This window comes from Mustela putorius, unplaced genomic scaffold, assembly GCF_011764305.1.
Source record: "Mustela putorius furo isolate JIRA1106 unplaced genomic scaffold, ASM1176430v1.1 tig00003898_pilon_pilon_pilon, whole genome shotgun sequence".
NCBI lineage: Eukaryota > Metazoa > Chordata > Mammalia > Carnivora > Mustelidae > Mustela > Mustela putorius.
The window spans coordinates 18,015,486-18,253,341 of record NW_025422047.1 but is presented as its reverse complement, the minus strand read 5'-3'; the positions used below and the strand labels follow the sequence as shown (position 1 = coordinate 18,253,341).

The 237,856-nt window shown below is 39.6% G+C and overlaps 2 protein-coding genes and 1 pseudogene across 11 annotated transcripts; 2 read left to right on the top strand and 1 right to left on the bottom strand.

Moving 5' to 3' along the window:
* Nucleotides 1-7,386: 7,386 nt before the first annotated feature.
* Nucleotides 7,387-28,663, top strand: ARPP19 (cAMP regulated phosphoprotein 19). Of its 3 annotated transcripts, XM_045067634.1 has the most exons (4): nucleotides 7,387-7,471; nucleotides 7,681-7,735; nucleotides 20,441-20,563; nucleotides 24,468-28,663. In XM_045067634.1, the coding sequence occupies exons 2-4, from the start codon at nucleotides 7,691-7,693 to the stop codon at nucleotides 24,636-24,638; spliced, it is 339 nt and encodes a 112-aa protein (XP_044923569.1). In that variant the 5' UTR covers nucleotides 7,387-7,471; nucleotides 7,681-7,690; the 3' UTR covers nucleotides 24,639-28,663. The 3 variants fall into 3 exon arrangements, with proteins under 3 accessions (XP_044923569.1, XP_044923570.1, XP_004755458.3); XM_045067635.1 differs by lacking the exon at nucleotides 7,681-7,735 and having other exon boundaries at nucleotides 7,417-7,471; XM_004755401.3 differs by lacking the exon at nucleotides 7,387-7,471 and having other exon boundaries at nucleotides 7,487-7,735.
* Nucleotides 28,664-33,629: 4,966 nt separating this feature from the next.
* On the bottom strand, nucleotides 33,630-34,104 carry LOC101679174 (annotated as a pseudogene).
* An 11,697-nt stretch (nucleotides 34,105-45,801) lies between these two features.
* Nucleotides 45,802-235,543, top strand: MYO5A (myosin VA). 8 transcript variants are annotated; one of them, XM_045067906.1, is made up of 42 exons: nucleotides 45,802-46,374; nucleotides 108,659-108,769; nucleotides 112,421-112,592; nucleotides 114,576-114,720; nucleotides 130,537-130,693; nucleotides 135,259-135,402; nucleotides 137,897-137,978; nucleotides 138,302-138,409; nucleotides 140,193-140,299; nucleotides 147,369-147,634; nucleotides 148,472-148,553; nucleotides 152,668-152,808; nucleotides 154,844-154,969; nucleotides 156,156-156,239; nucleotides 167,255-167,416; nucleotides 168,586-168,683; nucleotides 170,633-170,719; nucleotides 170,808-170,916; nucleotides 173,669-173,880; nucleotides 174,760-174,916; nucleotides 178,593-178,832; nucleotides 179,856-180,104; nucleotides 182,259-182,352; nucleotides 185,072-185,220; nucleotides 190,079-190,192; nucleotides 197,856-197,999; nucleotides 198,437-198,490; nucleotides 202,456-202,683; nucleotides 205,022-205,030; nucleotides 207,301-207,401; nucleotides 210,664-210,744; nucleotides 212,503-212,701; nucleotides 215,005-215,079; nucleotides 216,327-216,420; nucleotides 222,077-222,223; nucleotides 224,561-224,715; nucleotides 226,450-226,539; nucleotides 228,328-228,478; nucleotides 231,617-231,899; nucleotides 233,769-233,943; nucleotides 234,580-234,660; nucleotides 234,914-235,543. In XM_045067906.1, exons 1-42 carry the CDS (start codon nucleotides 46,348-46,350, stop codon nucleotides 235,064-235,066), a joined length of 5,643 nt encoding a protein of 1,880 aa, XP_044923841.1. In that variant the 5' UTR covers nucleotides 45,802-46,347; the 3' UTR covers nucleotides 235,067-235,543. The 8 variants fall into 8 exon arrangements, with proteins under 8 accessions (XP_044923841.1, XP_044923844.1, XP_044923842.1 ...); XM_045067909.1 differs by lacking the exon at nucleotides 210,664-210,744; XM_045067907.1 differs by lacking the exon at nucleotides 205,022-205,030 and having other exon boundaries at nucleotides 45,803-46,374.
* The last annotated feature ends 2,313 nt before the right edge of the window (nucleotides 235,544-237,856 follow it).

Genomic DNA, 237,856 nt, shown 5'->3' with positions numbered 1-237,856 from the left:
ACTTTTGCAAATTGTTAAAAAGAATATGTACTTTGAAAGTAAATTAGTATTTATATTGTAAATATATGCAAAAAACAAAGAAATGTGTATTTGGCTTTTATTTTTAGATGAGACATTCATGTGATTGAGTGATTTCTGGTAGCCATCAGACAGTTTCCATTCTAGCTTTATTGCAGACGAGAGGAGAGGGAAGTTGTCTTGAGCTTCTTCCCCAAGGAAATTTACCACTTTTTAAAAAGTTTTTATTTATTTATTTTGGAGAGAGAATAAGCAGGGAGGAAGGGGGGGGCAGACCCCCTGCTGAGCAGGAAGCCCGATATTGCTCAGTCCCAGGACATGGAGATCATGGCCCGAGCCAAAGGCAGATGCTTAACTGACTGAACCACCCAGGCGCCCCAAATTTATCACTTTCTTGCTCAGGGTCACAATGGAAGGAAGGCATTTGGCAGTAGGAAAACTCCTAAGCAAGGGAACTTGGCTGAGTGCAGCAAAAGCCCTCCCTTCATCCCCCTTAGAAAAGTGGTTTTAGATGTTTGTGCACTGACAATGGACAATAGGAGATCAGATAACAAGGCACACATAAAATACCAACAGGGCACCTGGGTGGCTCAGTTGGTTAAGCATCTGCCTATTGGTTTCCATGATTTCATGTGGCTTAGGTCAGCATCTCATGGGTTGAGAGATTGAGCCCCTCATTGGGCCCTGTGCTCAGCACAGGGAGTCTGAAGATTCTCTCCCTCTGCCTCTCCTCCCACACATGCGTGCACATGCTCACTCACTTTCAAATAAATCTTTAAAATAAAATACCAGCTAAGAAAAAAGTCTATTGGTATTCCATAAAGCTTAAAAAAAAAAAAAGTTGTCAATGGCACAAATTTGTGAAGATTTATTCTTAATTTTCAGACCATGGAAGCAACATGGAATTAGGACCCAGAACATTTGGACTGTAGTCCCAGCTCTAATATTATCTAATAGGACTGACTCCAGGAATTCTCTAAACTTTTTCTGGATCTGTGTGATCGAGAAAATGGGGTGAGAATATTGATAATATGCCTGCTTGTGTTCTGTCATCTGATTGTTGGAATCAATATTCTAATATATGTATCTTGATTTCTTATACATTGGCCTAAGTAAATATTGGTAATTCTATATAAAACCTGGAAAAAACATCAAGCATTCAAACTATCAAAATACCTTTTTAAAAATTATTATTGTTTCTTTGACCTCTCTAGTAATCCAAAAATTAGTGATGTATGTTGTATGCAGGTGTCTTTTTACGTGGATACCTCACTGTAACCTTTCTAGAATTATTTCTAATAACATGGTTTTCCATGTTTCTGGGCATTTTTTTCCTTTTGTAAGATTTATTTGAGAGAGAGAGAGAGAGTGTGTGCGCGTGTGTGTACGCATGCGCGCACGTGCACGAAGGGAAGAACAGAGGGAGAAGCAGACTCCCCGCTGAGAAGGGAGCCCCATGTGGGGCTCAATCCCAGGACCCTGGGATCATGACCCGAGCCAAAGGCAGATGCTTGATCAGCTGAGTCACTCGGGTTCCCCTTTTATGGGCATTTTAAAGAAAATTTTAAAATGACTGAAACCTAGGTGCATCCTGTGCTCTTGCTGCAAGTTTGTGCAAGGGAATCGTACTGAAATTTTGTCCCTCTTTTTAGGGCCTCTTATGCCTACATTGTTTTTTCCAATTGAGATATGGTCACCCAGCACCTGTCTGCTCTCACTTGCCCTGGCACTATGTCTAACATATTAGTTGTTTTCCCCACCCTTCTGTCACAAGCCGAGACTTGACCACACTTTCCTGCTTCTTCCTCTCCCTCTGACACTTTCCCATTCCACTCCTACCCCCATCCCCAACTTCTCTCTCTCAAATAAAAATCTTTAAAAAATAAATAAAAAATAAAAAGATTCCCTCCTGCCATTTTCCCCCATCAGAACTTTGTCGTTTCCAGAACAAAAGGAAAACCTTTCTCTTCCAAGGCTTCATTCTAAGGATTCCTACTCTTTGCTAATTAGTTTTGTGAATGAAGCAGTGACTCTTTATCAAACTTAAAAGATTGATGCAATACATGTTCATTATCAGATTTTTTCACATTACTTAATTATGTAAAATAACTATGTAAGTCCCTTTCTCTGTTCACCCTTTCAGCTATAACTTTATAGAGGTGGTCACTGTGAAATCTTGATATTTGACACTCCTTGTGGTCTACTACACCTAGAAATACAGTGTCAGTCTAGATGGGAAGAAGGCTTTTCATCATGGTAGGAATTCATTTTCAATTCCTAAAATTATATATGCATTGGAATTGGCCCATTCTACTCTATCATGGATTATCTATGAGAAAGATATCCTCTCTCAAAATTTTTATTGTAGTAGTTTGTGAGATATTTATTTTAAACTTGGACCCTCGGAGGAGGAAGAAAACATATGAATGCCTACTGTGAATGTACCAGTCAATGTAAACAATTTATATGTTATTTAATACTTAAAGCCATACTGCAGAGAGTATAAATCTATTCTATAATGAAAGAAAAGGAAGCTTGAAGAGCTTGCCCAAGGTCTCACTGTTAGAAGACTCAGGATTCAAATCTGAGTTAAAGCTTGTATTTTCCGTTCTACTACTCTGGAATTTTGCCTCTTTCTTCATTCTCTTTCCACTAAAAATTACAGTCTGGCATAAAACATACATTCATCAGGGTACCTTGGGTGGCTCAGTGGGTTAGGGCCTCTGCCTTCGACTTGGGTCATGATCCCAGGGTCCTCGGATCAAGCCCCGAATTGGGCTCTCTGCTCAGCGGGGAGCCTGCTTCCTCCTCTCTCTCTCTCTCTCTCTCTCTCTGCCTGCCTCTCTGCCTACTTGTGATCTCTGTCACAGATAAAATCTTTAAAAAAATAAAATACACTTTCATCAATATCCTTGGCAATAAAGTGTGTAAGTTGTGTGATGAGTGAGATATATAAGGCAATGCCTATTGATCATTAGGGGAAAAAAGACTTAAAAAAAAAAAAAAAAGATTTGGGATTCCTGGGTGGCTCAGTCATTAAGCATCTCCCTTTGGCTCAGGTCATGATATTAGGGTCCTGGGATGGAGCTCTGCATTGGGCTTCCCGATCGGCAGGAAGCCTGCTTCTCCATCTCCCACTCCCCCTGCTTGTGTTCCTTCTGTTGCTGTCTCTCTCTGTCAAATAAATAAAATCTTTTATAAAAAAGGACTTTAGGGAGAAGTGTCCTAAAGCTACTCAGAGGCCATTCAACTTAATATACAGTCAGAAAGCATGCAAATAAAGTTGAGGGAAATTTTAGGTACCCATTGTGGTAAATATTTTAAGAGATTTTATTTTTGAGAGAGCAGGTTGGGGAGTTGGAGTAGAGGGAAAGGGAGAGAGAGAATCTCAAGCAGCCTCCATGCCGAGTGAGCAGCGGAGAGCCCAATGTGGGGCTCAATCCCACAACCCCAAAATCAAGAGTCAGATACCCAAACGACTGAGCCACCCAGGCACCTCATTTTAAGAAATTTTAAAGGTTTAAAGTTTGTGGTGTCTCTTCCAGACCCCACCGTTCATCATTCTTTTCAACTCATTCAAAATTTTCCTGTTTGTACTTTTAATTCATATAAAGAACTGTCATCTTAGTCCTTAGAGAAGTGGCATCCACCAGTTTCTAGGTTCCATTTCTGACACTGAAGTTTTTGAAACTGCTCTCTCTTTACAGTTAACTGACCTTACTCAGGTAATGTTTGTTCCCTGGGCTTAGCTCACAGAAGTCACCATTTATATTCAGGGTTTTGGCTTTCTTTATCTCACTTGGCTTCCTGAGTTGATCTTCCAGACTCTTCCTCTATCTTCCTTTCATAAATGTATTCTGTTCTTGGGGTGCCTGGCTGGCTCTATCGGTGGAGTGTGCAACTCTTGAAATTGGGGTTGTGAGTTTGAGCCCCACATTGGGTATAGAGATTACTTAAAAATAAAATCTTTTAAAAAAGTAAGCCGGTGCCGCTGCCACTGCAACTAAGATGGCCAGGAGACTCAGTCTTCCTCAATGATGCTTGGATCAGGGGGCCAAGTGCTGGTTGCGTCCTTCACCATGGCAGGGGGGCACACTACAATTCTGTCCACCCTCAGCCCCTTCACCAAAAACAACACCATGATCAACCAGGCCACACCCTACAACTATCCAGTGCCCCTCTGAGATGATGGGGACATACCTGACACACCCAGGTCTCTAGCTTGGAATGGCTGAAGAAATTGTGAGCACCTCTGGTGGCATGGAGAAGGCTCCTTCCCTGGTGGACAATACAAATGTGAAAAGCTGGGACACCTGTGTGGCTCAGTGGGTTAAAGCCTCTGCCTTCAGCTCAGGTCATGATCCCAGGGTCCTGGGATCGAGCCCCGCATCGGGCTCTCTGCTAAACAAGGAGCCTGCTTCCTCCTCTCTCTCTGCCTGCCTCTCTGCCTACTTGTGATCTCTCTCTGTCAAATAAATAAATAAAATCTTAAAAAAAAAAAAAAAAACTAAACTGCAAATGTGAAAAGCTACTCCAGGGGGAAAAATGTATTCTGTTCTTGATACTTGCTACAATATCAGCAATGGTGCAGGTGGATTTCCTCTTTCAGCTGCTTGAGGAATGGTTGGGGTGGGACATTATCTCCTGTACTCCTACAAACTCTTGAGCTAGGGCACCTACACCTCTAAAAGACCACTGATCTTTTTGAAGCTATATATACACTTACCAAGTTTCAAGCCTGAAAAGTCTTGTGCATGTGTGGATCAGAATCACCAGGGGGAGCTTTGATTAAACAAAAATACTTGAACCTTGCCGCATACCTAACGAAAATCTGTTAATAGGGTTTCTCAGTGATTCTAGTTCCTGTGGCTAATTTAATTAAAATTAAATAAAATTCAAAATTCAGTTTCTCAATTGCACTAGTCACATCTCAAATGATTGGTAGTCAAATTAGAGTCATTGTTTTTTTGTGGGGTTTTTTGGTATTTTTTAGATGGGGGTAGTGGCAGAGGGAGAGAGAATCTTAAGTAGGCATCATGAGCTGAGCAGAAATCAAGAACTGAACACTTGGGGCACCTGGGTGGCACAGTCAATTAAGCATCTGTCTTCAGCTCAGGTCATGATCCCAGAGTCCCAGGACTGAATCCATCCAGGGCTTAAGCCCTGCCTGGGGCTCCCTGCTCATTGGAGAGTCTGCTTCTCCCTCTGCCTCTCATTCTGCACAATGCGCAGCACTCCATGCTGGGCATAGAGCATACATTAAAAACAAAAACAAAAACAAAAAACAAAAAACAAGGATCAGGCCGCGGCCCTGATCCTTGTTTTTTGTTTTTTGTTTTTTGTTTTTGTTTTTAATGTATGCTCTATGCCCAGCATGGAGCCCAACACAGGGCTTGAACTCAAGACCATGAGATCAAGATCGGAGCTGAGATCAAGAGTTGGAGACTCAACCAACTGAAACACCCAGGTGTTCCTGACTAGTGACAATTGTATTGGTTAGCAGAGATACAGAGTTATTTCCATCATAGAAAGTTCTATTGGACAGCCCTGGCCTGGAATATATAGATAGCACCTAAATCTATGAAGTAGAAGTGATCTGGAGAGTGTAAAACTTGAAAAAGAAGGGGATCCAAAGACAGAATTGTTAGAAAGGTAGAGACTCAACAAAGGAGATTAAGAAGGAATGGCCAGAGAAGTATCTTAGAGGTCATTGTTGATCAGAGTGCGATTTTAAACATTAAGGTACATGGTTAAGGATGCCGAAGAGTGATAGCTGGGGAAGGATGGCTTCTCGGGTCTCCACAATGTGGCACTGACCTTTGTAAATTTTCCATTGACCAAAGTCTGCCTCCCAGAAATTCAAACTTGCCCTCATGTGTGTGTCACTATCTTTCAGAAAGAGAATCTCTTTATCCAAGATCACACATACTGATTTTTTTTTTTTTACATAGTGGTCTCAGATTTTAACTCAAGCTCACAAATACATTGATACAAGATATATTCCAGAATGCTAATTTATTAATGAAAATACAACTGTTGGATGTTTCACTTAGCTTAACTAGTGCATTATCCTTTCTTCCTATAGCTCTGTAGGAAAAAAAGGCAAATTTTCAGTAAGTTACTTTGCAATTATGGAAAGAGAACCAAGAGTTGATCTTAAGAAGTTTCTCAGTTGGCCCAGCTCAAAACACTCTCAAACGATATCTTCCTCAAAGAGCTGGCCTCTTGAACTCTTGTATTCTAAGTACTTGCTTGCCTGACAAACATCTTCCTTCTTTTCTCCAAAAAACTGCAGTATAAGATTTTGTTTCTCTGGTTGCAATCCCAGTGCAATTCTCCCAGAGTGAAATTCTTCCTAGGAAACTCTGGCTGAACGTTTTGATAGTTTCCAAACTCGCGCAGAATTGCATTCATCATCTGTTGCAGTCTACCAGTTTAACTCTTGGAGGGCAACCTAATTTCCAGGTTTCTGAGAGACACTTCACAGAAAGGACCCTGTATAGTATTGCCGGTAGCTATTCAGATGTCAATTAGAATGAGGATTAAAGTTAAAGTCAACGGATACGGTAATTAAGAAAGTCATGGATGGGGGCGCCTGGGTGGCTCAGTGGGTTAAGCCGCTGCTTTCGGCTCAGGTCGTGATCTCAGGGTCCTGGGATCGAGTCCCGCATCAGGCTCTCTGCTCAGCGGGGAGCCTGCTTCCTTCTCTCTCTCTCTCTGCCTACTTGTGATCTCTCTCTGTCAAATAAATAAATAAATAAAATCTTAAAATAAAAAAAGAAAGAAAGAAAGTCATGGATGAGTTTGGTGCCAGGGGTTTCCATAAAGTTGTGGGAGTGGACTCCCGGGAGTAGACAAATAAATGGAATTTTAATTCCTTCATTAGATATTTATTGAACACCTAGGACATGCTGGGCTCTGGGAGTAAAATATGAGCAACTATGGACGAGGTCCCTGCCCTGATGCGGCTTCTCTGAGCAGGAAAGGTGACATCAATACAGTAATCATAACAATTAATGTCTAATGATACAGTGTGTGTTGCTGGGGAGCTATACAGAGATGTGACCCGACCTCGTGTTAGGAGCTCGGAAAAAAAAAGCCAGAGGCGATGACGCAGAAGGGGGATGTGAACGATGAATATGGTTAAGTTGGCAAAGCGGAGCGGGGAGACTTGTTAAAGGAAGCAGCACAGAGCTCTGGAGCGCCCAAAAGAAAATATGCTTGGCTACAGTGCAGAGAGCGAGTAAGAGAGTCGTAGCGGGCGCGTCCGGAAAAGTAGAAATAACAAAGCTTCTGGAACAGGTCGAAAAGGGTGGGGAGTGGTGGCTCCACTTATAAACTACAATTCCCAGGAAGCATCGGGCCCGACGGATGTAACGTGAGGCGCGAGCCGCGACCTTTGAAGGAAGAGAGGAAGTGCTTCTGTGTCGCAGAGCCGGAGGAGAGGGGTCAGGTAGGTAGGGGCGCGGCGCGGGAGGGGCGGCCGGCCCGCGCTGGCCGCAGTCGCCGGGGGCTGAGCGCGGCGAGGCTCGGTGTCGTCATAAGGCGCCGGCCATTTTCGCGGGCGCTCGGAGAGCGGGGGCGGGCGGGCCTGAGGCGGTGCGGCGGCCGGGCGGCCTCGGCCACCCGGAAATCGCATCTTCTCCCGGCGTCTCGTTGCAGAGGGAGCAGTATGTCCGCGGAAGTCCCTGAGGCAGCCTCCGCGGAGGAGCAGAAGGTGAGTGAGTGTGCACGGGGAGCGGCGCCTGCGGCTCGGGAGGCCCAGAGGCGAGGTTGCCGGGGGCCGGGCCTGCCGGGCGGCCTGCTCTCGCCGCGTGCCGGGGTCGCGTCCGGAGTGGGCTCGGGGCGCCTGGAGCGGAGAGCGGGAGGAGTCAGTGATCCTCGGCCGGCCCGGCCGTGCTCTCTCCCACGTCGGCTGCCGGCGGGAGCTGTGGTGCCTGCACCAGCGTGGTGGGAGTTTGAACACTGGCCACGTCCTCGCTGAAGGCCGGCCTCTCCTAGCGCCTCGGTGTATCGCGGTTTTTCTTAGGCGCGACTACACAGACGAGCAGTTTCTTGGGCGTGGAACCCAAGTTTCTCCGTGAGCTTCACTTTGCGTAGGAAGTTTTATTTGTCCCTGGGAGAACTAACTCTCCCAACTGCTGGTATTGTCCGCATGCTTTTAACTCCTAAGGCGGCGTCTCTTGTTGGGGCGGTGAGGTAGACCCGGGCGGGCGTTTCAGTTCCAGTCTTCGTCGGCCGTGTAACCTTGATCGGTGGCTCAGCTCCTTAGTTTTCAGTCTCCTCATCGGTAAAGTAAGAATAATCGTACTTCCTGTGGTGGTTGTGAGGCTTAAAGGACGTAGGTAACAAAGATTTGGCGCCGGTTCTGCGCAGAAATGTGAGCCACTGGGATCTGCATGTGGCACGGGACTGAAAATCAAAAGCTTGAATTTTAAAAGATTCTTACCAACTGGGTTGGTCTGGGTTTTCGTAGAAATAGGAATGTTTTGTAAGCTCATTGGCAGTATTGAAGGAAAATATGCCACAAATCAGTATAATTCCAATTATCAATATTAAGCCTTTCTCGTTTATCTATGCTAGTTTTTAACCTCTTCCACCATCATTATTTCTGCTGCCCTACCCTCCTAGGTACTTGCAGCTGGCAAGGCCTATGATATCTTGTTTCTTAAATTGTTTATGGAAAGTTACCAGCACTTTTTCTTGAAAAATCAGAGGCGTTATCATAAATAGATTTGGCCTAATGCTTGGACTTTGGAAGGGCTTCTGCTTAGTGTTCTTCTACCCATGATCCTAATCGAAATTTGGAAATTTGATTTAGTGTATTAGTGTTCTAAACCCATGCAGTATGTTCTTAATCATACTAACTTTTCTTCAGTTGGATAGTTTTGTTATATTGTAAGTATTTTTTTAAAACGAAAATAATACCATAAGTAATAGGCCAAGTTATGATGTTGTTCGGGAATATTCCAATGAAAATTATGTTGGAAATTTTTTACACTTAACAAAACATGGCAAAAAAATGTACATATATCTTTCACACACACACACACAAAATATATATATAGAGAGAGAGAGAATTGAAAGATTACAGTCTTAACTGTAAAATGAAGTGTCAGTTATTAACTGAAAAATATTTATTGTGCTGTTCATAATTGGTTGGGATTTCAGAACTCAGAAAAAAAATACAAACTGTGTCTGTGCTATCTTGTTTTAAACACTGAAATCAACCTCAGTTTTGACTTCTCATGTACAGCAGTGTGCGGTGTAATTTTCTTTTACAAGATTTGTTAGTGTGCTGCCAGAGTGTAAAGTGTTGATTTCTACGGTGTAAATGCTTTTACTTGGAACAGCCTAATATTCTGTCCCTGACAGTATTAAACATGTCTTGAATGTTTTCTCTTCATGAATATCTACATTAAAAATTTAATTCAAGTCCTTTGGTTTTAGGGCTGCTGTCATTACCAAAGTGTGTGGGTAATATAATGTCTCTTCTTGAATTAGGGATTGGCTGTAGATGTTAAGTGCCTGTAGCATGGATACCATCCCTAAACACGAGGAGAATGTGCAGAGTCACTTCTGTGTTCATATGGGCCAAATCACCTGTTTCTTCTATTTGGAAGAATAGTTAGATGACCTAAAAAATCGGATTATTCTCTAGGTACCCAGTTGACCTTTCAATTAAAGTCAAAGTATTCAGCTAAAATACTTTTTTAGTTTTATGGTATGTTAGCCTATTGCCTCTGAAAAATTAAGATAAAGAGATGAGCCTTATGGAGTTAAAAGCTAAGTCACTATTTCTCTGAGTGCTCCTTGTTAAGGGAAGAAAACTGTATAGACCACTGTTTTTTTATTGGGATATTAAATAAATATGTACAATCATGAAAATAAGTATAAACATCTCTTTAACATTCCTTTAAAATTAAAGTTGGCACCTGAAAGACTCAGTTGGTGGAGAATGTAGCCTTTGATCTCGGGATCGTGAGTTGGAGCCCCACACTGGACATAGAAATTACTTTAAAAACTTTTTAAAATTAAAACAATTAAATACAGACAAAATTTGTGTAAATTATTAATTCATTGTGGCATTGTATTTTGCTGAAAGGAAACTTCCAATGTATTGAGAATGTGGTAGCAATTCTTAAAGTGCAGGAACTCTTTGAATATGGCAAGTTAATGGTCCCCTGGTCATATGATTACTCAGTTCTCCTTTTTAAAGACTAATCTGTGTGATCATTTAACCCTCAGGTTAGAAAAACATATTTTAAATTCAGCTCTGTTCTTTTCTCATCTTGGACAGAGTACTGCTTAGTCTCCTCATAAATGAAAGCTCAGATGAAACTCATATAGCACTTAGATATGAGATGGCAATTCAGATGTGCTAGTGTATGATTATATATCTTTTCTTCTAGATTATCACTGAAGTGTAAACAAAATATTAAAAAAAATTTAGTGGAGACCTCTTAGATCTGTCACCTGTGAATTCCACTTTGAATAACACTAAGCACAGTCAACTGGTGTGTGCTCTTGTCCTATGGTGAGAAGAGGCATGTGGAGACATAAAACATGTAATTGTGTTTTCATTGTGAGCATAAAGCAGGGACCTTCCTTTATTTTTTTCCCATAGTATCTGTCTTACCTGATTGATTCCATTCATTTCATTTTTCAGAAAATGTTGGTTGAATGAAATTTCTCAGAAATTTTCAGTTGAAACCATTGTCAAAGTACTTTATCAGTACAGATGACAGTGTTTGTACTGCAATTTAAAAAGGGGAGGGATAGACTATAGTCCTATAAAGCCTTTTTAAACCCACTTACGAAATCTGAATGAAAGTAGAGGAGTGTGTGTGTGTGTGTGTGTGTATACATATATATATGTTATATATTATGGTCCTTAAGTTTTTTTTTTTTTTTTTTAAGATTTTATTTATTTATTTATTTGACAGAGAGAAATCACAAGTAGATGGAGAGGCAGACAGAGAGAGACAGAGGGAAGCAGGCTCCCCGCTGAGCAGAGAGCCCGATGCGGGACTCGATCCCAGCACCCTGAGATCACGACCCGAGCCGAAGGCAGCGGCCCAAACCACTGAGCCACCCAGGCGCCCCGGTCCTTAAGTTTTTTATAAAAGATCTCAATAGCAGGTTTTCTAGAGATGTTATTACAAGAGTCATCAAATTAAGTTAGTAAGATGTCTTGGAGGAAGCTAACTCAAGTAGAGCTCTCAATTAAAATAATTTTGTCGGGGCGCCTGGGTGGCTCAGTGGGTTAAGCTGCTGCCTTCGGCTCAGGTCATGATCTCAGGGTCCTGGGATCGAGTCCCACATCGGGCTCTCTGCTCGGCAGGGAGCCTGCTTCCGTCTCTCTCTCTGCCTGCCTCTCCATCTACTTGTGATTTCTCTCTGTCAAATAAATAAATAAAATCTTTAAAAAAATAATAAAAATAAAATAATTTTGTCAGTTTCTATCTTTTTTAAGATTTATTTATTTATTTGACAGCGAGAGAGGGAACACAAGCAGGCCTCCTACTAAGCAAGGAGCCTATGTGGGACTTGATCCCAGGACTATGGGATCATGACCTGAGCATAAGGTAGAAGCTTAACAACTGAGCCACTCAAGCATCCCCTTTTGTTTTGTCAGTTTAAAAGATAATGCTTGGGGCGCCTGGGTGGCTCAGTGGGTTAAGCCGCTGCCTTCAGCTCGGGTCATGATCTCGGAGTCCTGGGATCGAGTCCCGCATCGGGCTCTCTGCTCAGCGGAGAGCCTGCTTCCCTCTCTCTCTCTCTGCCTGCCTCTCCATCTACTTGTGATTTCTCTCTGTCAAATAAATAAATAAAATCTTTAAAAAAAAAAAAATTAAAAAAAAAAAAAGATAATGCTTGGCTGGATACCTGGGTGGCTCAGTCGGTTAAAATAAAATCTTTAAAAAATAAAAAAACAACAACAAAACTCAAGCTAAACTAAAAAACTTTTTCTTTTTTTTTTTTAACAGAGAGAGATCACAAGTAGGCAGTGAGGCAGGCAGAGAGATGGGGGGGAAGCAGGCTCTCTGATTTGGGGCTTGATCCCAGGACCCTGAGATCAAGATCCAAGCTAAAGGCAGAGGCTTTTTTTTTTTTTTTTAAGATTTTATTTATTTATTTGACAGACAAAGATCACAAGTAGGCAGAAAGGCAGGCAAGAGAGAGAGGAGGAAGCAGGCTCCCTGTGGAGCAGAGAGCCTGATGCGGGGGCTCGATCCCAGGACCCTGGGATCATGACCTGTGCCGAAATTTCGCAGAGGCTTTAACCCACTGAGCCACCCAGGTGCCCCCAAAACTCATATTTTTAATTTTAATTTTTAAATTGCAACCTGCTGGTCTGCTTTGTGTGCAACCCTTGATTCTTAGCAATCTAGAGGTAAACCTCAGAAAAGTTTAAAAATATATCTCTTTGCTATCTTAGCAAGTGTACTATACAGCAGTGTTTTAGGCTTGCCTCTGTTACTAGATTTTTAATCCTGAACCTATACTACTATAACATGAAATGTTTCAAAGATAAGCTGATGGTGAAACAAAGTTTCTTAGCTTTATTAAAACAATTGGAGTATACTATGTTCAGAGGTTTTTATTTTATTTTATTTTATTTTATTTTATTTATTCAGAGGTTTTTATTGAACACCTGTTAAATGCCAGACACTGTGCAAGTAGCAAGGACTTAATTGGACCACAATATTTTTCCTTAGAGTTTGATAACAGTACTGATACTTTGTTGGCAATATCCCAAAGGATTTGTTGGCTTGCATTAATCTTTTCTATTTATTCATCAGTCAGTACATCAGTTAACATACTGCTGAGCATATAGAGAATTTGCTTAGAGTGATCAGATTTTTATTGCTGATCTTGCTGTGTAATTTCGCTGCCGAAGGCTATAAAGTGGTATAAATCATTCAGATTTATTAGCAGTCCGTGACAGACTACATAATTCCTAACTCAATGTTCTTTTCTCTGTATGTTTTTATACTTTATGCCCAGCCTACTTACAAAAAGGGTATCTAATGTACTTCAATAGACTAGTTCACAAAAATTCAGGTGCCTAACAATATTAGGCTGTGTGCTAGATATAGCTTATACAGTGAAGATAAATTTATGTACTTATCGAGGATAACCCTCATTTGAAATACTGTTTTTAGGTAATTTTTTGGTACATGATAAGCATCTATCTTTGTTATGATAATCCTGGGTTTTTGGTTTCCTGGTTTGTAGCTAGAGAGTAAATGTTCCAGAAATCTAATGGTCCTTCTGCACTTCTCCCCACTGAAGGTATTATCAACATAGAAACCACTTAGGTGAGTGAATCCACTCACATACTAGCATCTATTCTACAAAGTAGTAAAATTGCTGTATGACATGAAAGTTTCTTGGAGGATAAAATTTTGAAAACATTTGAATTTTTAAAAAAATATATATATTTTTTAAATATTTCTTTTTTTTTTCCCTAAAGATTTTATTTATTTATTTATTTGACAGACAGATCACAAGTAGGCAGAGAGGCAGGCAGAAAGAGAGAGGGGGGGGGGAGGGAAGCAGGCTCCCTGCAGAGCAGAGAGCCCGATGCGGGGCTCCATCCCAGGACCCTGAGATCATGACCCCAGCCGAAGGCAGCGGCTCAACCCACTGAGCCACCCAGGCGCCCCTAAAATATTTCTTGATTAAGCTTATCATTCTCCTCTTTTGTTGATCCTCTCTATTTTATCTCTTTTTTAATCTCATTATTTCTGCTTTTTATTTTCTCCTATTCTGTTTGGGTTCTCTTCTTTGTTTTCTAAAGTTGGATACATAGCTCATTGGATTTTTGTTTTCTTCTTTCAATATAAGCCCTTTAGGGACCTTTGTTGTATCCTCCACAAGTTTGGTTAGTACAGAATTTTGAAAACTGTAGTTTTTCCCTGTAGTTTCTTTAGTTCCCATTAATTTTTTAACCATCAATTATTTCTTTAATGTGCTTTTTAGAGTTTATACACTTTGCAGTTTTAATGAGTTAAGCTATTTTAGTAATGTATGTTTTTTAAGTATTTTATTTATTTATTTACAGAGATCACAAGTAGGCAGAGAGGCAGACAGAGAGGGGGAAGCCTGCTTCCTGCTGAGCTGGGAGCCTGATGTGGGGCTCCATCCCAGGACCCTGGGATCATGACCTGAGCCGAAGGCAGAGGCTTAACCCACTGAGCCACCCAGGTGCCCCTTAGTGATGTATTTTAATTTCCAAATAGTAGGGCTATATAAATTTTTTTATTATTGACTTTTAATTTTATGAACTATAGTCATAGATGGTGATCTGGATGAAAATGGTTTAGACTTTATAGCCTAGTACTTTGTCCGGTTTTCCATTTGTGCTTGAGAAGAATACATATTTCCCAGCTATTGGGTACAGAAATAAAATCTGGTATCTTGACTGCTTTTTCTTTTTCACCTGTCAGTTACTGAGGAAGGTGTGTTAAAATCTCCTCTGCTGATAGACTTTCAGTTGTTACTATAAATTTTGCTTTATATATTTTGAGGCTTTTTAAAAAAGATTTTATTTTTAAGTAATCTCTACACCCATCATGGGGCTTGAACCCAACAACCCTCAGATCAACAGTCACATGCTATAGCAACTGAGGCAGCCAGGCTCCCCTTTTGTTTTGTTTTTAACCTCATATATTAAGACATTTAAATTTGATAAGGTAATGTGTCTATTATATCTCCACAGAGTTGGGAGGAAGTTATTAAAGTGACTTGTCAGTATACATGAATGTACGCCAATTTTTTTGCTATTACTTCCTAAGTCTCTAGCCTTTTTCAAGATTTATTTTCATTCTAGCCAAAATAAGTGTTTAGGGAAGTACTTTGAAGGATGTCCAGAAACAGGGAATCACCAAATTCTATTTGCCCTTTTGCATTTTTTAACATGACCATAGGGATGAATTGCTTATTTTATGTAATACTATCAAAACCACTTTGGGTATTTAAAACAAAGGGATATGATGTAGGGAATTAGGATACAAATTATTAGAGGAAACGTGAAGGAATAAAGAGGGAAGATGATGTTATTCTGGAGGGGAGGAATTGCAGAAAGCTGTTGACTGCACAAGTGAGCACTGTTCTGAGCTCCGCATCCTCTATGTATACTCTCATGTGGCAGCTTCAGTAGCATCTAATTATCAGCTTGATGTCCCTCTACAGGAGCTCCTGGGTTACTGTTCATCTTCACGTTGTTGGTGGCCCATCACCAGGAAGAGTGAATTCTTTCTCCCCTGCCTTTTAATCAGGTGTAGGTGTCATTGGGAGAACCTAATAGGAATTCAGTCTGGGTAATGTAGCTTCTAACTGGTCATTTAAGGGATTGTTTTAAAGAAGGGTAAGTGTGGGGGCACCTGGTTGGCTCACTGGGTTTATCATCTGCCTTCAGCTCAGGTTGTGATCTCAGGGTCCTGGGATCATGCCCTGCATTGGGCTCTGTGCTCAGCAGGGATCCTGCTTCCCTTTCTCTGCTGGCCTCTCTGCCTACTAGTGATCTCTCTCTGTCAAGTAAATAAATAAAATCTTTAAAAAAAAAAAAGGTTAAGTGTGAGCTGAATGCCAATAGACATAGTCTGCTACCTGATGTATTATTTATACTTAATACTACAAGGCCCAAGCATTTCAACTTCCTTATCAGTAAGGTCCCATTACTCTACATTTCCAAAAAGTTAAGAATGTTTCTGTGTGATCCATGAAAAATATCCTAGATGTCTTTGTGGTATGAACTATGTTTTAAAAATGCAGCTTTGGTCGTATTTTTCCCCCTTTTGGTGTTAAATGCAGCTGAAATTCTGAGACACTTGTTCTTGTGCTATGTATTTGGCAAGAAAGTTAAAAAATTGTTTATCTAGGACATACTATAAATCCATTCTAAACCTAAATGGTATTTTTTTCTGTAGATGCTTTTGCCCAAAACATGTTTTATAGTAAACTATTTTGATTTAATTGAACATGCTTAATACTGTATAAATATATACATGAATGTATTCCTTATTTAGAAAATAAGGGAATGCCAGGTACAGTGTTATATTATGTACAACTTTCTTGCCCTCTCCTGTGAGGGAAATCTGCAAAAACACTAGAAATTAGAGAAAGTTGCTACCTCTATACCAGAAACTTTGCGGAATTTCTCTTACAAATAGAGAACTGATAGTTCAACTCAAATGAAGGAAATGGAGAGCCCAAGAAAGCTAGATGGTTTTAGTGGAAATGTAGAGGACTCTGTTAACACCCTTTAATCGGAATGTGTGAGGACTCAAAAGCTATGATCAAGTTATGTCCTTTTCAACTAACATCCATATTTAATGCTAACCAGTTTAAAAAACGACTGTATAGGGGCGCCTGGGTGGCTCAGTGGGTTAAGCCGCTGCCTTCGGCTCAGGTCATGATCTCAGGGTCCTGGGATCGAGTCCCGCATCGGGCTCTCTGCTCAGCAGGGAGCCTGCTTCCCTCTCTCTCTCTCTCTGCCTGCCTCTCCATCTACTTGTGATTTCTCTCTGTCAAATAAATAAATAAAATCTTTAAAAAAAAAAAAAAAAAAACGACTGTATAGGGGAACCCAAGAATAGGTTCTTTCTCCCAGTTCCCCTAAGTAGCACCACTGTCAGTACAGCTGCACCTATAGGAGATGCCTACAGTGATGGCTGAGCCACTGAAGAGAAACTCCAGCCCATATTCCTGCACTAAACTGATAACCTTAAATTTATATTATTTCTTTAGCTTTTGTGATGAATACAGTATAGTCCTACCTTATATAGTGGTTAGATTCTAAAGTTAGTAAGGCAGGAATCACATATAACTAAAATCACCCTTGAAAAACCCCAATGAAGTCATAATCATAGTGGAGACAGTTCCATCAGTTCTCAATAGGATGAGTAGTCACTTTTTTAATCTAGTGGTTGAACAGATGTCTGGGCTGATCCTTCCATTAATTGACAGCTTAGGTGGTAGACTTGTATTGTAGGGGCTGAGTTTTAAAATACTAGAGTGATAAACAAAACATTGATTCTGAAATTCTTAAATTCTGAAAGGAACCCAGGATTGAGATCATCATGGGAATAGGCGGTTTGCATCACACACCTTACACTTGAGCTCTCTCTGGGGCATACTCTTCTTGAATGGAATGACTGGCAGAATAACTGATACTATTTAGAGTCTCTGTCTTTGGCTGAACACACGTAGTTGAATTTTGTGTATATCAAGTGAGTGATGTGACCATTTAAAGAGACTGAAAATTTAAATAGATGCATGAAACTGGCATATAAGGAAGGTAGGATACTTGGAGCCAAAGGGAGCATACATACAAAGGAAGTCCCATAGAAAAAGTATGTTTGACAGTAGCAGCAGCTTTAATCTCAAAATACTGCAAGACTGAAAATGAGAAGATGTACTAACACATGAGGAAGCTAGTCAAGATGAAGGAAATATTGATGACATATAAGCTGAACAGAGCTGATTATAAAGCATGTATGAATATAATTTTAAGGAAAATGCATCCAAAAATCATAAGTCATTTTGGGCATAAATGATTTGCTGGCTTTACAGGAACAGGAGGCTTGGCATTTATGGATAATCATTCATTTTTGACATTCATAAATAACCTGGAAAAATTGAGATATGCGGAGGTACGTGATTTTTGCCTAGCTGGTATGCAGAAACGAGTTCATTAGCTAGAAGGTGCATTTTGTCATTGCCCAGCATTGTCTATCAGGAAAACTTTGTTTTACTTGATTCATTCTTCTTCTGTACTTACCATAAAGTGATAAACACTGTTCCCCTATAAAATACGGCTCTTGGAGAAAGTAGACTGTATCAAAACTGGTGTTAAAAGTCAGTAGGCTTGGGGCACCTGGGTGGCTCAGTGGGTTAAAGCCTCTGCTTTCAGCTCAGGTCATGATCCCAGGGTCCTGGGATCGAGCCCCACATCGGGCTCTCCGCTCCACGGGGAGCCTGCTTCCTCCAATCTCTCTCTATTTGCCTCTCTGCCTACTTGTGGTATCTGTCAAATAAATAAATAAAATCTTGAAGGAAAAAAAAAAAAGTCAGTAGGCTTGAGTGGATTCCTCCTTTCGGTCCTGCTGCCCTAATCTGCAGGCGGGTACCAGATACATTTGGAAGGGGGTATGTAGAGGAGTTGAGAAGAGGAGAAGGAATAAGGGGAAGAGACAGGACCTTTTTCAGCTTGACAAATAGTTTCTTTTGACCATAAAGGGATGGTTAGGACACTGCAGTCACTCCAGAGTCTATAGATGGGATCTTGGGAAAACTGACAAAAGTCAATGCAAGAAAAAAGTCCCTTCTTAAATGCCAGTGGTATGAGCAATCATACTGTATAGAGACCTAATGTAGGAGTTATAACACCATGTCCTGAAATAAGACATGACTTTTGAAAGGACTGACTTATTCCCAGGACTGAGACAGATTCAGTGGGTTATGGGATAATCTACCAACTCAGTTTTTGAACTGTGAAACTTCTTGGGAAAGTTTCAGTTGGAGGAATGACAGGGTTTAGGACATGCTACCCCAAAATATGGCAGCTTATGATTTTGGATATTATAAGCTAAAGGAATTTGAGAAGTGATATGTGCAGGAAGGACTTCTTGACCTTCCCCTGAAGCCGGTCAGAAGATCCTCAAATGAGAGGTGCTTTCCCCTATAATCCGAGATAGTGGGACACTGAAAGGACTAAACAAATAAGCCTTGGTGTATTCTTCCATTTACCACTTTCATCTCATATTCCTTTTTGTCCTGTTGTTGTTGTTGTTTTTCATTTTCTCTCTACTTTTGATTAAACCTAATATAAAAATCAGGTTTAACCATATCTTTGGTCTTCATCCTTATGAAGCCTCTTGTATGGCATAAAATTTGTATTAAGTAAATTTTATGCTTTTCAAAAAAAAAAAGTGATAGGCTTAGAGGCACCTGGCTGGTTCAGTTGGAAGAGCATGCAACTCTTAATCTTGGAGTAAGAGTTTGAGCTTTATGTTGGTTGTAGAGCTTACTTTAAAAAAAAAAAAAAAGTTGGGGCACCTGGGTGGCTTAGTTGGTGGAGCCGCTGCATTCGGCTCAGGTCATGATCCCAGAGTCCCACATTGGGCTCCTTGCTTAGCAGGGAGCCTGCTTCTCCTTCTCCCTCTGCCTGCCACTCTGTCTGCCTGTGCTCACTCTGACAAATAAATAAATAAATAAAATCTTTATTTAAAAAAGCATCTGGGTGGCTCAGTTGGTTAAGTGCCTGACGGTAGCTCAGGTCATAATCTCAGTCCTAGGACTGGCCCTGTGTCAGGCTCTCTGTTAAGTGGGGAGGGAGAGTCTGCTGGTTCCTTTGCCTCTTACCACTCCTCGCTCACTCGCTCTCAAATATATAAGATCTTTTAAAGGAAAAATTGAATAGTCTTAAAATACTGACAGTCATTTGGTCAGAAAGCACATTTTGATACATTAAAGAATGGGACATTTGGCATAAGCAGTATTTGTCATTAAATATGGGGGAAATTTAGGGAATAATATATACTGATATGAAGGTTGGCAAATACTTTTTTTTTTTTTTAAGGATTTTATTTATCTGTCAGAGAGTGAGAAAGTGCACAAGCAGGCAGAGGCAGAGAGAGAAGCAGGCTCCCTGGTGAAAAGGAGCCCAATGTGGGACTTGATCCCAGGATCCTGGGATCATGACCTGAGTCAAGGGCAGCCACCCAATCGACTGGGATCCTGACGAAGATGTTTTTCTTTAAAAATACAAGACTGGGTGCCTGGCTCGGTTGGTGGAGCATGTGACTCTTGATCTCAGGGTTGTGAGCTTGAGCCCCGTGTTAGGTGTAGAGATTACATAAGAGAAGTAAAATCTTTAAAAAAAAAAATAAAAGTACCAAGGTCTTCTATATTGAGTTAGGGAAAATCTGCTGGTAAGTCAGCTGTTGTTAATTCCTGTCAAAGAATCTCAGAGCTTCTGGTCATACATGAACTTGGATTAACAGGAGATCGGCGCTTTTTTTTTTTTTTTTTTTTTTTTAATTTTAACAGTATTAAGATGGTTCTCTAAATATAGGCAAGGAGCTGATGAGTTCCGTGGAAGGTGACTAACTATAAATGTATTATACATGACTGGAAAGTAATGGCAAGCAAGACTTCAGAGCTGAGTTATCTTGATATTTTTATCCAGTGTGTGGGGTGTACACATGCATCACAGCTATAATAGAGCTATCACATGGATCATTTGAAAAACAAGACAGAGATGTTTTAAAAGCTTCTGTGCTTGATTTCTTAGTCAGATGCTGCATTATTTGGCACTCGACAACTAAAGTCAGGATCCAGATATTAAAAGGTGAATTATTTTAAATAAGTGGATTATAATAGACAAGTAATTTATTTTAAATTATTTCAGGAAATGGAAGATAAAGTGACTAGTCCAGAGAAAGCTGAAGAAGCAAAATTAAAAGCAAGGTATCCTCATCTGGGACAAAAGCCTGGAGGTTCAGATTTCTTAAGGAAACGATTACAGAAAGGGGTAAGTTCTCATGTATAATCTTAAAATGCTTAAACCCTATGAACTCAGTGTAATTGCAATTGTGAAATGCGTGTCTGTGTATATATAACTCTGTACCTTACCAGATACAGCTATGTAGAGAGATACATAATTTTTCCAGTATTTTATATTGTTCATTGTATAAATACGTATGATAAGAATGAACAGCTCATCACTTTAAACTGTTCCAAGCATGTAGAAGGTATAGATAATATAGCAGAACCCATGGACCCACCACCTAGATTTAGTATGTTAATGTTTAATGTTAATAGTTTAATCTTTGTAAGAAAGAAAATGTTGTAGATAATGGTTGAAACTTGCCCATTTGTGTGTGTGTGTATATATATATCCTTTCCCCCTTCTTTCCAAAAGCTGGTATAGATCCCCTGCTCATTTTTTTTTAACTTTTACCTGCAGACTGAAAATATTTTTTATTTGGATGAAATGGTAGCTTTTATAAAAGCAGAGCTTATTATTTCCTTTACATAATACATTTTTACAGAGTTACTCTAATTCAGTTTATATATGGTAATTTTAATAGTTCATATTAATGAAAACATTTTTCAAAATCTTACCAATTCTGTGTGTGGTAGAAACCATTATTGCTTAGTAATAAGATCTGAATTGAGATAATGCTACTTGTTCATTCCTTAGGTTTTCTTTTCTAACCATTTCGTAAAAAATTAAAGGACTCATGATTTACCACACAGGGGGACACCCGGGTGCCTCAGACAGTTAAGCGTCTGCCTTAGGGTTAGGTCATGATCTCCGGGTCCTGAGATCGAGCCCCAGTTGGGGTTTCTGGCTAGCTCAGCAGGGAGCCAGCTCCCTCTTCCTTTGCTTGATTTCTTAGTCAGATGCTGCATTCAGATGCAGTCAGATGCACAAGCAGATCTCCGCCTGCTTGTATGCGCTCTCTGTCTCTCTTGCTCTCAAATGAATAAATAAAATCTTTAAAATAAAATAAAATAAATGCTTTACCACACAGAGAAGAGGGAAAGATGAAGGAATTTATAAATTGAATCAGGTGTCAAATCATGTTTTTCCTTTAATAAATACCTTGAACATAACTGGTATCTGCTGTTTGGTTAAAAACACATGTCCATATGTATGTGTATGTTTATTTGTATAGGTATTGGCTGTAGTTATATATGGATTATTTTCTTAAATCAGATTGCAAAAGGATATTTTTTTCCAGCTTTATTGAGATGCTGTTGATATAAAACATTGTGTAAGTTTAAGATGTACACCGTGATGATTCGATACACATACATGTTATGAAATGCTTACCACTAAGGTTAGTTAACACTCCCTTACCTCACATAATTACCATTTTGTTGTTATGGGGGAAACATTAAGCTTTACTCTTCATAGCAATTGTCAAGTATACAATTCAGTATTGTTAACTTACTGTACATTAGATCCCTGGAACTTACTCATCTTATAATTGAAACATTTGTGCCTTCTAACCAGTATCTCCCTATCTCCCCCACCCCTTAGCCCCTGGCAACTACATTCTGCCGTTTCTATGATTTTAATGCTTTCAGATTCCACATTTAAGTGAAGTCATATACTCTCTTTCTTTATACCAAGAGAGTATGGTAGTGTGGCACCTGGCTGGCTCAGTCAGTAGATCATGACTCTTGATCTCCAGGTCTTGAGTTCCAGCCCCATGTTGGGGGTAGAGGTTACCAAATAAATAAATAAATAAACCTCACCTAATAAAAATTCTAACAAAATTAAAAATAAGTAAATAAAAACATATTTTTGAAAGTGCTTAAATACAGAATCTTTTTTGTTTTATATGAAAGAATAAGGTTCACATCTTTGAAATACTAGGGTGGAAGGTAGGAATTAAACCAAATATATAAAGACATAAAACCTCTAAGGGGCACCTGGGTGGTTCAGTCAGTTAAGCAGCTGTCTTCTGACTCAGGTCATAGTCCTGGGGTCCTAGGATTGAGTACCTTGTCAAGCTTCCTGCTCAGTGGGGAGCCTGCTTCTTCCTCTCTTCCCTGCTTATGTTCTCTCTCACTCTCTCTGTTGCTGTCTCTCTCTGTCTCAAATAAATAAAATCTTTTTAAAAAGTAAAAGCATTATTACAAAGATAGTGTAATGTAGGGAATAAATAGAAAAGCAGAATGAGAAACATGTTCATTACGAATATAGCTGCATGGAATGTATTTATATCAGTTCTAATTTTGAAATGGTTGACTGCTGTGGTTTTAGTTATGAAATAAATTATGTAATCATCTCTTAAATTATTAATTAGATTTGATTACTAAGTGTTTAGGAAACTTTTTTCCTTTGCTGATCTCTAGCATAATTTATGCTAACAAGCTTTTTTCTAGCATTTGGGCTGTTGTCTTTGTAATTTTTCTCTAGTTTCAACTATTTATGGCTTTTTAAGAATCTTCAAGTCAAAATTCATAAACATTGTATCTTGTAGTCAATATTATAAATAGTTGGGAAAGAAAATGCTCCTTGAATCAAGAAATAATTATATAGAATTTGAGAAGGGAACTCTTGAATGATTTTGCATTATACCAAATGTCAATGAATAAGCACTTTTATATTAGGAAAATGAAGTCTTTTTTTTTTTTTTTTTTTTTTTTTTTTTAAAGATTTTATTTATTTATTGGACAGACAGAGATCATAAGTAGGCAGAGAGGCAGGTAGAGAGAGAGGAGGAAGCAGGCTCCCCACGGAGCAGAGAGCCCGATGTGGGGCTCGATCCCAGGACCCTGGGATCACGACCCGAGCCGAAGGCAGAGGCTTTAACCCACTGAGCCACCCAGGCGCCCCTTTAAGATTTTATTTATTTATTTGACAGACAGAGATCTCAAGTAGGCAGAGAGGCAGGCAGGAGAGAGGAGGAAGCCGACTCCCCACTGAGCAGAGAGCCTGATCTGTGGGGCTCAATCCCAGGACCCTGGGATCATGATCTGAGCTGAAGGCAGAGGCTTTAACCCACTGAGCCACCCAGGCGCCCCTGGGAAATGAAGTCTTAAATTCAGCTATATCATTTCTCACTTTTTAAAAAGGGTTTTTGTTTGTTTGTTTTAAAGATATCTGGATCACAGATATTGGTTTCCTCTGTTACCCTAGCATTTATTATTTTTTTTTTAAAGATTTTATTTATTTATTTGACAGAGATCACAAGTAGGCAGAGAGAGGAGGAAGCAGGCTCCCTGCTGAGCAGAGAGCCCAACATGGGGCTCCATCCCAGCACTCTGGGATCGTGACCTGAGCTGAAAGCAGAGGCTTTAACCCACCAAGCCACCCAGGTGCCCCCCTAACATTTATATTTTAACCTTACAAAAAATTTTGATTTTAGTGAACTGCTCTAATTCAAATAACTGATTTTAAATCCTTGCAGAAATGTTCATCCTAGATATCAGGAACTCTAATGGTTTTAATAATACCAGGTTAATTGGGGCGCCTGGGTGGCTCAGTGGGTTAAAGCCTCTGCCTTCGGCTCAGGTCACAATCCCAGGATCCTGGGATTGAGCCCCATGTCGGGCTCTCTGCTCTGCAGGGAGCCTGCTTCCTCCCCTATCTCTCTCTGCCTGCCTCTCTGCCTACTTGTGATTTCTCTCTCTCTGTCAAATAAATAAAATCTTTAAAAAATAATAATAATAATAATACAAGGTTAATTGAAAGTGTCGCACGTTCTAAATGCTAGTTGGTGATTAAGTGTTTTTATTTTCAAAATAATTAAAGCATGAATTTCAGTCTGATTTTTCTGCTAGTACAAGAAAGCTTTGCTATTTCATCTATATTAATGTTTAAATTTTTTTAGATTAACTTATTTTATCTACATGTTAAATCAGTGTGATTGCATATGTAAGTTTTAAATCCAGTCTCAATTTTTTTTTTCTTGTAGCAAAAATATTTTGATTCTGGGGATTACAACATGGCTAAAGCAAAAATGAAGAACAAGCAGCTTCCTACTGCAGCTCCGGATAAGACAGAGGTCACTGGTGACCACATTCCCACTCCACAGGACCTTCCTCAACGGAAACCATCCCTTGTTGCTAGCAAGCTGGCTGGCTGATTAAAAGAGCTGAACTGCATGAATCTTCTAATTCCCATTATTTCTCCTTAATATGTTACTTCTCTGCTTTTTATTTCCTTTCATTCACTAAGTCATTTGAGAATGACAGCTTTGCAGGTAGCGGTAGTGTGTGCTGCTATTGTAAGGGAGTATTTGTGTGTAGAGTTTTGATTAGTTTTAACAGTGCACTGATAAAGAGAACATGTTAGAACAACATAAAGTAATCTACTTGAAAATAATTGTATATATTACCTAACTTCTAGTATAGACTGATTCAACAAGTAACAAGCAAGTTTTACAATTGTAATCTTTTGGCTTTAATTCATCTTAATTATAGCTTTGTATGTTACTCTTATTTAATATAACCTTTATTGTATTGATTTCTTCTGTATTTTCCTTTTGGATTTTGTAAAACAGAAGTTTAAGACCACAAGTTGGAAAGAAGGTCACATTCTTCAAACAAATATAGATGGGGTTTTGAAAGATTTGTTTCTCTGTGCTTGAACTTGAATGGCCTTAAACCTGTTTCAGCTTTAACAATAGAATTTTACTTGGGCAATATTTGCCCATTCTGGTGTAACTTCTGTGACTCTAGTGCTTAACAGCTGCTGTTGAAGCTAGTATTCTTACTCAGTTCTGTAGTGTTAGAATATCCTTTGTTGAAGATGTGAATGAAGTGTGCATGTGCATCGACTGTTGAACTCACTTTTGTGCCATTTTTGTAAATACAATAGTTTTGCACAACCTCTCACAAATGTCTGTATTAATTTCACATATTAAAAAGTAGATGATGTGCCAACCAGAAGCACAAGAGTTCCTACACAAAACTCTGTATGTCATTAGAGCTTTTGTACAGTAAGAGTAGTTTACAATCTTGGGCTTATAGAATACCAAACAAATCTTTGCTTAGTCTGTCATAGACTTAAGCTTTTTCATTTGTTATTAATATCCATAACATTCAGTGGCCTTGTGCAGATACGATATGTTGCTTAGGCATATCTTTTGTCCTATGCAGAACATTTCATTTTGACTTTTATGAAAATTGCAATTCATGTAATTTATATAAACTTTTTTAATGTAGAAACTTTTTACTTCCACAGTCAATTTGGGGACAATAGAATAAAAGGCTTCGATACTCTGCCTCCTATGGCCCCTCCCTCCTTTTTTTCCTTGCTTCTTTGACTCAAATCGTGCTCGGCTGTGCTGTTTAGTCTGTTCAGAAGCATAGGTGTATATCCTCACTCTTGAAATTTGCTCTGCTGAATGCTATATTTTATAACAATGATGTTTTTCTTATAATTTCTCAGTTGTTAACCACTCTTAATCCTGTATTATTACTAATATTTGACACTTGTTTAAATAAAAGGAACTTTATTCTGAAACAAATACTTGAGAAGACTGGCCCAGGAACCCGTGTCAGGCTGAGCTGAATTCTGGTAAATAATTTTAAGCAAGCTAAGTGAATTATACTTGTGACGCTTAAAGTCATTTATGTGGTAGGTGGAACATACTCATACTAAATATTTAGATATTTTACTTCTATAGAGTCACTTTAATAATCAATTTAATTTTACTTGTGGTTTATCTAGTTAGTAAGAATCTTAATTAACAGACTTTAGTGGGATACATTTACTGCTCTTTTAAGAGCCCTTCCCATAGGTGATACAATGCTATAGCATGACAGTGAAGATCAGTAACTGGAGATGATAGTATTTTTTTCTTTATCTTTGACTTGCACAGGGCCTCCCCTGTTTGATCCAGGCATCTTTTCTAGATCTTGGCTCCATCTGTATACTTGCTTTCCTGTAACCCCAAATCATTATAAATGGTGCCTTGAACATAGCACCTGCACTTAAAGGCTGCCTAGCGCTCTGAGTAAGGCTTGCTGATTATCTTCCTGTTCATCCACCCCAAAAGGCAGAAAAGCAATGAACTCAATAATGTTTTAGTTTATAATTTTAAGGATCAGTTCTATATAAATATATTTGTGATGGGAGCAAGTAGATGATTCCACAATATATATAATCATTATAGGATCCATTTAAGAATTAGGAAATACCCCAAAGTAGAATTTCTGTAATGTCTAGTCTTTTTTTTGGTGAATATTTGCAAGCTGTCAACATTAAATTTACACATCAAAGACGATTCATCTAAAAGATCACAGAGACCATGTTTTTCTTGACCATGCTAGGACTCCTGCTGTAGTTTACAACAAGTGATATAACCTTTAAGTTTTATTTGTAAAATACAATGCTGATATTTAACCTACCTCAAAACTTGTTGAGGATCTGTGAAATACTGAGTAAGTGCCCAAAATAAAATACTGTTGATTGTCTTTTTATTAAAAGTAAGTTTCCTCATTAAACCAACCTGCCTTCTGTAAAGTCACAGTGCTTAAAATCTCAGGATTTTCCATTAGGGAGAGACCTGTCAGTAAGAATTTTAGGTATAATTGCTTAGCCTCCATTATTGGTGCTTGGGATACAGAGGTTTTTAATTTTTCTATTTTTTGTTCTATGTTTTGTTTTGTTATTTTTGTTCTCAAGTCTCAGTTTATTGAAGACATAATTTTGCACTGTTTCACCATTGCTTGAATGAAGATGTTGACTAGATGAGTTTAATTCTTCGTTTCTCTAATTTGAGAGTTGTGATTTGAAAAATGGCTAATTTTAATTGTCTTATTTATTCTAAATGAATGTCAGAGTGAACTGAAGTTCAGGGTAACAAATATTTCATGAAAATTGGCTAAAGTCTGAAATAAATGACCTGTTTGACGTCCAGTAGCTCCTACATTGGTAGAGCATTTTGAGAAACATTTCATTTTTGAAGGCTACATCTCACTAAAACAATTACAGTTCTTGGCATATTGGGATAATAAGAATTATTGGATTGTTTTGATGAACTGGCAGCAGGATGTTTATAGTCTATTTACAAGTTAATTCAATACTCACGTGCTGCTCACCTAAAAATAAGTCAACTATTCATCAAGGCAGGCCGGGTAAGGCCTTTCTGTTCGTTTTTACTTTAAGAGTTGGAATTAGTTGCTTTTTACTTGATGTAACAAAACCATACCTCTAAATATTTATGGATACTTCTTACTAAATCAGCTGTGTATTCTTTCTCAATCCGAATCAGTGGACGTTTTAGCAAAACTGAAATGTAATCTCTACTTAAATTGTGCTGTAAATTTGGTGTTTGGTGATCCAGGGGCAGGTAGCCTATAGGAAGAGTACACCTGAGTGGCAACAAAAAGTAAGTTTTTCTGGTGGCCTTTTCACACTCCCTAGCATTCAAACACATTTCTTGTACTTTTCATTTTCCTTTTTCACCTCATTGTACTTAACCCACCCCATCCTTGCTTACTTCTTAAGCCTCCAGATGGCATTCATTAAATGATGTTTAGGGCTGATGAATTATCAGCCTTGAATATCCTTCTCAGTATGCCACATTTAGGACACATTTTTAATTTGCTAAAACACTATCCTAGTCTGGATAACTAAATTGAGCCACTGTCCCAACTCTGCAACCCAGCATGCACTGCCATTCCCCCACCCTCACTCACCCACCCATATCCTTTCTTCCCCTGACTCCCCACCACACCTTATAAAATTGGGATAAAAAAAACCTCATTCTGATTGTTAATCTAAGGATTTAAGAACACCAACTTTAATACTGTTTTACTAGTTTTGGCCTTTAAAGTAGGTAGACTTAATGGGTTTTATTTTGCAAATTGCTGGTAGTCATGAAACCATTCATGTATGTTTGTATTATGTTACTATCAACCAAATAACATTTGGAAAAAACACCTAATTTCTTTAATAAGCCCTCAGATCTGTTACTGCATCTCTCATTTGTGATGCAATAGAACACTATGCCTGTATTAAAGGGCCAAGAGTAAATGCTTTTGTTGAACATGTCTATAGAGTTGGCAGTTAATGCTGAAATTTGTCAAATAGCCCTTCCAAAATTATACTTGTGAAATATACAAAAAAATAAATTGATCTACTTAATTTCTATTCACTTAATTTGCAGTTTTTGTCTTATTTAAATTTAACCATTTTCAGAATATTTTCTGAAGTTGATACTGTTAGGTTTCAGTTATTACTATATGCAAAAAGAATTTTCTGTTCAGTCTTTTAACTTCATGTATGCCAATGAGATCCTAGCAATCTTATATTTGTAAAGGCTTTGTGATTAAGGTAACATTAAATGTTTGCATATTTTGAGTCTTCATCTCATTTATAAAGCACTCTAGTACCATATGTCAGAAATAGATGGATGAGACAAGGAGCTTACATTCTGAGAAATTATATAACACTTAATGCAAGGTAGAAAGTGTTAGATTCCTTATGAGAGATAGAAATAAAGTTCCAGTAAGTCTAAAGGAATGAATTACTCAATTTAGGGGATAAGTGGGATGAGTGGTAGAGGAAGGACTTTTGAGAGGTGGGTTGCTGAGGGCGTGGTGGCAGGTGAGGGAGATAGCGTTCTAGTAGAAGGATTCTTATTTTCAAATAAGCAAGGGCTTGGGAAAATGTGGACTGATAAAGGAAGTTTCGTTGGAGGGTATAGCCATGTGAAGGAAGGAATCTTGATTTTTCTCAACATTGTCCTTTCTTCCCAGCCTTTAATTCAGTAAATGATATACCACCGTGCATTTACCCACTCAGATACTCAAACCAACCTTGGAGTTGTACTTGATTCCTTAAAGACAGTGACCAACAGCCACCAAAATATACTGAATTTGTTGATCTCTCCTATTGCTGGCCCAATTCCCCAAGCCACTAATATTTCTTAGCTGGGCACTTGACTGTGGTTCCTAACACACCACTTTCCACTCCTATTACCTGTCCATGTTGTGCTCCTTTCCATTCCCCACATCTCCCTGCTTCCATTCTTTTTTTTTTTTTTTTTTTTTTAAGATTTTATTTGACAGAGATCACAAGTAGAGAGAGAGGGGGGAAAGCAGGCTCCCTGCTGAGCAGAGAGCTTGATGCCAACTCCATCCCAGGACCTGAGACCGCGACCTGAGCCAAAGGCAGAGGCTTAACCCACTGAGCCACCCAGGGGCTCCCCTGCTCCCATTCTTACAATTTAAAAATGTTCCAAACTTAATTCTGCCTGTATTTGATATATTTCTTTTCCATTAGACATTCCCCTGATTCATAGCTTGGTTGACTCTTTACTCATTCTGATCTTGGTTCAACTTTTAACTTCCTTATAGGGAGGTCTAATTAGTTATTGTATTCCTAGCAGTTTATACATACTCAAATGCTTATTGAATGAATACAATGAAATGGAATATTGGGTTGGACATGTAATTGGGAAACCAGATTAAGGACATGGATGCAGGGAAAATACAGTTTCAGCTGTGCCTAGCCTTTCCTTCATTGAGGTAGATCTTCGTTCTCTGAATGAGGAAGTGTCAAAGAACTTGCTGTTATAAGCCTTCACATCACTGAAATTGATATATGGATTTTCCATAGCAAGGATGGATTAGGTAGGTGTTCACTGCTTCTCTGCTCTTGGCTTGAGATCAGAACCTTGCAGGCATTCTCCATGTGATATCCAAGGCTCTTTACTGCCCTATTACCAACAGCAAGCTAATTAGTGTATTGTAGACTCATTACTGTAAACTTGCATATAAGCTAATGTTTCCAATGAAACATCTTTCTCTACAGATGTGAAATTGACCCTTGAATAATGCAGGGATTAAGGTGCCCAACCCCCTGCACAGTAGAAAATCCACAAATAAAACTTTTGACGCCAAAATACAACTACTAATTAACTGTACTTTTTTTATTTTTATTTTTTTTAAGATTTATTTATGGGATGCCTGGCTGGTTCAGTTGGTTGAGTACCTTTCGCTCAGGTAATGATCCAACCCTGGTCAACAGGGAATGTGTTTCTCTGCCTCCCCTCCGCTCCCCTTCCCCTGCTCATGCTCTCTCGCTCTCTCAAATAAGATCTTTAAAAAATTTGTAAAGGATTTATTTGACAGAGGGAGTGGGGAGGGACAGAGGGAGAGAGTCCTGAAGCAGACTCTCCACAGATTGCGAAGCCCCCTGCAAAGCTCCATCCCAGAACCCTGAGACCATGACCTGAGCCAAGAGGAAATCAAGAGCTGGCTCCTCAACTAACTGAGTCACCCAGGGGCCCCAAATTAAGCCTACTTTGGACTAGAAACCTTCCTGATAACAGTTGATGCGCATTTTGTATGTTACGTGTACTACATACATTATTCTTTGAGTAAGGGGAAATAAATTGTTTTTAAAATCATAAGGTAAGGGCGCCTGGGTGGCTCAGTGGGTTCGGCCGCTTCCTTCGGCTCAGGTCATGATCTCAGGGCCCTGGGATCGAGTCCCGCATGGGGCTCTCTGCTCAGCAGGGTGCCTGCTTCCTCCTCTCTGCCTGCCTCTCTGCCTACTTCTGATCTCTCTCTGTCAAATAAATAAAATCTTTAAAAAAATTTTTTTTAATTAAAATAAATAAATAATCATAAGGTAAATACATTTATAGTACTATGTTGAAAAAGTTCGCATAGGGGCACCTGGGTGGCTCAGTGGGTTAAAGCCTCTGCCTTCAGCTCAGGTCATGATCCCAGGGTCCTGGGATCAAGCTCCACATCGGGCTCTCTGCTCAGCAGGGAGCCTGCTTCCTCCTGTCTGCCTGCTTCTCTGTGATCTTAAAATCTTAAAAAAAAAAAAAAGTTCACATATAGAGAAGTGGTCCTGTGTAAGTGGTCCTGTGTAGTTCAAACCTGTGTTCAAGGATAAGGGTTACTGGAGAAATGATCACTGTAGAGCAGTCATATTTTAATTTAAGGATGAATATCAGAGGCAGATACACCAGTGGGTGGCTTTCTGCCAGGCTTTGCTAAGTTATAGAACACAAGGGGCACCTGGGTGGCTCTTTCAGCTAAGTATCTAACTTTGGCTCAGGTCATGACCTCAGGGTCCTAGGACTAAACATCACCCCCCACCCCCACCCCAAGGCCCTACACTGGGCATAGAGCCTGCTTGAGATTTCTCTCTTTTCCCGCTGCCCCAATCTCCACTCTTCCTCTCTCTCACATAAGTAAAATCCTTAAAAAAACACAACTTTCATGTTTTCAGTTATTCTCAACCACTTTAATATCGGTATTATGAGAAGCCCCAATTACTATGAATGTACTTGCTAAAAGAAGACTAAAAATAATAATTAAAAAAAAAATTGGAAGACAGTTACTACATCTGTCCTGTAAAACATCTGTCTTGAATACCTGTATGTAAGTTAGGTCTCTGGCTCAAGTTTTTTCCCGTTGGGGTAATTTAAGATGGTATATATAGTAGTGTTCCTGCCAAGTATATTTTCTCGTGTGTATATTTTCTCGTGTGTTAGGTTTATATGTAAACTTTAAAGATCCATTCATTGGACTTGTTTCATGTCTTTTAACTTTATGTTTTGTTACAACATTGCCAGCTGATTGCAGTAATTCAGTCAGAAGCAAAGAGGAAAACATTTCAATAAAAGGAGGGTAAAGTGTGGAGTTTAGCAGAGCAGTGAGAGTGGGACCTGAGGAAAGGCTGGAAAGGCTGATAGATAAGGAAATTTGTAGATCTGGTCACTTAACAACAGTTTCAGTAGAGAAGGTATGTATCCACATGGGGCTGAGGAATAAAAGAGCCATAAGTTAGTGGTAAGGGTGTGGTTCTTTTGAGAGATTGTGAAGCATGTGAAAGAAGGTACTAATTTTGGATTTGCTTTTAACTGGAGGAAAGATATGAGTTTGGTTATAGGCAAAACAAAAAGTAGAGAAGAAAAATCAAAGATGTAGAGGCAAAAAGGCAAGAACTAGGATGAAGAGCATGGCTGAAGACATCCTTGACATGTCTTTTCAGAGTCAGAGGATGAATGACTCAAGTTCAGGTAGGGAAAGGGACACTAGAGGAGTTGGCTCACCAAATGACCTTAGTCCCATTCATGAGAGGTGGTGAAGTCTTTTTTTCTGGGGTGTATGAGAGAAGAGGATGGAAGTTTGAGACCCAGAAGGGAAGCAACTTCATAAAAGCATATATGTACATTACTACAGGTCTAGAAAGGATCTAGAAATTTAAAAGTGGTTTCATTGCGGTCGTTGCTTAAATTTGTAACTTCTTTAAGAGAACCAAATGGAGCAAATGCTATCAAGCAGGGCATCAATCATAGGATAAAAATAGGGAAAAGAGTGATAGAAGGAAAATTTGGTTCTAGACTGTTAATAGATTTCTCTTTCTAGTCCTTTTTAAAAATTTTTAAATTTATTTTTATTTATTTGTGTATGTATACTTTTTAGTTCATGTCTTTTTTTTTTAATTTTTAAATTTTTATTAACATATAATGTATTATTAGCCCCAGGGGTACAGGTCTGTGAATCACCAGGTTTACACACTTCACAGCACTCACCATAGCACATACCTTCCCCAATGTCCATAACCCAACCACCCTCTCCCTACCCTCCTACCCCCAGCAACCCTCAGTTTGTTTTGTGAGATTAAGGGTCTCTCAGGTTTGTCTCCCTCCCAGTCCCATCTTGTTTCATTTTTTTCTACCTTAGCCCCCAGACCCCTCACGTTGCCTCTCAAATTCTTCATATCAGGGAGATCATATGATACTTATCTTTCTCTCATTGACTTATTTCACTCAGGATAATACCTTCTAGTTCCATCCACGTTGTCACAAATGGCAGGATTTCATTTCTTTTGATGGCTGCATCAGTATTCCATTGTGTGTGTGTGTGTGTGTGTGTGTGTGTGTGTGTGTGTGTATGACATCTTCTTTATCCATTCATCTGTTGATGAACATCTAGGTTCTTCCCATAGTTTGGCTATTGTGGACATTGCTGCTATAAACATTCGGGTGCACATGCCCCTTTGGATCACTACATTTGTGTCTTTAGGGTAAATACCCAGTAGTGTGATTGCTGGGTCGTAGGGTAGCTCTAGTTCATGTCTTTTATTAGCCTATATACAGTTATTTGTCTTCCAGTTTGTTGAAGCAATACGATGGACAACATTTGCCACAGTAACATCTGTCCAAGTGGCTAGCCATAAAAACTCCAGCACCACATTCATCTGAAGGGCACTCCCCATGAAGGCAACTGATTTTGGCATTCTCATCCTCCTGGTAGTATTTCAGGACAACCTGTTTAATCTTCTTTCTCTTACGTTTACTCTTCTTAGGAGTGGTAGAAAACTTCTTCCTTTTCTTAGCACCACCACGAAGTCTCAACACAGAAGAAGAAGAGTGGACCCTTTCTAAATGTTACATATCGTCAGATAAAGTACATCCATTTTCCAGTTGTTTGTCAGCAAAGATCAGTCTCTGCTGATCAAGAGGAATTCCTTCCTTACCCTGACTCTTCGCCTTTACATTTTTTATTGTACCTGAGGGTTCAACCTCGATGGCGATAGTCTTCCCCAGTAAGGGTTTTCATGAAAATCTGCATCTTGGTGGCAATTTCACCTGAGGTCTGGAGGAAAAGGAGGGTCAGACTTGGGGACATACGAGAAGGCATTGGGTTAGGCCGGTCGCCAGAGAGAGGCCCAAGAGCACACTGTCTAGTTTTTCTTTTTTAAAAGAAGTTTTCTTTTTTTAAAACTTTTTTTAAAGTTATGCTTGTATGTGATTCTGAAGTCAAGTAGTATAGAAAGGACATGAAAAACTAAAAATCACAATATAGACCTTTAACAGCAAGTTCAGCTCCCTAGTGGGAGAACTACTTGAAACACTCACTGTTTGCTGGCAGTTCCCTCCATACCTATCAATGGTATGTTTATATCACTGTTCTTGATTTCTTAATTTTAGATGTAAATTGATGGTTTTCAAGACTGATGGGGATTTGGTTATGCCTCCCACCCTCCTCTGAGGATTATAATATCACTACTCTTGATTCCTTTATACGCTTCCTTTACAATGTCTACTAGTATTTTTTAACTTTTTCTTTCTTTTCTTCCTTCCTTCCTTCCTCTCTCTCTCAATCTCTCTCTCTCTTTCTTTCTTTTATGTATTTCACACACAGCAGGATCCCTGCTTGGGGCTCAATTCCAGGATACTGGGATTATAAACTGAGCCGAAGGCCGACAGTTAAATGACTGAGCCACCCCGGCGCCCCAGCCTTAATTTCTTATAACGGCTGTCAACAGTAATTCTTGTCTCTCTGGTAGGTAAGATGACAATATTAATGCCCCATTTTTCCTTTTGACTATCATTCCACCATCTGTCTTTTGTTATCTGTATTCTTATAGTTACATTGTCAAAGTTGATTACATTTGCATTCTATTTTATTACTACTGTTAATAGTTAGCTTTATTGATTGATACAGTTCAATGCAGATCACAGTTTATACTAGGATCACATTTCTTTACTTAGTATTTTGTTTTTCTTGATTTTTTATAAAGATTTTAATTATTTATTGGACAGACATCACAAGTAGGCAGAGAGGCAGGCAGCTAGAGAAGGGGAAGCAGTAGTTATTTGTCTCTCTCTTTCTCAGCTTCTTGATTCTCCTGCATTTGGTCTTCCATATCACTAATTCTCTCCTGCTTCATTTATCCTAGCACTTTGAGTCTCTATTTTTTATTGCACCTCAGTAACAGTCTTTCTGATTTCCTCTTGGTTAAATTTTATTTCTTCAGAAAGGGATTCTGTAGAATTTTCTATGCTTTTTTCAAGCCCAGCTAGTATTTTTTTTTTTAAGATTTTATTTATTTATTTGACAGACGGAGACCACAAGCAGGCAGAGAGGCAGGCAGAGAGAGCAAGGGAAGCAGGCCCCCCGCTGAGCAGAGAGCCCGATGCTGGGCTCAATCCCAGGAACCTGAGATCATGACCTGAGCCGAAGGCAGCGGTTTAACCCACTGAGCCACCCAGGCACCCCCTCCCCCAGCTAGTATCTTTTTAATCATCATTCTGAACTGTAGTTCTGACATCTTACTAATGTCCATACTGATTAGGTCCCTGACAGTTGGTACTGCCTCTTATTCTTTTTTTGTTTTTTGGGTTTTTTTTTTTTTTTTTGAGGTGAGTTTTTCCTTTTTGTCATTTTGCCCAGAGAAGAATAGATGAATGAGAGAACAAAATGCTAAAATGGTAAGAACAACCCCAGAAAAATATACACTAAATAAATCAGAAGAGACTCAAAACCAGGGAGAAAAGAGAGAAAAAAAAGAATATGATCAGGCTGGTGAATTGAACAGAAGCCCACGCAAGTATATTTTGGGCTGTTAGAAGAAACTGCCTCCCAAATTTTAAAGAAAGAAAAACATACATGTATAAAAATAAGGGTAAATACAATGAAGGGATGGAATAGGATTGTAAAATAAAAATTAAGAAAGAGTTTGAAAAAGGAATTGATGGGGTGCCTGGGTGGCTCAGTGGGTTAAAGCCTCTGCCTTCGGCTCAGGTCATGATCTCAGGGTCCTGGGATCGAGCCCCGCATCGGGCTCTCTGCTCAGCAGGAAGCCTGCTTCTACTTCTCTCTCTGCCTGCCTCTCTGCCTACTTGTGATCTCTATCTGTCAAATGAATAAATAAAATCTTTAAAAAAAAAAAAAAAAAAAAAGAAAAAGGAATTGATAAGTTGGTTCAAAAGGAAAGAAGAAAAAAATTTTTTAAATTAGAAAATAAGAAAATTTTGAAAAGTAACTTTGAAAGACTGAAGAATCATGGGGAAAAAGCCATGAATTCTATGTGCTGTATTCCCCTTGCACTGGAGTTTTGCAGTTCTCATTGATCAGTAACCTAGGTCTTGGCTGGATGTTCTTGCCGGTCCTCTGGAGGAGAGGCCTGTTGCAGTGATTCTCAACTGTCTTTACCCGAGGTGGAACTGCACCACCCTTGCCAGGGGCCAGGCAAAGCAATCTGCTAGGGTTCACTTTTGTAGCTTTTCCCTGTAAGCTTTCCTTACAGATTTTGAGGATAAGAGTGAAAATGGCAGCCTCCCAATCTCTGGCCTTGGAGCAGCTGAGAGCTAGGGCCCCACTCCTCAGGGAGCCCTCAGAGAAAAACAGTCCATCACTCATTTCTCCTTGGTCTCTGGCCCCGCTCCATGCTCACCCAGCCTGTGACCGGGCATTTCTATCTCCGGCACATGGCCCCATTTGGAGTTTCCCAACCCGCCAGATTCCAACACCGCGCTCCTGTGCTGCTGCTCCTATGGGAGAAAGGGGAATGTCCCCGCATCTGCCCCTTGTTGGGCCCCTGGCCCCCAACTGTGCCACAGATCCCAGTTTATGGCAACCCCAAGCTGAGGGCCCACTCCTGGGCTTGTGTTTGCAGCCGGCTTCCCTGCTCCAATACCTGGGAGTTCTGCCACACACAGGCACCCCTGGTCTTTCTGGGAACCCAAGGGTCATGAGACTACACTGTCCCTGTGAGGATTCCACTCCTGCTTAGCTACCTGAGTGATGTCGCTCACCAGAGCAGACTTCGGAAAGTTTTGATTTTGGGCTCCATTGCTCTATCACTTGCTGGTAGCCGGCTGATGGAAGTGAGTCCCAGGTGATATATGGGTCTGTCTTCCCATGTATCACCTGGGACTCACTTCTCCTCACATCTTACCTTCCAGAAGTGGTTGCTTTTCTGTTCATAGAATTGCTGCTATTCTCCTCTTCGATCTCCTGTTGAGTTTGTAGGTGTTCAGAATGGTTTGATAGATGTCGAGCTGAATTCCTGGGGCCAGACAGAATTAGGTCTCCCAGTTCTCCATCATCTTGTTAGCCCTCCAGATAGTAGTTTCTTTTTATTTTTTTTTAATTTTTTTTTTAAGATTTTATTCATTTATTTGACAGACAGAGATCACAAGTAAGCAGAGAGGCAGGCAGAGAGAGAGAGGAGGAAGCAGGCCTCTCGCCGAGCAGAGCGCCCGGTGCGGGGCTCGATCCCAGGACCCTGGGATCATGACCCGAGCCAAAGGCAGAGGCTTTAACCCACTGAGCCACCCAGGTGCCCCCAGATAGTAGATTCTAATACTATTCTCCAATGAAAGGAACCAGAGCTTCTCAGAAAAATGGCTAATTCTAGGACTGGAGAGGAAATATATAAGATGAATCGGTAGCCTCTTGTAGTGCTAGAAAGTGAGGAAGTGCTTTGAAAAACAAAGCAAAACAACAACAACAACAAAACCCACACACAGTTATGGAGGTTTGTGTCAAAAGGACACAGGAACCAACTGAAAGCTCCCAGTGGCCAAAGCTTGATCAATTTGAGCAACAAAATTAAGAGGTATTAGATTATAACCCAGAGTATAAAGTAAGTATCCATGAGTTCATGGTGATATTAATGATTGAATGAATAAGTGGGGAAGGTGAGACAAATTGACCATGCAAAAGAATTCCAAATTTATGTACATACTCTGTCCTCAAGAAAGTGCCGCATAACTTCCCACTCCTGAAGTATGGACTCTACAGAGTGACTTCATTCAAGAGTATGGAAAGGGATCTGTGTGTTAGTTTGCTAGGGCGGCCATAACAACATACCACAGACTGCATGGCTCAACAACAGATATTTATTTTTTCACAGTTCTGGAGGTTTGAAGTCTGAGATCAAAGTATTGGCAAGTGTGGTTTCTGCTGAGATTGCTCTCCTTGTCCTGCCGCTGTGTCTCCTGTGTCTTCACGTGGTCTTCTCTCTGCAGATGTTTGTGCTCTAATCTCCTCTTCTAAAGACACCAGACCTTGGATTAAGACCCAACTGACCACATTTTAATTTAATTACCTACTTAAAGACACTCTCATGATACAGTTACATTCTGAGTTACTGAGGGTTAGAGCTCAAGGTAAGAATTTTGAGGAGAGGGGCGCTTGGGTGGCCCAGTGGGTTAAGCCTCTGCCTTTGGCTCAGGTCATGATCCCAGAGTCCTGGGATCAAGCCCCACATCGGGCTCTCTGCTCCACGGGGAACCTGCTTCCCTCTCTTATTCTCTGCCTGCCTCTCTGCCTACTTGTGATCTCTGACTGTCAAATAAATAAATAAAATAAAAAAAAAAAAAGAATTTTGAGGAGATACAATTCAGACTGTAACAGGGAAAAGAGTAACTTTACAATGGAAACATTCGGCAAACACTACCTGAGCCAGATGATCTAGGTCAATAACAACAGGGATGTCACACTGACACTCTGGCCCTTGATTTGATGTGATGAAAATGGCACCTTACCTCATAACCCCCCCCCATCCAATCAAGACAAATCCTGAGGGATATTCTGCAGAATGCTTGACCTGCACCACTCAAAACTGTCATCAAAACAAGGAAAGGGAAGAACAGATACCAAGAAGATCTGAATGAGATAATTAAATGTAATACAGGATCCTTGAACAGAAAAGGAAATGAGGTAAAAACTAAGGACATCTGGGGGTGCCTGGGTAGCTCAGTGGGTTAAGCCTCTGCCTTCGGCTCAGGTCGTGATCTCAGAGTCCTGGGATTGAGCACCGCGTCGCATCGGGCTCTCTGCTCAGCGGGGAGCCTGCTTCTCCCTCCCCCTCTGCCTGCCTCTCTGCCTGCTTGTGATCACTCTCTCTGTGTCAAATAAATAAAGTCTTAAAAAAAAAAACCAAGGACATCTGAATAAAGTATGGACTTCAGTTAATGATATGTCAGTATATGTTTGTTAGTTATAACAAATATACTATATTAAGATGTCAGTAATAAGACAAAAAGGTTGCAGGGTGTTTTAACCTGCTCAGGCTATTATAACAAAATACCATAGACTGGATGGCTTATCAACAGAAATTTCTCACAATCCTGGAGTCTGAGAAACCCAAGTGCTGGCACATTTGGTTTCTGGTGAGACCGCACTTCCTCACAGGTGTCTGTCTTCTCACTGTATCTTCACGGGGTAGAAAGGTGGGAAGGATCTCTCTTGGGTCTCTTTCATAAGGGCACTAATGCCATTCATGAGGGCTCCACCCTCAAGACCTAATCACCTTCCAAAGGCCCCACCTCTAATGCCACAACCTTGGGGGGTTAGGGTTTCAACATGTGAATTAGGCAGGGGTGGGGGGATCTGGGAATGGGAGGGTGGCAGGGGCATAAATATTCAGTCCACTGAGCAAGGTATGTAAGAATGTTGTATTATCTTTGCAATTTTTTCTATAAATCTAAAGCTTTGAAAATTTTAAGTTTATCCAAAAAAAAAAAAAAAAAAAAAAGAAGAAGAAGAAGAACAAGATAAAAGAAGGCTCACATGGGCTAGGTAGCATAGTGCTGTTAGAACTATAACCAGAATCAAGGTCATTTGAATCTAAGTCATTTTTACTTCCACCAACTACCACATGGAAGTCACGTGTGTGGTTGTTGAAGGTGCAGGGTGAGAGTGGCTAGTAAGTACTTAAACTCAAGTAATTCAGGGAAAGCAAGGCAATATAAAGCAAATGAGTGCTATGGATATGAGCAGAAAGTTCTTTATGATCCAGAACATCAACTGATGGGGGAATCAGGTACCAAAGAACCAACCATAGAGATGCAGAAACTGCTCAAAAGCTGGTGGTTAGGGCACAGGCAGAAGACTGGGAATGAAGGGCAAGGGATCACATAGGTATTTTAGGACACACAAGATTAGAATCTAGAATTAGAGTAATAGGTACTGGGATTAAAATAATTGTACCTTTTGAGTTAAGGACTATATTTTTAATCCCTGCCCTGGGAGCCTTAAAGTGTGGCTAGGCCTAAACTCACAGGAGGGAGGGAGCTAGGTAAACTGACTGGAGTTGGAGAAACAAAAGGGTGGGGAGCCAGTAGTTCCTGATGCCTGCCTTCCATCTTTCAAAAGACTTTAAGGTCAGTCTTACTCTATTTTTTTTTTAAGATTTTATGTATTTATTTGCCAGAGACAGAGGAGAGTGAGTGAGCGAGCACAGGCAGACAGAATGGCAGGCAGAGGCAGAGGGAGAAGCAGGCTCCCTGCCGAGCAAGGAGCCCGATGTGGGACTCAATCCCAGGTCGCTGGGATCATGACCTGAGCCGAAGGCAGCTGCTTAACCAACTGAACCACCCAGGCGTCCCAATTTTTTTTTTTTTTTTAAAGATTTATTTATTTGAGCAGGGCAGGGAGGGACCAAGGAATAGGAAGAGAAAGACTCAGCACAGAGCCCGATGTGGACCTCGACCTCACAACCCTGAGATCATGACCTCAGCCAAAACCAAGAGTCAGTTGCTTACTGGACAGAGCCCCCCAGGAAGCCCAGTCTTACTCTATTCTTAACGTTGGCTTTTCTCTTTCCTAGACTAGTTCACTCATGCTGTTCCCTTATATATCCTTTGATAATAAACGGCCTCCCCAGGGCTCCTGAGTGGCTCAGTTGGTTCAGTGTCTGCCTTCATCTCAGGTGGTGGTCCTGGAGTCCTGGGATAGAGCCCCACATTGGGCTCCCTGCTCGGCAGGGAGTCTGCTTGTCCCTCTGCCTGCTGCTCCCCATGCTTGTGCGTGTGCTCTCTCTCTCGGACATTCTGTCTCAAATAAATAAAATCTTTTATTTATTTATTTTTTTTAAAGATTTTATTTATTTGACAGAGAGAGATCACAAGTAGGCAGGGAGGCACACAGAGAGAGAAGGAAGCGGTTCCCTGCTGAGCAGAGAGCCCAATGCGGGACTTGATCCCAGGACCCCGAGATCATGACCTGAGCCGAAGGCAGCGGCTTAACCCACTGAGCCACCCAGGCGCCCCCAAATAAAATCTTTTAAAAAAATAAATAAATGGCCTCCCATACATAACATTATTTAGATCTTTCAGTGAACTATTTAGAGTTCTTCCCCACCCATTCAAATGTCACTCTTGCCTAGTATCTAATCCTCTGAATTACTAAATATTAGGATATGTAAATACCAACTAATTAACCAGGAACAGTGCTTTGCCTCTGCCTCTAGAATTAAACTAATCTTTTTTTTTTTTTAAGATTTTATTTATTTATTTGACAGAGATCACAAATAGGCAGAGAGGCAGGCAGAGAGAGGAGGAAGCAGGCTTCCTGCTGAGCAGAGAGCCTGATGCGGGACTCGATCCCAGGACCCTGGGATCATGACCTGAGCCGAAGGCAGAGGCTTAACCCACTGAGCCACCCAGGTGCCCCTATAATTATTTTTTAAAGATTTTATTTATTTACTTGATAGAGATTACAAGTAGGCAGAGAGGCAGGCAGGAAGAGACGAGGAAGCAGGCTCCTTGCTGAGGAGAGAGCTGGAAGCGGGGCTCTATCCCAGAACCCTCGGATCATGACCTGAGCCGAAGGCAGAGGCTTTAACCCGCCGAGCCACCCAGGCACCCCTAGAATTGGGCTAATCTTAAAGAATTAGAATCACTAATGACCATGCAGCATGGACTGCCTCTTCCCCTACTCCTGCAGCTGCTCATTATAGTGCCCTCCCAGGGCAAGGATCATATTTCATTCATTTCTATCTTTATTATCTCAAGTGCTAGCACAAATAGACCCTCCAAAAAGTTATTTTTTTCAATGTGAATAAAGCAGTGGACAACCTACTAAAATTGCTGACATTCTGTCTTCCCTGTTTAGTTTTTCTCCATTGCCCACAATTATGGGTTGAATTGTGACCCCCGTCTTCATCCCCAAAAGATGCTTAAATCCTTCCTACCCCCAATACCTGTGAATGAAACCTTAATTGGAAATAAGGTCTTTGTAGATGATCATGTTAGAATGAGGTCATTAAGGTGGCCCTAATCCAACATGACTGTATCCTTTTAAAAGGGCAAAATTTATGGGCGCCTTGGTGGCTCAGCCGTTGGGCCTCTGCCTTCGGCTCAGGTCATAATCACAGTGTCCCGGGATCAAGCCCCATATTGGGCTCCCTGCCCACTGAGGAGCCTGCTTCTTCCTTTCCAGATCCTCCGTGCTTGTGTTCTCTCTCTTGCTGTCTCTCTGTCATAAAGAAATAAAATCCTTTTCTTTTTTTTTTTTTTTTTTTAAGATTTTGTTTATTTATTTGAGAGAGAGAGAGAGGAGAAAGCAGGCTCTCTTCCGAGTTAGAGAGCATGATGAGGGACTTGATCCCAAGACCCTGAGATCATGACCTGAGCCGAAGGCAGAGGCTTAACCCACTGAGCCACCCAGGTACCCCAGTAAATAAAATCTTAAAAAAAAAAAAAAGAAAAAAAAATATATATGCACGCCTCTCTCTCTCTCTCTCTCTCTCTCACACACACACACACACACACATACGAGAAAGGGTGATATTTAGACACAGGCACGCATGCACACAGGGAGAATGCCAGGGGAAGACAAAGACCAAGACTGGGGCGGGCAACAGAATTCAATGAATGCCAAAGATTGTTAGCAAACAATTCAGATGTAGGAAAGAGGCCTGGAACAGAGTCTCCCTCCCATCTTCCAGAAGAAACCAACAGTGCCAACACTTTGATCTGAGACTGCTAGCCTTCAGATCATACGGCACATTACAGTTTAAGCCATAGTGTGTGGTACTTATTGCGGCAGCCCCAGCAAATGAATACTTGTCATCTTTACCTTCTACCTTTATAAGTGTCTCCCTGGTTAGAATGTAAGCTCCGTGAGGTCAGAGATTTCATCTGTGTTGTTCATTCATAAATCCTCAGCATGCAAAACAGTTTCTGGCACATCAAAACTCTCAATATTGGTTACAAAAAAAATACCCATGAATGCTTTGGAGGAGAAGGATTTTTCACATTAGTTTGGACATTGTTTTTATTTGAAGAAAACCTACATGAAAATGTTCCCAATTATAATGTGATAATTGAGAACTTTATTGACTTAAAATATACAATGACATCTGGCTACTTTTTGGGAGGGGGACATCCTAAATCCTGGAGAGCTGTAACTATTGCTGGTTTCCATACTTCACTAATGACAAATTGCTTGGGACTGTGAATATACATGGTTAAGGTAAGGGAGGCAGCCATTAGAGTTCCTTGTCACTTTGTTGTTGTTGTTGTTGTGTGTGTGTGTTTAAGATTTTATTTATTTATTTGACAGAGAGAGACACAGTGAGAGAAGGAACACAATTGGGGGAGTGGGAGAGGGAGAAGCAGGTTTCCTGCCAAGCAGGGAGCTGATGTGGGGCTCGATCCCAGGACTCTGGGATCATGACCTGAGCTGAAGGCAGATGCTTAATGACTGAGTCACCCCAGTGTCCCTTGGTTCATTTTTTAAGTCTATTCTTTTTCTGAATGAGGTAAAGTCAAGTCAAGGGTAGAGAATCCTTCTCCTCTTCTTCATCCCTACTACTTTTCTCCTACTATGGCCTACTTTTTTATCCTCCAACTTTTTCTTTTGGTCCAAAAAAAAAAAAAGAAAAAGAAAAAAGACACTGATATCCATAAGACATTTTTTAAAAACTTTTTGTCCAAATAGGGGAAGTAAAAGTTTTCCTTAACTCTCTAAAGGTCCCTGGCTTGGTCTGAAAATTAAACTGACAAAGATAGATTAAAAGGAGAAGCGACATATATATTAATATTGTTTTATTGTGACACAGGAGCATTCATAATGAAATGAATACCCAGAGAAATGACAAAATCTGCTTGCTTGTACTTTGGGTGAAACAAAGAGAGGCAATTGTGGAAAAGTGATTAAACTATGTGGGCAGGAGAAGGGAAGATAAGAATTATTTTAACGAATGTCTGTTGGTACAGAATTCTTTTGATCTCAGCTTCTCCTTGATGATAACAATGTTACTTTCCTTCTGGTATAGGGAAGACATCTTTCATTTCCTGCTTTTTAAAAAAGAAGGAAATCAAAGTGTTTTTTTCTTGTATTTGCTGTTTTCCAAGTCCTCCAAACTCTATGCCAAAGCAGTATACCCTGGGGTGTATGCCCTGAACTCGTTCACCAGCATTTCCCAGCAGTCCTGAGAGGTAAGAATTATCTGAGAGTGAGAAAGCAGTGGTTACCACCTTTCATAAGGCTTGAAGAAATTATAAGAGGTAGAATTCAAGCCTCCAAAATCTCAATCCAGTGTTCTTTTGTTGTACTGGTCACAGCTGCACATTTCCCCTTTTTATGTCTGGACAAAGAAAGGGTGTGGGACTCCAAAACATGAAAGAGATGTGATTTTAGAATTGGAGGAAACAGAGAGAACTCTTTGGGTCTTTGGACTCTGTAGCCATTACCAATGGCATCTATGAGGGGATTGTGGGCAGTGAGCAAGGGAAGGACAGGCTTGAATTCCAGGGAGTGAGGACTGGTGCCAAGTGTCCCCACCCCCCATAGCAATGGTCTTCTTTCACATACACATGCTGGATACACACACAACCGAGGGGTCATTGTTGAGACATGGTCTTGATAGAAACCATCCCAGATTGCCAGGAAGGCACTTGAGAGTTCAAAGAAATAAGAGGCTAGGATGAACAAAACAAGGAGTTCAGTCAACCAGGAGTGAAAGTACGGCGGGTGCAGAGCAGGTAGGTGAAGATAGTATGGGGTCAGAGGTGGTAAGACTACATTCTTGGGCTTGATGTGCAAGGATAAGGGTGAGCACATTGAATGCCACTCCTGAGACTACTTTGATTTCTTTCTTTTTTTAAGATTTTATTTATTTGAGAGAGAGAGAGCATGAGCAGGGAGGAGAGATATGAGGGGGACAGAGAGAGCGGGAGGCAGACTCCCCACTGAGTAGGGAGCCCACCGCCTGACTGGATCCCAGGACCCTGAGATCATGACCTGAGCCAAAACCAGTTGCATAATCTACAGAATTCATTTGCAGTATGGACTTTCCACAAAAGTCCTCTGCAATTTTCGGCTGGCTTCTGGATAGCTTCCATGGCACCATGGAATCGATCATCACTCAGAATAGGAGGAGGAAGAAGGCTGGGGCAGAAGGGTAGTGGTATACGTTTGCAGACATATAGGTCTAGGAGAGGTGGGCACCTGGGTTCCCCCCTAGGGGCATCTTGTTTCAGATGCCCAGGTTTTTAGGGTGAACTTGGTGATCTTCTATTTCAAATTACTGGTCCTCCCTACCCAGCTCCCAGACCGCTGCTCCTAACAGGATTCTTCTGAGTTCTAGGTTGTTCTATTGACTTGGAAGAAGCTTCCTCCCAAACCCTTTCCCCAGAAATGCTCAGAAGAGGAAAAGCAGCTGGAGACTCCCAGTGATTTACCTGGACACGCGCAGTGCCACCAGCTATCGCCGCCCCTCTCGGTGGCTGGGCCGTACTGCGCAGTCCAGGGCTCGCTTAGGGGAGAGGGGCGTCCGGGGCGTGACGCGCCCCCGGGGCAGGTGTGCCACGGAAGAGAGGTCGGGGGCGCGCTTCGGAGCCTCGGCGGCGGCCGCGCACGCGGTCAGGCGGAGGATGCTCTGGGCGGACCGCCCAGGGGAGGCCGCGTGCGCGGGCGAGCGCCGGGGGCAGCCGCGGGGGTAGCGCCGGAGCGCAGCCTCCTCCCGCTCCCACAATGCACAGGGCGGCGGCGGCGGCGGCGGCAGCGGCGGCAGCATCACCGGCCGCCCAGGCGGCTGCGGCGGCGACCCCGAGGACCCCGGGCACGCGGAGCGCTCGCGCCTGCTCGCGGCGCGCGGGGCAGTGATGGCCTGGCCCCCGCGGGCCGCCCGCGCCTGAGGCGCCCCGCCCCGCCCGGCACCCTCGCCCCACCCGGCCCTGCCCCGTTCCCTGCCGGCGGCTGCCTGGGCGCTTCCTAGTCGGCGCGGGCGGCCGCCCAGGCGAGGTACGGCCTCCGCTCAGGCGGGGGGCGTCGGCGCCGCGGGACCCCGCCATGGCCGCGTCCGAGCTCTACACAAAGGTGAGGCGGGCGGCGCCGTGGGGAGGGGGCCGCCGCGGCGGGCGCCGCGGGCTGTCAGGCTGGGGCGGGGCGGGGCGGGGGTGCGAGGGCCCGGCGGCCGCAGCACCCCGGTCCCCCGCGTTTCGAAATCCCCCGCCCGGCCCTCCTGCCGCAGAGGCGCCTTCCTCTTTCGGGCGTCGGCGGCGGAGGGCGGCCTGCCTCGGGGGGCCCTCTGGGGCCGCTGCCCCGCTCCCCTGGCGGGCGGCTCGGCGGGTTTCCGACTGGGAAGGGGGCCTGGGTCAGGGCTGCCCCGCCCGCCGGCTGGGTTTGGAAGAAATCCTGGCCGCGGGAGATGCTCGATCGGCGCGAGGAGATGCTCCCTCCCGTGGGGACGGGCGCTTGGAATAACGCCTTGTGCTGGTATGCGGGGCCACTTCTGCCACCAGCCAGCCTTTCCGTGCGGCTGTTGGGAACCCTGCACACGGCCGCCAGCCGCTTCTCACCTTCAGCCGCCGCGTTTCAGATGGCTTCCCGGGGGTGGCGAGCGCCTGGGGAGGACGCAGCCGGCTGGATGCGAGATGATTCACGGGCTGGGATCGTCGGCTCTCCTTGGTCCCCGGGAGTTGCTACCTACGTGTAATCCCTCCGAGCCTTGTTACACTCCCTGCCTTTCCCGTCCGCTGGGGCGAGGCTTTCCTTCAGGGTTTAGTGTAAGGACAGCGGCAGCCTTTTCTCTCTTACACCGACATTCTTATTTTCTGGGTCTGCTAATCTTTGCACGAATGGCCTATTTTGGAGAACTGTCCCTTTGAAGACTTCTGAACATTCGGCTTGGGCAGTGTGTGGTGCTCTGTGAATGTGTGTCGTCATGGCACTTTATACTGTAACTCACTGTAACGTAGGTGTTTTGCCAACTATTAATTACCTTTAGTTCCAGTTAACAGAATGGGCTTAACTTTCCAAGTTCGTGTTAGCTGCAGAATCTCCATTTAGGATCTTAGAATTATTGTTTACAAATGTGACCCCAGTAAGCCCAGGACCCAAGTCGCAGCATGTTTTTAGAATGGACCTGCCATCAAGAGACCTGGATTCTAGCCCAGGCCTTTTCACTTACTGTATGACCTTGGGCGAGTCACTTAACTTCTTTTGTTCAGTTGTCTCTTATCGGTAAGTGGAGTTAATTATACCTGCTCTGCATCTTTCAAGGCTCTTGTGAGGATCAAACCTAGGAATTAGATGGGAAAGCTTTTGTAACCCATGAATTTCTCAAGAAATGGGTATAGGATTAATTTTACCGTGAAACGCCTTTCTAGCCACAGACTTAAAATACTGTACAATTGGAACTTCTCTCTAAACCTGGTAATTTTCTTTCTTTCTTTTTTTAAAAGATTTTATTTATTTATTTGCTAGACAGAGATCACAAGTGGGCTGGGAGGCAGGCAGAGAGAGAGAGAGAGAGGAAGGGAAGCAGGCTCCCTGCCGAGCAGAGAGCCCCATGTGGGGCTCCATCACAGGACCATGACCTGGGATCATGATCTGAGCCGAAGGCAGAGGCTTTAACCCATTGAGCCACCCAGGCACCCCTAAACCTGGTAATTTTCTTAGGCATTGTAGGTTTCTTTTTCTTTTTTTTTTTTTTTTTAAAGATTTTATTTATTTATTTGACAGAGAGAGATCACAGTAGACAGAGAGGCAGGCAGAGAGAGAGAGAGAGAGAGGGAAGCAGGCTCCCCGCTGAGCAGAGAGCCCCATGCGGGACTCGATCCCAGGACCCTGAGATCATGACCCGAGCCGAAGGCAGCGGCTTAACCCACTGAGCCACCCAGGTGCCCCGGCATTGTAGGTTTCTAATGTATGAATGAATGTAATTGGAAACAGATTTGGCTACTTTATTAATAAACATTAATCCTAACTATGCGCCAGGTACTACTCTAAGTTCTTTACAAATATTAACTCATTTAATCCTCATAATGATGGTATGAAGTGGGTACTGAGAAATATCAGAGGCATTTTCCTATGAAGAGATACAAGTCTGTAAACATTCCTTAGTTACTTTGTATAGCCCTCCATTCTACACTGTGCACAATGAGGAGTCCCTCCCTGAGCTGTCTAATTGTAGACTGCTTAACTAGAGACTGATTGGATAATAAATTGCTCTTGGTCTTGAATCAGCTTTTTTCTCCCAAAATAATTTTTCAGAAAAAAATTAAAAAAAAACTATGATTTCTAGGGGCATCTGGGTGGCTCAGTGGGTTAAGCCTCTGCATTCGGCTCAGGTTATGATCTCAGGGCCCTGGGATCGAGCCCCACATCAGGCTCTCTGCTCGGAGCCTGCTTTCCTCTCTCTCTCTCTCTCTCTCTCTCTGCCAGCTGCTCTGCCTACTTGTGATAGCTCTCTGTCAAATAAATAAAATAAAATAAAATAAAAACACTATGATTTTTAAATCTCAAGGTTTTGGCTTTTGGTCATAGCTTCATCACACGCTCTTAAAATTCACCTTCTAGTCGTTGTAAAGACAGGCTGCTTTAGACATCAAGAGTAAGTTGAGCTTAAATTGCCTTTTTTTTTTTTTAAAGATTTTATTTATTTATTTGACAGATCACAAGTAGGCAGAGAGGCAGGCAGAGAGAGAGGAGGAAGCAAGCTCCCTGCTGAGCAGAGAGCACGATGTGGGGCTCGATCCCAGTACCCTGGGATCATGACCTGAGCCGAAGGCAGCGGCTTAACCCACTGAGCCACCCAGGCGCCCCTTAAATTGCCTTTTAAATACATTTATGTCCAAGTATATTCTAGTGTCTTGGCTATTTGTTGACTTAATTCTTTTTGTGAATGGACCTTCGCTTAATGGTGGGTCAAAATATTTTTTGAGCACCTCCCAGGTGCTAGGTACTGTCCTTAATATTGAGAGGTTCGAACAATGAACAAGACACAGCCCTTTCCCTCAAAGGATTCACAGTCTGTTTTTTATATTCTTGACCTACTTTGAATATCTGGGAGCATAAATAACCTGTTGTTACCTCCACAGCAGGCAGACAGCTGGTGTGATATTTCTAAGTAGAAATTAGGGAGTGGGTCGGGACATGGGGAAGGTTGGAATGATTCCAGAGGTAAAAGCTTGGGTAGTGATTACTAGAGGAAGAGGGAAATCATTAGAAGTTAAATCAATGGATAAACACAAGGACTTTTTTCTTCACAGAGGATTATGGGGAAGGAAGTTCTGGAGTAGATTACAAGGAAAGATGTATTAGTGACATGTCATAATTATGGTATTCAACATAGTGGTTAAATCTGAAAAGTACCCTTTTAAAAAATATCATTCAAAGCAGATTTTGATGTGTGATACAGATCAGCTCCCATTACTGTGAAAGGAAAGAGACCATTCAGTTTATTTGTTGCTAAAATGATAATGGTTTTGTCACAGTAATTTATCAGGGCTTCCATTTTGTAAATTTTTCCAGGCAGTATAAACATTTTAAGGGCAATAACTAGGTTCCTAGGATATAGCATTTCTGGAAACTAACATTTTGGTTAAAATATGTTCGTTGGTTTTTAAAGTAAAGGCTTTATTAAGAGGTAATTTACATACCATTCCATTCCCAACTTAAAGTTTATAGTTCAGTGGTTTTTAGTATATTCACAGAGTTGTGGGCCAATTTGTTTTTAGATCCACCTAGCTTGTTCCCAAAAGAATTGAAAATGGCTAAGATATCTCACTGCTTCTGATTTTGAAAATATTTGCTAGTTTTGACTTGCCAGTGGCTATATGAATCATACTGTCACCCATAGATGCTTTCAGTAACTTCAGAGGATTCCGCATTTGTGGAGGAGAGTTGGAATGATAGTCCTCCTCACATGAACTTCCCAAGCAGGGATAACACCAAAAATACTACAGAATGGCCAAGATTACCTGAAGTTGTTTAATTAAGAGTCCCACTGTGTATCAGGATGCTGAGTTTTGTAACTGTACAAAAACCTTTAAAACCCCTGCTTGAGAAGCCATGTAACCTTTCCTAGATGAGATAGCAGTTTAGGCCAATAGATGGTATATCTGTACTCTTCCTTTCCTACCATATTCCTTCATACCTACTGAAGCCTAGATTTTTTCTGGGCCTCTTCCCTTTACCATCAATCCTGGAAATTCTTACATTTTCGTCTTGAAAGTACATTTTTTCAGACTACTTTCAACATCTGAAAGCAGGACAGAAACCTCATGTCTGATCATGTGCCAGATTTGGGGTTTAGTAAGTACATTTGATTTACTCAAGTGTCCTGTCATGCTTCTTCTATTTATCCTCCTGATGTCCCTAATAGTCTGTCTCCTGTAAATAATGGTTTGGGATGACTAGTCTCCTTGTAGGAATGAAGTAGGGTATAAAGAAGTGATTAAACAAGTAAGCACGTCTTCAGGCAGGTTGAACAGGATGAGTAATAGAGAGGAGAGCTGGGAGCCAAGGGAAACCAAAGAAACTGTTGCAGGAAACAGAATAGGAAATGATTGCCTGGTAGACTGAGGCACAGGCAGATGGGAAGGGAAGGAAGGGGACCAACTTGGGAGACAGGTCTCTATAATGGATGAGATATAGGGTGGGAAGGAGAGGGAACAGTGTAAGTTAACACCAGTAGCTCTAGCTTTGGAAACTGGAAGTTAATTCCCATTAAACCATGAATTTTTGTGGACTGTGGAACTTGTAAGCTACTCAGAAATACTTCAGACTGCTTGAGCAAAGAAGAAAGCTCATGACTTTCTTGAAATTTGTTATTATCTCTTGAAGTATGAATGTCTGGTATATTGCCCAGTGGCTGAAAGAGTACAAAGAGGTTTTAATTTTCATGAGGCCACCAGAAAAACATTTTAAATCTTCCTAGTGCTTTTAACTGTTCAAAGGAGGGAAACTCTGGAAGAGGGTCTGTGAATGGGGTTTCTGGGATTTAGCTACAACCTCCAAAGTGTTGGGGCAGGGTGGTGGGGGCACTATAGAAAAGTGTGGGAGAGGAGAGAAAACCCCTCTTACCTTACATCTTATCTCAGAAGGTAATTTAGCTTCTTTGTTTTTAACTTATAATGGATTTCACCTCCATTGGGAGTATCTAGGGGCACATGGCCCACCGGAGGATAGATTGATTTATTTGTTTCCACTTTCGGCAATTCCTAATAAAGTGTAAGAAATTCTCAGAAGTAGAAATTCCTGGGTGATCTATGGAATAAGGCCTCGCCCTAGGTAGAACATCATGTGGGCAACCCCACTCCCCTATTCCATCCCCGGATAGCATGTCTTCTTCCCGTAGTGTCTTTCCAGACCTTTAGCATTTGTCTCCCTGTGGAGTTTGTCTTCTCCTTTCCTTCCAGCTGTCTCTCTTTATAATAAACTTAGTGAGGTAATAATTTATATGTAATAAAATCCACTTATTTCAACTGTGTAGTTCAGCAAGTGTGTGTGTGTGTTTTGAATCCAGTCTCTGTGGGGCAAAGTGCCATACCAGTTTTGCTTTTTTAGGATTTTATTTATTTATTTGACAGAGAGCAAGAGAAGAAACATAAGCAGAGGCAGTAGGAGAGGGAGCTGCAGGCCTCCTACTGAGCAGGGAGCCCAATGCAGGTTTCGATTCCAGGACCTTGGGATCATGACCTGAGCTGAAGTCAGACGCTTAACGACTGAGGTGCCCCTAGTTCAGTGAGTTTTGACAAATATATTCTATCATGTAACTATTACCATAAGCAAGGTATAGAACATTTTCATCATCCTCAGGAGTTTCTTGTGCTAAACTTCTTCTCTTTCCCAGTTTATTCTTTGTATAGCTAAAATGATAATTTTTAAAAAATATTTTATTTATTTGACAGAGATTACAAGTAGGCTGAGAGGCAGGCAGAGAGAGAGGGGGAAGCAGGCCTCCCGCTGAACAGAGAGCCCGATGCAGTTCTCGATCCCGGGACCCTGAAATCATGACTTGAGCTGAAGACAGAGGCTTAACCCACTGAGCCACCCAGGCGCCCCTAAAATGATAATTTTTTTTTTTAAGATTTTATTTATTTATTTGACAGACAGAGATCACAAGTAGGCAGAGAGGCAGGCAGAGAGAGAGAGAGGAGGAAGCAGGCTCCCTGCTGAGCAGAGAGCCCGATGCGGGGCTCGATCCCAGGACCCCGGGATCATGACCTGAGCAGAAGGCAGAGGCTTTAACACACTGAGCCACCCAGGCGCCCCTAAAATGATAATTTTTAAAATAAAATCCAGTGTACTAGAGTTGTGCTTACCCATTGGGACAGCAGGAAGAATTATTTGTCTGTTTTTAAAATATATATTGTGGTTTCACCTTAACCCAACCAGGAGAGATACTTAATGTAGAGGACTGAGCTGGGGTGTGGCTCCTGTGGAGTTTCATTCACAGTGGGAGGTGAGAGTGGGTGGTGGAGGTATTTAGGTGGTTTATTTCATCTTTACTTAACATGCTTACCCCAGTGTCTGCCTTTGATGCCTTGGGTCCTTAGGTCCTTGGTGTGCTAAAATGCCCTTTGTTCAATTGTCCAGTTCCATCTACCTTGGTTGTAATGTCATACTGGGTTTGTGGTGGTAACAGATTTTTAAGCTGCACAAACTTATCCCTGGCTTTTTTTCCCTTTCTCTTTGAGGCCCTCCTCAGCTGGAAGTCCCCTAAACCAGCAGCCATTAGCATTAAACATCTTGTACAATAGAGACTTTTTGCCAATTGTGGAACTTAGGGATGGTATGATTATGTTTTGGTTTCAAAATAATGGCTCCAAACTTGGTTAAAATCCAGGCGGAAGTACATCTATCTACAACTTTTGGCCCAATGTGCTGCTATGGCCAAAAACATGAACACATTACTGAACTGGAGGGAGGCCGGACACTACAAAGATAAGTTTTGTCTCTCCTTAGTCACTCATACAGAAACTTGCATTTTTCATCGGACAGCCTCTCCTTTGCTATTCTGCCTTCTGCTCCCTTTTTGCAGTATAGTCAATAAACTATCTCCTTTAAAAAGAAAACAAACAAAATAAAACAAAACAAACTTGCATTTTCCTGGCCAGGAATCCTCTGTGGATGGTTGGGGTTTCTACTTCTTGATAAAAACACTCTGAAACTAGAGGAATTTCAGAATGGGAGAAATAAAATGATTGTGGCAGTAAAGTAGGTAGATTAGAAAGGCAGGACTCTTTAATTTAAAAAGGTGAAGGTGGAAATTGGGGAAGTATTTAACATCAAGAATAACAAGTTTGTAACATCAGACCTCAGTAGAGATACTTGTTAGATCCTGAAATAAATGTGTCATTTAAAATGAATTTCTTCTTTAAACATTAAGTTTATATATTTATGAAACTTATTACCTCAAGTTATGCTGACAGCTAAGATGTAATAGATTTTTAAAAAAGGTTCTGGATAATTCATGCCTCATAGTTCTGAGATACTAACTTAACAAACATCTCTTTGACAGTGTTAAGCAGTTTACCAGCCAGAGCTATTTCAGTTGGAAGTAACAAACACAACTCAAAGCTAAAAACGATTTTATTTGCCTCTATGACCTGGACGCCCAGGCCCAGGGATTCAAGGCCAGAAAATGGTCTCTGAGGCTCTCTTGTCACTGGCTTTCATGTCAAATTGTGCTGTTTACCGTTGGTTTCATCCACATGACAGCTCTTTTCGTGGTGAAAAAGATGGTCAGTGGCACCTGCAGATCACATGATCTTCCAGTTCTAGGCCTGGAGGAAGTCTGGTAAAAGAACTCTGGTTGCGTTTGCTAGGGGTCATGTGCCCTCTCCTTCCACTGTGCTGTGTAAGGAGGGGCGGGGGATATTATGCATAGTCAAGCTCATCTCAAAGACCAGGCGGAGGATAGGACATCATAATTGATAGCTCCACTCAGACCTGGTGGGGTGGCTGAAAGTTGTTGCCCCTCAGAAAGAATAGTTAATATCCACCACGAATAAGTTACTAAAAATACAAAGCAATTGAATTCTGCCCCTCCTTTTGCATGGCGAGGACATTGGAAATCTCTCCCTCCCCCGCTCCTGCAAACCATAGAATCATTTTGAATTTTTTTTTTTTTTAAAAGAGCCAATGAGGGGCGCCTGGGTGGCTCAGCGGGTTAAAGCCTCTGCCTTCCGCTCAGGTCATGATCCCAGAGTTCTGGGATCCCAGAGTTCTGGGATCGAGTCCCGCATCGGGCTCTCTGCTCGGCAGGGAGCCTGCTTCCTCCTGCTCTCTCTCTCTCTCTCTGCCTGCCTCTCCGCCTACTTGTGATTTCTGTCAAAAAAAAAAAAAAAAAAAAAAAGAGCCAATGAGAATCCATATAAACAAATGTTACTGAAAGCGTATCAGAGATGGAAGATTTGAAAAGTATTTTTCATTTAGTCTTGATCGGGGGTTATGAACCCTATGTCTTCTTCTGTTCTGATCTTTTTCTGCCATATATCCTCAGTGTTTTATTTCCCCTCATTTCCTTCATGTTTTTGAATACATTATTCTTTTCCCCCATTTCCATCTACAGATAAGTTGTAAAATTTGTTATTCCTGTTTTATTCATTTCCAGTGTTCTTTTTCTGCTTTCTTGCGTTCTACACTGTTGTCTGCTCCTAGACACCCTACTCCTTTATTTAATTTCCTCACCCTAATGCTCTGTTGTGCTTTGTTATACCCAATACACATGCGTGTGCACACACACACCTCCCTAAAATGGGATAAAATAAATTCTTATGAAGTGAATTGTTATTTAGTGACTTCTTAGATTAAGGAGGAAACTTCATTTCCTCAAATCCTGGTACTTTTTGCTTTACCACTCCCTGAATCTGACATCACAATAGGAAGTAATTTCTCATTAGTTTACATAAATTATTTTCTGTGTATTGGAGTATCTATGTTTTAAACAAACATTTTTGTGTTAGACTACACTTTAGACTAGTTAGAACTTAGTTTTGCATATTTTATTTTGTTTATACTGGAGTATATACAATAAGGGGACCAGCTATTTTTTTAAGGATATGACCTCACTTTAAAACATTTTTGTAGCAGTCCTTAAAAAATTTTTACCTGGAATTGGTCTCTATATGCTCAAGCTGAGAAAAATCTTACTTCTAATTTGACAAGCGTCATGCTCATGCTGGGAACAGAAGTCCTGGAGATGTTTTTCATAAAATCAGGACATCTGTATTTTAATATAGAATTTGGGTCAAAACCTGGATTAAATGTTTATCAAGTCAGAATATATAGAATATATAGAATATATAGATAGATAGTTCTGTCTCTTTCTATATATTCTATATATATATATATATATATAATAGAATATATATATATATTCTAATATATATTCTAATATATATATATATCTATACTAAGATATATATATATATTCTAATATATAGGAATATATTAGAATATATTTATTAGAATATATTTCTATATATATATATTCCTATATATTAGAATATATATATATATATATCTTAGTATAGAAGTAAAAAAGTTAAACCCACTAGAGTTAATATTGTATTAACCCATTCTTCCTGTTTTTACTGATATTTTTTCATCTTAGACCAAAATTTCTCAACTTCTGTGCTACTGCCATAGTAGTCTAGATAATCCTTCCTTTCTGTGGGCTTTTCCTGTGTATTGTAGGATTTTAGCCAAATCCCTAACCTTTATCTGCTAGATCCAGTAACATCTCTCACCCCCAGTTGTAATAACCAATCCATATGATCTACAGACATTGCCAAATATCCCCGGGTTTGGGGGGGTGTCAAATCTGGCCTCGCTCTGCCCTACTCGAGAACATCTGCCCTAGACCTTAAGGCTTAGACTAGGGTAAGAAAAAGTGGAAAAGAGTTAGAAATAGAAGCAGAAATTTTTTGGAAAAAACTTTTAGGGGTGCCTGGGTGGTTCAGTTGTTCAGCATCTGCCTTAGGCTCGCTCTGGTCATGATCCCAGGGCTCTAGGATATAGATCTCTATTGGGCTCCCTGCTCAGCAGGAGGCCTGGTTCTCCCTCTCCTACTCTCCATGCTTGTGTTCCCTCTCTCGCTGTGTCTCTCTGTCAGAAAAATGAATAAAATCTTAAAGAAAAAAAACTTTTTTTTTTAAAAGATTTTATTTATTTATTTGACAGAGAGAGATCACAAGCAGGCAGAGAGGCAGGCAGAGAGAGAGAGGAGGAAGCAGGCTCCCTGCCGAGCAGAGAGCCCTATGCGGGACTCGATCCCAGGACCCTGAGATCATGACCTGAGCTGAAGGCAGCGGCTTAACCCACTGAGCCACCCAGGCGCCCCAAGAAAAAAAAACTTTTAAAAAATAACTTTTTGGTAATTTTTTTTCTGCTTAGAGAAATCGTACATCTCAGACAATTTTGAAAATACAGAAACATATAAAGGAAGAAAATTAAAAAAAGAAAAAGAAAATTAGAAATAAACTAATACTACCCAGAGATAATAATTGTTAATTATTAATTTATTTCCTTAAGTCTTTCATCTATATTGATACAGTAATTTTTATGATTTTTTAAAACTTAATATATATTGTGAAAATTTTTATATTATTAAACATTCATTGAGAATATTTTTAGTGGTTGGATAATATTCCATCACCTGGATGTACCATAATTTATTTACTGCTGGGCATTTTCACTAAGATAGGTACTATGGTGAGCATCTTTGTACATAAATCTTTGAATTAATTTTAGTCAATTTTATATTCCAAGTCTCTTTGACAAGTGTTGATATTTACATTTATGCTGGGGTAGGGTATTCACATTTATTTTGTTTTAAAAATAGCATTTTTTATGTATATTGCTTCAGGGCTAGGATGACCAGATGTCCCGCTTATGTGAGATGCTTTCTGCCATCCAGTGCCTTTATTGTGTTTTGAGAAATGCTCTTAGATAGAAATATATAAATTTACTTCAAAAACCTAACCTTTTGGAAAGCTAAACTATTTTCTTTTCTTGACCATTTTCCTCATTGTTACTCTTATTCATTGTTTATCCTCGACTTGGGGGGAATCTGGGCCAGATAGAATTATTAAATTAGAAAGAATTAAACCAACCATGAAGCCATTGTCTTAAGGGCATAAACAAAATACAGTATAACTTGGAAATTTGGAAATTACCTGAAAATATGTTACCCTTTTATTGTAGACAACATATGCTCCTAATTAGAACAAATTACCATTTGTTGGGAGTGGTCAGAGCCTAAGTGTGTTTTCAGGGGATAGTCAAGAACCTGAGAGACCTTCAACGTCAGTTACCTGCTGTAAAGCAAGTGGAATGGAGCAAAATATACCCAGTGTTAAAGATAGCACCCTGGAATGGAATCTTTATAACACTCAGAAGGTATCTAGGGTCTTGGGGTGGGGTGGGGGGCTGTGAGTCATTGCTGTGTACCGCAGCCTGCTTAAGGACTGGTAGCCACAATTGTGGTCGAAAGTTGATGGTGTGGAAACTTAGATATTGAAGCTATAGGAAACTGAGTAGAAGTTGGAAGTTTTTTTGCTTTCTTTCTCTATGAAAACCTTGATTTTTACCTTCTTTAGTTGTCATTTGTTTTTTTCTAAGAACCGTGGTTTGCGTAAATGCACAACTCCATAGCAGTACAATGATCAAATAAATTATTAGTGTTTACCCAGGTCTCACTGTGGACCAGATGCTGTTCTGAGAACTTGGTTACAACTGTTTCCATACTTAGCTTCTGCCTCTACCAGTGCCTGAAAGAGACGTAGTGTATCCCAGCTGTCAAGCATGGACTCTTTACTTAGTGTTTGCATTCGGGTTTGAATCCTGGATTTGCTCTTTGCTTTCTGTGTGACCTTGACCAAACTACTTTACTTTACTGTGCCACAATTTCCCCATTTTTTAATGAGGATAATAATACTCAGTATATGTGGTTTTAATGGTGACTAAATTTTTTAATATATATAAAAATGCGTAGAATGGTAACTGATGGTAACAGGCTTAACTGTTGGCTCTTGTTATTGCTGCTCTTTGGTTATAACTATTGTTCTTTCTCTCTGGCCACTTGGTCTTCTTCATAAACTCAGCTGCCTCCTCTAACCTCCCGGATATTGGTGCTCTTAGGTTCTGCCCTTCACCTACCCTCCCTCCCACTGTGGCCTGATCTGCTCCTGAAAAGTTAGGTATGAACCTGTGTTGATGACTTCCAGATCTCTGTTTCCCGCCTCCTTGTTCTCCTCACAAACCTAAATCCCTGCCACAGCTGCCTGTGGGCATCTTTACAGGCCCCTCAAACCTAGCATATTCGACGTTAAACTTGTCATCTCCTCCCTTCCTCTTTCTTTCTCCCTACCCTACTTCTTCGTGTCTTACTTTCCTCATCTAGAAGATGGGATAATAGTAATACTGACTTTGTAGAGTTGTTAAGGGGATTTAAGTGACATATAGTTCATGCATAGCACCTAAAATAATGCCTGGTACACATTTGAGAAATGTTAGCCACTATAATTTTTACTAATTGTATTCCCTGTCTGGTGAATGGCATCAACATCCATCCATATACCCAGACCAAAAACTTAAAATTGTCTTGATTTCCCCCTTCAGCCAAACACCCCCCCCCCCCCCCATCACTTACCATTTCCTGGTACTATCCTTATTTTGTTTGGACCCTTTATATTTCTTCATTGGATCCTGTAACAACACCATAAGCAATTTTTGGTCTTACCTTCTATAATCTGTTTTTTGTTCTGTTACCAGAGTGATCTTTATGTAAGGAGCATATGTGATCATGTTACTCTCTGACTTAAATTCCTCAGTAATTCCCTATAGGATTGTCTTGAGAATAAATATATTAGTGTAGTGCTTTCCAAACTTTTGTGTCCATCTGAAATCACCTAGGCATCTTGTCAAAATGGAGGTTCTGATGTAGGTCTGTGATGGGGCTGCAAGACTTTCTAACAACTTCTAGGTGAAACCAGTGTTGCCAGATTGAGGACCACACCTGGAGTAGTGAGGCCATGATACACTGGCCTTTTCCTTATCTGCCTTCACCCTAGGCCAGTCTCCTGTCTCATTTTCAGTCCTGGCATTCAGGTCTTCACTTTAAGTCAAGAGCTCTCCAGGTTGCCTTCTTCCTGCTTTGCTGCATTCCCCGTACCTGGCTTTTCTCCACTGTTTGTTCATGAATTATGTCTTTCAGGTCCTAGTCTGTCTAAGATGTTCCTGAGTATTCTTATAGAACACTCTGTCTACATCTGCCCTGACACAACACTGCATTGCAGACGTTTTTCTCCCAGGGACGGGGGAAATCTCACATTTGTTTTGTTTTAGTAACAACTTCATTGAGATATCTTTCACATACATTACAGTTCATTCATTTAAAGTGTGTAATTCCATGGTTTTCGTGTTTTTTGACCTAGCATGTGGACTAGTGTTGAGTACATAGTGAGTAACACTTCCATGATTGAATGAATGAATGAACTAGAAGGTATTAAAGTACCACTGGAAAATTTTCTCCAAATCTTCCTCTTCATATCTGTAATTTTTGGCTTTAACATTTCAGCATTCAAGTGGTGCCTGGGTGGCTCAGTGGGTTAAAGCCTCTGCCTTTGGCTCAAGTTGTGATCTCAGGGTCCTGGGATCGAGCCCCGCATTGGGCTCTCTGCTCAGGGGAGCCTGCTTCCCTCTCTCTTTCTGCCTGCCTCTCTGCCTACTTGTGATCTCTGTCTGTCAGATTTAAAAAAATATTTGTTAAAAAATTAAAAAAAAAAAATTTCAGCATTTAAGTCATCTTATTTATTCAACAGTAAGTCTTTGTGAGCTTCTTTCTTTCACCTCCCTTTTTGGTACCAGGGTGGCAACCGTTCTCTTGGCCAGTGTTAATGCTTCATTATAGATCACTTTGCTGAATTCTCCAGTGCTTCCAATTGTCTTTTTCACCTCAGGCTGTAGTGAGCAGTACTGAGCCAAAACACAGATTTTAACACACTGCTCTCTCCAGCTTAAAATCTCTGGCTGGTCCATAGCTCCTTATCCCCTGCCCTATTTATCTACTGTAGAATCAACTCATTCCTTGTCATGACATTTAAGACTCTTGATCTTTTTCTAACCCCATTCTCTTGGCTTGATCTTTCACAACATGAGTTTCCCCAGACTTTATCTGTAGCAATCATCTGTAATTTTAAAATGTAAATTTCTGAAGGGCACCTGGGTGATGCACTCAGTTAAGCATCAGACTCTTGATTTCTGCTCATGTCGTGATCTGAGGGTTGTAGGATTGAGCCCCAAGTCGGGCTCCGTGCTCAGCGGGGAGTCTCTCTCACTCCCTCTGCACTCCACCCCCCCAATAAGAAATAAATAAATAAATAAGAAAAAGTAAATTCCTGAGTCTTGCTTCCAGAGACTCTGAGTCAGTAGGTTTGGGAGCCCAAGGAATTTGCATTTTTTAACCAGTCCCTTGAAGGATTCTGATGCAGATGGTCTGTGATATTCCATTATGGGACATAGAACCAACTTTGCTCCTTGAGCCTGTCTTCCAGCTTTCCTTGACTTGGACTTTGTCTGCCATATTTCCTTCTTATCAGAATCCCCCAACTAATAAATGCTCAGTAAAAGTTAGCTGTTTTAAACTATTTGTTCGGTGGTGGTGGTGCTAAGTCTTTTTAAAATTCTAAGACTATATATTACTGTAGATACCTTGTGGGCCATTTTTCCCCTGGCTATCCTTAATGTTTCATTTTTAATAGAATATGTGAGAAAACCTGGCACATGGAAGTGACCCAGTAAATCTTTTTGCTATTTTTAAAGGCAACTGGAAAAACTGCCTCTCTTATATTAAAACTAAAATGAGAATCTTCTATGGTGAAAGATGTTCCATTACCTTTACTAATAATAGATGTGAAATAGTATAAGAAATGACTTGCAAAATTACTTTGGGAACTATTTTCCTTTTAAAAATTTCTTTTTAAAAACTATAAAAATAATAAATATTCAGTGCAAATCTTTGGAGAATTCAGAAATACAAAAGAGAATTGCATGTAATTTCATTGTCCTCACATATTCTTAATATTTTGATGTATGTCCTATTTTTTCCCTATGTGTATTTTCTCCAACGAAGTGGTTTATTTTGTACATACTATTCTGTAGCAAGATTTTTTTCTCAAAGTAGTATATTATGAACATTTTCCATGCCAATACATATTCTTGTACAGTATCTTTTTAATGGATTCAGAATTTTATATTGCATAAGTCAGTCATATATTAGTCAACCAGTCCACTGTGGTAATTTCCAGTTTTTTGACAGTTTACATTTAAATTGAAGAGAACCAAAAGCCTTTGTGTGTTCCTTTAAAAAGAAATCAATAGTAGTTAGTGAATTTGATTATAATTAACAGAACATCTCCTTTTCCTACATAACAATATTGGTACAAAAACGTGGTGATTATCATATCAATGTTAAGGGGATTATTCTTATTGTAAGAGTTTAAAAGGACTAAAAAAAAAAAAAAGAAAAAAGAAAGAAAAGAAAAGAAAAAAAACAAAAAAACCCAAACCCACAGGAATATCAAAGCACTCAGGAATAAATTCTTAAACGTTTGAGATCTCAGAGTGTGCCAACCACAACATTCCACTGGAAGGAAGGTCTCCGGACTATGGATGTAGACAGATTCAGGTTATTAGTCAATGGGCTAGGTGAATCAAGCTGTAGGTTAGCTCCCTTCCTCTGCCAGAATTTTGGAAGCCATGTCATAGGTGGGATGAATTGTAATCTACACATTGATATAGTTGCTTTTTCTTGTTAATTAAGGAGACTATCCCTGATAATAAAAGCCATTCAGGATTTGTTAAGCCTCTACATCCATACTTAATGGCAGAATAGACAAGTTACTCAGAAACTGTTGACTGTAGAAATGAAAATGTTGGTTTAGGTTAAAGGGAGAAGAAGTATAGCAAAAGTTGTTATTCAAGAAAAAACATATTTACTCAGTCAAGAGAAGTAGTGTGGGAAACAATCTCTGAGACATTAGATTGAGCTCAAAAGCTCTGAAAAGTAGTCTTTTGGTTAATGTATTTCAGTTAAGTACCCTTAGTTTACAAATACTGTAATTAAGTGTGTCTTAGAATGAGCTGCTTTCTTAAGTGTTTGGGATATTGACCAGGGATCCTTAGGGGCCCAGTTCTCGGGATATCCAGTCCCCTGGAGCAGAGGTAGCACCTCGTTGGTCCAAGGATTTTCTGTGTCAGGAACAGTGCCTTAGTCCTAGAATAATCAGTGGACCATACAGAATTTCCTCTTCTATCACTGCCTGCTGGAGTTTGAGATCTAGTTTGTCTTTGGAGCTGGAGCCTCCAATGTGGTGTGTTTAACAAGGATCGGGACAAAACCTGTCATGTGCAGCTTACCTGGTGAGAGCAAGGATTGGGATGTGTTGTCTGAGTTGATGAAAATCTAGGTGTTGGGGACATTTAAGTCATTATCAGTTTAGCAGATCTGTAAGACTTAGTTGTGATCTGTACCATTCTGCATATTAAACCTAGATTCTAAGGTTAATCATCTCCTGTATTCTTTTTATTTTTTTTTAAAGATTTTATTTGTTTATATGGCAGAGATCACAGGCAGGCATAGAGGCAGGTACAGAGAGAGGAGGAAGCAGGCTCCCCTCTGAGCAGAGAGCCCGAAGCAGGGCTCAATCCCAGGGTCCTGGGATCGTGACCTGGGCTGAAGGCAGAGGCTATAACCCACGGAGTCACCCAGATGCCCCGATCTCCTGTATTCTTATTTGGCTTGTTTGTCCATTGGTTGTTTTTTCAGGATTTTGTAAGTTAACTGTCACAGACTGTGGTGAAATTTAATAAATCTGAATGAATAGAGGCCAAATTATTTTAAAATATGTGGGTGAAACAGATGGAGAGGTACCACTATATATGATTCCAGCTTGAAAATGTCTACTGTTGGGCAGCAATTAAGGTTTTATAACTATGAAATTACATAGATTGAATTTATTTAGAATGTGGTCCATATATAGACCAACACGGACTCAAGAAGAGCCCTGCAAGTGCTTTTGGGCACGCTTTTCACTTTAGTCAACTCAGTTCCTCTGGCTTTCATTCTTCCTTGCCATAGCACAGTGACATCAGATGCAGCTGGAGCTTAAAGAAGAAGGGTCATGTTAATTAATTCCAGTGAAACAAAAACTGCCTCAAATATTTAATGGAATAACAGTCTCTTTAAAAGACTTCAGAGCTCTTTTTTTTTTTTGGCCCCCCCCCCCCGCCCCCAGGGACTAGAGAAGGAGAATGGCACAGATTGTTCACTTGAGATCATTTTAAGCTATTGATGTATCTTACAGCCCTCATCTGATGTTTCTGATTTCAATATGAATTATTCAGCCCATGTAGTGATTTTTTTCTTATTTTCTCTTTAGGCTCTCTGACTTCAATTACAGCTTTCAAGAGAGCAACCCCATGAACTTTGACTTTGTCGGAATCTAAAAATGCTCTCCATTTTATTATTTTATTTATAGTTGCCATATTTCAGTTTAAATACAGTTGACCTAGCAAGTAAAAATTTGTGTGTACAAGTAGGGTGGCAAATACCAGGTCAGGCCGCCTGCTGGATTATTGGAGGGAAGAAGAGGTTATGTATGTTCCCGTCACTGTTTTCTTCAGTTGATCTTGCCATTAGGAGTTTTGATTTTGTTGTTGTTGTTGTTTATTTGTTTGTTAGCTTTTTATATCCCAGATAGTTAAGGAAAGAGGGATTAGTGGACAGACATAGCCAGAGTTAGGGAAAACCAGGTCAGGAAGTAAGTAGAAGATCCTTTCCCATAGGTGATTGTCTTTATTTTCCAATCCAATATTAGAAGTTTTCATCTTATGGCCTAACCTTCAAGCTCACTGTCTTCAAGCAAACTAGAAAATTTAAACTACTTATTATTTTAGTACGTAAAAAGGGAACAAGAGGAGATTAACATATATGATGTATTTTTTTTTTGACAAATAAAAAGGTCTGGATTTTATTATGTGTTGAAAATATGCTCAGGATCTTATGCATGTTTAGGAACTTAGTTTCTCGAAGCATGATAATAAAGATGTACAGAAAAAGAAAGGAAACAAAAATGTAAAAAAAAAAAAAAGGGTGGGGGACAAGAAAAAGAAAGGCTAAAAAAGGGGTGGTTTGTGATGGGGAGATTTGGGTATGAATACCCGGATGTGTATTACCATGTATGTGTGGGGCAAAACAGGGTTCTGTCCTGGGAAGGGACATAGCCCATTAACTCAGGGAACCAATGACTTGTCTATGAATAATATTGGCCATTGTGCTATAGAGGTAGGAAACTCAGAGTAGGTGAGACACAGGAGGCATTAGAATAAACAGGTTGCATATAGATGTATGGTTATATTTTTGTTTTAGTCCTTTGTACTTGTTTTTATGTTGTGATGTCTATTTTTGTTGGTTGTTCTCTTAAGTCAGTTGTAATTTTTATCTAAGATTTCTGAAACTAGCTACAAGATGTGTATTATCTGACTTTTTAGGTTTTTGAAAAATGTAATTGAAATGGCTTTACCATGTAGGTATTTGTGTGAACCAGCTATACTAGGAAAAGAAAAGAGAGAAAAGACTATTTACATCATATGTAAACAGGGGTTAAACTTTATGCCCAGAGGTGGCAGGGGTTTGGTGGCTTCAATGAAGAAAAGTGAGAGTTCAGATTTCATCTTGACCTGAGAGGTGTTTGGTGCCAAAGGTCACCATGTCCGAGAAAAAGCAGCAGACAACGAGTTTGAGGAGTTCCTCAAGGAAGACTGGGCTGGTTAAGGTGAAGATGAAGATGCACCCATCTGGGAAGATAATTGGAATGATGACAACATAAAGGATGACGTCTTCAGTCAGTTACAAGCTGAGCTAGAGAAACATGGTTAAAAGATGGAGATGTCATAGCATCCAGAAGAAGGGTTGAAGCAATCTAACCTTGAACTGTTTACTAAATTCTAGGACAGAGAACCCAGGATGAGAAACTTAAAACAATATGATTATTTCATTACCTGCTTGGATTTATTTTTGTTTTTGTAACACAAAAAAATGAATGATCTAAAAAAAAAAAAAGTGTTAAACTTCATGAATCCGAATGATTAAATAACAAGTACATAAAATGAATGGGAAATACTTGAGAACAAATAAAAAGTAGCAAATAATAATGTGATATGGTTAAAAGCATGATCTCCTGTTTTAGGCTTAGCTTCTTCCTGTGTGATCTGGCAAATGAGTGAATGTGCTGCCCTCATAGGGCAGCTGAGAGGTTATATGTATATATGGATGTAAATCACACACATATATGTGTAAAGCATTTAGTTTACTACTTGGCACAGCGTAATGGAATCTGTGGATATTAAGTCTTAGCTGGTATTATCGGCTTGTCTATTTTTTTTTTTTTAAGAGAGAGAGAAAGTGTGTGTGGTGGGGTGTGGGGGTATGCGGGCAGAGGGAGAAGGAGAAAAAGGATCCCAACCAGTCTCTATGTTTAGTGCAGAGCCTGACACGAGGCTTGAACTCACAACCCTGAGATCAGGACCTGAGCCGAAATCAAGATGCTTAACCAACGGAGCCACCCAGGCACCCCTATTGGCTTGTCTATTTTAAATAATTTATAAAGATTCACTTGCTTAAAAAAAATCATTGTCATAATAGATCTCTTCTTATCATACTCTTTTTGCTTTGGGAGGGTCTCAAGACATGAATTATGAATACTAGTACAATTTCCCCCTTATTTTAGATAGGGTTTGGCTAACGATTCTCTTTCACATACAGTTTGTCTGTATATCCATGTTGTCAGCATCATCTGCCATGGCTATCCCAGTCCCTTCTAAATTTCTCCATCAGTATTCTCAACCTTTTTTTCTGCTGGAAAGAGAAACTTATTCTAAATAAGGGCTCTTAAAGGTCCTGAACCCTTTGTAATTAATTCGATAGCTAGCACTTTATGCATAATATAAACATGTGTCATAAACTATTGATTGAATCTCAAAAGCCAGCCCCAATCCCTTTTCTTTTGCCAGTATGGAGGTTTATAAGACAAACATTCCCTTTTCTCATTTTTTATTTTATTTTTATTTTTTAATTTTTTTTTTTAAGATTTTATTTATTTATTTGACAGAGATCACAAGCAGGCAGAGAGGCAGGCAGAGAGAGAGAGAGGGAAGCAGGCTCCCCGCTGAACAGAGAACCCGATGCAGGACTCGATCCTCAGATCATGACCTGAGCCGAAGGCAGAGGCTTTAACTCACTGAGCCACATAGGAGCCCATCTTTTTTTTTTTTTTTTTTTTTTTTTAAGGTTTTATTTATGTATTTGAGAGAGAGAGAGAGAGACAGTGTGAGAGAGCACAAGCAGGGAGGAGAGGGAGAAGCATGTTCCCGGTGAGCTCCCAGGACCCTGAAATCATGACATGAGTTGAAGACAGACGCTTAACTGACTGAGCCCCATAGGAGCCCCACACTTCTCTAACTTTTGTTGGAATTTAGAGCTAGTTGTATAATTCAGTTCTGGCTAATTTGTTATAATTAGCAATTTTTTGGAAGGCCTCTACAAGGAAAAACTGCTTTTCTGTTAGAAGGAAAAAGCAAGAGAACAGTTTGGATGCATATCCTTTTTTTTATTCCATTCTGAAATACAGACTATGATGTATGGCGCTGTGGCAGCAATGTTGCAATCATGAGGCAACATGCCTGAGAATGAAGTTAATAAGCTGAGATGGTGCAGCAGAAAGATGAAGAGTCTATGTTCTTAATGATATTATCAAGATGTCAGAACAACCCTGAGAAAACCTGCTTTGGAATTCTTGTTTCATACATTATTAAAAAGCCCTTCCAGTTTAAGCTGCTTAGTTAGATTTTCTGTTCCTTGTAGCTGAAAGCATTCCCAACTTAAACAAGTTGTAGCAGCTTTAATGTGAATAAAGTTAACATAAATTTGGGAGACATTTATCTAATCTCTATAGGGTTACTTAGGCACAAAATAAATGTAAGTAACATGGGAATATGACTGAATCCAAGAGGTGAAACATCTTTTGACATTGCAAACCGAGGTAGTAATATCAAATAATCTAGTCCTAGTCATAATTTTTAGGTTGTATGGCTACCTCCAGAGTCATTTCCCACATTTTCTATTTTAAAATTTTTTTCTTTTTAAAGAGTATTTATTTATTTGACAGACAAAGATCACAAGTAGGCAGAGAGGCAGGCAGAGAGAGGAGGAAGCAGGCTCCCCGCTGAGCAGAGAGCTCGACGGGGGGGCTCAATCCCATGACCCTGGGACCATGACCTGAGCCAAAGGCAGCAGCTTTAACCCACTGAGCCACCCAGGCGCCCCATTTTTAAAAAATTATTTTTATATTAACATATAATACATTATTTGTTTCAGGGGTACAGGTCTGTGATTCGTTAGTCTCACACGATTCACAGCACTCAACATAGCACATACCCTCCTCAATGTCCATTTCCCTTTCCCACATTTTCTATGGCTTTTCAAACTCTTGCTTTCCTGAGCCTTAGAATCCTAAATATGACAAGGGCAAGGACTGAAGTTTGAGTAAGAAGGGAAAAGCTGGATCTGAGTGAAGGTGAGTGGGTGGGAGATTTCAATTGAAAGATGAATGTATATAGAGACCACGCCAGTCTTCCCACCTCTCTTGTTCCTCGGGTGTCCTGAAGATCAGCATTCAAGAATTTTAGCGGGAGAAGAAGAGAACAAGACATTGAAAGAGAAGAAGCCTCTGCAGCCATCGCTGCCTTGAAGGCCTAGAAAATGAAAAGCCCCTTCACCTTTGGGGTTCACTTGTACTTGTTCTCTCAACCTTTACATGCATTTTATGGTAAAGACACCCTAAACAGATGCTTCACCAAATCTTTCTAAATTTAAGATTATCTAGTGGCATTAAGATTTTTAGTAAGTTTGTCCTTTTGGTGTGAACATTTGAAGTGGAGGTAGGCAAGGAAGGGAATACATATGAGAAACTACAGAGAACTCCTGCGGAAAAAAGTAGTTAGACGATTAAGAAAATTTGATCATCTAATGAGATGAGCATGAGTGATATTTTCCACTGAGGCTGTATCATTTGCTGAGACTCCCAAGTCCGTGCCTCTTTTGGATCTTTTAAAAGCTAATCATAAAAGAAAACACTAACTCTTTGTGTAACTGAGGAAATAAATAAGCCAAAATATTGTCTAGCAATGGCACATTGAGACAATTATGTTTTGAGTGGAGCCTGACACATACAACCCCTATACATGCTCTTCTGTCTCTTACATGGACGGGCTGGCATGGCAGCTTCGCTGTTCTCTTATTCGATGCTTTGGAAATGGCTGGCCTAATTGACGACATATTTCTATAGATGCAGCATGACCAGAGGATATGTTATTTCTGGTACAGGGTGAGAAAGAGCTTGCACAAGCACTGTGGGCAGGTGTGAGAAGGCTGCAGTCACTGTACTGTTGGACGTAGAAGAGACAGAGTAACCACAGGCTTGGCCTCCCACTCAGCCCTCATTCTCTTGGTCAACATGAGACTCTGTGCTTTTGATCTTAGCAGAATCCATTCTGTCTGTTTTTCTGTGAATTAAAAAAAAAAATCAGTTTTAGATTACATATATAAATTCTTTCTTGATTGCTATTATAAAAGATAACAGCATTTCATATTGACATGAAGAGGTACTAGATATAGTATTAAATAAAAAACCAAAATGCAATATATGTGCATGGATGTGTGTGTATATGCCTGTGTTCTGGAAGAGTTTATCCTAGACTGTGTAGATTGTTGGAAACAGTTATTTCTAGAGGTGTAATTATGGGAGACTTTCTCTTTCTAATCTATACATATCTGTAATATTTAGATTTTTATATTCAGTATGTTTCTTTTAGAGAAAACAAACATTTTCTTTCTTTTTTTTAAGTAGTGTAAACATAAATGTTTCAAAGAACATTTTTCAAGTTAAGAAAAGGTGTCTGATGTACGTGTATATATAACATATTAAAATAATTTATAATACATCTTAACATTGTTCTGTGCTTTCAGAACTGAGATGTCTCATTCCTGATCCTTTCTTAGTGTTGGAATTAGCATTTTGGATTCGATTTGAACTGAGCACATTTTCCAGGTGTGGGGAGAGAAGGAGGAAGTCTGCCTATGCAGTGTGATTTGGAGGGTATTGAGAAGATTTACAAATAAAAGAAAACCCACAAAGAGCTCTCCCAACTCCATAAACTAACAAACAACTTGATTAAAAAATAGGCAAAGGATTTGAATAGGCATTTCTTTAAAAAAGATACACAAATGGACAGTAAACATATGAAAATATATTCAACATTATTAATCACTAGGGAAATACAAATCGAAACCACACTAAGATAATACCTCACATCCATTAGGATTTCTGTTATCAAAACAAAAACAAAATAGCAAGTGTTGTTGGAGAGGATATGGAGAAATTAGAACCCTTACACACTCTTGATGAGAATGTAAAATAGTGTGGCTGCTATGAAAAACTGTATGATAGTTCCTCAGAAACATTAAGCATAGAATTACCATACAATCTACTAATTCCACTTGATACATAATGAAGGTAACTGAAAACAAGATCTTAGAGAGGTATTTGTACACCCATGTTCACAGCAGCATTATTTGTAAAAACCAAAAGATGGAAGGTACTCCCTTCCAACAGATGCATCATACATATATATGTACACACACACACACACACACACACACTGGAATATTATTCAGCCTATAAAAGGAAGTAAATTCTAACAAGCTTCAATATGGCTGAATGTTGAGGACATTATGCTAAATGAAATATCACAAAATGATAAATGCTGTATGTTCACTTACATAAGGTACTAGAGCAGTCAAATTCATGGAGACAGAAAGTAAAATGGTGATTGTCAGTAGCTTAGGAGAGAGAGAAAAGGGAGAGTTCTTGTTTAATGGGTGCAGAGTTTCGATTTTAGAAGATGGAAAAGTTCTGTAGCTGGGTGATGGGGATGATAGTTTAATAATGTGAATGTACTTAATACTACTGAGATATAACTAAAAATGGTAAAGATGGTAAATTTTATGTTATGTAGACTTTACCACAATTTAAAAAAATAATACAAAAACTCCTTAATGCCTCACAATTGTCATTTCTAAAACTATTCCTATCCATTCTTTGCAAGTTGTTATTTTGAGAGTATAAATATGTTTAATGTCTGATGGTGAACAAGTGTCCTTTCTTCAGTGAGAATGAGACAGGTAGCTAGAGGATACCTCTGGAGCTAGGGATAAGGAAAAACTGTTTTAGTATTGAAAAGGACAAAGAAAGGGAGAATACTGTGGACTCCTAACAACAATTTCAGTTAAAATACAGTTTTGCCTTTTCCCGGCTCAGCCCCCCAGTCTCAACTCCAACAGTATCTCCAGTGTTTTTAAGAATACTACAAAGCTGTGATTACCAAGACGGTCTGGTACAGGCACAAAAACAGACACATATACCAGTGGAACAGAGTAGAGAGCCCAGATAGAACCACAACTCTATGATCAACTAATCTTCGACAAAGAAGGAAAAAATATACACTGGAAAAAAGACAGTCTCTTCAATAAATAGTGCTGGGAAAATTGGACAGCTATGTACAGAAGAATGAAACCTGACCATTCTCTTACACCATACACAAAGATAAACTTGAAATGGATAAAAGACTTCAATGTGAGGCAGGAATCTATCAAAATCCTGTAGGAGAACATAGGCAGTAATCTCTTCGACATTGGCCAAAGCAACTTCTTTCGAGACATGTCTACAAAGGCAAAGGAAACAAAAGTGAAAATGAACTTTTGGGACTCATCAAGATCAAAAGCTTCTGCACAGCAAAGGAAACAGTCAACAAAACAAAGAGGCAACTCACGGAATAGCAGAAGATATTCACAAATGACACTACAGACAAAGGGCTGATATCTAAGATCTATAAAGAACACCTTAAACTCAACACTTAAAACACAGATAATCATGTCAAAAAATGGGCAGAGGACATGAACAAACACTTCTCCAAAGAAGACATACAAATGGCTAACAGATACATGAAAAAATGTTCATCACCTTTAGCCATCAGGGCGATTCATATCAAAACCACATTGAGATACCACCTTACACCAGTTAGAATGGCCAAAATTAACAAGGCAGTAAACAACAAGTGTTGGAGAGGATGTGGAGAAAGGGGAACCTTCTTACACTGTTGGTGGGAATAGCAAGTTGGTATAGCTGCTTTGGAAAACAGTGTGGAGATGCCTCAAAACATTAAAATGAGAGCTACCCTATGACTCTGCAATTGCACTACTGGGTATTTACCCCAAAGATACAGATGTAGTGAAAAGAAGGGCCATCTGTACCCCAGTGTTCATAGCAGCAATGGCCACAGTTACCAAACTGTGGAAAAAATCAAGATGCCCTTCAGTAGACGAATGGATAAAGAAGATGTGGTCCATATATATAGTACCTCCATCAGAGGCATATATTCCCCATATATATATATATTATGCCTCCATCAGAAAGGATGAATACCCAACTTTTGTATCAACATGATGGGACTAGAAGAGATTATGCTGAGTGAAATAAGATAAGCAGAGAGAGACCATATCTTACGGTTTCACTTACTTGTGGAGCATTGGAGGATATTGGGTGAAGGAGAGGAGAAGTGAGACGGGGGAAATCAGAGGGGGAGATGAACCATGAGAGACTGTGGACTCTGAGAAATAAACTGAGGGTTTTGGAGGGCGGAGGGTGGGGGGTTGGGATGGCCTTGTGGGTATTAAGGAGGGTACGTATTGCATGGAACACTGAGTGTGGTGCATAAGCAATGAATTTTGGAACACCGAAAAAATAAAATTAAATAAATAAAAAAAAGAATATTAGATGATATTTTACCTGTGAATACTTTATTGAATTTCAGACTACATACCTGAACCAGTGAGGCATTTGTAGAGATTCATCAAATCTTAATCCATGCTTTTTCATTAGGGTTTTATACAGTTGATTCTTTACATAGTAATTTTAGTATATGGCTGGTATTTCTTAAGCATCAAATGAAGGACAAACCATAAAGAATATAAACAATTTAAATATATAAAAATATATTTATAAATATACAAATATGATATGATATATTTTTATATATTATGTGTCTATTATATATATAATATAAACCAAAAAGAATATTAACAATTTTTTTAAAGGATTTTATTTATTTATTTATTTGACAGACAGAGATCACAAGCAGGCAGAGAGGCAGGCAGAGAGGGGAGGAAGCAGGCTCCCTGTTGAGCAGAGAGCGCGATGCCGGCTGGATCCAAGGACCTTGAGACCATGACCTGAGCCGAAGGCAGAGGCTTTAACCCACAGAGCCAACCAGGCACCCCAAGAATATAAACAATTTGAACTCCTCTGCAGCAACAACAAAATTAAATGCTGTAAATGACATCTGTGTACATTCTTTCAAATTTGTTGAGACTTGCCATCCCACCCCCCACTGTACCTGCCACTGGTTACTTATAAGGCTTTTCTCTTTATTTTTAGTTTTCTGTGTTTCTTTGGATTTACTATGATGTGTCTACACATAGTTTTCTTTTCATTTAGTCTTTCATGGGTCCTTAGAACTTCTTGCTCTAGCTTATAATGTATTTCCACCTGTTTTGGAAATTATTTGGCCAGTATCTTCTCAGATACTAGGTCTGTCCTGAGACTCAGTTACATGTAAGTTAGAAAATTTCAGTTTATTCTGTTTGTCTCTGATTCTCTTCTCTATTACTTTTTCTGGTTTGGCTGAATATAGTTATTTTCTGCTGACCTATCCTTCACTTCACAAATCTTCTCTTCTGCTATGTCTGGTCCTCCGGTTCATCTACTGAATTCTTTAATTTTAGTTATTGTATTATATTTTAAAAATTCTACTTGCCTTTTTTAAAAAAATTCAAATTCTTTGGAAAAATTATGAACTTTTTGCATATCTTAAACATAGTTTAAGGTTTTTTTAATTGAGGTATAATTAACATATAACAGTTTCACATGTACAACATAATGATTCAATATTTGTATATATTGGTAAATGACCATCACAGTAAGTCTAGTTAACCTCCATCACTAAGTGCAGTTAGAATTTGTTTCTTGTGATGAGGACTTTTTTTTTTTGAAGATTTTATCTATTTATTTGATAGAGACACAGCAAGAGAGGAAACATAGCACTGGAAGAGGGAGAGGGAGAAGCAGGCTTCCCACGGAGCCAGGAGTCTGATGCGGGGCTTGATCCCAGGAACCTAGGATCATGACCCATGACCTGAGCCAAAGGCAGACGCTTAACGACTGAGCCACCCTGGCGCCTCATGATGAGGACTTTTAAGATCTTCTCTCAGCATCTTTCAAATATGCAATATAATATTATTAACTTAGTCACTATGCTGTACATTATATCCCCATGACGTGTTTATTTTGTAACTGTAAGTTTGTGCCTTTTGATCCCCTTCACCCATTTTACTCCCCCTCATACTCCCTTGAGGCAACCACCAATCTGTTGTTCTCTGTATTTATGAGCTTGGTTTTCAGTCATAGTTCTCATAAAGTTTCTGTTTGATCACTGCAGTATCTGGGTCCCTGGTGGATGGATCCCTTCCTATTGTCTATTCGGTTGGGTTTTGGTTATTTCTTTCTTTTTTTTTTTTTTTTTAAAGATTTTATTTATTTATTTGTCAGAGAGAGAGCGAGCGAGAGTGAGCACAGGCAGACAGAGTGGAAGGCAGAGTCAGAGGGAGAAGCAGGCTCCCCGCGGAGCAAGGAGCCCGATGTGGGACTCGATCCCAGGACGCTGGGATCATGACCTGAGCCGAAGGCAGCCGCTCAACCAACTGAGCCACCCAGGAGTCCCGGGTTTTGGTTATTTCGTCTTATTTTTTTTTTTTCCCTTGGCATGTCTACTTATTTTTTGTTTAATGAAGCATATTCTATATGAAAAATTATAGAGGATCTGGATGATGTCTTCTTGTAGAAATGATTAAATTTTCTCCTGGCAGCCAGACTGATAGCCTTGTCCAGTTAGGGATTTAAGATGTTTCACTGTTTCAGGCTTTGTAAGGGCAGGCTTGGCTTGAATCTTAGCATTTACTGTTTTAAGGATATCAAATAAAAGCTGGGATATATTCCCCATACCTTTTTTCCTTCCTACCCCTGAACTCCAATTTTTGTTTCCTCACCACTTGAGATGACATGATTTCATTTTAAATGTTCATCTTCTTACTGGTTGTTTTCTGCTTGGTTTCTCAGCCACTTTTCCTGCACATCTATAATTTAGAAACTTGACAAAATTCTCCAAGGGGAGATTGTGAGCATTACTTCTTTTCCTCCAAGATCCTGGCCCCCCTCTAGTCCTGGAGTTCAGGGCTGCTGGTACAGCCAAGTTTTGTCTTTTCAAACCTGTGAGACTGCCACAAGTTCTCGGTCAACACACAGAACTCAGCCTCGACACCCAACAGTTTGAACTAGCAATGGCCTGAGGGAAAGGAGTAGTAACAAATGGAGGGCTTATCTAGGTGCATTTCCCTTTTCTCTGGGATCTTGGCCCCTCAAATCATGATTCTTTAGTTGCTCTTCAGTGCCTTTAATCTGCATTTAAAATTTTTTATTATATTTTTAAGATTTTATTTATTAATTTGACAGAGAGAGAGCAAGCACAGGGAGTGGCAGGCAGTGGGAGAAGCAGTTTGCCCACTGAGCGGGGAGCCCAACCCGGGGATCATGACTTGATCTGGAGGCAGACAATTGCTGAGCCACCCAGGCGCCCCTTTAGTCTACATTTTATCCAGCTTTCTTGGTTGTTCTCGGTGCAAATGTTATTCTGATGCAAGTTACTTCATCTTATTTAGAACCAGAAGTCATTTGGTAAGCTATTTTATAAGTATATAAGTACTTAATCTTATGCAGATACAGGAATTTTCAGATGGCTCAATATAAACTTTTTAAAATAATTTTTAAAGAACCATTTTGGTAGGTAAAATAACGATTTTTAAAAACTTTATTTCAGGTGTCCTATGAATCATTCTAAGGATGTATAACCTAGCAGATGTGTGTGTGGTTGTAAAGTAAACCCTAAAATACGTTTTTCATTTTTTAAGGGGGACTCCTTTTTTCTTATATTTTTGGAATTTTCACATTTTTGTTGGTTGTATGGCATGCAAAATGAAAACCTAATTTTGGCTAGTAATCAGTTTATGATGTGTTTATGAAAAAGTTGCTTTGCTTTTTAAATTATTTATTTATTTTAAGATTTTTAAAAAAATTTATTTGACAGAGAGAGACAGAGAGAGAGAGAACACAAGCAGGGAGAGTGGGAGAGGAAGAAGCAGGTTTCCCACAGAGCACAGAGCCTGATATGGGGCCCAATCCCAGAATCCCCGGATTATGACCTGAGCCAAAGTCACTGAAGGACTGAGCCACCAAGGCACCCCTGTTTTGCATTTTAAAAATAATAATGTGTCTAAGAGATAAATTTGTATTTGTTTTAATTTTAAAACTAACCAAACCGGGGGCGCCTGGGTGGCTCAGTTGTTCAGCGTCTGCCTTTGGCTTGGGTCCCAGAGTCCTGGGATCGAGCCCCACATTAGGCTCCCTCTTCTACCAGAAGTATTCTTCTCCCTCTCTCACTCCCCTTGCTTGTGTTCCCTCTCATACTGTTTTTCTCTCTGTCAAATAAATAAATAAAATTAAAAACAAAAACAAAAAACTAACCAAACCTAGCTAACATATGTGTATGTGTGTATATATATATATATATACACATACATATTTTACAGAATATGTAAATATGTATATACAAAAAATATATATTTTGTATATACATATATGTATATACAAAATATGTATATATATATTTTACAGAAATATATATATATTTATGTAACTAAATTTTCTATATACTGTTACTTCCATTAAACAAATTTATTTTATAAGTATACTGGCTATAAATCCTTTAAAATCTTTACTAAAAATAGGGTTGAGGCACCTGGGTGGCTCAGTCAGTTAAGCCTCTGCCTTTGGCTCAGGTCATGATCTCAGGGTCCTGGAATTGAACCCCTTCTTGGGTTCCCTGCTCAATAGGGAGTTTGCTTCTCTCTCTCCCTCTGCCCCTCCCCCTGCTTATGCGAGTGTGCTTGAGCGCTCATTCTCTCTAATATATACATAAAATCTTAAAAAAGAAATAGAAAAGTTCTAACTGGGGCACCTGGCTGGCTTGGTCAGAAGAGCATGGGACTCTTGGTCTCAGGATCATGAGTTTGAGCCCCACATTGGATGTAGAGATTACTTAAATAAATAAAAAATTTAAAAAAGAACAGAGTATAGGGGCGCCTGGGTGGCTCAGTGGGTTAAACTGCTGCCTTCGGCTCAGGTCATGATCCCAGGGTCCTGGGATCGAGTCCCGCATAGGGCTCTCTGCTCAGCAGGGAGCCTGCTTCCCTCTCTCTCTCTCTCTATCTGCCTCTCCATTTACTTGTGATTTATCTCTGTCAAATAAATAAATAAAAAACCTTTAAAAAATTGTTTAAAAAAAAAAAGAACAGAGTATAACTCATTTTTCACTTGGAAAATATGGAAGACCCTGGTGAAGAATTTAAAACTAAATAAATAAACAGCTATTCTCCAAAGACAGCAAATGGTAGCTTTTGGGTGTATTTCTGTTGCAGACATTGTGCTTTACTGCCCTGATCTGACTTGCTAATGTAAGGTTGTTGGGAACCCCCTCAGGTAAAAAAGCCATTTGCCCAAAGACATACTCTTTGTTAGGGCAGCCTGTGTCCAATGATTAATTGATGCATGGTGTAAACACCCAGCCTCATTGTGCCATTTCAGTTTTGTAGCTCTGTGTGAAGTTGACTGAAGTCTTTGCTAGGTCTGCTTTGTAGTTCAGCTTCTCCTGTGCCCAGTCATGTTTTCTTTCCGTCCTTCTATAGCTGTAGATCCCAAGAGTACTCCCTGATAAAGTGCCTTCTTACTAATTTCCACCTCAGAGCATGCTTTCTGGAGAAATCAAACCATGACAGTTCCTTCCTATCCTTTTCTATTCTTTTTTTTAAAATTTAATTAATTTATTTGACAGACAGACATCACAAGTAGGCAGAGAGGCAGGCAGAGCAGCGGGGATGGCGAGGGGAAGCAGGCTCCCTGCTGGGCAGAGAGCCCGATGCGGGGCTTTATCCCAGGACCCTGAGACCATGACCTGAGCCAAAGGCAGAGGCTTAACTCACTGAGCCACCCAGGCACCCCATTTTTTAATATAGTCAAGATTATTTTATATTATGCATTTCTCATCTATTTATCTTTGCAGTGCTTTTCACTATTTATGACATAATTATTTTTCTTATTTAAAATTGTTTATTTTTCAGATTATGATATGGATTAGACAGAGTTTATTTAACCTTTGCTTTATCACTGGACATTTAAGTTATTTCTACAGTTTGAGTATTATAAATAATGTTTTGAATATTCAATACATTTTTGTATGTGTTTTGGACTATTTTCATAGAATCAATTCCTAAAGATAGAATTGCCGAATATTTTTAAGGTACTTAAAAATATATAATGCTAAATTGCTTTCTAGAAAGGCTGTACCTGTTTATACTCCCATCAGCAGTATATCAGTGCCCTTCCTCAAGTGTTCCATTAGTATAAGTATTATCGCTCCTTCCCAAAGAGATGATATTGAATATAACTTAAACTTTTATGAGTAATAGGTCATCATAATAAATGTGACTAATAGTGCAAATAGTACTTTGATGTCCTCATAGTCTACTAAGGTGTGTAGGATATTTGCCCATATGCTAATACATACTACCTCAAGTCAAAAGTTTGAAAAGGCCTGCATTGTTCATTATGAGACTATAAAATCTTATTTTTTGCCACTCTCTAGTTCCTAGAATTTTTGCAATGAATACTCTTTGGGGGGCCTTCCTAGGTTGGGGGGAACCTTCTTTAGTCTTTAGCGATTTTGTATAACTTGATACCCTCTCTTGCCTCAGCCACATGCAGCTAGACTAGGGTGGCAACACCTCCTACTCTGGCCATTCCATGTCCGTTTCCTGGAAGTTTCCCAGAGGAGGGCAGCTCACTCATGTGGTTAGACCTACAGACGTGAAACTTGGGAGCTACGTGGTGGGGACCTTTCATCAGTCATGGAGCCCAGAAAGCAGAGGTTGCAGATGTGAACAGAGGAGCAGAGATGAGAAACTGAGAAGAACTGAGTAGCTTCCCAAGCCCTGCTTCCAGTTTTGTCTGAAGGCTTATTCCTGTCCTTAGGCTTCCTTAAGAGCTCCATATCCTTAAGATCCTCCTCACCTGCCTAAGTTAACTAAATTAGTTTGTTACTTAGGACATTACTTTCCTGTCTTTAAACTGATGTGAACTTGGAACAGATAAAATTGTAAAGTAAGACTACAGGTAGAGTCTGAATGAAAACTTAAGGGATTCTCCTTCAAGTAAAGCTTTTGCAGATGCAAGAGCTTTTTCTCTTTTGAACACTCAGAGGCTATTTTTGTCTTTTATTCTGGATAGTGTTCTGGATAGTTGTATTTTAGCTACTTTGTAAATCAATTTAATTTTTTTAGTACTTTAGGCAGAAATGTATTTTTTATACATAGAGGTCAAGAGGGATTATTAGCTAACACTGGCTTTTGTAAATAGCATAAGGAATACTGATTTGCCAGTTGGATTTTATTGAGTGCTATGTAATTGTCAACATTTAACATTTATTTAAAAGTCTCTAAATAGTTGGTTTTCTAGGTATTGAAGTGCTCAGGTAGATAAGTTCAGCTGAGTCGTTAATACTTGCCCAGAGCTTGGCACCTGGATAACATTATAAGAAGTAACATTCTGTCTTTTATTTAATCAGGGTAAGTTTTGTCTTGACAACAGTTATCTGGAAGGAATTCTGACTCAATACTGTATTGTAGCTCACTGCTAGGTGATGATGTGCTTTATACAGTTGATACGCTTTTCCATTGGCAGGAAAGCTTTTTTTTTTTTTTTAAAGATTTTATTTATTTATTTGACAGAAAGAGATCACAAGTAGACAGAGAGGCAGGCAGAGAGAAGAGTAAGCAGGCCCCCTGCTGAGCAGAGATCCTGATGTGGGGCTCCATCCCAGAACCCTGGGATCATGACCTGAGCCAAAGGCAGACGCTTTAACCCACTGAGCCACCCAGGCGCCCTGGCAGGAAAGCTTTGAGAGGGTTAGTACAGAATCAGGGAGACCTTTGGCCCTTTCCTTGTTCATTTGTAGGTTTCATTTATTTTTTATTTTAAGTTTATTTATTTAAGTAATTTCTATATCCAGCATAGGGCTTGAACTCATGACTCTGAGATCAAGAGTTGCATGCTCTTCTGACAGAGATTTCATTTTATGTTTTCGGTAGTATTAGCATTTGGATTATAGTGTGGATGGATTAGTGGAAAGCCATTCCTACTAAACGGGAATGTTTTATTGATGATGAGTCATTGAAGGTGAGTATAATGTCTTTTGTTTGGAAACCAGGGATGGCACCACTTAGTGATGAATGCATGTTTTCGTCATATGAGAAAGGGAAGATATATGAGTGTGTTTTGCTGATTTGGGTTGGTCCTCCCTGCCTCATTCTGTTCTATTACAGATTGAGCTGTCATATTGTGGGTGTTGGAGCGAGGGGTCAGTCAGTGAAACTTGTTATGCTGGTAGTTCACCATTGGGCCTTTGGTTATTTTTTTCCAACCTTATATAATGCAAGCTAAAACTAGTTTCATTAAATTGTGTAAGAAATAATTTATTATTAAATACAGATTATTTGTAGTTTTAGTGGAAAGGATATATTTTTATCCATATTTCCTCCAACCTCCTGCATACTCCACCTAAGTAAACCAAAATTTAATGATGTCTGTCGAGGCTGTGTAGCGGTGAGTCAGAATGCTCAATATCTCTGGGGTTTGGAACTGTTGCAAAAGTTTTAGTCACTCTGAGGAGCATAATGTTTTCCAGAGATAATATGTAAGTAAATAGTATGTTTAATTGCTAAAGAACACATTTTTGAAATGGAAGAAACATTCTCCATTCTTTGCTAATGTGTTATAGGAGAGAGTGGTTACATATTCACTTTATGGCTCAGTAATTAAAGATGAAAATTATAAGAAATCTGAACTGCAGACTGTATAGATTAAGATCGTTTGCCAGCCACTTAATTGGTGGCTACAGTTAAATCACTCTCAAAATTTTGTCTCTGATATATAGTTTGCCTTGGACAAGAGGAAACCCTTTTTGTCCCTTTCTCCCAAAACATTTAATTGACTCTTGTGTCAGGGTTCAAAGCCTATTCACATGTGACCTGGGATAAGCTGTCTTCCTGAGAGCTTGGTAGCAGCCCAAGGGTTCTATAAGCTCCAGTTCTCATCCCGTCTCATTTTCTTGATTCAGAGCCTAAGCATTGGTTATGAGTTTTCTTCTATGACTAAAACCAAATGTACTTTTTTCTTATGGAAAAATCTAAAACATATACTAAAGTAGGAAAAACAGTACAGTAAGTTCCCACATGTCCATCCTTCCAGCTTCAACCACTGAATTCATGGCTAATCTATCCACTTCTAATCTATCCAGTTCTGCCCTCCTATATTATTTTGAAGGAAATCCTGGTCATTTTGTCATTTCATCCCATGTATTTCAGTGTGTATCTGTGCAGAGAAGAGTGCTCATATCAGGCCTGACTGCTTTTCTTTGAAAAGTCTGCTTAAAGTTTGGCCTTTGGCTGGCATCTAGGAACTTAAATTTCAGGAGGATTCTCTCACCACCTTAATTGTTAGCAGCTCATTATGCCTTGGTTTTGTGTACAAAAAGCAGCCGAACAGCTCCTTTCCTTCTGGGAGTCTGTAATGTTGGTACATGCTAGGCAGAGAGGGTTTGTGTAACCAGCCCCCAATAAAATCTTGGGCACGGAGACTCTAATGAGTATCTCTGGTAGATGACATTTTAGAACTCATTGTTGAGGAAATTAAGCACATCCTGTGTGACTCCACCGGGAGCTTGTACCTGGTTTCCTCTAGACTTCACCCTATGTACCTTTTCCCTTTGCTAATTTTGCTCTGTGTCCTTTTGCTGTAATAAATCCTAACCATGCATACAGTATATATTGAGTTCTAAGAAACTTCTCTAGGAGATCACTGAACCTGGGAGGGGTCATGGAGATCTTTGAAACAGTATCTCTATCACAAGCACTTAAAATATCCACAGTACCATTTTATATATAAAAATGTTCATAATAATTCCTTAATATCACATTCAAGTCAGTTTGCATTTCCAGTTGTATCATAAATACTATAATCTTTCTTAGTTTGTTTGAATCAAGGTTTAGATATTGCGTTGGTTGGTGTTTCTCTAAATCTCAATTTATAGGCTACCTCTCCATCTCTTTTTCTTTTTCCCTTGAAATATATTTGTTGAAGAAATTGAGTCATTTGTCCTATAGAATTTCACACAGTCTGGTATTTGCTGATTATATTGCCATGGTGTGGTTTAATGTGTTTTTCTGTCATTTGGTACTTGAATCTAGAAACTTTTTGTATGAATTTTTGACTACCAAGGCCTTCATGTGTCCTGAGGCTATGCCTTAATTTCCATTTGATTAATGTTTGCCACCTACTTTGAGGTACTTGGATGGAAGAGTTCTAACAGAAAATATCTTTGTTTTCGTTAGCACGAGACTAGATCTTTTGACACTTGGAGCCTGACTCACTGTCTTTAGAGAATCCAGTTAAAAGTATATGGCTTAGTGTTCTTTGCCTGTCTTTCAGGTATTAAACCTGGCAGAGTTCCCTGAGCTAAAGCTGACTTTAATTATCTAGGGCTGGTACAATTCTATGCTGACCAGATATTATATGTAGGTGGAAAAGTAGTTTTAAAAAGTGTATCTTTTTAGCTTTAAAAAGTGTATCTTACACTTTTTTAAAAAGTTTTTTAAAAAAAAACTTTTTAGTTTTAAAAAGTATAAAAAGTTTTAAAAAGTGTATCTTACAATTTTTTTAGGGCCCTGAAATTTAAAATAGAAAACATCAGAACCTGGTATGCCTGGGTGGCTCTGCTAGTTATAACAGTGTCTGCCTTTGGCTCAGGTTATGATCCCAGCATCCTGGGATCAAGTCCCACATTGGGTTTCTTGCTCAGTGGGGAGCCTGCTCGTCCTTCTGCCTGCCTCTCTCCCTTGTGCTTTCTCTCTCTCCACACTCTCTTTTGGACAAATAAATAAATAAAATCTTTAAAAAAAAAAAGAAAAGAAAACATCAGAACCTGTAAACTCCAACATGTAGTAATTTGCTATGCAACAGAATCCTTTAGTATCTCAGTAACTAAGTTCTAATTAATGGGTAATAAAGTTCTCCAATTCTGTAGGAATAATCTGACAGCAAGGTTCCATTGTAATTATCATCTTTGGAGATATGCCGTTTTGAAATGACTGTGTGTTGGGCATTTAATAAATATTTAGAATACAGAGATATACTTTAAAAATTTTTATTTTTAATAAAATAAACATAAAATGCCCCATCTTAACTGTACAATTCAGTAATTTTAAGTACGTTCATATTGTGCAACCAATTCCTGGAACTCTTTTCATCTTGCAAAACTGAAACTCTCTACCCATTAAACAACAACTCCCTGTGTCCTCCTTCCTGACCCTGGCAACCACTTTTCTACTTTCTGTCTATGAATTTGGCTTCTCTAGGTACCTCATGTAAGTGGAATCATAACAGCATTTGTCTCTTTGGCTTATAAATAAATTATTAAATTAGCATAATACCCTCAAGGTTCATTCATGTTGTAGCATGTTTTAGAATTTTCTTCCTTTTCAAGATTGAGTAATATTCTACTGTATGTATATACTACATTTTGTTTATTCATTCCATTCATCTGTTGATGGATATTTGGATTGCTTCCACCTTTTGGATATTACGAATAATGTTGCTATAAACATGAATGTACAAATATCTCTTAGAGACCCTAATTTCAGTTCTTTTGGGTATATATTATTTCTGGATTAGATGGTTACTCTGTGTTTAATTTTTTTAAAGATGTTCCATGCTTTTTTTCCATCATAGCTGGAAAGTTTACATACTCACCAACAGTGCACAGGTGGTCCAGTTTCTCCACATCTTCTCCAGCACTTGTTGTTTTACAGCTTTTGATAGCAGGCATCCTAATGAAAGTGAAGTAGAATCTCATTGTGGTTTTGATTTGCATTTCCCTAATGATTAATGGTGTTTAGCATCTTTTCATGTGCTTGTTGGCCATTTATATACCTGCTTTGGAGAAATGTTTCAAGTCCTTTGCCCATTTTTAGTCACATTGTTTCTTTTTGTTGGTATTGAATTGTAGGAGTTCTTTATATATTCAAGGTGTTAACCACTTATCAGATTTATGATTTGCAAATATTTTCTCTCATTCTCTAGGTTGCCTTTTCACTCTTGATCATGTATTTTGACGCATAGAAGTTTTTAATTTTGTTGTCCAATTTATTTATTTTTTTCTTCTATTGCCTGTGCTTTTGCTGTCATATCCAGGCAATCATTGTCAAATCCAGTGTCAGGAATCTTTTCTCCTGTGTTTTCTCCTAAAATTTTTATTGTTCTGTCATTACTGATCATTAGTAGAGGAGGAATCATTTAAAGTATTAGGAACTTCTGTGTCAGTTGAAGACTGATTAGAAATGAAGATCATTTTTAGTGATGGGTATTTCTTAGCTGAGAAGAGTTCTGTAATTATTCAACTCAGTCTCTTTATTATGATCACTCAAAAAGAACAGATAGTTTATTCAATTAAAAAAGACTATTAAGGGACGCCTGGGTGGCTCAGTTGGTTGGACAACTGCCTTCGGCTCAGGTCATGATCTTGGAGTCCCCGGATCGAGTCCCGCATCGGGCTCCCAGCTCCACGGGGAGTCTGCTTCTCTCTCTACCCTTCTCCTCACTCATGCTCTCTCTCCCTGTCTCTCTCTCAAATAAATAAATAAAATCTTTAAAAAAAAAAAGACTATTAAATCAGAAAGTATATGGGGAAATAAGGATATAACTGCAATTTTTGTTTCTATCTACAAAGTTGTTTATTAATTTAGGAATATAAAAATATACTCTTATTCTGTGGCATCTCTTATAATGACCACTTTGGAATATTTAAATCTGCAAAAGCCTGTGAAAATTGAGAGAGTGGTCAGAGTTAAAGCTTACCTCCTGCCCATCTTTGTTCTGGTAATAGAAAGATTTAGGAGAATACAAGGCCTTTCCTCTAAATATTCACCTCTTCCCTCCCCAGGTATGGAAACAGGGGCATGTGTGAGTGTGTCTGTATGTGCGTGTTCTACTGTAGCTCCACAACTAACTACTCTTGTGTTCCAGTTCTTTGAATTCTAATTCAACTATACTTTGGAGGAAAATGTAATGTGCAAAAAGGAGGCACACATACAAAATGTTCAACTTCTTATAATTGTTGTAGAATACTTTTGATTCTGCTTGTATAGTTATTTAGTCATTTATCGAATGAATCTAATCAATTTAATTTTTATTAAAATGCAGTGTTACAGGTTAGCGACCTGTTCCCCTAGCTCACGTGTCTGTGTGTCAGAGCTCAACAGTCACCTTATATACTAAAACTGTTGAAGAGAGGTTTAAAACGTAGCCTCTCTAGTTCTGACTGACTTCCTAGGGCGGCTTCCAGTGCTCTAGCATCCCCATGCTTCTCCTATTTGGGAGAGGGCTGCCTACAGTTGCTTTCAGAAGAGATTAATACCACCAGAAGCAAGGCTTTTGGTCAGGACTGCTCATTTCTAGAGTGTGACATTAGTCATTTTTCCAATTACTGTGTTGTGATGCTAAAAGTTGAAGAACTACAATTAAGGTTATGATGAGGATGTGGACACGGCCATAAGCTAAGGAAAAGTTTCATCGGGTCTGGGAATGGGCCTTCAGATCCTTGCTACTGTGTCTTTTAAGGTCATTTGCTCAATTAAAATGCCTTCAGAACCTAGAATATTGGGTGGGGGGCAGATGTTTTTCTAAGTTATGGGATTAGAGTAAGTGGGAAGAAGTGCTGGGTGCTGAGGTTGGATTTTAAAAAATATTTTATTTATTTATTTGACAGACAGAGATCACCAGTAGGCAGAGAGGCAGGCGGGGTGGGAGGAGCAGGCTCCCCACTGAGCAGAGAGCCCGATGCAGGGCTCCATCCCAGGACCCTGAGATCATGACATGAGCCGAAGGCAGAAGCTTAACCCACTGAGCCCCCCAGGCACTCCCTAAGGATGGATTTTTCAGGATCGTCTGGATGTTTCTTGACGGCTAAAGGCCTCACACACATTGCTTTTTCTATTATTAAGTCTCTGATGCCACCCAGATGTCACTTTTTCCATTTCCTTCTCCTGAGACTTTTGCCAGGGCATTGCCATCATCAGTGTATGATAAATGAATTCACAGTGCTTACCACACCCACAGTCTCTTCCAAGGGTAACTTTAGCCCTCCCCACCACCCAGCACTCTGGACTCCTGCTGAGAACCAGATGATCCAGCCCTTCTGGGCAAGCTGACTGGGTCAGGGGAGGCCCTGACCCCAGGCTAGCTCACTCGCAGGCTGGCCAGGGTCTTGTGATGTTGTCTCATTTCAAAAGTTCAGTCTAAACAGAGGCAGTAGTATTTAACTGAGTCATTCAGATATTCTGATTTGGGAATTGCAAGTGAGAAGGATAGAAAAGATAAAACAGAGAAGAATGGTATAGACATGTGGTGGTACCATTGCCGTGGTCCGTCAGAAATGCTACAGATCTTGGGGTCCCCTGAGGGCTCATTTGGTTAATTCAGATCGTGATCTCAGGGTCCTGTGATCAAGTTCTGCGTCAGATTTCCTGCCTAGCAGGGAGTCTGCTTCTCCCTCTCCCTCTCCCTCTGTCCCTTCCACTGCTTGTGCTTTCTCTATCAAATAAATAAATAAATAAATAAATAACATTTAAAAAAAAATGCTGCAGACCCCTGTTGTTGAGCTTCCTGGGCCTGCCTTGGAATCAGCTATGCTTTAGTACTGGCCTCTATGAAACTCACCCTTTCTCTGGTTCCTTATTCCTTGGTTTCCACTGTATTCTTAATATATGCTCTTCCTATCCTTCCTTTGAATGAGCTTAAGTGACTCTCAATCCCTTGTAGTTATAAGCCCTTCAATACCTGAAGAAGAAGAAAAAAAAAATGGTGGGCGATCTAAGAACATCATGGATCAGAGCCACAGCTCAGGAGTAGGGGATCAGCAACTTGGGACTCAGTCTCCCAGTTGTGAGCTGCTTCAACTTCTGTTTAATAGACAAATTTTAGGTTTTTTGGGGAGAAATTTCATTAAAAAACAACACAAAAACCCAGATTTTATATTTTAGAGCAGTTTTAGCTTCACAGCAGACTTAAGTAGAAAGTACAGAGAGTTCCCATATATCCTTGACCCCATACATGCACAGCCTTTTTATTTAAAAAATATACTATGAACAACAACAACAACAACAAATCAAAGATAATTTTCACCTTGTTGAGTTGTTTTGGATGTTAGTGTATTGAAAGGTTTTTATTATTCTTCCTCTCTTGTTAACTTCACTGCTTCTATATTCTTATACTTATTTAAACTCCACCCTGATTTAGAGTTTCTGTGTGTTTCAGTATGGAATTGTTAGGGTATGGATGGTGTTGACTTCCTTTCCTCTCATCTCTGGGTACCCTCTTTCCTTTTCAGCAGTAGCAAAGAACTTGAGCCCATACACAAAAGACAACTATTAAGAATATGAGTTCTACTCTTTCCCAGTTCAATTTCCTCCACGTGATGCCATGAAGAAAGGCAGGCAGAGTCATAGACCCTTGGCTTATTTATGTTGGTTGTGTGTAGGCCAGTGGCAGAAAAAAGTGATGGTTGCTATATCCAAGAAGCTCACAGGTTCTGAGCAACCCCCTTTTATCTTTCGCCATATGATCTTTGCCCGTGTCTTCTGTGCAGACACACCCTGGGTCTTCCCTTTCTTTTGGTCACGGGAATATCAAAACTGTCCAGCCATTTCCTCTTTATGATGCCTGCATTTCCAAGTAGCATGCTGAGTGAGCTATGTTTTTGCTGACTGTGTCTTGTCCTTATAATTCCACTGATGTATTATATTTTGTTTCTGCTAACAAAATTAATATATAAAATATGCCCAACATGCATAATTGCATACTCATACCTTTTTCTTGATGAAAGTTCTAGACAATTCCTTCATCAAGTACTTCTTACACACCTACTATGTGCCAGGACTTTCATGATCTGAGCTCTGGGCATCTCTCTGGTTTCCTCTCATTTCTTACTACAGTGATTCTAAACTGCTTGTATTCCTCACAAATATTTCATTACCTTGTCTTCATTCACCCCTGTGGTCTCTGTGTAGAACATGCTTCCCCCAGTTGCCTGGCTAACTCCTATTCATGTTATCTATTTATGTATCCCCTCCTTTGGAAAGCCACTCTGTGCTCTCTCTGCCCAGGCTGGGTGATGTTTGCCTCCTCTGGGCTCCCCCACCACCTTGTGCATACCTTCACTTACCATGTCATAGTATTTATCTGTTTGTGTCCTTGAGGGGAGGGCAAAAAACCCTTCTCATTTTTGTTTCTGCAGTTCTTAGAACAGTGTATGGTATAGAATATATGTATAATAAAGACTCCGGAACCACAAAGAATCGGTTATGGCATAACGTCAAATAGAAATTATTGTAGAATCTCCAGGCCATTCATGGTTACATTAAACACTGTTTTCGTTGCTATAGACGATTTACCTCCAATAAGGATGACCCTAGCTTCTGTTGCAACAACGTGTCAGCCATGAGTTACAGGAACACCACCTGATTTTTACTGTACAAGGGCTGATCAGGATTTTGGCAACGTTGAGAAGGAATGTGCTTGAATCAAGTGCTGCCCCAACTTCTGTAGTCAATCAATGGACGTGATTATAAAGACTTAACCTAATGAGTATCTATAGTGTAGTCCAGCCCACAGGCAAATGCCAGGGCTCTCTCAGACTCTCCAGTTCCCCAAGTGGATGGATACAAGGGAAACCAAACATAAGGCCCCCCGTCGGTGCAGATGCTGTATCCCAGGGCCTAGACCTATGCCTAGTATAGAATTGGTACTCAGTAAATAGTTGCTGAATGAATGAAACATTTGGATAAATCGGTTTAGTCATATGTAAAGGAAACTGTGGTTTGCACTTTGTAGCTCTGTGGATTTTGATTGTGCTGGAGGCACAGCTAAGGATTGAAGCTAAGGCGAGATGAAGCTAAGGAGGGTATTTTCCTGTGGGCTTCACTGTACCAGTCTCCAGCCTTTACTCTGTCTACTAAGGGAAGGGTGTGGGAAACTGAGCTGTGCAGTAATAAAGTATACTTTTTGCTGAGTCTTGATTTTGCTTTCCTTACACCATTTGTGCAGCTGTACAATTTCTTAGAGATCTATTCAGTCTGACTCAGAGAGAGAGAGAGAGATTCAGTGACAAGGAGAGCCAGAGGGAGGGGGAGGCACAGGGGGATGGTAGGGGGGTTGGGTGGAGAAAGAGAGAGAGCAGAGCACATGAGTGAGAGAGTGCTCATACTGAGCAGCTGAGAGACGGAGAGGCAGAGAGGGGCCAAGCCAGAGGAAGCAAAGAGACTCTCAGATCCTGAGACTCAGGGCATTCTGGGTCTGGTGCTGTGTCTGGTCTGAGCCAGCTTTGCAGTCTAGATGTATTGTCCTTGGGGTTTTAAGTTTGCTTATGAATGAGATGTTTGGATCAAATAATCTTTAACTTCTTTCTGGTTCTAAAATTCCACACTTTGTTTGTGGTTTGAAATAGCCAGGGGTTTTCCTGAATTCTGCAGGTGTTTCCTGGGTGAGTTAAAAGCTGAATATAAATAGATCAAATTGTAGATGGTCTAGGTGAAGTTCTTTGAGTTTTAGCTGAAGACTCTGCAGTTGTTTGACAATCAAGTTTCCATGGTGATTAGTATTTAGTTCTTATTTCTTCCTTCACACATGAAAAACAAAATAGACATGCTATAAAAGATTAAAAGAACTAATTTTTTTCCTGTCATAATCACTATTAATTCCTAGAATCAACTCTGATTGTATGGAGATAGGCCTCATTTATATAAAATAACAAATTTTGGGAGTGCCTGGCTGGCTCAGTCAGAAGAGTCTGTGAATCTTGATCTAGGGGTTGTGAGTTTGAGTCCTGTAATGGGTGCAGAGATTACTTAAATTTAAATAAATAAATAAATAAAATGACAAATTTCAACTAAGTGCCTAACTTTTTTGAAAAGACTTTATTTATTTTTTTAAAAAGATTTTTTATTTATTTGAGAGATAGAGATAGCATGAGGGAGAGATCACAAATAGGGGCCTGACCAGGGAGCAGGGAGCTTGATTCCAGGCTTGATCCCAGGACTCTGGGATCATGACCTGGGCTGAAGGCAGATGCTTAACCAACTGAGCCACCCAGGTGCCTCAAGACTTTATTTTTTTAAGAGCAGTTTAATGTTCACAGCAAAATTGAGAGAGAGATACAAAGATTACTCATATATTCCCAGCCCCCCAGACATGTATAGCCTTCCCCATTATCAACTTCCCCCACCAGAGGGCAAATGAGGTACCTACATTGCCACTTTATAATTATCCAAAGCCCATAGTTTACATTGTAGTTCACTCTTGGTGTTGTACATTCTGTAGGTGTGGACAGATGTGTGTGACGTGTAGCCATTGTTTTATCACACAGAGTTTTTTCACTGCCCTACGAATCACCTGTGTTCTGCTTGTTCATCTCTTCCCCACTCCCACCCCATCTATCACTGATATTTTTATTGTCTCTGTCCATACTCGTCTTTTCCAGGCTGTCCTGTAGTTGGAATCATATATTATGTAGCCTTTTCAGATTGTTCCATGTGTTTTCATAGCTTGATAGCTCATCTCTGTTTAGCACTGAATAGTATTCCATTGTCTGGATGTACCACAGTTTATTTATTCATTCACCTACTGAAGAGCATCTTGGTTGATTCCAAGTTTTGGCAATTATGAATAAAGCTGCTGTAAACATCTGTGTTTTTTTGTGTGTGTAGACCTGAGTTTTCAACCCCTTTGTGCAAATACAGGGTGTGTGATTACTGGATCATATGGTAGGAATATGTTTGGATTTGTATGAAACTACCAGATTGACTTCCGAAATGGCTGTACCATTTTGCATTTCCACAAGCAATGAGTGAGAGTTTCTGTTGCTTCTCATCCTTGACTATGTTCTGAATTTTGGCCATCCTAATAGGTATATAGGGGTACCTCTTTGATGTCTTAATTTGCATTTTCCTGATGATATGTGATGTGGAGCATCTTTTCATATACTTATTTGCCATTTGTAAATCTTCTTTGGAGAGGTGTCTTTTAAGATCTTTGGTCCATTTTTTAAATCATGTTAGTTGTTTCTTATTGTTGGGTTTTAAAAATTCTTTGTCTATTTTGGGTAATAATCCTTTATCCGATGTGTCTTTTGCAAATATTTTCTTGCAATCCAATTTGTCTTCTTATTCTGTTGACGTTGTCTTTCACAGAGCAGAAGTTTTTAATTTTAATGAAGTCCAACATATCAATTATTCATTTCATAGGTCATGCCTTTGGTATTGTGTCTAAAAAGATACCACCACACCGGGTCATCTAGATTTTCTCCTCTGTTATCTTCCAGGAGTTTTGGAATTTTGTGCTTTACATTTTAAATCTGTAATCCATTTGAGTTTATCTTTCTGAAGGTGTAAGGTCTGTGTCTGGATTCTGTTGTTTGGGGGAGTTTTGTCTGTTTGCTTGCTTGTTTTGTATGTGGATATCCAGTTATTCTAATAACGTTTATTGAAAAGACTATCTTGGCTCTATTGTATTACCACTGTCTTGTTCTTTGTTAAAGATCAGTTGACTGTATTTATGTGGATCTATTTCTGGCTTCTCTGTTCTGTCCCATTGATCTTTTTGTTTATTTTATTATTATTATTATTATTATTTTACCAATATCACACTGTCTTGATTACTATAGCTTTATAATAAGTCTTGAAGTCAGATAGTATCAGCCCTCCAACTTTGTTCTTCAAGATTGTGTTGGCTGTCATGGGTCTTTTGCCTCTTCATATAAACTTTAGAACCATTTTGTCAATATCCCTAAAATAATTTGCTGGGCTTTTGATTGGAATTGCATTAAATCTGTAGATCAAATTGGGAAGAACCAGCACCTTGACAATATTGAGTCTTCCTAATCATGAACATGTAATACCTCTCTATCTATTTAGTTCTTCTTTGATTTTATTCACCAGAGTTTTGTAGTTTTCCTCATATAAATCTCATACATGTCTTGTTAGATTTATACCTCAGTGCTTCATTTTGGGAGGGGTTATTTCATTTTAAAGATTTTATTTATTTATTTATTTGACAGAGAAGTAGATAACAAGTAGGCAGAGAGGCAGGCAAAGAGAGAGGGGGAAGCAGACTCCTTGACAAGGGGGGAGCCCCATGTGGGTCTCCATCCCAGGAGTCTGAGATCATGACCCGAGCCGAAGGCAGAAGCTCAACCCAATGAGCCCCTCATTTTGGGGGGGCTTTAAAGTTATGGTATTGAATTTATAATTTCAAGTTCCACTTGTTCGTTGGGGTGGTAGCTTTTTACGTAGTGTGCTTAATGTCTTATCCATAATTATACAGACATACACCTACCATTCATTCTTATGCCAGGCTGTGCTGGATGATAGAGATGATACAATACACAAAAAGAGACAGGATGGAGCTTACCAGGAGGAGAGAGAAAAATGTCAAGTCCTACCTGTACTGAGTGCTATAAAGGCACACAGAGCAATGGGAGCTAATCAATGAGGGACAATTTTCAGAAAAAGACCAAGTTGATGTTTGAAAGAAGCCTAGCTGTTAATCAGGGGAGGGGAGGAGAATTCCAAGCAGGGGCACAGATTGTGAGAAGTCTTTTGATGGAGAGAGTCTGGCATCTTTGAAGAACTGAAAGAAACAAGTGGAGCTGGCCACGAAAAAGCAGAGAAGTGTGGGGAGAGATAAAGCTGGAGAGGAGGGCAGGGGTTGCGCCCCAGACCAAGGCTAGGTGGGGCTGTGGGGACCTGGGTAGAGGAGACAGTGTGGGGTTAGAAGAGTCACTTTCAGAGACCGCTACATAAGCTTCACTTCCATCACAGGTGTGAACAGGTGGCTTTCTTTCACAGCTCTGTCCTACAAAGAAAGTTTCCTATCTCTTCAGGAGTGCACACACAGACTAATGGGGAAGAGCAAAGTTACACTGAGATAGAGTCCAGGGCAGGGCCAGATCCGCTGTCCAGCTCTGCTCCCCCTTCCCCAGAGAGGTCTCAACAACGGGTGTCACTAATTCATGGCTAGGCAAAACAGTCAATGCTCAGATGCTGTGGACTTTCAGCATTGGTCACAAAGAGTGTAAACCCTGAACGCACATCTGTGGTGTCAAGCTGCTCCATTACTGGGATATATGAATATATTTTGAACAGATTTAACCACAAAATGATGCTGTTTCACAACTTGCCTTTTTTCAATTAACAGAATCTTTCTATGTCAGTACATATAGACCTACTTATTCTTTCTTAGTATTCCACTGTAAAGATGCACCTTAATCTGTTAATTATATATTGCTGTAGTTTTATTAACCCTTTTATTAATATAGATGTATACTGACCTTTGTGTCATTTCTAAATTTTCACTTTTATAGACAATGCTGCAGAACAACTTTGGAAAGAATTATTTGTATTTTCTAATATCTCATGGGGAAGATTTCTAGATAGAGATTTTCTCAGTCATGGATATGCTTTCTTTTTTTAAACTTTTGGTTTATCAAAAAAGTAGCACTTACAAAAAAAAAGTAAAATATAGAAATACATAAAGTGCAAGATCAGAAGTCTGCTTTCCTCCCAGTTTGGTATGCATCCCTGAAATATATACTTTACATTGTAAAAGAAGTTATTAAATTTCTGTCTAAAAAATTGTGCCGATTAAAAAAAAATTGTGCCTATTTATCTTATCACCAATGCATGAAAACACCTGATTATCTCCTTTCTTCCCAATCCATATTATTATCAACCCTTTCAGTCTTTTCAAATTCAATACATGAAATTTTAAATTGTGTTTTGAATTTGTATTTTTTTAAAGTAATAATGTGATTAAACATCTTTTCTTATGTTTAATTTTTTTAGTGGTGCTTTGGTGATTTTTTTTTTTAAGACTTTATTTATTTGACAGAGAGAGAGAGTGAGAGAGGGAACAAAAGCAGGGGGAGTGGGAGAGGGAGGAGCAGGCTGAGCAGGGAGCCTGATGCAGGGCTTGATTCCACGACCCTAGGATCATGACCTGAGCTGAAGGCAGATGCCTAACAACTGAGCCACCAGGCATCCCGCCTATTTTTTTCTTTTGCCTGTTTTGCTCTGGGGTTGTTTGTCTTTTTCTTATTTAATTTGTAAGAGTTCATTATACATTAAAAGGATTAGTTTGCTACAGATTTTTTTGGGCCAGTTTGCATTTTGACTTGGTTCATGATGCATTTTGCCACCCAGAAGTTTTTAAAATTTCTGTAAACATCTTTTGGGCCAGCCTTTATTGCAAATATAGGGCCTAGGTCAACTTTTATAGCTGCTTTTTTTCCAACTAAAATTGAGCTAAAAGGATACTTAAAAAAAAAAAAAAAAAAGGAGGGGCTGAAGGACTAGGGAGGCAGCCTGGAACCCCAGAGTAAACATTTCTGTTCAGAAGTAGGCCAACAGTGTTCTTTTCCTTAGGTGACCCAACCAGCCTGCAAGGTATCCATTTGCCCTCTCCGAGTTTGCTCACTACAAGGTCGACCCACCCCCTTGCTCCTACCCTCTCCCCGTTTCTTACTCCCAAGGCTTTTATTTCCAGGGCAAGAATCTCCCCTCTTGCTCCCATCATTCATGAGGCAATACCAGCTGAACAGCCCTCCCAGCCCCTGCTCTTAGGGAAAGCTGACTCCCAGTCCCTTCAAAGCAACCCCCATTTGTCTAATATGAATGACATGTTGGAAGCAGTTATGTGTATACTAGATAAATCCAGTCTACAGACAAAATGTGAATGATAGTAGTATATGCATAATTGGGGGAAGGGAAAACAACTAATCACAGGCAGAAGTAGTGCAAGATGTGCCTTTTTTTTTTAAGATTTTTTTTTAATTTGTTTATTCGACAGACAGAGATCTCAAGTAGGCAGAGAGGCAGGATGAGAGGGGGAAGCAGGCTCCCCTCCGAGCCGAGAGCCCGATGTGGGGCTCGATCCCAGGACCCTGGGATCATGACCTGAGCCGAAGGCAGAGGCTTTAACCCACTGAGCCACCCAGGTGCCCCAAGATGTGCTTTTGATTATGTTTAAAGAACTGTCAATTAGAAAAATTGGTCACTCATTACTCGGCTTAAAAACCTTTAATGAATTCCTGTCTTCTGCAGTAGAAAGGTCAGAATGTCTCACATGGCATGTGAGGTCTTTCAGATCCTGATCCTAACCTGTTTTTTCAGCCAGCCACACACTATCCTGAGCACTTTCATTCGTCGCATAGTTATTGAGTACCTAGTACTTAATGGATAATTGTTCTAGGTTGGGGGTCCCTGCTTCTACAGGGGTTTCAGGCTAGATGGGGAGACAGATAATCCCAGTTTGTAGGGTGGCCAAGGAGTATTTTTCTGAGAAGGGGACATCTGAACTGAGACCTGAAGAGTGAGAAGGAACCAGTCTTAAGGAGAGTTGGGGGTTGGGGGAGGATGCTCTGGGCAGCGGGCTCAGTAATAGCCTTGAAGTCGGAAAGAGTTTTGGGTGTTCCAGGCTAGCCTAGTGAGAGCTCAGAAGGGAGAAGACCCCAGTGAAGTAATACTAAACCTCAGGTTAGGGGTTAAAGCACGTAGCGCATTGTAGATATAATAAAAAAATTCAGATTAAGCACAGTAAGGTGTTTAAATCTAGAAGTGGGGTGTGTGGGGTAGTGACAATAAAATGTAATGGTCTTTAAACTTTATCTCATTTAATTGTGTAACAACTCTCTGATGTACATACTATTTTTATTGAAGTAGAGTTGAAACACAGTGTTGCATTATTGTTTTCAGGTGTACAACATAGTGATTCCGTAGGTCTGCATGGTATGCCATGCTCACCACAACTGTAGCTACTGTCTGTCACTATACAGCACAATTACAGTACCATTAACTGTTGACATATGTATTATTAATTACCAGTTTCATGAATAAGGATCCTGAGAAAGGAAGTTGGATAATTTTCCTCAAGGTCACACTGTTGGAAAGTGTTGGAGTTACTAGGTCTGTCTGACTCCAAAGCCCATGTTCTTAACCTTGGCTCTGGATTCTACACTGTCTAATTGCTTATTTTGTAAGTGATAAAATTGAAATTCAAAGGGATTAAAAATAAGTCAGAATGAGTGGGAGGATGTGAAGCACTGTTCCAAAAAAAAAAATTGGACCCTTCAATCTGGAAGGATAAAGAATGAACTTTTTGTCTGGTGGAAGCTCAGAAAGCTATGAAGTGCATGAAGAGGGCAACATGGACTTACTCGTTATATAAATAAGAACTCAGAGGCATCTTTTGAAGCTCAAAGAAGCAGTTATAGGTCAGATAAAAGGAAGTACTTTTTACACAGTGGGCGGTAAATAGAAGAAGCCCATTATCCCAGATATAGATTGAAAATAAAGTAAATTTAGAGTAGCTTTATGAAGGCTGTACAGTGAGTTAGCCAAACAAAACCTCCTATGTATGAAGAACACTAAAATACCAATGAGATTTTCTATAACAAAAATGTAAATATCTAGGAATATTGGGGAAAAATTAGGGGAAATTAACTCTGTATCATACTAGAAAATGAAAGCAATTTTAGCTGTCATAATTTTGCAATATTTAACAATTTTAGTTTTTTATGTATTAAGAAAAAAAAAGATCCATGAGTTTAAGTGAGAAGCTATGGTTATAGAGGGGTAGAAGGAAATAATATCCTTCCTCACTCATCAGAGACAGAATGAAATTCTTATTTCCAGAGAGATTCATCTTGGTCTCTGAGAAGGGTTGTGGTCAGGTCACTGCTGGGACACTAGCTTGACATCTGAGGAAAAGACTGAGGCAAAAGCTCTTTTGGAACCTTGGCTTGCTTGGGCTACATTTGTCTTTCAAGATATTCTCTCAGCATATACAGTGAGAGTTTTCTACCTAAGATTGAGTGACAGTTGATTTTGATCTTTCTGTTATTCCTTTTGTCCTACCAGTTCCTTTAAGTCCTGTTAAGAACCCACAACCAGTCTGTTTGCATGATCTTTAACAATTCAGTCATACCATTTTGCACCTTAGGGCTGTCACACTCGAGGGAAAAGCATGTACTACTGCTCTCTCTAAAAATTTGGGAATTGTTGAGTCAGTGCTTTATAGCCTCAATATCTAATTCTATTTTTTTAAATTTTTTTAAATTTTTCTAGAGATTTTATTTATTTATTTGACACAGAGAGAGAGAGATCACAAGTAGACAGAGAAGCAGGCAGAGAGAGAGGGGGAAGCAGGCTCCCTGCCGAGCAGAGAGCCCGACGCGGGGCTCGATCCCAGGACCCGGGGACCATGACCCAAGCCGAAGGCAGAGGCCCAACCCACCGTCAATATCTAATTCTTTCTGCTTCTTGGTTCTCTAGTAATTGTCTCACCATGCTGAATGTATAAGCATGGCCAGCAGCTCCTTGGGTTCAACATCACCTCTGCAGCTCTCCTCTTCTAGCGTAACTCTGGGGCCACCTGCCTCGATGGCCTTTAGCACGCATTTAGTTGTGCTTTTGATATTTCAAATGAACATGACAGACTTATATAATTAGCCTAACTTGTTGTATTTGCATTTAAAAATATTAATGCTACAAAGTGAAAATTGTAGGTTTTTTTTGAACAGTTTTTACAGGGATTCTGTTGATCAAAAGACTACTCTAGCTACAGGCCAGAGGGTTACATAGCATGTAAGATATAAACGTGAATACATTTATCAGCCTAGAAGCTCTTCATGTTAATGCATGTTCTGTCCTTCATTTTTATTTTTTTTAAAGATTTTATTTATTTATTGACAGAGAAAGACACAGCGAGAGAGGAAACACAAGCAGAGGGAGGGGAGAGGGAGAAGCAGGCTTCCCACCGAACAGGGAGCCCAATGTTGGGCTCCATCCCAGGACCCTGGGATCATGAACTGAGCCGAAGGCAGTTGCTTAACCAGCTGAGCCACCCAGGTGCCCTAAGCAAGTATTTAATTGGTAGAACTTCAGGGTACAGGAGGTAAGTTACAAATTTTTAAGTCACTCATGTTAATATTGTACATCTTTTAATAAGATGTATTTTACTGGGGTGCCTGCGTGGCTTAGTCGTGAAGCGTTTGCCTTCAGCTCAGATCATGGTCCCAGCATCCTGGGATCGAGCCCCCCATCGCTTAGGGCTCCCTGCTCAGCAGGAGCCTCTCCCTCTCCCACTCCCCGTGCTTGTGTTAACTTTCTCACTGTCTCTCTCTCTATGTAAAAAAATTAACAAAATCTTAAAAAAAAAAAATGAAGTGTTTTTTATTATGTTCAGTTAGCCACTCTGTACTACATAGTTTTTTTGTTTTTGTTTTTGTTTTTTTTTACTACATAATTAGTTTTTGATACAGTGTTCAGCTGTTCATTAGTTTAGATTGACACCTAGTGCTCATCACAATATGCATCCTCTTCAATACCTATCACCCTGTTACCCCCTGCCCTCACCCTCTCCTCTCTGAAACCTTCAGATTGTTTCCCAGGGTCCATAGTCTCTCATGGTTCATCTCCCTCTCTGATTTCTCCTCCTTTGGATTTCCTTCCCTTCCCCTATGTTCCTCCATGCCTTTGCTTATGCTCCACATATGAGTGAAGCCATATGACAATTGTCTTTCTTCTGCTTGACTTATTTCACTTAAAATGTAGTTTTCTTCTTCTTCTTCTTTTTTTTTTTTTTAAGATTTTATTTATTTGAGAGAGAGACAGTGAGAGAGAGCATGAGTGAGGTCAGAGAGAGAAGCAGACTCCCCATGGAGCTGGGAGCCTGATGCGGGACTTGATCCCAGGACTCCAGGATCATGATCCGAGCCGAAGGCAGTCGTCCAACCAACTGAGCCACCCAGGCGTCCCTTGTTTTCTTTTTTTTATTTAAAAGATTTTATTTACTTATTTAACAGACAAAGATCACAAGTAGGCAGAGAGACAGGCAGAGAGAGAAGGGGAAACAAGCTCCCCACTGAGCAGAGATTCCCAATTCGGAGCTCTGTCTCAGGACCCTGGGATCACGACCTGAGCTGAAGGCAGAGGCTTAAACCACTGAGCCACCCAGGGGCCCCTGTTTTTTTGTTTTAAGATTTTATTTATTTATTTGACAGAGAGAGAGAGAGATCACAAGTAGATAGAGAGGCAGGCAGAGAGAAGGAAGCAGGCTTCCTGCTGAGCAGAGAGCCCGATGGGGGACTCTATCCCAGAACCCTGGGATCATGACCTGAGCCGAAGGCAGAAGCTTAACCCACTGAGCCACCCAGGCACCCCAACATGTAGTTTTTTAAAAAATGATTTTATTTATTTATTTGATCGAGAAAGACACTACCAGAGAGAACACAAGCAAGGGGAGTGGCAGAGAGAGAAGCAGGCTTCCCACTGAGCAAGGAGTCCGATGCGGGGCTCCATCCCGGGACCCTGGGATCATGACCTGGGCCAAAGGCAGACACTTAATGACTGAGCCACCCAGGTGCCCTGTCCTTCATTTTTAAAGTAATCTGTTATTGAGAAATGCTGTTTTGTTTGAGCAAACCAGCTTGTATTTTGAAGAGTGGGTGACTGGGTTACCTTTTTCCACTCATGCTTTTAGTTTGTAGCTAATTAAATTATTTTCATATCTATTCTGTGGCTTCTGTCTTGACTGGCTTTCATTCTTTTTTTTTTTTTTTAAGATTTTATTCATTTATTTGACAGAGAGAGATCACAAGTAGGCAGAGAGGCAGGCTCCCTGCTGGGCAGAGAGCCTGATGTGGGGCTCGTACCCCGGACCCTGAGATCATGACCTGAACCGAAGGCAGAGGCTTTAACCCACTCAGCCACCCAGACACCCCTTGACTGGCTTTCTATATAACATCCTTCACATTTCAAATATGTGGAAGCTCTGTGGCTCCTAAGGACTCATCTATTCATTTATTCATTCTCTTGACAGATGTCTCTTGAACATCTAGCTGCTAACCACTGGGCCAGGTATGGAGGTGATGCCAGTGGATAAGTCACAGATCCTGTCTTCAAAAAGGTCACAATCTAGTTAAAAAGAGGGGCATGTGAAAAGATAATAATAATTGAATGCGGCAAGGACATAGGCAGAGGTAAAAACCAGATATTGTGGATAGTCCAAGCAGGAGCCCCTGCTTCCTGAAAGTCATAACACTGAAACTGTTTTCAAAGTGCATTGTATTTTTCAAGTTCTGTCCTAATCAATAAAAGCTACAAAAGTTTCTTTTTGACAAAGTCTTAATAATTAGAAGGAAAAGGTACAGAGACATAAAAAAAAGGAGGAGATATGGGTAAGAACAATGTATATAATAATGATCTAATGTTATTTACTCAATTTTGACATGCATAATGTTTTGTTTTTTTTTTTTTTACATTAGGAATGCATCTTGTCATTGGTGGTGTCTTAGACTGGATGAAATCGGACCTTCATTTATTCAAAAGATAGTTGTTGAGCATCTGTTACAGATCAGACACTATATTTAGGCTTGGGTATCAGTTTGGAGCAATATAAACACGGTCCCTGTCCTCATAGTCTTTATAGTGAAGAAAATGTACAGGATTATATGAGAAAAACATAGCAGAGGGGCTCAATTTAGATAGATCAGGGAGGTTCTTCCCAAATAATAAATATTCAAGCTGAGATGTGAAAGGTGAGTAGAATCAGTCATACAACCAGTTAGGCTAAGGGTTCCAAGCCAAGGGAAAGCATGAAGGAAGGTCTTGAGGCTTGAGGCCACATGGATTGTTCAAGTAGTTGAAGAAAAACCAGTGCAAATGGTCCTTGGTAGAGTGAAGAGAAGGGCTAAGCAATGGGGTAGTGGAAACTCTCCTGAGATGTGGGTGGTTCTCCAAAAATTACATGTGCCCAGTAATGCAAGACCCTAGAGCCTTATATGAATGCTTTATCCTGAGTTATTAAGGTTTTTTTTTTTTTTTAAGATTTTATTTATTATTTGTTTGACAGACAAAGATCACAAGTAGGCAGAGAGGCTGGCAGAGAGAGAGGAAGAAGCAGGCTCCCCGCCAAACAGAGAGCCCGATGCGGTCCTTGATCCCAGGACCCTGGGACCACAACCTGAGCCAAAGGCAGAGGCTTTGACCCACTGAGCCACCCAGGTGCCCCCTGAGTTATTAAGGGTTTTAAGCAAGGGTGAGACATCAGCAGATTTTTCCATTTCAAAACAACCACTCTGGCTGCTGAATTGGGAATGCGGGAGAAAACTTGATAGAGAGCTATTTCTAGCATCAGGGTAAAAGATGATGGTGCTAGGACTTCGGTGTTGGCAGTGGAGGTGGGGAGAGATGGAATGAAGGTAGTTGTATGTTAGAGGTAGGACTTCATGATAGATTTGATATAAGAGTATAGGAGACTATCAGTTTTCTCCCAAGAGCAGCTAATTAGCTGGGTGGAGATGCCTGTCTATTACTGAAGTGGGGATACTGTAGGAAGGACAGATTTAACAGCATGTGGAAACAAAGACTTCTATTTTGGGCGTGTTAAATTTAAGATGCCTATGAGATTTCTAAATAGAAATCTTAGATAGTTATATGGGTTTGTAGATTTGGAGTTCAATGGAAAGATCTGGACTAGAGTTAGAAATTTGGGGAAATTTTGCATAGAAACTCATGAGGGTGGGTGGAATACAGGGTAAATATAAAAATAATAGCAGTGATAGTAATATTAATATTAATGAAGATGCTTGGTGCTTACTTACTGCCTTCTATGGACTAAGCACTGTTCTGAATACTTTCCATATATTAACAGTTTTAATCCTTATGATAACTCCATTTAGTAGGCATTATTACTACTCTCATTGTCAATGAGGCACAAGAAAGCCTCAGAGCTAGTAAATAACAAAACCCAAACAGTCTGGTCCTAAAGCCTGACTATTAGAAGAGAGAACAGAACTACCTCAGGGATCTGGGCAATTCCAACATTTAGAGGGAGGACAGAGAGAGGACAGAGAAGGAGGATCTTGCACAGGAAACTGAAAAGGAGTGATAGTGATTTGAGGGAACCGTGAGGATGGGATGTCTCAAACCAGGCAAAAAATGTTCCGGCACCTGGGTCAGTGTCAAAACCTGCTGAAAGGTGGGCAGTTAGAGGACACATAGCCATTAAATGGGTGATGAGGATGGGGCAGGGGTTTCCCAAACTTGGGGATAACGGGAGTAAAAGAGGTAGATACGGAAGAGCCACATGGTGTTTGCAGTTGTTAGAGGGTAAAGGACAAGTCAGGAATGGTGAGAAATGAGCCTGGAGAAGTTGGCAGGGTCCAGATCATGAAAGACTTGTAATGTGTCCCAGGTTAGCATCAGACCATGATCTTAGCCAGAAGTGTCTATCCCCAAAGCTGGGAGCAAAACAAAGGGAGCCACCAGTTCTTAATGGAAGGGAACTACATACATCCTGATGTCTCCTTATCTGTATTATCTCATACACCATATATGTTGTCTGATTTATTCAAAACTTACCATGTTGGGACATTTTATTTGATATTTAAAAATTACCCATGACTTCTTTCAGCACCCAATCATTGATCAGATGATAGATATTCTGTGTGGGAGGAAGACATCTATCTATATACAGAGGCCTGTACATAGTTACCATGACCATGTATGTACCCTGTTCTCTAAATTGGGAGCAAGTGTTAAAAATGGTAGGAAGGTGTGAAGTTTGCTTAACTGGGCAACTTTGGTCACAATCAGGAGAAAGCAATTAATTTGGATTATATTGGTCTTATTCTTCCTCATTCTTCTTAAGCATCTTGAAGTTCAGGATCATCCTGGGTTTGAATCTTGTCTCTGTTCATTTATTAGCTGAGTGATTTGGGGGCCAGTTATTTAACCACTCTCTGTCTGTTTGTTGAATGAAGAACCTCTTTAATAATAATGATTATAGGGGCGCCTGGGTGGCTTAGTGGGTTAGGCCGCTGCCTTCGGTTCAGGTCATGATCTCGGGGTCCTGGATCGAGTCCCGCGTCGGGCTCTCTGCTCAATGGGGAGCCTGCTTCCCTATCTCTCTCTCTCTCTGGCTGCCTCTCCATCTACTTGTGATTTCTCTCTTTAATAAATAAAATCTTAAAAAATAATAATAATGATTATAAAGAGTATTGCAAGAATTACGTAAAAGACAGAAAAGTGAAACAAAGCCTAGGGAAACAAAGGCCTTGTGATGAAGATGATCAGTATGGTTCCTTTCTTTGTTGGTGATTATGTTTTGCCTTTGATTATTTTACTTGTTTAAAATTTTATAATTTATCCTCAACTACCACTAGCTAATTATAGATGGAAATAGTCATTTTTCTTGATGTGCATATTAAGACTGTGCTTCTAAAGTGAGACCTAGTTCTAAAAATAGTCTTTACAGCAATGTTAAAGAATGGCAGTGTCTAAAAATATTCATTCCAAAGTTCTGCCATCTTCATATGAAATTCTAGAGAAGTAGGATTATTTAACTTTTGCTTGTATCCAATAATTTGAAGAGTTCTTATTTTTTTCAAAAGTTTAAAATAATTTCAATTCCTGCTAGAAGCTGACAAATTCAGTTTACTTTTAAATCATGCACATTTTGGGGCATCTGGGTGACTCAGTTGGCTAAGCGTCTGCCTTTGGCTCAGGTCATGTGCCCAGGGTCCTGGGGTCGAGTCCCACTTTGGGCTCCTTGCTCAGCGGGGAGCCTGCATCTTCCTCTCCCTCTGCCTGCTGCTCTCCCTGCATGTGCTCCCTTGCTCTCACACATGCTCTCTCTCTATCTGACAAATAAATAAATAAAATCTTAAAAAAACAAACATGAATTTTGAAGGCATGGAGACATGGGTTTGTGTTGCGAGGGAGAGGGAAGAATATTTCATTACATCTCTACTCCCTACATGTCTGTCTTTTTTCCTTCTATCACACCATGATTTCCTATGTAACTCAATCATCTAATGTTGCTTACATCTTTCTCTATTTCTGGAAATTATAGACCCTTCCAGAAGATTCTGAGAGCCTCTTTCCCATACTTCTTTTAGTGTGCCCTCTTAGAGTATAATGTATGAGGCCAAGAACATTCACCTAACAAAGGTTCATGCACAAATTATTATAGACAGGCCCTATATTAAGTGCTGAAGAGACAAGGATAAAGAAGATAGACCCCTACCCCCAAGTGTATATATATACACTTCACAGTTGCTGAAGGGATATTAGGCACACAAAATTTTCATTTAGTGGGATGAGAATTCTAGTGAAGATTATATGAGGTAATGGGAACCTTGAGAATGGAGTGCCAAATGATGAGGAAAGAAAGGCTTCTAAGGAGGAGGTAGTACTTTAACACAGATATGAAGGATAAATGGGAGTCTATTGGTTGAGAAAGGGAAGGATTGTGTTCCAGAAGTATATATTTATTTCTTCCATCGTGAACACAATCTATATACATAGATATGTATATATAATATATGCGTGTGTGTATGTGTAATATATATACATGTATATGTGCATTTGCTTTAAGGTAGTAGTTCCTGATCTTTTCTTACACCAAAATATGTCATAAGGTTTATGGAATTACTTGGAACAATATAGAGCATCAGTGTTACTATCAGGATTCTGAGGAGACGTTGTTGATAATTCAGAATTTTTCTCCTGCTTCAGTGCATGTCCTAGGACACTTAGTGTTTATCATAACCTTGTTTGAATTGTCACATAAAGCATTCATTTTTTAAAATTTTATTTATTTGTTTGACAGAGAGAGAGATCACAAGCAGGCAGAGAGGCAGGCAGAGAGAGGAGGAAGCAGGCTCCCTGCTGAGCAGAGACTCAATCCCAGGACCCTGAGACCATGACCTGAGCTGAAGGCAGAGGCTTAACCCACTGAGCCACCCAGGTGCCCCTAAAGCATTCATTTTTGCAAACATGCAGGAACCAAGGCAGATTCTATGTTGCCAAGCTGCTTGTGACTTAATAGGGGAGCTAGGAGAGATGTGCACATGTGCTGTATGAAAAGTGAGTAAGGGATTTGGGAGTTTGGGGGAGGGGAGAGAATCACATGGGTCAGATTTTTTTGGGGACTCAGGGATTGTTCATTTACTCAGTGCTGTCAGTCTTGTTCCCAAAGTTTCTGAGGCTTCAGAAAAACTGCTCGTGGTGCCCACATCTCAGAGCTCCTTGACTGACAAGTGCAAGTTAGCAAAATTTCTAGTGAGTCATCTGCATTAATCAAGAACATCTTGAGTGTTGTCATTGTGAGAGGATACAAAAAGAAAGATGACTCGTGCCTCCTTACATGTACAGGGATGGGTGTAATCCGAAGAAGGTAGGAGGGCCATGTTAGGCTGAGCTAGCTCCGTTTGTGCCCCTTTCGGGAAGTACCAGTGCAAGCCTGTCTCCCAAACTCACCTTTCCAGGGCTCTGGCATTAGACCCTGTCATTATTACCTCATCATTGCCAGGCAGGCCTTATTAAGCTGTACTGCAGACAGACAGATGGTTTTTATTTCCCTTGTAAGCTATTACACAACTTAACTCTGTGGTAGCCTTATTTACTCAGATTTTGCCTGTTATCATAATATTTAGCTCATCTCCATTTTGTCCTTACTCTCCTTTGTCATCAGGAGTTCCTTTGAATTGTCCTGAATCTTCTTTGATGTGTTTACATTGTAATGTTAACTCTTCTAAGCCTGTTTATGTTTCCTTCATCTCCCACAGCTTTTTTTGGCTGTAGTCTCAGTACCTCAGACCCCAAATCCTTGCTTTCCCTTCTCCTGCTGGTTTCTACAGCAGTTAACTCTGCGGACCACTTCACAGATCTCTCTTCTTTTGGCCTCTGACCTTCTCTTGGCCTTCCCCATCTCTAGTGTGCTTTGTGGACTCAGGGAAAATCCTGAAGTAGGCCTGTGATGTGCCTCTGCACCTCTTGTCCCGGTTCTCCCACCTTTTTTCCATACCTTGTCCTACCTTTATTTATCTTGTGTGCTGCTCACCCACCATGGGTAAGGGAGTTGACCAACCTTAGAGAGGATTCCCGGGTGCCTTTAAGGAGTATATAGTCTGGCGTGGGAGGTAGATTGATCTGTAAATAGCTAAAATAAGGTCTGAGGTATCCTAAATGTGATATTCAAGAGACAAAATTGGAGTAGTGTGAGTAGGAGAAAAGAATGAAGAGCATTGCAGGAAAGTCTCACTCTCTACTAGCTAATTATAAGACTGCAGCCTTGCATGACATTGGACCCTCCCTTGTCTTGTTGGGAGCTGTGTCCCGTCTGATTCGCTTTGGCTAGGGTTATCTTTTGCTTCTGTTTTCCCTGGGAAATGCTGAGCAGACTTAGTGGGTATGTGTGCCCACCCCTGTTTCTGATTCCTTCCTGAACCTTGCTGTTGTGTTCCATTTCCATGTTTCTCTTATGATCTTGGGGCCTTGTCTTGCCACTGCAGTCTTCCTGCAGTCTCCCCTCAGGATGTGGCTGGACAAGTTCAGTCCTCTTTCTCAGGGCTGCTGTATGTATTCTCACTGGTGGCCTAGGGTAAAAGAAGAAAGTATGGTTGGAGGTGACAGAGACGATAGGAAGGGCATTGTCAGGTTGGAATTTCTCTCGGTTGCAGCAACTAAGATATATATATATTTCCCAGACTGACCCAGTTCTGGTAGGGTTGTTTTTGCACAGTCACCAATCTCATAGGTTAGGGTGGAAAAGAACCATAAAAAGACAATGGTAATAATAGACTGAGTTCTGACCTATTTCTCCTTGGATACTTTCCCAAGAGACAGAGATAGGATAATGGGGGATTTGGTTGTCAGGATGATGTTTGGTGTTTAAATACCTTGCCTGTGGTGAGTGTAAGGTCCGAAGCCCCCCTATACTGTTTATAAGTGTTGTTAACTCCCTGCTCTTGGAAATCTAGCCTTTGGCAAGAGTGCATATCACTGATGCAAATCACAGGAAGGTGCATCTTTCTAGATTTAGTTAAAAATCTCCTCCTGTTCAGAGCAGGTCAGTCATGCTTCTACAAACTCACGTAGATCCATTTTGCTTTTTTGTGCTTTCATCAGTCAGGGTAGTAGGTAATTTCATGACTCTGAATCTCACATACTACATATCTCTTCTGGAACCAGTAAACCCTTCCAGAGAAAGTTGAATAAAATACTGGCTCTCTAAAGTGAGCTTCAGAGTGGGAGCAGTTGGTACACATAATGTTTATTGAATGACTAACATTTTAGTAAACATTTGTAAAGCCTTAGTAGCCTCTGGTAAATTTACTGACAGCTGTTACTCAGTTTGTGGACTGTGTAACTGGGAGGAAAGTAATAAAACAAATTTCAGTGACATATTTACAAATAATATTAGCAATCATTTCTTATGGAATACACACTTGGTAGCAATCTCAACCTGTACTTACCTATTGGTTTATGCTTTTCACAAAGTTTCTATGTATGAAAGCCCTTGAGATGATCTAAGTGAGTACTGCTGTCATCCCATTTTACAGATGCCTGAAATAAAGGTTAAGATGCCTGTAAGATAGTCATAACCTAGTTCAGTACTCTTTCCTTTGCAAACTGTTGAGACAAAAAGTTTTGATGAATCTGTAATAATAAGAGAAAAGTAAAGCAATGACACATTTTTTTTAACCATTCTACTTTTATTCAATTTATGCCCTTTATTCTGAGATTCTTTCCTTAAATACTAAGTGCCCAGCTGTGAACCCGCTATGTCCACAGGTACTTAATACAATGTTGAACAGGCAGACATGGAGTGTATTCTAAAGGAGGAGGAGAAATAATAAATAAGTAAAGAAGCGATCACATTAATAGTAAGTTCAAGTAGTAATACAAGCTTGAGGAAAAGAAAGCAGAGAAAGGCTGGTGGTGGTATTATTTTTATATGTGATATATTCCTGAAAATGAACATCAAAGTTTAATGTACATAAAGGGAGATTCCTTCCTGAGAAACCCAAGCAATCATAAAACTTTTCTTCAATGTGGTGTTTGGAGGACTCATTCATGTTAACATATATTTTTCTCTTTCTTCAAAATTGATCCAAAGTCCAAAATTGGGTTAAGTCCAAAAGTGTCTGTTTGAGGCTAAAGATCTGCTGCTTCAGGAACCCCTGATGACTGATTACCAGACCTTTCATGATATTGAGGCTATGAGAGCCAACTTATTGTTGGTCCAATATACCATTTTCACTCATCTTTATTTAACAATGAAGACAAACTACTAGACAACAATGCTTTCTTAATTTTTTTCTTTTTAATTAACAACAGAGCTTTCTTCAGAGAAAATTCCAGATGCCCCGTCTATAAAGCTACTGTGGCTCCAAGCTACAAGCTTACTCTCCTCTTTTCCACACCTTAATGGCCTCTGAGGAATTCATAAAATCTTTGCAGAACACAGGATGAAACCCATAATCAAAGATTCAAATTGCTATTATAAAAAGATAGCTGTATTGTTGAAGCTGGCAGAGCCACCATATCCAGCTTCACAATCAAGTTTTCAGATTTTTGAAGGTCCATATTCAATGAAAAAATAGATTTATATGTAGATTTACCGGAAATTACATCTCCAGGTGACATTTACTACATAAAGCAAATTCAAACTTTAATTGTAGCTGTTTGTTCAGAGCATACTTTTCCCTCCAATTTTATTGAGATATAATTGACATATGATACTATGTATGTTTAAGGTATACAATAGAATGATTTGATTTACATGTATTTTGACATTATTACCACAATACAGAGCATGCTTTTTATATAATGTGGGCATGATGGTACTACTGGGACTGAAGTACTTTTATGCAACTATGAATTTAAAAAGTAAATTTCATATTGGCCAAGATTTATTCTTTTATAAATTGTTTCATCATATATAAATCATGATGTGTTTACATATTATTGTAAATGAATTGATTTGCTAGTTTAATTTTTTGTTTATTTGTCTTCTAGTTTGCCAGAGTTTGGATACCTGATCCTGAGGAAGTTTGGAAGTCAGCAGAGCTGCTCAAAGATTATAAACCGGGAGATAAAGTCCTCCTGCTTCGCCTTGAGGAAGGAAAGGTAAAAATTTTGCTTTTATTTGTTGTTACTGGCATAAAGTGAAGTGAATTCAAAAGTGTGAGTTTGCTGTGACATATCTGACTTCATTTGGAAGTCAAAATATTGAATTAATCTAATATTTTCACTTACTAAATTAAAAAAAATAGCAAAAGGGCAAACTCAGTTTTCTATCCCAATGGGTTAATGAAAATGTCAAAACTTTAAAAATCCGGGCGCCTGGGTGGCTCAGTGGGTTAAGCCGCTGCCTTCGGCTCAGGTCATGATCTCAGGGTCCTGGGATCGAGTCCCGCATCGGGCTCTCTGCTCAGCAGGGAGCCTGCTTCCTCCTCTCTCTCTCTCTGCCTGCCTCTCTGCCTACTTGTAATCTCTGTCTGTCAAATAAAATAAATAAAATCTTTAAAAAAAAAAACAACTTTAAAAATCCGGTATTGTGGGCTATGAATTTGTTATGATTAGGTTTAGATTCACTTCTAATCCTCCCAAAGATGTGCCTGTTTACTTTACTTAGGCTAGCATTAACTTCATGGTAACTAAGAGAATGTTGCTTAAAGAGCCAGTCTGAGATTTAATATTTACTGGACCTAATCCTTTGAAAAATGTTTACTGACAAAGTATTACATATAAAGCAGTTTGTTAGCAATCAGAAAAACATAAAACCAATTGCTTTCCTATACTTTCCTGTCTGCATTCTCTGCATGGATAGACATGTCCTAGTTCTACCTACTTGACCTCTCCATGGCATTTGACAAGGCTTGTCACACTGTTTTTTTTAAACATCTCTGTGACACTAGTTTTCCATATATAACTTATAGTCTAGCCAGGGAAACTAGATACAAATACATGAAAAGTTACATAAAGCATAGAATCTAAAGATTCAACACCACGATGTTAAAGATATCAAAAGGTTATGACGAACTATTACCAAATGAGTAGTGCTACCTGGGAGTTAGCATATATTGAACACTTACTTTGTGCCAGACATAGTTCAAAGTGTTTTACTTGCTGTAACTCATTTAATCCTCACAACAATTGTGTGAAGTGGGGCTGTTGTTATTACCACTTTATGGATAAAGAAACTAGAGCTCAGAGGGATTGTTCAAGATTATACAGGTATTAAGGGATGAAGGTTGGATTTTAAGCCAGAAAATTTGTCTTCATGATTTGTGATCACAACCACTCGCTATTTTGTAAAGATAGTAATGATTTTAGGATGCCTAAGAGGGAAATTTCATTATGAGCTGCTTTGTCAGGGAAGGAGTCGAGAGGGAAGAAGAATTTTAACTAACCTTAAAGGTAGGATAAAATTTGGATTGACAAGGAGAAATGGGTAGACCCTTTGAGTAGCAGAGCATATTTTGGTGTTAGTGAATATAACAAGTTGATTAGAGCAGAGATTTAGAAAGATGTGTGTTCTAGTTCTAGGCTCACATATTAAAGTTTCTGCTATACAGCATGTTAAGAAGTGGCAAAAGGTGCTTTCTGACATCAGTGTTAGGTAAGAGAAATAGATATATTTATGAATAGTGTGACATGATATAACAAGTAAAAGCCAGGAACAGAAGTAGAACAGAGTGAGGAGTGGGTAGACGGGCTGGTGAAGGTAACGGATCGGGAGGCATGGTGTGAAGAACAAATAGATGAGGGGAAGTGCATTTCAGGAATCCAGAAAAGCCCATGCAAAGGCAGGGAGGTGTGCACAGTAATGTGCATTTGGGGAACTAAACAAGTTCCATGTTGTTAGAATGCAAAGTAAGAGTACAGGACTGGATGGGGGCTGGAACCACATCACAGATGGCCTGGTTATCATCCTAAAACTCTGGGACATCAAGTGATGTGTGATGGGGAGTGATTGAAGTATTTTTAAACAGAGAAAGGATGCTGGATTTGTGTTTTAGAAAAGACTCATTGGTGGCCATACAGAGGATGAATTTCAAGAGAGCAAAACAGAGGCAAGTTTAGGTGGAAAGAAGGCAGGGAAGAATTAGGCCATAGTAGAGGAGGGCCTTGAATGCCAAATTTAAAGAATTCAACTACTCTGTGTTAGGCACAAAATTAGGCACTGTGAGCCATATTTTCTTAGGTTAATTCTCACAACAACCCTGTAGATTGGTACGTAATATAACTATTTTCCAAATAAGGAAGCCAATGCCCAGAGACATTAAGTAGTTCTGCCTGAGATTGCATAGACAGAAGTGGCTTTTATGTAATACAGGGATCAATGCAAGGACATTACATCCATAACAAACAGACAGAGAGAGGTCAAAGGGCAAATGGTTGTGATCACATAGTTAGCATAGTTCATTCCAATCTATTTTGAATATATGACATCCGTTTATCTCTGCAGTGTTAAGAAATGTGGCTTTTTACAAAACCAGCTAGTCCTTCTCTACAGTTACATTTCATTTTTTTGCCTTTTTACTTGTAATATGTTATTTGTCCTTAATGCCTCTTTGTGTGATAATTTGCATGCTTGGCTTTGCCATAAAGCCATATTTCTTTGGTTTTAAATTGAGTAGTACTTCTTAAATTTGTAGGCCAATCAACCTCATTAAAGAAAATCAAATGAAAACTAAGGACTGTCTTTCCAAAATATAATACACATATGTGTATATATATACACATATGGACATATATACATTTACACTTAATTTCAGGGGATTCTTGGACCTCTCAGTGTTCAGGGGTTCCCAGGTATTTCTACATGCCATACATTGCCTCATTTAATTTTTTTAAAAGATTTTTAATTTATTTATGACAGAGAGAGATAGCAGAGAGAGGAAACACAAGCATGGGGAACCTGGAGAGGGAGAAGCAGGATCCCCACTGAGCAGGGAGCCTGATATGGGACTCTGATCCCAGGACACTGGGATCATGAACTGAGCTGAAGGCAGATGCTTAATGACTGAGCCTCCCAGGCACCCTGCCTCGTTTAATTTTTATCACACCCCTGCAAGCTACTTTTATTATGCCCTTTCTACCAATGAAGGATTCACATTGAATAACTTATCCAAGACCACAAAAGAAGTACCAGTTTCAGGATTTGAACCTGGGTTGATCTGGCTCTAGAGTCAAGCTCTTAACCATTCTTTATTGCTCATTTGCTTATCACAGGTGAAGGGAGAGAGAGAGAAATGTTTTTTAAAGATGAAAAACTTCTGGTTCAGGGGTGTCTGGGTGGCTTAGTCAGTTAAGCATCCTACCCTTGATCTCAACTTGGATCTTGATCTCAGGGTCATGAGTTCAATCCCAGCATGGAGCCTACTTAAAAAAAAAAAATTAAAAACCAAAGCTTCTGGTTCAGTAATTGGGTTAAAAATGTCTAAACTTAGTTCTGAAACCAATGATACATTATATGCTAATTAATTGAATTTAAATTTAAAAAATGGAAAAAATGAAAAATTTTTCTAAAAAGTCTAAACTTCTCAAACTGTATTAGCAAAAATTCTTAATAGTTGTATTAATTTGTTAATACATCTAGTGAAAAAGAAGACTTCCATTTCCACCAGTTTCTGTGACTTTGGAAGGTGTCAGGAAAAGAATGCATTTAATAGCTGAGAGTCATATCAGGAATAGAAAATAAGCAAAGTGTATGGGCCTGTTTTACTTTTATTGCTATGATTTATCCAGATTCTATATCTTGTATACTTTCAGGAGTTGGAATATCGTCTAGATCCAAAGACCAAGGAACTGCCTCATTTGAGAAACCCTGACATACTTGTGGGTGAAAATGACCTCACAGCCCTCAGCTATCTTCATGAGCCTGCTGTGCTCCACAATCTCAGAGTCCGCTTTATTGACTCCAAACTTATTTATACATATTGTGGTAAGTGTGCCTTGCTTTCTGAGTGGACCGTGAACTCCTTCCTCTGATAGACATAACCACAGAATTACTGTGCGTGGGGAAAGAAGGCTGCAGTTGGGTTCCTCCTAGAGAGAGAATCACTAAAGAGTTAAACAAGATTACCATGTTCATTAGCTAGTTGCATTTTGTGCTGAATAAGCTCTTTTGTGAACTTATATAATTTTGCTCAGGAAAAAAAAAAAAAGAACCGAACTGGGTCCATCTTCCTCCCAAAGAAGTCATTTGACAAATTCAGTGACTGGTTTGCCAGTGACTTTGATCTCGTACAAGGACTGCTACTCAAGAAGAGTAGATGTTCAAAGTGCGGTTTTGAGAAGTTCAGTGTTCTCTTGTTCTCAGTGCAGGACTGAGGACTCAAGGTAACTGTTCTTGCCTGATATGCTGGCCTGGGCCCATGCTTGTTACAGTATTAGCTGCCAGTGACTCAGCTTAGGATTCTTTTTTCTTTCTCTTAGATATAAAGCACCAGGTACTTTGGGATTTTTTCCCCCCTTTTCCTTCTTTTGTCTCTTCTTTCTCTCTCTCTCTATTTTTTTTCTTAATCTTATTTTCTACCTTGTCCCTGGCTCTTTTCTCTACTGACTTCTTAACTTTCTTTCCCTGATAACTCTCTTCTGGGCTCTGGTCTGGGATTTCATTCATTTTCTTCTAAGTCTTTGCTTGGGTGACCAACTCCATGCTCATCATTTCTTCCTTACTCCCCTGCTTTGGACAGGGACAGCTATCTTCTCTTCATAAAGGAATTTATACCTCTTGCATCCTTCATACTAACTCTTTTTCTTCCTTATCTATGAACCAAATACTTCTGTTTCTCAATTTTCGTTTTTCCATTTGTCTTTTTCTTGCATATATATGTTACCTCCTTGGTGAAGACTCCCATGCTTGTCTTATCTAAATCATAAACCCCTACTCCATTCCTTAGTTTCCATCTTCTTTCTCTGTTTAATTTTTCTCCCTTTTCCTTTCTACTATCTAACCTGTGATATTTATTTTTTATCTTGTTAATTGTCTCAATTTCCCACTAGAATATAAGGTCTATGAGAATAAAGCTTTGTCTTTTTTTGTTAACTGTTATAAACCTAGCACTCAGAAAAGACTTGAGACATACTTGGACCTGAATAAATATTTGTTGATTGAAGGACTTCATTAAGTCAGTATATACCAACTATAAACTTTAAAGACATACAAAAAAGTATAAAAAAGGAAAAATAGTTTCATGTAATTCACTATTGAAAAATAACCAGTATTATGTTGATATATCCTATATGTGTGTATATGTGAGAAAGTATAAATAGATATGAAATTGGAATTAATCTGTATATAGTTTTGTGTCATCTTTTGCTATGACATTTAATATTCTTTAATAAAAATGTAATCTGTGGTGGTAGCATAATAGTCTGTCTTATGAATGTAACAAAATATTTGGCTACTCTTCCTTTGTTATATATTTTGTTTGTTTCTACTTTTCACTCTTGTGAATGATACTATGATAAATATCTTTATGAAAAAAAAACTTTTGCTTGAATGTCTGATTATTTCATTTGGATAAATTTCTAGTAGTAAATTTTTTATTTTATTTTATTTTATTGAATATTTTCAGTATTTATTGAATATTTTATTGAATATTGAATATTTTTGATTATTAAATTGAATATTGAATATTTTATTGAAATATTATGAAAATATTTAAAGTTATTTTAACATTACCATAGTTTTTATTTTTAACAGCTTAATGTTTTAAAATGCAGTTTTAGTTAGGTCTAGGTATAACAGGTTCAGAGCAAAGGCTATGGTATATTTTGATCTTTAACAATTTGTTAAACAATTTGTTAGTTCAAGATTAACTGAAATTGAAATTTGTGTTGACTGTGATTCTCACTTTACTAAGTTTATATGTCCATTAGTATATCATTAACTTCTTTTGCTTTTTTACCCCTCCCCCAGGTATAGTCCTAGTAGCTATAAATCCTTATGAACAGCTGCCTATTTATGGAGAAGATATTATTAATGCATATAGTGGTCAGAATATGGGTGACATGGATCCGCATATCTTTGCAGTAGCTGAAGAAGCTTACAAGCAAATGGCCAGGTTGGTGAAAGCTCTATTTATTTTTTTCATAATTCTTATTAGATATGATTGCTTCTTCTCTGCCAAGTCATAGATATTTTAAAATATAGTGAAGAGCAGCTGGTAAATTATTATTAAATAAGCAGCCTTGATTATTTCAAATGGTCTACATTATTATTTAAAAACCTTGTATTTATAAAAGGACATACAGTCTTAAAAACTGCCTTTGGGGTTGCTGGAGGGAGAGGGGTCAGGAGAGGAGGGTGAGGTTATGGACACTGGGGAGGGTATGTGCTATGGTGAGTGCTGTGAAGTGTGTAAACCTGGCGATTCACAGACCTGTGTCCCTGGGCTAATAATACATTATATGTTAATTAAAAAAATTAAAAATTAAAAAAAAAAACCTGCCTTTGGAATCTCCTGCTGCTGTGACTATGGGAGGACAGATGCTATGTTTACAGAGGAGAGGATCGAGGATTGGCGGTGTGAGGTCATGCTCCCACTATCCTTCAGCTAATGAGCGGCAGACCAGAAAGAAAAGGCCTAAGAAGAAGATGAAATCTGTCTGTATCTTAGAGAATTAAATACCAAGGAAACTGTAAATTTAATGTTACTCTTATGTTCTAGAGACCAGTGATCCTGAACAGCATTAGTACAATGTCTTTAATATTAACCCTGGAAACCTAACATTTTGAGAGTAGAAAACCAGAGGGAAAAAAAGCTACTTTCAAGACTAGATTGTGCTGTTAATAATGTAATATAATGAAAATCAAAACTATGGATGTATATTATAGTATACATTTAACTCATTGCTCCAGTCTTCAGGAAAGAACCAGCATATTATAAATATGCTGTGGGAAACCCTGAAGCAATTTATGAAGTGGAGAGAAAAAAAATACTGCGGAGGTTTTATTTTCTCCTTTCCAAGCAACGAGGGTGTTTGTTTGACATAATTGGGCCAGCACATAACAGAATTTTAGAATTATTTCCATGCCAGAGTCCATAGAAGTCATTATGCCCTTTTATTAATAAAATATTATTGTTCTAATAATCGCTAAGACTTATTAAGTACTCTCTTTGTGCAAGGCACTGTTTAATTGCCTTCCATTTTGTTAAGTAATTTTATCCTCCTAACAACCTTTTGAGGTTGGAGTTATTATTAATCTTCATTTTACAACTGAGAAAACTTAAGCACTTGAGAAGTTATTTAACTTTCCTAAGGCCACATAACTAGGAAGACTAGCTTTCAAATTCCATTGGTCTAACACTATGAAATATTATCATATTAAATATAAAATGACTAAATATAGTTGTGTACTTCATAATATGCTTATTATAGCAGATTCTGTTATAAAATGGAAATGAGTGTCAAAAGTGTAAGAAAGGTTACATTTTTTTAAAAGGATTTATTTATTTGAGAGAGAGAGTTGGGTGCATGCAAGTGGTGGGAAGGGGCAGAGGGAGAGAATCTTGAAGCAGACCCTCCGCTGAGCATGGAGCTCTCTGGGGGGATCTCAGTCCCACAACCCACGAGATCATGTCCTGAGCCAAACTGAAAGTCGGCCACTCAACTGGCTGAGCCTCTCAGGTGCCCCAGAAATGTTATTTTTTTTTTTAAAGCTTTTAAATTCCATCTATCAGCACATTTTTTTCCCTAAAATGAGAAAAGCCCACCAATATTTGATGTGTATGGCACTGGAGCATTCGATAAAATGTTAGCACCACACAAGTACAGCCAGAGAACTACTGGGCAGAGAAGGAATTGCCGGGAGTGCCAGGACCTAAAAATTGTCTCCAAAAAGTGTTATACTGCTCCTAGAGAATGATATGACTTCTTTAAAAAACTAATTTTAAAAACGAAAGTTTGGTTCTTAGCATTTTTGTGAGAGAAACCCAAGAATAGTGTTAGATTTATGTGAGTATTTCTGGCTTTTAAACCCTGGATTTACACTGGTTTCCACCCAGCCCCCCCACCCCCCCAAATTATTTCCCTGTGACTCAGCCAGTCATTGCAATTACTGCAGGTTTGCTTGCTGCTTTCCCCTTTGCTCAATTCTGTTTCCAAGCCAGTTTTAAAATACGCTTCAGTCTTTCCTAAGTCCACCATGTATATGAGTAAATCTGTGCACATAAGATGTGCTGCAGCTGCTAAACAGTCCATGTCTCTTAGGCATACAGTGGGAGCTAGATATTGCAGGATCCTTTCTTATCATCTTTTCCTTACTGAGTGGAGATGTGCCATATTCACCACATGTGAGACCTGGTACCCTTAGAGGCCCCTACAACTTCAGGGAAGGTAACGGCTACTTGTTCAGTAGACCTTTACTGAACACCACCAGCACACTGTCCCAGGCATGGGGGACACAGCAGCAGACAAGTGAGACAAATAGACAAAAATTCTTACTCTCCTGAAGTGAGGCATGATAAACAATAACAGTAAATAAGATACAGTTTATCACATATTAATAAGTGCTTTTCTGGAAAATAAAGTCAGAGAAGTAGATAATGTTAGGTGGGCCAAAGGGCATATATGCTAGGCTCAGGGAGAGCCTCCTTGTAAAGCTATCTCTCCCTGCACCTTTTTTCTTTCAAACGTAAAAAAAAAATCTTGAGCTTAAGTGTGGACAAACAGTACACAGAGGTACCATATACCCTACATCCAGCTGTAGTAAATAATTGAAACAAGGAAATTCACATTGATATAATACTATTAAGTAGTCTAAATATCTTGATCACATTCATCATTTCCCCTCTGATGTGCTTTTTCTGTTCTAGGATCCAATCTAGAATCATACATTGCACCTAGTTCTGTCTCCTTAGGCTCCTCCTATCTAGGACCATCTGTTCGTCCTCTTTCCTTTCATGGCTTTGACAACTTGGAAGAATGCTAGCCAGCTATCTTGTAGACCCTGAGGACACGGCAATAGAAGAATTAGACAAAACAGACTGCAAAAATTCTTCCCCTTCTGAAAGTTTAAGGTTTTTTCTGGGTTAGATTGAGGCTAGCCATGCATTTGGGGCAGGATCCTCACAGAAGTGGTATGCCCTTCATCATATAGAGGAGACATAAGATGCCAGTTACGGGAATGTTAAGTTTGATCACTTGGTTATGCCGGTATTTACCAGATTTCTCTACTATAATTACTTATTTTAAACTTTAAAATTAGTAAGTGTATTATAGGAAAATACTTTGAGACTGTGCAAATATCCTGTTTCTCATCATACTTTCACTTTACTAATTTTAACAGCCATTGACATTGCTAGGTCAAAATCTAGGTGTAAATGTAGTTTTGTAGGTATTGCCTACAAAATTCCCTCTAGAAGATTTATACTGGTTTGTATTTCTGCCAAAAATGTTCAAGAGTCCCTGCTTCCCTATAGCCTCATCAACAAAAACTGTGTAGTCTTTCTATTTAGTTCTTTACTATCCAGTGGTATCTCAATGTTGTTTTCATTTGTATTTCTTTAAATATGAGTGAGTTTACATCTTTACATGTGTTTAAGAGACTTTTTATTGATGTATTTGGTTTTTTTGTTTATGTGGTAAACTGTCCATTCATGTCTGTTTCAAGTTTTCTATTGTGTTTTTAGTCCTTTGATCCTCAATTTCAAGAATTTAAAAAAATACATTAGAGATATTAGCCCTTTGCCTATGGTATACATTGCAAATACTCCCCCCTACTTATAAGTTTTCTTTTTATTTCGTTTATGCTGTTATTTTCCTATGCAAAATAATCAGTCTTTTTTTTATTACTCTGTATTTTGAGTCCTTGTTAAAAGCTTTTCCCTATACCAGGATAAAAGAGAAATTCATCCATGTTTTCTTTCTTTTTTTTTTTTTTTTAAGATTTTGTTTATTTATTTGACAGAGAGTGACACAGCAAGAGAGGGAACACAAGCAGTGGGAGCGGGAGAGGGAGAAGCAGGCTTCCCATTGAGCAGGGAGCCTGATGTGGTACCAGTCCCAGAACTCTGGGATCGTGACCTGAGCTGAAGGTAGATGCTTAATGACTGAACCACCTAAGTGCCCCTCATCCATGTTTTCTCCTACTCTTTGTGTTGTTTTAGTCATTTTTTTTTAAAGATTTTATTTATTTTTTATTTGACAGAGAGAGAGATCACAAGTAGGCAGAGAGGCAGGCAGAGACAGAGGGGGAAGCAGGCTCCCTGCTGAGCAGAGGGCCCGATGCGGGGCTCGATCCCAGGACACTGAGATCACAACCTGAGCCGAAGGCAGCGGCTTTAATCCACTGAGCCACCCAGGCACCCCTCTTTGTGTTGTTTTATAATGTACCTTTTAGATCCCTGATTCAATTGAAGTTTATTCTTTTTTTTTTTTTTTAAAGATTTTATTTATTTATTTGACAGAGCACAAATAGAGAAGCAGACAGAGAGAGAGGGAGAAGCAGGCTCCCCGCTGAGCAGAGAGCCCGATGTGGGGCTCAATCCCAGGACCCTGGAATCATGACCTGAGCCGAAGGCAGAGGCTTTAACCCACTGAGCCACCCAGGCGCCCCTGAAGTTTATTCTTTTGTATGATATGAGATATGGATCTAAATTTATCTTTTTTCCAAATGGCTATCTGGTTATTCAGCATCACTTTATTAAGAAACCCATTTTGCTCCAGTTCTTTCAGATGCCATTTAGCATATCCTAGGTTTTCTCATGTTTTTGGATCAATTTCTTCTCTATGTTCTTTTCACCTCCCTTTATCTATTTATGTCCCAGTACCACACTATTATAATTATAGTGCCTTTGTAGTAATTTTTTTTTAAAGTAGGCTCCAAGCCCAGCATGGGGCTTGAACTTATGACCCTGAGATCAAGACCTGAGCTGAGATCAAGAGTCAGACACTTAATCAACTGAGCCACCCAGGCACCCCTTCAGAATATTTTTTGTTTGGTATCATTAAACCCTCTCATAGTTTGTCCTTTTCATTATTTTCCTGGCTATCCTTAGATGTTTGTTTTTTCCGTATATACTTTGGTATCAACTTATCTACTTCCATAACAAATAAAGCTGTCTTTTGAAGGAAAGGATAGAGTGCACCATTCACATATCTGAGGAAGGATATTCCAGGCAGAGAGATCATAAACTGCAAGGACCCTACAAGGCCATCTGGGGTATTGTAGCAAATTTGACTTCTTCTCTGGGTGTGAGTTTTGAGCAGAGGAATGGCTTGATCTTGCAGCTATGATAAAAATCGACCATAGATTGCTGCCAAAAAATGCATGTCCTGAATCTAATTGGGAGGAAACACCAGAAAAATTATGAAGATCAAAAAAGTCAAAGAAAGGCTGAGGAACTATTTAGGATTAAAGGAAATGAGCATTATATGCTAGTTACGTGCAATGAATATTCTGCATTGAATCCTTGGTGACTGGGGAGGAAAGGTAACTATGTAGGGAACAACATTGCTGAATGTTAGAGTATAGACTGTAGACTAAATACTACTACCATATCAATACTATGTTTCATGATTTTGATTATTGTAAATAGGTAAAAGCCGGTCACTGTTCTGAGGAAGTATATTACTCTAAATTATATAGGAGGCATCATGTCTGTAACCCACTCTTAAATATTTCAGAAAATATAAAAATATAAAAACAGAGGAGTTAATAAAACAAACAGGCAAAACCTAAACAATTGGTGAATTTGAGTAAAGCGTATATGAGAGTTCATTTTACTAGTTTTGCAATTTTCCACAAGTTTGAAATAGTATCAAAACTAGTTAGAAAAACAAGCAAAAATTAAAAGAACAGTTGGTGTTGGGATGAGGGTAGAATCCAGAAGACTAGTTAGGAGTTTTTTGTATTGATCCAAGCAAGAAATAATGATAATCTAGTTAAAGAAGATATTTATGGAGAAGGTAAAAGTGAATGGATGGATTCTGGATGTATTTTTATTTTTATTTTTTAAGATTTTATCTACTTATTTGTCAGAGAGAGGACACAAGCAGGGGGAGCAAAAGGCAGAGGGAGAGGGAGTCTGATGTGGAACTTGATCCCTGGATCCTGGGATCATGACCCAAGCCGAGGGCAGATGCTCAATTGACAGAGCCACCCAGGTGTCCCTCTGGATGTATTTTTAAGAAAGAATGGACAAAGCCTTGCTTATGTGAGGCTATGAGAGAAAGAGAGGAGTCTGGGATGTTGGCAAGGTATTTGGTCCAAGTACCTGAAAGATGGGAGTTGCCATTTACTGAGACGGAGGATATTGAAGGAAGAGCAGCTGTACAAGTGGAGTGGGAGCATGGGAGGAGGAAGGGTGGAGTTTTATTTTTGATATCTGTCCTCCAAGCAAAGCTGACAGAAGTGTTTCTTCCCCAATAGCTATATGGCCAATGAGAGAGTAGCAATAACCCAGGATCCTTGACTTGGGACTCCTTTTTAAGCATGTCCCTTACAGAGAACAGTGTCCTCATAGAACACCTTCAGAGTCAGCCCTCTTACTTTAATAGTCTTGTTGACTTACAGAAGAGAAAATGTCAGTGGGCTGCTCTGTTTTTCTTCTTATATTCTTGTGTCCCATTTATATCAGTCTTTTCTCACACTGGAACTGACTGTTCTTTGGTAACTAAATGACAGTATTATTTTCCTTAAAACAAAAGTTTTTTTTCTTTTGTATCCTTAAAAACAGTATTTCTTAAATACTTTAATGTGGTATATTTTTTCCCCATTGAGAATGGTAAATAAATTTTTTCTACTAAGTTTCATTTATGGGTTTTCTTGAAATTAGATACTTACATGTATAACCTTGGTGAAATCAAAAAGATATCTGTATAAATCACAACTGCATCAGTAAATAACTACACAAGGTTAAATCTCCTTGTCTGCCTCTGTCTCAGTTTTATTGCCTACACAATGGAACAGTTTCACTGGCTGGTTTACCTTGACACTTAACGCTGTTGTGTGGTGTGCATTTGTTACCTTTCTGTTCCATGGAGACTAATTAATAAGTATGTTGCTCTTCCTAGTGGAGAGCAGACTGGTAAGGAGCTGTGGAGCAGAGCTGAAGGAGCATGGTGTACTTTCTTCTTGAAAACCAGGGGATGCAGTATGTGACGTCATTCGTAGAGCTCTGCTCTAACCTTAGATAACCTATCTAACTAATAGTAAATAGTAATATTTTCCATAACGTGGGAAAAATAATGCTGTCGTGCTTACTTCAAAGGTGAAAATTATCTTAAATGATAAACATAAAAGCACTCTGAATAGCATAACAGAGAGAGTTACTGAATCACTATGTTGTACACCTGAAACTAATGTAACATTATAGGTCAACTATACCTCAATAAAAATGTTAAAAATGCACTCTTTTTAAAAAATGGTAAGTCTTGCAATATAGGCGTTACTGTCATCACGTCTTCATCATTAAGGAGTTTTATGTCTCCATTCTCTTCTCATCCACTTCAGCCTCTCATCTAGTTGATTCCTCTTGACTGTTCACGCTAGGCCTTTTCTGAGGGTGGCTCCTTCTTTCACATGACTGGGAGTCTCTGCGTGCATCGCTGTCTGGAGCTCCTTGCCTGAGGGCTGGTACAGATTATAAAAGCTCTGCTGTTACCAACAGTGACTCAGCTGCCCTATGGTACCAAGTATCCCATTTATGCAAATAGACTTGAAGTAATATATGCTATATGAGGAGGAATCTCATGTATGATCTATAAAGGTAGATTAACTTACATTAATGAATAGCTGCCATGTTTTGATGCCTGCTGTGTCCAAGCATGGTGTCAGGCTTGTTTCCTCTAATCTTCCTCACATCCCTGGGAGCAGGCATCATCACCCCTGCTTTACAGGTGAGGAAACTGAGGAAAATAACTTGTCAGACTATCATGCTAATAAACAGCATCTGGAAGTGGAGATGTAGTTCTCGCTTTGAGACCCCAAAGCTTTTCTCCTTTGTCATTTCATTTTCTTACTTTCAGCTACTCTCCCCTCTTCTTAACACATCTATTCCCTCAAACTAACATTGCATACTTGTATTGGTGCACATTTTATTCAGTCGAGAATATCCTTTTCTGTGCTTCTTCATCTGTCTGATTTTTATGTATTTTTCATGATCCCACCCAGGTTTTAGTTTGAGACTAGCTTAGTGCCTGGTATATGATTGCTCTTCAGGATTCTTTACATATAAATGTGGCACTTAGTGGGCACTAGCTACCCCATAAGGCTGTGGAAGGAATAAAATACAGGTAATACAAGTCTATAAAAGATACAAACATATGTAACTGCATATTTCTGTTACGGCCTTGTTATGTTAATCTTATAGGCTCTGGAGGGATGGCACAGAGAAGTCAGTTTGACCAGAGAGATCTTAATGGCATGTGAGCAGTTCCTCAGTAGGAACTGACTGACCTTAGTACATATCTCTAGGAAACATTTCTTTCCATTTCCTGAACAGTGTCTCTGCCTCTCTAAAGCACAACTTTCACCAGTCTGCCTGCACATCTTTTTAGAGGAAATATGTAACTTAAAAAATAATACTAAATATTGTCATTGTGAAGTCATTGTCTGATGCCACCTTTGGAATTTAAATCTTTTCTTCTTGAATGGATGGAGCTAGGGAGTATAATAATGCTAATTGAAATAAGTCAGAGAAAGACAATTGCTATATGCTTTCACTCTTATGTGGAATTTAAGAAACAAAACAAACAAGTAAAGGGAAAAAAATAAGAGAGAGATAAACAAAGCACGAAACAGACTCTTTAACTATAGAGAACAAACTGATGGTTACCAGAGGGGAGGTGGATGGGGGTTGGTTGAAATGGGTGATGGGGTGGAGGAGGGCACTTGTGATAAGCACCAGATGATATTATGGAATTGTTGAATCACTGTATTGTACAGCTGAAACTAATATAACACTGTATGTTAACTAACTGGAATTAAAATAAAAACTAAAAAAAGTGTTCTTGAGATTCATCAGAACCGGAAATCATGAAAGCACAGAGCACAGCAGCTTGATTTTGATGAATGATAATGATGTAGAAAAATTTAACAGCTCTTAACAAGAGAGATAGGGATTAGAATCTCAAGTGAAGTCACGTAATCACACTAAAGGCACAGCATTGGAAGAAAGCTTTATATCACATGAACTTAATATTTTCTCTTTTTAACAAAGGCTCAGATAAGGGAGAAACAATTAGATTGATTGCCTGAAAAAAAAAAAAAACTCGAGATTTTGTTTCATGCACACATGTTCACTTATAAGCTAAAAATTAGATATAGGTGCTTGTCTACTTAACTAAGGTAAACAGCAACACCCAGTGGTTATCAACATGGGTGAAAATATTAAATTGTCTTCCATATGAGTCAGGCCTGAGGTTGGCATTACTTAATTTAGTCTTGAGTGATCTTGATGTGACTGAAAAGTATGCTCATTAAATTTGCAGAGAACAAGTTGACAGTCTTAGAAAATACGAGTAATATTCAGTATGACCATGATAGACTAGAGAGGTTACATTTTTTTAAAGGAAGGAAAATCTATATACACCTGATATAAAATGAAAACTGAGTAGATATAAGAAAAGGCTGGACAGACCAATTAGATACAGATATACTGAATAAAAGGACTGAAGACCAAGGATGGAAATGGACTAAAGTGAAACTCTTCTCTTTCATCAACCCAGAGTGGATATTCTGTTCTTGAATACATTTTTCCTGAGGTTTCAGGTGCCACTGTGTAGTTTCATTCCCATTGCATTCTTCCCATTCAACCTAGTTTTCTCCTAATCATCATGTGAAAGTCAATGAAAGCATCCCCTTTTTAAGAAAGCATTTCCTGACATCTCCTCCCCTCATCTCCCACCACTTCCATCCTGGGTGGTATCCTGGGTGGACCTCCTTGTTAAAATGGAGTGAAGTAACGAAGTGCTTCATTTTAACTATACTTTCAATCTCTCTCAAAAGGCTATGATCCCTGAGTCTTTTATCTTCACAAAATGTTTGGCACATTGTGACTGCTCGTTACATGTTTGTTGAATAAATGAATGAAGCAGTATTTTTAGGTGGGAGCTTTTAGTTCACATTAGAGCCTCTGGAACCACCATTGATAAAACTAGGTCAGAAGAGCTTACCTCCAAAGGCACCCAGTACCCAGATATTTAGGATTACTCTAGAGGCCTTGAGAAAACTGGCCAAGCCAGAAATCATAAATCTTTGCTTCACGTGTCCTTAAGACAGTCCAGATCTGACCAATGAAGAGTAGAGAATCTTTGTTCTTTAATGTGTTTTTATCAGGGTTTTGAAGTGATATCTACCTCCCAAAAGTAGAAAAAACTTTCTTGTAATAAAAGAACAGGAACACTTGAAGGATTATAAATACTGGCTGATAAGATATGCAAAACTTCAAAGAACAGTAAATTTATATATATATATATATATATATATATATATATATATATATAAAACCACATAAAGCTTACAGCTCAAATGACTAGAAGAGGGTAGACTCTGGTATTCACCTTGAACCATAAAAATTTTTAATTTTTATTTTTTTAATTCAGGTATGATTAACATACAGTGTTAGATTAGTTTAAAATTTGCAATATAATGATTCAACAATTCTATACTTTACTCAGTGCTCATCAGTATAAGTGTGCTCTTAATCCCCTTCACTTATTTTACCGATCCCCCCGACCTTGCCTCTGGTAACCACCAGTTTGTTCTTTGTATTTAAAAGACTGCTTTTCTGTTTGTCTTTTTTCCTTCGTTCATTAATTTTCTTTCTTAAATTCCACACGTGAATGAAATCAAGGTATTTGTCTTTCTTTGATTGACTTATTTCACTTAGTATTATGCCTTCTAGGTCTATCCATGTTGTTGCAAATGGCAAGATCTCATTCTTTCTTATGGCTGAGTAACATATCTTTGTGTCTATATACTGTATTTTTATTCATTCATCTGTGGGTGGACATTTGGGTTGCTTCCATATTTTGGCTATTATAAATAATGCTACAGTAAGCATGGGAGTGATTCTCTCTCTCCCTTTCTTCAAATTAGTTTTTAAAATTTTCTTTGGCTAATACCCAGTAATAGAATTACTAGATCATAAGGTAATTCTATCTTTAACTTTTTGAGGAACCTCCATACTGTTTTCCACAGTGGCTGCACCAGCTTGCATTCCCATCAACAGTGCACAAGGATTCCTTTTTCTCCACATCCTCACCAACACTTATTTCTTCATTTTTGATTTTAGCCATTTTGACAGGTGTGAGGTAATAGCTCATTGTAGTTTTAATTTACATTTCCCTGATGATGAGTGGTGTTGAGCATCTTTTCACATGCCTGTTGACCATCTGGATGTCTTCTTTGAAAAAGTGTTTGTTCATGACTTATGCCCATTTAAAAATTGGATTATTTGGGGTTTTTTGGTGTTGAGTTGTGCTAAGTTCTTTAAATAGTTTCAATATCAATCTCTTATTGGCTATATCATTTGCAAATCTCTTCCTTCATTCAGTAGGTTGTCTTTTTTGTTTTGTTGTGTAAAACATAAATAAACATAAATAAATTTAAAAAAATAAATAAAAATAGTTTAAATATTGCTTTTGTTTCCCCTGCCAAAGGAGACATATCTAGAAAAATGTTTTTACAGCTGATGTCAAAGGGATTATTGCCTATGTTTTCTTCTAGGAATTTTATGTTTTCAGGTCTCAAAATTAGGTCTTTAATCCATTTTAGGTTTATTTTTGTGTAGGGGATAAGCAAGTGTGAACCACAAAATTTTTATCTCTGATGTTTTTGTGTGTTTTCTCCTCATCTCTATCCTACCCTTCTTGTTTTTCCTTTTGTGTGTCTTTATTATCTGTTATGCCTCTCTCGTCTCTCTCTGTCTTCTCTTCTACCTATGTCTACTCTTTTTCTGTCTTTTTGGCATTTCTTCCTATGGCCACATAGAACTGAAAAACATTTAAAAATTGTACCTACTATACCTATTTTATAAAGATTTCTACTTCCTGCATTTAATTTAAAAAAAGGTGAATTGATTATTTTACATTTTTACTCTTTGTAGCCATTTATTGATTTTGGTCATCTCAGATTCAAGGGCCCTCTAGAGAAGAAAGGTTGCCCATTTTAAATATGGCCACTCAAGACCATCTGAGTCTCTGTAGGCCTGTCCTCTTCCAATTGTCCTTGGTTCCAAGAGTTTACCCTGGCTTAAACTGCAAGCTGTTGTCCATCCAGCATCTGAAAAACAGCTCCAGAGTTACTTTTGGATTATAGTCCTTTAGAATTTGAGAAGGACCCTTGGTACTATTTAACCTTAAAGATGAGGAAAGATGAGAAAACCAGAGAGGTCATGCAATTGCTCAAAGCTGCGTAGCTCGTATATGACAGATCTAAGGATAGAGCCTTGATGCAGAGGAGCTTTTATGTAATGGAAGACTGGTGCTTGTTTATATATTGGAAGCTCTGCTAAGCTTGGGAAAGATGGGAAGACTTTCTGCCAAGAAGTCAGGAAATATAAAAAAAATAAAGTCCCTTAAAAAATTTAAAAACTGTTGGGGCGCCTGGGTGGCTCGGTGGGTTGAGGCCTCTGCCTTCGGCTCGGGTCATGATCCCAGGGTCCTGGGATCAAGCCCCGCATCGGGGCTCTCTGCTCAGCAGGGAGCCTTCTTCCTCCTTCTCTCTCTCTGCCTGCCTCTCAGCCTACTTGTAATCTCTGCCTGTCAAATAAATAATTAAAATTAAAAAAAAAATTTAAAAACTGTTGATCCTAGATCCTAGAAAAGAAAATGTATATGGCATGTGATTGATATCATATGTACGTGGTATCCTAAATCCTAGAAAAGAAAATGTATATGACATGTGCTTGATATCCTATGTACATAGTTGTACAAGCTTCTGATTCATTTGAACAATCCTTGATCTTATTGCCTTTAATATTTTTCTTCTTCCCTATATTATAGGAAAGAGCTATATGAATTTTTAGATTTTTTGGTGCAATATTTTGATATTAAGACTTGAAATAACATTTCAAAGACAGTACAGTTTAAATAGCAGTTCCCACTGATATTTTCATCAGGCCAGTGGAAACCTCCCCACCTCGTTTGCTGTTGGAAGGAGTGGTGTTACACAGGGTGCAGTGACAGCTGATCATGCACAAGTTAGGAAAAGGTCATTTTTCTAATCATATTATAGAAGGGAATCCAATTAATGTATAGAAAAAGGTGAGTTCTGAGGACGTTTTAAATGACTAAAAGAAAGGACAGTGGTGCCACAATGAGAACTGTTTTATTAGATGATTTAGGTTTTGATGAATGAATGAATGAATGAGCAGGGGTAATGGGAGTGTCCAGTTCTGTCTAGAAATTCAAATAAAAAGAAAATGAGATGGTGGGTATGAGTTTCAACGATGTTTCATGAAAACAGGGATTATGTGCCAGCTAGTATTATAAAACTTAAACATTCCTTAGTGTCACCTAGGTCCTCCTGCTTTTCCCCACAACATGGGAGTCAGTGTCAGGAACAAGTTGCTATACTCCCACTGTATTTTTTTTTTTTTTTTTGACAGAGAGAAATCACAAGTAGATGGAGAGGCAGGCAGAGAGAGAGAGGGAAGCAGGCTCCCTGCCGAGCAGAGAGCCCGATACGGAACTCGATCCCAGGACCCCGAGATCATGACCCAAGCCGAAGGCAGCGGCTCAACCCACTGAGCCACCAAGGCGCCCCACTCCCACTGTATTTTTCAAGGTCTATAAAATAAGACAGTTACCCTCATTTTTCATAGGAGGAAGAAACCTTTCCTTGAAAAAGTCCTAAATTTCTACTTTGGAAATTTATTGCCAAGTACTGTGGCTTCTACCACTTTGGTGTCTCTTAAAGCTCTCTACCTCTCTCAGTCAGGACAGCCACAACCTCTGTTCAGATTTTCATAATTTGTCATCTGGACTCTCACCACTCATACTACACATTGCTGCCAGAGTGATTTTTAGTAGTTGGATTATTTTGTTTTCTGTTTAATGGCACTCCATTACCTTTAGGTAAACTTCAGATTCCTTAACATCTCACAGAAGAACTCTATGGTCAGTTTCTTGGTCATCTCTACAGTCTTACCATCATTACTCCCTGTTCCAGCCAAACTGAATTATTTGCTTTTTCCTAACTTCTCATGCATCTGAGCTTTCATTTATCTTACGTCCTTTCCCTGGAATGTTTGCTTTCTGATTTCTGCCTCCCTTACTTCCTTTTTCCTAGTTATCTTTTTAGACTTTATTCTGATATCTCCTGAACACCTCTTCTTCCTTTCAGTGCCCCATCCCATGTATTATAATCTCAAATTACAGTTTGTCTTTCCTGTTAGACCCTTACCCACTTGAGGACACAAATCACAGCTTATTTAATTTGTAACCCTAGTGTTTAATACAATATTTGGCATGTAGTAGGTATTTGATAAATATTTGTTGGCTAAATAAGTCTCTTTTAAAAGACAAAAAGATCATCTTCTGTAGTAGAATAACTTCCCCATCTTGTGGCCTTACAGGAGAGTTCCACTAAAAACCTTTGAAGTCATCCTGATCCAGTCCCTTTTTAAATTAAGAGCACAAATAATACCACCTTTGCTATTATAAAAATACCTTGTTCGGTTTTTTAAAAAATTTTATTTATTTATTTGACAGAGAGACACTGTAAGAGAAGGAACACAAGCGGGGGTGTGGGAGAGGGAGAAGCAGACTCCCCACTGAGCAGGGAGCCCAAAGTGGGGCTTGATCTCAGAACCCTGGGACCATAACCTGAGCCAAAGGCAGATAGATGCTTAACTGACTGAGCCACCCAGGTGGCCCTTGTTCAGTTATTTTGATTAAAAGTTAATTGCTGGTTCCATCTTAAGAAGTGGGATTTTCTACTTCTGTCCTAGTAGAAATTGTCACCAAAGCAGAGAGATTTAGGGGTGTCTGGGCGGCTCAGTAGGTTATACGTCTGCTTTCAGCTCAGGTCATGATCCCAGGGTCCTGGGGTTGAGCTCTGAGTGGGGAGCCCATTTCTCCCTCTCCCTCTACCCCCATCTTGTGCTTGCTTTGTCTCTTTCGTGCTCACACTCTCTCTCAAATAAATAAAATCTTTAAAAGAAATAAGCAGAAAGATTTATTCTTAGATTAGGTTGTTCATTGAATTTCTTTTTACTTATAAGAAATACACATTTATTGAGCATTTGTGATGTGTCAGGCTTTGTACTAGGTGCTGGATATTAAAAATAAAGATGACTTAGGTTTTTATCCTCAAAGAAATAATAGTCTTTGTAAACAAGTGTATTACTTAGAGTTTTTGAGTCATTGTGTGAATGAACTAAAGATGGGATAGTAGATAGTCTTTGGGTTCTGACATATCTGAAGAAGTCAACCAACAAATAAATGAACTGTTTCTTCTCTCCTGAGAAGAAGGAACTGGAGTTTGTGGAACATATGATATAGGGACTGTTAACTACTAGACAATCTGTAATTTTAATTAAATAGGATTTTCTTCTAAATTCCCCTGCTGTGGCTCCTTTTTCTTCTGAGGTGATTGCAGTACTGTAATATACCAGAATTATTGTCTAGAAATTAAATAATGTGCTTGAGACCTGTTCACACAAGTATCAGAGACCCTCTAACACAGATTCATCCTTAGATGTGATGCTACCTAATATGATGCTTGATATTCTCCTCTCCCTCTCTCTTCATTGCTAGTTTGTACATAGTTACTTTTATTAGGAAATATTCTTATGTTCCTTCCCACATTGCTGCATGTATGAACCAGAAGAGATTCACCATGGCTTGCTGATGAGAACACAGAGGAAATAATGCTAGTCCCATGCAGGAGCAGGGAGCACTGTTAGTTACTCTTCTTTGTTTTACAGAGATGAACGAAATCAGTCCATCATTGTAAGTGGAGAGTCTGGGGCAGGAAAAACAGTCTCAGCTAAGTATGCCATGCGATACTTTGCAACCGTGAGTGGTTCTGCCAGTGAAGCCAATGTTGAGGAGAAGGTCTTGGCCTCCAACCCCATCATGGAGGTAAGGCAGCAGTGGCTTTGGCCTTCTTACTATGTTCTGTTAAGAAACCTGCTCAAAAAAGTATCGAAACAGCACCTGTCAAAGTCTGGGCTGTCTCATCCACTAAAAGTAAGAAAATACTTTTCCACGTATTAGTAAGAAGAGATCTACGAAAAGTAGAAAGTCAGGAAAGTAGCCATTTGAGTAAAGCACAGCTATGGAAGCATCTACTTTATTCCATAATCCTGCATTTTTAACATACCACTGCCTTGCCGCTAAATAACTGGCAGTGATATTTCATTTTCTAAATTTCTATTCTCCTAGAAATTTATTGGTCCTTGTACTAGAAGAATGTTTCTCATTTCCCCCCATTTCTGATGTTCATAGGATTCACTATACCCAAGCACGATGAATTTTATCGTTCCTTTGCCACATTTCATTTTCTGTATTTAGCACAACCTGTTTAGCTGTAAGTTTCTATTTGTTTCCCCCAGATGTGAACTACAAGCTTAAATCATGATCTTGTGAAACATTTTTCTTCTTGTTTTTGTGAAGCACAATACACAGCTTTAGGTTAGAAAAAGAAATTCGGTAGCTATAAATTGCTGAGAAAGGAAGAAGTACAGAAGGATGTCCTTTCAAAAGCAAAATATGTCTACAAAGTGGAAAGCTCATGCCAAAGAAAGTGACCTGTTTGTGTGAGACTTTGAGTATTTCAGGATTTGTAGCTAGAGAATTATTTGTCTATTAAAACAATATTAGGAAAGTCACATTTTTGTAAGTAGTCCCATTGAATGGAAAAAACTAATTCTCATTACTAATGGGGGGGAAACTATTTTGGACAGGGAGAAAAAACCTGTCTTATTAAAAATTCAAGTCAGCATTTTTTATTCCTGTTTTTTCCCTTTGTCAAGCCTTATTTGTCACCCAAACACAGACGGAGTTTAGAACTGGCCTGGTGCACCTGTGATACAAGTGGTTGTTGCAATAATCAGTTCAGAGGTAATTGTGCCTGGTTTGCAGTGCCGTGTGTGACACTTGGAAACAGGATGTGCCCCAGCCTGCAGGGGCTGCCCTCCATAGCAGGAGGACCTCTGTCCTTGGGACCAAGAGTTACGAGGGGAGTTACGAGGCTGCCTGGACTAGGTACACTGTGCAGCGAGAACTGGAGAAGTTTTCTGAAATAGCACAGACAGGGTGGTGGGGTGTGTGTGTGACAGAGGTGTGTGCCAGAAAGACTCGTAAAGATTTTAAGCAAATATTAAGATTTTGAAAGAATTTAAGCTATGGATAAATGCTGGATGCCATTGTTAATATTGGGGAAATATAATCCATAGAACCAGTTTTGGGTTTTGGGTCAGAAAACAACTGGGTTTTGCTTTGCTTCCTACCATTGGTTTGACTGTTTTGGGTCACAACAACAAATTCTGTGTAGTTGTCAGCAGTTTATTTCTTTCTTAATCCCTAAAGTTAGAATATCACAGTCTAGATAGTGATGGCATCAGGGAATCCCATCTCTTCTAGGCTGGATCATATAATAATGTAAGTCTGGGATGAACCTTCTAGAATATGTCTAGAATATTTTATGACCTTGCTATATTCTCATTCAAAAAATAGCTACATTGGTTTTTCTACAAAACAGATTTGTGTTAGTAGGAGAGATTAAAATGGTCATAGATCCTACTTTTTTTTTTTTAAGATTTTATTTATTTATTTGACAGAGAGAGACACAGAGAGAAAGGGAACACAAGCAGGAGGACTAGGAGAGGGAGAAGCAGGCTTCCTGCCAAGCAGGGAGTCCGAGGCAGGGCTCGATCCCAGGACCCTGGGATGAAGGCCTGAGCCACCCAGGTGCCCCAAGATCCTAGTTTTTAATATGTAGTTATAAAGAATTTAGTTTATTTGCTGGGATGAACAAAAAAAGATAAAGCCATCAGTTATAATTAGCTACTCCCTTCTATATTGTTGTGTAGTTTTTCTGTGGGAATTTGGATTAAGAAAGTTTGACAGAGAACTAACTCTCAATGACTACAAATGAGGGCATCCCAGTTTGAAAGATTAAAATGGAATCTGTGGCTGAAGAATGGTGACAAAGGGTTTGCAGTCATAGGAAGAAGAGATAGATGAAATATTGTGTATGCGGCCTAGAAGGTCTGTAACATTAAACTTGCCCCAAGACTGTGTTTCTCTACCAGAGTCCTTTACTGCCATGTTAAGAATGGCATGGCTGGGTCTCCAGCAATCTGAAACCCCTCCCTGGAAAATGAGCATCCCACACAGTTAATGTCACATCCTAGTGACTATTGGGATTTGCACTTGATCCTTTAGAAAGAACCTCCTTATCCTTAGATAGACTCCTTTTGCAAAATATGAATGATGCACAGATAAATGATTCTTTTTTTGCTCATTTTATCATGTTTTCTTTTTTTCCTTTTCCTCTAGGAAATTTTAATCCTAAAACGGGGACAGAGAAAGATTCTTGGGGGGCATAGTGAGTCTTAATAGTTCTTTTACATCTTTAATAAGCATATTTAATGATTTTCATCTTTTTTTAGTAAAGAAGAATAAGTCACTGAACACTTCACTGAAATCAATAGTAAAATCAAGACTGTAAAGCCTTTTTTCATTAACAATTTCTTGCTAATTAAAATGATAACAGCATCAGGGAAGCCTGTTGAAAATATAGTGCTTAGAAACCAGAGGGAGCAATTAGGAGAAAAGGACAAAAAGTATAGCTTATATATAGAACCTTCTTTCCTTATCAGGTTCAAGGCTTATAATCATGTAGTTCTAGTTTTGTAAAGGACCCTAGGGCTCATCTATCCTAGTCACTTCACGCCTGGAGACACTACTGCTCCTCAGAGGATTAAATGTTGGAAAGTTGGTGGGAGTGCCTGGTCTAATACCCAGGTCTTTAGACTTCTATTTCATTCACTCCTTCTACTCTTCTTTGCTCTATGTTTAAATACCTTTTACTCAAAGACAGAGGGAAGGGGTCTGTTTCAACCCTGACCTTGCTTCTCACAAGGGTAGTATTGTTTTGGCAGCTCAGCCCCTTGGACACATACTCTGAGTCACTAGGAGAGAAATGGCATATGGAAGAAAGGTGGGGTGCGGTCAGGGAAGGAGGAGAAGCTGTGGACCCTCTTTGCCAGCTTGCTTAGTTGCTGGCGGGAAGGGGCTTAGGACAGTGCCTGATAAACACTTGGTGGCTATCACTGTCACTGCCACAATTACCACAACTTTTTCATCTGCTCTTTGATGGAATATTCTGTGTTGAAAGAAAATTCTGCATTTATCATTAATTTCCTTTTCTAAATAAAATAAAAACAATTGGAACATATGGAGAATTTTGTTGTACTTTTTGTCATATTAAGAAGGGGAATATCTAAGTAAATGTATTGCTAAATTGTCCTAAACTACACTAGATTACTCCTATTACTTTGCTAGGAAGATAGCTTTCTGTCATTATTTCCCTTTAAAATGTTATTCTGAAATATAGCAGTGTTCTCATTGCCAAGGCAAAATAGGACAGTACCTGCCCTGTGTTTCCGAGAGTGAAATGTGCCTTCTTTGATTGATCAGAGAATCTGATGTATTGATTTTTTTGTGGCTGTGTTACTACTGTTTTCATCATTTGTATTTGTTTTGCTTTTTTAACACTCCAGAGCATTTTCATGTCTTTCTCTCTGCTATGGTTTCAGTCTACTAATCCTGATCCTCTCAGGTTTTGTACAAGTAAATTAAGTAGTCTTACATAAAATATTTTATTAAATATTTAATGCATGCATTATGTGAATACTTGATTCTCTACCTACACCATGTTTTTTGCTTTGCCTTGGAAGAAAAATTTGTAGAAGCATGTTACCTAAGTTAGAAAGTAGTGCATATATTATCTTAATTTTTTTAATTATATAAAAAATTAGCAGAAAGTTACAGTCTCTGAATTCTATGGCAGATGTTTTCAAGTTAGATACAGCTCTCAAAATCCAAGGGCAAATTTTACTATGTTTATTTTCTGAAAATGACTTTGAATTGAATGGGTGATTACTAAGATTCTGCTAAAAACCAGTCCAACTGGGCATTTGTTGTCACAGGATAAGAGGATAGAAACTTTTAACTAAAGAGACTCAACACCAGAGAGTATTTCCCTAAAAATAATAATTTGCCTTAACCAGCTCATTTACACAAAGCAAACTAAGTTTTCACAAAACGCAAACCCTAGTGTGCTTTTACAGCCCACAGTCCCATCCAGTTCTTTCTTTGTTGAACTGAATGAGTGTGTTCTGATAGCACAAATGATGTGAAAGTCTCCCAGCCACTGGGCTCAGGTTTGCTGTTCCTGAAGATAATTTGTGTGAGAATAAGAAGGCAGATATGAGCTATTAGTCGGTATCTGTGTGGTTGTGCACTGGGCAAAGCATACATTGGTACTTACTTGCAGGCACAAAATCAGTTCTGTTCTTAAAAGAATCAGTTTTAAAGTGTTGTGTTACACTCTGTCCTATCTCTCCCTGAACAGACTCTGTAAATGTCATGTCATGAACTGTATTTCTAAGATACTATTTTTTTCCCTTGCTTCTTAGTCCATTGGAAATGCTAAGACAACCCGGAATGATAACAGCAGCCGTTTTGGGAAGTATATTGAAATTGGTTTTGATAAGAGATACCGAATCATTGGTGCCAATATGAGAACTTACCTTTTAGAGAAATCCAGAGTGGTATTCCAGGTAAGGCGGGCAGCTGCATGTATAAATTTTTGTTAGATTGCCATATAATTCTAGAGCTCATGCTTGCTAGTATGGATTTTATTTGCAGATACTCTTGAGCATATTATGACAGTATTACTACAAACCACATTTGGGCTGAAATACGTAAAATGGTACCTGTCAGAGGCAGGGCAAACCCATTAGACTAATAATCTGTGGAATTGGGCACTGGTTTAGGTTTAATGGTTTAGACTTTTTCCTGCAAATGGTTGTAGCTTAATTAAAAAGAGGTGCTATTAGTTTATTTTTTTTTAAGATTTTATTTGTTTCTTTCAGAGAGAGAGAATGTGAGCATAAGTAGGGGAAGGGGCAGAGGGAGAGAGAAAATCCCAAGCAGACTCCCTGCTGAGCACAAGCTGACATGGGGCTCCATCCCATGACCCTGAGATCATGACCAGAGCTGAAGCCCAGAATCCGATGCCTAACTGACTGCGCCACCCAGGCTCCCCAAGAGGTGTTACTAGTTTACTCTCAAGTCTCATATTTCCTAGTTGGTAGGGAAGACATTGGATTATGTTTTCAGTGAATTACAGTTTGAACCTAGTTCCTTGTCCTCTTTTCTTCCTTTTCCTCTCTTAGAATATGGTATTGTTTAAATAGAATAATGAAGGCTAAGAAATCTCCTTTACTAGACATAAGCCCCTTTTGGAGATCAGACCTGACTTTGAGGCCACACTGTGATTTAGTCAGCTGAATACACTACAGAATTCAAGGATATGATGGTGGAGTATGAAGATTCAGTTTTGTATGAACAGTGTTATTACAGCTGCATTTCTAAAGTATGTATGTGGAAAAAGGACTGTCAGGAAATACCAAGAAATTATGTTAAAATTATACATTATTTATTTTCTGTTCTGTAAAATATTTTATTAATGTTATAGTGTATAAACTAAAATGATGTAGATGATGCAGTGCATTTGTGGATTTCTTACAGACAACCACAGGAGATGATCTGGTCTGACATATGGCAAAGGTAGAATATTCTTTTTCATTTAAAGTGTTAGGGAGACCATGAGCCTGAGAGGTACTGTGAGAAGATATTGAGTACACATTTACCCCTTTTTCCAAAAGTAGATTGGTCCTATGAAAACTTCTGTAAGCTGAAATGGTGTGAAGTGAAGAAAAAAATTACCACTAATTTATATGGAAAAATTTCTGAGCATCCCCAGACCCCAAAAATAACCTCTCTTAGGCTTTTCTGATACCTTAGGACACATGCTAGCAGATACACAGAATAAATCGAGATAAAGCGCAGATGCTCACAGACACAGTTCAAAGCTATGGCAGCTTGATGCCAAGATGCTGAGTGTAGTTCCTGTGTAAAGAGCTTGGTGGTTCCACGCTCGCTGCTGGGGGAGTGCAGCCTCTGTAATGGCTCACCACAAAGTAACTGCTAAACACCAGTTTTTGCTTTTCTGTAAAAGAGCCTCTTTGGATTTCCTTTGGTTAGCAAAACAGGTGCTAATGTAGGCTTTGTGCAAAAATGAAGTGGTGTAGTGTGAGCTTTAGAAAAGCAGGGGATGGGGCGCCTGGGTGGCTCAGTGGGTTAAGCCGCTGCCTTCGGCTCGGGTCATGATCTCAGGGTCCTGGGATCGAGCCCCGCATCGGACTCTCTGCTCAGCAGGGAGCCTGCTTCCTCCTCTCTCCCTGCCTGCCTCTCTGCCTGCTTGTGATCTCTCTCTATCAAATTAATAAATAAAATCTTAAAAAAAAAAATTAAAAACACTGATTTAAAAAAAAAAAAAAGAAAAGCAGGGGATACCTATACTTCAAAAACAGGGTTTTAGTTTTCCCCAAAGGCATATACCAAACTGTTCTCTACTTCAAAAAGCACCATTATCAGATATAATGTTGACTGTAACCAATAGATACACATTCATACATATAGGCACGTGACTGATAAATCATGAGATTTAATAATCATAAATCTATATTAGGAAATTTAGGTATAAGGACAACTTATTACACTGAGATAATTAAATATTAAAATTTCATTTTATGGGGGTACCTTGGTGGCTCAGTAGTTTAAGTGTCTGACCCTTGATTTCAGCTCAGGTCATGATCTCAAAGTTGTGGGGATAGGGACCTGATCAGGCTCTGTGCTCAGTGGGTAGTCTGCTTGAGATTCTCTCCCTCTGCCCTACCCCCTGCTCTCTTTCTTTCTCAAATAAATAAATATTTTAAAAAATTGGGAGCACCTGGGTGGCTCAGATGATTAAGTGTCTACCTTCAGCTCAAGTCATGATCTTCAGGTCCTGGCATCGGGCCCCGCGTTGGGATCCCAGCTCAGTGGGGGTCTTCTTCTCCCTCTGCTTCTCCCGCCGCTTGGGCTCTGTCTCTGTTCCTCTCTCAAATGAATAATAATAATAATAATCTTTAAAAATTTTATTTTATGATTGAATTTTCAGGGTTTTAGGTTAAAATGCTATAATTGAAAACTCTTCTTATTTCAAAGGCAGAAGAGGAGAGAAACTATCATATCTTCTACCAGCTTTGTGCTTCAGCAAAGTTACCTGAATTTAAAATGCTGCGATTAGGTACGAATATGGTGTTAGATTTATTGTTCTGGTATTGTTTTCCATTTATTCCTGTGTCCATAAACTTATTATAGGAGATTATCTAATACTAAAATATTTATGAGTAAAATGATAGGAAGTTTGCAGTTGGCTTCACGATAACCTGGGGATGGGGAAGGGTTGAAGTAGGATGGGCCTTACGTGGATACCTATTTAAGATGAGTGATGAGTCCACAGGCAGTCCACTTAATGGGGCTATCACTGCCTCTGCTTTAGAGTGGACATAAAGGTAGGATTCAAGCCATCTTCATAGGCTGCAAATCTTTTATTTTCATTCATTGCAGGAAATGCAAATAACTTTCATTACACGAAGCAAGGTGGCAGTCCTGTGATTGAAGGAGTTGATGATACCAAGGAGATGGCACATACCAGGCAGGCCTGCACTCTGCTAGGTAATATAATTTTATTTTTGAGCTCTTAGGAGCAGTAGTTCTCTGATTCACGCAGTCTTTGTTTGGAATATTGGCTTAGCTTTGTATTAGGTGGTAAGTGTTGTTGGGAGATTTAACATTTGTTCCTTATAAAATAACGGGGCAGCAAATGAGCTCAAGGTTTTTTTGGGGGGTGATGGGAACTATTCTAAAATCAGATTGTAGTAATGGTTATACAACTCATCACTGACTAGTACACTTAAAACAGGTGAATTTTATGGTATGCAAATTATCCTTCAATAAACTGAAGGCATTAGGAGAGTTAGGACTAACTGTAATTCTTTGTTTTAATTTTCACAAAATCTGAAACCTAAAGCTAAATGAGATGAGTTCCTGAACAAGTTCAAGTTCACATTTTGTAGGGTTCTGGCTGTTTTGTTTGTCTCGCCCTTTTTTTTTTTTTTTTTTTTTTTTTTTTTTGGTTGTTTGTGTTTGGGAATGTGGTTGAGCTTGTGTAGTGACAAACATTGTATCACAAGTAGACTATTCCACTGTTTAAAAGATGGCTCAAATGTCTCTGTCTTGTTTCTGAGATTTTAAACATATGGGGTCTACATGCAAGTAAATTAATCTTTAGAACTGCAGTGTACAACTTTTAGTGGTGAATTATTTATTTTAAAAACCTCAAAATATAAATGACTAAAATCATGTGTTGGTATTTTGATGAGTACTATGAGGTGAGTTAATTTAATTTAAAAGCATTGCTAATCAGAGTATGGTCCAGGACCATAGTGGAGCTTGCAAAAATTCAGAAACTCAAGCCCCATTTTAGATCTAATGAAACAGATCTGCACGTTAACAAGATCCATTGGTGATTCATATGCACATTAAAGTTTGAAAAATTACTGCTGTAATTTTAGGGCTAAATCTATTCGTAAATAGAAAATTGCAAATTTTAAGTCATAATTAGGAGATAGTAAAAATATTCATTATAAGCTCAACTCTCAATTACCCTGTATATGATTACATATTTGAAAATAATTTTACTATTTTTACTTCTATATAATTATATCTAATATTCAGGAAATTCTTACCTTATTGAAAAATGAAGCCAGATCTGATAAAATGCCAAAGCTATACAGCTTTCTCATCCTGCCTTATCCATCAGTTGCTACTCTAATGCCGCATTTCAAATTCTCTCATCAAGCTGAGTACAACAATGGGCCCAAACACTTCTCATCTTGGGATCTCTTTAGCTTATAGTTGGTCTGTAGTTAGAAGGAGTAATTAAAATAATCTGACTTAAAATAGTCTTATTGGGCTATAACTTGCACTTGGGAGTAGAGAAAATAGAAAAGGTAATGATGTTAGTAAAATACTTAAATCCAGGGTATTACGGTGATGATAATTTGTTTAGCATTTACCATGTGTCCCGTAGTATGCTAAGTATACTACATGACTATATGCATTTTCTCATTTAATGCTCATGGATTCCCTTTGAGGTAGTCACAACTATTTCCATATCTCACATGAGAAAACAGAAACATAGAAGGGTGAAGTTATGTGCCCATGTGACATGGCAGGTCAGGAGCAACACCTGCCCTTGAGCCAGTTCTCACTCCACAGCCTGTGCTCTCAACCGTGATGCTACATGGTGTTATGTGTTGATGTCAGCAAAGATGAAAGTGTGGTTAACCATGACATGTGACCATCTGCACCTTTGGTAATATTCAAGGGTTAAAAATAGGCTTAATATTGGCTGTTGCAATAGTTTATTATCACTTGTTCATTTACTCTATTTCAGGAATTAGTGAGTCTTATCAGATGGGAATTTTCCGAATACTTGCTGGCATCCTTCACTTAGGCAATGTTGCATTTACATCTCGGGATTCAGACAGCTGCACGATACCTGTAAGTTCAGAATATGCTTAGTGTGATAGCAGTTTCCTTGTGTTTCAGTTTTGTTAATTCAGTTTTGTTTCAGTTTTGTTAATATTTGAAGTCTCTATTATCATTATCAGAGAGATAAATTATCCCAAGTAGAATCGTGAACTGAAGGTAAGAAATTTGGATGCTAATCCCTCCTGCACAGTGATTGTGTGTGTTAGCGGTAGGGAAGAGGAGAGAACTTGGATACATGTCTGGTCCATATGAACAGAGGTGGGAAGTATTAGTATTCAGTGTGAAAGTTGGACTGGGGATGTCGAGGGAGAGGGGTTCATTTGGCCCATGGTACATACCAGTAATTGAAAACTTTATGTCTTCAGCTGTGGAGTTGTAATATAGTTTAAAGGTTGTTGAAACAACTATTAACAGTGATTACTCCTGTGAAGAGGAACTAGATGACTGGAGGACTGAGTGTCTTCACTAGGATTTGCATATTCTTTCACACATAGTGATAACTGCACACTGAGAATTAAAACCCAATTCTAGGGGCACCTGGGTGGCTCAGTGGGTTAAAGCCTCTGCCTTCGGCTCGGGTCATGATCCCAGAGTCCTGGGATCGAGCCCCGCATTGGGCTCTCTGCTCGGCGGAGAGCCTGCTTCCTCCTCTCTGCCTGCCTCTCTGCCTACTTGTGATCTCTGTCAAATAAATAAATAAACAAAATCTAAAAAAAAACAAAAAACAAAACCCAATTCTATATGTGGAAGTGTTTGTTTAAATTGTAACAAAACCTGGTAGTCTCAGGTTGTCCTCATTGGGCATTTATGATTTGCAGTATTTGCTGATCACCACCATCAAATATAACTCATGCGCACGCGTGTGTGCACACACACAGTTTTAGATACTTTCTAACTTTATTAGAATGGAGGGAGTTTTAGTATAATTAATTATTTTTCCATCCTGCTTCCTCAATACTGTGATAGGACACAATCTGAAGATTTATGTTTCAGATACCCAAGTTGATATTAGCAAATCTACATGTAGATTAATTCATGATTTAAATTTGCATAAATAAGACGTTAGTTTTGAAATACATGTTTTTGTGTCTCTACTTGGATTTAATCCCTATTTTACTGTTTAATCATGCTTTATTTTTTTGGTAAGTTGCTTACACTTCTCTGAACTTTTGTTTCCTCATCTGTAAAATGAGACTTTCTTTTCCAGCAATTTTCGACTGGGTGCTCTGGTTGATCTTCATACTGGATAAACCATAAATATATATATATATATATATACACGTATATATATATTTATTTTTAAAGATTTTATTTTTAAGTAATCTCTGCACCTAACGTGAGGCTTGAACTCACAACTCCTAAGATTAAGAGTCTCATGTTCCACTGACTGAGCCAGCCAGATGCCCCATAATAAATTATATATTTTTTAAAAAATTAATAAATATATAAAATTTAGTCGGAGACCAGAAACTAAGTGAAAATAGGAGCTATGAGAAAGAAGTAGAATCCTGGAATTAGGGCTCATCTTGACGGCGTTTACTGAAGCCAAGTGACCATGAGTTTTAGTTTTCCTAGCCAAGTAGAGTGCAAAAAACAAAAGACAAAGCCCAGGACTCATATAAACAGGGGAACTCCTGCCTAAAGCTAAGGCCCTAAATGGGAAACTAGTAATAAACTTGCCCACCACCTACTTGAAGAGTACAAAGAAAAGTTGATCTGGCTTGAGCAAACCTTGGTGCTATGTGTAGGAGAAAATAGGTCCTAAAATTTTATGGCAATGAACTGACCCTCACAGTTACTCCCAGACTGATTTTTGTAGTTCCCGGAAAACTAAATACAGAAAATTTAACTGAAATTGGTCCTGGATTGGTGGTGCCTTAGATGCCTGTCAGAAGCAAATATAAATCTATAAATCTACTTTGGATGATCCAAGTCTCAATAGAGTCCCATGAGAAAATTTACAACAAATAATTGGTTCATAGTCAGAAATCACAAATGCCACAAAGAAATGAAATAGAAGGAGCTAGGTGAAACAACAGATAAGAGTCAAACCTATTAAGAATGCTGAAAGAAATTAATAGCAAACCAACACAACTGAGGAGAGAAGAGATGAACTAGAAGAAAGATGTGAAGAAATTACCCAAAATGCAAGACAGACCCAGAGATGGAGCACTTAAAACAGAGGAGACGTGAAGGACAGAATAATACAATCTAATTTTAATCCAATGAGAATTCGTAGAGGGGGGAAAAAAAGAAAGAGGCAGACATAATATTTGAAAGATAATTATTCAGAAATTGTGAAAATGGCTTCTAAACCTCAGATAAGGAAAGTCCACAAAATCCTAATTAGGATAAATAAAAAGAAATCCACCTAAGGCACACCATAATGATATCAGAGGCAGAGAGAAAAATCTTAAAACAGGCAGAGAGATAAAATATAACTACTTTTGAAGAAATAACAGTTAAACCATTAGCTCACTTCTCAATTACAATAGAAGCTAGAAAACACTATCTTCAGTGCTCTAGAGTAAATAACTATTAACTTAGAATTGTATATCCCATAAAAAGATCTTTCCAGAATGAGGGAAGAATAGAAGTGTTTTCAGACAAATAGAAATTGGGAGATTTTGTCACCAAAAGGCCCTCACTAAAGGAAATATTAAAGAACCTGGTTTAGGTAGAAGGAAAGTGACCCAAGATAGATCTAAAAGTACAGAATGAATGGTGGATCAATAAACTAGGAAAGCACATGCCAGTACAGAAAATTTTTCATTAATTAAAACAGTAATAATTATGAATAGTATATTGGGCCAGGAAAGACAGAACTCCCCACAAAATACTTAGTTACAAAGGGAAAATAGCCATCTTTACAGTGGAGAAACTTGGCAGGCATTCCCTTAATCAGGTGACTGCAAGTCACAGGACCAGTGGAAAAACCAATCAACATCACAGAACTTCTTTTTTTTTGTACTTGTTGCTGTTGTTTGCTTTTTTTGTTTGTTTGTTTTAAAGATTTTATTATTTATTTATTTGACAGGCTCCCTACTGAGCAGAGAGCCCGACGGGGGGGGGGGGGGCTCAATCCCAGGACTCTGGGATCATGACCCTAGCCGACGCAGAGGCTTTAATCTACTGAGCCACCCAGGTGCCCCTGTTGTTTGCTTTTAAAAAGCCTATAAAGGGCACCTGAGTGGGCTCAGTTGGTTAAGGAACTGCCTTCAGCTCAGGTCATGAACCAGACAATCCAGTCCTGGGATCTAGTCCCTGGTTCCCTACTCAGCAGGGAGTCTGCCTCTCCCTCTGACCCTCTCCCCTCTCATTCTCTCTCTCTCTCACTCTCTCTTTTAAAAGATTTTATTTATTTATTTGAGAGAGAGATCCAGAGAGAGAGGGGTCACAAGTAGGCAGAGAGGCAGGCAGGGAGAGAGCGAGAATCAGGCTCTCTGTTGGGCAGGGAGTTGATGCGGGGCTCGATCCAGGACTCTGGAATCATGACCTGAGCAGAGGGCACCCACTTAACCAGCTGAGCCACCCAGGCGCTCTCTTACTCTCTCTTAAGTAAATAAATCTTTAACAAAAAAATAAAAAGCCTCTAAGGATATTCTTTATTGGGCTCCCTGCTCAGCAGGAAGCCTCCTTCCCCCAAACCCCCACTTCCCTTGCTTTTGTTCCCTCTTTTGATGTATCTCTCTGTCAAATAAATAAATAAAATCTTAAAAAAAAAAGAAATTCTTTATTTCTCTGGTTTGTAGCTTATAGTGAACATGGTTGGGTTTTTTTCCCCAGGTTTTTAATTTTAACTCCAGTATAGTTAACATACAGTGTAAGATTATTTTCAGGTGTGCAGTATAGTGTTCAGCACTTCCATACAACACCCGGTGCTCATCACAAGTGCCTCCTTCATCCCCATCACTTGTTTCACCCTCCCCCGCCCACCTCCCCTCTGGTAACATCAGTTTGCTCTTAGTAGTTAAGAGTCTGTTTCTTGGGCTTTTTCCATAGTGCAGCTATTGTTAGTACTGCAATAAATATGGGAGTGCTTGCACCCCTTCGAATTAGGGTTTTTGCATTTTCGGGGTAAATACTCAGGAGTGTGATTACTGGATCATAGGGTAGTTCTATTTTTAACTTTTTCCAGAGTTTTTTGTGGAAACTTAACTTTTTCCATACTGTTTTCCAGAGTGGCTGCACGAGTTTGCATTCCCACTAGCAATGCATGAGGGGTCTTTTTTTCTCCACATCCTTACCAACACTTGTTGTTTCTTGTGTTTTTGATTTGAGCTGTTCTGGCAGGTGTGCAGTGATATCTCATCGTAGTTTTGATTTGCATTTCCCTGGTGATGATTGATATTAAGCATGTGTTCATGTGGGTGTTAGCCATCTGGATGTCTTTAGAGAAATGACTGTTGAACACTAAATAACTTCTGATGTGGTGAACTGAGAGCACAACATCAGTTCTCTGGTATTCCTGCTAAGAAGGCATGGCCCAAATCTAATCATGAGGCAGTGTCATACAGACCTTCATTGAAGGACCTACATTAAAAAGGTCAAGGTCACAAACAAACAAACAAAAAAGAGTGAAGACCTATTGAGATTAAAGGAGGCTAGTGAAACATGGCAATTAAATTCAGTGTATGAACTTAGAATGGATCCTGGACTGTAAAAATATCTCCCCCACTCCTGTGCAGAGACTGTTAGAACAGCCAGAAAAAAAAATTGGATTGGATCTGTAGGTTAGATAATAGAGTTGTGTCATTGCTAATTTTCTAATTTTCTTGGTGATATCATAGTTATATAAGACAGTGTCTTTGGTTTTTAGGAGTTGCACCCTGAAAATATTTAGGACTAAAATGGCATCATGCATGGAACTTCTCTCAAAGGTTTTTTGTCGTTTTATTTTTTTCCTCCCACTCTCAAAGGTTATAAAAAATTAATGTGTATGTACATGTATTTGGAGGAGAGAGAATGATACAAGCAAATGTGTAAAATGATAATATTTAGGGAATCTGGGTGAAGGAAATTCTTTGTACTGTTCTTGAAACTTTTGTCTTAGTCTAAAATTAGTCTAGAAAAAAAGTTAAAAAGAATCATCAGCCCCTGTTCCCCCTAAAAACATGGAGCTAGAGTACTGGATAACAATTGGATTACTGCTGTAGGAATTCAGCTGAATAGTTTTGAAAAAAGTATCCTCAAAACATAAAGGTACAGAAAGTTTGAAAATAAGTTTAGAGAAGACACATCATAATAACTAAAAAAAACCCTGGCAGAGCCTGTATTGATATTCAACAAAATAGTTGGGACCAAAGCAATACTAAAGGTAAATAGAGTACTATGTAATAATAGAGGTTTTATTCATCAGGAAGATGTAACGCTTTTGAACTTTCATGTACTTAATGGCATAGACTTAACACATATAAAGCAAAAATGAAGAGAAACCAAAAGAAGAAATAATTCTATCGTAGTGAGAGATTATTGACTTTTCTCAGATAAAGAGAAGAGGTAAATGAAGAAGTCTAAAAATCAGTAAAGTTACAGAAAATTTGAACAAAAAATTTACAGCCGTGATCTAATAGTATGGTCATGTTGTTCAAATAGAATATGTTTAGAAAGTACTAATGTCAAATCATACATATTTATATGAATGAAATTAGCTGCTTATTTAAGGGACATATAGCATGCTGTTGGTAATGATGCTAATTTGTATCTGAAGTGGCCACTTGGGAGGAGGGGAGGTGAGGGAAGGAAGGGACTGCTTCAGTGGGAAGGGTCAGGAGGTGAGGATGCCGACACCCAGGTTCTAATGACAACAGTGACATACATTGGCCATCTGATGTTTGATAAGCTGTCCTCTTGGATTTCACTCCAAGATAGCCATGTTTCATCCTGCTTATTCCCTAGGAATGTCATCAGAGTCAACTGAAACATGTGAGTGACGATGTTCACAAATGTAGTGCGCTTGTGTAGATTAAACTAAACAAGGTTTTTTTAAAAAATTTTTTTATTTTTTTATAAACATATATTTTTATCCCCAGGGGTACAGGTCTGTGATTCACCAGGTTTACACACTTCACAGCACTCACCAAAGCACATACCCTCCCCAATGTCCATAATCCCACCCCCTTCTCCCAAGCCCCCTCCCCCCAGCAACCCTCAGTTTGTTTTGTGAGATTAAGAGTCACTTATGGTTTGTCTCCCTCCCAATTCCATCTTTAAACAAGGTTTTATTGAATGTCTACTCAATCTACTCAAATCAAGGCCTAGGGAAGACCTTGTAGGGGATAGAGATTAAAGAGATTCTAATCTAAGAAGTCCAATGAATAACTCTCAAGTTATCTGTCTTAAACCCTTCAGTGACTTCCCTTTGCTCTCAGGATAAAGAACAGCCTGTCTCTCTGGCTTCATCTCAGATATTTTCTCCCTCACGCAGCTTTAGTCCCTCAAACTATAGTTTTCTCCCACCACAGGACTTGTGTACCAGCTATGCCCTCGGCCTGAAGACCCTTTCTTTCCCCTTTCACTGAGTTAATACTTCCCTATTCTTCAAGTCTCAACTCTGTTTCTCAAGACAACTGGCACTTGCCTCCCGAGTGGAGCACAGTCCTTTCACATGGAATCATAGGATAGCACCCTTGTTCTCTGCAGTCATTTTACATTTTAGGGAGCAGTCGTTTGACTAATATCCATTTCACCTAGTGACTATAAGTTCTAGGAAGATAGGGGCCATGTATGGTTTTATTTACCCGCATGTTGTAGGTACTAAGTAAATACTTATTGACAAGCTGACAGATCTTCTGATCAACTGACTGAATAAAGGTGCCCGAAGACAGATACAAACAAATACAGTGAAGAGAAAGGACGATGTAGCGTGTGAAACGAGCCCTAGAAGAGATGGTAAAATGGTGTCTAGATGCTAGTCTACTGGATGACTAAGATGATTATCACCAATCAGGTTGAAGTGATCTGGGTGTTCATTATAACAAAGAAATTGCTGGGTTTATTTGTTACTTCTTTGTGTTCTTTTAGTAAATTCTTATTTGATTGATTTGGTCATAGGAAATAACCCACTCTCTTTTATCAGCCCAAGCATGAACCTCTCAGCATCTTCTCTGACCTTATGGGCGTAGACTATGAGGAGATGTGTCACTGGCTCTGCCATCGGAAACTGGCTACTGCCACAGAGACATACATCAAGCCCATCTCTAAGCTGCAGGCCACGAATGCCCGTGATGCTTTGGCCAAGCACATTTATGCCAAGCTCTTTAGCTGGATCGTAGATCATGTCAATCAGGCCCTCCATTCTGCTGTCAAACAGCACTCTTTTATTGGAGTGCTGGACATATATGGGTAAGTGTATTTGGCTTGATGGTCTGCCACAGAGCATTTCTTTCTAGAGATTATCTAGTAACTCTGAGTGGGTCCTAGATTCTGTCTCCTACTGGTAAGGAGAAAAGAAAATTAGAAGAGCATTTCTAAAAATCTTATTTCATTTGCTAGTTTGCCTTCTCTGGGTGCCCTCCTTTAAAGATTTTATTTATTTGAAAGAGAGAGAGTGAGAGAGAACATGAGCAGGGGGAGGGGCAGAGGGAGAAGCAGACTCCTGGGTGAGCAGGAAGCCCAATGCAGGACCCTATCCCAGGGCTCTGGCTGGGATAATGACCTGAGCTGAAAGCAGATGCTTAACTGACTGAGCCACCCAGGTGCCCCTCTGGGTACCCTCATTTAGCTGTTAATACAGTTCTATACATTTGTGGTTTTTGATGCCTAATTTTTAAAATTATCTTATAAAGTTTTTCAAAAGAACCTATGAGATCTCTATTTTCAGTTCCCTTTTATGTCAATATAGGCCCTGAATCTATAAATTGACAAGAGCAGTAGCTTTATCATAATTATGATTGTTCCCTACCTGGGGATGAATTAGCCCTCAAAAACTCATAGTGTTGAACATTGCTGCATGCTGCAGCCTTCAAAAAAAAATCTCTCTGCTACACGGCTGATGCCTACCTGTTGGGTGTAGATTCCATGTTACTGACTTATAAACCTTTATCTTCACTGATGTGGAAAAGAGGTTTCAGAATGTTGGGAAATTTCTCATTTCTTTCTTTCTAATGGGCACATTTTGAATATTTTAAAAAGCTGTTTGTTTCTTTTTCTCCTCTTAACATACTGTTTTTCATTTTACAGATTTGAAACATTTGAGATAAATAGTTTTGAACAGTTTTGCATAAATTATGCAAATGAAAAACTACAGCAACAATTCAATATGGTAAGAATTTTCTTTCTTAACTAATATTCTACTTTAAATTCTTTTGAATTCCTGCTCTGTGTTTCAAGACTGGTTTCTGAAAAGAGACTGTAAATTGCAATTATTATGTGGGATTTAGAACAACTGAGCTGCTGAGGAACTTAGATTAATAAATAGGTGCAGTGTTAAAGAAATGTGTATAGCCCAGGTTACAACCTGAGAATAGTAAAAATTGGGTCAAAATAAATTGAGTGATGGAAACAGGTAGTGTGTTAGGTGATAACATAGGCAGTTTGAAGCTTTAAGCCCAGGATATCCTTTAGTGTGTTGTTCCCGTGGAGTGAAGACTATCATAACTCCTGCTTGCTGTATCCTCAAGATGCCAGTGTGAAAAATCAGCACACACTGTTTTCTACATATTTTCAACAATCTGAGACATCCACCACAACAATAGCAATGGGAATATTTTGAGAATGGTTCTTGTCCGGTTGTAGTATGAAATATCATCAAGTATTATCACGGTATTGGGGAATTTAAAGGTGTTTAAAAATGAGGGGCAGTACATTGTAATAGTGAAGATCACAGACCTCCAAAGTAAACTGCTTGGGTTGGAATCTCATTCTGCTTTGATTATTCATGGGACCTTGGGCAGGATAATTGACCCTCCTGGGCCATCTTTATAAAGGGGATAATGATAGTACCTACTGCATATGGTTGCATAGATTGAATGAGTTAGAATATGTAAAGTTATCAACAAGGACCAGGCACAGTTCTAAGTGCAGGATTAGGGATGGTTATTAGTACTGATGAGAAAGGTTGTTAAAATGAGTTGCCTAAAAAGCAAAACAAAAAAACAAAGAAGTCACTCGTAAGAGTTGACGATGGAAGAGTTGAAGGGCAGGAGAAGAGTCCTTAGTATCCTCCTTTTATAAAAAGAGAGGAAAAGAGGAGTGGTCTCTAGTTAATGAACAAAAAACAGAAGTTTAAAGGTATTGTTTTAAGTTACCGAATTAGTAAAAATCAAAAGAAGAACTAAAAATAGTAATATTGTGAGGACAGGGGACGGGCAGTAGAGAGATGGTATATATGAATTTGACCACATTTGCCTCTTCAAGAAATCAATAGATGATATTTACAATGAATACATAAAAAAATAGTAGATAAACATATCCTTTAGAAGTAAGTATCAGAAGAAATAACTAAGGAAGTTAAAAATGGCTTCCTCCAGAGAGTGAGACTGGATTGAAGGGGTGGGGCAAGGGATTCTTGCGTGTCATCATCAAACCTTTAGACTGTTTGATTTTTAAAAAATATTGTGTATACTCTGATGAAAATTTAGACCCTCTTTATTTGTCAGGTTAAGCTGCTTAGCACAGTGAACTAATGCAAAGGTGATCTTCAAGCCTTAAGCTTATGACTGTTTCCATAAGAATGTTATTGGTGTCCTTTTTATCTTTGCTTAAGAAACATTAATAAAAACCTGTCAGAGACTAAACTGAGCATTATCTTTTCTCAAGGTTTTACTGAGTTTCTTAATACTTTAATCAGAGCCACAGCCTCTGCTCTTTCCTAGTATATTTTGGCACAAGATGACTGTAAATGTAAGGAACCAACACTGGCCTCACTAGGTACTGGCTCATTTGTCTATTTAACAAGGACCCCATGTCCTTGCATGTGTGTTTCTGACTCTCTCATTTCTCTTTCTCTTTCCCTCTGTCGCTGTCAATCTGTTTTTCCTCTCTCTCTCTCTCTCTCTCTCACACACACACACACACACACACACACACACAGTGCTGCATCTTAGCTTCTCTCTGCACAGCTGCTCCACTCCCTCTTACTATCAGATGACTTCTTCTTCCCTTCTATTCTCAGGGTTTCTGCTTCCTCAGTCACTTCAAGCTCCCTCTGAACCCAGCAGTGGTTGGATTTCCCCTCTCATCCTTTTTCTTTTTCTTTTTTTTTTTCCTGGAGAGATAGGGAGATGGGGGGAGGGGGCAGAAAGAGAGAGAGAAAGAGAGAGAATCCCATGCCCTGCACAGAGCCTAATACAGGGCTTGATCCCAAAACCCAGAGACCTGAGCTGCAATCAAGAGTTGGATACTTAACCAACTGAGCCATCCAGGCACCTCTTTCCTTTTACCCTCTTAACTTGCCATTTCCCCATTAATTTTGAATCAGCTTTAGCTTGGACTGTTGATTGCCCGTTTCTAAATTCTTATACCCAACAAAGAGAATCTGATTAACTTCATTCATTTTTCCACCAGAGATCTCTAGCAGTTGACCAGCTGTGACTAGGAATATAGGGTTTCACAGTAAAGAACCTGGTTGTTTTGGGCCACCCTTGGCAGGGATTATGAGTGGGGCAGTGGGCATGAGAAACACAGTGATTGGCATATTTAGAGATCGCAGGCATTACATATTAAGGATCTCTTGCCATGTTGAACCTCATGCCCACATTGTCTTTTTGACAACTGAGTATCCAAGATTTTTGAGGCCTCATGAACTTTTCCAAACTATCATGGAGTTGTGTATAAGAAACAAGCTCTATTTAAAATCTGGAGCAGTGTTTCTGTTGTCAGTGTGGAGACTGCATGTAAATTATTGAATTAAAAAAAGAACAGAGCTCGTTCCTTATTGGTGCCATCAGTCAGGGCATCCTGCTAACACAGGGTGTCCCATTTGCCTTCTCATTCATCATAAGAGCAGAAGAAATTTACTTTCTGATCAACATGACATAAATATTTATTTGGGTGACCACTTTGTTTTTTTTAAATTATTGAAATTATTGAAGCTTATTGCAGCTGGTAAATGCTGCAAATGAGCCAAGAGAGACATTATTATAAAGGCAGAATAAAGTAAGAAAGTTCTAAGTGCACAAGGAGCATGTGTATCAGATATCTTGGTGACACCTAAGTTTCACGGGGATTAGGGGCCTAGAAAATATGTGTTGTCCGGTCAAAACCACAGGAGGCTATCCTTTCCAGAAAAAGGATCAAAATGTCTGAGAGAAGAAGGGACTCAGAAGAGATAAAAGAAAGCAGAAATCCCCGAGTACAATGAGTAGAGCTCATTAACGTCTTATAGACACTAGAAGTTTGCTGGATTGCTGTATTGGTTGGGCAGCCTGAAGCAAGAACGGTATCGGGGATTGGATTGAGCCTTCCATCTAGACTAACTTAACATCCATTCATCTGCAGAGCTCCTATTACAGAGCCTGTCCTCAGAGAAGCCTTCCCTCACTACCCTGTATCCAAACTAGATAAGGACTCTTGTTTTCATAGCTTACATTATTTTCCTTTGTAACATTACTATAGTTTGTGATTCCTTGTGGTTACTTGATTTCTGTCTGTTTTTCTCACTAAGGTTCCAAACTCCCTGACGGCAGAACCCACATCTCCTTTGTTAATGGTGTGCAGTGACTGGCACATAGTAGACGGTCGATACATATTTTTGCTTAAATGAGTGACTGGAGATGAGAAGCAATGTGGAGGATGGTGGTTGAAGCATTTAGCAGAAGGAGCAGTTGATTGGTCCTTGCCGCAGCTGCTTGCAGCATTGGATGTAGAATTCACAGAATTGAGCTGTAGATTCCCTGACTGTGGAAAGTGATGGAGGCAGACACAAAACACTGTTACCTAACTCTGAGGCACGTGAACTTCAACATCACTGTCCCTTAAGAGAATTACTTTGCTGTGCTGCAAGCATCATCTGGCATGGTTCAGTAGTCTAGAGGGTATCTGCTCTGCATAGTTCAAGGCCAGCTAAGGTATTGTTAGCAGCACTGTGCAATAATTTGAGGCCAAAAAGTATATTGTACAGTGTTGGTTGTATACATATTAAAAAAAAATCGAAAAGACTGCTACATTGTCAGCTGTTTTAACACACCCACACATGTAGATTTACTTGTTTACCAAGAATCCTGTGTAGCTGAGGCTTTGCTCTTTGTGGATTTTTTTATATCACTCTCCATGTGTAAAACATGTTTTTCCCACAAGATTATTGTTGCTGGAAGCCATGGACTATCTCATATTATGTTCATATCCTCTTAGAGTGTTTTCTATAAATGTCATTTCTTGACTAACATTACTTGTAATGATACAGTAATGCCAGTTTTGTTTTTTCTTTTTCATTTCAGCATGTCTTCAAATTAGAACAGGAAGAATATATGAAGGAACAAATTCCCTGGACACTCATAGATTTTTATGATAATCAACCTTGCATTAATCTTATAGAATCTAAACTGGGCATTCTAGATTTGCTGGATGAAGAATGCAAGGTAAATATGATTTTCTGACATACCTAATCTATCAAGAGACATGTCAAGGTCAGAAGTAAGTGGGTTTAAGCACAGATTCATTGGTATACCATGAGGTGCCAGTGTGGCCACAAATAAGAGGTCACCCTACTTGCATTCTGAAGGGTCACTAGACCCAAAGGGTTCTACATACAATCAAAACTGGGATAATTTGGGAGCACCTGGGTAGCTCAGTTTGTTGAGTGGCTGACTTTTGATTTCAGCTCAGGTCATGATCTTGGTGTCCTGGTTTGAACCCCGCATTGGGACTCTGTGCTCAGCAGGGAGTCTGCTTGAGATTCTCTCTCTCTCCCTTTGCCCCTCCCCTCACTTACACTCTCTCCCTAAAATACATAAATAAATCTTTTTAAAATCTTGAAAAAAAAAAAAAGTGGGGAATTTCCTTTCTCTTTTCTGCCGCTTCTCAGTTATGTAAAAAATTGACATTAGACACTACTGCTTACCAGTTTGGTACTCAGTGATATGACATACTTAAAGAAATGCAAGAAATTGTACAAAAGATATTTTAAATAATAGTCTTAAATATCTGTGATTTTAAAATTGACTGCTTGTTCTTTATTATTGATATATATGGTAGAAAAGGAGTTTTAGTTTTAATATTTGAAGACCCAGCGTGCTGGGAAAACAATGGATCTCTGAGTGATCTTAGACAAATAACATATCCTTTCTCTTAACTCCTCTTTAGTTTGAATGCCATAAATTACAACTTACCATAAATTGATCCTCCTAAGTATCAGATTTCCTACAACATTAAGAATGAGTGTAATGCTCAGTTTCACTTGAAATTAAATAAAATGCATATCAAACCAAAAATGGGATATCAGACAGATATCAGACAGGCAAGTTTTTTTTTTTTCCTTTTAAGGTTTTATTTATTTATTTTGAGAGAGAGAGAGAGAATGCATGTGAGCTGGGGGAGGGACAGAGGGAGAAAGAGAGAACCTCGGACTTCCCACTGAGCAGGGACCCCCAACACAGGGTTCAATCTTAGGACTACTGAGATCATGACCTGAGCCAAAATCAGGAGTCAGACGCTTAACCCACTGAGCCACCCAGGTGCTCTAGATAGGTGAGTTTAAATTTGATAATACCATTCATTGAAGGTAGGATGTGAGTTAATACAGCATATTTTGGGGGGAATTTGACAATATTTTTCAAAATTATAAAATTTTAGACCCAACAGTGGATCCAAAATTACCTTTGGGCCCAACAGTGGAATTGCTGGAATTCACCCTATGAATATACTTGCAAAAGTATCCAAGGTATATATGTAAAAGAAGCAATTGTGGCCATTTTTATAATAACAGAAAATGAGTAACAACTTAATGGCCATGAATACAAGAATGCTATTATTAAGAAGAAGAAAAATGCAAAGATTTTATAGAATGATTCTATTTGTGTGCATACCTTTAGACAGAAAGATAAAATTGGTGGAAATGATGAAAAAAATTACTCTTCATTTTAAATCTTCATGAATTATGAAAATATTTCACTTTGTGCATATGTTACCTTTATTTAACCAATTTTTAAAAATACCTGATATGGCGCACCTGGCAGGCTTAGTCGATAGAGCATGTGACTCTTGATCTCATGGGGGTCATGAGTTCAAGCTCCACAGTGGGCCTATAGCTTCCCTAAAATTTAAAAAAACCCATGAAATCATAATAGTTCATGTTTTATTTGCGAGGCTCTTGTTGTTTTAAAAGCCGATAGAATACTTATTTGATGATTCCTGGTATAGGCAGATTGAGTTGCCCAAAGATTGGGCTGAGTCACCCATAAAAAGATCTCAGTCATTGCTTTCCTTTGGTAACTGATTTTCGTCATCTAACAGAGTAATATGGAAGGAATGAGTTCCTACTGAATATAAAAGTTGTTAGAAAAGCCAAAAAATGGTCTCTTGGTTGATAACTCAGAAGAGTCTTATAACAATATTCTCCTTATTTTGTTTCTGCTGGGTTTTTTTTTTTCTTTTTCTTTTCCACCCTGAATGAAGATGCCCAAAGGCACAGATGACACTTGGGCCCAAAAATTGTACAACACACATTTGAACAAATGTGCGCTCTTTGAAAAGCCCCGTCTATCGAACAAAGCTTTCATCATCCAACATTTTGCTGACAAAGTAAGGAAGCTTTATTATCTTTTTTCTTTTTGAATATTTAAGTTCAAAGAGGAAAAAAAATCAATGTCTAGAGATATCATTTTTATCTTTGCTGAAACTTGCATTCTTTAGTGTCTTATAGGAAAAGTATTTTTCAGTGTTGCTTGGGTGATTTTCTCTTCCTTTCCATTCCTATAAATGGAATTGTATTATGAAATAAATATGAGCCTACAATCCTGTATAATTCTGAAATCCAAGAAACTCTGAAAACTAAAAAGTCTCTTCATAATTCATTTTATGTCTAGACCTGATCTCTGACTTGAAGTAACATGAGGTTATGTATAGTCTTTATTTATCTCAGTTAGGCTGGATATTTACATACCTCACTGTAGAAATGTTAATGTGTTTGATTATAGGTTGCTGCCTTGGACTGCTGAAAATCCTTAGAGGAATCAGAATAGAGACTGTGATTGAGTCAGTGGGTTCCTGCTAACAGGGCATGTGGACCTACTGCTTCATGAGTTTAGTAGTGTGCTCAAAAAATCAGGAGCGATGAGGCTAATTTACATTTAAAGGAGATGTGGGTAGGGTTAGGGGGGTAAGCTTCCTGGGTCTCCTTCAGGGATTGAGGGTCTTCTAAGTCTTCTTAGTCCTAGCTGGAAACCAAGGAATGTCTTTAGGTTACCTAAGGGCTTTGTTTTATAACCTGGGGAGCAACTTGAGTAGTAGATGCCTAAAGTCACTGGAGTTTTAGAAGCAGGAACAGTCTGTTCTTGAGTAGTTCCCTTTACCAAATCATACAGTGTTTATCCAGTTGTCTCCCAAGAGAACTACCCCTCCAGGGTAGTGATCTCAGTCACAAGAAGGTCCACTAGCTTAGCTGTGAAGGAGCTTTCTTGTACCAGCATGAATGAGAAGAGTCAACTTCTTATGAGTCTGCCTACCTATGAATTGGGAGGATCTTTTAAACTGTAACTAGTTAGCACTACCATTGTTACCTAGGAAGAGCAATATTTGAGGAGTTTTACTCTGGAATTAACATACTTCTTCTCAAGAATGGTACTGGTTTCTTAGACTAAAACTGATAACCATTTTGCTGAGAACCAGTCATATAGCCTGAACCTAATAAATGTTTTTGTGATTGATGATTTTAATATCTGTTCAAAAAAAAAAATCTGTTAGTTAAGATTTTTACATGTGTTTCCAGGTGGAATACCAGTGTGAAGGCTTTCTGGAAAAGAATAAAGACACTGTTTTTGAAGAACAAATTAAAGTTCTGAAATCCAGCAAGGTAACACTGTATAGGCTTTCTACAATCAGGATATATTCAATAGTGTTAACTACTTAAGCATTAGTTTCTTGTTTTTTAACAATAGTGATTTTTCTAACAAAATCAGCTTTACTGTTAGTTTTTAATTTATCAAATAAATAATAGTGTGTGTCAGGTTTCTCTTCAGATTGTATAAATCTTTTGCCTTTTAAAAGCCTTACAAATGTTAACTCGTAATTTTTATAATGAGGTGATATAATCATTACTCCCATTTTACAGATGAGGGAACTGAAGCACAGAGATTTCATAGCTAATGTGGTTTTTTTTTTTTTAAGGTTTTATGTATTTATTTGACAAACAGCGATCTCAAGTAGGCAGAGAGGCAGGCAGAGAGAGAGAGGAAGAAGCAGGCTCCCTGATGAGCGGAGAGCCTGATGCGGGGCTCCATCCCAGGACCCTGGGATCAGGGCCCCAGCCGAAGGCAGAGGATTAATCCACTGAGCCACTGAGGCGCCCCATAGCTAATGTGTTTTTTTGTTTTTTAAAATTTTTTATTTTTATTTTATTTTTTTTTTTTTTAATTTTTTATTTTTTATAAACATATATTTTTATCCCCCGGGGTACAGGTCTGTGAATCGCCAGGTTTGCACAATTCACAGCACTCACCAAAGCACATACCCTACCCAATGTCCATAACCCCACCCCCCTTCTCCCAACCCCCCTCCCCACAGCAACCCTCAGTTTGTTTTGTGAAATTAAGAGTCATTTATGGTTTGCCTCCCTCCCAATCCCATCTTGTTTCATTTATTCTTCTCCTACCCACTTAAGCCCCCATGTTGCATCAGCACTTCCTCATATCAGGGAGATCATTTGATAGTTTTCTTTCTCTGCTTGACTTATTTCGCTAAGCATGATATGCTCTAGTTCCATCCATGTTGTCCCAAATGGCAAGATTTCATTTCTTTTGATGGCTGCATAGTATTCCATTGTGTATATATACCACATCTTCTTGATCCATTCATCTGTTGATGGACATCTAGGTTCTTTCCATAGTTTGGCTATTGTGGACATTGCTGCTATAAACATTCGGGTGCACGTGCCCCTTTGGATCACTACGTTTGTATCTTTAGGGTAAATACCCATTAGTGCAATTGCTGGGTCATAGGGCAGTTCTATTTTCAACATTTTGAGGAACCTCCATGCTGTTTTCCAGAGTGGTTGCACCAGCTTGCATTCCCACCAACAGTGTAGGAGGGTTCCCCGTTCTCCACATCCTCGCCAGCATCTTTCATTTCCTGACTTGTTAATTTTAGCCATTCTGACTGGTGTGAGGTGATATCTCATTGTGATTTTGATTTGTATTTCCCTGATACTGAGTGATATGGAACACTTTTTCATGTGTCTGTTGGCCATCTGGATGTCTTCTTTGCAGAAATGTCTGTTCATGTCCTCTGCCCATTTCTTGATTGGATTATTTGTTCTTTGGGTGTTGAGTTTGCTAAGTTCTTTATAGATTCTGGACACTAGTCCTTTATCTGATATGTCGTTTGCAAATATCTTCTCCCATTCTGTCAGTTGTCTTTTGATTTTGTTAACTGTTTCCTTTGCTGTGCAAAAGCTTTTGATCTTGGTGAAATCCCAATAGTTCATTTTTGCCCTTGCTTCCCTTGCCTTTGGTGATGTTCCTAGGAAGATGTTGCTGCGGCTGAGGTCGAAGAGGTTGCTGCCTGTGTTCTCCTCAAGGATTTTGATGGATTCCTTTTGCACATTGAGGTCCTTCATCCATTTTGAGTCTATTTTTGTGTGTGGTGTAAGGAAATGGGTCCAATTTCATTTTTCTGCATGTGGCTGTCCAATTTTCCCAACACCATTTGTTGAAGAGACTTCTTTTTTCCATTGGACATTCTTTTCCTGCTTTGTCGAAGATTAGTTGATCATAGAGTTGAGGGTCTATTTCTGGGCTCTCTATTCTGTTCCATTGATCTATGTGTCTGTTTTTGTGCCAGTACCATGCTGTCTTGATGATGACAGCTTTGTAATAGAGCTAGAAGTCCGGAATTGTGATGCTATCAACACTGATTTTCTTTTTCAATATGCCTTTGGCTATTTGAGGTCTTTTCTGGTTCCATATAAATTTTAGAATTATTTGTTCCATTTCTTTGAAAAAGATGGATGGTACTTTGATAGGAATTGCATTAAATATGTAGGTGGCTTTAGGTAACATAGACATTTTCACAATATTTATTCTTCCAATCCAGGAGCATGGAACATTTTTCCATTTCTTTGTGTCTTCCTCAATTTCGAGTATAGATTCTTAGCCTCTTTGGTTAGGTTTATTCCTAGGTATCTTATGGTTTTGGGTGCAATTGTAAATGGGATTGACTCCTTCTCTTTCTTCTGTCTTGTTGTTGGTGTAGAGAAATGCAACTGATTTCTGTGCATTGATTTTATATCCTGACACTTTACTGAATTCCTGTACAAGGTCTAGCAGTTTTGGAGTGGAGTCTTTTGGGTTTTCCACATATAGTATCATATCATCTGCGAAGAGTGATAATTTGACTTCTTCTTTGCCGATTTGGATGCCTTTAATTTCCTTTTGTTGTCTGACTGCTGAGGCTAGGACTTCTAGTACTATGATGAATAGCAGTGGTGATAAAGGACATCCCTGCCGTGTTCCCGACCTTAGAAAAGCTTACAGTTTTTCTCCATTGGGAATGATATTTGCGGTGGGTTTTTAATAGATGGCTTTGATGATATTGAGGTATGTGCCCTCTATCCCTACACTTTGAAGAGTTTTGATCAGGAAGGGATGCTGTACTCTGTCAAATGCTTTTTCAGCATCTATTGAGAGTATCATATGGTTCTTGTTCTTTCTTTTATTGATGTGTTGTGTCACATTGACTGATTTGCAGATGTTGAACTAACCTTGCAGCCCTGGAATAAATCCCACTTGGTCGTGGTGAATAATCCTTTTAATGTACTGTTGAATCCTATTGGCTAGTATTTTGTTGAGTATTTTCGCATCTGTGTTCATCAAGGATATTGGTCTATAGCTCTCTTTTTGATGGGATCCTTGTCTGGTTTTGGGATCAAGGTGATGCTGGCCTCATAAAATGAGTTTGGAAGTTTTCCTTCCATTTCTATTTTTTGGAACAGTTTCAGGAGAATAGGAATTAGTTCTTCTTTAAATGTTTGGTAGAATTCCCCCGGGAAGCTGTCTGGCCCTGGGCTTTTGTTTGTTTGGAGATTTTTAATGACTGTTTCAATCTCCTTACTGGTTATGGTTCTGTTCAGGCTTTCTATTTCTTCCTAGTTCAGTTGTGGTAGTTTATATTTTTCTAGGAATGCATCCATTTCTTCCAGATTGTCAAATTTGTTGGCGTAGAGTTGCTCATAGAATATTCTTATAATAGTTTGTATTTCTTTGGTGTTAGTTGTGATCTCTCCTCTTTCATTCATGATTTTATTTATTTGGGTCCTTTCTCTTTTCTTTTTGATAAGTCTAGCCAGGAGTTTATCAATTTTATTAATTCTTTCAAAGAACCAGCTCCTAGTTTCGTTGATTTGTTCTATTGTTTTTTTGGTTTCTATTTCATTGATTTCTGCTCTGATCTTTATGATTTCTCTTCTCCTGCTGGGCTTAGGGTTTCTTTCTTGTTCTTTCTCCAGCTCCTTTAGGTGTAGGGTTAGGTTGTGTACCTGAGAGCTTTCTTGTTTCTTGAGAAAGGCTTGTATCGCTATATATTTTCCTCTCAGGACTGCCTTTGTTGTGTCCCACAGATTTTGAACCGTTGTATTTTCATTATCATTTGTTTCCATGATTTTTTTCAATTCTTTAATTTCCCGGTTGACCCATTCATTCTTTAGAGGATGCTGTTTAGTCTCCATGTATTTGGGTTCTTTCCAGACTTCCTCTTGTGGTTGAGTTCTAGCTTCAGAGCATTGTGGTCTGAAAATATGCAGGGAATGATTCCAATCTTTTGATACCGGTTGAGTCCTGATTTAGGACCAAGGACATGATCTATTCTGGAGAATGTTCCATGTGCACTAGAGAAGAATGTGTATTCTGTTGCTTTGGGATGAAAAGTTCTGCATATATCTGTGATGTCCATCTGGTCCAGTGTGTCGTTTAAGGCCTTTATTTCCTTATTGATCTTTTGCTTGGATGATCTGTCCATTTCAGTGAGGGGAGTGTTAAAGTCCCGTACTATTATTGTATTATTGTTGATGTGTTTCTTTGATTTTATTATTAATTGGTTTATATAGTTGGCTGCTCCCACGTTGGGGGCATAGATATTTAAAATTGTTAGATCTTCTTGTTGGACAGACCCTTTGAGTATGATATAGTGTCCTTCCTCATCTCTTATTATAGTCTTTGGCTGAAAATCTAATTGATCTGATATAAGGATTGCCACTCCTGCTTTCTTCTGATGTCCATTAGCATGGTAAATTCTTTTCCACCCCTTCACTTTAAATCTGGAGGTGTCTTCTGGCTTAAAATGAGTTTCTTGTAGGCAACATATAGATGGGTTTTGTTTTTTTATCCATTCTGATACCCTGTGCCTTTTGATTGGGGCATTTAACCCATTAACATTCAGGGTAACTATTGAGAGATGAATTTAGTGCCATTGTATTGCCTGTAAGGTGACTGTTACTGTATATGGTCTCTGTTCCTTTCTGATCTACCACTTGTAGGCTCTCTCTTTGCTTAGAGGACCCCTTTCAAGATTTCCTGTAGAGCTGGTTTGGTGTTTGCAAATTCTTTCAGTTTTTGTTTGTCCTGGAAGCTTTTTCTCTCTCCTTCTATTTTCAATGATAGCCTAGCTGGATATAGTATTCTTGGCTGCATGTTTTTCTCATTTAGTGCTCTGAAAATATCATGCCAGCTCTTTCTGGCCTGCCAGGTCTCTGTGGATAAGTCAGCTGCCAATCTAATATTTTTACTATTGTATGTTACAGACTTCTTTTCCCGGGCTGCTTTCAGGATTTTCTCTTTGTCACTAAGACTTGTAAATTTTACTATTAGCTGACGGGGTGTGGGCCTATTCTTATTGATTTTGAGGGGCGTTCTCTGAACCTCCTGAATTTTGATGCTCATTCCCTTTGCCATATTGGGGAAATTCTCCCCAATAATTCTCTCCAGTATGCCTTCTGCTCTCCTCTCTCTTTCTTCTTCTTCTGGAATCCCAGTTATTCTAATGTTGTTTCGTCTTATGGTGTCACTTACCTCTCAAATTCTCCCCTCGTGGTCCAGTAGCTGTTTGTACCTCTTTTGCTCAGCTTCTTTATTCTCTGTCATTTGGTCTTCTATATCGCTAATTCTTTCTTCTGCCTCACTTATCCTAGCGGTGAGAGTCTCCATTTTTTATTGCACCTCATTAATAGCTTTTTTATTTCAACTTGGTTAGATTTTAATTCTTTTATTTCTCCAGAAAGGGCTTTTATATCTCCCGAGAGGGTTTCTCTAATATCTTCCATGCCTTTTTCGAGCCCGGCTAGAACCTTGAGAATTGTCATTCTGAACTCTAGATCTGACATACTACCAATGTCCGTATTGATCAGGTCCCTAGCCTTCGGTACTGCCTCTTGTTCTTTTTTTTTGAATTTTTCCGCCTTGTCATTTTGTCCAGATAAGAGTATATGAAGGAGCAAGTAAAATACTAAAAGGGTGGCAACAACCCCAGGAAAATATGCTTTAACCAAATCAGAAGGATCCCAAATCGTGAGGGGGGAGAAAGGGGATAGAAAGAGGTTCAAAAAAAAAGAAAAGAATTAAAAAAAGAAAATGAATAAAGAAGAGTATAAAAAATAAAATATATATATATTAAACTAGTTAAAAAACATTAAAAAAGAAAAGGGTTAAAGTTTCAAAAAAATTAGCAGAAGAAGAGAAAAAAAAAGAAAAAGAAAAAAATTAAATTAGCTCCAAGACTAAAAAAATCACAGGGAGAAAGCCATGAGTTTGGTGCTTTGCTTTCTCCTCCTCTGGAATTCTGCTGCTCTCCTTGGTATTGAAACCGCACTCCTTGGTAGGTGAACTTGGTCTTGGCTAGATTTCTTGTTGATCTTCTGGGGGAGGGGCCTGGTGTAGTGATTCTCAAGTGTCTTTGCCCCAGGCAGAATTGCACCACCTTTACCAGGGGCCAGGCTGGGTAATCCTCTCAGCTTTGCTTTCAGGAGCTTTTGTTCCCTGAGTGCTTTCCGTAGAGTTCCGGAGGACCGGAATACAAATGGCGGCCTTCTGGTCTCCGGCCTGGAGGAGCTGAGAGCCTGGGGCCCCACTCCTCAGTGTGCCCTCAGAGAACAGCGCCCAGTAACTCCCGTCTGCCTGACCTCTGGCCGTGCTCCGAGCTCACCGAGCCTGCGACCGGTTCATGGTATCCCCGAGCTGTGATCTTACTGTCGGCTCTGTCTCTGTAGCCGGTTTTCCCCTTCCAACACCCGCAAGCTCTGTGACACTCAGACACCCCTGATCCTTCTGTGACCCTGCGGGATCTGATGCCACGCCGACCCCGCATGGGCTTTGCCCCGGTTTAGCCTCTGGAGTGATGTCCCTCAGGGGAACAGACCTCCTGATTTTGTGCTCCGTTGCTCCGCCACTTTCCGGAGCTGGCCCCTCCCCCCGGGGTCTATCTTCCCGTCACTTTGGATTCACTTCTCCACCAGTCCTACCTTTCAGAAAGTGGTTGTTTTTCTGTTTCTAGAATTGCTGTTCCTCCTCTCTTCGATCTGCGGATGGATTTGCAGGTGTTTGCAATCTTTAGATAAGCTGTCTAGCTGATCTCCTGCTAGCTGAAGTAGTCTCAGCCTGCTACTTCTCTGCCATCTTGACTCCTCCCCCAGCTGTTGTATTTTTAAGCAAAGTTAAAACAAAGGCTGTCTGGCTCAGAGTCTGCTCTTAACCACTATGCAGTGTTGTCATTCAGGTTTTGTTTTTTGTTGTTGTTGTTGTTGTTGTTTAGATTTTGTTTATTTGACTGAGAGACACACAGTGAGAAAAGGAACATAGGTAGGGGGAGTGGGAGAGGGAGAACCAGGCTCCCCGTGGAACAGGGACCCTGACCTGGGGCTCGATCCCAGGACCCTGAGATCATGACCTGAGCCCAAGGCAGATGCTTAACCACTGAGCCACCCACTCTCCCCTGTTGTCTTTCAGTTTTATGTGAAATTATTGTCTGCACAGTGGTTCTAGACTCTATTGTGCCTTTGTGAGAGATTATGAAAGAAAATAGGTTTTTACTACATCATTTTATTATGTATGTATGTATGTATTTTAAGGAATCATTTATTTATTTTAGAAAGAGAGAGAACTAGTGAGTTTGGCGGCAGAGGGAGAGAGAGAGAGAGACAAGCAGATTCCCTGACGAGTGGGGAGCATGACTCAGGGCTCCATCCCAGAACCCTTAAATCATGACTGGAGCTGAAATCAAGAGTCAGATAATCAACCTACTGAGCCAACAGACACCCTGCTGTATTATTTTAAAGGGATGCACTGGAAACATGGTCTTATGCACTCAAAATAATTGAAAGTAAACTTAGTTTAGCAAAATGAATATTGAAATATTCGTTAAAAAATAAATTATTCATGTAAATCTTTTAGACTAGTGACCAGCACTTTTGTTTCCCTCGTTTATTCTAAGAGAATCTTTTTAAATTCTGAGGGAATATTCTATAAACATTTTAAAATTTAAATTCAAGTAATTAACATATAATGTATTATGGATTTCAGAGGTACAAGCCAGTGATTCATTAATCTTATATAGCACCTAGTGCTCATTATATCACATGCTCTACTTAATGTCCATCACCCAGCCACCCCTTCCCTCCATCCCACTGCCCTCCAGCAACCTTCATTTTGTTTTCTATGTTTAAGAGTCTCTTACAGTTTGTCTCTGTCTCTGGTTTCATCTTGTTTTATTTTTTCCTCTCTTTCTCTATGATCTTCTGTCTGCTTCTTAGATTCCACATATCAGTGAGATCATATGATAATTGTCTTTCTCTGATTGACTTATTTCACTTAGCATAATACCCTCTAGTTCCATCCATGTCATTGCAAATGGTGTGATTTTATTTTTTGATGACTGAGTAATATTCCCTTGTGTATAGATATATATATAGATATATATGTGTGTATACACACACACACATATTTTTTTTATCCATTCAGCTGTCGATGGACATCTGGGCTCTTTCCATAGTTTGGCCATCGTGGCCATTGCTGCTATAAACATTGGGGTGCATGTGCCCACTACATTTGTATCTTTGGGGCAGATATCCAGTTGTGTAATTGCAGGGTCGTAAGGTAGCCTATTTTCTTTTAATTTTTTTTTTTAAGATTTTATTTATTTACTTGACAGAGATCACAGGTAGACAGAGAGGCAGGCAGAGAGAGAGGAAGGGAAGCAGGCTTCCTGCCGATGCAGGGCTGGATCCCAGGACCCTGAGATCATGACCTGAGCCAAAGGCAGAGGTTTAACCCACTGATCCACCCAGGCGCCCCAAGGTAGCCTATTTTAAACTTTTTGAGGAACTTCATACTGTTTTCCAGAGTGGCTGCACCAGCTGGAATTCCCACCAACAGTGTAGGAAGATTCCTCTTTATCCACATCCTTCCCAACTCCTGTCATTTCCAGACTTATTAATTTTAGCCATTCTGACTGGTGTGAGGTGGTATCTCACTGTGGTTTTTATTTGTATTTCCCTGATGCCGAGTGATATTGAGCTTTTTTCGTGTGTCTGTTAGCCAAGACTCAGTTCTAGTTTTAACTCTCGGAAAAATAATGACTCTATGTGTCTATAAAGAAGTCAGTTTTTCACTTATACTCATAAGCACTCGACATTAATGTTTTATAGCTTAGAGGACTGATGTGTAAGAGAAAATTCTCTCACAGTGGCAATCCCTGAGTACTATTAAGTTACATTTAAAATCATTTCTATTTATGAATGGTGATGAAAACCATAAAATTCTAATGTCATTACTCTGCCTAGGTAGTTTAGATTAAATGGAACATTCACAGGTTCTTATTGCCCAGGTACCCGTAATCATTTGTGTCTTTGTTCTGACTAACTTTTCTGATTGGCTGGTGGGTCCTTAATTATCAGAAGGTAGCGATAGGTTCTGAGGAGTCATTGGGAGTAATTGCAGTGTATGCAGCTTTGTTGTAGCTGGAGCTGGAGGATGGTGCACGATACACATACCTTGGGTTTTCAAATCAAATCTATTCATTCCTGTTTGGAATGCAGCTTTAACATTGTAATACGAGATAGTGGTGCAACATGTTTTCCTCTTTATAGCCAACCCTTTAAAAGGGATGAAGAGATTCATTTGTGTAGCAAGCAACCATTATTGGTATGTTTTGTGTAACAATTTGTTTTATACATTGTGAGTTATTTCCTAAATTACCCTTATGATTAAATACACATTAAGAGCAAATGAAATTCTCTGATTTTGTTTTTTAACGGAAGAACTCTCCTAAGAAAATGATTTCTTCTGGTGATAGTCTGAAATTATTAGACAAATAATTGGTAGCTGCTATTATAATTTGAAGGGTTTATTTAATGTGGAATGTGTGACTATTATAAAGATATATGCATATGTCATGGTGTTCCTGTAGGCTAGTTTGAAATCTCTTTCCTGCCATAAAATGTCTCCCTTCCATACTAACTAATACCATCTATCCACTTGTTAAATGCCAGATCTTATAATCTTTCATAGTGCAAACCTGGTACAACACAAAATTGATTGCAAATATAAAAGGTTACAGGACAAGGGCAGGGTTTTTAATTTTTTCCTTATAACTCTGTGTTGTTTTCCATAACATTAACTCGGTTAATGTTTTCCTTAGAATTCTGTGTTGTTGATTGTATTGGAGAACATAGCCTTCTTGCCGAGATTTTCAGTGAGTTTGTTTAGCTGGTGCTCACCATTTGAGTTAGTAGGTAGACAAATAAAGGGTGATAGAACATTTTGTGGAACTAAAGTAATTAGATAGGACTTGCAATTAGTATTTTGCTCATAAAATAATTATAGTTCAAAGCCAGCAATCTGTTAATAGTGGCCATTTTCTGTAGATTAGGATTTCAAGAGTTAAGGGAGTAGTTTTTTTTTTTTTTTATAAGATTTTATTTATTTATTTGTCAGAGAGACAGCGAGCGAGAGCGAGCACAGGCAGACAGGGAGGCAGGCAGAGTCAGAGGGAGAAGCAGGCTCCCTGCGGAGCAAGGAGCCCGATGTGGGACTTGATCCCAGGACGCTGGGATCATGACCTGAGCCAAAGGCAGCTGCTTAACCAACTGAGCCACCCAGGCGTCCCAAGGGAGTAGTTTTGACTTTGTTTCCCCCAAACATGGTCATAGAATCACTACATTTTTTTCCTCCTATATTTTTTTTAACTTTTTAGTTCATGCTTTTAATTTTTAAATACACGTAAGTATCTATAAGTAAGTATTTCTTTGTTTTTTATGCACAATGCTTTATTATACTATAGCTTGCATTTTTCATTCAACACTATGAGATCTTTCTATGTTGAAATACACAGAAATGTTTTAATTTTGTGTCATATCCCATTTTCTAAATATGTCATTTAATCAATTAAAACCACATTGAGATATCACCTCCTATATTTTTGTTGCATTGGTATCACCTTCCTCTCATGTCTTTGTTTCCTAATGCAGATGTTGATTGTTTTTGGAATAAGACTTTGAAAGGGGTTACTGTAAGAAGGGAAGCCCTATGGATTCCAAGTCTTCTGTGAAGGTTTACACTTGAGTTTATTTATTTATTTATTTATTTTTAAAGATTTTAATGATTTGACAGAGAGAAACAGCGAGAGAGAGAGAATACCAGGAGGTGAAGCAGGAGAGGGAGAGGCATACTCCCCACCAGCAGCAAGTAGAGAGCCCCATGTGGGGCTTGATCCCAGGACCTGAGGATCATGACCTGAACCAAAGGCAGATGCTTAACGACTGAGCCACATAGGCACCCCTACACTTGAGTTTATTTAAAGTATAATTATCTTTTATTATTTCTGGCTCAGTTTAAGATGCTACCAGAATTATTTCAAGATGATGAGAAGGCCATCAGTCCAACATCAGCCACCTCATCAGGACGCACACCCCTCACCCGCACTCCAGCAAAGCCCACCAAAGGCAGACCCGGCCAGACAGCCAAAGAGCACAAGAAAACAGTGGGGCACCAGGTGAGTTCAGGGAACTGCCATTGCAGGGCTCCTGTCCCCTCAAGCTCAGTTGAAGCCCCAGGTTTTCTTCTGTCAGCTCCCCAGATGGGGTCCTCAGGTGGGGATAGGCTAGAGCTCTCACTATGAGAATATGTAACACCATTCCCCACTGTTCCTCTCCACCCAGCTTTAGACCCATGACTCTGCTTAAGCCTTTCCCAAAATAATTTCCTCTAGGTCTTGATTCTTGGAGTACATATCCTCCCTGGCAGACCACTGCTACCCTTGGTTTGTCCTCTAGTTGTTTCCTCTCTGGATTTGTACAGAGCAACAGCTCCCTCAGTGCTGGAGCAGAGCCCTCTCCTTTCTTTGAAGTCCTCGGCTCTGTGGGCCTTGGGAAATACTGCACTCACACATAGTGCCTGAATAAGGCTGGAGGCTCGGGATGAGAAGCCAGTCAGAGGGGGAACCTTGTGCCCAGCTGAAATAGGAAGCAGGGCCTGACACAGGTGCAGAGCCTCTAGGCTCTGTGTCCCTGATGGCAGCCATGTTGGCTGTCCTCTCCCATTGTCCCGCTCATTACCTGCGCTCTTGGAAGTCACCTACTTTTTTGGTCTCTTGTGGCAGAATTCCCAGTGTGCATGGTAAGTTGACTTAATATTCTTCAAGTAAGGTTATATTTTTAGTCAAAATTTTGAGTTCACAACAGGAAGCTACAGGAGCCTATGTTAAAGGAGGGGAGTGAGCTCTGATGTAAATGATGGACTTTGAGGGACTGTGATTTGTCAGAGCAGGTTCACCCGTTTTAACAAATGTGCCACTCTGTTGAGGGTACTCATATGGGGGAGTTGGTGCCTACAAGGGGCCAGGGGCTTATGGAAAAATCTTTCTTCAGTTAATATTGCTGTGAACCTAAAACAGCTCTAAGAAGATAAGTCTGTGGAAAGGGGTGGCTGGGAAAAATGGTGGGAGGAAAACAAATGTATATTTAGTAGAATAAGCATATAAATGGCAGGATTTAAGCAGATTTTAACCTAAAGCCCCACTTCTGGGGCTGGGTCAAGTTCATAGGAGGCAAAATCATCGCCAAAGCTCCAGGAGTGTCATTGGAAAAATATTTTAAATTGTTTTTACAATATCGATTTTGATGAAACCTTGATGACCCTTTCTTTGTTTTGTTTTTTGTATAGTTCCGAAACTCCCTTCACCTGCTAATGGAGACCCTCAATGCTACTACTCCTCACTATGTGCGCTGCATTAAGCCCAATGACTTCAAGTTTCCATTCACGTAAGTGTTTCTCAACTTGAATTAGAAAGCATCCAAGTCTTGTAAGGATTCCCATACTAGCAGAAGGAAAAAAATAATTTGGGTCAGTCTTCATGTTTTGTAGAGGGAAATTACTAGTTAATAGATTTGTTGTTATTGTTGTTGTTTTAGTTTTCATTTCCTTTGGAGAATATGATAATAAAATAGCAGCTGGCCTTTTGAAGATTTTTAAAAGTTGAAGTCAACCAGGCATTCCTAGTTTGACTTTCTGTTTAGAATCTACTTTAATTCAAGATCTTTCTGGGCTTTTGTTTATTTGGGCATTAGTTAAAACCAGAGCCCTTTGGAATAAGGCTGCCTTGGTGAAGGTTCACAGTTCGCTCTGCTACTTTCCAGCTGTTTAAACCCTCAGAGTCTGTGTACCATTACCAACTGTCTTGCCCTACATCAAATATCATATATGAGGGGGAAGTTTTTTTTTCTACTCAAAATGGACATTTTTCTCTAATTTTAAAAGTAATACATATGCATTGTAAAAACAGTTTTTAAAAAATATAAAATAGCATAAAAAATTGAAAAACGTTCATGATACACTGAGATGACAGGTATTACCTCATATACATCCTTCTTGACCACCAACCAACATCCCTTCCTTCCCTGCTATGGTATGTGGGTATGTGTGTGTGTGTGTGAGAGAGAGAGAGAGACACTAATCAGAGGGGATTGTGCTGTAATTGTGGATTTGTGTCTGCTTTTAACTCAATAAATTGTGGATGCTTTACAAGTTAGTAAATAAAAATCCATATCATCATTTTAATGACTACATAGTTCTCATTGTATAGATATGCCATCATTTATTTAAATTATTCCCTAAATGATGACCATTAAGGTTATTCCCACTATGATATGATAAATATATTTTGCCAAACATTCTTGTATATTTGCCCAATTATCTTCTTAGGATAATCTATTTCTAGAAGGGGAATTTATAGGTCAGGTTAAGCACATTTACCAAAGGTTATAACTCCCACTCCCACTGCATAGGGAATGAGGGCTCATTTTCTACACCCTGCCAACCCTGCCCTCTGAGATTCTGCCTTAGATGCAGGGGCAGTTATGAAAGACTTATATATCCTCCTGATTGCCAAGAAGCCCTTTCTGGAGGCAATGGGAGGCAGAAAAAGCTGCCACCGCCTGGGCCACTCTCCTGGACAACCTTAGGGGCCATTACCTTCCATCAGCCAACCCCATCTCCTATGGCCAACAGAACACTTGAGAGGACAGCACAGCATACTAGGATAGGGTGCTTAGGGCTTAACTGGGGGAGAACAAGGAGTGATCATTCAGCAAGGGCCGGCCTTGCTACTTCCTCTTTTAGTGTCAATGTAATGTTCAGATGCCATTTGTCTAGAGTAAAATAAACAAAGTATATAAGATATAGTACAAAGTGAAAATAATTGTTATTGGTATAGACACTATAAATCCTTTGTATGTACCCACAAAGTTGAATAGAACTTTTAGAACAGCAATATTAAAAAAAAATAATTGGATGAGGTGTATTTAATTTGTTCTTAGAGAAATCTCCAGAGTTGGCCAGTCTTTATTCTAAGGAAGCTATATATGGTGAGCTAAAGAAACAAGAGAACATCTGACCACAGCAAGCCATTTAATAAATAAGAGCAAAGTACTGAGGAGTTTTAGGGTTCTTAAAATATGCCCAGTGGTATTTGTTACAGGTGTGTGGTGTGAACTACAGATCCTATTTATGGCTCTGCTTTTTATTTTACTGCTAATTGTCTCCTCCCCCCAGGATTTGCCGTTGTGATCCCTGCTCCAACTTTTGAATGCTTTCTTTTTTAATTTCTCCATTTGACTCCTTACAAAAGAGTTTGCTCTCTGGACTGAGGAGGGTAATTTGTGGCTGCAGCCAAGCTTTTTTGTATGTCACTGATGTTCCCTTTTACACGTAGGTTTGATGAGAAGAGGGCGGTGCAGCAGCTGAGAGCATGTGGTGTCCTGGAAACCATCCGCATCAGTGCAGCGGGCTTCCCCTCACGGTGAGCGTGACCAGTTTCATATGGAAGGGACCCTCTGGGAGAGAGTCTTACCTCTTCCAGTAAGCTGATGGGAGTTGTTTTCATACAGGTGGACCTACCAAGAATTTTTCAGCCGCTACCGTGTCCTAATGAAGCAAAAGGATGTGCTGAGTGACAGAAAGCAAACATGCAAGAATGTGTTAGAGAAACTGATACTGGTAAGAAGGATTTTCATTTATCTTCATACTGGCCAAGGGCCTTGTGATTGTAAGGTTTGACAGCCCTGGTAAATCCAAATACCACTAATCCAGATTATTTGGAGTTGGGAGGGTGGGGGCACACTGTCTCATAGGTCAAGGCTCACTGTGTCTAAGATGCTAGACCTAGTGAGGGGGATGGTATATTGTCAGGAAACAGGATGGTGACGTCTGGAGAGATCTGGACCCAGACTTGAGACACACACCTTTTAGAGTTTGATCATTATCAATAAAAGTTCATCTCATACTTATTTATGGAAGATATTAGGCCAGATACTGTGTGATTAAGAAAAAGCAAGTCTTGTCCTAATATAACATAGTCTGTCTTGGAAATTCATGCATTTTAGAGATCAGTATAGTAAGCCTTAGTATCTGTCAAATGCTAAAGAAGTCACAGGAAGGCAAAGCCACATGTACTGTGGGAAGGAGGAACAATTTCATGGAAGAGGCATGTTTTGAGTTAGGCCCTGAAGAATTGGTAAGATTGTATAAAAGCAGAAGGGTATCCTAATAGGGAGCAAGGTGTGAAGAAGTAAGAAAGCATAGAATTTGCTCATAAAACAGTATAGTGCTTTTCTGTTGTTTTGTTTTGTTTTGTTTTTTTCAGTATAAGATTGATACATGGAACAGTAGGGATTTGGTTAAGAAATACAGGTTGGTGTTTGAAAAGTCTTGTATGCCAAACTAGGGAGTTCTCAAACTTTAGAATGCATCAGAGTCACCTGGACGGCTTGTTAAACTACATTGCTGAGATAGCCTGCAGAATTTTTTATTCAGTAGGTCTGGGATGGGCCCAATAATATGCATTTCTTACAAGTTCCCACATGATGCTCATGCTGTTCTAAGGACTCCATTTTGAGAACAGGTACTCTAGTTCATGAAGAACTTAAGATTTATGAAATGTTTTTTAAAGATTTTATTTATTTATTTATTTAACGGGAGCGGGGGGAACACAAGTAGGGGGAGTGCGAGAGGGAGCAGCAGGCTCCCCACCAAGCAAGGAACCCAATGTGGGACTCGGTCCCAGGACCCAGGGATCATGACTCCAGCTGAAGGCCGTTGCTTAATGACTGAGCCTCCCAGGCTCCCCAAAAAAGGTTTTTTTAAAAATATTTTCATTTGTTTTATACTAGTTTGAATGGATTACCTCACTTTGAGGTTATTAGTCCTAATTACTGACTATTAACTAAATATAATATCTCTTCTTTGGTAATAATAACTTTTGTTTTCCTTTGGAAGAACTAAGGCCACTTTCTTAGTAATATGTAAAAGGAATCATGTTTTTGGCTTTGGACCAACCCCTTTCTAACCTAGGTTCAGATCAGAATGGAGAGCAGAAAGTAGGAACAATCCTACACCCAGACCATGATGTCCCCAGACCATACCAGGTCTGGCTCAGGGCTGTGCAGGGCAGTGTGCAGGGCGGTGTGCAGAGGAGGCTGCCGGTAGAGGGGAGCAGGGGTGGAGTGGGGAAGCTGAGATGGGACAGGGAGAAGGAGAAGGGAACCACCTTCTAGCCCTGCTTCTGTCTCCAGCTATGCTTCCTATGTAAGCTTTATGCATTTAAATTAAAATAATTTTAGATGTTTTAGGTATATATGGGGATTTCTGATTTTTTCTGGGTTTACATACAAGATAGGTTGTTTACACTGTTTACACTGAAAAGTGATTTTCTTTGTTTTGCCTTATCAGATCATGGTAGTGATTACTATAAATAAATTCCATTCTTCTTTTGACATGAGCATGGTTAATAAGCTGCATCCTTCTAGATAAGATGGATAAGAATGTGGTAGACAAAAAATAGCATGTGTCTGTGTTTACTGCTCTGCTCTGCTTGTAATCCAAAATCGATGAGCTGTACAAGTGATTATGTTCTTATAAAAGGAGTTTTAAAATTTGTACAAGGATTTTATTTTTTTTTTTTTTTTTAAAGGTTTTATTTATTTATTTGACAGAGAGAAATCACAAGTAGATGGAGAGGCAGGCAGAGAGAGAGAGAGAGAGAGAGAGAGAGAGAGAAGCAGGCTCCCTGCCGAGCAGAGAGCCCGATGCGGGACTCGATCCCAGGACCCTGAGATCATGACCTGAGCCGAAGGCAGCGGCTTAACCCACTGAGCCACCCAGGCGCCCTGTACAAGGATTTTAGATACATTTATAGGATTGTGTTTATTTTCAGATACTGTTGATTAAAGACAACAGTAACTGTTGCAAATTTAACTCTTGATATGAGTATGCCAAGTTTTTGTGGTTTAATTCTTATTTTGCATACATAGCTTCCTGCCTTATTCTTCATGCTGGTATTTTTGTCCCTTCAGCTTTCTCATGGAACATACAGCCTGATGTAATGCTTACAGCCCGAGTCAGTCAGAGCGAGTGTCAGCGTCTCCATTTCCTTGAGATATTTAAAATGCAAACAGTTAAATTGCCTATAACCCACAACCAAGTGTTTGGCCAGAGATAATAATTCCAGGTAGAATGATTCTGGAAAATAATTCTTAAACTATAGTTTTCCTTAAAATCCCTTTTATTTGCTTGACTTGCATAGGATAAAAAAATCTGGCTCCATTAGTTAATGGCAATATAGCCCAAGTTTTAGCTACTAGATTCATCCTTTTACTGATTCTGCTTTTAGACATATCTTTTTCTCTTTTAGAAGTTCATTTATATGGTCATCATTTCTACTTCTGAGTATACAATTTCTTCCACAAAACAGGACAAGGACAAATACCAGTTTGGTAAGACAAAGATCTTTTTCCGTGCTGGTCAAGTGGCCTACCTAGAAAAACTGAGAGCAGACAAGCTGCGGGCGGCCTGCATTCGGATCCAGAAGACTATCCGAGGCTGGCTGCTGCGAAAGAAGTACCTGCGCATGCGCAAGGCGGCCATCACCGTGCAGAGACACGTGCGAGGCTACCAGGCCCGATGGTAGGTCTCTGGGTCGCCCCTCCAGCCTGACGCACAGCCCCGGACCTTGGACAGCCCACCTGGTTCCTTGTCCAACCGAGGACAGTTTTCAGGGGTCTTCGTGTTTGAAAGACAGCACCCTGCCTCTTCCTGTTTCAGAAAGGGACAGATTTACTCACAAGACAGTTAAATACCCTTATAAGTGATTTAGATTCATCAACAAAAAATACTGCCTACTCCTGTCCTCCGGTTTTTTTTTTTTTTTTTTACTTTTATGTAGGCTTGAAAAAATCCTCTGTAAATTAACACAGTCATGAATATGTGCTGGTTAACAATGATTCCACTGAAGAGTTTTCAGCAGCAATTAACAGGAGATCTGGAGGAGAATGAGACTTGAGTGTGATTTACCTATGGGGTAATTTTAATTTAGAACTATCAGTGGAGATGAATTAATGGCAAAGAATTTACGCCCAAACAGGTAGATGAGGGAAAAACATCACACATTAGCAGTGGCTAGATGTAAGAAAGCTGGTCGTGATCAGTTTGGGATTACTGTGGACAGCCAGTCAGCTGTGTAAAGGGGATATATCCTGGGGTAATGAACACTGTCCTAGAAAGAGAGAAGCTTTCTGAGCTTCACTTTCTTTACTGTAATATTGGGGAATGTGGGACATCCTACTTTGCTGGGTTAGGGAAGACTCAAATCAGAAAATGAATGCAAAACTATTTGGAGGAACTATAAATTGCCCTACAAATAAATGACTTAACATGTATAATAGTAGAATAATAACAATGGAGGTACTACTTATTCTGCTGAAGTTATTGGTGCTTTACGTCTGTACAGAATGTAGTCTGGGTTTGTCTGATTACTGACTCTGCACCTCTCTTTTCTTTGGCCAGCTATGCTAAGTTCCTACGCAGAACCAAGGCAGCAACCATTATTCAGAAGTACTGGCGCATGTATATAGTCCGCAAGAGATACAAGATAAGACGATCAGCCACTATTGTTCTTCAGTCTTATTTGCGAGGCTACTTGGCCAGAAATAGATATCATAAGGTGAGGCATTATTTCTAACTTTGTTTATTCATTCCATTAACATTAATCAAATTCCATATCTGTACAAAATACCACAGGGTTTCCTGTGGACATAGAAACTGAATAGAGATAACTGACAATTGAAATATATTTTTAAATATTAAATAAGTACATATATTTATTTATTTTTAAATTTTAAAAATAACATATAATGTATTATTGGTTTCAGAGAAACAGGCCTGTGATTCTTCAGTCTTACTTAACACCCTTTGTTCCTTACAACACATACCCTCCCCAGTGTCCATCACCAGTTGCACCATCCCTCACCACCCTCTCCCGTCCAGCAAACCTCAGTTTGTTATCTGAGATTCAGAGTCTCTTATGGTTTGACTCCCTATCTGGTTTTGTCCTGTTTCAAAGTATATGTATTTGTTAACAGGGTAGTGGAAAAAATACCTTCCTTTTGCCCCTTTATCTGAGTAATTTGAAAAAAGAAGTAACCAAACTGGTTTCCTGTGGCTGCTGTGATAAGTTACCAACAGCTTGGTGGCTTAAAACAACAGAAATGTGGGGGCACCTGGGTGGCTCAGTGGGTTAAAGCCTCTGCCTTCGGCTCAGGTCATGATCCCAGGGTCCTGGGATCAAGCCCCGCATCGGGCTTTCTGCTCGGCAGGGAGCCTGCTTCCTCCTCCCTCTCTCTCTGCCTGCCTCTCTGCCTACTTGTGATCTCTGTCAAAAAAAATAAATAAAATCTTTAAAAAAAAAAAAACAAAAAACAGAAATGTGTTCTCTGAGTCCTGAGACTGGAAGTCTAAAATCAGTATCACTGGGCCAAAATCAGGACATCAGCAGAGCTTGTATTTCCTCCAGAAGCTCTAGCAGAAACTCTGTCTCTTGCCTCTTCCAGCTTCTGCCAGGTCACTGCCACTATCCCTTGTGTTTGTGGCCACATCTCTCCAACTTCTGCCTCCATCCTCACATCATCTTCTCCTCTGTGTGTCTAACTTTGCTTCTCTTGTCTGTTTCCTCTGAGAATGCTCATGATGGATTTGAGGCCTGCTGAGATAATTCACGATAATGCCCCCATCTCAAGACCCTTAATTTTTTAAAAAAAGATTTATTGGAGAGAGATGGAGTGCGAGAGAGAGCACAGGAGCAGGGGGAGGGAGAGGGACAAGCAGGCTCCATGCTCAGCATGGAGCCCGAAAGCAGGTCTCGATCCTACAGCCCTGATCTCACAACCCTGAGATCACGACCTGAGCTGAAATCAAGAGTTGGAAGCCCAACTGGCTGAGCCACCTGGGTGCCCCAAGACCCTTAATTTAGTCACATCTGCAAAGACCATTTTCCCCAAACAAGGTTTGGGGAAACAATCTTTACAGGTCCAGGGATGAGGACCTGATGTCCCTGAGGGACTTTATTCAGCCGACTATGATGAGCTTTGAATAGGTAGAATATCTGACAGAGGGGTAGAAGATTGTACCAAGAATGAAATAGCCTTAGAAGAATTTAACATGGTGAGAAGGAAATAAATTACATTAATGTGGTTAAAAGTTATATTGACTAGAATATGATGCTTCAGCAATTTTTGACAAATAATCATAATATCTCACAATAATCAACCTGACTAGATAACGGATCACCAGATTAATCTTAGTCCTTACCTCTGACAATATATGATCTAATTGATGGAAGGTTTTTATCTCTCTCATTTTGGCAAGGTTTTGAGCTTGGCTTTAGGGTATATTCTCAATAAGCTGGAAATACAGTCTGGATCTTAGAGCTTGGTGGCATTCACCATTAGAAGGAAAATCAGTAGAATGATTGGAGTGACATGTCTCTGGTCACAAGTAGTGAATGGGTTTGTCCAGGTCCTTTTTATGTGTTTATCTTACTTTCTTATTGTGAAATAATTTTATGCAGCAAAGAAAATCAGAAGTTAATGAGGCTTGAATGAGCAAAACACATATAGCTGTGTTTTTGTTTTTTTGTTTAAAGATTTTTATTTATTTATTTATCTGACAGACAAAGATCACAAGCAGGCAGAGAGGCAGGCAGAGGGAGAGGGGGAAGCGGGCTCCCCGCTGAGCAGAGAGCCCGATGCGGGCTTGATCCCAGGACCCTGGGATCATGACCTGAGCCAAAGGCAGAGGCTCAACCCACTGAGCCACCCAGGCACTCCATATAGCTGTGTTTTGAAGAAAATTTGAAAGCATCTACTCCGGGTCTTTCTGCCCATGCCTTCTGGAGCTCTTTCTCTATAGGCATGAGCTTTCAGGGAGAGGTAAAACCTTATTAAACTTGACGTTTTAGATACAACAAACTGGTTGCCCTCCTGAGATGTTACCCCTACCTGAGATGTTTTCCTCAGGGATATCTGAACTGGGTTGTGAGGCCTTCAGTGTAGCAGAGGCAGGCTCTGCCCAACTCAGCTCCCAGTGTGACTAGACACGGTGTGGGTAGCACATTAGAGGCAAGCTCATATACAGGCCGGTAGCACCCCATCAGTGCTCCTTCTGGCTCTGTGCAGGTGCCATTTAATTTCTCTGACTCACTGATGGACATGAGATTGAGAGTGGAAGCTCTAATTATATACTGTTTCCATTTGGCTGAAATTTCAGAAATGGACCAACGTCCGAAGTAACATGGAGAGAAGGAAATGGCATAGGAAAATTGGCATTAATAGCTTTGCCACTGTGTGCTGAGTTTTAAAGTCTGAAAGTGTCTGAAAACCTTCAGTTTTCATCATGGAGTCTTATCCATTTCATCACTAGTCGTCCAGATAAGGCAAGGGGCTCGCTTGGGATTGTTATGCTCAGTGAGAGCTCGGCCTGCCGGCCTCACTGCAGCTTGGTACACACTGACTGGCTGACTGAGCAGAGACTGGAATTAGGAGAGCAGCTGAAAAGGGCATACTTCAACTGCCAAAGGGACTGTTAAGGTCTCCAACAGACCTATGATTTTTTTATACATACATTATGTATGTATATTACATACATTTAAATATCAGTTCTATCACACAGGTTATTGCATAAAATTATAGACTTAGAAATACCTCAAGGTTTTGCTAATTTAACCTTTCTTAAAGTTCAAGAATTTTTTTTTAAATTCAAGAATTGTTTATCATTTCTGGAAATTCTTTATACAATCCCTTCTTGATGGTCTTTATTGACAAATTCATCTCATAAGGCAACCATGTTGTTATAAGTTGTTTGTAAGTTTAGGGGAATATCTTTTTTTTTTTTTTAGAAAATACAATAGAAAATCAAAATTAAGATTAGTTCACTTCATCTTTTATTTTCCTTTTAAAGCTCCATCTCTACCACCTTTGAATTTCATAAGTGGATTCCTGCTACATTTGAAATAGCAACGGGAAATCCTCACTAAAATGGCTTTCCTCAAATGTGGCAAACAAGAGTGTCATTTTGTTTGTTTGTTTGTTTCTGGGGGGAAAGGTGAATAAATCAGTAATAAACTTTGTAGTACCCCTTGTGTCAGCTTCTGCAGTGAAATTACTGGTCATACCTCATGTCTTCAAGCATAGGTTTGTGATACGTAAAATCCAGACAGTACAATACAATGTATCCTTTCCTTTGGGCGGCATCTGGCTTCTCAGCCTGACGTAGCTGGGTTGATGACGTTGAACCTCTAGTCTGGTCCAGGGTCGGACATTACCTGGATTTCCCTTTCTCCACAGATGCTCCGTGAACACAAAGCAGTTATCATTCAGAAGTGGGTGCGGGGCTGGCTGGCTCGCACGCACTACAGGAGGAGCACGCAAGCCATCATCTACCTCCAGTGCTGCTTCCGGCGGATGATGGCCAAACGCGAGCTGAAGAAGCTCAAGATCGAGGCCCGCTCCGTGGAGCGCTACAAGAAGCTGCACATTGGCATGGAGAACAAGATCATGCAGCTGCAACGCAAAGTGGATGAGCAGGTGTGTCTTCCTTGGGACCCCGGGGCAGGGGGCTGCCTAAGGGGGCGGCCGTGGAATGTGGTCAGCAGTGTCTCCCCTTGGCTTCACTTTTCAGTTGAAGCAAAAACGGTAAAATAATAAAGACAGTAATGTTGTTATGGAAAGAGTGACAAACTCATAGGTAAGACTACACCTGCAAGATGAAGGGAGGAAATTATTCTGAGAACACAGCCAGATATACAACATTGCAAACCTTTATGACCAAGAGTCATATTGTACTTTGTACTTTATAAATCTCTTCCATCATTATCGTTCATCTGCATAAATTTTAAGGTTCCTTTTACAGATGAGTTGTTTAGCATTGAGATATGGTGCAAGAGGCAGAAAGATGTCCATTCTCCTGAGTAATGTACAGTCTGTTTGCAGGGATAAAATTTTATTTCCTAGAGATAGTTACCAAGTAATATTTTAGCACATACAAATGATACAGTAGTAATTAATAATACATAAATACCGAGGAGGGCAAAAAAACCCAAAACCAAAACCAAACAAAACCCAGCAAACAGAATAAAGTGAGATTCATCAGGGAGAAGGAGGAATTCACCTGAGTGGGAAGTGTTTTGAGGTAATAAAGAGATTTGTAAATAACTTGTGATTTTGAGCCCATTTTATCATTTTTCTGAATCACCTGCCTAGCGTATGGCTTTCAGTAGAACACTGATTTATATTCAAAAGCAAGTATAGATTTTTCTATTTCTGGTTTAAGAATCAGGAAATTAAGAATTTACTGTGGTAATTCACCTTGTGATCATGAGAAAATCACATCTGTGTTGCTTATGATGTAAAACAGAATTAATTCTGCCTGTTCTCTCTTTGTTTCACTTCAAGAGGTATTGATTATAAAGATTGTGGTTAGTATTTTGGTTAGGTATATTATCAGTGCTAGGGTGATATAGCATGAAAATGATGAATAAATACGGTTTTCTTAAAATACACTTGATGATATATATTCTTATTGTTACTTATATGTGTGTGTATAAAAAGAACAAAGATTACAAATGCCTCATGGAGAAACTGACCAACCTGGAGGGAATATACACCTCTGAGACTGAGAAACTACGAAGTGACTTAGAGCGTCTCCAGCTAAGTGAGGAGGAAGCCAAGGTTGCTACCGGACGGGTCCTCAGTCTGCAGGAGGAAATTGCCAAGCTCCGGAAAGACCTGGAACAAACTCAGTCAGAGAAAAAATCCATTGAGGAGCGTGCAGATAAATACAAACAGGAAACCGAGCAGGTGGGAACTAGTTTTCATATCCCCATCTACTCTTTTCACAAAGTAAATGTGCTGTCGTCATGACCTGGCCATGTGGCCCAAGGTTGATTTCAGTTGAAGGTGAAGTAAAAATGTCAGTTTGTTTACTGTTCATGATTAGTGTTCTCCAAGCATGTCTCCCACTCAGTGGATGAGTAGTTGTAGGTCTTTTAGTAGAACCTTTTGACTCTAGTAAGAACAGAGGCAAAGCATTGTTCTAAGAAGAGAATTAATGGCCAAGAACGTACTCCACACTCTTCTTTTTTAAATACAAAGGTCTAGGTGAAGTGTAGGCTCCTTTTTCTCCAAAAGGATTAACATGATTAAGAAGCCAATCAAGCAGTGAAATGTTGCTAGCTGATAGTAGAGATCTTTCTGGAAAACTGTAAGGCTGTGTTGAGAAGTCCGAGTGGGAGAAGTACAAATGTCTGCACACTTGTAGCCAGGAGCCGTGATGCAGATAGAACAGCAACAACAGTGCTTGTGGACTGGTGTTTTTACTTACAAGTTTATATCAATGTTTATATCAAAGCTTCATTAAATACAGAAAATATTACAGTTCTCAAGCAGCACTGCAATGTATTGTTTAAGCAAAATCAAAGTACCTCAACATAAAGCTTACTTGAAAAAAGTGATAGATTTTCATAAATTCCACTAGAATTACCATCTTTAAATTAAAACAGAGTTGACTGTTGGCTATAACTATTGGCAAGACTCTCAATTTCCTGTGCTTTTTCTGTACTGATTTCTGAATAGATTTTTTTTTCAAGATTTTAGTTGTTTGAGAGAGTACATGCCTGGGATGGGGTAAGGGGCAGAGGGAGAGAGAGAGAAACAGACTCCCCACTGAGCATGAAACCTGACTCAGGGCTCAATCTCATAACCCTGAGATCACAACCCGAGACCAAACTGAAAGTCTGACTCTGCACCTACTATACCACCCAGGCGCCCTGTACTGCTTTCTGAATTTTAATAGGGCTCTCTTTCTCTGTCTCTGACCTCCTGAAAACTTTCTCTTTATAATTAAAGCTATTGCTTTAACGTGTGACTCTTGATCTCAGGGTCACAGTTTGAACCCCACATTGGGCATAGAGTCTACTTTAAAAAGAGAGGAAGGAAGGAAGGGAGGGAGGAAAGGACAGAGGGAGGGAAAAAAGCAAGCTATTACTTAAAGAGTTCCTTGAATTTATGCTTAGAGAAAGGAATTCAAATTTTACTCCACACAAGCACACATTTATGTCAAAGGTGAACTAAGTAAACTATCAACTTTGCGAAGTTTACCTTTGGTTTTAATTTTTGCTTCCTGGGATTCCTCATCCAACTGAGAACTAGAAAGTGAAAGGTCAATGTGTTTTATGTGTAGGGTGTGTGTGTGTGTGTGTGTGTGTGCGCGCGCGCATGCGCTGTGGACAAAATATACATACACGTAACATAAAATTTACCACTTTGACCGTTTTTAAGTGTACAGTTTTGTGACATTTAAGTATTTTCACACTGTTGTAAGGTCAATGCTTAAACATGGAATAAAAGGACTAGTTTGCAACCCTGTAAAACTCTTAAGAGGAGATGAAAGGGAAATTCTCTTCCACAAGACAGACAGCAGGGAGCTTCAGAAGGAATCCAGTGAATTCCAGAACCAAAATGCCCTCTTCATATCTTTCTTAACCTCCTTAATCTCTCTTAATACCTGAATCATCAGTACACTGAAGCTTTTGTTAGGCTTTTGAGGTGAGAAGGCATTTTCATTCTTTCAAGAGCAAATGCTTACTAGGTGCCAGACAGTTGCTAAATGCTCAAGGTACAAAGCAAAACAACAGCAATTTTCTCCATTCTCTAGGAATTGCTGGTCTATTAGGGAAGTAAAAGTCAATAATTTCTAAGGGCTATAAAGAGGCACATCCAAGGCATATCAGGGTCCTGTAGGAGAGACACCTAATTGCAAGGAGTTTCCAGAAAGGCTCTCTGGAGGGGTTAATGCTTGAGCCAGGTTAAAAAAAAAATGACTAGATGGACCTAGGCAAAGAAATGAGGTGCAGAGATGAGGCGGTAAAGAGGGCCTGTGGTGTGGTCTTTAAGTTCAGTATGGGGCGTCCTCTGTCTACTGCAGCCATCTGAGTTGATTGTTTTATTTTATAGCTGGTATCAAGTCTGAAGGAAGAAAATACTTTGCTGAAGCAGGAAAAAGAGACCCTCAATCATCTTATCGTGGAGCAGGCTAAGGAGATGACAGGTAAGACTCATGTGGGTGTAACTTGCCTTACTCCAGCCAAGTTCGGATCAAAGTTTTATATGTTACAACTTTGTTACAACTGCAATGTTTTAAAAAGTTGGGATTGTCAGGGTGCCTGGGTGGCTCAGTGGGTTAAGCCTCTGTCTTCAGCTCAAGTCATGATCTCAGGGTCCTGGGATTGAGCCCCACATCGGGCTCTCTGCTCAGCGGGGAGCCTGCTTTCCCCCCAACCCCCGCCTCTCTGCCTATTTGTGATCTTTGTCTGTCAAATAAATAAAATCTTCAAAAAAAAGAAGCAATTAAAAAAAAAAGTTGAGATTGTCATCAGTAAATTTAAGAAGTTCCAAGAGGCAAGCACTGTAAATATTTTGGTTGGTTTAGTTGGTGAACTTGTAAATCTGGTCTTTCTATGCACAAATGTGAATTCATGTGTGGTCAGTATCCTATGTAATTTTTTTAAAAAATTAATTTTGTTCTGCATGTATGATTTATTAGTTATGACTTATAAGATTCTATTGAATTAGGAAGAAATCGTGAGCTAACGTGTATGTGTCTATATGTATTTATTTATTTTTTGCTAAACCAATGGATATTATTCTCCCAAGATCAGTTATTCTTTTCCACCTAAAATAAAAAGGCAAGTCTAATTTTTTGAGTAGAGAACTAACTAGATGTGAACATTTATTCTATCAGCTATTTGTGAGATAGGTAAGAATGATGGTAATTTACAAGGAGTATACGCGTATATAAATGCGGGCTAAGAAGATATGGGTTGAAGCTATAGAAATTGGTGGGGGAGACAAAGTGAAAGAGATGGATTGGAGTGAGGATATAGTAAATGAAGAGAATCACCAGAATGTTATCCTTTTTGATATGGTTTTCAAAAAAGGAATAACAATTTTCTAAAGTATTGAGATGATGTATTATGACAATAATGGTGTATTACTACTGTTGAGGAAACTGAGGGAGAAAAGTACCTATTTTTTTTTTTAAGATTTTATTTATTTATTTGACAGAGAGAAATCACAAGTACACTGAGAGGCAGGCAGAGAGAGAGAGAGAGAGAAGGAAGCAGGCTCCCTGCCGAGCAGAGAGCCCGATGCGGGACTCGATCCCGGGACCCTGAGATCATGACCTGAGCTGAAGGCAGCGGCTTAACCCACTGAGCCACCCAGGCGCCCGAAAAGTACCTATTTTTGAGTAAAATTAATGAGATAAGTTGTTAGAGTGTTAAATTTTAGATGTCAGCTAAGATGTGCTGAAAACAAATTGAGATTAAAGATTAGAGACAGGAAGAAATAGGCCTTAAGGTATCCATTAAAGCTATGATGATAAGAGAACCCCTTGTGCTTTTCCCTCCACTATGTCTTCCCTCCCAGTTAAAGGGCATATTGTAAAGGAAAGAGAAGAAATCCGGAATTAAGCCTTATAGGGTAACCACAAGTAAAGGATAAGGTGAAGAAAAGAAACTAGAAAAAAAAAAGTTGATAGGGGATATTAAAAACAGTCACTAAAGATATGGAAAGAAGGCTGCTAGGATGCAGAATGTGATGGAAAGATCCAGAATGACAAGAATACTTGAAACTGGATGAGAAGAACAAAGAACTAACATGAGATTTGCCTAGGGAAGATATCTTGGTAGCCTTAGGCAGCTTCTGCAAATTGGTAGGACCAATTCTGCAAATTGGTAAGAATAAAAGGAAATTTATGGAATGTGATAGGGAGGAGAAATTCTTTCATTCCTTCACTCACACATTATGAAAGCCCTACACTAGGGAAGCACTGTGGCACCAGGGAAGCAGTTGTGACAGGACACTTGCAGCCCTCACCCTTACGGAGCTACAAGAGAAAGAGATGGTGAAGCAGTTGGAGCAGGCAAGGAAGGCTAAGATTTAGCATGAAACATGAGAATAAAATGGGCCATGTAAATGTTAGGAAGCTTAATATTTATAAATGTGACTGGTTGGCTTATTTAGGTAAAACATACAGCTGAGATCTGAGGCTGTTTACTTTGCTTTATCTGCAGTCAGGAGCTCATCTCCTATCTCCAGATGACATCCCAGGCAAATGTGAGCCACTAGCAACAGAGACAGCAGAGCGGGGTGGTAAATGGAAAGGTTGAGGTACCCCCGGCAACACACAAGAGATGTGACACAGATGGCCAGGCATGGGGGTCTTATCTGGTTAGAAATGGGGGAGTGATAGGACTGTGGAGGGTCAATATGCTGGAAATATTGTAAGATCTCAGCCTAGAGAGTGAGGTGAGCAGAGTGTTGACATAGGACATGGACAGCTGGGTTCGCTGAGAAGTCACTGCTTCCTCAGAGATCTGAGGAGTATCTCTGACTTTTTGACAGAGTACACTAATTTGGACAAAAGAATTTTATGATAGCCTGAAACAGAATATTGGAATAAATAATACTTTAGTTACTAAACAATGCCTGGTGAAAGTTTATCAAGGATGTGCTATAACCAGTGAATGATCTAGTGGCATTGAATCCTTAGTACATAGAAGAACTCAGTAGATGATTGCTGTTATTCACAAACTTTTTTTTTTTTGTCATATTTGCTCTTCCCTACATTCACTAAGATACTCTTCATAGTTCTTGGCGCTAGAAGTAAAACACTTTGCAGAGAAACTGGAAGTCAGTGAACATGTTTGTCCTCTTGAATTCTGGAGAGCCATCTTTGTAATGCTTTCCCCTCTTCTTTCTTTCAGAGACTATGGAGAAGAAGTTAGTAGAAGAAACGAAACAACTGGAACTCGATCTTAATGATGAGAGGCTGAGATACCAGAACCTTCTGAATGAGTTCAGTCGCTTAGAAGAACGATATGATGACCTCAAGGAAGAGATGACTCTGATGGTGGTGAGTCAAACACTTGCTTCTTTGAAAATGAAATATTTAAGCACATACAAAAGCAGAACAGTGGAATGAATCCCATGTACTCCACGTACTCATGATCCAATTCCAAAACGGCCAACACATTTCTACCCCTACTCTACCCTCCTTTGCACATTGTCCAATGGTTTGAGTTGTAAAGCAAATCCTGCAAATCATCTAACTTTATTTGTGAATACTTTGTAAAGTCAAACACTTTAAAGACTGGGTCATATACTTTGTCGTACATACTGGGTGACTTGATGTAAAATTTTCATATAAAACAAATATTTATATAATTGAGTATTTACTGGTTGTTGTGATTGCAAAGATAGATTCCTACAAAAAGAAAATTCAGTCTCTATTTTTACAAATTATCTATTTCAAGAACTCTTCTCCATCTACCAACATACCTCTTGTACTTTTTTTTTTTTTTTTTTTTTTTTTTCAAGATTTTATTTATTTATTTGACAGAGAGAAATCACAAGTAGATGGAGAGGCAGGCAGAGAGAGAGAGAGAGGGAAGCAGGCTCCCTGCTGAGCAGAGAGCCCGATGCGGGACTCGATCCCAGGACCCTGAGATCATGACCTGAGCCGAAGGCAGCGGCTTAACCCACTGAGCCACCCAGGCGCCCACCTCTTGTACTTTTAATAGTTCTACACAGTCTCTCTGTTCTACTTATCCTACTGTCAGGAGACAAAGTGTTCTCTAGCTCTCTTGTTCCCTGTAAGTATCAGCCTTGAGGGTAACCTCATGGTACAAATGGCTAGAAATGCTTTGAAATATCTCTTATAAAAACAAGATAATTTGAGATCTGTGGCATAGAATATTTGGTTCAAATTTTGCTTCTATCTGGATCCTTTGACAACGTTTTTAAAAATGTAACATTTAAAAAGTCAAAATGGGGGCACCTGGGTGGCTCAGTGGGTTAAGCCTCTGCCTTCGGCTCAGGTCATGATCTCAGGGTCCTGGGATCGAGCCCCACATCGGGCTCTCTGCTCAGCAGGGAGCCTGCTTCCCCCCTCTCTCTCTGCCTGCCTCTTTACCTACTTGTGATCTCGCCCTCTCTCTGTCAAATAAATAAATTTAAAAAAATAAATAAATAAAATAAAAAGTCAAAATGAAGGAGATTATGTAACACAAATGAAATCAATTTGTCACTTGGAAGAGAGAAAACCTGGTCTCAAAGAGGTTAATTTAAATGCCACAGTTGGACTGTTATTTCAAACCTTGCTACTCTTATCAGTAGCAATAATTTTTATGTGACATAACGAAATTAGAAATAAGAGTAGGTCACCGTTACTCTTACTGACAAACCGAAGGACAAATCAGTAGGTCTTGTCTCCCTTGATCTCCTTGCTGCACTTGGCCTTGTTGAAATCTTTCCTCCTTCACATTCGCCCATTTTTAGCTTTCTTTGTTGGAGTCCTTTTCTTCTGTACTGGAATATCATGCTCCCCAGAGTTCCATTTTTGGATCTATTTTAATTCTATTTACTGAATAACTATGCCAGCATTTGTGGTGAATCTATACTTTGATTATAGTTAGAGCTAAGTTTCGTGTCCTACAAGGTGTTTCGAGATACTTGGGATATTAAGAAGTGGCATTGGGAAAAGAAATGATCATGATCATATAAATGTAGGAATCACTAGTTGAAACAAAGAGATTGTTTTTCCTACAGAATTTCCTGGATTCTTTAATACTGCATGCCTGGTTAAAAAAAAATAAAAAATACTGCATTCCTTGGGAACCTCAGAAAATAAAATGAGAGAAGCATGTGCCATGTAGTCATCACTTTCTGAGCACATTCTGGGAAATATCTGTGAGGTTAATGGGTCTCCTTCTTAGAGAGGTAGCTGTGTCTAGAAAAGACCCTCCAGCAGTAATGGCCATCCTCCAGCAACTTAGCAGGGCTGTTCTTTCCCACTGGGTAAGTTTCTGCCTGCTAGCCATTCTGTCCCCAGCAATGTTGTGGAAAAAAGATGTAATCAAGTTCCGGGTGCAGCTCAGCAGCTTGATTTCTGATTTCTCAGCCTATAATCCTCTCCCCAGTGTGCCTGTGACTCATTGTCATTCCTCTTGGTTGACAAAATGGGCAGAGGGAGGGAAAAGGAAAATAGCAGAGGAAGGAAGATCAGAGTCTGCTTGCTTCCTACTGCTTGAGACCAGCTCTTCAGTAAGTCTCCTTTCCCAGCTCCAGACACAGCCAAGATTGCAGTCTTTAAGAAGATGTTTGCCAAGAATTGCAGAGAATTAAAAAATGGACTTTATAATTTAGGATTAATTAAATAATAGCAATATCTTATTTTAATGTGTAGGTAGAAGCTTCACAACTGACAGATGGGTACTTGGCTCATATTTCATTGAGGCTGTTCTGCAGATGGAGCGCTCACGGCCACAGTGCTTAGGAAGCCTTAGTGGTAAACGGAGTCCTCAAATAGATGGCAGGAGACTTTGGGGAGGGGAACTGATAGACTGCTGCAGGACCTCTGGGGATCTGTGTAGTAACACAGGGGCCAACGTTCACACCACTGATTACCAGGGTCTAGATTTGTTGGCCCTGATACCAGGAAGTGCTGTGGATTTTCCTTCAGGGACATTCAGTTGTGGAGTAGAGGCAAGGAAGAAGACACTAAATCCAGGGCGAAGGAGATTCAAGCAGACACTGAAACAGCAATGAGGCAATGGAATGCAGGCTTGTAAAGTGTTGCATGATTCATCCCCAATAAGGAGGGAGTCCAGCGTGTCAACAATGGGATCATTAACCTTGACAGACAGAGTAAAACAGATTCAAGAAAAGAAGGAATTGTTGGAGACATGACAGATTAAAAGAGGACGGATGAGATCCAGATCTTGAAGGAGCACTTGATGATCAAGTAGGATGTTTGTCCTTGTAATTGAACAGCATATGGGTTAAAAACATGGGGAACAAGGCCAGGCATAGGGGAGTTGTCACCTTACTGCAGGGTCCTAACAGTGATGGAGCATCTGTTCACATGAGTTGAATCCTTGTTATATGCCAAGCAATATGCTAACTCTTTACTTGCACTATCCTATTTAATCTTCACATAAACCCGATTAGGCAGATAATACTATTATTCACCTTTTCCTGATGATGAAAGTGAGGCCTGGAGAAGCTGGAGAAAGGGCACATAAATGGCAGACCTGGAATTCCTACCCAGCTCCCTCTTACTTCAGACCCAGAGCATTTAACCACTACCTTGTATCCAGAAGTTACATTAAATAGCGAATATGCAGTGTTGCCTCTATTCAAACCTTAAAGTATTTGTTGTTTAGTGACACACACCTGAGGGAAAATAGAGGTCTCACTCATCTTTAATAAGCTTATCAAAAAGCCTTTGTCCAGGTATTTCGGAGGACCTATCTATTTCTCTTAATGATACAACTAATTTATTAATATTCACCTTCTCATACAACTGTTGGCTAGGAAATTTGTGTGAGGTTGTTTGTGTACGTACACAGTAAATCCAAGTGCCCTTGACTTTATGTGGGATGACTGTTCCTTTTAGTGTGTACCCTAGCTTCTAGGTAATTTCAGAAGTTCCAGGGTTCTTGGATCTTCCTTATGCACTGGAATACAGGTTGGGGTGGCAGGCTTTCATCTGGCCCTGGATGCTGGCTTTCCTTTGGTCATATGGCTTGCTCTGCTCTGTAAGCTGGACATGGGAGAGAAAGAGGCAGAGAAGCTCTTTGGGACTCTGGCTCTTCCTGTGGCTGGGGGTAGAGTAAAGGAAATTGGACAGGTCAGAAAAGCTTCCACATGTCCTTCTGAAGCTCCCAAAGCCAGTAACCCTGTGAGATGCAGGTCACTGAAACTTTCCACCTCTTCTGCAGGGGGTACCCTAGGAGTGAGGGGCACAAAATCCAGCTTTTTTATTGCTTCTCTCTTCAAGTCATTCTCTAACCACCTCACCTACAGACAGGGAAGACTGCAATTGTTTAATTTCTCTGTTTTCCATAAGCATTCTGAACGCTAATCTCATAGTTACCACATGTCATAGAAATGTTACCTGAACTCCTGAATTAATAACCCCAGGATGTCAGAGGGTTCCTTTCCTGCATGGCTCATCCTCTCCACTGCTGAATCCTGAGATTCAACTTCATACACAAAAGTGACAGAAATTATAGTCACCTGTGTAGAACCCCTCTCCTTTTTTCCATTTGTGCTCAAATACAATGGAGTAAAAATGATGATGCTATCATTAAACATATTTCTTGAACTTTTTACTAAGTTTTATTTAATTGCAACACTGAAGTCAATGTTTGATTGCTAAGGCATTATACCTACACTTCACCCAGTGTGACTGGCCACTCACAACTTAAGAAATCCAAAGCAGGGGCTCCTGGGTGGCTCATTGGGTTAAGCATCTGACTTTGGTTCAGGTCATGATCTCAGGGTCCTGGGACCAAGCCCTGTGTCAGGCTCCCTGCTCATCAAGGAGTCTGCTTACCCCTCTCCCTTTGCCCCTAATCCTGCTCATGTCTCTCTTCTCTCTCTCTCTCTCTCTCAAATAAATAAATAAATGAAATTTAAAAACAAAACAAACAACTCAAAGGGGACTCTGCTAATAATCATAGATAATTTTTGTTTGAGCATTTGGTTTTGTGACTTTTCTTGTTGTGCCCTACTGATGCATCTTTCTCTCTGAGGAGCTCAGAAAGTGACCCTTTTGTGAGGGTTTGTTAAGGACAACACGGAACACACTGGGCATGAGAATAGCAAGTCAGTGAGTGGGGATTAGAACCAAGTTGAGGTGAGTGCTGTTTTACTATAACTGGTTTAATTATATTATGTTAACTATACGTGGTTTATCTGCCTTGCAGAATGTGCCCAAGCCTGGACACAAGAGAACAGACTCCACCCATAGCAGCAATGAGTCCGAATACACCTTTAGCTCTGAAATTGCAGAAACCGAAGATATGCCATTGAGGACAGAGGTACATTTTAGATGCCTGTCACTACAAGTAGGATGTGACCCTGCTGTTCAGAGAGAACATTTCTACTGCAGAACAGAGCTCATTTGCCTATAAATGTAACAGTTGTTTCAAACTCTTTATATTTCGTAAGTGATTAATGGGTGCTTAATTAGCTTATTAATTATTACTTATATTTTCTTATATGTACATATATACTTATTACAGATGTTTTTTGATCAATAGACATTTTAATTTTTAATGTAATTCTGAGAACCAGATTTTCACTTTTGTAGTTTTAACATACCCCATTATAAAAAAACACAGCCTGTTATGAATTTCAGACTGGGGCAGATTATTTTAATAATAAGTCTTTTGTCCTTGAATATTATAAATAACCAATGCCCAAGAGTTTAGCAAGACTACTGTCTCCGCTTGATGACATTTTACCAATGTAATTTTTGTCCACAAAAATGTAAGAAAATAGCTCATAAATCTGCCTTAGTGTTTGTGTTATGTGGTATGAAACCAAAATAGCACATACTGTAACTCCAAGAGTACAGTGACTTTAAGTTAGATTGTTCCCAAACCAATTCTCAGATCTTCTTTTCAAACATGCTATTAGTTTCACTAACGCATAATTCAGGCACTACTCTTCTATTTTTATATCATATTCTGAGAAAATGGCCAAGTCAGAAATAGACTGCTTCTGGCAGAACAGCCGAAGAAAACTGAATGATTCTTTCCTTTCTTGTCTTAGTTTTACTCAGGAATGAAGAGTTTCTGCCATCTCGTTCTGTTCATTTTTAGGAAAAGTATCATATAGTTGGAATCATACATACAAGAACCCTAAATTAACTTATCCAAGGTCACAGCGTGTAAGTAGCTGAGCCAGTATTCTAACCGAGGCTGTTTGAAACCTCATGCTCTGTCTGCTTCCTTGCATCCGGTCATTTTACACTGGTTCTCCAGTCCGTTTCTCTCTGTAGCTAACGTTAGCTTGCAGACCACTGGTGGAGCAGGATGGCCACTGTACAGTGGGATAGAGGTGCCAGTCATTCACTGCTGCGTAACAAACCATCCCAAACTTCAGTGGTTTCAAACCACAGCAATTTATTCATGTTCACACTCTGAATTCTGACTGGGAGGTTCGCCTGCTGCACATGGGATGCGCCTCCCTGTATCTCAGCCCAAGGAAGAGGACCTTGGGTTTCTGCAAGCAACTTCTCTGTTCAGTGGCATGGTGAATGCACTCAGACAGTGTAAGAGCAAAAAATGCCAGGTCTTGTGGGGCCAGGCCCAGAACCAGCTCTGTGTCAGTTCTGCCACATTCTAGGTCATAGCAAATTACCAGACCAGCCCAGACTCCATGGAAAGGGGGTAGACCTCATTTCTTGATAGGTGAAAAGACATTTGCATTGAGAGCCATCCCTGGTGACCATCTTTGGAGACCACCACAAAGTTAGACTTTGAAGGTTTCAGAATTACAACCTCTAGTGAATTTAGAGTCTCCAGTGGATCTAACAGTTTTAGGATTGCATCCAGTGGGTCTTCATGGGATACTCACTCCCAGCAGTCCGAGGGAAGCATGTCTACACATTGTCGGTGCCCGTGTAACACAGCTTGAGCAGCTCCTGCTAGGGCCCGGAAAGCTGTGGCAGAACGGCTATGTCCGCTGCAGGTTATTTTGTATTAAAATCAGGACAAAGAGACTTATTCATAGGTTTGATTGAGGACATTACGTTTTCAACATCAAAAACTCTTCTGTGCTTTACCTGATTTTTACTAGTAAGTGTATTTGTCAGTGTCTTTACTCTTTTCAAGTTTGTCCAAATTCTTAGATTTGAGGGGAGAGTTAACCTTGTTTCTAATTCTCACCTGTATTTCTGCTGACTTTTCTCAAATTAAGAGTTAGTTTAGGGGCACCTGGGTGACTTAGTTGGTTAAGCATCCAACACTTGATCTCTGCTTAGGTATGATCTCAAGATTGTGGTTTAAGCCCCTTGATGGGTCCTACTCTGGGCGAAGAAACTACTTAAAAAAAAGAGAGAGAGCTTAGAGTGGGATTCAGTATCTTGCTCATCTGTTTTGAATAATGAAGAATGAACTGTGCGAGGGCGCAGGCAGGTCTGGAGTGTTGTGTATTGTCCTTCACATGCACTAACCATCGGCAGTAGGTCATACACCTGGAAGACTCTCAGGAATGGGAAAGGCTTTTCACTTAAACCAGTCATTTTCCTCCTTGTGACTAAGTGCATGTGTCTGAAATGTGGCCGGCTCTGGTTAGAAGGGTTGTCTTGGCCACTGGACAGACTATAATAACTTTCGTCCTTGGAACTGAGTCCATAGCCAGAGCCTCATTCACTCTGTGCCTCAGTTTCCTCGTCTGTGAAGTGAGAGGCTATGATTATTATCTGACTTCAGAGTGGTGTTTTGAAGATCGAGTTAATTCCTATAAAGTACATATAACAGTGTTTGATACATAGTAAGTGTCCAATAAATCCATGTTTTTGTTCTAATAAACAGGTTTCCAGAGATTGTCCTATAATTTTGATTGGGTGTGGTTAGGACCAGAAAGATAAAAATCTGTAAAACTGGTAATAGAAAAAGAGAAATTGATGATCAGAAGGGAAGTTGGGTGGGAGAGGAGTATCAGACTAAGACAATGGCTGTGAACTTGCAGTTCTGATTCCTTTTGACTTCCAGGTTTGTGTTTCTCCCTGCAAGTGCTTCTGCAACAGCCAGGTTTACAGATTGCCCCTAACGAAGTAAAGGAGCACCTCTTACTTTATGTAGTATTCCCAAGTAGCTCCTTCAGAATCTGGTGCCAGGAAAATAATGGGCTTCCTCTTGGTTATGAGTTGATTTTTTTTTTAAATTTAAAATAGGAGTTTTTCAGACTGTTTTGAAACACAGAATTCTAACCTCAGACATGTAATAACAGCAAAATTGGATAGAAAAAAGAACTGATGTCTTTCTAGCTTTGCCAAACCTGTGATTTGTTGTTCACAAGTCACACTGGCACCTGCATGGCTGTTTCCGTCTGGAGAAGTCACCTGCCAGCTCCACCTGCTGTGCAGCCCTCCCATGCCCACAGCACCTCAGGGTCCAAGCATTCTTTTGAAAGCTTTGCTTCTCTCTGCTCTGTCATGCACCTTTCTTAGTAGCCATCAGCTCATTATCGCAGCTCTGCTTCTGCCCCTGAGCTTCCTCACATCCATGAAAGCCAGGGAAAGGGTCACCACAACCTCCTCAGCTGTTGTTAACAGTAATTCCAGAAAGACTGCAGACCTATGCTGGTAATTTTGTGAATACATTCTCTTGTCTTCTGGCTTTTCCTCAGATGAGAGACCAGGATTTTTTAGGTCAGTTTTAAAACTTCACTCTCTTAGAAAAGGACTGGATGATAAAGTCTCTTCTTCTTCTTTTTTTTTAAAGACTTAATTAATTTATTTGACAGAGAGATCACAAGTTGACAGAGAGGCAGACAGTGGGGGGCGGGTTAGGGAGGAAATCAGGCTCCCTGCTGAGCAGAGAGCCCAATGTGGGGCTTGATCCCAGAACCCTGAGATCATGACCTGGGCTAAAGGCAGAGGCTTAACCCACTGATCCAGGTGCCCCAATAAAGTCCCTTCTAAGGAAGGAAAGGAAAGCAAAACCCCAGAAACTTCTTTGAGCCAGATGGCCCTATCTTCCTTCTTGCTCATGTGGCACAGAGAAGACCAATGCTATCTCTCTGACTAGATACATCATTACAGATAAGAATGGACACCGTGCAGAGCACTCTTAAATTGTTACCAGTCCTTATGCCTAAGCAATTTTGCAGTTGTCAGATAATATTTTTTTTTATTCTTCCATCTCTGTAGAATTTTGTTTTTATCTAGTAGTCAACTAATTCTTTATGCAGTATTTGCTAATATCTAAAAAGTTACCCCATTCCATTTTTAAAGTTAAGAAAAAAATTTTTTTTCTTTTTTAGAGAGAAAATGAGTGAGCACCAGTCTGGGCAGGGTGGGGGGAAGAGGGAGAGAGAGAAAGAACCATAATCAGGCTCCACAGCCAACATGGAGCCCAACACCCCAGCTCAATCTCACAACCCTGAGATCTCATGATCTAAGCCAAAATCAAGAGTTGGACATTTAAAGGACCAAGCCATGCAGGTGCCCCACCCTGATCCATTTAAATGAGAAGATTCCTTTTAAACAAAAATGCCCATTCAAGATTGATAGGGATGATTCCCAAATGATGATATCTTAAGTACAATGAAGGAAGTTAGGAGGTGAAGTCTTATATTACAGTGTAAAGAAAGATAAAGTAATTAAAATTTTCAGGGACATATTCATCATTAATGGATGAACAAACATTAAAAACACATGAATGGAATGTTTACATTGTAAATAAGCTAAAATACAAGTATTTGTGGGATGTATAGAAATGAGTTTTTATAGAAATGAAAATCTATAGTAATTTCACATTTAGGCAGGGTATTATGTCTGTTCTGTCAGTCAGGACAGACTTTTTTCTTTTCTTTTTTCTTTTTTTTTTTTTTTTAAATGTCATATTAGTTACCACACAGTAATCAGGAAAGACTCTATGTAGAAGATCATATATTTAAACTTTTTCTTATTCTTGAACATTATAGGACTGGATAGTTAGAAAAGTCAAGGTCTAACTAGTCTGTGGGTAAAAGATATCCTACAGATAAATGCCCCACTTCTTAGTTTAACTGATTCTTCTTCAATGTTTTCTTAAAACTAGAATAACATTTAATTCGGCACTCCTAAGAATTCACAAAAGATAGCTAGGCTCCTGGGTGGCTCAGTCATTAAGCTTCTGCCTTCAGCTCAGGTAATGCCCAATGATCCCAGAGTTCTGGGACTGAGCCCTGCATCTGGCTCAATGCTCAGCAGGAAGCCTGCTTCACCCTTTCCCACTCCCCCTGCTTGTGTTCCCTCTCTCGCTCTCTCTCTGTCAAATAAATAAATAAAAATCTTTAAAAAAACCAAAACCCTAAAGATAGCTAATAAAAAAAAAAAAAAAAAAAGAATTCAACCTCAATAAAAGGCAAAGAAATGTAAATTAAACCTATAATTAAATATACTTTTGGTCTATCAATTAAGCCATTTAAAAACATAACAGTCGTTGTTGTAGGCAAGGTGGTAGTTGCTTGATGGAAGTATAAACTAATTTAGCAGACTTAAAAACATTAATATTTAGGTATTTGTCACTAGGATATTTATTTTAGTGTATTTCAATAGCAAAAAATAAACAACTTCAGTGTCCATCGGTAAGATAGGTAATAGCTAAGCAAATGATGGTGCACATGTTACTATAGCTATTAAAAATTATGGTTTCAGGGACGCCTGGGTGGCTCAGTTGGTTAAGTAGCTGCCTTCAGCTCAGGTCATGATCCCAGCGTCCTGGGATCGAGTCCCACATCGGGCTTCTTGCTCGGCAGGTAGCCTGCTTCTCCCTCTGCCTCTGCCTGCCATTCTGTCTACCTATGCTCGCTGTCTCTCTGATAAATAAATAAAATCTTTAAAAAAAATTATGTTTCAAATACATCATAAATTTGGAAAACATTGGTGGTACAATGCCAAATTTAAAAGACAATACAAAATTATAATGAAAATATTCCAATTACTTAAATCTATAGAAAAAAGACTTGACAAAAATTATAAGTTTTCTCTGGAGAAGTGATTATGGTTTTATTTTTCTTCTTTGTACTTATTTCCTAAACTTTCTATAAAAGCTTATTTTGGGGGCTGCCTGGGTGGCTCAGTTGGTTAAGTGTCCAACTCTTGATTTCAGCTCAGGTCATGGTATCAAAGTTGTGAGATCGGGCCCCACATTTGGGCTCCACATTGGATATGGAGCCTGCTTAAGATTCCCTCTCTTCCTCCCCCTCTGCCATTCCTCCTCCCCTTTTTAAGAGAAAAGAAAAAAAAAGTTTATTTTGCTTTTGTATCTGAAAAAAGTCTTTTAAAAAATTGACAATTTGACGTATAAGACACACTAATCAGTTAAGAATTATACTTTGACTGGGACACCTAGGTGGTTCAGTTGGGTAAGTGTCTGCCTTCCACCTAGGTCATGATCCCAGGGTCCTGGGATTGAGTCCTGCATCCAGCTCCTTTCTCAATGTTGAAGCTGCTTCTCCCTCTGCCTGCGGGTCCTCCTGCTCGTACTCTTGTTCTCTTTCTCTTTTTTTCTGAAAAATAAGTAACATGTTAAAAATATATATATATACTTTGTCCATCTAATTAAGTTATTGTTAGTTCTCTCTCTTTCTAACTAAAACAAAGAGACTCTTTATCATCTCCATTAAATCTAATGACACAATTCTTTCTCTTCTTACCTCATAAAAGTTCAAATCTGAAGTCAACAAGGTAGAACACTTTTGGCAGTCTCAGAACTTCCATGATGGTGGTTACTCTTTCCATTTGTTCAGCTTTAATTAGTCTATCTTTATTTACACTAGTAGCTCTCACTGTGATTCTGTTCTAGAAGCAGCTGACATACTTTTCAGATGCTCCTAGGTTATCTTTCACTTTATTAACATTTATTAATGTTTTAGTTTTCCAGTTTCTTCTCTGTGATCTCAATATATTTATGCTGGCACTTCACCATTTCAAAAATCATTTTTCTTGAATAGAAAAGTAGTCCATGCTCATTGTAAACAATTCAAATATAGAATGTGTAAAGGAGAAAATGAAACTTTCCCATAGTACCTCCCATTCCCCAAGATAACCACCGATGGCCTCTAGATTTCTGTATGCCATGTTCTAGGTATATTTAACTGTCATGTGCAGGGACATTTGGGTGGCTTAGTTGGTTAAGTCACTGCCTTTGGCTCAGGTCATGATCCCAGAGTGCTGGGATCGAGCCCCAGGTTGGGCTCCCTGCTCAGTGGGAAGTCTGCTTCTGCATCTTCCTCTGCCTGCTGTTCCCCTGCTTCTGCTCTCTCTCTGTCAAATAATAAATAAGGTCTTTAAAAAATTTTTTAAAGAAGTCACGTGCATTTGATTTTTTTCCAATTTATTTATTTTCAGAAAAACAGTATTCATTATTTTTTCATTTGATTTTTTAACAAAAATAATATCATAATATAAATAGTGGCTAGCAACTTGTGTATTCCACTTAAAAATTTTATCTAGGTCATATTTATCCACTCATATATATCTACTTAGATTTTTAACAGCTATAAAAAATTTTATTTTGATTATACTATTGTTTAAGCACTCTTCTATTGACTGACGTGGGTTTTTTTCCAGTTTTTTACAATTATAAAAAATGCTGCAGTGAACATCTTTTTCCATACATTCTTGTGTACTTATGTAAGAATTTTTGTAGGATAGTTCTTAAATGTGTATTGTTAGATTAAAGGGTATACACTTCTAAATTTTAATAAATACAGCAAACTTGCCCTTTTAAAAGGCCTACTTATACCTCCACAAGTATTATCTAAGACACTGTTACTTACACATGGCACTATTGATTTTTGCCAATCTGACAGGGAAAAAGTAGCACCTCACTGTTTAATTTGCATACCTCTACTCATTAGCTGTGCGTGTGGACATGTCATTCTTTGGCCATGTATATTTCTTCCGTAAGCTAGCCTGACTTTCTATTGCACTGGTCATTATTTCTGCATTGGCTTGACCATCTTCTGATTTCTGGGGTTTAGGAGCCAAGTGAGAAGAAGGTGCCTCTGGACATGTCACTGTTCCTCAAGCTTCAGAAGAGGGTCACAGAGCTGGAGCAGGAGAAGCAGGTGATGCAGGATGAGCTGGACCGCAAGGAGGAGCAGGTGCTACGCAGCAAAGCCAAGGTGAGCGAAGCCCCACCCCACGGCCACCTGCAGACTCAGCTCTGGGCGTGGCTTTTCCTGCAGCTCAGCCTTTATCCACGCAGCATTTGATTCGTATTGCCAGGGCTAAATTCTCCTCACTGTTTTCTGCAGAGCAAAGAAATATTCTGAGTGAAAATGTGACAGTTAGGGGCGCCTGGGTGGCCCAGTAGGTTAAGCCTTTGCCTTCAGCTCATGTCATGATCTCAGGGTCCTGGGATCGAGCCCCTCATTGGGATCCCAGCTCAGCGGGGATCCTGCTTACCCCTCTCCCTCTGCCTGCCTCTATGCCTACTTATGATCTCTCTCTCTCTCTCAATGTTAAATAAATAAATAGATAGGTAAAATCTTCTTTTAAAAAGTGACGATTGAAGTATAACTACTTACTTATAAAGTTTTTAACTCTACGCTTTCCCTAGGAAGAAGAAAGACCACAAATTAGAGGTGCAGAACTGGAATATGAGTCACTCAAGGTAATGGAAGTTTCTGCCCAAGGCTTCAAATATCTTGTTTTAGCAAGCAACCTGCTCAGAGTTTCTCTTTTTTCACAGAGAACATCCTTAAGGGCACTCAAGGTTTTAGCTTCACCCTTATTCAGGCATTACTTCTAGGCTTGTGTTGTTTCTTTTTGTAGAATCTCTTCCATATAAGCATGAGTTCAGTCTAAGCAGAAACAGAAGCAGTGGCCACCATTTGAGGCGATAGAACGTAGTAAAGGACGTTGCTTCTAGTGACAGACTGCCTGGGTTCAGATGCTAGATCTGCCATTATATGGCTGTAAGCAAGTTATGTATCTTTTCTGTGCCCCAGTTTTCTCATCTATGAAATGGGGATAATGATACTGTTGATAAGACTGTCATGAGGATTATATAAAGTATTTCATATAAACTGCTTAGAATAATGCCCAGCATGTAGTAGGTACCCAGCAAATTTTGGCTGTGATCATTATGCTCATCATTTTTAAATGCCTTTACTGTACATATCAGCTCTAATTCTTTTTTTTAAATTACCATATAATGTATTATTAGCCCCAGGGATACAGGTCTGTGAATTGTCAGGCTTACACACTTCATAGCACTCACCATAGCACATACTATCCTCAATGTCCATAACCCAACCACCCTCTCCCTACATCCTTCCCCCCGGCAACCTAGCTCTAATTCTTACAGTAATCCTGCAAGTCAGTATTTTAGTTCTCATTTTACAGATAAGGAAATTGAGGTTAAGAGATACAAGTAACTTCCCTAAGATCACCCCACTAGAAACTGACAGGAGCAGGATATGAACATACATATCTTTGGCACGTATGTTTAGAGCATACTCTAACCACCAAACCCCACTGAAACTATGTAGTTATAGAGAAAGATAGCTAGGTGTTAGTTTGCTAGGTATTAGAGTGAGATGTATTCTCTCTTATTTTTTAGCAACTTTTGAGAGGAGAAAGATGAAAGTAGAGAATTATCTCCTTAATGGTTGAAGGCAAAGGCTGTCTAGGCGGTACTGTGTGTCCCAGAGGAGCTGAACATGGGAAAGACTCTGATTAGGAAGGAACAGGAGTTCCTGGAATACAAAGCATCTTGAGTAACCCAAGAGTTGAGGTATCAAACAAACAAGAGCCCATTCCTGGGTACAGAGTAGGTTGTGGGCACCTCGCAGGCTCAGTTGGTAAGGCATGTGACTCTTGATCTTAGGGTGGTAAGTTCAAGCCTCACAGTGGGCGTAGAGTTTACTTTAAAATACAAATAAAGTAAATAAAAATAAAATCAGGATAGATTGTTCTTCACTGGGCTTCTTCTTTGCTCTCCAGAATTAGAACGTTTTGAGCCCTGTGAAGTTTGAGCTATCAGGTTATCAGCTAGCAAGACACCTCCAGCTTTAAAAGTTTTCTAGGTTGTTAATTAAATTATTAGTTTTAAATTTATCTTTTTCAGACATCTTCTGCTTGTGTTTATTTTTTACGGTTTTCTTCTTTTGCAAACTATAGTCTAGAACAGCTAGAAAACTATAGTGAGGTTTATGATTATAACCAAACCTAAGAGTTAGAAAAGCCACAAAATAGTGTAAGGAAACTCATTATTTTAAAGTACTTATGTGTATTTAAGAATTCCTATGGTCCCGCTGAACTGTCGTGAGGATGTTTGTATTATTTTTTTTTCAATAATATTACTTCAAGTCTAGTCCTGATACATTGTTTCCTAATAGTGTGACATGGAACATAATTAACATTAATAGGACCCTGTCTGTGGATTTGTCCCTTCCCATGGTCTGGAACTGCTGATTATTGCTTCCTTTTGAGGCCGAGTGGCATTGGTATAGAGAATGCCTGTTCTCCATGCTCTCCAACCTACAGTTCCTTTATCAACCCCTTCCCTTGAAGATAGTTAGAACTCTTCATTTAATAAATTTAGTAAACACTTGACTAATAATACGTCATATTTACTTTATAGTTTGAAAAGTTTTTCCTATACCTTATCTTATTTAGTCATTGTCACAACTTGTAAGATAAGTTATTTCCTTTTTAAAGATTATTAAACTGAGGCTTAGAACAGTTAAGAGATTTACTATCAACTTGTAGAGTCTGGTCTTGAATCTACGTCTCCAGACAGAAGGAAACTTTCTAAACACCCTAAGTTCCTATCGTTATTTGTTTGAAAATCAATTTTTACCCCCCAAATACTATTTTTAAATACCCTGATGAGCCCTTCACCCTCTCTAAATTATAACATGAATAAGTTTGTTGTTCCTTCAATAAAAGTACTGCTTAGGTAGTGATTATGCTTGCAGAGAAAGAAAAGAGTAGCAGCAAAGGGTCATCTCTTGTATTCTGTCTCTCTGTTGCCTTTTGTACCCTTTGTCTAGAGGAGCGGCTCATGCTGTGGGTCATACAAGACAAGGATCAGATGGAATGGAATGGCACAGGCCAACAGAATGGGAGCAGTATTGTTATCTCCAGCACTTTTCCATCTGCCTGTCTCACACAAAAATGGACAAATAAAGACATTCTTTGTAGTATGTTAAAGATTGAAGCCCAGATTGGGGGTGGGGGGCAAGTCAGAGCCCCCAGGTATTAGCTCAGTATTTCTCAGAATGTGGTCCCTGGGCCAGTAGCATCAACATCTCCTGGTAACTTACTGGAAATGCACATTTTTGGGCCTAATACCAGACTTCTTGAATCAGAAACTCTGGGGGTTGGGCCACGCAATCTGCCCTCCAGGTGACTCTGCTGCACTTTAAAGTTTGGGGAACCCTACATAGGAGCTCAGTGTCCAAGTAAAAAGACGTTCATGTTTTCTGTTGCAGAAGTGAGTGATACAAATCGGATTACTAGTTGGTGGGAGACTGGTGAAAGGAAGGATCCTTTATTTTCACATAAGAATAGATTACTTCATGAAAGAAAGGATTATATATTCTTACACTAGAAAAAGAAACTACAGATAGAACTGTTGAGAGTTCTGGTATGGTGCTCTAAACCCAAGGTGGTTTCTCTGTTAAGAAACAATAAAATATTTTATCTTTTATATGTAGAAGTGTCTCACTTCTGCTACCATAAGGCCTTGTGGAATGTGCTGAACGAGATAGCACGAAGCTTGCAAATGCCTGCCTGCTTCAGCCTTCCCCAGTCAGTACCCTGAGTATTTGCATTTTGGGGTCAGAACTCTATTCTGGGTTCCCATTGCCACTGTTTGAGCAGAGTGTACGGAGGGCAGTGCGAACCGGTGACAGGAGGATGGCTGGTAGAATGTGAAAGTATGGAGGGGAAGGATAAGTATGGCCATCTGGATGACACAGGAGCCCGTCCTTTCCTCCCCCCTCCCAAGATGACTTCTGCCAGCAGCTTCACAAGCCTTTCATACACATGTCAGAGTGGTTTGAAAAATACACTGGTTGTCATCAAAACACTAAATGGAATGATATTAGTTTAATGATATGGTAATTTTTTTATTCAAAGTTACAAGTCCAAGATTTCAGTGGTCTTTCCATTCTGTTTTACAAAGGAAATAAAAGGATGCTACTCAAGATTTCAGGGTTCTGCTCATTTGAGCCATTCAGCAGAAACCACCTGACTAGCTGAACTCTCATACTTGCCCTTATATTTACCTGCAAACAAAAACCTGGGCTTCTGAGGACTGGGCTGAACTCCCCCCTGGGGACTCAGCAATCCCTCCAGGCCTGTGACCACACCCAAGGCAAGCCTGAAATAAATGTGACTCTGGAATTTGGGTTGATGAGCAAACTGCCATTCACCTTGCTCAGTGGCACCTGATGTCAGCTTTCTTAATTTGCAGAACAGAGTTCCCATTACAGCCTGGGAAGCCGTTCACCATGGTACCTCAGACAGTCTTTTCCAGCACAGCTCTACCATCTTGAGGGCATCTTGAGTATTCCAATGTAAAGCTGAGGATAACAGCAGTGAACTATTCTTTGTCTCTTCATACAGCGTCAAGAGCTGGAATCAGAAAATAAAAAACTGAAAAATGAGCTAAATGAGCTACGCAAGGCCCTTAGTGAGAAAAGTGCCCCAGAGGTGACTGCTCCAGGCGCACCAGCTTACCGTGTCCTCATGGAGCAGCTGACCTCCGTGAGTGAGGAGCTTGATGTCCGCAAGGAGGAAGTCCTCATCTTGAGGTCTCAGCTGGTGAGCCAGAAGGAGGCCATCCAACCCAAGGTAAGCACGAGCAAGTGACCAAAGTGAGTGTCTGGGGACTGGCCTCTTTCTTTTTATCCTTTCCCTCCAATTTATAATGAAGCAAACCGAGCATTTTTAGTCTAATTAGTGTTTAGTCTAAAGGATATTGTCATTAAAAAAAAACTCAATGTTGCTTTAAAACTGTTGCAAATGCCAATTACAGTGAGCAAAAAATAAATGAAATCCCAGATGATCTTCCAAGTGTTACATCTCACTCATGAGCAAAGGGCTTTTAAAATTAATCTTTAAGTAGTACTCTGGCCATGATAAATTTTCATCAGGAATAAAATTCGGGGGGCGCCTGGCTGACTCAGTCGTTAAGCATCTGCCTTTGGCTCAGGTCATGGTCCCAGGGTCCTGGGATTGAGCTCTGAATTTGGCTCTCTGCTAGGCAGAAAGCCTGCTTCTCCCTCTCCCACTTCCCCTACTTCTGTTCCTTCTTCTCTGTGTCTCTCTCTCTCTCTTTGTCAAACAAACAAACAAATAAATAAATAAATCTTTTTTTTTTAAGAAAGTAAAATTCGGGGTTACTGGCCGGCTCAGTCAGAAGAGCATGTGATTCTTGATCTTGGGTTCATGAGTTCAAGCCCCACATTAAATGAATAAATCAAATACATAAACTCTTTTAAAAAAGCAAAATACTGTTAAGTACAAATATCCATAAATTGTCTTGCTGTGGGAAGGCATTAAATATAACTTTAAAATTACTTGTTGAAAATAGTCCATTTAACTGGAAAGATAACATATAAAATGGTTAGAAGTGAGATCAATGAGTAGAAGTTTCATGGAGATGATTTCTGCTGACTTTAGGGAGTTCTGCCTAAAATGGGGATCTAACCCAATTGGGGAGGGGCTGTGTGTAGTGATTCAACAGAAAGGAACCCATGCCAGAAGGTAGAGATGTCCCTCCAAAGTCCTTCCTGCACTCAGGTATGAGACCCAGCACTGTGTATTAGTAAAAAATGGGCCTTTTTGTCATTTGCCATCAGAGGGACTCTGGGTAATCATCTTAAAGCCTGGCCTGTGTCCCTGCCCATGTTCATGCAGCAAACAAAGTGTTACCAAGAATTAGACAATCAAGTATCCCAACTGCATGACATACCATATAAAAAATGACTATGATACCTAATGAACTAGAAGATCTGAGAGTACTTCTCTTAGAAATGGTAGTTCTGCCTGTGGTTAAAATGCTGAAACTGCGTGCAACATTTGGATTTGAGAACAGCAGCTCATATCTGAGATCAACACTGATCCAGAAAATATCAAATTCTGAAAACAAGATATTTGTGACTAAGCTTGGAAGGGAAAAAACATCTCAGGAATTAGTGGAATTACATAAAGGAATGGACTTTTTTATTTTAAAACAAATCTCAAACCCATTCAGTCTGAAATGAGAAGATTCTGAAAGGGGAATCTCTCCTTGGCCTGGCCCTGTATGTGTCTCCTTCCCCAAGACTGTCTCAGTTTGGTTCCCATGACTACCACTGTGGTTAGGCCTTGAGATCAAAGACTCTGTTTGCATACCAGCTGGAGCAGAGTCCCAAACTCACCATTCCTTTTTCTGGTTCCCTTGTGACAAAGTAGTATTCCCACAAGAAACTTGAGTTAAAGTTAAGGGAAAGAAAAAGAAAAATGAACCAAGGGGCATAAAAACAATCCAGCTAACAGAGCACATAGCTCTGGTATCACATGTTCTCACTCACCCAGCTCACAACTAGCTGGTCTCTAGTCCCTAAAATGGACTGGTCCTATCTCACCAACACCTCTGCTCTCCAATTTGTTCTTTGCTAAGAAAAAGGCCCATGACACAGATGGAGACCTTTCAGACCCAAGGCTGTCTGTCCTACTCAGCTTCCAGTCCAAGACACTCATCCTTGCACAACTCCTTTGCAGGGCAGTAGTGAGTGACGCCCAGTGAGGTAGGTGTTAATCCAGCCCAGCCAATCTAGTTCAGCCTCTCTGAGTATTCTGGAAGGCTTCACTGGGACAAATGACCTCCTATCAGAGCTTAATTGTAACTCTCACACACCTAGCATAAGAATTTTACCCATATACGTTAGCAGGAGGGTCGTTTTCTCACATACTCAAAAATTAGAAAAACCAAAACAACTCAAAAATAATTTCAAGCACTTGTTCTTGAAAATTAAGAATTATCACATAAATATTTATATTAATGTCTACCATATGCTGGTTCCATGAATGCTAATTTTGGGGTTCTTATAGTTTGCTTTTCTCTCATTGATGGTTTATTTATGGAACTAAAGGTTCATTATTTTCTCCATTTGTTTTTTTGTGCTTGCTGACTTGTGATTTTCAGGATGACAAGGTAATTATAAAATTTTCAAAAAAAATTTGGTAAATACTTCTTTGTAATCCTAAACTTTAGTTTATAAGTATTCACCCAAAATAATGCGATTGATGCTTCTGGCCACCAAGTCTATTTTGATATTACAAGTTGATTTCCTATTTGAGCCCTCTCTGTGGCAGTGGAAAAATAATGGGTGTAGTAGGTTTCAGTTTGGATCACAGGGAGATCTCCATGATTTCTAATTCATAGTCAGTTCTCTGACCCACTCTAACAGTAATGGTAGGCCATCCACAAACATGGGGACCCAGGATAAGAGTCCCTTAACTTGGAGCACACCCAAAAGCATAGCTGTCCCACACTTTTATAGAGCAGCTGTGAATTTGTTGGCCAAGGGTGAGACGGAGCCTCAGGAGTAGAGAACAGCCTCCCTGGAAGGGGTAGGATTTTCCTACATGGTGCAACCGTTTCTAAACTTCTGGTCACTGGCTTGGGGGAGACAGACTTTCGGCTGAGAGTTAGGAATGTCCTAGTGCTGGTGGTCCATGTCTGATCCCATGCCCCAACCACCAGTTCTTAGGTAGGGTAGGCAAAAAGGGGAAATAGCTGGCTGCTTACCATCAGGAAAACAGCATATCAAGAAGCTCATCTTTCCTTTCGATTAGTTAATATAGGATCAAGTTACCTAATTTATTGAAAGTTCAAAAGTACATCATGTAGGTCTTCAGATATCAGAAAACACATACAGCATTATTTAATATAGGGACTGGGTCTTTGAGAGTTGCTATTTAGATGTTAAAAATCTGAGTTTGGTCCTTTGTAGAATAGAAAAATTCGCTTTCATAGAAAGAAAAATATTTTCTATGAAAGACATACTAAAATATATATAAATTGTAGCTAAAGAAATGCTTCATGCGGTGTCTAGGGAAAGATTTTTAAAATTCAGTAAAATATAAGCTCTTATCAATAGCTTTTATCAGATTATATTTGGTCTTCTCTGAGGATGCATTTATAAGCTCACAAAAAGACACTGTAAGGAGAAAAGTGGGATTTTTTTTTAAGTATATTCTTATCAAGAACTGTTCTTGAACTTACCTCAGAATTGGTCTGTAAGATCCTGTTTTTTGAAGTATATTCTATTAAGTTCATTGTGAGATCTGCCTTTGGAGCAAACATTGACTACCAGATCAGACATATACTATTTAGACAAATAGAATGGACTCTTGGGTTCTAACATGTATTATTCTCTAGAGGCTATTGAGCAGTAGTGCTTAGTCTGTTCTTGCCCTGGTTTGGGAAATACAGAGAATAGCTGAGTAGAAGCAAGATTTGGAAATTATGTTGGTTGTCAGATTAGACCAAAAAGGAAAAATAAAAAAAGGAAGTAAAGATGTTAGCAGAAAAGTGCTTTTTATATAAAATCATTGGTAATGCTGACCTGCCAGAAATGTATTTCAAAAACTTATATGCCATGCTATAATGTAACAGAAGAAAGAGTTGAATAACGGCAGATGGTAGATATTTACAAGGAGCTAAATCCTTCCCGTTCATATATATCTAAATATGTGAGAAAAAACTTCTAATTTTGCTAAAGCATATCATTTACCTTTTTGTACTGAGTTTTTAATTGAATAACGAGCTTTATGTCAAACTTTACAGTGTTTTACTGGGGCATTTGTTTTTTTATAACTAGATGGGAAGTAGTGGAAAGAAGAGCTTCTGTTCTTTGTTCATTCAGTAGTTGCTTGGTTTAGCCAGTTATTGTTCTAATGCTTTGTGTATACTTGGAAATATATCTATATTTTTATATATAAAGTATATATACATATATTGTGTGTATATAGACACACACATAGATGCACACACACACACACACGCACACACATTGAAGTATATATATTATAATAGCATAGACCAATTATCAGACAAGGACATCAAGGGACTACTTAATGGAATATATACATATTTGAAATAGATATATATTTCACATAATGTAAAACACACACTGCCCATCAGTGATTTTATTTACAGGACAGTAGTACTCTAGAATCTCACCACCTTTATAGCAGAGCTGGAGGGATTTTCAAGGGAGAAACTGAAGGTGCCTCTTTCTCTTAACTGCCTATGCCCGACCACCCCATGGAGTTGCACGGGGCTAGGCCGGTGCTCTGGTGGGACAGAGATGTGGAGGAATGCAAAAACCCCCTATTCTGGAGGAAAAAAATTGTTATCTGTGCTCCAGATTTTGAGCTGACTGTGTTAATGTGGAAATGTGTTGTTTTCCTCTTCAGAACACAATGACAGATTCCACAATACTTTTGGAAGATGTACAAAAAATGAAAGATAAGGGTGAAATAGCCCAAGCATACATTGGTTTGAAAGAAACGAACAGGTAAATCCATTCTCTTTTTATTCACTTTAGTTTAATCATAATCATGTATATCTTTAGGCTTTAAGCCAGCCTCTTGTATAGTAAGTCAAAGTGTTTATGTATTGCTTTATTAGAGATCCATTGACCTTGAGAGGGAATTCAAGATTTCCAACATATTCCCAATTAAAATTTCATTTTTAATATAAGGTAGCATTATTGATGAGAGTTGTCAGGGGGTATGTTGTTTCCATCAAGGGATTATATTTCTGTATATTTAGAGTCTCCATCTTGAGAAGAAAACCAGTTGTTCATTGTCGAACTGTCTTGGGTAGTCACTTCCACTTTTTGTTCAGGATGGTTGGTTTTTTGTGAATCCCAAATGTTAGGGACAACTTTAGCTTTCAGTAATGAAATCTGGTGAGGAAAGAAGTAATGAAGTATCTGAAATCAACTCACTGTTGGCCATATCATTCTACAAGTGTACCATGACTTCTAGGATGGGACCTGACATTTAAGATCAGGTATTTGTCACATTTCCCAAGGTGTTCTGAAAAAAATCCTAACCCTAGTTTTAACCTATTTACTGTAAACATGAGTGAGGTTACAGACGGCACTTAGCTCAGTCACTGTACACCTAAGAGCTTCGGTAGGCTGACTGAGGGTGCAGGATGTGCACCTAAATGATGAAACTTTATCGAAGACTTTCTCTATAGCTGAGATGATCACCAAGTGGTGGCTCATCTCTGGAATTCCTTTAGTCTTCCTATCAAACCACTTCCCAACCGAGCCTCTGTGCCTTCGGACTCTGAACTTACAGGCTACATGCTTAAGAAAACATGGTCAATGATGAGCACAGACAAGGACAGTTTTGGGGATTTGTGTATTTAGTGTGTGGTCTAAGTCTCCTGATGTGTAGTATCAGGACTGGTGTACAGAAATACATGTTGCCAAGCAACATGTAAGGTACTTATTATCTTGTTTTATGGGTGAGAATGGAGAATGCTTAAAAAGTATTTGATTAACCTTAAATTTTAATTTGTGATATAAATTATAAGCATATCTTCTATCTAAGAGTGTGTTAGTATAAGAAGAGCTCTATTACCCTGTCTATCCATGCACTCTACTCTTTAGTCACCAGATAATAGATTGCATACCCGTTTCATGCTCAGCCCTATGCCATACACTGGGAATATAGCAGTAAGGAAGGTAAATGCAAACTCTGTAAACTCTACAGAGTTTGTAGACTGTTGGGGAGGTAACCAAGACAATTTGGACTTCACTCCAATGACAAAGTTGTTGAAATGTTTTAAGTAGGAGAATGATATGATATTGGAATTTTAGAAAGCTGCTCCTGGTTTTTATGTTAGAGAATAGATTATAGTAGAACACGGTTGAAGGCATAAAGACCAGTTAGGAAGCTCTTACTGTAATTGAATGACTAATTACAGTGACTTGACTTGGTTGGTGGCTGTTGAGATTGAGAGAAATGGGACACTTTGAAAGATACATAAGATACCTAAGATGAGATCAGTAAGCCTTGTGGCTTGGATTTTTGAGTGAGGGATAGAGAATCCTAGAGGGTCTGTGGTGAATACTTGGTTGGATGTGGTAATACCATTTCATGATGCTGGGTCTGCAGTGTGGGGAAGCACAGGGTGGAGATGATCAGTAGATTTATAAATAATGAACTCAAGGAGCTAGGAAGACATCTAAGGAGAGAAACCCATTAGGCAGTTGAACATCTAGATCTGGAATTGGAGAGCTATGTGGGTTGAGATATAAATTTTGAAGTCATCAGTGTATAATAATACATTTGAGACCATAAAAATAGATCAACCCTCCAGGAGGAGATGGTAAATAGGAGAACATTCTCTGGAATGTGCTTTCTGTACACATCATATTAACAAAAGTCTAGTAGGAAGAGTAAAAGCCTGGGCTCTGGAGTCAGATAGGCCTGGTCTCTCCTACTCACCAGTGTGTAGCCTCTAAGGTATCTTCTTTCTAAGCCTCAGTGTCTTCCTCTGCAGTGTGGCAAATAATACACAATGGTTACTAGGAGAACTAAATGAAGTAATACATGTGGAAGGGTGTGGAATGTGTCTGATGATAGATACTTAAAAATATTTTTATACGCCAGGTATAAAAAAAACCTGTAATCAACTTTGTCATTATTATTTATTATTTATACATACTTTTAAAAGAGAGAGTATGCACAAGAGAGTGAGAGTGAGTGGGGTAAGGGTTGGGGGCAGAAGGAGAGAGAGAATCTTAAGCAGGATCCATGCCCAGTGCAGAACGTGGAGTCTGACACCATGCTTGATCTCATGATCTTGAGATCATGACCTGAGCTGAAATCAAGAATCAGGTGCTTAGCCAACTGAGCCACCCAGGGGCTGCTATACATGCTTTTAATAAAATGTGTCACATGTTTCATATTAAAGCAGAGGCACCTGGGTGGCTCAGTTGGTTAAGTGTCTGCCTTCAGCTCAGGTCATGTTTCCAGGGTCCTGGGATTGAGTCCTGTTTCAGGCTCCCTGCTGAGTGGGAAGTCTATTTCTCCCTCTCCTTCCACCCCTCTCCTCACTTGTGCTCTCTTTGTCTCTAGCATACTATCTCTCTCTCTCAAATAAATAATCTTAAAAAAATAATAGTGTAAAAGCAGTTTCCCCAGATTTTAACATTAATTTTTGACATGAAAAAATCTTTTTAACAGTTGTGTCAAAAAGCTGAGAACTTCTTAATTATAAGTTACTCCTTTAAGAATTTCTTAAGACAGTTTTAAAAGCAAGAAAGCAGATTTTATTAAGCAATAACAAGTTCCTACTCAGAATACTTAGAACTTAATTTTGACATGGATTGTGAAGAGTACCCCATGAGGACAATCACTGAAGTTTTCATTCTGTATGTGTATGACTGTCATGGTTGATCTCAGTCTCTAATAAGATAATATGTAATGTATAAGCTCACTTTGCTAGCTGAATAAAATGCTAAAAACGGAACCTCTTTCTCACCTTTTCAGTCATTTCTTATTCTGTAGGAAAAGTAGCTCTGGCTCCATGATTATTGCTTTACTTTCTATCCATTGACATGCGATGTTACATGTTACCCATTTTTAAAAAAATTAACCAGAAGTAATTTTTGTGATAATGTCTTACACCCATGTGTAATTAATAAACCAGTCTTGCTGACTCAGTTGGAATACCATGTGCTGATCCTGACCATCATCATCTCATGACCATCCTGTACCCTTGTGTTTTGCATTGTTGTTCCCTTTGCGTGGAAGACTCCCTGCTATGGACTGCCATGAGTTGAATGAGGATGGAGAGCTGTGGCTGGTTTATGAAGGCTTAAAACAAGCCAACAGGTTATATTTGTCTCCTCAAAATGGAATGTTATTAACTTGTTGTTTTTCTTACTAACAGTGGCCTTCTGACTTTAACTCCTATGTTTCTTCTGCTTTAATTGTCTTCCTGGGGGAATTTCAGTCCGCCCAATACCTTCTTAAAAACTCTCTCCATTAAGGGATGCAGTTAGAGCTGAAATGGATGGATAGTGAATATAAGAATTGCTGCCCATGAGTGAAGGGTCTTCCCTTCACATGCAGAAATTTCTGCATATCTCACTAGGAGTTGGAAAACAAAACAAAACAAAACCTTTCAAGGAGAGCCCTAACTGCAGGGAGAGATTAACACTGATTACTTAGTGGTTTCCTGTTTGGAATAATGACCAATCTCAAGGACATGAGCACCCTTGGCAGTGAGCCTGTGCCCTTACGCACAGCACCGCGCTGCCCAGCAGCAGTGTTGCACGCCTAATTTGGGATTCTCTGTGATTACTGTGAAACTCAGACATTTGAAACCACAAATCAGGAGGGTCTCCTGCATTGCTGAAGTTGAAAATAATTACCTGAACTCAACATGTTAAATGTGTTTAGGGGAAAGCAAATAAAATTGGAACAGCAACAGCTTTCTAACACAGACACTCATCTGCTCTCAGGATATTTGTATCTTTCAGATCTCATTAAAATACCATGTTAGTGATTAAATTTTAAAAATACTTAACTGTTTATTCAAGGGACTCCTCATTCTGCTTTGTTTGTTCTAATCACAAGCCATTGTCATTAACTCGGTGGTGTTTTCAGTTTACGGTGCCCTTGGAATTTTATAATCTCTGAAATATTTTTAGTCTGCTGTTAACCGTTTACTTGCCATGGCATCAGTAGCTTTGCCCAGCAGTTGATAACAAAGGAGATAAGGATAAAAGAACGTCTTTCTTTTCTTCCTGTTAGTTAATTCCTAACAATAACTTTGCTTTGTGTTTGGAAAGGGGATGAATACAGAAGTGGGGTGCACAGTGAAGGCGGGATGCTGTTTCTCCCTGGTATTCTCGCAGCCGACGCTCTGGTTTGCTTACAGGCACGGCTGACTTGTGTGCTTGCTGAGAGAAGCCATAACTGCTTTGTTTGTCCTATGAGCATCTGTGTTTTAAACCGCATCGTGTTAGGATTCTGTTATTGATGTGGAAGCTTATGGGGGAGAGAGAAAATGACAAATTTAAAATACATGTATGTGAAATTTCAGAATCATCTGTCTGGATTTGGGTAAATCTGTATATATTTCAGAGTCCCACTCCAGCCTTTCTGTCCTCCAGAGATAAGAGTAGAAAGTAGAAATGGGACCCTGGTCATACCCTCTGCCTGAAATAAGTAACACTGAAATTCTTAAAGACATATTTAATCAGATCGGGACTTTGTAATCTTGCTTGTCCTCTACCGTGCAGAGTTATTCTGTGGCAAATGTACTGTCTTTGACAACTTAAATGCTAGTTTGTCATCATTCCTTATAAACTTTTCAAAAGAACCTAAACCTGACTGTCTCTTAGGGCCTTTGAGAATTGTTATATTTGTAGCATGGTCCACAATTCAGAAAGATACAGGAGGGCAATTCACTTCTTTCCATTGCTGGCCCTTGTTTGAGCTTCTTGACTTTAACGAAGTCAAGTTTGCACAAACACTAAAAATTCCCCGCTTTTCCTGCCCGTGAGAATGAGCCTAACGCCTCACACACAGCCAGCAGAGCCTCTCATGTCATCTCCCTTTCCTACCTGTGTGGCTTCTCCTCAGGCTCCTGGAATCCCAGCTGCAGTCCCAGAAGAGGAGCCACGAGAACGAGGCAGAAGCCCTTCGCGGGGAGATCCAGAGCCTGAAGGAGGAGAACAACCGGCAGCAGCAGTTGCTGGCCCAGAACCTGCAGCTGCCCCCGGAGGCCCGCATCGAGGCCAGCCTGCAGCACGAGATCACCAGGCTAACCAACGAGAACTTGGTAAGCAGAGGTGCTGGGGCCACACATCCCACCGCTGGCGGTGCCTGGGCCTGCGGGACCGTCCCAGTTTCTTTTTGGTCAGACACATCTGTTTGGGCTGGGAAAAACTTGCTGCCCAACACTTGATACCCTTCTTCTCCAGCAGAGACAGAGTAAGGAAGATGTGATTACGTGGGTAGAAACGAAAAAAGCACAGGCTGTGTACAGGTCATGTTTCTGACAGAAGGCTCGGGCACGTCTGGGGGGGCTCCGGAGATCTCCCTGCACTGTGTGCTGGGCTTTGTCATCCTCGAGAACTCAGGTGACCTGCTTCCTCCGCGTCGGCGGCAGATTCTCTGCCATTGCAAGGAGGTTTGCTCTGTGATGGTCACAGTAGAGACCGGGGACAAGCTTTGTGGATCTTTGGTTTCCAGGCAGCCAGCGAGGCCCTTCCTGCTCCATCTCCAGCGGGCAGGCAGGGGTTGCAGTTATGGTCAGGGAAGGGAGATGGCAGAACCATGCAGGGCTTTTGCTTGACGTTAGCCAGAGCTCTCAGGGCAGGGTGGAGGGACATTAGGATTTAAGTTTATACATTTTTTATTCTAACAGAAGCACAGTGAATGAGACTTTTTTTCCCCCTTGCCAGATTCTGAATGCTGGCCCAGAGTCCAAGTTATTTCTTCTTCCCTTTTTTTCTTTCTTTTACAGGAAGTATTTTCTAAAATAACTTTTATTACAGATTTGTAAATCTACTTAAGTTTGATAGATACATTTGTTACATTAAAAGTCATTGAAAAGTTATAATTCCACATTCCTATATAAAATCTATATTGTAGTGTTAGCCTGGTTTTGAGAAAAGCTATTTAGAAGTGGTATTGAGTTGTTTTGTTTTGTTTTTTTAATTCAGGGTTTTAATGAACTTTAATAAAGCAGTTTGGATTTTCCCTGAAGATTTAACAGTCTGAGTTACTATAATTAACTCCATTAGTGATCATTTACTAGTGTCATCTCTTCAACCACCTTTTGTATTAATTAGATGTAAAGCCCCAAAGTTTTCTTTTTCACTGTCTGTCCCTCTGAAGGCAGCTTGCTATGTGGGGGTTCATTGTGGAAATGGGAGAAGCACGTGAGGACAAGTGTTAGATTCTTTCCAAAGTGACTGAAATACCACTAATTTGTGGGGGAAAATGTTTTGAATCATGGAATATTTTTGAAATGTCATTTTATTACTCTCAAGTATATTGTTGCTTAAGTTAAACTAACAGTGCTTTATTGCCTGAGAATTGATAAATATACTGAATTATAATAATTGATCAGTGTATAAATTCTGTGCTTATAAATGACTGTTCTAAAATAGAAGGCGAAACTGTGAAATCGAGATGCTTCTGGATGGCAAATTCCCAATTGTTTTGCTAAGTCAATTAATCATTTCTTTTGCAACCTTGTCTGCAGTATTAATTTTCTTGGCAGTTTTTCATAGCTAATACGACAGTAAATTAAGCTCTTAGATTCTGTGGGGTAGAGTGTCGTTCATAAGTTTCTCTGAGTTTTAGAAAACCCTCTGCAGGTCAGCTGCTTCCCATACCTCCCCGACTACTAATTCTGGAGAGTGGTTTCAAAGTTAAGTATAGGGAATAATCCAATTTTCAAAACCATTATATAGTTTCTCGGTCTTAATTGTGCATCTCTTTAGGAAACACTTGAGCAGAATAGTAAAGCCCAATGGACCCACGCTTAGTATTTTTGGAAACTCTACCCTGCATAACCCACATACCCACCTACTTCCTGACATAAACATGAAGATGGCCTTTCTTCCTCCACATGTGAACATGCTCCACAGGCCTCCCCCATGCTGCCTTGAGGGAAGGAAGACACACAGCTTCTCACCAGCCTTGCCAACTTCAGGCAAGAGTGCCAACATTGCCCTGATTCTCACTTCCATTTTATTTGCCTTTCTCACCCTTGTCACTGCTGCTAGCTGCAGAAAAAAAAGTACAGCAACTTGTGAGCAGATCCAAGGAGTGAAATAACCAGCTTTCTTGGAGGAATATGGGCCGTTGCTCTGTTTAACTGGCTAACTGATGGCGCCTGAGCCACAGCCTCTGAGCACATGAAAATATATGTGTATGTGTGTATTCATATAGAATTCAAATCCTCTGTCCTGGAAAGATCAGAAGGCAGTGGCCAATGACAAATCAGCCTTTTGAGTACATCTACTGTCATTATTTGTGTTGTAAAATATTTTTAAATTGATTTTGCTGAGAGGTCACATTCCCCTCAGAGACACAGAGAAAAACAAATATCCGTTGTGCCTGTTTTTTCAGTATTTTGAGGAATTATATGCAGATGACCCTAAGAAGTATCAGTCCTATCGGATTTCACTTTACAAACGGATGATTGTATGTAAACTCAGAGTGCATTTCTGTTGTCTCCCTCGCTACCTATAGCCTCTCTTACTGAAGAGCACCCTGCTGCCCACCCCTCCTCAGGAATCTCTTCAAACACTTTCACGAGACCTGTTTCTCCCCACAGCAGTCTTATAGCCGGTGGTGTCACCTCTGTCAGTGTCCTGTGTCCACTGTCGCGTCGGGTTTGTTATTAATACGAGGCTTACAGTGTGATGGAAGCAAAATGGGATTTGAAAAACAAAGTCAAATCCCAGAAGCTCTATTGAACCCTCTGAAATGTTAGCAGCTCTTCTCTTTGGTCCAGTATCTAATTCTGCGCTGTCTGGACTGGAAAGTGAATGATTATTTGTGTTTGCAGATGCTCTCCTTCACCACAGCGCGGATAATGACCACATACAGGCAGCACTGACTGACTTCTCTCCTGAGCTAGGAGTCTGCTGTTACCCACTCTCTTCTTATTTATTGATCTCTTAACACTGCCTGTGATTTGAGAATTCTTGATTAAATAGCCAGTCATTACAGACTTTTTTTAAACCCTCTCCCATTGAATGTACTGGGTTCTTTCTTTCTTTCTTTTTTTTTTTTTTTTTCATATATAGCATTTGGAATTGCCCTCTTTTTCCTCTATAAGAAAAAATTTTGTCGCCTGTGAATTTTTATGGGTGTGTTATGCTACCTGCCACTTGGATGTAGGTCAGCAGATCACTCTTTATCCTTTCTTGGTGGTTATTTTTTCAAGTTACCTTTTAATTCTCCAAGGCTCTTAAGTTATAGGACTCATGTCAGCCTCTCCAAAGGGTGGGTCTCCCACACGGGTGTCAGTCAAAACACCCAACCTAAGTTCAGCCATCCTTAAAACTTCTCACGGAACTTTTTGAGCATCTATCAAAATTTATTTTGCCTCCTCCCCCTTGAGAGAAAGCATTTTACTAAAGATCAGTACATTTTATGAGCATTTAATTGTTTTACCCACATAGAAAAAGACTCCCCAGCGAGACCGCTATCCATCACGCTGTAAAAGATTTATTGTAGTGTGTATTTTAACATTTGGCTTTTATTGTAGCTGCGTTTCCATGCCTGCCAATTTTAGCCAGGTGGTGGCTCCACCAGTGAGCATTTCTGGAGCTTTTATGTAAAACTAACAGCCTTGTGCTTGTGATTTTGTGTCTGCTTTCCCTCTGTGCATTTTAGAAGGCCCATTTTGATTTTTCTGTTTTATTTCTCATTTTAATCTTTAGGATCTAATGGAACAACTTGAAAAACAAGATAAGACTGTTCGGAAACTGAAAAAACAACTGAAAGTATTTGCCAAAAAAATTGGTGAACTAGAAGGTATTTCAACATGTTTTTGTAACAATTGCCAAATCTTGATTTTGTTGTCTATACCAGTGGTCTGACAGGTGTGCATGCAAATATTATGATGATAACGGCAAACCTGACCTCTGTGGAGTGGAAATTTCCATTGTTAAGGAGGGAAAAATGTTCTTTGCGAAGAGAGAAAATTTACTCAACAAGATTCTAATGACGATCTTCTATGTGCTAGATGCTGTGCTTGGCAGTATAACACAGAGGTTAAGCACTTGGATTCTGGAACCAAGGTTCTTGGCTTCAACTCCCAGCTCTTCTATTAGTCATCTGGTATTGGTCAAGTTACCGAACCTCTCTATGCTTCCATTTCCCTACTTGTTAAATGGGAATGATCAATGTTAAATGATGTTTACCTGACAGTTTGTAAGGAGGAAATGAATGAATGAGTGTAAAGTGTTTAGTGTATTTCCTGACACATAGTAAATACTATATACAACTTAACTATTATTATAATTAAAGTTAGTATTAAGGATGCTATCGTGAGCAAGACAAAGTCTGTGTCTTCAAAAAATCTAATGGAGAAAAAAGAGAAACAAGAAAAAATGAATTATGATTATAAAGAAATAAGATTTTTTTAACATTTCATGATTTATATATGATGATGGGAAAACACCTTGAAAAAAATGATCAAATATCAATTGTTATTGTATACAAATGAATCTTGTCTTTTAGATTAGTGTGTTCCTTCACTATATACCTAGATGCTAGGGGTATAGCAGTGAATGGAGATAAAGCCAGCTTTTAAGCTTAGTCCAACAATATTCTTTGTTCAAGAGACTTAGAGATCCTCTTTGGAATTGCCTTCAACCTGTGCAGTTTTGATCAAAAGGGATACTGTGCGGTCTGACTACCCCGCTGTTCTCTCAAAGTCACTCAGAGTAGTCTGGAATGTTTAGAAGGGTCTCCCATGTTAACTCTGTGTGGTTTTCATTCTTGCAACATGCCAGGTCTCTCATAACTGTCCTTGCTGTTTGGTCTTTCTGCTTCTCTTGGTGAAGTCCTGTTCATCCTTTGGGACCAAAGCCATATGTCACATTCTCAAGAGCAGCCTCTCCTGATCACCCAGACAGGCTTGATGGCTCTGGCCTCTGTGTACCACAATGGCTCACTTTTTTTGTGGTTTTCACTGTCACACTTTCAGTAATTTTTCTGTTTGAATCACTGGCTTTCTCTATGGAGATGAGCTTCCTGAGCATAGGGGACTGCCTTTTATTTTCCCTTATTTTCATAGCACCTAGGAGCACCTAGTATAGTGTCTGATCTATCATAATCATTCATTAAATGTTTGTTGAATGAATAAGTAAGTTCCCAAAATATTTAGAATGGCAACATAGATGTTTACTTTGAAGAGGATAATACCCTTTTGGTTGTACAAATGCTGAAATATTTGTTTAGAAGTCAGACAGGTTACTTTGCAGTCATAATTTATTTATAAACCTTTAATATTACATGACTCATACATTACACTAAAATTTTGAACCTCCAAATCACTCACACATGGACTATAATGCCTATGAACAAAACTTTAAAAAAAATTTATTTGGAAAACATTTCTGCTCTTAACCCTGCTCTTAATTATGTCATGAGAGGATAATTAGACAACAGATAATTAGCCTGAATGAACTGATTTTAAGGATATTAATTAGTAGATTATTTTTTAAACTTCTTTTTTTTTTTTTTATTTATTTGTCAGAGAGAGAGCGAGCGAGAGTGAGCACAGGCAGACAGAGTGGAAGGCAGAGTCAGAGGGAGAAGCAGGCCCCCCGCGGAGCAAGGAGCCCGATGTTGGACTCAATCCCAGGACGCTGGGATCATGACCTGAGCTGAAGGCAGCCGCTTAACCAACTGAGCCACCCAGGCGTCCCTAAACTTCTAATGATTTTTTCTAATACATTAGTAAAATTTGGCTAATAGCAAAGCCACTTATTATTTTAAGTTTTTATTCAGCTTTCTTTAATATGTATATTTTAATTGAGATAGGTTACAATATTTCAAAATGTCAGCAATTTAAGCCATTTTCCATCAGAAATCTATCTCATTAGTTAAACTACCCTGCCGGCTGTGTTCTCAAACCTATAAGTAGCATTTGAGAAGGCCCTTCATAGGTTAAACAAAAAGACACCATATTCTTAAGAAAAGTTATATTTCAAGTTAAATTATATGTATCTAAAGAATAAAATGAAATAGATGTATATGACTTGGGCTCATGCTGAGTCCTCCTCCTCCAAATTAGAGACTAAAGGCAACAAGCTCGAGGCGCCTGGGTGGCACAGTCTGTTTGGCGTCTGCCTTTGTTGGGTCATGATCCCAAAGTCCAGGGATGGAGCCCAGCACCAGGCTCCTTGCTCAGGGGGGAGCCTGCTTGGGCTCTCTCTGTCAAATAAATAAAATATTTAAATAAAATGAAATAAATAAAATAAAAACAAGCTCTTCTAATATTTTCTCTTACTATTTCTATATCCTCCACTATACAGAAAAAACAGGGAACTTTCCACAACAAAAGTACCTTTTAAGAACTAAAAGTTTTCTTGCATCTTTCTCTAAATATAACATACTTTACATTATTCTGGTTTAAAATGGCAAGATTCTTGCCTCCTCCTATGGGCTACCCTTACTTAAGGAGACTTTTTTAAAAAAGAAACCAATGAAGCCTGTTTTTAAAACGCCAACATACATCATTTTTAGCAGAAGTTATAAAGTGAAATGGAGAGTGTTTCAAAATTTGATCTGCTTTGTGCTATATTTTAACCCAGGAGTGGGTGTTGCATCTCAACTTTCAAAGAGTCAGGGAATTTAGACCTAAAAGAATTCTAGAAATCAGTTAATTATTTCGTGGGAGTAAAAAACAGAGGCCCAGAAACCATCAGTGACTGCCAAAGTCTCAGTTCCTAAGTAGCCAAACTGGAACTAGAGCCCATGCCTTCAAGGATCACTGGCTTCTCTCTTTTGTGTCATAGTTTCCAACATAACCTCTTGACTTACACAAATTTAGTCTACTGTCTCTATTAAACCTGGAATCAAGAACTTTCTGGTTCCAAAGTGAGGAAAAATAAATTTTAAAAAGTTGTCCAACTTCCCTTCCTTTTCCAGGACAAAAAATTTCAGGAATATTTTCCCCTCAAGTATAAAGAATCCAGAAAATGAAAATAGGGATTGCTTCAGGTCTTTCTAGAAGAAAACATGCATTAGACGTAGCATTGGACCAAATGATCCCGAAGGTCTTACTAGTCTTTGAAAACTGGAATGTGGTCCTGGGTTCTTTCTTTCAGGCCTTATATTTTCCTGATGCTGCATACATGAAGGTTGACATTTTATTTTAATTAGTAGATGGCTTGCTACATAAAATCAAGGTCGTGTTGAGCTGACATCCATATTTTGTTTATGAATTTTTGTAAAGACTCACATCTCTGAGGAGAATTCAAAGGCGAGAGAAAATTTTAATGAAAGTAGGGCAATTTTTGTCTCTGATGTTTTTGTACAGAACCAAAAATATCTAGATTGGAGATTTTTGCAAAAAGAAAGTGAAGCTTTCTTTTATTTACTTATTTATCTATTTATTTTAAAGATTTTATTTGTTTATTTGACAGAGAAAGGGAGTTCACAAGTAGACAGAGGCAGGCAGAGAGAGAGAGGGAAGCAGGCTCCCCGCCGAGCAGAGAGCCTAATGTGGGACTCGATCCCAGGACCCTGAGATCATGACCTGAGCTGAAGGCAGAGGCTTAATCCACTGAGCCACCCAGGTGCCCCTGAAGCTTTCTTTTAATAAGGAAAATCTCCTAGTAAAAATATTTACCATATTTCATAAATTCTGAGGTACTCAATTTTTACATTTTAACATCTTAAATTAGGTTGTGTCTTTCAAAGACTGTTGACGAGTTGCAGTTTAACTGGCAATGTTTTTCCTTCTTTAGTGTTCTGTAAAATAATGGTATCTCTATCAGTGGATGAAATCAGTAGGCTTAAAACATTCTCTTGGGGTTAGATAGAGCCCAAATGCGTACGTTTATTGTTAAACGTAATATATTGAATCTGTTTCCCCTCACAGAATCGTTTCTGTGCCTCAGAACAACTAGTACCACAGAGGGCAGGGACTTTACTCTCTTATACTTGACAAGTGGCAGATGCCACCATGGGCTGATTCTGAGACCCCCATGCTGTTATGTATAAACCGACTCCAGAAGTAATCAGTATAACACTAAATGGCTTGAATCTCCTGTCTCCTGTATAGAGACGTACATTTTACCATGCACACGAAGCACTAGATGCCACAGCCCTGACTTGTCCAGTCATAATATGGTCACTCTTTAGATAATACTGTTGACGGATGGTGGTGATATTCCGCGCTGATAATCCTGGTGTGTGATGCTGCAGCCTGAGGTGGACGAGTGTGTCACTAGGCTGTCTCTCGGCCACATAAGCAAGAACACTGGCAGGTATTGGTGTTCTCCGTGATAACCTTGTTCTGTGGAACTGGCTTCCCACAACTAACACAGGCAATTGCCCAGAGTGACAGGAAGTACTACTGATACCTTGGAGAATCAGCAAGGAGTTAAACATTCTAATGCTTCTGATCTGCATTGTTTGTTTGATAACAGATTCAACTCAGTCTATCGCTAAATAGATTTCTTAACTGCCCCTCCCTACAGATGAAAAAATAAAAAACCCTGCTTATTAGCATATATTTCCACAAACACCAAAATGACTGTGTCCTTTCCCTCCCCTTGCAGTTCCCATTTACTTCTCAATTTTGCAATGAAATTTGAGACCTTTTTCTTTTACTCCTTAGCATAACTCTTCTCTAGCACTTACCATTAACATAGTGACCATTTTTATCATCTGAAAGGGCCATTAACCAGTGGTTGTACTTTAATGGTTACAACTTCATGGTAAGATGTGTAGCATTTGACTAAAAACAAACAAGCAAAAAACAGAATAATATTTAGGGAATCATATTAAACAGAAGTGTTTTATCTGCTCGAGATTTCTTTGGGAATAAGGGTAGCAGAGGAAAGAAAGCTAGGTTTTTGCCTCATGAGGCTTCTGTGAAAAATGATGCAGTTCGCATCAAGTAGTGCAAAGAAATACCATTCTGCCAGCTCTCTTGATGTGGTTTGAACTGATTGCAATGATGCATTTGAAGTAAATGTTATTTTTCTTTAATGACTGGATTCATAGAGCTAAATGTGAGAGGGAATCTTTGATGCTCTTGCTGCCTCTTTGTAGAATACTAGGTCTTTTCACCCTTCTTTGACTTAAAGTCTTAATATCTTTAACCATTATGATGGTACTGATGAGTTAACTAAAAAGTTAAACTGCTTACTTTGGGACATTTAATCTTATTACAAAGTAAACTTTATTACAAAAAAAAAGGTTTTGAATCAAGTAAGGTTCTTTGATGTTGATAATAACCAAGTACTAGTGGCTGTTGGACTGACATTACCATATAATTTTGCCATCTACCCACCTAATTTTAGCAGAAAAGAATATTTAAAGAGGAAATAATTAAGTGGCAAATATGGCAAGATCTGTTGTTAAAGAATTCATTTAAAATTCCTGGAATGTAGAATCCTTGTATCTTTTCTGCCTGGAAAACATTTTCTTCTTTTTGTTTCTCATTAAGTGGGCCAGATGGAGAACATATCACCAGGACAGATCATTGATGAACCCATCCGTCCAGTCAACATTCCCAGGAAAGAAAAGGATTTCCAAGGAATGCTGGAATACAAGAAGGAGGATGAACAAAAGCTTGTTAAGAACCTGATTTTGGGCAAGTATTTTCTGCATGGGATAGAATGTCTTTCTGGTACATGTGTCATTAATGGAAAAGACTAGTCACTAATTTTTTAAATATTCAACATTGGTTAATTGCATCATCATTGCAGACTGTGCATTATCCTGTTGGAGTAACATCCTGACCGTGTCATGCATTATCAGTCAAACTTCGGGGAGACTTGCCTAGGATCTACCTATAAGGTCCTTTGAGTCCAGGCCTTCTTAGCTCTGGCTACAGATTAGAATATCTGGAGAAGCTTTTAAGAAGTATTCATGTATCATCCCTATCATAGACTCGTTACCTCAGAATCTCTAGAGGGAAGAGCCTGGCCACATCAAAACAAAAAAACAAACAAAAAACACACACACGAACACACACACAAGGGAACACAAGCAGGGGGAGTGAGAGAGGGAGAAGCAGGCTTCACGTTGAGCAGGACCCTGAGTTCATGACCTCAGCTGAAGGCAAACACTTAACAACTGAGCCACCCAGGTATCCCCACATATATTTTTTTTATCTTGGAACACTGCATCAAAAACTAATGGTGTATTTTATGGTGACTAACATAACACAATAAAAAAAAGAAAAGTCTTTCAGAGGATTCTAAAGTGTAGCCACAGTTGAACGCCACAGTTCTGGGCCATTTAACTTCCTGAGTTTCATTTTTTTCCTTGCTTCCTTTCACAACTAACTATATTAAGTACAGCATTTTGGTAATAGGAAAGAAACAAAAGAATTAAGGGAAAGATTCTAGCCATGGAAGGAGAAGACTGGGCTAATGAAATGGACATGGAAGAAGCATTTTAGAGCAGTTTTGGCTTAAGGTGGGGTATAAGCTTGTTGATTCTGCCAGAAGACTCTTTAAGGGAAAGTGGGAGTTAAGAGTGCACACAGCCTAAAAGCTGTGAACTAAAAAAGGGGAAAACCTCTCTGTTCAGCCTTTGCATAGCATTCCTCCTGGCAGGTGTGGGCTGACAGCAATGTGATTGGCAGTTATGCCTGATTTAATGTTCCCAGGGTTCATGGCATTAAGCTCAGTATTATACATAGGTACAAAGGCACTGAAGTTTTAACATGATCTTCATTTAGTAAAAATGTTAAGAAGCCAGTGGTTTTTAAGCATAGAGTTAACAAAGACTCATTAATTCAATAAACATTTAGTGAGCTTGTACCAAATGCTAAGCATTTTCTAGGTACTGGGTAATGAATAAAGTTTCATAATCCCTATTCTCAAAGGTCTTACATTGGGGACTTGGGGAGAATAGAGAAAATATATATATATAGTATGGGGTCAAATGATAAAGAGTAAAGGCAAGTATACTAGTTTATATGAAGTTGTCAGGAAAGTTCTCTTCCATAAGGTAATCTTTGGACAGAGATCAAAGGAAGTAAGGAAACAAGTCATACTGATATCTGAGGAAAGAACGTTTCAGGCAGAAAACAGTAAGTACATAGGCCCTGGGGTGGGAGCATGCCTGACATGTTCAACCAACAGCAAGAAGACTCATGTTGAATTCAATTAGATGAATGTCTTCTTGCAATTAGGATGAGAGGGAGAAATGTTACTAGAGCACAGTGAGGTGGGGAAGGGGAACAGGGCCAGACCACACAGATCATAGTGAAGATTTTTTATTTTATAAATGACTGAGAAGAGAAGCTACTTGGAAGATTTTCAGAATAAGAGTGGCATTTGTGTATAGAGTTACTCTGATCATTGTGTGAAAAAGGTACTACTGGAGAACAGGGGATGAATCAGGGAGGCAAGTCTGGAAGCCATCACCACAGCCCAAGAGAAGATGATGGTGGCCTATTGTAAGGTAGCTAGTAAAGTAAGTAAGTTTCTGGGTGTGTTTTATAGGTAGAGCCAACAGGATTTATTGTTGGATTAGATGTGTGGTGTGAGAAAACAAAGGATTCAAAATATTAACAAAGCATATAACCCAAGAAACCGGAAGTCTGGAACAGCCTATTTCCTGAGAGGGGCACAACTCCCAGAAGGTCAGGTTCCACCGGGAATCATTGGTTTTATTTGGGATGGACTCCGTTTGACATGCGTAAGCAGAGGTGTCAAGAAGGCAGTTGATACACGGAACTGGAGTTCAAGGGAGAAACCAGGGCGAGAGATACAAATTTGGAAGTTCTAAGATTTGCATGTCCCACCCTTAACAATTTCTCTACTTGATGAACTATTAAAATATACTTTTTAAATATGATCTCTTAATCATGAATGATTGAATTCTTTCATGAGAACTGTGCTTTGATATCTCACAAAGCTTTCCTCACGAAGACTTTCAATGTTATATAAGATTATTTTTCATCATTTCCTTTCAGAACTGAAGCCACGTGGTGTGGCAGTCAACTTGATTCCAGGGTTACCAGCGTATATCCTGTTCATGTGTGTCCGACATGCTGACTATCTGAATGATGATCAGAAAGTAAGGTCGTTGCTAACATCAACAATTAACAGCATCAAAAAAGTATTAAAGGTCAGTTCATGTTCAATAAAATTCTCCTAGTGAACATTAACGACGACAGAATCTGCACCAAGGTCTTTTCCTTCCTTCGATTGGGGATAAGTTGCCCGATATGAACACTTTCCAGTCTTCATTGGTAACTTCCACTATAGGAAACAGTCTTTCTTGCAACATGTCTATATGCCTTCATGTACAATGGAGCACAGGTTGATGAGTAATCAAAATTAATTTAATGTAATTGCATTAAGTTGCCCAGTAAATTAAATGTTCATAAACAGAAATAGTCTGTTTTGAGATCTTACAAGTAAATTAAAAATATTTAGTGTGGTCCTAGTATGATGCTCTAGTTAAAATGGTTTTGAAAAAGTTCAATACGACATGGGTCATTCATAAAGAAGATTTCTGATAAAACATTAAAATATTTCTTCCAACTTTTCTTCCTGTTATTCTTCAGCTCACCCTATAATTTCCTTGTTCCCTGAAATGCCTGGTTCCACGTGAGAAGCAACACACAGATACTAAGCAGAGAGGAAAGACTTGGGAAAGGCAGCGGAATTAAGTAATAGAGCAGAAAGCCCTGCCTAACTCAGTAATCACCGAGTCACCTTGCATAATCCTCTTGCCTCTCTAGAAAGACAGTGAACATTATACTTAACTTTAACTCACGTGTTTCTGTGAGGAGCTAAGAGACTGTGCTCCAAGTACTTTGCTTTCTGATTATCTAACTGAAGTTGGATGAAAACCTTCAGAATTAAGATAAGTGGCTAGTTAACATAGCCACTGGATGCTCTCACATCTAAGGTGTCTTTCATGCACTGTTTTGTTTTAATTGTGGTAAAATATACGAGACATAAAATTTACCACTTAGCCATTTTTCAGTGCACTGTTCTGTGGCATTAAGTGTGTTCACGTTGTTGTGCAGCCGCTATCACTGCCCACCTCCAGTTGCTATAGTGCATTTAGCCTGCAAGTTTTACTAATTTCTAAGTCTTACAAACACAGCAAAACCGAATCATATTTTCACCCTCTTATCTTAATTGCATAAAGATATTTATCTAGTTTGACTATTTATTATACCAAATTGTTTAAAAATTTAAAAAGAGTGGGTACTCACATATAGCACTCTTTTGATGCCATTCAAAATTGATGTGAGTTTGTCTCCCGTCCCAGTTTTGAACTGAAGTGTATTTACCTCAATTCCCTGTTCTGATTTAGCAGCTGGTTGTTAGACCCAGTCCGGCTGTAGAGCCATTCAGCTTCCCCTCTCTCCTATTCTGCACAGGACTCCCTCTACCCCATTTCTCAGTCTCTGCTCAGGAGTTGTATCTTATTGTTGACCAAATTTGTAACCTAGTCTGGGTTTCAGCACTTCATAGTCTGGGGCATCCCTTTGTGCTTTCAGACCTTTCTGATACCCTGATCCTGAGGGAAGTGAGTTGGGGTAAGCTGTGGTATGATGAATTTTTTAACTCCATGTAACTGCTGAAAGGGACTGCTAAACTAACATCACCTAAGTGGGCATCCTTTTCTAATGGCAAGAAAATAGATGCCGAGCAAAATAACAACCAAACAACAAACACAGGGTTGAAATTTTCTAGCAATGATGTAAGATTTACAATTGCAATGTGATTTATTTTTGTAATTATCATGTAACTGAAAAAAGTGGGCCTTCTGGTGTCTGCTTACTTTCAGGTTGCTATTTCCATAAGGAAAAGTGAATTTTTTCTCTCTTTTTCTCTCTTTCAGAAAAGAGGTGATGATTTCGAAACTGTCTCCTTCTGGCTCTCTAACACATGCCGATTTTTGCACTGTTTGAAGCAGTACAGTGGGGAAGAGGTGAGGAAACCTTAATTACAAAACCCGCATGATGTACTTTCGTCTACCCTCTTTAAGGAAAAATTTAAAAGCATGAACATTTAACCATTTGTTAATTTAAAGATTTTATTTATTTGAGAGAAAGAGAGCAAGTGAGAGAGAGAAAGCATGAGCAGTGGAAGGGGCAGAGAAAGAGGGAAAAGCAGTCTTCCTGTTGACCAGAGAGCCCAACATAAGACTCCATCCTAGGACCTTGAGATCATGACCCAAGCTGAAGGCAAATGCTTAACCTACTGAGCCAGCCAGGCGCCCCCCAGTTTTTAATTTAGAAACCTGCATTCAGAGGTAGGTTGGAAGCTCATAGCTTTGTTTGATGTTCATTGTTTATGAAACAGTGAATTGGAGAGCAACATAGTTTCTTCCTCTGAGAGTTTGTATTATGAGAAAGCATAGCCGAAATAAAATGAGCATTAGTTAATGAATTGTTAATGAACAGTGAAACCTCTTGTCAGTATGCGGAAAGTGGACTTTTCAGGGACTGATATGAGAAATAGTAAACAATTTAAAGAAATTCATCAATTTTGGCTTTCCATAGTACATAAAAGGTGATCAAACTGAAGCATATTTCTTTAGATTGATCCAAAAATGTTCTGTTTTTATTTGCAGTGATATGTTCATCAGGTGTTTGATAGACTTAAAAACTATGTGATATATTAATAATTATTCTTTATTAAGGTCTACTGAGTATATATCAGACAGCACTTCTATACACTCTTGTTACTTAATTCTTACAGCATCTCTGTGAGGTAGGAATTACAACCCAGTTTTACAGATAAGAAAACTGAAGTTTGGTGATGTTCATCAACTTGCCCAGATCCTCTTAGTCAGAAGGAGCAGAGCTGGGGCTCTGGAGCCGTCAGCCTCTGCAGCCTGTGCCCCTACCCACTGCTGTCCATGCCTTCCATTTTTTGCCTGGAGTGCAGGTGGAGAAGCTGACCAGTAGTATTTTCTGGGCACCCAGAGGCTAGAGCAGAGGGTTGTCCTGGAAAATTATGGAAAACATAAATACGAGTAAGATACAGCCCCTGGGAAGGTGGGACAGATAGACTAGAATTCCTCTGAGGGGCCATCAGCTGTCCTGTCAGTCCCCATTTCTAGACTGTGTTGTCAGGTAGTCTGTAGGGAGGCTCGACTTCAGGTGGAGTTTATCAAGCAGGCAATGTTTGACACATTACATGCCTGTACAGTTGGTTTTCCATTTTAACTAATACCACCAAAAAATTCCATTCTATGCTTGGACTGGAAATCATATATGGTCACCATGAAACATAATAAAGGGAAATTTTTTATTTATTCACCGATCTCAGTAGAAATTGGTCTGTTTTAAAAAGATTATGTATGCCCTTCGGGTGCAGTATTTACAAATAGGACTCTGTTTAACAGAACTGAAGTTAAGAGGTTAGTACTTTAGATAATTCATTGTTTGGCAGTAAATGTGTTGCATCATAAGTAAAAACAGTCATTAATTTTTTTCTAATTAAGTTCCCCCATTTTGTTTCACTGACATGGTTATTGAAAAGGGTTAACCTCTAGCTTGCCAAGTGTAGATATTACTCAAAAGCTAATAAGTGGCGGGAGAATACGATGGAAACAAACACACAGAGCATTTGAGAATGACTCTGTGGCCTTCGAGAGTGGAACAGGTGGAAACTCTTCAGAGAGAGGACAGAAGGGGAATCTGATCAAACAGAGGTGTTAGAAGAGGCATTTTCTTTCATTGGTGTCAGTAACTTTGCTTTCTGATTCTAGGGCTTTATGAAACACAACACATCTCGCCAGAACGAACACTGCCTCACCAATTTTGACCTGGCAGAGTACCGGCAGGTGCTAAGTGACTTGGCTATTCAGATCTACCAGCAACTTGTGCGGGTGTTAGAGAATATCCTTCAGCCCATGATCGGTAAGGCGAGGGCAGGGTTGATGTCGAGGTCTCTCTGGCCTAGCGGCCACACTTGTTTGGAGGCCTGTCTTCACACAAAGAGCATAAAGCAGTAAGACTCAATCCTGAACTTAGCTGAGTCATGCTGGAACCTCAGCTGTGACTAACTGGGATATGTCAAAATTACTGCTTCCACGTGACTGAGGCGACAGGATCTAGTCAATCTCCCCACTGGGTGGTGCCTGTCCCTTGAGACTGGGCTCTGCTCTAGACCCAGCGATATATACATATCTTGTCCACTTTTCAAAAGCACTTTAAACTTTGGCCTAAGAAACTGCAACCCAGGGCCTCCTTGGGGTCCACTTAAAACACAGGAGGCCAGGGAGGGTTTGCACTTTGGCTATTAGGCTCCAGTCAGAGGGCTCGGGCCACAAGAATAGGTCTCAGATGCTCAATCTCAAGGCCCCTGTGGAATTGTCAAAGGCAGTTTTGTTTAAAGTAGTGGTCTCTCACTGATAAGTGACTGGAGTGTGCACAGTGGTGTTTCTGTATATGTGTACTTAACTAGTGTACCTCTCTTTATATGTGTGTACTCTGTCTGGGTGTACTACAAACATACATTCCCTTGGAATGTGTAGCATATATGAAGTAGAAATTAGGAGGCATATATAAGTTGCAGGCTGTTAATTTTGAATGAACTGAATTAAATTTGTTTTAAGTTATCAAACTCTTATCTTTGGGCAAATTATCAGCAGCTTTTTTTTTTTTTTAATATTTCACTTATTTAACGGTGAGAGGGAGACAGAGTGAGAGAACACAAGCAGAGGGGAGATGCAGAGGGAGAGGGAGAAATAAGCTCCCCAATGAGCATGGAGCCCCATGCGGGACTCGATCCCAGGACCCTGGGATCATGACCTGAGTCCAAGGCAGACACTTAACTGACTAAGCCACCCAGGCACCCCTATCAGCAGCTTTTCTTTATTATTTTTTTAAAGATTTTTATTTATTTATTTGAGAGAGAGACAGGGAGAGAGAGCATGAGTGAGGAGAAGGGCAGAGAGAGAAGCAGACTCCCCGTGGAGCTGGGAGCCCAATGCGGGACTCGATCCCAGGACTCCGATATCATGACCCGAGCCGAAGGCAGTTGTCCAACCAACTGAGCCACCCATGCGTCCCTATCAGCAGCTTTTTAAGACTACTCCCAGCCACCCTTTCTTTTCCCACACATGTTTTCCACATTTCTACAACCTCGTCATTGCCCTTAGTATTCTGTCTTCCATCGCACACCCACAGTTAACCAAGCAGAAACATGAAAGGCTGAGGAAGCCATGGGAGATGGCAGTGAGTCCCTCAGGAAGTGACATCTGGGGTGAGTTCTTCAGTTGTCCCCTGACAGTTGTGTATTCATAGCAGTGTCAGTTAGCTCAAATGTAAAAGGCGACACAGATGCACAGAAGGTCAATTTCAGCCAGTGTTTCTTCTACTTTTGCCTATTTTTTTTTTTTTTTTGGCTAAACAGGAAGCTTACCTCTGAGATGTCCCACTTTAAGCCACCATGCCCATCTCCCAGGGATCTGATAGCAACCACCAAAGTTTTGTGTCAGTGTGAGGTTCTGTGGAAACTGGTTAGCACTGTGAGCTATAAAATGAATAAGACATATAAAGATGAACCAGGAGTGGCCCTGCTCTCAAGGGGCTACCAGGCGAGGGGTGATCCTCCCACAACCATCCTAGAGGAGGCATAAGCCAAACACTGTGAGGCCACAGTGGAGGGAGCAGCAATGACCCAGATTTGAGAAGACCAAGTCAGGGGAGGCTGACACTAACTCGAGTCTTCTCTGCTACTGCGGGAAGCTCCAGACAAGGAAGGGTCCAGCTTTACAGCCCCACACAACCATGCCCTCCCAAAGCTTCTCTTCACTGCCCAGGCTCCTGCTGTCCTTGCTACTTGGTTTGCCTGTGGGGCTCAGACCTCCTTGGGGAATCTCTTCTCCTCTCTCTAATCTCTGTGTCTTTCTCAAAAACTCTTCCAAGGTATCACAAGCTTGGAGCGCCTGGATGGCTCAATTGGTTAAGTAAGCATCTGCCTTCAGCTCAGGTTATGATCCCAGGGGCCTCGGATCAAGTCCCACATCAGGCTCCTTGCTCAGTGGGGAGCCTGCCTCTCCCTCTGCCATTCCCCCAGCTTGTGTTATCTGGCTCTCTTTCTCTCTATCAAATAAATAAATAAAATTTTTAAAAAGATTTTATGTTTATTTGACAGAGTGAGACACAGCAAGAGAAGGAACACAAGAAGGGTGTGGTGGGAGAGGGAGAAGCAGGCTTCCCGCTGAGCAGGAAGCGCAATGTGGGGCTTGATCCCAGGACCCTGGGATTATGACCAGAGCCAAAGGCAGTTGCCTAAAAACTGAGCCACCCTGGTGCCCCTAATAAATAAAATCTTAAAAAAAAAAAAAATCACAATCTTTTGCTAATACAAGCTGGGCTGCTTTGTATTTTAGAAAATGCGCCATTAAGATTTCTTAATTTCCGGGGTGCCTGGGTGGCTCAGTGGGTTAAAGCCTCTGCTTTCAGCTCAGGTCATGATCTGAGGGTCCTGGGATCGAGTCCCGCATCGGGCTCTCTGCTCAGCGGGGAGCCTGCTTCCTCCTCACTCTCTGCCTGCCTCTCTGCCTACTTGTGATCTCTGTCAAATGGATGAATAAAATCTTAAAAAAAAAAAAAAAGATTTCTTAATTTCATGGGTAAATTTTTGCATTTAAGAATTATTCCTTCAGGGGCGCCTGGGTGGCTCAGTGGGTTAAAGCCTCTGCCTTCGGCTCAGGTCATGATCCCAGGGTCCTGGGATAGAGCCCCACATCAGGCTCTCTGCTCAGCAGGGAGCCTGCTTCCCTTCCTCTCTCTCTGCCTGCCTCTCTGCCTACTTGTTTCTACTACTACTGTCTGTCCAATAGATAAATAAAATCTTAAAAAAAAAAAAAAAAGAATTACTCCTTCATTAAAGTTTAAAATCTGGAAGCCCTTTTTTTGAAAGTTCTTATCCCCTCTCTTGATACTCATTTTCCTAAATTGAATGTGTGAGAGTGTGTGCGTGCCTGTATGAGCCGGTGTGTGTGCACATGGACCAGGCGTCCTCTAACACTTGAACTCCTCCTGCAGTCTCCGGCATGCTGGAGCATGAAACCATTCAGGGCGTGTCTGGGGTGAAGCCCACGGGGCTAAGAAAGCGAACCTCCAGCATCGCGGATGAGGGCACCTACACACTGGACTCCATCCTCCGGCAGCTCAACTCCTTCCACTCGGTCCTGTGTCAGCACGGCATGGACCCTGAACTGATCAAGCAGGTGGTCAAGCAAATGTTCTACATCGTGGGGGCCGTCACCCTGAACAACCTCCTGCTGCGCAAGGACATGTGCTCCTGGAGTAAAGGCATGCAGATCAGGTGAGCGGAGGCCGGTTCCTGCCCTGTGTCCAGACAGGGTGCGGGGTCTGCTGCCACCAGCTATGCAGCCAGGGACGACACACAAGGAGCTGTTTTCTCTGGCCTGGCTGGCTCCACTTTCGTGAGTGACTGCTTCAGACTGTGCCTTTCAGCAGGTCCTCCCCTCCACTACTGGGGAACCCTGCTCCCCCAGGACACTGACTTGTTAGAGGGAATGGAGAGATGATAAAAAATACTTTGAGTTGAGATAGCTGCTTCCTCATCTTTTGTGTCTGTTTTAATTGTACATAAGAAAATACCAAATTTTTTATAAAGAAGATTTCTAATGTTTGATTTCTCTTAGAAATTTATTTTGACAAAATACCTTTTTGTACCATGGCAGCAAGAGCATGTCTAATAGATCTCTAACTGGAAATGTGCCCCTCTGTCTTTTAAGAAAGTGTGAACTCAGCTTTATGACCAGCTACCCCTCAACATAAGCCATTATCATAATAGAATTGATTTTTTTGCAAATAATTTTTTTTGAAGATTTTATTTATTTGAGAGCTAGTGAGAGATAGAGTATGAGTAGGGGAGCAGCAGAGAGAGAAGCAGGCTCCCTGCTGAGCAGGGTGCCCAACTTGGGGCTTGATCCTAGGATCCTGGGATCATGACCTGAGCCAAAGACAAATGCTTAACTGACTGAGCCAATCAGGGGCCCCAGCAAATCATTTGTTTAAAACAGAATAGTCACCGGGCGCCTGGGTGGCTCAGTGGGTTAAGCCGCTGCCTTCAGCTCAGGTCATGATCTCAGGGTCCTGGGATCAAGTCCCGCATCGGGCTCTCTTCTCCGCAGGGAGCCTGCTTCCTCCTCTCTCTCTCTGCCTGCCTCTCTGCCTACTTGTGATCTCTGTCTGTCAAATAAATAAATAAAATCTTAAAAAAAAAAAAAAAAAGAACAGAATAGTCACCAAGAGAGGAAAATAGGATCTCTCCTACATAAGTCTTTAGTTAATCTCAGGAAACCTTGGCATTCTTTTCAAATTTTCCATTCTGACACACATCCATTGGAGTTAACATTAAAAAGATATTGCCTTCATTCAGGTTGTAAAATTTACTTGTCTTTATAAGCTTTGTTTATGTATTTCTCCATACAGTGAGGCGCTGTCGTAATATCATACTGCCTCCTATTTGCCTGACCGCAAAGTTCTGATCGTGTGTCCATGTAGCATTTTAGCGTGAGAACTACTGTCACCTGGTTGACCACTTCTTGAAACCTCAGCATCTGTGTGATTTCTACATCTCTTGCCACATCTGGGGTCTCTGTCTCTTCCATGCTCCCCCCGTGCCCGCACTTACCTTTTCTTCGATCCCTGAGCTTCTGTAGGCCACTACTCTGTCACCCAGGCTCTTCCCTAAAGAGGGCTGTGGCACAAGTTCTATGCGGGAACATCTTGTTTTTTTGACTACCCTGGAATTTGACTGAAGGAGGAAAGGGTACTCAAAGGTTATCATTTCTCTCCTCTGACTTGTAAAAGAAGCTAGAAAGCCTTTTTTGGTCAGCTGTTTAATAAGGACACGGCCATGTGGGATGTTCTATTTTGATTTTCAGCAAGTTTTATTTCATAATTTTTGCCGTAAGGCTCAATTTCTACCTTCCATTGAAGTTAATTATATCCTCTAGTCATTTACTCTTATATAATTATGATTATAAACCTCATGGCTATAATAAAATTTTAAGCACAGCTGGTAAGATTTAAGAAAATTGAACAAAAATACTGCCTGTCATTTTCACTGAGATTCCTGACAAAGCTGTACATAAAAAATTAAGACATTTATGACAACATTCAGTAAATTTGCATTCTCTCCCTCTCTCTCTTTTTGGCATAGGTACAATGTCAGTCAGCTGGAAGAATGGCTGCGCGACAAGAACCTGATGAATAGCGGGGCTAAGGAAACCCTGGAACCGCTCATTCAGGCTGCTCAGCTCTTGCAAGTGAAAAAGAAGACAGATGACGATGCAGAAGCCATTTGTTCCATGTGCAGTGCTCTAACTACTGCCCAGGTGAAGCACCTCCCCCTGCTGAGAGACACTGTAGCAGTCAGCAAGGGTGACACTTAGGGAAGTGAGAAGCCCCCCAACCATTGCTCTCATCTCTGAGCTGGCTTCACATGTGTTGGACAAGGCATTTGAGGACAGTGGCAACAGCACAAGACAAGACAAAGGCATAAAATGAGCCCATTTTTCTTTTGCCAGTTATTTCTGTGTTGGCTCCTGCACTTTCTTAATGTTCTTTATGTGTCTCATAATGTAGGCATCTTACCTAGATTATATGTACACTCTGTATAGAAAGCAGCTGGATAGAAACAAGGGACACTAGTAACGGTTGCCACTTGGGTAAACTGAGAAGATTGAGCAGGACCCTTTTCCTTTTCATGTTGTGTTCTTTTGTGTACTTTGGTTGTTTTTCCAAATTTATATTGCTTCTTAAAATATACAAATATTACATTAATACATTCTTATTTAAAAAATTCATATAGTAAAGTTAAATATGCTTTTAGACCAGCTCTCTCTCTCCCCTTAACCCAGCCCTGAGCAGAATTACAGACTTATTCATAGATTCTTTTACTTTTCCAGGTTATAAGTACCCAGTGTGTGTTTGATAATATGCTAAAAACTTTGATCATTTCATTCTCACAGATTGTCAAAGTGTTGAATTTGTATACTCCAGTTAATGAGTTTGAAGAAAGAGTCTCTGTATCGTTTATTCGTACTATACAGGTAAGATCTCCCAAGCTTTCTTTTTCAGTTTTCTGAATGAAAATTTTACAGTTTATTGAGAGAAATTGTGTTTTATTATTGTGTTATCTCATTTTAACAGTGTATTACCTTTTTGATAACAGCTTATTAGAGAAAGGAAGTGTTTTAAAAACATTCTTTATTAGTTGAGGACTTCTTGGTATATTTTTGGTGGGGGAGAAATCTTTACAAAGAACTGACGCGCTGTTTGTTGTTGTTTTTTTTTTTATCTCAGATGCGTTTACGAGACAGGAAAGACTCGCCTCAGCTGCTCATGGATGCTAAACACATCTTTCCTGTCACCTTTCCTTTCAACCCATCCTCCCTCGCCCTGGAAACCATCCAGATTCCAGCCAGCCTGGGCCTGGGATTCATATCACGGGTCTGAAAGTGACGCGATGCCAAGGCAAACAGGGACAGTAAGAACCCATTATTTCCAGTGAACTACTGAACAGACATTTTTAAAGAGACAGCACTACTTATCTTTCCAATGAGAAGTTATTAACTGGAAATCTCCCTGAACACTTTCATCACCTGGGGATGAACGATAGGCTTCTTTGTGCCGTGTTACCTTAATAGCAACACTCAGCCTGGACCAGTTAGGTATCCCGGGGTACATGCAGGTGAATGACAGAAGGAGGGGGGATTTGCTTTAGTCCTTAGCACTGCATCTGAGTGGTACGGTAAACATGTAAATTCCAGGTATGAGTGTTGTTAGGAAAGCACCCACAAGGAGCCTCCCCGGCGCGGACCAGAAGAATTGAAAGAAAAATTGCCATTGAGTACATATCATATCAGTTCAGGAATCAGTTATGTTGATGTTGTCAAAGTTGATCAAAGAAATAAACTGGCAATATGTAAAGTATTTGTCAAGTAACTTCCTTCTATGTGTCCCTATGCTATAGAGATCTTAAGAGAATATTGGTTTGCCATATAGCATAGAAGTGCATTTGTACTGTAGTTTACTGAGCATTTTAAATTGCTGCTACATACTGTGTTCTTTAATATATAAGCGATATTCTCATTAGGCACTACAACAATAAGCTTCTCTTTTATCAACTCTGTTTACAATTCAATCAGATCAGTTTTAACTGGATTATGTGCAAATATATACAGATTCACCTGCACAAGTAGCAGACACTGGCAAGTCATGTAGAAATATGACAAAATGTTTGACATTTAGGGATAGGATTAGACAAAGTGGCTATTGTTGATGTCATTATTTATTCAGAATGTATTACATTGATGTGCTCATTAATCTTCCCTGGGTGGATATCACATCGGGGTACAGTGTTCTGTGAAGTGACTTATTTTTAGTTCCCAGGCCAGATTCCTGCACTGCATATTTTCAGTACTGACAGGTTTTCTTTCTTCTTCTTAATTTATTAAGAATTAATCTCAGTCACTATCTAGGGAAGATTCAGGTCTTGAAACCTTGATTATCCTATAAATTATGCAAAAGAAGGTGTGTAATAAATAACTATGGTTCCATTTTTTTAAGCTTAGCAACTTCTATAAATGTTCTCAGTACCACTAGATACTTTAAAGAGCATCATATTAGGAATACTTTAAGACTTATGTAAGAAATATCTGAAGATTGCTAAATTTTACAGAGGATATGTTTCAATAAGACCCAGATCCTGTAAGTTTCATTCTGAAATCCTAACTAAGCATCTTCTCAGTTTTTCCTGGAAATCCTGAACAGTGGGTCTTTCAGGTTGTGCAAGAACAAGTTCTTAGCTTTCATTAGAAACTCTGGTTCTGAATTATAAACATAGATTTATATAACTTAACTGTTAGATGGTCTATGAAAAATGACATCTTATTAAAACATGTGCAATATTAATGGAAGTCAGTTTCAAATCATGATAAAGATTATCATTAAAAGATTAACACTGTCTTTTAACTTCCTTGGGCCTCACATTCCCCATTTATATAGTAAGAAGGTTGGACCCTCGCACATATGAAGTTTCTCTCCTCTCAGCACTCGGATCATAGAGAAATGAGGTGCAGTTACTCAGTGAATTCACCCTTGAATAGAAAGATCAGTGTTTGGTGCCTCTTAATCCTGGGGGATTAATTAAATGTAAAATCACAAGTTGGTGTAGATATAACCTTTCTCAAATGTACATGATTTTTACATGCTTTTCGAAAGTGGATTTGTTTGGGTAATTTTTACTGAATCATGTACTGCTGTATTCAGGTTGGATACATTTATTTATTTGCAAAATCAACCAAAAACACTACTGATTCTTTCAGGTTCTCTTAGTTTTCACCAGTTGTCAATGTGGTTTTCAATGAACAATGAGCTCTTGTAATCTTTTGGTTAGTGCAAAATGTGCCAGAATACTGACTCATTGCATAGGGGAGATGCTTAAAAAAAAAAAATTGCCACCATGGTGTAGGCAGTCCACCTTAGACCAGGAAATCCTTCCAGGTCCTTTCCCAGCTTAGTCCCTGTGTAACATGTCTTGTGCACAACCTGCATCTTGTCAGGTCTTCAACAGCACACTGTAGCTTCTGCTGCCATCGCAGTCTTTATATCCTACCCCGACAGCTCTTAGCCTGAAACATCTCTCTCTTGTCTCCTGCCTTTCTGCTGGAAAGTGCTGGAAACTCTGTTCCACACCTGGGCCAGAATCTCTCCTGTTCAGTGATGGTCACACGAAGATTCTACTGTTCCAGGCTCCACTTTCCTCTGAGGCCTACCCAGGACCCCAGATGGGGATCTGAATTAACTTCTCTTGGCAGCCTAAATATCTTTAGTCATGACAAGAATACCTTACAACCAGGGAGCCGCAAGACCTGGTAAACAACTCCGTTTACTCCGTTACTTTCTGGAGGACACAACAGTAATCTGCTGACTAGGGGTTTCCTTTAGCGCCTCTGAGGACAGCTCACCCTCTCTCCAATCAGCTTTCTCACCCAGCTTCAAACCTACCTTCCCCAGCCCTCCACCCGCCCATTCTACTGTTCACTCTTTCCCTTCTCTCAGCTGAGCCATGCATCACATCACCCGCCTGCTCACCGACTCTGACTATGTGGAAGGCAGTGAATGGTGTTAGTCCTCAGATGCCCCTCTGGCCTCCCTTCAGGCTGATATTTGTTGTTCTCACTTCTCGGCAGCACATTCTTTAACATCATCTCTAATTTGCCTTTTCATATTTCCCCTGTGACA

What these genes read in the sequence shown, in the direction of transcription:
- ARPP19 (XM_045067634.1), top strand. Translation starts at nt 7,691, where the DNA reads ATGTCCGCGGAAGTCCCTGAGGCAGCCTCCGCGGAGGAGCAGAAG. An exon ending in CCTCCGCGGAGGAGCAGAAG is followed by an intron (nt 7,736 to 20,440) that starts GTGAGTGAGTGT and finishes AAATTATTTCAG; the next exon opens with GAAATGGAAGATAAAGTGAC. An exon ending in GGAAACGATTACAGAAAGGG is followed by an intron (nt 20,564 to 24,467) that starts GTAAGTTCTCAT and finishes TTTTTCTTGTAG; the next exon opens with CAAAAATATTTTGATTCTGG.
- MYO5A (XM_045067906.1), top strand. Translation starts at nt 46,348, where the DNA reads ATGGCCGCGTCCGAGCTCTACACAAAG. An exon ending in TACAGCAACAATTCAATATG is followed by an intron (nt 148,554 to 152,667) that starts GTAAGAATTTTC and finishes TTTTCATTTCAG; the next exon opens with CATGTCTTCAAATTAGAACA. An exon ending in GTGCTCTAACTACTGCCCAG is followed by an intron (nt 233,944 to 234,579) that starts GTGAAGCACCTC and finishes TCATTCTCACAG; the next exon opens with ATTGTCAAAGTGTTGAATTT.